This window comes from Dryobates pubescens, chromosome 23 (assembly GCF_014839835.1).
Source record: "Dryobates pubescens isolate bDryPub1 chromosome 23, bDryPub1.pri, whole genome shotgun sequence".
In the NCBI taxonomy this organism is placed as follows: Eukaryota; Metazoa; Chordata; class Aves; order Piciformes; family Picidae; genus Dryobates; species Dryobates pubescens.
Genome location: NC_071634.1, coordinates 10,422,280 through 10,693,393, shown reverse-complemented (window position 1 = coordinate 10,693,393; position 271,114 = coordinate 10,422,280). Strand labels below are relative to the sequence as shown.

At 41.0% G+C, this 271,114-nt stretch overlaps 4 protein-coding genes and 1 long non-coding RNA gene across 13 annotated transcripts; 4 read left to right on the top strand and 1 right to left on the bottom strand.

Annotated features, from left to right (window-relative positions):
- Nucleotides 1-6,347: 6,347 nt before the first annotated feature.
- WFS1 (wolframin ER transmembrane glycoprotein) lies at nucleotides 6,348-36,324 on the top strand. Of its 2 annotated transcripts, none has more exons than XM_054172288.1 (8): nucleotides 6,348-6,511; nucleotides 8,542-8,739; nucleotides 23,311-23,393; nucleotides 26,205-26,349; nucleotides 27,163-27,333; nucleotides 27,977-28,057; nucleotides 31,973-32,118; nucleotides 33,637-36,324. In XM_054172288.1, the coding sequence occupies exons 2-8, from the start codon at nucleotides 8,547-8,549 to the stop codon at nucleotides 35,443-35,445; spliced, it is 2,628 nt and encodes an 875-aa protein (XP_054028263.1). In that variant the 5' UTR covers nucleotides 6,348-6,511; nucleotides 8,542-8,546; the 3' UTR covers nucleotides 35,446-36,324. The 2 variants fall into 2 exon arrangements, with proteins under 2 accessions (XP_054028263.1, XP_054028264.1); XM_054172289.1 differs by lacking the exon at nucleotides 6,348-6,511 and adding an exon at nucleotides 6,923-7,007.
- Nucleotides 36,325-50,762: 14,438 nt separating this feature from the next.
- On the bottom strand, nucleotides 50,763-204,823 carry PPP2R2C (protein phosphatase 2 regulatory subunit Bgamma). 8 transcript variants are annotated; one of them, XM_054172456.1, is made up of 10 exons: nucleotides 204,721-204,823; nucleotides 204,440-204,520; nucleotides 96,787-96,884; nucleotides 96,013-96,178; nucleotides 92,623-92,735; nucleotides 90,798-90,975; nucleotides 74,842-75,006; nucleotides 62,906-63,075; nucleotides 58,264-58,355; nucleotides 50,763-51,252 (listed from the first exon to the last, which is right to left on the bottom strand). In XM_054172456.1, the coding sequence occupies exons 1-10, from the start codon at nucleotides 204,734-204,736 to the stop codon at nucleotides 50,961-50,963; spliced, it is 1,371 nt and encodes a 456-aa protein (XP_054028431.1). In that variant the 5' UTR covers nucleotides 204,737-204,823; the 3' UTR covers nucleotides 50,763-50,960. The 8 variants fall into 8 exon arrangements, with proteins under 8 accessions (XP_054028431.1, XP_054028437.1, XP_054028432.1 ...); XM_054172462.1 differs by lacking the exons at nucleotides 204,440-204,520; nucleotides 204,721-204,823 and adding exons at nucleotides 144,285-144,371; nucleotides 160,327-160,577; XM_054172457.1 differs by lacking the exons at nucleotides 204,440-204,520; nucleotides 204,721-204,823 and adding exons at nucleotides 144,285-144,376; nucleotides 160,327-160,576.
- LOC128898456 (uncharacterized) lies at nucleotides 160,932-176,508 on the top strand. Its single transcript, XR_008462836.1, has 3 exons — nucleotides 160,932-161,001; nucleotides 161,968-162,189; nucleotides 176,415-176,508. It is a non-coding gene; the product is annotated as an uncharacterized LOC128898456 (long non-coding RNA).
- A 3,975-nt stretch (nucleotides 204,824-208,798) lies between the features above and the next one.
- MAN2B2 (mannosidase alpha class 2B member 2) lies at nucleotides 208,799-234,025 on the top strand. The gene is made up of 19 exons (XM_054172239.1): nucleotides 208,799-208,972; nucleotides 211,229-211,375; nucleotides 214,914-215,019; nucleotides 217,665-217,837; nucleotides 219,059-219,174; nucleotides 220,133-220,310; nucleotides 222,448-222,646; nucleotides 225,180-225,370; nucleotides 226,303-226,489; nucleotides 227,363-227,496; nucleotides 228,097-228,353; nucleotides 228,770-228,961; nucleotides 229,900-230,152; nucleotides 230,252-230,362; nucleotides 230,470-230,662; nucleotides 231,300-231,452; nucleotides 231,819-231,931; nucleotides 232,734-232,851; nucleotides 233,710-234,025. Exons 1-19 carry the CDS (start codon nucleotides 208,841-208,843, stop codon nucleotides 233,793-233,795), a joined length of 3,039 nt encoding a protein of 1,012 aa, XP_054028214.1. The 5' UTR covers nucleotides 208,799-208,840; the 3' UTR covers nucleotides 233,796-234,025.
- Nucleotides 234,026-253,376: 19,351 nt separating this feature from the next.
- S100P (S100 calcium binding protein P) lies at nucleotides 253,377-257,789 on the top strand. The gene is made up of 2 exons (XM_009904198.2): nucleotides 253,377-253,514; nucleotides 257,605-257,789. Exons 1-2 carry the CDS (start codon nucleotides 253,377-253,379, stop codon nucleotides 257,752-257,754), a joined length of 288 nt encoding a protein of 95 aa, XP_009902500.1. The 3' UTR covers nucleotides 257,755-257,789.
- Nucleotides 257,790-271,114: the final 13,325 nt, after the last annotated feature.

Here is a 271,114-nt window from a genome sequence, read left to right as displayed (position 1 = left end):
AATATTTTAAATGTTTTTGTTGGCTTCTAAGTAATACATAATATGAATTTCTACCATATAAAATACAGCACATGCTTTAAAGTACAAAGAGTGTTATTGCCACCTGGTGGGAGCTTTCTATATGTAATTTACTAATTACGGACTGGATTGTGAAGATGTTAAAAGGGGTCAAACTGACCAATGCTGTCTTGCAGAATACAGGCTAACTACAAACTACCTTGTCATAATGAGAATAGAATAGAATAGAATAGAATAGAATAGAATAGAATAGAATAGAATAGAATAGAATAGAATAGAATAGAATAGAATAGAAGTTAACCAGGTTTGAAGAGAACTTTGAGATCATTGAGTCCAACCCATCATCCAACACTATCTAATCAACTAAACCATGGCACCAAGCACCCCATCCAGTCTCTTCCTAAACACCTCCAGTGATGGTGACTCCACCACCTCCCTGGGCAGCACATTCCAATGGCAAATAACTCTTTCTATGAAGAACTTCTTCCTAACATCCAGTCTAAACCTCCCCTAGTGCAGCTTGAGACTGTGTCCCCTTGTTCTGGTGCTGGTTGCCTGGGAGAAGAGACCAACCCCCACTTGGCTACAACCTCCCTTCAGGTAGTTGTAGACAGCAATAAGGTCTCCCCAGAGCCTCCTCTTCTCCAGGCTAAGCAACCCCAGCTCCCTCAGCCTCTCCTCACAGGGCTGTGCTCGAAACCCCTCCCCAGCTTTGTTGCCCTTCTCTGGACATGTTCCAGCAAGTCAACATCTTTCCTAAACTGAGGGGCCCAGAACTGGACACAGGACTCAAGGTGTGGCCTAACCAGTGCTGAGTAAAGGGGCAGAATGACCTCCCTGCTCCTGATGGCCACATTGTTCCTGACACAGGCCAGGTTGCCATTGTCCTTCTTGGCCACATGGGCACACTGCTTGCTCATGTTCAGCTTACTATTGACCAGTACCCCCTTAATTAGATGATTGCATTTGCTATTACAAAACAGCATTATTAAAGAGATGAACCACATCCCTACACTCCTCTTAATGTCCAGGTAAAGTCAGTGTTAAATTTAGTCAGTTCCACTGCTTTTGATGCTAATCAACAGAACTAGAATACTGACATGTATAAATAAAATCTGAACAAGCACAGTGAAATATACAGGAGAAAAAATGCATGTGAAAGGTTTGAGAAGATAGGAGCCTAATGGACAAAGACCAGAGGTTTGAATTTGCACTTCGGACTGATTGAACCCTTTCTCCTGATTGTTTTATGTAACTGACAATGAATAATAGGAGCTTTGCAGATAATAATTCTGAAATTATCTATTTAACAATTCCTTAACACTTCACCTTCCTTCCCCATTTCTGTCAACGTGCTTGCATTCAAAGCTATGGAAGGAGCGGAGAGGTTTTTTAGGAAGGGAGCAGTGAGATTTGGAGCTAGCAATACTGACACAAACATGATTTATAAGTGTAATGACTAATATGATTCTAAGAAGGCTTCCTGACTAAAACCCTGAAAGCCACAATATGACAGAATTTCATCTGGTAGCTATAGGACTAATAGCATACATTTCCTGTCAGAAGCATAACTCAGTGTGACAGTTTTGCACATTTTTAAAACCTTAATTAAGTTCTTCACAATGTGACTTACAGAATCCTTTAATCCTTTATAATCAATGTGCCTGAAATTGAGATGTAACAACATGGGTTTTCAGACTGTAATCCATACAGGATGTTTTGTGGATGGAGAACAAGCCTGTGTTTGTTGCTGTGTAGAAGGTGGAATCCTGGGAAGGGTTGAAAGTGTTTCATAGAAAAAAACCCAATGCTTTGCATTTCCAGCCACAAGAACTTGTCTGACAAAAGGAAGGGGATTTCTATTTGTCCAAAGCGAGCTAGAGATCACTTCCTCCCAAAACATGAGAAGATGCTTACAGCTTTAATTTTTAGCAGTCAGGGATTTAATTGGCTAATTTCAGATCTAAATTTCCTTTAACTGTCAAATTCCAGATATAACACTTGCAAACATGAGGAATATTTCTTGCTAATTTACTTTCTATAATCATCTGCTCCACTTTCTTCTGTTCTCTCTTCTCAGTTTGGGAGAAACCAAACAGAAAAATCTTTGCTTGAGAGGGTTTTTTGGTTTATTTTTGTGGGGTTTGTTTGTTTGAATTCTCATTGAAACTGTTCTGCAAAAGAAAGGGGTGGGGAATGGTTGCTCCAATGTACTTAGGTGAAGAAAATGTATTTCATATATTGAGGCCAATTAATAACTATACTAGGGTCAGAGTCTGCAGAATCTGTGCATTTTACAGCAGTCCCTGTAGAAATTCTTGCATCACTGCCTCCTAATTGGTGTCTCTCACACAAAGTCCAGTAGAAGGCTGTACTTAAGAAAGAAAAAGCAAGCTCTTGCACTTGGGAATGGTGGAAATTATCTGAATAATGCATGGAGATTTGGATAAAGAAAAAAATACAATGGCACAGAAATTGTAAAAGATCTTTAAAATCTTTATTTAGTATGGCTAAGGGGATGGGGGTTTGGTTCTACAGTTTCTTGCTCATGGTTTACATGATTGTTTAATCCACAAAGCAGTCTGTCATACATCAAGCAGACAGAAGATGTGCCCCCTCAAACCGCTAACAGGATGAATGCAGATGATGTTCTACCTGCACCACCTCGGATTGAGCTGGACTGTTTTATTCATTCACACTAGAGGTCACTGTGAGCAAAAGATTATGCTCGACTTGCACAGGAAAGAACAGTAGAAAACCAAGTTACAGGATGAGATTTACGACATGCTTTCAAATTTGAAAGGTTGGTGCAAACTTGTTTGTGTTAAATGTGTTTGAGGAGGGCCATGGTACCTCTTAATGAAACCTCATTTACTCACAGAGTATTTACAAACTGCAGAGTAACAAGTTACTCCAATCAACACACAGTGCATGCTAAATTACGTGCAGTATCATTTTAGACCTAATTTAATCTCTAGCAACACCAAGCTGATTCAGGAGTTCCAGACTTTGTTGATACTTGTTGCTGTTTTTCCATGTATCAATATTTGAGGTAATATTCCATCCCTCTATGAAAACTGGCCTATTTTCTCAAGACTGTAGCAGAAATACAGCTTTGATTCAGGTGCAGCTTCAGGCATTAGACACCCAAGTCCCATTTAGATTGTGGATCAGCAATGAAATCAGTAGCTGTGTCAGAGTGAAGCTGTGAAAAGAACAAATCAAGCATTCAAGGAGGTGAAAGAGGAGCAGACTTTTCACCTGCTCTGGGCAATGCAGCCAACCCAGGGCTTACCTCCCAGTAGTTGCTGTGTCACACCTTCACAGGTGTCTGTGTCTGGTTTTAAAATCTTTTCCTCTTTCACAGTGTATGTCCATGATTAACAAAGATAGCTGAGAGAAGTGTAAAACTGAACATCTGGTGACACATAAGTCACTTACAGCATAGATATCCATGAAACACTGACCCTTTCATCCCAGCTGAAAGAGCTGATGGGAGAATGAGTGTTGCTTTTTTATACAAAGCAATGCTGATGGACACTACTTGCATGCTGCCATCCAAAGAGTATCTGGCTAAGGACAGTAAAATAAAGAGAGGTTAAAAGAGCAGTGGACAGGTTAAGAAACTGGAGTTACTACGCATTAGCACGTGAAAACAGATACTTACACAAGAGCTACTCCAATCCCAGGGTGACAGATTTGATGTGCAGATCTGGGGAGAAGAGTCTTTGTTTCCATCTTCATGAAACGTCTTCATTCCTCTTTGCACCTGCTTTTTGTGCCCACTTTCTTGTGTTTTTCTTTCTATTTCATCCCACCCTTGCCTTTTATTATATCTTTCTCCCATATGTCCATTCTAAATGGTACTAACATCTTAGTTGCTGACATCATATTGTTCATTCTCCAGACTCCATGTCTATCTTCTTAGTATGCTTAATGTAATATGCTGTTTCTGACAGGAAATACCTGCTTTAGAATTATATACTGCCTTAAAAAGAAATGAAAGTAAATTCTGCTTTTAGGTTCAAATGCAAGTTTTCAGTTCAGTCCGTAGTCCAAGGAAACAATAGCACCAGCTGCTTATGAGGTATGCTAGAGCTTTTATGGCACTAATTTTATGATGATGCAATGCTTCCATCAATGAAATTAGCATGCTAAAGTGGGTGTAACAGAGTAAACAACAAACCCTACTATTCTGAAATAATAGCTGTTCTCTTGATTGGTAAGGTGGGGCAAAAGAAGAGATGCTCTTTGAGACAGCTTTTAGTAAAGGTTACTTAGCATCACCCAGATATTTTCCTTTCCATAATGTCCTTCTTTTCACAACTACTGAAGATGCACATGGCATTCCTCTTACTCTTACAAGAGCACTGCTGACAGGGTTTGTTTGCTACAATTAAAATAGTCCAGAAATACCAAATTTGTTTCTGAGCATCCTATGGACTAAAGAAATGGACCTTTATTAGCAGAGTTGATAATGGAAGCTGCCATCAAGTTTGAGCTTGGGTTACTCTCAGTAAGCTCAGTAATATTGTATGTACAAATATTTAGTGTGTATATGATTACACAAGGTGTGTGTGACATTTACTGCGCAAGTTTAGTTGGCCTTTTCTTGAGCAGGAACAAGTTCAGCAATGGCACTCATCTTCCATGTAAGACTGGCCTAAAGCAAACACAGAATACATTTTACATCATTTCACTGTTAAGCAGGTTCATAATGAAGTATGCCAGTTTTAACTTTGACTCGAGTTCCTCTGGAACAGTTTTATGCCGTGACTGCCTTGTGTCAGAGTAGGCACGAGCAGCAGGGCAGGCTTTATTTTACACTTCCTTTTTAGTTTTCCAGCTACCACCCTCATTTCCACCTGTTCCCTAAGCAAGTTACATCCGTTAAGCACACCCACTAAATATCAAATCATTTGTATAAAATACTATCTTGAACCAAATGTGAATAGCAGAGGAAGCAGATTGCAGCAGAAGTTTGTCATATCTGAGTTAAGCCATTCTGTCAGTCTAAAGAAACAATTAAGCAGATAATACAAGACAGGAACTGTATGTTCCTGATAAAACCATATTCCACTCAGACTGCAAATGACCTTCTTCCCCTCCCCCCCGCCCCCAGATTATAATTTGAAGTAAACAGAAGGTTAACTTCACATTTGTTGAAACTTCTTTTAGATAAAAAAATGATTTTTGTTAATACCTCCAAGGCAAGGAAATAATAAGGATGCTGGGGACCACATTTTTGTTTGGGGCATTAAAAAACCCAACATGCAGTGACAAGTTAGAAGTGGCATTAAAAAAAAGTAAGCATGCTGTAACATCCTATGATCTATTATAAACCTAGAACTTCTGAAAAACAATCAAAGTAACTAAATTACTTGCACAAATAGCTTAAGCTTAAATTTAAGCTCTTACTTTGAGTTTGCAAGGTTAGGCAAGGGTTGTTTATTAGAAGTTATTCACAGTACTGTGCAGGGACGCTGACCTCTTTCTGTGCTTTTTAAAGTAGTTCAAAAACTAATACAGTATTTCTAAAATGAAATCAGTTTACTACTAAACCAGCAGCAATACTTGCAGACTAAGTTTACAGCTCACAACCAGGGCAGGAGCTTTCAAAGTACGTGGCAGAAGCACGGCTGTACGCAGAAGTAACCTGGAGGAGATGAGGAATAATAAATTACTCGGTTACCACCCCCTTTTGCTTCTTGGAAGGCATACTATGCTGGGAGGATGCAGCTCCCTGCCAGGCTCGGGGGATGCTCATCTACCCACTCCCGCTGACGGGGCACCGGCCCTTGTGGCCCTTGCCGCCTCCATGTTCTCTAGCAACAGGCACTTCGGCAAGCTGGCCCAAGTCCGCCCTCCTGCTCCCTAGGACAAGTTAAGGGCTCTGCTTGCGGAGAAAGGCTTTATCCGCGCCTCAGACAATTCAGAGCCGATGCCGTGGGAGGCCGCAAGGCAGCACTCGGCGGCCGCTCGGGACAGCCTCCCCAGATCAGCTCTGGCTGCCCGGCGCGGCCTGCTTCTCACGGCGACCGCCCTATGAACCCTTTCCAAAGACCGGGCACCGCCCCCGCTGCCCCACGCTGCCGCTTTGGAGGTACCCAAGCCCACCCCAGCTGTCTCTACCAAGCCCCCCTCCTCGTCCCCTATGGGCAGGCGGCTGCCGCACCTCAGGCACAAGCCGAAAAGCATCCACAGGCTCCGCAGCCCAAACAGCGCGCTGCCCCGCCCCGCCCCGCCCGCTACCCCCGGCGGCCCGCCTCCGTCTCTTTCTGCTCCTCCTTCTCCCGCAGGCTCCGCCCGGCAGCCGCGGAGCCCTCCCCGGGGAGCGGCGGGCTGAATGACAGCGGCCGGTAGGCGGGCCGGAGCCGCCCCGTAAGGGCTGCGGGCTCCCAGTGCGGCCCCACTTGGTTTTCAGCCGCTTCTGGAGCCGCAGAGAAAGTTGTCGCTGGGAGTCCGTGCTGGTGGCTTCACCCTGCCGGGCTCGGTGAGCATCTGGGGTGGGGACTCGAAGTGCCGGCCTGCCCCGCGCCGTGCTGCGGCTGCACTCCGGTGCTTCCCGGCCTTCCGGGGTGGTAGCCGCTGCTCCGGCACCTCTTGGCCTGGCGGGGAACGAGGCCGAGCAAACTCCGGCTCTGCCGTCCTATCTGTCTTGCCCGCCGGGAGCGGTTGGACGGCGGTAGTTGCAGAGTCACCGTCAGCAGCGGGGCTCGGCCGGCCCAGGCGGGTGTCCCGGGGCGGGGCGGCCCGCGGGTGGTCCCCGGTTCTTTCTGCTCTGCCGCCTGGCTTCTCAACTAGCCCGGGCTCCCCGAAAGTCTCCCCCTGCCTTCTCTGCCCGGGCATTTAGAAGAAATCCTAAAATCAAATCGAAGGGTTCGCTGCTCCACAAGTCTGAGTTAGGGAAAGTTGGTGGTGTCCTTTATAGGGCAAGTGCAGAGTGGCTTTGGGGACGGGAGTGTTTTTGCTGGCTAACTACCGCCGGGGTAAGTTTTTCCGGTTCCTCGCACGTGTTTTGCAGAGCTGCCTTTGTTGCTCGGCTCCCCTTTCTGGAAGGGGTCCGCCCCAAAAGAGTCGGGGTCTCGCTGTGCAGCGAACGCATCCTCAGCCGCTGCCGGCTGGGCAGGGCAGCCGCACCATGGCTGCCCTTGTTCCTCTCGCTTGCAAAACTCTAAGGTCAAGTTTAAAGCCAGAGGCAAAGTTAACTTTTGTGATTGTACAATGGTTAAAAATACTCCTACTGGTTTACTGGGAAAGTATTTTAATCTCTGTGTTTTGCTGGGACTGTTTGAAGGTTGAACGTGACTGCGTTGGTTTATTTATAACTTTAATGTAGAAACTTAATACAAGAACGGATTTACTTATATCAGTGAAATACTTTCTGGTTTAGGGAAGCTTAATTTTGACAAGCACGTTGTCTGAATTACAAGGAATGTGTTCTACAGCACGGATACTTTTAGCATCCTGTTGTCGTTTTCGTGTCCTTCAAGTGGAAGTTGTTGGCAGAGTTAAGTAGTGTCATTTTTATTTTGACTACTACTTTCATCTTTACAAGGATATCTTTAGGTCAGTATTTTGAACATGAACAATTTAAAAAAATGCAGCTTGTAAGCCAGAGACCTTCAGCAGTGTTCCTTGGAATTGCTTGACTTCAGGGAAGTTGCTGCGTGCTACACTGGCAGTGTGTGCTCACCTTGCTGCTTCCTGACTTGTAAAAGCTCAGATTTCAGTAAGCACTTTGATGAAAGTTTATTGATTTAGGGAACTTGGTACTGTAGAAAAGAGATCCTCTCATCGTTTAAGTGAGGAGTAACAGAGGAAGTTAAAAGGCTTTCTTTTGGAAGGAGTTGTAAGGCCCTTCTGTGCCTGCCTTAGTGGGATCTTTGTATGGATACTATGTTTTTTTGTAAACCTGGCTATAGTAGTAAATAAAGTCAGCTTATTTTGGACTGTGTATATTTCAGTTGGAAATATACATAAATAGTATCTTCGGTGGTGTCCCTCTTCTCCTTTGCAGTATCAAGAGTTCTACATCATCTTCACCTTTTCATCTTGTCCTTCTCTGTCACTTGACTAGGTGATGACCATTAATCAGGCTCTCGATATGAAGTGTATTTTGCTATCATTATAGATATGTCAATACTGTTCCATAAGAATTTAGGAGCTAGTCTTGCATGCATAAGTAGAACATTAGCTTCAAAGTAGTTACTTATATGCAGCATTTACAGGATTGATTCATTAATTTTAGCCTTTATCTACACTTGTAAAATCAATTCTTATTTAGTTAAGAAAACAGGCAGTGGCTGTTCTGGCACCAAGCTATATATGGTCAGACTTAGTCAACAATAGCTGCTCATGCCTGGAATGATTGAAGAATGTATAAATCTGTCTTGAAATTGCTGTCAGCCAATTTCTAGGCTTTTTGTTCCAGTAATTACACAAATATATTCATTTTTTTACTCTGATTTTATGTTGTAACCCTACTATCTGATAATAAATCAGTATTCTCTTCTTCTGCAGTTAAAATGAATTCGAATCCTGATCCCCCCTCAAGTCCCTCTCACCCTCAGACACAACTTGGAAGGTCCCAGCTGAACGCTGCTGCTGTGGACCAGGGTGAGAACAATCGGAGATCTGGACCATCTTCAAGAGATCCTGCAAGTTTTTCTTCGTCAGTTTCTGGCTACTCCTATAGCGGGGAGAAAGCTGAAAAAAATGGTATGTATGAAAGGAATTTTTATGCCAGTGTCTTCTGTCAAACTTTGGGAGGCTTTTTTTTTGGGGGGGGGGCTGTATATGTGTTCTAAACTCTGTGTAAAGAGACTCTGTAAAGTAGGAAAATAAATCTCTCCAATTTCTTTCAACATGTTGTTCTGGAGATTACTTTTGTGCTTATTTTCATGTTTTCCCAGCTAGTTTTTCTTATGTACAGAGCAACAGGAAGGAAGCTTGTTCGAAAAAATGGCAAGAATGAAGTGTAATTTGATATAATATCTTGACTTAATTTCTTTGGTTGGCTCAATCTCATGCTAACTGTATCTTTAATAGGAATTGTAATCTGGATGAGTAGATACAACTGTAATGTAAACTGAGGGAATAGTAAACTGACATATGAAACCAGAGCAGCATAAATGAAGATTAGCAGGTAGATAAGAAGTTGGAAGGCTCATGATACGCTCTGAGAGGCACAATGATACTTTTCTCCCCTTCACTGTGAAACCATTGAGTTTCAAACTCTGAAAACTGTTGAAATAAGAGAAATGCCTTGTGCAAAAGGTGGGAAGAGAAATGTTTGGCTTCTGTATTCAGTTGGGAGTTCCACTGTTAAACTGTTTTTAACCTAACACTTGTGCAAGAAGATCTTGTGTTCAAGGTGTAGTAAAATTACTGTGCTTTCTTCAAAATTGGGAGTCTGTAAGGCTATCCAGGAGTTTAAAATGTGTGAATATCTACAATGGCATGTGTCAGATGCAGCTGAGCTCTGCACAGTTCAGCCCGGTACTGTGGCTGTGTTGGCACATCTGCTGCTTGCACCCAATTCAGAGCTGACAGCTGGAACTTTCTGGGTCCTTTGTTACTAAAAGGCACATTCCAGGTGGAGGAGAATTTTGCTGGATGCCTTAATTTCTAACATGCCTCTGTGTACCATGACCAACTCGATCACCTCACCCACCTGTAAAAGAATTCAGCAACGATGGAGAATTGACATCTCTAACATTAATTACGTGACTATTCATTTAGGATCAGTGCTAACAGGTATGTTCTCTGCCTTTCTTCATTCTACAGTTTCTTAGCATGACTCAACAGGGAAAGAACAGGAATTGGGCTTTGTAATATGATTTGCAAGAGGGAAGTCCAGCTTTCTGCTGTTGATGCCCACTTTCACTCAAAATTCTGAAAATCAGCTCAAGCTATCAGTCTAGTGGTTTTTTTACACAGATTCTGTCAGGTATTCTTTTGCTAAATTTTAGATTTTCAAATAGTGGACTTTTAAATCATACTGAGTTTTGTCTTGGTTCTCTTTACAGACCTTTGTATTTACTGATGACCCCTGTGTAGTTTTGTGTTGTGCCCCTATAAAAGATTATTTTTGAGCGTTGATACATTTCTTCATTTCAGTTTTGACTCATTTCTGGTTACTCTAAATCTTTTCCCATGAAAATCTTCACAGTGTCTGGTGCCACTGTTATTACCCTTTTCATCCCCCTCTGAATATATGCTGCTATTTAATGCTTCATGATGAGTTACTGTTTGCCACCATGTCATGCTGGAGTCTTAACAACCCGGGATCTCAGTGGATTTAGATCTTCATCCAATATTTTCTTCTACAGTTATTTTACATTTATGTCACTTGTCATAATACTAACAGCTTCTAGAACTGAAAACTCATTTAAAAGAAAGGAAGCAGATGATTTTTATTCCACCCACTTCAGTGTGTAGGTCATCAGAACTTAAAAATGGGGATTGCAGTAGGACTTCAGAAAGAAGTGCAAGTAGAGAAGTACAGGTTCAGTCAGGTATGTGTATATGGAAACTAATGTCATGTCTCAAACCGAAAATGGGCATTTCAGCAATTTTCCAAATGTGTGACCTGACAAAGAAGTTGTTGCTTGGAATCATTAGAGCCTTCACCAATAAATAATATTCAAGTTGCTGATTAGACCTGGGAAGAGTGAAGGATCTGGTCTCAGCTGTGACGTGATGTGGTTGTGTAGAAGGGCACATGCACTAGATGTTGTGGAAAGGGCTCTTCTGACTTCTTTCTTGAGAGATTAAGAAATCTAGTTGCTTTTAATAGATACTGTGTGTCAGTATGATAATGACTGTAACTGAAGGAGGACAGGAAAGACCAGCACGTTGCTGTACAGAAAGCTATTGTAATATATGTTATTGAATAACCTGAATGCTCCTCATCATTGGTGACTGAAATATCTTGCATGAAATTCTGCAACTTTAAATTTGTAGTAGAAGTAATTTATTTTGTAGTAAGACAGCTATGCTTTTTTTGAGAATTGATAACAAGTAACAAAGGTTACTTTGTCCTAGGCTGTATTAGACAGGGATTTGCCAACAGATAGAGGGAGGTGATCCTTCCTCTCTGCTCAGCACTGGTGAGGCTGCACCTGCAGTGCTGTGTCCAATTCTCAGCTCCCAATACAAGAGAGACATGGACAGACTGGAGTGTCCAAAGAAGGGCCACTAAAACAGCAAAGGTGCTGGAGCATCTCTCCTGTGAGGAAAGGCTGAGAGAGTTGGGATTCAGCTCAGAGAAGAGAAAGCTCAGGGGGATGTTGCCAAGTATCTGTACTTACTTAAAGGGAGAGTGCGAAGAGGACAGAGCCAGGCTCTTTCCAGTGGTGCCCAGTGACAGGACCAGAGGCAGTGACCACAAACTGGAACACAAGTGGTTCCCTACAAACATCAGGAGACACTTCTCTTGTTTTGGTTTTGTTTGTTTGTTGGTGTGGATTTGTTTGTGTTTTTTGCTATGAGGATGACCCAGCACTGGCACAGTGATGACCAAGCATTCAGAAGCCATCTGGATATGGTTCTGGGCAACCAGCTGTAGGTCACCCTGCATGAGCAGGGGAATTGGAGCTCTGGTGACCTCCAGAGGTCCCCTTCAACCTCAACCATTTGGTGATTCTTGCCAAGGTATCTGTGTTTTGTGATCTGTTACTTTCTCTTCTGGTCTTTACTTGTATATGCTGTGTGTAAGGCTATAGCATCAATGTGAATGCTAAGCAGTTCTCCTGGAAGCACCCAGCTCCTGCAGCATTATCCAAATTAATGAATACCCTGGCTCTGACTCAGTAAAGCACTTAAGCACACATATCCTCAGCTGCACAGGTAGTTCATTTGGATTAAACTCCTATACTATAGTTGTGTTTTTTTCTTGGCAATCTTTCAGTCTGTCTCCTGCTAATGTATCATTAAGTAGTCTTTTTGTTACTCTTTGTATAATTCATTTCACCATGGGAGGTAACAGGGCTTTAAGAATTTATTGTGCAAATCAAATCTGAATTTAATGATGTATTTTTTTCAGTTGTTGAGCTTGGGTTTGTTGCTTTGGAAAAGAACAGGAGAGTTTTCCTATTTCTGTCCAAAGCCATTGCATTCTCTAGAGGGCTTCTGCCTGTGTCAGTTATTGTGGGTTTGTGTGTGTGTATGTGTGTGTTGGGAATGGAATAAATATCAATACATCAACTCTTAAAATAATAATAATAAAAATATTGCTCCCTCAAGGATGTTTCTGGACAGGAAGTTCATTAGTCAGCAAAGCATATACACTACTAAGTAGGGCTTCTGAAATTTTAAAAACATTGAGTCATCAGTACTCATGTAAGCAAATTACAGGCATGCTGCCAGTTGCTTAAGCAAAGAAATTCTGTCATTATTTTAATAGTCTGTGCTGAGAGGAACATGGCATCTAGCAAGGAAGACCAGTGACTGCTTGGTAATAAAGCCAGGTGAAGTTGAAACAGACTGAGACTCAAATCTCCTAAGACACTTCTGTGCCTCCCAGGTGCACAGACTCCTTAATTTCTGTCCAGGTACTACATGCTTTTTGGCAGCTGTATTTCATCTACTCCTTCTTTCAGACACAGCCCTAGAGAAATGTGACAAGAAATAGCTCAAATAAAAGGTCTGGAGCTCTCAATGCCAGATTCTCCTAGCAGGGTTAAAAACATTCTTGTCAGTGGAACCATTTCCTCTGTGTACACAAAGCAGAGCTAGGAAAAAAAAACACCTTCAATTCAGTTAGCACCTGAGTATCAGAATACAGCTGCTGTTACTGCAGTGTTTTTGGAAGAGACAGGAATCCACACTTCAGGTAAGCTGAGCTAGAAAGGAGCTTTCATTGTCCTGGTGGATGTTTCCCTTTTGATTCAGGTGAAAAGAAAGCAGAATTGAGAGAAACCTCTCACAATATTACAGTGATCAGATATTTGCCTGGGATGTCTAACTGCTTCAAGTCAGCCATAGTGGTAACTTGAACTGGGCTGACTGGGTTGAATTTAAATTAGCAAATAAAAGAGGACATCCTTGGATAATAGAGGAATCTGTGAGGCATTGTGAAGGAGAGAATTTTTTTTATGTGGATGAAACAGATTTTGTGTTTCTACATCAATGACATACATTTGATAGCCAGTAAGGTCAGAGAGGAGGAATCAGGTAGGAATTCAAAAGTGAGAGTTTGGCAAGTCTTGAGAGCATTGCAGAACTAAATTTCAGTGCTTGAAGAAACTTCCCTTTGTTAAGGAATTAGTTTTTGTTCTGTTTTTGATGTTAAGGAAATAAGCACAGATCTCTTCCAACCTGGTTTATTCTATTCTGTTCTTGCTCTAGAACTGAGAACGCACAGGGAAGGTATTTGTACTGAGAGCTTTGCAGACAGAAACCAGCTTCTCATGTCCTCTTTGTAGAGTGCAGAGTTCTGCTTGTTTTTAGGAAGGTTATGAAGGGTTTTTTTGTGTCTCTTGGAATTATTTTATAAATTGTGTCACCTGGAATTCATAAACAGTGCCCAAAATGTCCTCTGTAAACAGTTTACTGTGCGTTGTAACAAAGTACAACAGTGCACCTCCAACACATTGCTAAAGGATAGCTAACAAATAGAGAACCTCTCTAGTTTGCAAATATTTTCTGAGTGTTAGTCTCTTCCACTTTGGATTACGAAGAACTTTTCCTTCAGAGCTCTCTTTTAACACTTGTGGGTGTGTTTTTTTCTGGCAGTTTACTTGTACAGCCAAACTCTTGAGGCAAAGCGAAATGTTTGTGCAAAGCCTGAGGAAATCAGAAAACTCTGTGATTGTTAGAAAGGGGATGATTATGCATTGAAGAATTAATTACTTAGCAATTTATCTGTCAATTTATTAATGCCCCTTCAAAATTTACCTGTAGTTACTCAGGCTTCTGGAAAACTCATCTGCTAAGCATTGCTGTGGGAGAGAAAGGATTCCATCAAAACAAGAGTTAATAACTGTATTTTCAGTTAAAATTTTGGGATGTAGTCATAGTACAGGATAATGGGAATTGGCTTTTTGAGGTCTGCTGCTGCTGTTAAGGCATGGTGGTGGTTTTACTGTATGTGGGATTAGGACTGGGTACTCATTTATTTGAGAAGAGATTCTCCACCTTTGCCTCATTCCCATTACTGCTGGGTTGGTGGTGGGACATGGTGATTTCTTCAAACCTTTATGATTCTCTGAGAACAATTTTGTGTTCACACAATGAACCAGATTAAGGCAACTGTCCTAGCTCAATCTTCCTCCATTACTTTTCAGGTGGATCAACTTCCTGACCTGTGTCAGTTGATGATAACAGTTTGTTCCAGGGTGTTAGGAGGATAGAAACGAGCAGCCAAAGGGTAGAAGGGGAAGAACTATAATAAATTCTATAATGAAATAGGAGTTGCTCTGTAAATCATTTGGTGGTGCCAAGGGCTCAAGGTTCCTACTGTACACATTAAAAGATTTAATCTAAAAAAAAAAACAACCACCTTTTAATTTAGTTTCCTCTAAAAGGAATCCAGTAGGTGTGTTCCACTGTGCAAACAAAATGCCTTAAATGGGAACAGTTAGAAAATTAAAAACACATGCCTCATGTGAACCAGTTCTCTAAAGTAAAGCATCTGAATCCATCATTAGCAAGAACTGCTGAGTTCTGGAGATATTTTGTGGTGGCCTTGGAGGAAAACATTTGGAAGTACTGCATCCATCTTCAGAGAAAACTGCAACAAATTCCTGGTAACACTGCAATAATGGAGAGACTTGGAACTGTTAGGCCCACTTCATTGCAAAGTTAGAAGGTGAGACTGCAAACAGTACACTGAGGAATAAAAACAGTCTTTTGCAGAGGAAGTTAATTATTAGGAGTGCTTACTAAGTATGGTAATAAGGCACTGTGGACTTACAAAATGGTTGGGGTGAGCCTTTTTAAAGGCCTACTCTATTTTGATGATGAGCTAATGAACTACTGGAGTGTCTGTGTGGCACAGAATTGCTGAAATTCCACTGAGCACCCACAAAAATCTGTGGACTTGGTGAAGTTTATGATCTCAACTCTTTCTCACCTAGATTTCCTGCAGGTTGCATTTGTCTTCTCTTGGGTTTTTTGGTGGGGAGGGTTGCTAATGGTGATTATCAGCTGAGAAATGACAAAAATCCTACATATTTTTAAACTCTCAAGTTTTGGAACATTACATTTATCCAAATTGATCCATAAAGGGTTTAATTAGATGCCTGCCTGCATGGAAAAATCATTAGTTGTGTGTAAAGTTATTTTAATGACTTTAACTGATCAATGTACAATAGTAGCTGTGATAGAAAGAAATGCTCTTTAAGAATAGTTTTCCTTCGACTTGGAAAACCTATAGTCTCTATCATATCATCACTCTTAATCTTGTACCTACATGCTTGCTTTTTTTTATTGCTCTCCTGACAATTTGCCTTTGTTTTGTGGGGGTGCAGAAGTTGCTCCCTTTCAATTGGATGCTATTTGATGACTTGCACCTGTGGTGTGCCTGAGACTATTATGGTATTTACAAATGCATTGCTGCTCCCAGAGAAAGCAGAGTCCTAGGCTTCAACACCTCGGTAAACAAGTGTTACTCTCTTCTCTCCCATCCCTGTTACCACCTTAAAAATAGAATGCCTGGCTATGCTAATATCAATAGTTTCAACTGTTCTTGTGGCAAGCAGGGTCACCTTAAGATCTAATCATGGATGCTGAAGTGCACAGGAGGAAAACATGCAATGTACTCTGAATTGTACCAAGCCCGTATATTTCAGTTAAGAATCCAGCAGGCTTCTGAATGTATGAGAGAATTCAGAACACATAGATGAGCAAACAAGCATCTAAAGTGAATAAAGCCTTTGATCAAAGCATGTTGTACAAAGCATATCTCCCTCTCCAGTGAGTTCCTTTGTGTCATTTTATTCTGTATGTACAGATCATGTTTATGATGTGGTGCTTGATGCCTGCTTTTAAGTGGGATGTCAGTTTTGCCAGAAACTTTACTCCTACATGGGTACCGCCACACAATACCACTGAACTTCTGGAGCTTGAGGAAAGCGAGTAGGAGGATTTTTCTAGAGACTCAAACTGGCTCTGCTGAAAGCTCAACAATCCAGTGACACACAGAAGCTATTCAAATCTGCATTTTTGTTACAAAAGGTACAGATTAACTTTTTCTAAAAGCACATTGATAACAGACATCCACCTGTGGATGAGCAGTCCAGATCTTTTTTCCTGAAAGAAGGAAAGAGATTGGATGCCTTTCCCTTGGGAGATATACTTGCATAGCATCTGCGAGCAAATGGAAGGGTTTTTATTTTATCATTAATATGTGTATTCCTTTGCTGAGATTCTGGAAAGATTATTTCATAGTGAAAACAAAATCTGTAATGAAATACCTGCATTATTTACTTTGGGCTTGCATTCTCCTTGCTTGCTACCTACCATGTGTTATAAAACAAGAGGACACAGTCTCAAGCTGTGCCAGGGAAGGTTTAGGCTGGATGCTAGGAAGAAGTTGAAGAAGTTCTTCATAGAAAGAGTGAATGGCCATTGGAATATGCTGCCCAGGGAGGTGGTGGAGTCACCATCACTGGAGGTGTTTAGGAAGAGACTGGATGGGGTGCTTGGTGCCATGGTTTAGTTGATTAGATGGTGTTGGGTGATAGATTGGACTCGATGATCTCAAAGGTATTTTCCAACCTGGTCTGGTCTATTCTATTCTAAAATCTATATTTCAACAGTGTAAAAGTTTCTTCATAGTAGAAATTGAGCTGTTGGTAAAAATCCCCAAGAAAATTATTTTCTATAGCTAGTGTCTTAATTTGTGAACTTAAATTAAATCTATGTGGTCTTCTAAACAAATGAAGTGTTTCATGATTGTGACAGGCTGTTATTTGTGATGTTTCAGTCATACTGCCTCTCTTTGATGATTACAACACATAGTTGTATCATAGTTTTTAACTGTATAGTGAGGTCTCTACTGACTTCATAAGAAGCTATAACAGCATCTCTTTCTGAATGTACCCTACCAAAGGTAAGCATTGGAGCAATACTGAGCAAGACTGATGAAAGCTGAGGAGTGGGAGACAGAATTCCCTTATAGCAGTGGTTTGCAAATCCCAGTCACTTGGCCAGAGCCATAAAATGCCACCCTTCAAAGCAGTCTGCAAATAGAGTTTTTGCAGGTGCATTGTCTTTAGCAGCCGAATGCTTGGCTTTTAAGAAGCCTATTTGTCTTTGTTTTGCTATGACCTTAGCTTTACAATGATGCATTCTTATTTCTAAGAACTTTTTCTCCTCCTGCCTTTTTTTCCATCTGTCTTTGTTTTTGCATATGGCTGTAGCAGATTTCTTGCTTCTGACACTCTTATCTGGGTACTAAATCTAACTTGCTGTTGCAAGAGAGCCCTCTTGAACTAGGTTCTGTGCATTGCCCAATTAGAAGCAATTCTTGTCATGGTTTTTCTGGCCAGTTACCTCATGAGGTTTATTTATTAGATGTGTTGATGTGTGATTGAATTACGGTGTCTATTGAATGTGATACTTTCTGGGAGGTAGTTGAGGTTATTATAGCTGCTTTTTGCTGGTCTGATTTTTCTCAGTTTGTCTTATTGTGATGTTTATTCAAACAAAAGATCAAGGAAACTTCATTTAAAATCCTCTATTTAAAAAACAACCCTAAAATTTTCAGGATCAGTCTTGAGATAGATTGCTTATCATCGCTTGGCTCACTTTACTGGGCCAGCTTTATCAATTTTCACCTGTAGCAACTGTCAAATCTTCTCATGAAATGCTAAAAATACGTATGTACTTTTCTAGGTGTATATTTGGTGAGCCTGGAAGTGTGTTATCACAGGCCAGGACTGCATGTGTCAGATGTATTGTGCATGCACTTGGCTCTTTCTGACTGTTTGCAGTCACTTCAGGAACACTTGTTTCATCAGTATAACAGGATGGCCAATGCAGAAATCTTGCTTCATATCTTGTCATTGCAGATCCTTTGTTCTCCCCAACATATGGGGTTTTTTCCTCCTCCTCCTTCATGTCCTTGTCACTTTTTTTTTCCCTGAGCCCAGATGAATGCTTGTTGTCATGATCATATAAAGTGTGTATGCCGTACAGGCTTCCTTCATACACTTTGTGTGGGTGTTGCTTAATGCATTAATCTTTTGTTCAGCAGAGTTTCCATGCAGCTTTAATATTCACTTGTAAAACCTGTAATTTCTTTTAAGCTTATGTATTTCAAAAGAATGCTTTCTCTTCATTATTGCTTTTTGTCTGAGAAACTGCTTTCAATTTTCCTTTTGTCCTGTTCCAATTAGCTTTCCACTGTTCAAAGCATTTGGAAGTACTCAGCTTCTGTTTGTGAGGAAAAAAAACTATGTAAGATTAATCTTCCCTCTTTTTGTGTTAAAAATGTTAAGCACTAGTACCTTGAAATCTCACTTGGACCAAACCCTACGATGTTAATTTGAGAGGTAAGGGACAGGAATTGCACGCTGACACAGTGCTGTATTCTTAAAAGAACTGCAGTGTTTCCTTTTGCAACATTTCCTATTTTTGATCAAAACCTAACAGAAACGGTAAAAATGCCTGTCTACAACTACCTAAAGGGAGGTTGTAGCCAGGTGGAGGTTGGTCTCTTCTCCCAGGTGGCCAGCACCAGAGCAAGAGGACACAGTCTCAACCTGTGCCAGGGGAGGTTCAGACTGGATGTTAGAAGTTCTTCATAGAAAGAATGGCCATTGGAATGGGCTGCCTGGGGAGGTGGTGGAGTCACCATCACTGGAGGTGTTTAGGAAGAGTCTGGATGGGGCGCTTGGTGCCATGGTTTAGATAGTGTTGGATGATAGGTTGGCCTTGATCTCAAAAGGCCTTTTCCAACCTGGTCTGGTCTATTGTATTCTATTCTGCATGATGAATTCCCACTTAAACCCATAGCAGCAAAGCTGGACTCAAAATTGGCATCTTACTTTACACAGTCAATGTGTAAAGTAATGTATAAGATTTCAGAAAGTAAACAGTAATCTTTAGTTTCTATCAGCCTGTCTCTTCTGGAGTTGTAAAGTATACTTCTTACTAGTAAACAGAAATTATTAGTAATGTTTTGATAACATCTTTGAAGTCTTTCAGCTAATAATATGCAGCTTTAAATACAACTGTGAAATGCCTGCAAGACTTTATCAGTTTCATTGTAGTGAGTCTTCTTTAATAAGTGCATTATTAAAGTAGGGTTTAAGTGACAGCTTTAACCTGTTCAATGAAAAGCCTGAATTTCAAAAGTAGGCATTTCTGTAGACTTTCAGAGATTTTAATGCTTTCTTTAGCATGAGGACATAAATTCAGCAGACTCAGAAATACATCTGATTCCTCCTTTGCAGATCACAATTTTTTTTCCCCACTTCTTTTTTCCAATGGCATAGTAAAAATTAAAGGATGCCATATCATTTACCTTAAGATTTAACCACACATGAAAATAAATAATGATGTCATTGTTCCAATATCCACTGATTAATTTGTGTCATCTGTCTGTATGAAGGCAGAATTAGCTTGTTTTGTAAATTAGGAGGTGAAGCACAGAGCAGCCTTATTCATAGAATGGCTTGCATTGGAAGAGGCCTTAAAGATCATCTAGTTCCAAGCCCCTGGCATGGGCAGGGCCACCTTCTACTAGACCAGCTTGCTCAAGGCTTCATCCACCCTGGCCTTGAATTGCTGCAAGGAGTGGGTATCCATGACCTCTCTGGATAACTTGTTCCAGTGTCTCACTACCCTTACTGTAAATATTACTTTTTCCTGATGACAAAATACAGTTTACATAGTGTCTTGGTGGCAGGGTAGGAGCTACAGTCAATTATGAAGCGTTACCATTCCATGTTCTGGTCCTGTCTTAATTTGCTTCTCATATGTATGCAGTGTGCTCCCTAGAATTTGCCTGCTTTCACTTGCCTGCTTTCAGCTGAATGACTGCGATGGTGGTGAACCTTGAATAACTGATAGCCTTCGTTGACTTACATAAACACACCTGACACACAACAGCTGGTGAAGTCTATTTTAATTGTCATAAAAGATGCCTGAACTTTTGCAAAATGAATGTTCCTTTCTTCTGGAAATTTTTATGTTCAAGACAGTGAAATCTGACATTAAATAGGCATGAATTTCGAGCAAAGCTGGAAAATAAAAGCTTCTACTGACAGCCTTTCTCTTGCGGTGTTCTTATGTGGGTGGAATACACATCAAGACATTTTCTGACTGAAAACACGCTCAAGATCAAGGGTGATAAGTTATAAATCACCACTTTTAAAGCTTTTTTTTATGGTGGGTGCATTATTTTTTTTGTTCTAGTGTTGAGCTGAATTGAAGAAAGTGTATGTTGTCCATCCTTGTTCCAAAACATCCTTTGACTGTGGTTTGGACTTTTTACCCTCAGAGACTGACCTAAATAGTGTAAGAAAAAATTAATTGATACGGCAACCATGAAACTTGAGTTGTTCATGCTTTATCCTTATTTATCCTCTTGCTTATCCTTTAAGAGCAAGAGGACACAGTCTCAAGCTGTGCTGGGGAGGTTTAGGCTGGATGTTAGGAAGAAGCTCTTCCCAGAAGGAGTGATGTGCCACTGGAATGGGCTGCCCAGGAAGGTGGTGGAGTCACCATCACTGGAGGTGTTTAGGAAGAGACTGGATTGGGGTGCTTGGTGCCATGGTTGAGTTGATTAGATGGTGTTGGATGATAGGTTGGCCTTGATCTCAAAGGTCTTTTCCAACCTGGTTTATTCTATTCTAAGCAAAGATATTGCTTGATGTGGAGCACTGCATTACTAAAGCTATTTTAAGTTTCATACCTGAAATGCTCCACAACCTCCTGTTCTGCTCATGCCCTGGAACTAGAGGAACCACCCTGTATTCTGCTTTTAATGCCTTCTTAACAAACAGACAGACATCTGAACAAGGGATAGAAGGGGACAGGGCCATGCCCCGCTCCTAGGGTGTGGCAAGTGGAGCAGGGGAGAAAGGAAGCTTGCCAGAAAGCCACCTTTCTTATTAGGGCTTACATCAGTTTAGCAAATTGCTTTTTTGTGTGTGTTTAAATCCAAACACTGACTTCTGAGTGCTGCCTCCTATATTGCTTTATGCAGAGAATCACCAAAATATTAGTGGTCACCTCTTCTCAACGTGTGAAAAATGCTAAACAGGGAGGTGGTGGGGAGGGGGGAAATCTATAGCCAAGGCTTGCTGCAGAAGTTGTGATGCAGAGTTAATGGACAGGAAAACACAAGAAGAAACAAAATTACTGCATGTCCTGACTTAGTTGGGTGGGGTAGACAGACAAATACTATGTATCTTTCAAAGAATGTGCTCTTTCTTCTAACTTCTTGTTTATTGTAAGCAGAAAGCCCCTGAGTGATGTCTTTTGGTGTGAGTGGTGCCTTTTGGAAAAGAGGCTTCTGACTTGTTTAGAGTTCCACTCTGTTGGTTATATATCAAAGTAAGGAGATTAAGTGGTTACTTTTGCTGAGATGCTGTTTGCCTATGTTACAATAATATTTTTACAACTTTCTGAAAAGACTGAGCACTAAATGAAAATTATTTTTCACTATATGCCTTGTTTAACCAGACAACATGTTATAATCTGCTGTTATTATTTTTCCAAGTGGAGCTTGGCAGACAAAACTGTAGCATGATGAAGGAGAAAACTCACTTCATGGTTTGCTGTTGTTAAAATATATCCATTTTAATGAAAGCATTCACTTGGAGCCTGCTCTTGTTTGGAAATAGTACCAGGGATGTTAAAGAATGTTAGTAGCCCTGTTCTTCAAGAGATTATTTGGAATAGGGTTTGTTTCTTTCTTCCTTCCTCCCACCCTTTTTGAAAGCACCGATACTGAATGGCACCTCAGTTAGCAGGGCTGCTTACAAGCTTCTGTTATTGCTGCCCAAATTAGGTAGAGATTGAAGTCTGTAATCCTGAGTGAATGCCAGAAAGTTTCTCTTGGCCACTTTCCTGCATTTGGAAGCTCTCCTTCCAAACCACACTTTCCATGCTTTATCTTCAGTGTGCAGCTACCAACTGTCATGGTGGGTTTGGTGGCCTTGTAGGGTATTGTGGTGTATAGGGATCAAGCTTTGGTGCTTACCATTCAGTTTGGGTCTTTCTAACTACAATTAGGCTGACTGGTAAAGCTTCTACTCTGACTCAGTGGTCTTCTCTTTTCTTGCAATTGCCCAGCTAAAAGTGTACAAAATGCCTTGATTTTTCTTTCTAAAATTCTTCCAAACTAATTTGTGAGAAGTCACCTCAGAAGCAGCAGTTCTGGCCTTTTCCAGCTTGTCCATTAAACTCACTCTTCACTCAGGTAGCATGCAGCACAGTGTTCTTCACAAACAGTGGATGTCATACAAAGCTCTCAAGATTTTTGTTCTTTGATTAACCAGGGGAGCAATATGATAGTTTTGAAGAAAAAAATAAAGTGTGTATAGAGTAGGTAGCAGGGAGAAAAAATTGGTATGAGTGTGCAACCTCAAAAAACAGTGAGGTTTATGAGGTGTAATCATTGTTAGTTTGTGTGCTGCAAAGACTGAGTAGGTGAGCTTTCACATGTACTGCACATGAGGTAAAGGTTGGTTAGTTTTCCAGCACTTCTGAAGTCTCCACTACTAAATAAAGAGGCTGCCAGGTGAAAGGCTGAAGTGCTATCAGGAATAACAGCACAAACCTGATCCATGCTACATGTTACAGAGAGAGTGATTGCCCATTGGAATGGGCTGCTGGGGGAGGTGGTGGAATCGCCATCACTGAAGGTGTTCAGGAGGAGACTTGATGGGGTGCTTGGTGCCATGGGTTAGTTGTTTAGGTGGTGTTGGATTGGTTGATGGGTTGGACGTGATGATCTTGAAGGTCTCTTCCAACCTGGTTTATTCTATGTATATTCTATGTTCCACATGTGCTCATATTTATCCTAATAAATATTCTTCTGTTGAGAAATTAATTCTGTGGTAATAAATGAGAAGCTGTAAACTCTGTATGTGAAACCCCGTGGCAAGTCCCAGATTACAAGGTATTTGTAATGATAAATAGGCTGAAGTATAAACACTGAGTTTCAGTGTAAATATTATAACAAGTTGATTTCCACTGTTCTTGCAAAGCACTTGTGATGGATTTATTTTTAGCTCTAGTCTTTCAATCTTTAAGCACATATAGCAATTGTTTATAAAATATTTTCAAATATTGCTAGTAAACAGTTTTCTTTATCAAATTAATTTATAGAGGGCATGAAAGAAGAAACTGAAGTGCTCTTTGAGGAACTGCTTGAGAGGGCCAAAGCTGGAGAACCAAAAGCACAGACAGAGGTAATTATAGATGCTCTTTGTCCAGTCTTGTTTGCTCTCAATCCTAAAAATAGCACTGCCTGCTGCAGAGCTTCTATCTCTTCTTTAGTCAAATTGTGTCTGTTTTGATCTTAAAGTATACAAAGAAAGGTGATGCCAAATGGTTTCTCTGCCTTTAGAAATGCTGCTTGCGTGGGAGTGTTGCTGGCTTCAGGTCTGATTCTTGAGTAAGCCTTTAGAACACCCATGGAAATGGGAAGGATAGGCTGAGAACATGAAGAAGGTACAGAACTGCTTTTGCCTACTTTATAAAAGAAAGTGCCAGAGTTACTTTGAAGGAGTGCAGATAAGGACTGTTCAAATTCTGTTGGTTCAGCACTACAATGTATTGGAAGACACCAGGATTCCTAGGCTGGACTCTGTGGAATAAACTACCCTTCGGGTGCTTTAGGAGGAACAGAGCTTGGTTGATGCTTTGCTCTCGTACTATTTCTTGGTTGAACTAGCACAATTTAGAAAAGAGGCCCCTTGTTTCTCGAAATTTAGCTATGTTTGCTTGTGTAATGGCTGATAGAACTGAATTGATAATGCCTGTACTGTCCCTTATTGTGTTAGCACTTCAGGTGTCCCTTAGGCATTAGAAAAATTACAACCATTTTCTGCTGCATTCCATTGTCTGGTGTATTGGTCTAGTATAAATAGTTTTAAATTGTTTAGAAGGGGTTTAATTTGTTTAATGTGGTTAGTGTTTTACTTGAGCATTCTTTTCCAGCCTCAGTTTTGATGACAAAAGGGAGTGGTTATTTCTCCTACACACACCTTTGTGGTTTGAGTTTTTCCCCAAAGACTGCTAATTTTTCTACAAATGAAAATAAGAGGGGATAAGAAAGAAATCCTTTTAAAGCTGGTTTAAAAAGGCATTACCGAGCTCTATCCCCACTCTACCTCGACTTGCCTGAGGGGCAGGCTGTCCTTGGACCTGTAACCTGAGACAGAGACAGATTCCTCACCTTTGAAACAGCTGGTGGCATTAGGCAGGATGAAGCTTTACCCTTGAGGGGAATCACTGCTGTAAAATCCACATTTTTGCCCCATTCCTCCACACAGAAGCAAATCCCATCAATGTTCTTTCAGGGCGTAACTTCTGGTTGGGTAAGAAACAGCTTATGCACACGTCGTAGGCTTAGATTACATATGTATGAATATATTGATTTCACTTCCATTCCCTCCCTTTAGCTCTCCAGCTGTGTATACTTTCTATTCCTACACAATGATAGGATTCTTGTCATAAGATCCAGCAGAAAGTCTTGTTTCAGTTTGTGCTCAGGATGAATTTGACAGCCTGAAAGGATCCCTGAATACAGTTATTTCTTTTCTATGAAATCAGATTCCCCATGACTTGAGGAAAGGGAACCTCCAAAAATATGTTTTCTCTGTTGTTGGAACTAGATGATCTCGAAGGTCCCTTCCAACTCAAACCATCCTATGAGTCTATGAATGCATCCTTTTAGAACTGATTAGGAAAACTTGGTTCTATTTTGTACCTTTGTTGGAGTGGGAAGCTGAGACGGCACTGTTGTATTGTTTGCTAATAACTCAAGAAATCACTTGATTCATTGGCTCGTAGTTATTACTATGAGTTTATTCAAAAGAAGTCCAGTAATGACTATGGAAATAAATGCACTGAGTGGCTGTCAACCTGCACTACCCTTGCTTTATGTAGCTCCTTACTGAGAAATAGCTGTGCAGCAATTATGTAAATGAGACACCCACAGCTGGGATTCTGTAATTGAGAAAAGGCAACTCTGTATCTTTAATTGGAGGATCTCTGCAAGGGGGCTGCTTGAGATAGCCACCTTGGTTAGCAAGGCCCACAGGTGAGAGCAGCCTTTGGAGAAGTACAATATGAAAGCATGATAAGCTGTTACCAGCTATGACTTCTTTTCACCATATTAGCTCATGGGAAAGAGAAAGTCCCAGATTGGTACAATGACAAATCTGAGATTAATACCTTTTCTCATCAATTCTTTCTCCTTTGATTGCTGCAGGCCAGAGCTTTGCAGCCATCTTCAGGTGGCTTTGTGTAGGAGCTTTGCTGTGACAGTGTAAGGTAGCTGTAGCACATGGCTTGTTCAGAGGGACCTGGCAGGTCTTCCAGGAGTACTGCACAGAAAGCCTTGATTCTTTGTTAGGGGATGTGGAGGGGGGCATCTTTCCACTACCAAAACTTATAGCATACACAAAAACTTGTCATTCTGTAATCAAAATAAAGGGCAATATTTTTCTGGGTGCTCAGATTTTGAGAATGTGTTCTGTAGGGGTTGTTTGTTTGTTATGGTTTGTTTATGTTTGTTTGGGTTTTGTTTGTTTGCTTGTTTGTTTGTTTTGAGAGAGAGTTGATGATTAAATATCTGAATGCCACTGGCACCAGGATATTAAACTTATTTTTTGTGTTTCTACAATGAGGCTAGCAGTGTTGTCTGTCTGTTGTTGGGGGCGGGGGGAGAGGGACGGAAATCAAGGTAACTTTTACAATTAAAGAAAACTTTCCACACCAGGAGCTATACCTGGTTCTGCTAGATGCCTGAAGACAAATGGCAACTAATTCATTGACCTGGCCAAATGTGTTGTCATTCTGATTTGCTTCAAGCTCTGGAAACTGATCCTTCCCTGCAGAAGATCAACTTACAGCTATGTTCCTCAGCGCTAGGAGCAAATGTTTTGACCTTTTGTTCAAAGAACTTACTCTAGCCAAGTGCCAGAGTGGGAGGAGAGAGACAGAGTAGGGTGTGTTTCAGTAATTGAAGGAATTCTGTTCCTTATTTATTCTAGGTGGGGAAACACTTCTTAAGATTAGCAGAAGAGGAGGATGAAGAACTTAACAGTTGTAGTGCTGTTGACTGGTTCATCCTTGCTGCTAAGCAAGGTCGAAGAGAAGCTGTCAAACTGTTGCGTAGGTGCCTGGCAGACAGAAGAGGTATGGCTCTCTGAGACTTCATATTTGCTCCTCCCATTTTATCTGAATTAATCCTACATTAATTTTAACACTGAAGAGGGGTGAAAATATGATGGGAGTGTGCCCGGCAAAATGATATTAGTAGCTGCTTGGCAGCCTGTTCAAACAGGTAGTCTAAAAAGCACTAATTGCTGATACTGCTCATAAAAGCATTTCTATTAATCACTTGCTCAAATTCCTTAATGGAATTCATGCCTGTTCTTCCCCTTCTCACCTTTCATTGAAACTTCTTTTCTTTGACTGTGAAGGTCATATATAACCACACACCACCTACGTATCTGCTGTTGTTTTACTCATGCCCCTCTCCAACCTCCCTCCTAATTGGTCTTTTCTCAGAGGCTTCTCCCACTTTAAGCTTCACATCTTCCTTCATGTTACTTCCCACGCTTGGAGTGGTCTCCTCTCACCTACCATCTATCTGAAGTCTTAAATACAGAAAAGAAATGGAACAAATCCACAACTTTCATGAAATCCTTGCTGCCTTTTACATGCCATCCATGTACCAACTTTTGCCTGAAAAAGTTGAAGCAAGACTTAAGGGTAATGCATGTCACACACAGTCTTTGAAGCACGGTTTATACTTAAGGGAAGTGATTAGATTTTGATGAGAGGAGGGCACAGAAAGGCATTTCAGTGATTTTACATATAGGTGGTCAAGACTGAATGAAACTTGAAAAGTTTCAGATGAAACTGAGTAAAAATAAATTGTGGGCAAAGCTGTTATTTCTGTGTGGTGTGGGATAACAATGTGTAATATATTTTTCTTTTCTTAAGGCATCACTTCTGAAAATGAGCAAGAAGTGAGAAAGTTATCATCTGAGACTGACTTGGAGAGAGCTGTGAGGAAAGCTGCCTTGGTCATGTATTGGAAATTAAACCCAAAAAAGAAGAAACAATTAGCAGTGTCTGAACTACTGGAAAACGTTGGGCAAGTTGACAATGAAGGTTTGTTTTATGAACTGATTCATGTATTGGTAACACTTAGACATACAGGCAGAATACAGCTAGAAATCTAAAAGGCTTTATAAACAGTCAGGCCTGGGATAACAGTAAATATGATCTGCTTCAGAAAAAAAAAGAACTCTTAAAGACTCTAATTCTTTTAATAACTGTGTTCTCTAGACCAGTATTGTTCAAAAATGCCTGGCAGCTTCTGCTGTAGGCTGTGACTCAGTTAAACATTTAGTCAAGTGACCAAGTATTAAAGAGGAATTTGGTGCTTGCTGTCCTTGGAAAAGAAATCTCTTACGACTTTGCAGTAGGATTTTTCTAGTTGTTATTATTTTGGGGTTTATCTTTTTCTAAGCAGTCATCCTGATAATTCAATTTGCAAAACCAGCCTTTTAGACACGTGGTTCATTGCCATTACAGCAGTATGTGTTAGCTGTGTCAATACTGTTCCCCTTTCTAATACAGTCAGAGGAACGCAGAAGGCTCTTTAGCCACCTGTTTATGTGTCTACTTGTCTTTTCCTGGCTTGGAGGAAATACTGTTCTCCAAATACTGCAGCTTGAAGCACATTCCAGTTATTCTTCAATCACTTTAATTGACTGCTTTGACTTTCCATAAACTTCTATTATTGAACTAGATGGTGAGAAGCAGCCTGGCCCGGTCCCAAAGTCTGTGCAGAAGCAGAGGAGAATGCTGGAGCGCTTAGTGAGCAGCGAATGTGAGTGCCCAGTGCTGCTTTCAATCTTTGCCTGTGGTTTTGGTTTCTGTTTTATTTTGCTGAGCAATTTTGTGCTGCAAGGGGAAGAACATACAACAAGTTTGGATTGCTGTTAACTGATGGTATCAATTTATTATATGTGCAAGGTAAATAACAGAACTCACAGAAGGCCATCGCCATTAGTCACCTGAACAGTAATTAGTGTACTAATGAGTGCCATTTGTTAATTTGATAATCTTACCCTTTCAGCACTTAAAGGCTATTCAGCAAAAAAAAATAATGTTTTGCACTTTGATTAATTTTGTTGTAGTTCTAAACTGTAATAAGCTTTCTGATTACAGCAGGGGAATTAATTATGCAACAATTTAATGCAGACAGATCCTTCATTCTATTTGTCTTGCTTCTGTTTGCCTTTCCCTTATGATTAATGTTTGTCTTTTTCTATTTGTTTAGGAATTGATATGGGAAAGATGCACCATGATATTTCTTCATAACTCAGGAGGATGTAGTTCGTGTAGTAGGAAGGAGCATACCACTCAACACACATAGGGGCAGATTTTTAGGCCCAAATCTGTGTGGTTTGTAAGGTCTGGTGGAGTTGGTAGGCTGGAAGTGAAATCAAGTTCTCCCTAGCCTTTCATACCTAATAAATGCTGATGTGCTGCTGGGCCTTTAGGAGGAAAGCCAAATTGTTAAATGAAGAAAATTAATTGTAAACAATGAAACGTGTAGTTTTTCAACAACATTCTCTAACACATTATTTGATTAGTCATTGTTGGGGAAAATCTCACTTTCTTGAAATAGGTCATGTGAAATAGTGATGTGCAATCCAGATTCGTTCTTGAAGAGCATTTTTAAATGTCACATATGCAGCATATCTTGCTAATACAACTGTAGTTGAGTGTGTGTGGTCTGTGGGTTAGTGAGCCAAACCTGGGGATCAGGCAGGTTTAAACTCCATGAAAGATTAGATTTACATTTCACTAGGTCAGCTTGGCCTTTGCTTTCTGGGATTGTGTTGATTGTGCAGGGGACTTATGAAGATAACATTCCTAAGAGTGGAGTTTAACCACAGAAGTAAAAGAGGAGGAGGGCCACGTGCCTGTGTATATGTGTAAGGGAGGAGCTTGTGGGAGTGTTGCGGGGACCAAGCTCCTGGTCCTATCAAAATTTCCATGACACTAGGTCAGCTGTTCTTGTGATTGTTTGCCACTTCTGGAAGGCCAGAAATAGTCCTCCAAGAATAAGACTGTGATGTTTCATTGTCCAGTCACCATATCATAAGGCAGATGTATGTGAGTTCATTGCAGCTGTGTTGCATTGGAGCTTAATGAATGGTTCCTTCCATCCTTTAGCTGCACTGACCACGTGCTGATAGAGCATGAGTGCAAAGCAAGTAATTTTGTGCTGGATGCTTCAATAATTCAAAGGGTGTCAGAAAAGGACCTGGCAAATTTTCTTTTTATTTATTTCTTTTTTGGGCTTAAATGGCAGATAAAATAACAGGAGAGTAAATGAACCTACATGTAAGCGTAGGCAGAAATTGATGTGCATATTTTTCTTTTCCTACAGTGGCTGGGGGAGGCAGGGGAATTTGTCATAACCACACTGAAGAAAAAAAAAATATGAATAATAAAGTAGAATCTACAACATTAGGCTTTTTATATCAATTTAAGAGACACTTGGCTGACAAAATACTAATAACATTTAAAACCCAAAAAGTTTTCATCACTTAAAGCAGGAGTTAAGCTGTTACCTCTTCTCCAGAGAGCTTTCATCTTTTCATGGGTGAACAAGACAGCTGTTACTCTCTAGAATTTTCTTCTGTGATTCACTGAGTTTCTCCATTTAGCTTATCAGCAGCAGATTCTTCCTTTGGTTTTAAAACACTGCCAGTACTTGGAAGATCATTTTTAAGCCAGATGTGTTTGCTGATATTTGATCTGAGCTGAGGTACAAACAGGAGATCAGAGCTGACATTGTCACTGGGCAGTTGTTGTGTGCCTGGGGGTATACATGTCATTAAACCTGATGGCCATCTATACATAGTAAGGTAGTAACTCTTTCCTTCTCAGGATGTCCCATGGTCTTGTAAAAGTGCTGTTAAAGGGGTTTTTATGAGGTTCTAACGATGTCTACTTGCCGATTCCACACCAAGAAGGCTGTCTTACTACTCTATATTTTGTCCCAATAGGACAATAAATGTAGAATGGATCTAAGAAAGAAGTTCTTCAGTATAAGGGTGGATTGTGTAGGGAGGTTGTGGATGCCTCATCCCTGGAGGTGGTGAAGGCCAGGCAGGATGAGGCCTTGAGCAGCTGGGTCTAGTTGAGAGAGGTCCCTGCTTATGGTAGGGAGGTTGGCGTAGATGATCTGAAAACTCAACCTAAGCCATTCTATGACACGCTTGTTATTAGGCTTGATCTGAACCCCACCAAGACTGCTAAGGAGTTTTGCTTATTTCTTTGTGCAGGCAATGTTGCTTTGCAGTCTGTGAATCATAAGAATAGTCAGCAAAAATAAATCCATCCTTTCTTCTTGAAAGGCATGCCAGATGGTGTTTTGTGGGACATACAGGTTCATGTAGTGAAGGGAGGGGGAATTAAAAGGCCAAGCAAGAGGCAACATCCATGTTGTGAAATTAAAGCAAAAGCTACATGGCAAGCTGCTGTTTTTCTGTTGAACTTTTCACACTCTGTTTCCTATAGCAGATATCTTGCTGAAACTCCCTTATTTTGTTCTGTATCTAGAGTGTTTTCAGTGTAAAATGCTAACATATTTATATATCATTTCTATAAATGCAGCATTGAAAAAAAATAATAATTAATAGGCTGAAACCCACTAATCCTCCAGTTTTAAATTTAGTGAAACAGTTCAGTTTTCTGTCTCTATAAAATCTCGAACTAGTATTAAGCAGCCCAGCTTTCATATCTTTGTATCAGCTGACTAGCTAAACTTACTGTGTAGGAGATGTGTTACAGATTTTTGTCATTCAAAAGTCTTTCTCATCCACAGCAGTGTCATTTCCTTTAGTGTGTGGAAAAAAATTGCAGTTAATTATCCTTCTTTACAAATGGCATCAAGCTTGTCTGCCATAGAAACCAGCTAATCCATGCTAATGTAGGGAGCTTGCTGTGAGAAGTTTGAAGCAGTGTATAAGTCATCTTCTGCCTTGCAGCATCCCTTGAGTTTTCAGAAGTAATCTCTTGCCTCTCTTCTACTCAAAGGAACAAATAAGGAACTTCCCAGGACTGTGATAAATTTTGTCTCTGTACAGCTGAGTATATCTGATTGGTGCCTGTAGCTGATACAGTCTGGGGGAGGTCCTTTGTATAGCCACACAGCTTATTAAGTGAATACACTCTAATCTGTATTGAGTCTTGCAGACTTTAATATTTGGACGTTTCCCATAATAATGCCTGTGGCTTCTGAACGCAGGAGGATGCCTGTTGAATGCCAAACCAGAAGTTGCTTTTTTGGTTCATAGCATACAGATCATTCATTACTACTCCTGTACCTTCAGTGTGGCTGTAGTTAAAGATTACTCTCAAGAAGTTGCCAAAGATAAAACAGCTTATGATTTAAAACTCTCTGACCCAAGCCAGTGTAGTCTTTTTCCTTGGAATACTTGGCAGATGAGCTCTGCATTCACTCACTCTGTTCTCCTGCATAATAAACTTACCTGTTGGTCTGACAAGATTTAGAGTAGTTATATGCTGCTGGCACAAGCAGCTTCTTGTTTTCAGCCCAGAACTGAGAACAAGTTGCATGGTGAGCTTGTGTTGTCAGTAGTTCCGTTTTTGAAGCCCAGAGTAGACCTTCCTTAAAGCAGGAAAGAAAATTCCTGTTCCAACTCTTAATCAGTACAGTGTTGCAGTGACACTATTTACTCAAAGTCTTCTTTTTATCTTTTAGCTAAAAAATTCATTGCTTTGGATGACTTTGTTGAAATTACCAAGAAGTATGCAAAGGGAATCATCCCATCCAACCTATTTGTGCATGAAGAGGAAGATGAGGAACTGGCAGGGAAGACTCCTGAAGAGTTACCCCTGCGACTGAAGGTAAAAAGGCAACAGCAAACAGGTTGTTGAAGGGTTCTTAACTTACACATTTCAGATAGGCAGAGCTCACTTGCACATCACTCTCAAACCTGATGTTTTGTCTATAAATGTCAGTTCAAAAATCATTGCCACATTTTCTTCTTTGGACTTGCCTTCATCTGTGTGTTTATAGTTTCATATATGTGAGTCATATTTAAGAGAAAGGGATAATGCATCTTCTGTGGAAGATGGCAATCTGCCTTCATTACATCTCAGCCAGGATTTAAATGTCCCTGTCATAGCTGCCATATTTTTATTACAGATGTTATTATATGCTTCATATCTTTCTTGTTTAAACAGGAGCAAGCAAGAGGGAAAAATTATCCATAGCCTTGAGGTGTGAAAAGATTCCATTAGAAAGGAACTCAAGAGTGGTAGAACTGGCTTTTAGGAGTCTTCTGTGCTAATACTTCTCTAGATAGTGAAAGAAGGGAAAATTAAGGTGCATGCACTCAGTGTTGGTATAAATTTCAAGCAAGATAGGGGGTTTCTAGCTGCTGATGTGAGAGGTTTTGTTGTACTTGTCATTTTGCTATCACATAGGTAGGAGTGGGGGGAAAAGGAGGGGTGAGGGGTATCTCTCTGTTCTTTTGAATAGTGTTCTGAGAGATGCACTTACAAAGAATGACAGGGATGCCTTCGATGGTAATAGGGAATGGGAATAGACTACACCTCTTTATTGATCCTATATAAAGTGTGTGGTTGGTCATAGGGAGAGGATTCAATCCAGCAATTCCTCTGTTGGAGTTAGATGATTTCTGAGGTCCTTTCCAACCTATGTCATTCCATGATTGATTCATTGTCTGGTTACTGTGCTGGAGAATGCCACATAAGACAGAATTTGAAGATCCTGAACAGTTACTTTTGGGGAGTTAAAAGTATCCCTAAACATATAGTAATTATAGTTAAAGATGTTTCTGCTCCTTTCAAACCAGATTTTGACAGCTGCACCCCTAGGTATCTGGAGAGAATTGTTCTAAAGATAAACCCCAGCTGTAAAGATCTCCTGTAAGTGCACATGAATTATGTGCACCATTTTCTGCAGTGTGTGTGCTTCTCAGAATGTACAGCACAGTCCTGCTAGAACAGTGCCAGAGTTAAATGCTTTAAAGCTACACTACTCACAGCTTAGGTAATGACTTAAGATAGTGCAGGACTGCAGCCACATAGTTTATCTTCGGTATGAAGTTAGCAGAGCAGAATATTTGACTAGGAAGCCATTTAATTATAGGTGTCAAAGGTAATGAAATACATCTTTCCTGAAATCAAAATCGCCCCTGAGCTGCATCTGACTGAATTAATCAGAACAGAGCCAATAATCTCAGACACAGTAATCTCATTTTATCAGCAGCATTGGTCTGAAATATAAATCTTTTCATGGCAGTTGATCTTAGACATCTGACTGCTTCAGCTGAGAGCATCTGTGATGTAAAGATACAAAACTGCTGCTAAATAAAATGCCTCTTTCTCTCTTTGCAGGTTGTAAAATACCCACTCCATGCCATTATGGAAATCAAGGAATACCTTATAGATCTGGCATCCAAGGCGGGAATGCACTGGCTCTCTACCATCGTTCCAACACACCATATCAATGCTCTCATCTTCTTCTTCATCATCAGTAATCTGACAATTGATTTTTTTGCCTTCATTATTCCATTAGTCATATTCTACTTGTCCTTCATTTCTATGGTGATTTGCACGCTGAAGGTTTTTCAGGACAGCAAGGCCTGGGAGAACTTCCGCACTCTGACCGACCTGCTGCTTCGTTTCGAACCAAACCTAGATGTTGAACAAGCTGAGGTCAACTTTGGATGGAATCACTTAGAGCCATACATTTATTTTTTGGTCTCGGTGTTCTTTGTCATTTTTTCCTTCCCCATAGCAAGCAAAGACTGTATACCATGTTCAGAGCTAGCTACCATCTCAGTTTTCTTCACAGTGACAAGCTACATGAGTTTAAGCACATGTGCAGAACCTTACACACGGAGAGCACTGGTGACTGAGATAGCTGCAGGGTGCTTATCCCTGTTGCAGGTATTACCTGGGAATTTTGGCTACTTGAAATTCTTGGGTAAAACCTTCTTTACAGTTCCTGTAGGCCATTTCTTTGTGATGAATGTAAGCATCCCATGCCTTCTGTTTCTGTATTTGTTCTATCTTTTCTTTAGAATGGCACAACTACGGAATTTTAAAGGCACCTACTGCTACCTGGTCCCATACCTGGTCTGCTTTATGTGGTGTGAACTGTCTGTGGTCATTCTGCAGGAGTCCTCTGGCATTGGGCTCGTTCGGGCTTCCATCGGTTACTTTCTGTTCCTCTTCGCGCTCCCAGTGCTGGGTGTGGGCGTTGCACTGATGTGTCTCATCCATTTCATTAAGTGGTTCTTGTCTCTGGAGCTCATGAAGATTGTAGTGACTCTGGTTTTGTGTACTGTGCCCTTGCTCTTCCGATGGTGGACGAAAGTGAACTTCTCTGTGGTTGACGTGGTCAAATCCCTCACTCGAAGCTCGATCGTGAAACTCATTCTGGTGTGGATTACCGCCGTGGTGTTGTTCTGTTGGTTCTATGTGTATCGCTCGGAGGGGATGAAAGTCTACAACTCCACCTTGACGTGGAACCAGTATGCCTTCCTCTGTGGACCCCGCTCCTGGAAGGAGACCAACATGGCACGTACTCAGATTCTGTGTAGCCACCTGGAAGGACACAGAGTGACGTGGACTGGGCGGTTCAAATACGTGCGGGTGACTGAGATCGACAATAGTGCAGAATCTGCAATACATATGCTTCCTCATTTTATTGGGGATTGGATGAGATGCTTGTATGGTGAGACATACCCCCTCTGTGACCCCAAAAATGTTACACTGGAGGAGGAAGAATTGTGTCGGCTCAAGTATCTGACAAAGCACAGCTGCCACATGAAAATGTTTGATCGATACAAATTTGAGATAACCGTGGGCATGCCTTTCAGCAGCAAAAATGGAAGCAAGCCTATAGAGGAGGATGATATAACCAAAGATATTGTGCTGAAAGCAAGCAATGAGTTCAAAAAAGTGCTGTTGAACTTGAGGCAAGGAAGTATAATTGAATTCAGCACTATTCTGGAGGGTCGTCTTGGCAGTAAATGGCCTGTCTTTGAACTGAAAGCAATCACTTGCTTGAATTGCATGTCTAAACTCCTACCTGCAGGGAGGCATGTGAAAATAGAGCATGACTGGAGGAGCACAGTGCATAAAGCCATTAAATTTGCTTTTGATTTTTTCTTCTTCCCATTCCTGTCAGCTGCATAATGAGCTCTTGTGTTGGTTCAATGGTATCTTCAGTGTGTGCTGCATTTACACTACCAAAGGTTTGGCTTCTTTAAAGGTTAAAAAAAAAGCCAAACAAAAAAAACCACCCCACCTCTCTGCAGCAGTGCTCCAAATGTGTGGTGACGTAGAGCATCGAGTTTTGTAAGTGTACCCTCTGTACCCTGACCTTACACCCTGTATGACTGAAGTCATCTATGCTGGTTCAAGATTATAAATGAATGCAGGGGATTGCTGCTGACTAATTGCATGGAGACTCTCTTGTCCACAGTGGATAGGTATTTGCCTTTGGTACAACACTAGATGCTTCACTTGATGTCAAAAGCACTTTACTCTTTAAATATTTCCAACCTGCCCATTAGTATTTTCACAGGAGTGATTTAGAGTAGGTAGCTGACAAGAGCTTATGTTGCCTGTATTGCTTGTATTTATTTGGTATTTCCTAGGAAAAAAAGTGATCTTGTAGTCAGTACATGGTGGTGATGTCTGCATACCGAATTCAGTGTTTCACTGTTTATCTATAAGATAGTGACTGATCCTTTTTGAAAGGGCACACCATTTCACACCCCAGCAAGGCTGTATAAAGCCCTCCAGCTTCCTTTATTTTGCATTAATATTCTGTACAAAACTTGCTGTTTGTTTTGACTGGTGATGAGAGCTACATACCTATGACACTAAGGTGTGATCCATGCTGGCGTGTAAAGGAGAAGCACAGGGTAAGGCTGGTATTGAGGTGATACCAGTAACAGGCAAGCCAAAGCAACTGAAAGTCTACAGCAGAAACTGAAGCAGAGTGTTTGTTTAATGATTTGTATTGTGCAAATAAACATAAAATGCAAACTTGAACTGGATGGGTACAACATTTGTTCATTTCACTTGGACATGGGGAGCAGCCGTTTGTGTTGTGCTGGTAACAGCTTTCCCTGAAAGGTGCAGTTCTGAAAGTTTGAGTACCTCACCCCAGCACATTGTAAAGTTGTATTTAACATTATTTAGAGCTGTCAGTAGACTCTGATTACACCAGGTGAAGTTTGTGTAGCTGTGAAATCTACAAGTGCTGCTTGCCTCAGCCTTGACTGTCACTTGCTACCTTTTTTGGTCACTGGGCAACTGTATTTCAAAGATACTTCACTCTTTCCCTGCTCCACAGATCCTGCATTAGATTCTTTTTTGCCTTTACACCGAAGGTGGGACAAAGTGGTATCAGTGAGAACTTTTGATAGAGAAGGCACATTCTGGGGGAAAAGGGAGGTGTTTGGATGCACTCCAACTATGAGAACCCTTCTGAACATCACCCTGCGCTGCAGCTGGGACAAAACCCAAAGTCACCTATGGCCATGCTGCCCAACTCCCAGGCAGTGAGCCAAGCCTGCTGTTGCAGAAGCCTCTACCATCCAAAGCCATATAGTTGTGCTTGAGCCTATCAGAAAAAAAATCTATGAAGTAGGATCATGTCTTCTGGGTGGTTTTGGTTTTGACATCTGTCAATCATGAATCTTTCTTCCTGAGGAAAATAAATGATCTAAGGTAACAGGTGAATAAATGTTTTGCTTATCTGGTCCCATTTTGGCTGGAAATAGAATAGAATTAACCAGGCTGGAAAAGACCTTTGAGCTCATCAAGTCTGACCTATCATCCAACACTATTTAATCAACTCAACCATGGCACCAAGCACCCCATCCACTCTCATCCTAAACCCCTCCAGTGGTGGTGACTCCACCACCTCCCTGGGCAGCACATTCCAATGGCCAATCTTTCTGTGAAGAACTTCCTCACATCCAGCCTAAACCTCCCCTGGTGCAGCCTGAGACTGTGTCCCCTTGTTCTGGTGCTGGTTGCCTGGGAGAAGAGACCAACCCCCTCCTGGCTACAACCTCCCTTCAGGTATTTGTAGACAGCAATGAAGTCTGCCCTGGGCCTCCTCCAGGCTAAGCAACCCCAGCTCCCTCAGCCTCTCCTCACAGGGCTGTGCTCCAAACCCCTCCCCAGCTTTGTTGCCCTTCTCTGGACATGTTCCAGCAAGTCAACATCTTTCCTAAACTGAGGGGCCCAGAACTGGACACAGGACTCAAGGTGTGGCCTAACCAGTGCTGAGTACAGGGGCAGAATGACTTCCCTGCTCCTGCTGACCACACTATTCTTGATGCATGCCAGGGTGCCATTTGCCTTCTTGGCCACCTGGGCACACTGCTGGCTCATGTTCACCTTACTATCAACCAGTACCCCCAGGTCCCTCTCTACCTGGCCGCTCTCCAGCCACTCTGATCCCAGCCTGTAGCACTGCACAGGGTTGTTGTGGCCAATGTGTAGTCCAATGCCCTTGGACTGTGCCCATCTGTCCAGCCTGTCAAGGTCCCTCTGCAGAGCTCTCCTGCCCCCTAACAGATCAACACCCACCCCCAGCTTGGTGTCATCTGCAAATTTACTGATGAGGGACTCAATACCCTCATCCAGATCATCAATAAAGATATTGAACCCAAATTTTGCCCTTTCTTCCCTTTCTGTCTGAACACTCATAGGCTCTTCCTAAATATCTAAAGAATTTCTTCCTAGCTCTGAAATGTCAGCAGAAAAAATGCAGAATTTGTTCCTTTTTATAAACACAATTTTGAAACTTCCTATGTTTGTCAGGAGAAAAAAAGGCAGCAGTTTTGGTATTCAGAACTGTTGAGAAATGTTCTGGTTTTAGCTGTTACTCTTTGCATATCCTGAAAGGGACAAGTTGAGTGAAGCTGGATTTGGGAAGTCTTGCAAGAAAAGGGAGAATATTTTACTGATTTTGGAAAGAGTTGCCTTGCAAGACGAGACAAAGGGGTTAATCCAGGTACCTTGCTTCCCATCTGTAACAATGTTGTTATGAAACTTGCCTCCAATAAATCTGAGACTTCTAGTTTGACCTTTTCTGAGGGAATTATTAGGGGATATTGGTCTATAACCATTATTGTATTTGCAAACTTCAAATTATTAGCTAAAGCTCTCTAGTTTCTTGGAGGAGGGGAGCTCCTTCAAGGATATTGATACCGATAGTGATCAGATTCCAAGTCATACCATCCCCCTTTAAGCACTGATGTGATAAAGAACCCCTAAATTAGCTAGATCCTGGAAGAAATGTGTGTACTCTGCAATGGCAGGTTGATGGGAGTTTGTCAGATGCTTCTTCCCAACAGAGGTGGAAAGCTTTGAACGTTAGCACATAGGATGTCATTTTCAGCTCTTGTGTGTATCTGAAAGGGAAAGAGGAGGTAAATTTGGCTTCAAGACCATGAAATAACACCCTTTAATGCTAGTTCTCAAGTGTTCCTTCATGATGCTTTTAAAATTTTATGGAAAAAGAGAATACATTAGTGGTAGCATGATGGATGGGTGCTCCATTTTCTTGTCGGTCTAGTGCTCTGCATTTTGAAACCCTTAGCAAATAACTTTCTTCTTTCTCAGTCCTATCTTAGCTGAGAAGCACAAAATTGCTAATACTGAAGCAATTGCAGTTCAAGGCAAGGTGTGCTTCTATCCACATCTTGCAAGCAAGCAGACCACAAGATAACTCTGTTCCTCTCATGTGCCACAGCTCAATATTTGAAACCAGACCATCTTCCAGACTGGAAAGGAGACAGACAGAATGCGGCAGCTGCTGATAATTATTCAATTAATCCTACATTTATTATTCTCTTACTCAGTTTTGATGTGATAAATTGCAAACAGTTCCAAAGATAGGTGCCCTTTCTCTAGGCAGATAATTCCTTATTTTGAATTAGTATTAATTAGCTGAAGAGGAGGAGGAGGATATTACATGGCTATTGACACATCTAAATTGAGTTCAGCTGTTCTTCCGTAAGCTTAGCTTTAAATTCTGTATGTTCTAAATGCTAGAGTAAATATTCATTATTTTAATTTCATCCTGACAGTAACATGCAAAAGCACTGCTTGTTCTCCAAACTGGTACATTCTTCCATAAGAAAACCAACAAAACACATATAGAAAATCTGAATAATGCAAGAGCCTAATGACTAACAGCCTCTTGCAGTACGCAAGAATGTGAAGAGTTTATACTTTGCCTTTTGCCCAGTTCTTTCAGAGGAGGCATTGCATGGCTTTATGGCTTTATTGCCTAGAACTTACTGCTCTTAATTAATAGCAAACAGCTATTATCAGTTATAAACTGGCTCTTTTTTTGGTGATACAGAGTAATCAGATACTGTTGGGGTAGCACAGTGCTTCCTTACATTCCTGCGTGGCTGGGGAACTCGAGCCTTTGATATAAAATGCTATGCTACCTTCCAGGGCAAACCCATGTCTGTCTGCCTTTTGGCTTCTCCATTCCCACTGAAAAAGGCAAAAGAAGTTTGAAGTTTGTGAGTACTTAATGATTTTGACACCCATTGCACCTTTCAGGGTAAGGGCTGTGTTCAGTATGAAAAGCCGCAGTGAGGTGACAGCAGCTCCCGCCCAGGACAGCAAAGTGTTTTAACAGAGATGGGTTGTTCAGGGCATCCCTAATACTCATAGAAGATGCTAGGCTATATTGCACCATCTGGAGGTCTCTGATCCTGGCCAGGAGCCCTGTTGCACATGTGGGGATTTAGCATGGGCTGCCTGAAAGTTAGGGAACATGGGGGAGTAGGAAGTAGCTTAACGACTGCATAATGAAGGCTGTTTGCTGGTTAAAAGCCCCCAAACCCGCCCACAGCAGGGGTGTGTGTGTGTGTGTGTGCAAGCAGACGATCCTTAAGGTCCCTTCTACCCTTTCAGAGTCCATGAGGTTAACAGCACCAAAGCTAGGGAGAAAAGCTTTTGTGGAAGGACTGGCAATTTGCCTCAAATGGAGACAGCACACACTGAGAGCTCTTACTCTGCAGACTCTGGAGCTGTGGGGTGCTTGCACCCTCTCCTCTGCCACAAACCATTTGCATCCTTCATAGCTTCATCTGAGGCACAAGGTGGGCAATTTACAGCCTGTGCTGCACCTCCTGTGGTTCCAGATGAGTTCCTGTGGTGCTGCCAGCGCCTCTGCTCTGATCCCCACTCTCCTGACAGGTGACATTTCTTAACCTTGGTCCTGATTCTTACAATTACATGTTTTTAAGTTTTAATAGAAAGTGCTATGGGCTGAAAACCAAACTTGGTTGAAAATACTTTCATTTTGTAGCCAAGTTTGTAGCTTCATTTTGATTGGCATTTCATTAGTTATGAGGCTGGATTAGTCATGTTGGTGACATCTGCATTGGCTTGATGGAGATGTCAATGAATGATGTACAAAGGTAATTAAGGATTTGCATTTCCAGTCTTAATTATTGAGAGTGATTTAGCTCTCATCTGCAGTTTGATGTAGGATGCCAAAAGCATCACAGTACAAGTCATCAACTGTTGATGAGCTACACTTGTTCAGTATGTTCTTTAAACAGAGAATACAGTCCTAGGGAGTCTGGCTACTGCTGTCCTCACTCAGGCCACTGCCTAACAGAATCACAGAAGTAACCAGGTTGGAAAAGACCTTCAAGATCATCAAGTCCAACATATCACCCAACACCATCTAATCAACTAAACCATAGCACTAAGTGCCTCATCCAGTCTTATTTTAAGCACTTCCAGGGGCAGTGACTCCACCACTTCCCTGGGCAGCCCATTCCAATGGCCAATCAATCTTTCTGTGAAGAATTTTTCTAACATCCAGCCTAAACTCCAAAACTGCTTTAGAATCATAGAATTGTTGGGGTTGGAGGGGACCTCAAGGATCATCTAGTTCCAAACTCTGTGCTATATGGGCAGGGACCCCTCACACTAGATCAGGTTGCTCAGAGCCACATCCAGCCTGGCCTTGAAAACCCCCAGGGATGAGGCTTGTGTGCTTGTTCGCTTGTTTGTTACCACCTCCCTGGGCAAACTGTTCCAGTGTCTCACCACCCTCATGGTGAAGAACCTCCTCCCGATGTCCAATCTGAATTTATCCATCTCTATTTTTTTTCTCCCATTGCCCCTAGTCCTGTCATTACCTGACACCCCCAAAGTCCCTCACCTGCCCCATTTTCCCGCCTTTTTCCCCTCAAATCCCAGAGCACCTGGGCTCTGTTGCAGTCTCCTCCCACCCCAGGTGTGGCCACTTGGCCCTCCCCACCCACTCCCCTATTTAATCCCCCCCAGGAAAGGCAGAAGCCCTAAGCTGAGCCCATCTGGGCTGGAGGATCCTCCTCTCATCACCGGTGAGTGCCCCTGGTGCACACTGGGTGATGGTGGTGGTGACAACAAAGGCCGGGGGGCCTGGTGGCCCCCCGGTATAGCTAGGAACAATGTTGATGACTACTCCACTATCATCCACGGGTGCAGGCTGGCTGGGCCTCTTTGTATGGAATAGAATAGAATAAACCACGATGGAAGAGACCTTCATCACGTCCAACCTATCAACCAATCCAACCCACCTAAACAACTAAACCGTGGCACCAAGCACCCCATCAAGTCTCCTCCTGAACACCTCCAGAGCCTCCTTAGTGGGGTGAGCTCCTCTGGGTGGTGTCTTGGCTGGTGTGTTTCATAAGCCTGCAGGGAGCACACTTGCGCAACCTCTGTGTGCTTGTTTGCTTCATCAGCGCAGTACTTCTTTTAAGGGAATGGTACTTTCCGTCCTGGCACGGGATACCAACGTGTCCATTTGCTGGGGCGCTTTGGTCACCGGGGCGCTTTGGCTTCTGTGCCACCAGATGGCGCTCCAGGCTCGCGCTGCAGCTCCTTTCCCCCTGCTGCTGTCTCCAGAGGGCACCGCCAAGGAACAAAAGAATCGGATTCTGGTTTTACTCCATTTCTGAGGGGAAATCCAGTTAGAAAAACCTTTTATGACTAACAAATAGCCACTTCTAGATCAAATTTCCCAACAGTTACAAACGGCGAGCAAAGTCATCACTGCACAGTGTATCGGCCAACCAAGAATATGAAAGTGGAGGGGGGGGGGGAAGAAGCTCTTTTTCTTTGTGCTAAAATACTGTGCAGTGATAAACTAACAGTATCAAAGCATGAGGCACTTGTGAAATGTCGCGTCTGCCTGCTCTGCAGCTCAGCACCTTTTTGATGCAGTTCCTGCCTCTAATATCTTTAAACAGAAATCTGACAGCATTGATCTGCATTGTGTGTGCTTATCAGAGCTGAAACCCTTCTATTAACTTTCTGTTGCCTGAAGAATAAGAAAGGGAGAAAACCTGAGGGAGCCTTCAGTTAAAACTTTGGTAGATGATGTGCTTCTTTTAAGGGCACCTCCAGCTGCAGCTCCTGCTTAACATCTCCACGCACTATAAATAGATGCGTAGAATTGGGGAAAGCAGAAAGGTCATGCCAAGATCATGCACCAGGTGAAGGCTGACAGAAGCTCTGAAAGTCTGAGTTCTCATCTTTTGCAAATCAAACAGAGAGGTGGCAGCAGGTTGTTAGAGAGGTTTTGCTCTCTTTTTGAGGATGGCAGGATTTTTCTGCGTTAATGGCAAGCCTGGCATAAGAAAGGGCCTTGCAATTATTGCTGTTAACCACAGGAGACAGCAGTGCTTGACAGCAGGAGCTGTGTCACACTAAATTAGAAAGGGCTTGAACCAAGCCAAAAGACCCTGTAATGGCTCCAGCAATCAGAGTGCACTGCTCTCAGTGTTGCCTGTCTTTATCTGAAATAATCTCTCCACTTTAAAGAATGAAATGTTTCAACAAAACATCTCTTCTGTAGTTCCCTCTCCTGTTCCTCCTTCCCTCTTCAGCCCTGGTGGCAGGAGGGATGTTTCCACGACAACAAACCATCCTGTTGCCTCAGGTGACAGTTTAACTTCAATAAATAATCACTGAAAATGGCTTCAAACAATTCATTAGGTAATGAAAATGTTATTTTAATAGGGCTTAGATGCCTTGGAAGTGGTCTACAGGCCAAATTCTGATCAAGAATCTGTCTACATTCAAAGCTGGAACTACCATCTGAAGGTCAGGATGGGTGTCTCTGCATGAATACTCCAAAAGCCCTCTATGGAAAAAAAAGAAAACATCAGGTTCAAAATGCATGCAATCCAAAGGGTGCAATGCAAAGCTAATTTACTTTCTTTTGGCACTAAATTCTGTTCAGAGCACATGCTGACAGGAAATATGTTCAAGGAATTTGACCAACTTCACCACCAAGTCTATGGCTAGGATGCTGCTCGTGAGCATGCCCCTGCCCCGGTGTGAGACACAGATGATGATGATGAGCCCAGCAAATGGCTTTGCAATAAATGGATTTTTCAGTCTGTTCTTTACAGAAGGTGCTTTCCTAGAGTTATAAAGGGCTGATAGATAAATCTCTCCTAATGCTGCTTCTAGGAGCAGTTCCATTGATCTTCAAGTGTTGTTTAAAAGGTGAATCTCCATGGGAGTGTTTCAGTCCTACAGCCTGGTGCTTCCCTAGCCCAGGGCAGCTCTTCTGCCTTGCAGCTCAGGGGTCACACAGTCTTTAAGCACAGGTGCATACCCTGAGTACCTGAACATGCATTGTGTAATAGTTCTCATGTGACATGGGCACTCTGGGATCTGTACCGTCCTGGCAGAATTCCTTTTATTTATTGTAGTTTGGGGTTTTTGCTTTATTTTTGCTTTGGTTGTGATATTAAGTTTCTCCAATACAGTGCATCTGTGAGACAAGAGCAAGATAGACAATGGCTGCCACCTTTTTCTGTCCCATTAAGTCATGTTCCTACTCAGGGGCTGGTTATGGATTATCATTATGGCTTATTACCTTCCTCTGAAAAAAACAGCCTGTGTCTGATGGACTCTGCACCAAGCTACTGTGTGGTTTCCTCAAGCATCTCCCTTTTGGGGGGGAGTCTGAAAAAATAGAGATGTCCCTTTGCACTGGGGTTGAACCTGCTCTTGCAGTGTGTCACCACGTGGCATGGATCAAGTATTTGGGAACGATGTAAAATACAACAATGTGCACTAAAAGCTGGTGAACTTTCTTTGGTGTTTTGGAGATGGAAAATGCTAATTTATCTAAATGAAGTGTTGCAGAAGGCCTTTTGTTTTGTTGTAGCTTTGTCAGGTCAAGGATGAAATTCAGGTTTGCTGTAGGCATGGAAAGAAAAGCTCAGCACAGCTGTTGCCCAGGGTCTCCACATCACGCAGAGAGAGACTTGGCTCTGGTCTGTCTTCTGGCCCAGGTCTGTAGAATAAGAGAGCTGAGGGGAAGATCTGTCTGAAGACTGCTGATTAAGGTGAGGAAAAAGATTGAATTCCTGAGCTGCACAAATCAGGGAATAGTTGCTGCATCACAGCATCCCATGTAGGGCCATCACACTGTTTGCTTCATGCTGAGTTTTCATTATGAGACTTCTTCATTTCCCCTTGGAAACTCATGAAGATCTCGTTTTGGCTTCCATGGGGATAAGACCAGTAGAGAAACCCTCATGGTTTCCCTGCAGAAAGATATGTTTTCTCCACATCCTGCAGGAGAGCAAAGGAGGTTGGTATTGTCCATACACAAGCACTCAATTTGTGCATGTTGGGAAGGAAGAAGATTCACTCAGGGTCCCCTTGGCAGGTGGTTGTGTCCCTCCTGGTGATTCCTGGAAGGGCTTTGTGTCTCCTCCATGACACTTGCCTCTCTGTGGATGTTTTTTTGGTGTTTTGGTTTTCTTTTTAAATCAAAGGTTTAAACAGCTAAACTCCCTTCTTAATGCATTGCTGGTTGCTAAGATACCATCTCCCTGATCCAGTAAATCTTCCACTTGAAGCACAGTGCATGGGCACACAGAGCCTTCTGACAGCTGGGGAGATGGGGAGGTTATGGGGCACTTATCTGCACGCTCAGGAGAAACTGCTGCTGCTGCAGCCTGCAGAGGTTGCTGTTGCTGGCCCAGTGGTGGGAGACAATGGGATTTTAGTGGCTTCTGGCCACTGGATGTGGCTCAAAGAGGAGGCTGAAGGCAGAACATGGGGTGTCATAGGATAAGGTGGAAAGAAAGACAACACAAGGAGAACAGGTAGGCAGGCAGCATGGGGGGAAGAGCAGGGAGATAAGGCTGAGGGAAATCTTTTTGTCCCCTGCTTTAGATAGCTTCAGGCTGCAGTTCTCCTTTCTAACCAAGAACGGCCTCCTCTGCTCTTTGTAATGAAGGGTGAATCTCGGGAGAGTCTGGGTTTGACAGGACAGATGTTCCTTGGGGATAAACCATGCAAGGAGAGACTTCTAGCAGCTCCAGAAAGGGATTAGGAGATAGATTTTTAAAATAGGACTGGATTTGGGGATGTTCATCAGCAATGTTGCAACAGCAGCTTAAAATAGCAAAAGGTTTTAAAAAGAATCCTGGCTGAACCTATTCTGAGTTCACTGAATACATCAGGGAAGGTGGTCCAAAGTAAATCCTTACCTGCTAAGGGTGGAGAGAATATTTTTACCATGTTGGCAGAGTGCAATTGATGTAGCAACATCTGACTGGTTTTGCAGATCGATAGCTGTGAGAAAGACAGTGCAGCTGCTCATCTCAGAGAGGTGTTAGGGGAGGTGCCAGAGGATGGTAAATGTCCTGGCCATGCTCTCCTCCCCACCTTTTCCACCACAATTTGAGGTGTGCATAAATTAACAGAGTATCATCTCCTGTATTAGAGAGCTCACAATGGCATTCTCTCTCCTATCTGAGGAAAGACCCTGCTTCCTTCTGCATCTTCCCACTAAGCTGAGAGGAAGCCTTGTCCAGGGCATCTAGCAGAGCTATTGGAGGTGTTCAGACCTCACCAAGGAGAAATTAAAGGACAAACCTGCCAGGGCTGGGATGTTGGCACAAATTATTGACAGTGGGGTCTCACTGCAGGGTCCTGCTTGGGCAGAATTTATTTTACAGGTAGAGCATAGAAGACCACCCTCTTTTTACCCTAATTCCAGTTTCAGGAACTTAATATGTATCATTTACAGTACATTTTCCTCCAGAATTGTTCTTCCTATTGGAGAACTGATGGGGATGCCACAGAATGTGGGTTTCTGGAGCTCTCCAAGCTAAGTAATAAGAACAACATGCAGAGTCACCATGATAATGAAAATAATTGTTCAATGGAATCGTTGGTTTATGGATCTTGGCCTAAACATTGACTGTCTCCACTTGGCAAATGGCAAGTCATTGGCCGTGCCTTGTCTGGCTGATGACAGCTTTTATAGCTGAGGGAACTGAAGGGCTTGCATAGTCAGGTGCTTCACATGAAGCATCATGGATCAGATGTAAGAACTCTAACTGCCTTTTACATGAATCTGACCATCCTACTTCAGAGAAGGGAAAAAAAAAATCACTCCTAAGCAAAGCTTTCTGATGGTACACTCTGAAAGCAAACCTTACCAGTATGCATGGCAAAGTGTCATGGAGAGAATTTCAGACCATTTCATGGCTTCAAAAGCAAAGAAACACGCCCTGCCCCAAGCACCTCATAAAATTAGGGCCAAGTTTTTGAATCTCACCCACTCCAGTCATCCTGTTGCCTTCTAAGATTCTACCACATCAGCAAGATAAGTGAATTCATGCTCTAATTTTAGACTTAATGCAATTTGCTGAGAGGACTGCAAATGGAAAAGGATTACTGTTGGGAGTGGGAGGAAATTGATGATAATAACGTTACTGAAAATTGGACGTAGAAGGCAAATAACCCTTATACTTGCTCTCTTATCAGGGATTAATAACCACAACCTTGGAAGGCTCCAAAGGACTTAACTCTGCCTGAAAGCGAGATGACATGCTGCCTGCAGACAGAAGTAGGTGGCTCATGCCAAAAGCCTCCCCCTCCCAACTGTCAAGGGTTAAATTGCTGTATGCAGCTACTAAGTATGCATGTGAAAATTTCAAAAGCATTGAGTGTTTGCCATCTGGCTCCTGCTCCTATTGGGATGGCACGGGAAACTGGAAAGGTAAATAGTGTATTGCTTGATGTGTTGATTTTCAGCTGAGCTCGCTCTCTCTTCAGTGCCTAGTCCTATTTGTCCATCTAAATGAATGGGATTGACTGTGTTGTCCCAAAAAAAGGGGAGGAAAAAAAATAGCCTATAAGCTCTGGGAGAGCTGTGCAAAGCAACACACTGCCTAATCTAACAGCTGAGGCAAATCTATTCTGGTCTGCATCCAGAAAAAGGACTTAGCCTTTCAGTCTCCAACGCGTGCGCTGAGGGCCAGGCGGCTTCCCACAGCCTGGGGCTCATGCAGAGCAGGCAGGCAGGGTTAGCTGCCTTGCACTGAGATGCAGAAACAGACCCAGGATCTGGGGCGAGCATCACGACAATCAAGGAGGGTCAGGATGGGAAGTGGATGCTTTCCTGGCTTCAAATGTGTATCCTACTCAGATCTAGTCGTCTTTTTTAAAATTATCTTTAATTTTCTCTTGGTGTAGAGACAGAGAACAGTGAAGGAAAGAGGGATTCCCCCTCTTGTGTGTCACCTGGGCCAATGTCTGTCTCGTTTGGGAAGCCAGGCCTGGACAAATCCCAGCCGTGCCCTCACGGTCTGCTGCACTGGAAGTCCTCCAACCTGGCTGTGATGACACTAATGCCTTTTTTCTTACCCTCTGTGTGTATGTCCCTTCACATAGTCCATGCCTCTTATTCCATCTGTAGGAGACTGAAACTCAGCTCTCCTACAGATGAAAAATCCAGTTCCAGCTCTGCTGTAAGCATCTGTGCACACTCTTCATCACACTCAGCCCCCAGGTCAGTCCCTCTCACAGCACTATGTTTACTTCTTTGCCTGCTGCAACACTTCAGGGTCATGTAGTAGCTTGTCCTGTGAGTCCCAGTCCCTGTGACTCTTTCTGCCTTCTAAAAGGAGATAAACCACACTTTCATGTCTAGCACAAAAATAAGCTGTGCCTTGAAGTCATCTCTTTATGCCTTTTTTGGTTGTAGTTTTATTGAAAAAGCTGGTATTAACATATTTATAGTTTTATTCAACAACAGTTAGCTAGTTTGTGCAACACAAGGAATGCAGCCATGAACAACAGCTTTCAAAACAATCAGATTTACCAACTTTACCATCACTTACTCTACACCACTGAAAGCTCAAACTAAAAAATAAAAGGGGGGGGCGGGGGGGGGAAGGAAAAGAAAGTTGGAAACGTTCACAATGATGATGTTAACTTTCCATACATTCATGAAACCAGGAAACCTCTCTGTAGCAGTGATGTCAAAGACAGGATGGGGTATTGGTCTTTGAAAGCTTTCTATCTCTTTCCTCTAGAACCACTTCATGGTATTTTGGTTGGGTATTTACTTAGTTTTTATAAAGCTCCAAAGATCTATTTCTTTCTTTCATTTCAACATGTTCTTTTCTTTTTGGTACCCAAAGCTGTAACAGAGTAAGGTACTTCAGATGGAAAAAAAACAAACCAAAAAGAAATGGTTGCATTAAGATCTGCTTTTATAATAAGTTATCTATAGAATCTTACTTGAGAATGGTAAAAGCTAAATCTATGTTGTACAGTACTTCTAGGTGTAGTTGCCAATATGAGCTGATAGCCTTCTTTTTGCTTCACTTTTGAGCTGCAAAGGTTAATGGAGGAGGCCAAAAGTCAAAGAAATTGTCTGACACCCTTGAAGCAGTAGTTTGGCATTGACAAGTGTTCTATAGAATTTACCACATTCTTAAACCTTTTTTACAAGGAACAAAAGAGAAAGGGGAGGGGGGAAAAAAAGAGGGAAGAAAACCAATTTAGTTAAATGTCCTTAGAATAAATATGTACAGGTACTGTCCATGCCTGCTGCAGCACACAGTGGTTTATAAATAGACATTCCTCGTTGCCTTGAAAATGATCCTACACGCTTCATACCCTGTGTGTTTGGTGTTGCTGGAACCTGATGCACATGCGTTTGTGCTTCTACACACAAAATACACAGCATTGAGCTAGAAAACTTCAAAAGAGAGATTTCAGGTGTTGTGTTGTCATAGAAAAGCTGTAGACTTGGGGCTTTTTTTAGTTCTTGTAAGAAGGTTTTCACCCACTCTTTCCCCCAAACTGAAATACAAAAGCATGCAGATCCCTTCGTTGGTACATTCTCCGCTTACCAAAGATCAGTGCATAAAGGCTTAAAGAGGTTGGGTTTGTCTCTAAGGAGTTTTAATACGGGCAGAGTAACAGGTCATCAGGGTTGTGCTCTTTTACTCAGTGGTTTGAGGAGAAGTCCTTTGGGACATTATTTTTTTGCCAGACCTTTAGGGATGCAGCAGAACTTTCTTTTCCTGGATTAAGAGGTCTCCCTGCCCACTGCATCGTTCCTGCATGTACTAGACTCAGTGCATGTGCTTCCCCTTTCCACTGACATCTCTCATGATTTTTCAAACAGAGACAGCTCTAACAGTATCTGTGTGGAAGGTGATTTTGGGTGGAGTTTTTGATTCAGTTTTTTTTTTTCTCCTGGTTCTCCAGGAACAGTTTTGTCTGCCAGCAGTGGGCTCACTTAAAAGCATTACAATTCACTGAGCAGTGCTGCACTTCAAGGCACATCTCTCCTCTCATAGTTAGAGAGCCCACGGCACTGCCTGTCTCCCCCAGAGGCCAGGATTCAAATAACCATGCTGCAACCAACAAACCAGGCACATTCTGCAGTGTCTAGCAGTGATGTAAATTTGTTCCCACTGAAGTCAACCACTGCCTTCAAGGACAGCACTTCTAGCCAAGGTTTCCATAACTGTAGCTCCCAATAGTAGGACAGATTTGTGTGTTAACTGCCAGGCTGTGTCTGACCAGCCAGTCCCTCTGGAGGGGTGGTAACAAGTGTTCTTTTATAGCCTGCCACCTGATGAAGGTGCTAGGTAATGTTTCAAACAGAGCAAAGAGGTCTGTGGAGAATACTTCTCAAAAGAGGCTGTCTGAGCAACTACACCGGTCTGCCACTTACTCACTTGGGAAGCTGAACACAACCTAAGGGAATAAAGAAAGGATAAGAGGGTGTTGGAAAGAAGGGAATGGGATGGATGAGACAGAGCTGTTTTTCACCAGCAGGGATTCTGCTTCCAGTGATAATTATCATGAGTCTTCCAGTGTGCCAAGTGCTTGACCAGGATGTGGCTATTCATTCACTCAGGCCTGGCTTAGCTGAAAGACCTGAAAAAAATTACTGAAAAAAATTACTGAAAAATTACTTTTGAGGCAAAAGGCTCTAACAATGTGGTAAATGATGTGGACTGCAAAAGCAGGCAGGGCACCAGAACAGCATGGTCCTGTCAACCACTGAGACCCTCCAAAGAACTGAGGGGAGGGGAGGACCCTCAGCCCTCCCTCAGGAGCGCTCCCCAGGTGAATAAATACCCCTCTGTGTTTAAAGGAACCGATACAGACCACAGTGCTGGATTTGCAGTCGTGCCTTTTACTCATACAGTTGCAGTGATGGAAAATAGTTGGCTTGCCACCAGTAATGATACAGGCTGAGGGATGAAAGGATGCAACCTACAAATCCCACCACAGAAGCCCACAATTTTTGTGAAGATCACATCCTCCTACAACTCTCAAGAGGCTGGTCTGTAAAGAGAGAGGGCTATTGATAACTAGTGCATTTCTGAGTTCACTTTATCCTGAAATATGTACAGATTGTTTGTCGCTGCTATAGCAATGATGTTCTCGGTCGGGTGCCACGCTGTGTGCAAGATCTTCTTGGTAAAGTCCAAACTGTCAACGCTGATGTCATCTTTCCTCCGCTTGCCCCCGACGCAGACTCTCCGGGGCTTAAGAATAGCTCGCGGCTTGCTGCTCTCCCGCGAGGCCTCCAAGGTCACGTCCCGCTTGGTGTTCCGATCAAACATCCGGAAGAAGTTGTTGTACGCACCTGTCATTATCACACTGCGGAGAGAAAGGCAGACAGAGGGAACAGAGGCAGTCAAACAGCAGCTTGGGGGGAGTCTACTGACAGCACTGAGGATAGCTTCTGGTTTCAGCATGGAAAGAATGTAAAGCAAGATTGTTCCCAGTACTCTCTGGAGTTAAGCTTTCCTCTACCCAGGTCTAACCCTTCCCTATCCTATGAAAATTACAAATACACTAAAGCTTACATCCTGAGGCATGTTGCCCAGGGAGGCTGTGAATGCCTCCTCCCTGGGAGTGTTCAAAGCGAGGTTGGATCAGGCCTTGAGCAACCAAGCCTAGCTGAGAGGCATCCCTGCCCATGGCAGAGGGGTTGGAAGAGATCATCTCTAAGGTCCCTTCCAACCTAAGCTATTCTGTGATTCTATGTATAAATGTCAGGATCCTGACAGGAGATTAACTTCACTTGATAAAAGTAATATATTTTAATAAGCGATTTTTAATTGCCCTCCACTTTTTTTTTCCTGAGTATTTGAGGTTCATATATTTCAGCATGTTTTTCTTTATCCAGAGCTTTACCTTTCTGACAGCTGAGATTTACCATGACTGCAGAAGCAGTCTTTAAGGGTAAGATTCAGTATATAATTAGGTGCCATGGTTTAGTTGATTAGATGGTGTTGGATGATAGGTTGGACTCAATGATCTCAAAGGTCTTTTCCAACCTGGTTAATTCTAGTCTAGTCTCTATATTTTAATGAAGAAAGGTGTTTTGAAGGGTTCTGAAAAATCACACTGACTTAGTACAAGCAAAATCTTTCCAGAAGAAACCCTTTCCTTTCTGAAGCCATAAACCTTTCCAGTCTAGACACCAATAAGAAACAAAACATATCTACAATGCTTAGAAAAAAATCAACACTGGTGAACTGTGTTCTGTCATCACTTGTATGGAGTTTGAATGAAGCTGCATGTCAGGATGCATTTCTGGGTCTGGGAGAAAGGGACAGAAACCATACCTCAATCTGTAATAAAAATTACCCCATTAATCAGCTTGTAGTTTGAAATAATGGATTGCCAGTTGCTTCATTCCACCAGTCCCTAGGGGAGGATATTTTGTCACTAACTTTAATGAATTCAGGATTTCATCCATGGCCCTCGGGTTATTGGATTAGCATAATCATGGGTTTCAGAGCCTCATGTGAAAGCTCATCCCCTGTGAACTTTTTCCATGTGTGCAGCAGCTCTGCTCTCAGGTCTGTCCCAAATGGGGTGTTTGCTCTGAAATTCCACTCTGGAAAGGAATGCACCTGCACTGTCAGGTGTCCACAGGAAAAGCTGTACAGTTTTCTAACTCCAGCAATCAGGAACTGTTTGCCTTTCTAGTACAGCCCAACAGAGAGTATTTCACATGCTGTGAATTTAAGAAACCAACCTCCATCTCCAGTGCCAGCTGCTGTGGCACTTTGCTGCTGTTTCCCACCTGGGAGGACTCTGCAAGGAGCAACATACTGGCCAGGAGAACACAGCATACACAGCCCTGGGAGAATTCAAAGGCACAAACTACACTCTCCACCCTACAGATGCTCACTAGCTGATTAGATTAGATGCTTCTGGATTCAGGAGCTGTCTCACATTATAAGCACAGCCTCCAGCCAGTGCTGCCTTGATCTCATTTGGGGCTACTGCAACACAAATGAGTAATCTACTGAAAACCACACAGACAGGAGCTGTGCAGTGAACTGCTTTTGCACTGCAGCTACTGTGTGGCAGCAGCTCCACTCACTTCAGAGCCACTGCAGGGTCACAAGAGTAGGTGAGCTGGATTGGTGTGCTGTGAATCACTGGCAGGACTGCCAGCTCCATCCTGCTGCCGTGTTTGCTGATGGCATACTGGAGTCTGATAACAGCTGATTCCACAAAGAGCTTTTTGTAGCTCCTGAAGTGCTAAAGGAAACTGCTGCAAATCAGGCAGGGGTGGCACAGAGACACAGCATGCACTGCTCTCAGCAACAGCTCACCTACAGTCTGTCGAGGTGACAACACAGGCACTTGTCCACACGTAGCTGCAGTCAGCCCTAGCAGGGAGCTGCCTCACTGCTCTGCAGCCTCAGTATCTGGGTTGCCTGCAGTGAGGTTTCTCCTACCATCCCCACCCACAAAGGCCTGGCACTGTCCTGCTTAGCAAGGCACCAGCTAACAAGCTCACAAGCTAAAGAAACAAAAGAGTCAGTGTGACAGCTTGATAAAACACATCCCAGAAGCTGCAGAAAGCCTATTGATCAAGATTAGTGCCCATTTCAGAAATTGAATCAACAGCAGTAAATCTAACATTTCATTCCTTCCAAATCACCACATCTTGTCATTACAGCTCCTGCTGTAATGGTTATTCACAACATGAGCAAGTGGAGGTTATTTCATATCCCAGCACTAACATGCTCAATTGGTGATGCAAACAGCCCAGCACAATACTGTGGGACTCTTCCCCTCAGGCAAAATTTTGAAACTGGCTCATAATGCAGGGGGCAGCCTGTGCCATGGGCTGCAGAGCTGTGGTTCCCAGGGGGATGAGGAGCATCCCTTCTGATGAAGGCAGGAACTGCCAGGGGAGCAATTTCCATGCAGGCAGAGCTACCAGTGCACAGAGAGGTGTTAGTCAAGGATGCTATTTTAGGAGGTTTTGCTTGCAGTAAACCTGCCTTCACAGTCCATTTGCTTTTTAATTCCTTGAGCCCTGGCTTGTTTTTCAAAGTCTGCTTTCTTCAGTTGGATTTACTGCAGTTATTTTATTTTTCTGTTAACATATGTAGATGACTACTTTTTATGCTGACCCTGTTTTTCTGCAGTTTAATGGCTCAGTAAAAAAATAGCATTATGTAAATGAGAAAGTGCCCATTCTTGTTCAAGGTCACATACACAGATGGATTATAACCTTACCTGCTGCTTAAAATAACAATAAAAGAGACTGAGAACTAGATGTAACCTGCAATTTATTCCAGCTCAGGAAAATACAATGTGCAATAATGAAATGCATGTGAGAAGGGGAATTTTTCTATATCAATTAGAATAAAAATTGCAGCTGAGCATAGGAAGAGGCTGTTCTGTCTTGTCAGGCATATTGGAGAATTTTCCAGCTGTGAAGCATCTGACTTCCCAGCACAAGAACTTCTTAAAACCTCTTGGGAAGTATGCTGATGGAAAAAACCTTGAGATACTGGGTGCTGGCTGGGACAAGACTGGTGATGAGAACAGGATCACAGTATGTTAGGGGTTGGAAGGGAACTCTTGGGATCCCCAAGTCTTTCCAAGATAATACTTGACATGCCAAGCCTTGAGAACAAAATGACATCTTGTAGCTCCCCAGCATGGAGTGTGCTGCCAGACAGGAACAGACTACTAAGATCTCATCCACCAGGACCTGCCACTTCTGCCCAGTTGGAGCGAAGGCTGACGGATACTCAGTGGGATGAATGACAGTTGGGTAGGAAAGGCTTGGCTGAACACCTGTTTGTGACTTCACTCATCTTTATCACTTAGCAAGAAGTCTCCCTGGAAGGGCTCCCATACACCCATTCATCTGAAATCTTAAAACCCCCTGAACATAAAGATATTCCCTTACCACCATCTAGAATTATTAGGTTGCTTTTTATCCTGTACTACCTCTTTAACTCACACACAGTTGTAGAAAAGCTCATTTTGGAGGTAAAACAGAAATAACAAAATGATTTTGCTTGACAGTGGGAAGAAAATGGTACCTGAGGGGTCATTATTTAAGGACCTGACTTCAGAAGCAAATGGAAGAACTAAATTAAATCGCCGTATAAATAGAGCTCACATAGTCCACGTAATGATGTATATACAATAAAGATGGCATGATTTTAATGTAATATACTCAACTACAGATAATGCCTGCTCATCTGGTTGAATTAGTGCAAGACCCCTGCTTGACTCCCTCACCTGACCACTGCAGTTGCCAAAGTACACAGTGATTAATGTGTCCTTCAGCAAATGAGATCGGCTCTGTCTGATTGTATTAGTTCCTGTTCATTGGAGTAACTGAGCATCAATCACGTTCTAATCAGAGCTCACATACATTGATTTATTATTTTTTTTGTAAACAGCCTTGCCATCAGCTTCTCTCACAGTCTAGATTAACTCCCTAGTCATTACAAAAATGAATACAATTTTCACCTAAATGTTGTTTCACTTCCCTTTTTGACTGACCCATCCTGTCACTTTAAATTGGCATCGTAGCTTCAAAGTCTGTGAAAGATTAATAGAGACAAGGGGGAATGCTATGAAGCTGCAGGAGAGTAGGTTTAGACTGGATCTTGGGAAGAAGTTCTTCAGTACAAGGGTGGTGAGACTCTGGAAGAGGCTGCCCAGGGAGGTTGTGAATGCCTCCTCCCTGGGGGTGTTGAAGGCCAGGTTGGATGAGGCCTTGAGCAGCAAAGTCTAGTGGAGAAATGTCCCTGCCCATGGCAGAGAGGTTGGAATAGATGATCCTCAAGGTCCCTTCCAACATAAGCCATTCTATGAACTGCAGTTAAAATGCCTGTCTACAACTACCTGAAGGGAGGTTGTAGACAGGCGGGGGCTGGTCTCTTCTCCCAGGCAACCAGCATAAGAACAAGAGGACACAGTCTCAAGCTGTGCCAGGGGAGGTTTAGACTGGATGTTAGAAAGAAATTCTTCATAGAAAGAGTGACTGGCCATTGGAACGGGCTGCCTGGGGAGGTGGTGGAGTCACCATCACTGGAGGTGTTTAGGAGGAGACTTGATGCCATGGTTTAGTTGATTACATGGTGTTGGATGATGGGTTGGACACAATCATCTCGAAGGTCTCCTCCAACCTGGTCTATTCTATTCTATTCTATTCTGTTCTATTCTATTCTATTCTATTGTTATGCATAGATATGAATAATCTATATCCTGTGTTGGTACTGCAGCATCTCTTAAGACAACCACTGTTCACAGGCCTTGCTTACCTTTAGCAGCCCTTTCTAAAAAAACACATACCAGCAGGAGCAAAGTAAGTGACATTAGTGTTTAAATGAATGGCTCTTTAAGAGTTGCTGGCATCCAAACACAAATTATGACCCACAAAAAACCCAACACCACCAAAATTCACAAATCTTGTGTGGCAAAACAATACTTGTCATACACATACTTGTCAAGAAGCTCAGAAGGGTGTATGTTCATCAAAAGATGAACATCAGTGCTGATAGGTTTGAGTCTCAAAAAGAAACAACTAAATTAAAGAGAACCCTCCTCCTTCATCAAACGTTCCCAGCTACTCTACCCAACAGCTTCTTAGCATCAACAGCAGAGTATTGTGTTTAGTGACAGATCTGGTAATTGGGCACGACTAACAACTCCTCAGTGTCTAGGCAGTACAATAATTGAAGCCCTCATAATCTAATGTTCCCACTTAATAATTACTCACTGCATTGATCTTTCTGATCCGTCAAGTAGGAAGGAAAATATTACCCTCAGTTTAAATTCTGGTATTGAAGGATATTTCAGTTATTACCAGGCAACTATCCAGAGAGTGGTCTCACCCTGCTAATGAGGACAGCAGCACTTCATTTAAATACAGGAGTATGACTCTGGGCCTGGGAACAAGGGTCTGTCCATTCTGTACACCTCCTTGAGATTAGAAGCAAGTGTAATGGCTTCTCTTTTGCTAAGCTGATCAAAACCTAACTCCTGCCATCCCCTCTCTTTCAAGCAGCTGTCCATTTGCCTAATTACTTCATCCACCTTGGATATGAAGGACAAGAAACGTGTAGTAAGGCCCTAACATTATCTCACCACTCCTCCTTTCTCTGTTGGATACTCCAGTCTTGCCCATTCAGGATTTATATTTGCCTTTTTCACAGCTGCCCCACACTCTGTTTCAGAGTCCTTGCCTAGACCAGGGGGCAGACGTGCTCCAAATACAGCAAGAGGGACTGCTCTTCTCTTTCCCAAATGAGAAGCTAAGTGAGCTGAAGGCACAGTTCCAGGCTCTCAGCGAATGCCAAACTTCTGCCTGTTGGCTTCTAGCTCTGCAGAGCCAGCAGTCACTGCATGCCATTCAAATCTGGTTCCTGTGATCTCTTTCATGTGCATTTTGTAGACTGCTAATCCTTCCTACAGTCACCTAGATTATGACTGTTCCTGTCAGTTGTTTCCAACTGATAAAACAAAGGTTTGTGTTTTAAGTGAAATCCTCACCTTGCACTATACTCTTGGATTCCATCCATCTTTACTGTCCCAGACCTCTCTGCTGCTCAGCTCTTCCTGCACAATATTCCTTCTTTCCAACATGCTGCCATCATTTGCTAACATCATGGCATTAGCACACTGCATCCTCCATCCCTGGAGGTGTTCAACAGGGGGTTGGATGTGGCACTTGGTGCCATGGTTTAGTCATGAGGTCTGTGGCGACAGGTTGGACTCGATGAACCTTGAGGTCTCTTCCAACCTTGGTGATTCTGCGATTCTGCATCTGCACTCTCTGATTTCTGTCAATATCTCCCATTAAAATATTCAGCAAAATATTGCATCCAAGATAAAAACAAGGACCCCTCCTTCAGTTCACAGGGAAAGGGACTGCATTGACAGAGGCAGGTACAAGAGAAAACTCGTTTGGCAGCAGTTTGCAGAGAATCACTGAGTGGCTGTGACTGAGTTTCCTCACACCTCATTTCCAGCAAAGGAACTGAATATCTGAGGCAGGTCATGCACAAATACAGGATCACACAAGCTTCTTTACTGTGTTGGTGGGGCTGTGAGTGTTAAAAGTATTCTTTTTAACTTCTTATAACGCACAGAATTTGAAGGCCTTTCTCCCGCTAGGCATGAGCCAAGATTAACAAAGTTACACCATATCTAAGGAGGTCAGAGACACAACTGTACCAACACCCAAACACCTTTTATCCACCTGAACACTGGAGAGATGTAAACTGGGTGGAAAACAACCATGTGTATCATTTTACTTTCTGATGGTTCCCCAGAAAATGAGAGCCCTCTTGCTAAATGAAGACAGTGATGGACACAAGGATGGATTACCTGTCTGATCCATTCCATGCACATTCAAACTTGTCAAAGATGCAGTCATTTTCATAGAGGGAACACAACTTGCTCCTAAGGTAATCATGGACCTGTTTCCAAAGAAAGTAACTGCTGTTATTCTTGCAATAAAGCAAAGTATAAAACTGAACAACCACCCCCCCACACACAGAGTCTTCTTTATCTCCCCAGTTCACTTGCAAACTGTTCTGCATAGACTTGGAGCTTTGCAGAAGATACTGTGCTTAAACCCTAAAGATGCTCTCTGTACTTTTCCATAGCCCAATTAAGCAGGCACTACAGAATTATTGCTGCAGGAAGGCATGAAGCATACCTCCCTCAGCAGGCTGCAGACCACCCCTCTTCAACATATTTGTTTCCTGCTTGGATGATTTTCTCAGTGCTAGGCTAATTCCCAAAGACATTTCACCAGCTGATACCCTAGATGTGCTAATTAATGTGCAAGAAATCTAATTTAAATAGTAACAAAAATGTCATATTCCAAGATAAGTGGACTCTCACTTGTAGCAGGAAGAACTTGGCTCTATTAGAAGAGCTTGTAGTGTATGGTATTACATATATTTGGGTAAGGTATCTTGGAATGCAAATACAGTACAAGGTTGCACAGGCTGCAAATTAGAACAATCATTTAGCTTGGGGATATCTCCTACTTAGCTGAGACAAACACAACACTGCAAATTCTGTTACATACTTGAAAAAAAGTGGGACTAACCAGCAGAAGACTTCTCTCTGCTGCATAAAGGTTATCATAAAGTGACAGATCTCATGCAAACTGTTTCAGACCTTTGCTGGTTTTGATTACTCTTCCTTCTGGATGATTGGTTTCATTCCACAAGGACATCATAACCTAGAAAATCCCTGCCTAGCTGAATTTACCAGTGCACTTTCACTCCTGATCTTTTCTTCAAGCTGTTGTAGAAACTATAACACAAAGATATGCAGATGGCCTCTTGGAGCACACACATACCATCCTAATAGCCAGGGGGCATCATTTAGCTCTGCCATATAGAGGCAGTGGTTCTTGTGAGATAAGAGAGACTGCTCCTGCTCATGGATGCTCAGCATCCTCTCTGGCCTGAGAGCATAAACATTTCTTCTAGTAAGAACTTCTATCAAGACCAGATGAGGCACAATGACCTTTCACTTATTTTATTTTAATGCTTTTTTTAAAGCAACCCATTTTCAATATCCAATTTGAGAGGATCCTAAGAATATTTGTAAGATAGGATTATTGATGATCATAAATTTTAGTCATGAATCAATTTTCATTAACAGACAAGTGAACACTGGGTTGTATATCAACAGATAATGTTTTGTACAGCAAAGAGTAGGCAAATGGTAGCTGCAGATAAAATGGTTCATAATTAAATGCATTTATCCTCAAGGTATTAGGTCAGGACACTTTCGGTATTGATGCAGTTACTTGCACTCTCTGTAATTTAAACTTTTCATTTTCCCTTTACTTAAAACCTTTTTGTGTGAGCAGTGAAACTTGTTACAGACCTGGAGTTCTCTCCTTTATCATCTTTGTGAGCTCCCAATACTTGGAAGAAATAAAAAGGTTGAGTAAGGCAGGAGAAAGAAGGAGATTATATTTCCTTATTGACTGTCATTTCTAGGTCTTCCTCTTGTAACCATCTCCAGCAGCCATCTGTCATGACCACTGTCATGTATGCACCCTTTGTAGAGTGTGTCCATCTGCACAGCTTGGAGCTCTGCCTTTCTATCAGCTCTGTCAAAAAGCAATTTGCAGTTCCCTTCTCAGATTTCATACTGAGCTCTTCAAGGTCTCAGCTCCTTTTTCTTTGCTGACTCTGTCTGCAGACTGCACTACAGCCTTGGACAGTCACCTTGCTCTTCACATGGCTCTTTTGATTACCATATTTGACTACATTCAGACCCTCACTACCTGAAAGAAACACTTAAGAAGAATCACTTAATTTTCACCTTGTTTGCATGTTCATCTGCCACTACCAATTGAGGGTAAAATCAGATTTGTCTTCTCAGTTACATATTGTTCTTAACATGTATGGATAGTACTTGAATCCAAATCAAATTCATTCCTAACTAATTTCAAAAGGCATTCTCCTTTTTTTCACTGCACTGGTTTAGGTCAGACCTTCATGGAATTATCTCCTAATTCCATACTGCAGACTAACACAGCAACACACCTACACAGGGAGCTATTTCACTGGGACTGAATAGTCACAATCAGCAATTGCACTGGTAAGAGACACGTTAGCCCAAATCCCTCTGCATCAGAGCCTGCCCTCAGTGGATCAAACTCTTATCAACTATGAACATGTTCACTGGTTGGCTGCTGGTATGGCTCTGCTGGGGTAATTCAGCTGGCAGCATCAGGATTGTATCATGTCAGGCAGGGCTGCTTTGCAGTGTTCAAGCACTGCCATTTCACTGCTCCACACTCTGCCTTTTTCTTCATTTGTGAAGCATGAACAGGAGAAGATCATGTTGAACCAATGTCAGCAGGTACTGTGCTTCAGCAAGGCTGCTCTGTGCAGTAACATTTTTTTGGCCACAGCACTGGTAAGAAAAACAACTTGCATAAGAATCTGATTCTTTTGGTGATACTAAAATTGTAACCTGATAATGAAGCAGTACAGTTATAAACTGCTATAATTAGTGGTTACACACTGCTATATATTATTAGTTATAATCTCCTGTTGTGACCTTCTTCATCAATCTCACAGTTAGACAATATCTAAGTGGCTACCATGCAGTGGGTGAAATGAGAAATTCAATCTATTAATGAGTATCTTTTAAGCTTTTAATGACATACATGTCAATTATAATAATGTGGATACATAACTGCAAATGTTAGGTTTATTTGTTGCCTCTGGGTGATCCACCAGAAAAATCTTTCTGAGAGACATCCAAGTTTATACATGAGATTTACGTGTGTGAGAGAAAGGCACCTTTAAGACAAGTTATTTGAAAGTGTAATTCAAACCTCTGAGCCCTGGATTCTCCTTTAGTCTGCTGCAACACTCAGCAATGCATCTGTGTACTCTTTACAAGGCACTGGATTAACACTGGGAAATGACAGGCAATCCATAGGTTAAAGTAAAGTGGCAAGAACACTATTAAATTTGCAGGAGTTCTGTTAATTTTGCAGGAGTTCTGTTGTTGCAGGTCTTTCGTTTTTCTTTCTATAAGCTTCTGATTGCAATAACCAAGTAGTGAAAATTTTATGTTACACTAATTTTTCCAACCTGAGCATGGAGAAATAGAACTTTTTAATTGGCCCCACTGTGGGGTCTCAGATTGAGTTAAAGGCAACCAGCTTCTTTCACAGCTACCTGCATGAGGAAATAAAAGCAGATGTCTAAGTCAAGACAAACAGGTTGAGTGGACCAGCTATTCCTCTCCAGGGACAAGGTTACCTATTCTACTGGCATGAGTATAGAACAGTGTATTACTCAAGATCCCCAAGTCTGGGAGATGATTCTGTTATATAAAACACAGTCTCACCCTTACCTCCCACTCCATTTTGACACCATATCAACATTTCTAACATATTTAGCAATGCTGCCATTTTCAGAGCTAAACCAATTCTGTAGCTTTAAAGGTATAAAAGGCTCAGACATTCCACACTGAAGAGTATGCACCAAAATGTAAGGGATGTATTGGAAAACACTGGGGCCCATTTAATGTGCCGAACACTAACAAATAACCTCTGACATTACTGATGTAAAATTTCAGTTGTTTTGACAAGACATGCTACCAGGCTCTCACTGCATGACATTTTAAAACCAATCTTAATTATAGTTATATGAATTACTGTGCCCCTCCACACAGACAGAGAACAAGAGGTCCAGCACAGTCCTAGTTAAGCAGCACAAGCCAGCTGAATGACATTTTTCCCTCCTTTGCATGCTCTCCTGTAGGTAGCTTAAGAGCTTTTTCTCATTGCATTTTCATAACAAGCAGTTTCTGTGTCACAGATATATTTTCCTTCTTCAAGGCAGAGCTAAAAATGTAAGCTCAGCCCTCCATTGCCAAGCAGAACAGATGTCAGAGCACAAACTCAGCGCTGGCTGGAGCCACTGGCGTTTTGTCTGGATAATATCACAATGAATTCAGGCAACCAGAGGCGTCTGTCTGGCATTCACAAACTGCTGTGTCAGTGGTGATGTCAGGGTTGAACACTGATTGCTTCTAGAACTAGGCACAAGGGAGAAGCACAGAGATGAAGTTCTCCTTTTTAAAAAAAAGCAAAAGAAAGTTCTGCAATAACAAAGGTGTCAACTCTCAGCAGCCCCAGCGGGAGCAGTATGCTAAGCAACACACAAAATCCTCTTCTCCGTTACTTTTAAATGTTAATAGTGAAATACATCATTTGAAAACAGATGCCAAATGAAGAGATGATTTCCCTTGTTAGAAGTATTGTTTCCTTCAAAAGACCAGGTGACTGTTACCCTGGGTCCCCAGGTCTTACACTTCCCCACTAATGCTGAAATTGCCCTTTTCCAGCTGCAAGGATTTTAAGCAGCTCTCATAGCTACCTGCTTCTCAGACTGAGAAATGAGATGGTTAGGAAAACACTCAGGTTTTGAACAGCTTTTATACCACTGCATTTCGAGACACGGGAGATACATACCTGGTATGTTTCTACAGGCTTAGTTTCCATGTTCAGATCCCAAACCTTGACAGTGAGGTAATCCCTTGTTAGCATATACCTGCCGCTGTGACTGAATTTGACATCTGACACTGAAGAGATAATTTCTGAAAAAAATGATCTGTTACTGGGGTCTTCTGGCTCTTCATAAACTGTTCAAAGAAAAAGAAGCAAGAGAAAAATTAGAATTCTAGTTCAAAATGCTGTTGTACAATCTGAAGTGTGCATTTCTTGTGAAACATGTAATTCATCATACCAAAGAATGTGATGAAGAATTAATTGTATGCCCAGCACTTAATTCATTCTTTTATCTTTATATAAAAATACAAACTGTAAGCTTTAAGTATTACAGTAAGTAACTTCATAGCTATGCATTGCATTACTGGGGGAAATGATGTAAATACAGCAGCAAAGTTATTAAACTTATGGTCATCCTTTCTGGGATCCATGTGTCCTGTTTCCTGACATAAGCCAAATTCAGGTGTCCCTGTCACCCTGTTAGGTGTACCTATGGTCTCACAAGAGTCTTGGCATCCCTGGGAAGGTTGGTTACTTAAAGCTTGCCATGGTTGCCAGAACCAGCTGGCCAGTCTGCAGGCTATGGTCAAGTCTGAAGGCACCTGAGAGTAAGCATGGCAACTGTGAAAAGCAATTGCAAACTGCAATCGGCTCTTCCTGAGACATCAGCAGACCACAGCCAGTGAGCTACCTTGTGGTTACATAAACCATTCAGGTGATGTGCACCTGCTGACAGCTCCGTGCTAGACTGTATGTGCTAGTTAGCTGTTCTGTGTGCTGCACAATCCAACGAGGCAGGGGATCATGAAATATCGTTGACAGTACCTCCATGCAGGGAAATATAGCTCTTGTAGCTAGGAGATCAGTCATCCTTGTTCAGTTCTACATAACAATGATACTGGATGACTCACAGTGATTTGCAGGAACTTGAAACAACTGGTATTAGCGGGCATCTATTGCAAGACCACTCACCAAGTTCTCTTCATCCCTTCCCCAAAGCGTGTGCTAACTCCAGCCCTGCTACCAGGTGCCCAGAGCAACTCTCTGCAGGTATCTGTGTCCCTGTGATCTAAATGACCTCCTATGGTAAGCTCTAGAAGTCTTTGAGTTCTCAGCAAAATCAGTTTGGCTTTGGCACCTATGTCTACAATATTCTTTGAAAACTGGCAATTTAGTGAGTGTCATTTTCAAGTTTCAAAAGCAGGCGAAGAAAAGCTGTGTGATGAGACATGAAAACTTGACGAAAGCAGAACAACTTTTGACTGTCAGGCAAAACAGGTTTTTTGTGCAGTCCACTGGAACATTCTCAACTAATTTATCTATGACTATGACTCAGACTGTTGAATGCAACACGGTTACAGTTTCCATCAGGTGAAATACAGTTCTGCTGGAAGTGAAGGGTGAGTATGTGGGTGAAGTATGTGGGGTAATGCAAAAAATTATGGGCAATTTTCTTTGGGGGTGGGCAGTGGAATGTAGCCAGGCGTGCACATGAGAATAAGGTCTATATTTGAACATGTACCACGCATCTAAATGGTAATGAACCACTTCAGAAAGGGGGGGGGGGAACTTTTCTTTTCAGACAGACTGTAAACGAACAACTTTAAATAGCTCTTTCAAAATTTGCCTAGACATTCTGCAAAGCAGGTATTTTGTAATTATCCTGTCAGGTTTTCAATAGAAGCCTGACGAGCATAAAGCAATTATCATTTCTCATACCTCTTCCCTTTAATCTGTCCAAACTATGTACTCAGTTGGCAGGAATTTCATCCTGCTAATTATGATGTGAAGTTGCTATTAAAACCACGAAAGAAAGAAAGAAAAAAACCCCAACAACACCCCCCCACACCACATCACACTAACTGAACACCTTCATTTATAGCTGAGATGTATTTTCTTGGCTCTGTGTCTCTTGTCCAACTGGATACTTTGGATTTTGTTAACTAATGAGATTAAACCATTTCATCCTTTATCTGTGCTGTTTATTGCTTTTCTATCCTTACCACAGTAAGTGTTAGAAAGACTTAGATTAGTTAAGTACAGAAACTAATGCAGGCATGACAGCTTTGCATCACTGCAGACAGAGAGAGGTAGAAATTTTAGTAGCAGCAATTCTTTGCAGATAGCATAACCACACCTGGAAAACTGCTGAAGGAAATGAAAAAGCAGCTCCCAGTATCACAGAGAAAGCTTAGCCTGAGAAACCAGAACACGGTATTGACCTCAGGAAATGAAGGTGAGTTACAGTGGGTTTGGATCTTAACTATTTCTGGTGTATCATCAGCATAAGTTTATGCACACACTGCAGAACCCCATAGCCTTCAGCTTGGCTAAAACTAGTCAACTGAAGACAACATCAGTGATAGCTTGGACTTCAGCCTTAGCCTCTTCAAGCTGGTAGGAGAAAGCATGCTCCTAGCCCACCATTTGCAAATGCAAGTTTGCCAGCCTGCACTGGAAACACATTTTCTGTTTGTTTCAGTTCAGACTCATCTTCTGGAGGCTGTTCTTACACCAGAGGGCAATCAGCACTCAAAACATCTCCACATCTGGCTTACTTTTCTACATCTAAATAAATCTTGTTAGATCAAGATTTGAAATCAGAACTTCCACAGAATCATAGAATGCATTGAGTTGGAAGGGACCTCTAAAGGTCATGTAGTCCTACCTGTGGACTCATTTTTCACTGAGCCTTGGAAAGCATAAACCCCCATGATCTCATGAAAGGTTTTTCTCCCTGTCTCATTTCTAAAGATGCCCATTTTTTGATGGAGTCACTGGTATTCTTCAGACTCCAGCACTACTGACAATTATTTGTTTGCTGGGCAGAGCTTAAATCATTGCAGGATGTAAATTCTGGCATATGTGAACTTAAAAAAAAAAAATATTAATGCTAAAAATGGTTCATATGGTGGGTGCAGAGTCACAATCCAATACAGCATACAAAATCCTGTATTCCTCCCAAAATCATGGCAACCAGGAGTCTGCATGATTCTCTATGGCATCTTGGGTAACGCCTTGGCTGAATTTCCAGTGTTCCTTCCACTTCTCCTTTTCCTCTACCCTTCACTCACAGCACTGTTGCAAGGCAGATGGTTCCAGAATACAAATATGAATAATGCTTTTAAAAACACAAAGAAGAACGATCTATTTAGAAGGAAAACAACAACAGTATCTGAAATAATACAGAGCAGGTGTTAGAAAAGCTCTGTCTCTAAAAAGAAAGTTTATCTGGAGCTACCTTTGATTTTTAATCTGAATTTGAAATTGTATAATGGATTGATGGGATAAAAGAAATGTCAACTGTATTCAGTTAAACAAATCTTTTATTGCTTTTGAAAGAAAGGAACACAGAGTTTAAGCTTTGGCAAAATTCTGTTATGTGCCTGAGCACTTGATGATAACTGCAAGGGTTTTCTGTGAAATATCAGCAGACAAACCAAAGAGAAGCAGAGAACTACCAAGGGAAAGACTCTTGATGATAACACTGTGTACTCCTTAAGGCATAAAGATATGAAACTTGGAAATTTCTTTTACTGCCAACCAAAAGCAGAACTACAGATAAAACCAACTTTCTCCTATTACAAAGCCAAATGTATTTTAACAGAAAAGCAAGATTAATCATGCTTTCACATGCTGCAGAACATGGGATTATAGGGGGGGGGGGGAACAAAAACAAAACCAGGGAAAACTTCAAGATGAAAGCTTACCAGCTCCACATATTCCCTAAGAAATGCCATCATTCACAGGATAAAATTATAACAAGCCTTAAAAAGTCATTCCCTGTAGCAGAAAAACAAAGCTGCTTCTGAAACAAATTTCTTTCTACTTACAAATAACAATGTATGAAAGATTTTTTTTTCCTAGAGAATATTGTTTACAGCTTGTATTCTGTCCTGGAAACTTGTGCTTTCATTGTATTTAAGTGTTGTTACTTGGAATGTCTGCACTATGAAATAACTCTTTCTCTCTCCTTCCTAAAACAGCTAATGGATGCAGAAAATCGCCCAGTTCTTGTTTAAGGGTCATAACTGCAATTGGATAAAGACAGTTTTGGCAAGACTGGAAAAAGAGGCAACGGGGTTAATGAGCAGGGAGAGGACCATAAAGTCCAGAGCCAGCAAAGATGCTGTAACAAGAGAAGGAGCATAATTTCTTTTTTAATTATTATTATCCAACCATGCAAATAGTCTGCAGTTAGGGTGAATTAAGGATTTATTAAAGATAACCTGGGGGTTACACAGGTACACAAACAAGAGGTGCATTTCAACTGGACCAGGAAGCACTGGTGATGGATCATGCAACAGAATAGCATAGGATAGGATAGGATAGGATAGGGTAGGATAGGATAGGATAGGATAGGATAGGATAGGATAGAAGTAACCAGATTGGAAAAGACCTTCAAGATCATCAAGTCCAACCTATCACCCAACACCATCTAATTAACTAAACCATGGCACTAAGTGCCCCATCCAGTCTCTTCCTGAACACCTCCAGTGATGGTGACTCGACTGCATCCCTGGGCAGCCCACTCCAATGGCAAATCACTCTTTCTGTGGGCTTTAAGTTTCATCAACACAGAAAACAGTTGCAGTCCCAGGTCAATCAATTTATCTCTAAATTAAGGCTCTCTTTCATTTCTGGTACCAAAGGAAAATGGCTGCAATGCCTGATTAAAATGCAGTGGAAAATGGTACCTTAAAGTGTATGGAGTTTCACCCAACTTGACAGAGGAACAAGAACCAACATGCTCTCTTAATAACTAATAAACACTTTTAAACATTGCCACCATTCCCCAGGAGTGCCCTGATTTGTTCCACCACATCTAGTTAATAAAGTTTAATACAAAAAGCTACACTATATTTCACTGGATTTATAAAAAAAATACTAATTATATTCAATTTTTAGGCCATGACACTTGTTACTGTCCTTCAACACAGAAAGCTTTTCTTACCTTTCCCCCCCTTCCCAGGAATGTCATTTAATTCAAGATGTGCTCAAGTCTTGAGCTATGTGTAGTTCTGGTCTTTTGGTATGGTACAGCTTTGTCTCAAGGAGACACAAAAATGGGCAGTTACAGTAACCAGAAATATCAAATTACTTCCACGCAGGAAATGATCAAATAGACTGGAACTCCTCAGCCTCAGAGAGACTGAGGGGCTTGCACTAAAGAGTGTAATGAAAAGAATGAATAGAGAATGACAGTTCACTGTCTACTGTCTTTTCCAATCGACAAGTAGGGGCAGAGCAGTTAGTTCTTCTTACTATGCCTAATTAAGCTACTAAAGGCTTTACTGAAAGACATCGTGAATGGGAAAAACATAGGTTCAAAAGGAGATGCACAAATTCAAGGAATAACCCCCCTCAAACATCCCAGTACTGTTACATGCAATAAATACTTCACTCTCATGAAAGACCCTGAACCCCCAATTTAGTCTGTTTGTATATTTTCTCTTGATGTTGCTACTGCCCACTATCAGAGCCTGAATATTGAGCTAGAAGGACCTCCAATGTGTCCAGATATACTCATTGTTATGCACTGTTTTAAAGTCTGCTTTAGGATTTCATACGAAAGAGTTCTTCAGTTCATTCTGAGCGAACCGCAACAACTTGCAAAGCTCCCTTTTTGATTTGTGGTCTCTTCATGCCTTTCGGCTTCATTGTTTGTGATAACAGTTTGATTTGCCATTGTTATTTACCCTATCTTCAACAATCTCTGAATAATTTATTGTTTTGTAGTAAGCAAATCCACTCACATGCATTCACCTCCTTCAGAAATTCTCTTACAAGATCAGGATATTCTGCTAATGTGACAATCTTGCCTTCTCGTTCTACACTGATCAATAAGGTTATACATGTGTATTTTTGAGTCTACTTCATAAAGAACACAAAATACACTTGCTTTATCAACAACTAACCACCATTATTTAACATTTTGTATTGCCACAGCTTGCAGTTGCTTACATTGAAAATCAATATCTTTTTCTATTTCTATTTTCAAATTGTTTGCATACAATTCAGAGGGCACCTCCTCATGCCCTGCTCACTTACACATCATTTTCCTTCTCAGAGTAGAAGCAAATTTCTGAAGCTACCACCACACTACCAGAGTGAAATTCCACCTACCATAAAGCATTCCTTTATCCAACGGCCCAATATTAAAACTAGGCATCTCATCAATACCTCTGGGGAGCATGGCTTTTAAAAGGGGAGCCTCAAATCAATACTTAAGAATCTGTTTTACCATCTGCAGCGAGTTGCTGCAGCTTGTCGCAAACCACAAGGGACAGTGCATTAGTGCTGAAAGGCAAAGCCAGATCAATAGCTAAAGACCAGTGGGTGGGGAGCTTCACTACAGAGTTGCTTATATTAATGTGACTTGGACAGTGAGTTTGTTAATAAAGAGAAATGATGCTAAAGAGAGCAAGGAAGTGAGCTAAGATCAAGCCCCTTTAAACCTCAGTCTCACGAAGAATTATGTGCATGTTTAATGCCATGTGTTATGAGCAATCCCACGGAGTTAATGGGACATAAAACTACTACTCCTCTGCAGCCAAATTCATGCATAAGTCTTTGAACTCTTGATATATAAGGTTAGGGATAAGGGAGGGTTTTTCCCTCAGTGAAACAGGATCTTGAAAGAATAATGGTGGCTTCAAGAGATTCTGAAAAGTAGGAGTTGTTGCTGTTAAAAAATAAAGCAAACAAGACAGGAATTTTAATAGCCTGAATAATTAAAGCAATCTTACAGCAATTATTTGCTTTATCTGTGTGTGGTTGGGGAAGAGGGGTTAATGAAACACCTCTTCAATCATAAATCATTTAACCATTGCTTCAGGCTTTTCTCTTTCCTCTTACTATTTGACAGCTAGAAGTATATAAATCAGGGTGGGTTTTTTCCCCCTCTGATTTAATTTTAACATATCTTGCACAACTTGAGGAAATGCTGTATTGACATAATTGCATTTCTGTAGAAACAGGTTTGAATTTTCATTAGCCATGTTTCAAATGTCTTTACTATACATTCATCCAAACTGGATGGAATGGAAGCTTTGGAGCCCATGCTAAAAGCAAGCCTTTGCCAAATTCCAATGGGACTCCTGCACGAGAAAGGATCCCTTCCAGGATCTAGCTTAGCATGCATGAAATTGTTGTAACAGATCTTTAGTGACAGCCATCATTACAAAATTATCAGGATAGAGGCACGTTTTTTCGTTGGGGATATAACAATCAGCAATGAATGCATGCTTTTGTAGTGCATGCTTACAAAATAAATCCATAATTAGCCTAAGGAGAACAAGCCTTCTTTAAAGCACAGGGTCAGGTCATCATGGAGGTTCAGATAAGTTTCACTCCTGTCACATGAAACCGTACAGATTTGGCCTGAAGTGGACTTCACTTCCACAGTGGCCTCCCAGTGCACAAAGGAAGACTGGTGGCTGTCTCTCTCTCAGATGATAACCTGACGTGAGACCAGATGCAGAAATGAAAAGCGTGCTTTAGACATAGAGCTCACATAAAAGAAAAACAAGTTGTCTCCTTCCCAGTCACACAATAAGCATCATTCATTTGGAAAGGTCAATATTAATTAGCAAATCCAGCAGGGATATTCTGTCACAGGCTTTTTCTTTTTTCTTTTTTGGTGCATCTGGTTCTTCTCTGTTGCAAATGAAAGATAATCCATACTCAGAGCTAGAGGTCTGAAAGCTGTCTTGTCTCTGAAATTCCAACCTCCTTTAAACAAGGAGTAAATATAATTAATTTAAAAAAATTAACATGTTCAAGTAGATTATCCTTGATTTTTGCTTTGGCTGCTTCCACAGTTCTCAATTCTTAGCTTTAAAATCAAAGGTAGTTTCAAAAAGACTTGCAGATAATGCAATTGAGTTACATGCCAGATGACAGGAGAGTGGCACTGACCCTTGGGGAAGGGCTGGCATTTCTTTCATGCCTGGATTTCAAGTGAAAATATGGAAAAGGACTCTCAAAGGAGAAAGAATCCACTCTGATCTTGGGGTAGTGACTTTGGGTCAAAAACCCAACCTCCAAATTCACTCTGCATTGCTCCAAAGACCATTTTACACTTTGAAGATATTGATTATTCATGCCACGGAGCTGGGAAAGCACCAGCTGACATGCTTTGCCCTTTTCAGGGAGGGTCCAGAGAAGATGGCTGTTAGGATTGCCTGTCATCTACAAATGCTTCTTTGGTCAAAGGGAGGTGGGCTCAAAAAGGCTCCTGCTATAGATCCAGGTGTCAGAAGCCTGTGAAGTCCACAAGGAGGATGGAAAGCATGAACATCAGTGACAGAGGCTAACTGCACTATGTAACCTCAAAGTCTGCATTTCAAAGAGCACCACAGCACACAGAGCAATGAACTTAAAACTGCAGCTTCTGTTTCCTTGAAGTATGTTGTTGTAGATTTTGCACATGGGTAATGGATAATTAGAAACAGGGGTTTAGTCTACAAATACAAATTAACACTAAAGAAGCCCTTGAAGCAACGCACACTATTTAATTAGGTGACAGCTTCTGAAGTATGCAATGACTTTAAGATGTCAAGGCTCTTACACAGAGTATCAATGGGAGTTAAACTCAAGTTTCCATTTTGCCAAACTATAGTTTCCATAGCTTCCATACTATTCAGTTAGTTTCTATATAGTTTCCCTAGCTTCCATACAATTCAGATTAATTCCCTATTTCTTGCAGCTTGAGTCTGACTTTCAGCTCTGCTTTAAATCTTCACCTATAGCCCCACCATGGACTGCAAAAACACCTTCCTTATTCCCATCCCTCTAATATTCTAAATAACCAGGGACATTCATCTCTCTTTTTCACCTCCTCTCCAGAATATTTTGATGGAATTCTCTTCCACTACTTGTGAAGTCTGATAACATGGAGCAGTATTATTTATGTATCTCCCCTATGGTTACAGATTGGTCTTTCCTGGATATCTATTTGTAACAGCCATCTGTTTTACTTCTGATTGCTCACCCAGCATTACATGATCCATTAAAGAGAGGCAGTTTCAGGTAGTCTATTAGAAAAAACAACAATTTTTTGTCACACCTTATCAGTATCTCAATGACCATTTAAAACCCAGCTAGTGACCTGATATTCTTTCAGTGCCTCATGGGTAGACTTGGAGGTCTGAGATCATTTTTCTAAGGGACAAAGGTCTCCATTACAACTCATCCCACAAATTGGCAGCTTGGTAATAAATCTCAGCATAGGCACCAAGAATGAGTAGATGGAAGAAATCTCTTGTCTCTTCCACATCAGAGCTATGAAAGATTTATAAGGGAAAACTTGCAGTGCTGCTGTCACTAATGCTGAACGGAGAGATTTTGCCACTTAGTTCAGCAAGCCAGAAATCTTCAAGAACAATGTAATTTATTAACATCCTGTGTTAGTGACTTACACTACAGATATTAGTATGTAATTTATTTACGCAGTATGGCACAGTAACTCTTAGTGACATTTGTACAAGTGGAAGGGCCCCTCCTCCAAAAGCTGCAACTGACTTTAGCCCAGCTGTAGGGATTTGGGTAATGTAGGGTCAGACAAAGGAGCAAACTCAAAAGTAACCAGCATACACTCAGCATCCAGATATTTTTAGTGAGTTTTACACTGGATGTTTTATCCCTGAAAATACATAAATCCATTGCAATCTAAAACCAGCACCTGAAATACTGCCCAAATTAAGAAATTAGGGCTGCATGGCAGAACATGAGGATTTACAGTGACTAGTAAAGTCACTGTAGCTGGGCTGGTTGAGACATGAAGTCAGTTTGGGGGAAAGGTGGAGAGCTGAGCTAGGAGAGTAGGATACTGATCATGAGTATGCACCATGTGTAGAACAACTCTAATCAGGAGTCAGATGCACAGTGAAAGAACTAGAGAGACAGCCATGCAAATACCTGGTTTCCCAGACCTGTATTTGTGATATTTCCTTCTACATTGCTATGGGCTTTGTAACATAGAATAGAATCATAGAATGCATAGGGTTGGAAGGGACTCCTCAAGGTCATCTTGTCCAGCCTCCCAGCCCTGCAGCCAGCAGACACATCTTTAACTAGATCCGGTTGCTCAGGGCCCCAACAAGTTTGATCTCAAATGTCTCCAGGGATGAAGCCTCCACCACCTCTCTGGACAACCTTTTCTAGTGTTTCACCACTCTCATTGTAAAGAACTTCCTCCTGACCTAACCTAAATCTACCCTGCTCTAGTTTAAAACCATTGTCCCTATTTAATTAATTTTGCTTGCTTCTGAGGGCTCTGCTCATACCACTTCGACCAGCAGCATGTGGGCCAATTCCTTTTAATGCTTTGGAAGTTCTGCCATTGCTGTACTCATTTTGTATTGTACATGCGTATGGAGACACACTCAGCTTCTCACTGAGTTTGATTTGAGTTCAGAGCAGCAATGCTACATTAAATGGCTATTTTCTAACTCACAGATCTGGAAAATGGGGTTTAATCAATGACCATTAGACCTTGCTCTCCCTTCTGGCATAAAATGCCTTCTTTCATCCAGAGTTACTGTATCCTTGTTTTAATAAGCCATGATTGGCATTTGGCACTGACTTACACAGAGGCCTTATTAGGAGGATGAAATGAAAGTATTATGGAACAAGACAATTAAGTGGGACAGGATAACTCACAGCAATGTACCAGATTGTGTCATGCTCACATTTCACTTCATGGTATTGAATTCCCCCTACAAGTACAAGGGTAAAACACTTCTCTGCTTAGGAAATTGTCCTGAAAGGGTCTTTTCTGTAATTGGAGACCACATCCTAAGAGTTTCAGAGCACATGCATTTCTCCTTGCAGCCCAAAAGGCCTAGTCATAGGTTCTTCAGTAGTTACTTTAGTTTTAAAAATAGCTTCTGTGCTAAATCTGTGCACCACTTCTGTCTCAAACTTTTGAATATTTTCTTTTCCCCTTCCCACCCCTACTAATAAGATCCACCTACCTTAAAATGTTCGGCTAGGAACTGACTGAAAAAAAAACTTTTACATGCCCCTGGCATTAAAAGAATTTCTCCTGCATTTCCTTCCCAATGTTCCAACACTGCAAAAGAAGTTGAAGACCCAATGCTGCGAGATGGGAGTGTCCTGGAAGCTCCAGTCCTGAAGGTGGCTTAAGAATAGCCCCCACAGTTTATTCATTAGGTTCTCAGCTCCTCAAAGGACACAGACACATGATATAAAGCCTTTGTCTGTGGTTTTCAGTCTCAGAAGGTCAGGAATAAACAGGCTGTTTGCACAAGGCAAAGTGCCCAGCATTGCCAGATTACTGTTTTCTCTAGACTATAAAGAGTTGATAGTAAAACATTATGAACATCCTTTACTTTGAGAACAAAGACAACCCCATATTTAACATTTTATTTCCTTGTTCCTACATAGGTTTCAGATATGAACTGTCATGAATTGGTGGCTCCAACTCAAAGTCTCACAGGCTACATAAAATCCACTTTAGTACAGATGACACCTTCCACACCAACAATTTTTTTCCCCAGTATTATTTACTGTCTCTCTAGACATATTATTGAAAAAGTGCATGTGAGCAATGCTGGGCTACATTTTTAGGAAGAACCTCAACATTTTTTAATCCAGAAATGGATTTTAAACTTTGAAGGCAGTTGAAATGACAAAATTTACTTAAATACTTCCTCCCCACCCCCATATTTCCTGTAGCTGGAGAGCTGTCAGATCTTTGATCGCTGCAATAAGAACCCACAAGGGTGACCACCACTCACAGACGTGACTGTTATCGAGTTCCTATCTAATACTTGTATAAATGAGAAAATCCTCCTCCTTGTGCTGTTCTGTTTTCAGTTATGCCTGTAAGTGAGAAGGCAGCACACCCAAGGTTCGACAAAACAAGGACTTACGCTTGGAATGTTTGTCACAGAGAGCTGATGCCCTCATGTCACAGAGTCTCAGGGATCCTTTGCTGCTGCTGTAGACAAAGAGATTGCAGTGATGGGGATGAAACTCAGAGGCTGTAATCACTTCTGTCAGGTCCTCCATATTGGCTGGCTTTATATCTACAATGTCTGAATGGAAGCTTCGTTAAGGAAAATGCTGTGACTCTTACTGCCTTCAGGAAGGAAGGAGGATTATCTAAATGGCCACACATTTAATGCTTTTAGACAAACACAAACTCATTCATTTTGCAGTAGGAGGATGTCTTGAAATTTCCACATCTGCCCCATCTACACCAAACTCAAAAAGCTGCTAGTCAACAATGGGTGTACAGCAGATGTTATTAGTAGGCCAACATTTGTCCATGCTGCGCAGACATCAATGGAAGAGTATTCCAGGGGATTTAGCATTCTCACCTTCAATAAAACTACCAGGGGGCAGGTAACTGTATGTCCTGTAGTGGCTGTTGGAACAACTGCTCTATTCCAGATAATAGTGACTGACAGGGAACAGTGTACAGCTCAGATCTGCTCACTGGCTTTTATGATCATGTAATTTAAGCTAAAAAACAAATAAATGTAGCTTAAGCTAAAAGCCTCAATCAATAAATGTACTTTTTTTTTGGCAAAGGTGAAAGTGTCAAACAAGCATTTACACAAACAGTTTTGTGTGAATATATACTAATACAATAGCTTTCTTTCTAAAATTGTGCACAGTATTGGTTTTGCTATCTGAATACTGGCAGAAGGAGTGTCTGCAATGGCATTCTTGGGGTTTTAGGTAAACGACGTTCGCTGCTGAAATCCACTCTCAGAACTGTACCTCTGAATCCTTTAAGCAGACATACCTGGAACAAAAAATACATCAAAGATCTAGTGTCCCAAGCATAAACCTGTCAGCTGGATCACCAGAGATTATCCACATGAAGTACAGCTCACTTTGTGCTTCTCCAGCACATATATATCCACTCATAAATATTACCTGCCTTGGTGGGCTTAATAACCAGGACCCAATTAGCCTTTACTTGGAGGAGACAGCCAGCCTGTGGAAGATTGCTTATAAAGAAAAGAATGAAAGGAGGAGTCCCATGAGGGGACTGAAAGAAAGCAGTAGGTGTAGAAGCATAAAATGAAAGAAGGATATATATGTAAAGCAGTACATTTAAATAAGATTGCACATTTTCATATGGCCCTCAGCCATCCACTGTAGATAAGCCATCCAAATGTTAACAAATCCTCTGAACAAGAGGAGGAACAGTTCCCCATTCTGCTGATGAGGCTGTGCGAGAGGCAATAAAGGATTTGCATAAGATCACATGGGAAATGCATGACAGAACAAACCCAGATTCTACTGAGTCCCACTTCAGTGCCCTAAACACAAATCACCTCACTGCCTGGATTCCCCAAACATAAAAATTGAATCAGCTGATGTTCAAAAGTTAAACATCTCAGAGGATAAGATAAATGAGAAAATCTGTTTTACTGATGGCAAGAGAAATCACATATCATGATACTAAGCCTGTTTCTGTTCCCACTGCGCCCACCTCTCAAATGGAAGACCTTTAATTGATTTCTTTGGGAATGGGGGTACAGCCTATCACTACCTTTACACTCCCTACTTTGATCTTTCCCCCAAAAAAGGCAGATCTGGGTCACCACATTGAAATTTAACATAACACAAAAGATTCAGAGATAATTATCTTAACGCCTTTGTAGAGACAAACACACCACACTGATTTATTCATTTTTTGTTGAAACAAGTGGTTTAAAATGGAAAGTATCAGCAAAACTATTAATATCTTATGACATTTAGTAACAACTGGGCATGAACTAATGTTGCATTTGAGCTGCATTCCCACTTACTTGCACTATCACATTGGCATCTATCTCTAAGAATACCTTGTGCCTGATATCAGTGCAATGAATGTTAAGATGTAGCAACATTGATTTACCCCTTTTATAGAAGGCATTCTGGGGAATCAACAAGAAAGGAAAAAATATCCTTTATTTGTAAATAACCTTTATTTGTTATTTGTATTTGGTGAATCTGTCTCAAGACATATCCTTAAGCAAAAGCAATTGCTTTCAGTGATTGAATTGCTTTGTGGAGTTCAGAGAAATTACAGTAACTCAATACAAGAACTTCAGCTCTCAGCAGAGGGGTGAATAATTGCTGAGTGATGAGAAAGATATAAAATATAAATAGAGTATGTGAAACAGTCATGGGAAGTATCATTTTTCTGGATGCTGAAGACAATACTGATGAATTTCCCCTCATTGCATGAAATGAATAACCCCATTCTGAATAATGAAATTAAATATTCCATTCTCCTGCCAGAAAAGCAGAAAATACTTGAAACAGACTGCATTTCCAGATGTGATCTAAATCTCCACTGAGAAAGAACCTCATTACCTACTGAGGATCATAGGGAAAATGCACCATTGAAAATTCATCATTTTGTTAGAGTTAGGAAAAAAACCCAACAACATAACAATAACACTTGTATTGAAGTGAACAATCTAGGGAATAGATGTGGAGAAGAGATTTACCCCAACTGTATTTGCAATAATAGATGGGAAAACAGCCTTTGCTTTGACAACTACAGAACCCAATGTATCAAAAGAAGAAGATGTCACACAAAAGAACAGTTTCCTCCTCTTATGATTTTCCTCCTCTATTTGAAAACAATCAAGTACAGCTTGACATGTGATGTGTGGGAACTGTATGTAAACTAGCACAATGTGGTAAGGGCAAGCATCTCCCTTGGGATATTTCTCATTTCTATTTTTCCTTTTCCTCCTTTGTGTCTTACTCTTCCTCTTAAGCTCAACATCACATGGCAGGAAAATACTTTCTGAAATTGGACCAGACAACATGCTTCAGAAACAGGCCCTTTGGTGAACTAGAAGAGCTCAAAGAAGATGGAATCTGGCACAAACTGACTGGATGACAATTCCATTCCTAAAGGGTACAGTATTCTAATGGCACAGATCTGCAGAGTTTCCTCCTATGCTAATGGCTTCCTTTGCAACTGTATCATCTGGAGGGCTGTCTTGAATGGGGCATGGTCCCTCTCCCCCAGTTCACTCACATCTGAAATACCAGTCACATCTGACTCCTGTTGTACCACATGCAGTATGGGGCATTTTCAGAGTGTGGACAAAACAGAATAAAAGCCATCTTGGAAAGAAACACCACAGTGTTCCCGGGTGGTAGTGCACTAGGACACATTTCTGATACACTGGAAAAGCTGGTGTTCCTCTGCCTGAAGAGGGTAGGAATTTCCCCTAAGAAAATGAACAGGACCTTCACACTGCTTTGACTCCCAAGCATGCCTGCCAAGAACGAGGCATTTAGAAAGTTCCGAGATCCCGGTGTTGAGGGAAGGCTGAACCTTGCCAGAGATGAGCTGGAATGCATTGGTGAAAATGCCTTCTTGCTTGCAAAAAATAGAACAGGTCTGTCTCTCTTCACCCAGCTGTTTGCCATTTTATATAACAGGTATCCCCTCCATTGCTTGGCACAGTGAAATGTGATAAGGTTATGAAGAGGCCATCAGATTTTTCTAGATGCTTTCCACAGCAGAAAGGAAATGGAAAGTTTAGTATGCTTGGAGACCATGATGGTGGGAGTTGGTATAACCAGGAATTAATGTAGGGAAAGGCAACAAAGACACTTGAAGGCAATGTAACCTTTGACTAAGACTGCCTATGTTGCTTTCCCCAGATTACTAAAGAACAGAGGTTAACATAGGGGAGTAAGCAGGCAGATGGACCTGATAGGGAGGAGAAAGAAGGCTTTAGGGAATGATCTGAGGGAGGGAAGTAAAACAGTGGGAGAGAAAAGAACATAAGCAAAGGCATGATTATCAACCTGCAGTGATACAGTGTGAGGGATGTGATCTGAGATTCAGTTATATGGCATGTTTGGTTCTAATCCGGCATGTTGTGCTGCTGTTGTGAAGCTGATATTAAAACGAGGATGACAGGAGGATGATTTGTTCCTCTGTTTCTGGGCCACTGATCTAACAGAAATATCCTCCTCTGGGAGAAGTCACTTCATAAAGTCCCTTTTAGCACAGGTTACAAAGATGACCCTCACCTTGATCCAAAATTCACATTAAATCAGCTCTCCTCCACTTGATCAACTAGAATACAAATGAACATGCCTGCTTTATGCTCATGCCAAAACACATATAAGGAGAGTGTGGAAAATAAATAGAGTTTGTGACGAGCCAAAAAGGTTCCAGAATGAAATTCCATGTATGATAATAGAAACATAGCAGTCTCCTCAAAACAGATTAAATTCTCTTTGAAGTGAACAGTATGCATAAAAAACCAGCTGCTTTGTCTTGCTGAAACCATCAAGGAATTCTCTAAGAGACTGAATTTCATAGACAACAAACTTGTAACTCAGAAGCTAGAGTATATAGAGGACTGAATCTTGTATCATTATTTTGGAATAATTTTTCATATGATTTGAGGGCTCACAGCAAGAAGGAAATAATTGGTACAGTCAGATGAAAGCTACAGGGGGGGTGGAAATTAACTTAGCTCCCCTTTATGCAACTGCAATGGAGGATGGAGGCATTCTAAAGAAAGCCAGACAGAATTTTCCATACTAACTTCATAAGAAACCTAAAATTCTCATCTTTCTTATTTCAATATGTCCTGATGTGATACTTCCATTTTTACCACTGTGTGGGACTTGGGTATAGCAATTTTTAAGCACTATCACAAAAAACCACCCTTCTGCATATCTCCCCAAATCTGGCTGTTCCCTGTTTTCCACACCGGTTTCTTCCAGCTCCTAATTTTGTCTGCATCTCACACCCACATTCTAACATAGTCCTAGAAAGATTCCCTGACTAGTAGCTGAAATCAATAGCAATTCATAGAAGCTGCCAGGGCTTCAGTTTAGGGTAATTGATTACTGTGGTCCTGCTGAGGCTCTACACTTTTAATATCAGAATTTCTCTGAGTGGTTTCCTCTGTTAGTCATTTAGTGCAGGCTATTTTCATTACAAGGAGGGAACCGTGCTGCTTACAAATCAAGCTCTACCAGTTTTACACTTCCTACGTGGTGGTTTTATCATTCCTATACCATGTGCCAGCTGAGGGAATGAATTCCAAATGGCTGTAGTTTTCTTCCATGTTGCATAGATCAGGGGAGCAGGAACAGAATCTGGCCTTAGTATGCTTGATATCATCATGATGTGATTATGTCAGTCTTAATTATAAAGAAAGAAGCAAGCCCTAACTTTTAAATAATCATCCACTTTATCCTTTCTTCTTCTTTCTTAAAGTGGAAACCCTATGTTTTCACTGCTAAATGACAATTCTACAGCAGGCATGTCATGGCAGTAAGGACACCACTGAATAAGGTCCAACTTCTGAATCTCTGGCTTTCAGACTTGTTGTCAGTTTCTGGAATGGATTGTCAATAGGTTAATGGATTTGGCCTTTTCTTCAAATTCCAGTGTTTTACCTTAGGCAGAGAGATGACCCAGTATTTATATTCTAAGTACCTCTAATAGCCATGGTGTCAATGCTTTTTATCACACAGCATTCACCCACTGCTCCACTAAAAGCCTGTGCTGTGTGGGTTATATTAAAAGCCCAGAGAGTCGCAATTATATTGTCTGTACCATTTCAATCCTCTGAACCACAAACCAGAAACTGCTGCATAAGTGTGTGCTCCTTCAAGCTGTTTTGGACTTAATATCTGTTAATGCAAGGTATTGATCCACACTTGAAAATTACTTAGTAGTGCAATTTCAGCTCAATTCCATTTTTAATTTCACAGTCTTTCTAACAATGATGTTTTAGACATCATACTGGAGTTGGGACCTCTGGCAACAGCTTCACACTGGTGGCAATTTGCCCAAAGTACAAATTTAAATGACTTGATTTTGATTGGCAACAACACAGTTCCACAGAAGGTGTTTAGATGGTGCCATTATGATACAAAGGCTTCTGACAGGTTGTTGATGTTTTAGGTTGCTGGGTTGGTGGGGGTTTTTTTTGGGGGGGGGGGGGGGGGCAGGCAATTGGTATTTTTCTTATATCTGGAGTATGAAATACAGTAAAGAGGAAAAACTGCTATGGGCTCTGAACACTATGTGGAAAGGCAAGTTGCAGACAACCATGTTAGGTGTTGTGCAATCACAAAATAAAGGGATTGCTAATAACATAAGGAATACATACAAAATAGCTTTTGTTGCCTTACATTCAGTAAACATCACAGACTTTGCTGTAGGTGAGTTAAAGAAAGAAAAATCTCCTTGTGTAGTTGCAGCAACCTTTGAATAAGTGTTGAAACCACAGAGCTGTAAACCAGCACTGCCAGGAAGGAGAGTTATTTAAAGTGGTGCAAGTCACGTCCAAACTTTCTCACACACAGGTTTGTTCATGCATTGCAACCATTAAATTTACTGGGAGAAAAATGAATCTAGATACTGGAGTGTTTTAATTTATTTAAGAACTGAACTTTCAGCTTGTTGGTGTCTTTTTAAACGGAACACCTGCCATTTTCATCTGGAGGCACTAGTCACATACCTGCTTCAGTCACAACCATATGCACATTCAAATTTTCAAAAGCAAAGAAATCATTATCTGCATATGCACAGCTGAGAGCAAAATTAAAGTGGATGAGTCAACAGAGGAAGACCTGCCTTCATAAATGCACATCTGCATTTTTCTGTGCACAGTACTCAACCACTAAAAGCCTGCAAAGTCATATTTAGTTGATACATTTGCATATTCACTGAGAAGAATCTACTTGGTTTGCAGAATCCAGTCCCCAGTAGCATAAGAGAAATGCAATAAATGTAACTTCCTAAACTCTATCCTTAAAAGTATCCAGGGGTTGTTTCCCACATAACTTGCAGGAAAGGACAGATAAAATAGCCTTTTTTTAATTATTATTTTTTTAAAGGAATAACTAACATGCAGTATCATCAAGAAACACCTTCTTGATAATTATTAAAACCCCATGCAGCTGAGGAGGATCTGCCTATTAAAAGGCAGGCACAGAACTTCCACCTGAAGGGTACAGATTCATTAGAGAATTTTTCCTTCCCTATATGCAATTTATTCTTCCATACATCTTGCAGAAAACTCCAATACAGCCATACTTGTACCCCTGTAGAGCAGAATACTTCCATATTTTAATTGAAGCCACAATTTAAGTCACAAAGGGCTCTTTTTTATTGCAAAATGTAGCTAGTTAGAAATGTCCTCTAGAGCACAAGGCTCTCCCCTTCCCTGCATGCTTGTTATGGAAGCAGTCAAATAAAACTGTCTTCAAAACCTCCCTGTTCTGAAAACCGGGCACTTAAAAATGCTAACACAAACTTACATCCAGAATTCACACTGATATTTCTGACTGCAAATAACTTTGCTCTGCCAAGAAATCCCTGAACATGAGCAATATCAAACTGAAAGCAAGGAACAGACTCGGCTCTCAGGAGAAACTCCACAGGGAAAGTTTGCCGTATCATCTAGTTTAAATTATGTAAGACACCCAATTAAAAACCTTTTGGGCAGGACTATTACTAAAGTGCAGTCCTTGCCAGTGGGTATTATAACAGAGAAGAGAGAACTATCTACATTAATGAGAAGGACCCTGACTAGTTCAACAGGAAGAAAAACTTCCAGGGTCTCAGGCATTAAAGACTGAAGCAGAACAGAGATGTAGCCTGCAAGATTCACGACAGCTGAGATGACCACAACAGCATCTTCATGGCATCTCTGTTCTTAAGTGTAACACTCTTCAAACTAAAAAATGTTAGCCAATGAGCAAAGCAAATTATATTTTCTTCTTGTTTTAAAGACCTCTGCAAGAGATTGTGCTTTGCAAGGTTAATTTCAAGTCCAAACTCACTTGGGAATGAGAATAATTAGACTCATTTAAGAGAATTCTCCCCTCTGGCAGAGCCGATTAAATTATTTATACATTATCTTTTTGGATAATTGTACCTAGAACTGTGTAAATGGGGGGTTTTGTCTCACTCCCAATAAATTCATGATATGTGTTTTTCAAGTTGGATACACCACCTGCACCTGTGACAATAGAGAAAGGCTCAGTTTGAAAATGCTTCAGTGAGAAATTAATCCAGAGGGAAATGGAAGCGTGCAATTTAAAAGCTAGCTCAATGACACTATACTGATTAAAACTCATCAGCTGAAGAAATAAAATTAGTAAGACAATAAATCTTGGACTGGATCCTGTTACCCATTTCCACAGGAATAACTTCATTGACTGCAGCCACATTACACTGAAACACAAGTGCTGCTTAGCTGAGTATCAGCTCCGGGATGTGAATCTTTATGTGCAATTTTAGATACTTTGCTAAGGATTTCAGATTCTGGAGAAAACCTGAAAATTCTGATGGAATAAACCAAGTTGAAAAAGGAAAGGAATGTTAGTGGTGACACTAACACTCATGTTAGCAATAAACTTCAGAAGGCTTGAGGTAATACTTTAAAGAGCATTCGTGGTACAAAATAGTAACCTGTTTGCTACAATTCCAATTAAACTGGGAAGCAATTGGCTCTGTGGAGAGCTCTGAAAAAAAGATAACTGCATCTGTTGTAACATTCTGAGTATCTTCTGCAGTTGTGCTGCCTAGATCACTCTGCAAACACATGAATACAGGGAAATCCCAGTTGTGTTCTTTAATGTACTACTAGACACTTGTGAGATGGCTTTTAAGGGCAGAGGATTTCATTTTCCTTGCTTTATCATTTGCTGCAACTCTAGTCCATTTCCTTGCTCCCTTTCTTGCAATCACTATGCAGTTTTAAAAACCAAGAGTATTTTAATGTCTTTGGCTATGTTTTTCCTTACCTCTGAAGCAATGAAACAATAGCCATGGGTCTCTACTTGGAGGCAACTGCATTAGAGAAGACAGAGGGGCAGATAAAGAAATCCATTAAAAGGATAACATAATCACATACTTATTCATTCAAGTTGTGTATGGACAGGAGTGATAAGTGAGAAAATTATGTATTCTGATTAACAAATTAATATTTTTATTAAACAATAAATCTGCACTGTAGTAATTATCCCAAGGCTATAGCTAGGCTCAAATCACCTTAAATTAACTTCTTTAAGAACAGTTCCAGAAAAAGGAAGAGCCTGGTCTTTGCCAAGAATGCAGAGGCCTCAGCTATAATTAGTTTTTCACAGCCAGGCTCAACTCTTCCAATTTATTTGTCTTTGGAGGATGGCTAGAAGGGAGTATTTCCATAGCTCTATCCCACGCCCTGAAGACACTGGTGTCTGACACTCCAGCCATGTATTGTTTGCTTTTGCTGCAATGTACATTTCAGCTGTATGGCAGGAAGGTCTCAGACAGTGGTTCAGTGCTGGAATACTGTTTAACTTGCTCTGATATCACTCTTTTGACTCTTCAATGTGGTCTGTCATCCAGTTCTCTCTGACTTGTTGATAGTCAGATTCCTGAGACAGGAGTCGATTTCAGGTGATGAGAATAGTTAAAGTGCAGTTGTTTCCAACAAGAATGATAAAGTATCTCTGGCAAGAAAATACAAAACAAACAAAAAGGCAAAACAAAACAAAAAAGAGGCTCGAAACACTTTTGCAATTTTACTCATAGTTTTCAAAGCTTCCTAAATCTAGATTTAAAGGCTCCTAAAAGATGCTGGGACTCTGTATTTCTTGCAAAGAGACCATCCTTAAGGTCACTACAGTACCTACTCCCACAGCCTTGCTGTCATAATTATCTATGCTTTGTATTGCAGCAGTTGGTTATAAAGACTGCAGTGCACAGGATAGAATAGAATAGAATAAACCAGGTTGGAAGAGACCTTCAAGATCATCGTGTCCAACTACCAACCCACCTAATCAACTAAACCATGCAACCAAGCACCCTATCAAGTCTCCTGAACACCTCCAATGATGGTGACTCCACCACCTCCCCAGGCAGCCCATTCCAATGGGCAATCACTCTCTCTGTATAGAACTTCTTCCTAACATCCAGCCTAAACCTCCCCTGGAGCAGCTTGAGACTGTGTCCTCTTGTTCTGGTGCTGCTTGCCTGGGAGAAGAGAGGATAACATAAACACTGGTCCTGCTCCGAAAAGGTTAAAAATGATGCTCAATTAAGACATTCAACAACAGATGACCACCACATCTGAAATCATATTGCATCCAAACTGGACATAGTTTTACCTCAAGAGAAGCAGAACCAGTTCAATGCCTGCTGTAGAAGCTGTGTCTGTCTACAAGACAAAGTCATTTAGGTGATCCCAGAAATGCAGCTCTCTCTTGGCACTTTGCACTAGGGACACACAAAGTATTTCTTACAAATGTGTCTGCTGAGAGTTCATTAAAGGCTCCATTTACTATCAGGAGTCTACACAGTTCAGAGAAGATGATAACTCATGTTTAGACATACTTGCCTTTTTCCTAATTTTACTCCTCAACAGACACTAAAAACATTTCTTGTGTGATTTTAATAAGAGAATCCCTACTGTATTCTTCCTAACAGGCAGCAGAAACACACATTAAGGAAGCAGAAAAACACATCAAAGACTTTCCTAGCTACCACATTTCTAAACTCCTTATTCTGCTGCTCACCTGAGGTATTTTGTTTAAAGCTTAAAATTCTTTACACTACGTTTCACTAGAGTGGTTAGAGGGAACAGGTGCTTGATGCATTGTTTAATCACACACCCACAGAGCCAGCACGGTCCCCAGACTAGCAGTTTGAGAACTCTTTTTTCCTTTCATAGTCTTCTTAATTATTATTTATCTAGCATTACATACCCAATTAGGGGGGACCCCTACAGAATCTGAAGCAGTTTAAAGAAAAAGCAAGTTTTATTTGTCACTGATATCTTGTAATAGTCCTTAACAGCTCCATTAAAATGATGATTGCCTTTTATTCTGTTAAGAGCTGTCTTTCTTCCTCCAGTTTAACATATCTTAAAATACTTTTTACAGTGCATACACAATTCTGACACTCTGCCTAGCTTTTCTTGTACTCATAGATAGGATGTGGTATGTAGTTAATACTTTAACATAACTAAAGCGGTTACTGTACTTTGTTTAAACCATCACAGTCGGAGGCTTCATGCTATAAACATTATATAAATGCAAATAGATGCATTAAAGAGATATTAAAATGGCCAAAAGACATTTCACTATCCATTTGCTTTTGTTTTCCAAAATATTGATTAAATTTACTTTAAGTCTTACATTGGTTAACAGAGACTCAGAGCCCTTTCTAGCTCTTGGATCTCCTAGGGTGGTGCATAAACTTACTTGGAAATGCAACCTATTTTAAACCCACTTGACTATAAATCTGTGCTTTGATTTCCCCAGTGGGTTGTATTTTAGATACCATGATTTCTGAGTACAATGAGAAAGTCCTCCCAACAACTAAAGAAAATACAAAGTGGTTTGTTTTGTTTATTTGTTGGGGGGGGTGTTTGGTTTGTGTTGGTCTTTTTTCACTTCCATGCAATCAAGGACTTATTTCTGAACAAGAGGGAAATAAAAGGAGAGTATCAGAATTCAGGTGGGTCAGTACTTTAGACAATAAATATCCTATATGTACCTCACCTTGATAGTACTAAAACATTCTTTCTTCTTCAGTAACCACTGCAATCAGATCAAATACTATAATCACACTTGCTTTTCCAAGTCAATACTAACTAAAGTAGTCCAAAAAGTGCTGTATAGCAGAGCCCAGCTCAGGCCACCATTTACAGACTTTATGTATGTGTTAAGCTTTAAGTCAGAATGGAAAAAGCATAAGAAGTCTAGTCCAATCTTATAAAATTTTCAAAATGCATAGAGAGCCTCCAGTTGAGAGCACTCACATGTGAGCTAAGTGTCAAATTCTTTATTTTTTCTACAGTCAATTCTACTTTTGCTAGAAGGCCAGTCACTATTCCCTTGTTGAAAAGAACTGGAGACTACAGAGTGCATTACATCAATCTAGAATCTAATCAGATTGTTGAAAATTGCCTTTTTTTTTTTTCCTTCCCCCCTTCAGTTGTTTACATAGGAGTGTTTTAATTAGAAAAGCAAAGCAATCAATTCTCAATAGGTACACTTTAGAAAAGCTCATCAAACCATGAAAACAGAGTAAGCAGCACCACTGCAATCCTCTGCTTCTAACTTGCAGACCTGATTTCAGCTCTGCAGGCATCTTCATTTTCCTTTAAAGGGGAGAGAGAGACAGAGACAACAGGGCACATGGGAGAAGGAGAGATTCTGAGAAGCAAAGATTAAAAGAACACCACAAATTAGAGGAAGAACTACCCAAATGTTGCCAGGAGCAGCGCGGCTAGAATGTGACTCCATGACAAAATACATATCTTTTAAATACATGATGCAGATTGGCAGAATATCTCTTGATAAAATAGGACATGCTAAAATGTATTAGACAGGGCTCTCAAAATAAAAGGAATAATGTCTGCCATCTCCCCAAACAGAAAGTGTATGCTTGAGGAACACAGTGCTGTGGTGGGGGTGGCGGCAGGTCCTCACACAGAGCACAGAAAACGCATCCTTGTGCACACAGCTTGTGCACATTCATCCTGCCTGAGGAATTTTTATAGAAGCAACCTTATTCACTCAAGGGCATAAATTTGCCAGCTTACAGCTCCACAACTGCCAGGAGAATACTGCAGATATACTTTCAGCTTAGTATTCAAATGCATAGCACTGAAGCATTGAACAGGAATTTTGTAAGGCTAGCCCTCTTTCCTGGTCTGGGGGCTGCTCCCAGAGCACTATATATGTCCTGAACATACCACATATTCAGGTGCACAGAGTGTTGCCACAGATTTGGTCTCCATCACTGTACCATGCTATTTTGGTTTTCCTATTGCTTCTCTTTTTGTTGTTTTTGTTTACTTCTTAAGGAAACTAATTTCCCCAAGATATGGTGCCTAACGATCTGACTATCCATGATGCTTCAAATACTGGAATACATTAGACTGTAAGAAGGCCCTATGGTAATTTGCTAATTAGCTTAACCCTTTTGGGAGGGAGAAGAAGGAATTTTTTATTAAAACAGGATAACCCTGGACTATATTGATCTGACTGAGAAATTAGTATTTTAGTCAAGATGAGTCTCAAGATGAGTAAATGCTGGAAATGGTGATGTTGTTTCCATAGCAATGCCATGACAGCCTCTAGAGTGAAATAGTGTGCTACCAGGAAATGAAGGGAGTTCAAGTGCTATGAGCTACATAGTTGTGTGAGCAATCCAAATATATTCTCATAAAGAATATTTAGTACAGCTAGATAGTCCAAAGATTGCTGCTGATGTGAAGTAAGCCTTATCAGTATGCCTCCAGCAGTCCTGTTTTCTCATTCACTACACCCAAGATGACTTATCTAAAGGCTTAAGCTATGAGCAATATTGCTAAGCCATTTCAGACCAAACAATAATAAATACAGCAGAGTTTACTTTGCCTTTTTTTTTTTCCAGTGAAGAGTATCTTCCTTAATTAAGGACAGACTTTCGTTCTCCATAACACAACCAAACACATCAAACCTTTTGGTGAAGAAAAGCCTCAGATATGCAATTATTTATTCAGCTTACCTTCCCCCTTCCTTTTCTCTCACCTCCTCCTCTTCCTTGCCTCCTCCTGCCCAAATGATACTGAGCAAACCTGCTGGCAAGTAGGAAGCAATGTACAGAAGTCTTGCATATTCTTCATGAAAATTTACACAGTCATAGCATAAAACTCACTCGTGCTCTTTTTACCCCAGTTAATGTTTATGCTAATACCAAAGCAAACCAGAAAACCACTAATTATATTTTATTTGCCTAAGGCTTTACCTAAGGCAAACACTCTGGTCAAATTCTGCAAAGCTGATTTAGAATGTTTTCCAAAAGGAGACAGGAGGGGAATTAACTTCAGATCTGCATTGCTTTGTCTTTCCATTTTCAGAGAAAATGAACAATTCCTGGTGATTTGTCAGACTGCTAAAATGGTTGTAACCCAACTGTTCCCAAATGAAATTCTACAAGACAAAGTACTTAACTTGAAAAACAGTCTGGCAGACTACTGCTAATCCATTCTTTCTCCAGAGTTTTCCATACAATTTGTAAAGATGTTCAAACAGGAGCTGAATGTCCAGCAACTCTAGCACTGTATTTGTTGCCTGTGTCATTGTCACATCCAGCCTCTTGGGTAAACAGATTGTAGTTCATTATATGTAGCAGTGCTGCCTCTGAGGGATAGTCAGACAAATACACATCACTGCCAGATCCCTTATTAACAAATGCCACTTCAAACCAAAATGTTTTCTATTTATTGTTTGAAACATGTATTTCAAGGAATCAAGCCTTGCATGTAAAACAGCAAGGTACTTCATTTCCATTTTGCAGCTAGTAAAAAAGATGTGAAGCAAGCATTTTTTCAAACAGCCTGAGCCTCCTCCTGCCTGTCCCCCTAAGCATGCTACAGAAGGCATAAAGCCCTGCAATGCTAATTTATAATTTAAACTCTATCCAGTTGTAATTGCAACCAGCACATACAACAGTTTTACCAGAAGCTCATCTGCTTCCAGGAGACTTTTCCAGAACTATGTTTTCTGTAAGACAAAAATGCAGTTTCCTTATGGATCAGATGTTGAAATACAGTGGAAAATGTGCCCCTGCAATTCCACAAGAACTTACACAGCCCTGTGTGGACAAAAAGAAAGCTGTGGGAAGACTGATGAGACAATATGACTTTGGAAACAAATTATGGAGATAATCCCTACAGTCCCCAGGGGAAAAGCACCTGTCACTTGACCATGCAAAAGCAGTTTAAGGACATTAAGAGTTGTTTGATTTAATATAAACATTTCCTGTGACATTAACAAAGCATGGGTTAAGCTCCACAGATTATCTGACCTCTGAAGGAAGAAATACAAACAATCACCAATGACAGGGAGAACACCTCCTCAAAATGGCACTGCCATTTATGAATTTGCCCCCAGCAGGATAACTTCACTGTGATGTCCAACAGTCCTTCGTATAAATCCACATGTTCTTCTAACTCCTCCTGAAATATGATTTGTTTTTAATTAAATCACCAAAGGAACACCAAATTGTGAGATGGCCTCAGAACCTATTTATCTTCTCACTGATTCCTTTGTATTCTAGAAAACACAGAGGACCACTTTTCTTGGCTACATCTCTTTTTGCTCCTCTTCTAAGTCATCCTGTTGCAGTACAAGGGCTCACAAATGACTGGAGTAACCCCACAATACTCCTTTCAGGATGATGCTTGATACAGCAATGACTGCATTAATCCCAGACAAAACAACTCACACAAATAGCTCAGCCTTACTCCCAAACAGTGCACATCTCAGGCATTATGGTTCTGGGAAGCACAATGATGGAGAACACAGGGGATGGTCAGGGTAAGGACTGACTTTCACCAAAACCAAGGTGGAATAGGTAGGGTAAGGACTGACCTCTCAGCAAAACCAAGGTGGAGTAGCCCAGCATAAGACATCTTCAGGAACACTACAGAGTATCCTAGTTAGGTGGATAGTTATCATTCTGCTACTATCAGATTCTTATTTACTTGCCATTGGCTAACTTCAAGATTACACAGGATCACAGGATCACAGGGTATCAGCAGTTGGAAGGGACCCAAAGAGATCGTCAAATCCAACCCCCCTGCCAGAGCAGGACCATACAATCTAGCTTGGGTCACAGAGGAACGCATCCAGACTGTTATTGTTCACATAAAATTCCCTGATTTTTGCAACCTCTTAGCTCTCTCTTATTATATCTGAGTATTTTCAGTTACAAATACCTCAGGGATTCTGATAAGTAAAGGTGTATTTTAAAATCTACAGAACAATATTTGCAAACAGCTCTCTCAAGCTCCGTGCATACCATCAACGCTGAGCAAGGAACCACAATAAAGGATACTGAAGCTCCTATCTGTGATTGCTAAATGCCAGAGGTTAATCCTGAGATCATCTGCTGACATGTATGTCTCACAGTCACTGTTGACAGATATTGAGTTGACGTGATAGGTATGACCATTAGCAAAGATTCTCCGGGGAGTGACTTCTACCATCAAATCCATAGGTTTCAGTACAGGCACCTGCCACAAGAAAAACAAAACAAAACACAACACAAAATGGAACAAGAGTAAGATTTCAAACAATTTTTTGCTAGGATGATGGGAGTTTCAGTGGGAGGCAGGCATTCAAAGACTGTGATGTTACAAAACTTCTCAACAGTGTGCTTAAGCTGAATCTCCCCATGGATGAGTTACTGAAGAAGGACACTCCTGCCAAGGAGGAAAGGAGAAACAGGAGAGCCATGCAGAGAGGCATAGCAATGGAATGCCTGGATTGTGGGAAGGGAAGCACTGGCAGTTGCCTCAGAAGAGTCCAGTCCCACAAGAGGAGATACTGTCCCACCTCTACAGGAGGCTCTGGCTCCTACAAGCAGTGAAGTCCTAGTATTTTGCTTTTGCTAAGGAGTTCACTGTTAGCTATAAATCACTCATATTTCTTTTGCTGCTTTATTTCTCTCTCAAAAAAGTAAAGTTGTGAAAAGGCTATATTCTCAGTAAAATATAGTAAGCAAAGTCTTGGCAAACAAACTTAACCTGCACGTGGACACGTGGTGCAGACACACGTACTCCTGAAAAGCTAATACCACAGACTCTCACTCATCTGTGTGCCCTCATTAGTTCCCTGTGTGTCACTTCAATGTCACACTTCAACAACCAGACACTGTCAATTTGTTCCCAATTGGTAAATCACTAAACACTGCAAGGATACGGTCCATGGTTGGGACTATTAGGTGTTGTTGAACATGCATCAGAAACAAGCTATCATGCATCAATCCACAAGGCAGTTAAAGAAGAACACAGAGAAGTTAAACCTTTGAGTTTAGCTTGCCACTAAAGGAACAAAACAATGGTTCAACTCAGACTTTGAATTCTCAGCTATAAGCAACCTGGAATGGTTTTGTTTGTGTAATGATACAGAACAGACACATATTCCATTAATGGGATCATCTCTGTGCTTTGCAGGCTTTGGTAACGATGGACAGTACTGGCTTGTTCTGGAGATAGGGATGGGTTGTTCATTTTTAATAATGAAGAAATACTTCTTTGTGCTGTTAATGCAACAAAGCCTTCCAGTTCTAACCTTGAACCACTTTTGCCAAAACTCCTGGAGTGAATTCAGCCATTAAAGTCTGACAGCAAATATCTATTAAATTATCATACATGCTTATACGAATTCCATGACTGCATCTGTTCAGCAATGCAGAACTTCATGGGCACTGGAGCACAGACAATTGCAATCCCACTCTTCAGACAGGAGATAATTCATTCATACTACTGTAATAAAGACAAGACTGAAATTTGGTGTAGTGTCTTTAACTCAGTTCCTTTGAAGGCAATAACACTGTTTAGTATTAATTACAAGTAGAATGCTTCCAGCACACCAGACTAAAGAATTAAGTGTGAATGCACATTAAGTCACACTGAGGGAGTTTTATGAGGAAGAATAAAACTGACATAAGCTCTCTAACCAGGTTTGTGTTGGTCACTCTATCACACAGCAGTTGTGACTTGAAAATGTAGGACAGATTCAAGGCCACTATCAGTCAGCTAAAAGTTAAATGAGAATAATCTTATATGTGCTTAGCATTAGGTACCTAACTGAGTTCGTACCCATGGCTACCACCTGAGTACAGAAACAATTGGATTTTGTCAAAGGCAACAGCTTACCTGCAGTGATGTTACTGTAGAAAGATCTTTAAGTTTCCCTTCTTCATCTTTTAAGTTGTACCCCTCTGGTCTCTTATCTCTTTCAGTAATTTTCCATAACTTGATTGTTTTATCTTTAGGAGAAAAGACAAAACAACTGTCAGCACAGGAATTCTGAATGGGGTTACACACCTTTCACAATATATTCCTTAAAGAAGTTTCTACACTTTGATTAACCAAACAGTCTGGATTATTTAACTCTGAACATCCAGAAAATGAGAAAAAATAAAATCTGAAAGAATTGTGCTGCAAGGGTAGGAATAGAATTAAATGCACGGAATGGAATTAAATCTAATCTCTCACTCTTCCACGATGGGTGAAGCATATGATGATAGAATAAGGATGCCTCTCATTAGCAAAGAGCCTCTGAAGCCAACAACTTGAAGTTTTAAACATTTCAGGGGGAGTTTGGTTTAGTAGTAGCTGAAGTTGCAGATTTCCTTGACATTGATGGTCCTCTCCCACACTGCTTGTGCACCCAACCTGCCAACGCTACCATTCCCTGAGCTGAAAAATTAATGCCAACCCTTCTGTGGAAAAATCCATCCATAATGGTTGTTGCACTCATCTGTTCATGGAGCAGTCAAAACCTTTCCAAAGCTTCTGCGCTTCAGCTGCCACCACAGCTTTCATTAACCTTTCCTTCTGATTTCATCCCACTTTCCTTCTTTATCCCTCCTTCTCCAAGCACACAGCAGAGCATAATTCCTCCCCCAATGTGGCTGATCCAAACATTTCTTTCAAAAGCTAGTAAAAATCATTTCAAGGGCAGGATATACAAATGCATGAATTCCTTTGAATATCTACAGCACCTTTGACTTAGACCTCTTGTGTTTCAAAATCCGTCCCTCCACCATTCTGAGTGCCTTTACTTTCATGCCTTTCCTAATGATACTGATGTGCTAATTTTCAAGCAATAAAAATATTACAAGTGAACAATCTACAGAACAAGAGATTAGTACAATCTGCAACTAAAAATCTCCATTTAAATATTCTATACCTCTTATCTGTATCAGTCATTAATTACCAACAATTCATATAGGGTGTGTCACACTTGGGGTTTTATTCCATGTAAGTAGTGCATTCCTCCTTTTCTTAAAATGTATAAAAACAGCAATTAGAAAATCAATTACAAGCAAAAGCATAAATAATTCTCCATTGCTGGACTTGACTGCTATTAATAAAACTATCCCTTTCCTGAGTAGAAAATATTTGATTTGCAGTTAAGGGCATCACATGTGTTGGTTTTCTTCTCCTTAATCTACCTCTGGACTTTAAAACCTCCCTAGAAATTCTGAGCATGCTTATATTTCACAAAATATAGAAACATCTCCATGAGGTTCAGTATTCTCTCATTCTCAAGGGTGTTGTGCAGTCTAAATTAATTAATGTCTAGTAAGCAGTCTGAAATCCTCAGATGAAAGGATTTGTATGGGTCCGATTCTCATCTACTCAATGTAGCTCACATTGGAAGTGGCCCCAATATATTCTGGTACAAGAGATACCAATGAATACTAATAATGTATTATTCTACTACAAAATCACTTCAGTTTACAGTGCAAACTGCAAGCACTGCAAATCCACAGTGGGATTCAAAGGCCTTTGTGATTTCCTTCTGCATCTGCTAATTAAGATGCTGCAATCAGATGCTGCTGGTGACTTGTTGGTAATGTGTGAACTGGAAAGGAACCAAGATCCCCTCAGAGAGGTGACCTGTGCAGAGACAGTCTGAGACTAAAGTCCTCCTTAGAAGAATGGAAACAGATTTTGGCAGATGCAGACCTGTCAAGTCTCATATTGAGAGTAAGATTTAGATGGACTCTCCCCTCATGTCCCTGTACAGAGTGATGTCCCTTCCAGCAAATGCAATGGGCACCGTACACCTGTTCCTGTGGGAAGAATGGATGATGTTCCACAGTTGAAGAATGGATGATGTTCCACAGTTCTCACTTATTTGACCATATTGTGCTTTAGACCCTAAACTACCAGACAGCAAAACACTAACTATTATTTATTGCTACAAATATTAACTAGAAGTAATCACTTCCTCCTAAACCGCTAGTTCCCAAAAGTGAGATCACACTATTCTTCACGCTATTCAGTGACTCCCATTTATTCACAGATTCATAGAATGGTTTGAGTTGGAATGGACCTCAAAGATCATCTAGTTCTAACCCCCCTGGCATGGGCAGGGCCACCTTCCACCAGCCCAGGTTGCTCAAGGCCTCATCCAGCCTGGCCTTGAACACCTCCAGAGACGGAGCACCCAAAATCTCCCTGGAAAACCTGTTCCAGTGTCTCGCCACCCTCACTGTAAAGAATTTATTCCTAACATCCAGTCTAAATCTACCCTCCTCAAGCTTCAATCCATTCCCTCTCACCCTATCACTACAAGTCTTTGTAAACAGTGCCTACTTGACTTTCTTGTAGCCCCCCTACAGGTATTGGAATGCTGCCCAAAAGTCTCACTGAAGTCCCTGAAAGGTCCCTGAAAAGTCTTCCTGTTCTCCAGGCCAAACAGCCCCAATTCTCACAGCCTGTCCCCACAGGGAAGGCACTCCACCCCTCAGATCATCTTTGTGGCTGCCTCTGGACCCACTCAAATTTCTACTCAGTTTATGCTTAAATTTCTAACAGAAAAATTCTTTTCTGATTACAATGTGATTTAAGTTTTACATTCAGGTACCAAGAGCAGTAATAATGGCTGTGGGCGTCCAAATGCTTCCTAAATGACACCTATGCATGTTAGACTCCATTCAGTTTCTTCCCACTATGCCACATCTCCATAACCCCTCTGAGCAATAATGCTGTATTTTTTTTAATCAATAGGCCTTAAGCATGTTAGAAAGATGAGTCAGTATCAATTTCTTATTAGCATTCTACTGCCTTCCAAAGACTTGTGTAGCTCTTTAGAACTTAAATAAACCATTCTGATGATAATGAATGAAAAGGAAAAAAAGAAATTCATCTCTCTCACCTACATGCATTTACATATCTACAAAGAATGAAAATTCTGACAAATACAGCAGACAAAATTGTACACCCTCAGTGAAATGCAGCTGCCGAGTAAGGTGATGCCTTTGGCTTAAAAGTCATTTCAGAGTAGCACTGCATGTTAATAGCAAAAATGGATAACTCTCTAAATGTCTATGGACAGTCAATAGGAAAAACCCTGTGACTGTGAATAAAATACATAAATAACAGCTATGAGAGCCAGTTTGACAGTCCTGGTAAACCATGGAAAAGGAAATTACGAAAAGACTAGATTAAAATGAACAAATGTATACAGTCAGCAGCAAAACTCACACGAGCAAAATGCTGATACGTCCTATAAATGCTCATCCATCTTACCATTTGTTGATAAAAGTGAGTGAGCTGCATTTTGCTGTGGTAACCACTTGATCTTGTTTATTTTTTCTTCAATCTCCAAGCTCTTCAAATAATCAAATTCAGGTTCATGGCTCTGGAAAGTGCTGTAAACATTGTACTCCCCCTGATTGTAAGGCTCATTTTTACTCTGTGGAGAATAAGACCAACAAAAGTGTTGTTTATGATGGCAATATAGTTCCATCTCTTAGGAAAGGTGTTTAAGTAGCCTTATAAATATAAAAATATTGAAAGTATAATTTAATTTCTCATTTAAAACATGAGATTGATAGATTTGCTTCTACAGGAATTACATTTCCTGTAAGTATGTTGGAGCAACATTTAATAAAAGACAAACATTTTTTGAAGGGTCAATTATCCAGGAAGACTTTGTACAAAATAGATGGACTGGGTTTAAAAGTGAAACACAGAGGTAACACAGCAAATGCATTGTTTTAAATTGAATGGTTCTAATGAACAGGCAAAAGCTATTAAAACAAGAAGTAAAAGAAACAAACAAAAAAATGTTATCTGTTATTATGCTGAAATTTTGGAGCTCTGAAGCATTTTTGTTTGGGACAGCAAAATTCCAAGTAAAAGATGCTTACCCTCTTCCACTTTCCCTCCAAAGAGGTCACATTCTCTTTTACTGAATCTTGAGACTATAACCAAGTCCTTTTCAGTTAGATCCAATTAAAGTATTAAAATTAAAGCCAAGCTTTAGCAAGCTGTTAAGGACTATATTGGTAACTCACATACCTCAGGTTCCCTTTGGAATATAACAACCCGACCTCCCTTGTCACCAGTAGCCAGCAGTTCTCCAGTGTGGTTGAACTCAACTGTAGAAATAATATCAGCTGGAGGAAGAAAAAGACAAAAAGGCAAATGTTAGACTGCTACTAGAACACAAAGCCATCAGAAGTATCAAGCACTCCACAAAAAAACGCAACAAATGAGGGGTTTGAAGGAATACAGATGAATTCAACAGCAAGTCACTAATGCAAACAGGCTGCATGCCATTACCATCCGAGGTTGCTACACAATGAAACAAGTGCAAACATAACAAGGCAAATTTGTGTTTCCAGCACAGCTGCAGTTTTGGAGTGGAGGAGATCTCTGGAGAGGTTGTGCTTCAAGAAGAGCAATTTCAGGCTGCTACAGAGCTTTTTTTCAGTACTGGAGATAGCAACAGCACTGGCCTCCTGCTATTCCTCTAGCAAGGACCAATGTAGTATCTCAGCCCTGCTGCATGTATTATTTACTCTCCACCCTTTATGAAGGTTTTCATATAAACCTCTAGCACTAGTTTTCTCAAATATGTGTTTGAGACAAGAGAGCACAAGCAAAGTACATGTAGCCTGTCCTGCCACTGAGGAATGAAGGCAAAACCAGAACTGCACGCTGTGCAATGCTGGCAAGAGCACGTTCAATCCTTGTTTTGGATAAACCATGTCAGCACCATAGAAATGTGTCACCAAAAGATAAAAAGATTCCAGTCTCTTCTTTTTCTAATTTTCAGCAACTCATCTTCTCTAAGCAATGGCATCAGCTTAAACAAGAAACCTCAGCAAAACCTGAGGCCAGCCTTCTGTACAAATTGCTCTACATCAGGATGAGAAGGGAGCAAAGAAACTAGTTCTGTTTTTGTGACAGTAAATGCTAGAATCATAATCCATGGTTAATCCTATGCTATTAGCATAATTTAAATCAAAATGCCTAGTGCAAATTAAGAAGCCATCATATACACAATCACAGACAAATGCAGGGTATTACTCAGAGATTGCCCATATGAATCCTCTATAATGATCAGTATTCACTCATCAGAAACATGGGCCAGATTTTTAGAAGCATCAGTAGATAGCAGCTCCCCTTCAGGCACAAAAAGCTGTGGTTTTCAAACACGTTCATCATCCATCAGTTTACACTGAGAACAATGAGGCGACAGTGGGCTAAGCTCTTTTGAAAACCTAGCCCCAGATGAATTCACTAAAATTCAAAGGAACAGAAATAACAAGTGGATGTACCACTTACTTGATACATTTTATGAACTGAAAACATCTGTTCCTATTATTCTTTTAATAAACTAGCAGCTTCTATTGCCAGTTGCTCTCATCAGCAACACAGCCATCCAAAGCTAGATTCTTACTGGAATGTTATAAACAATTCACCAACTGAAAAAAGGAAAAAAGTTTACCCTAATTTTTTTAATAAAATTTTCACCATCAAACAGTTCTGTGGAAAAAAAAAAAAAACAAAACTAAACAACCAACAACAAAACCAATCAACCAAACTCTCCTCTTTTGTCCTCCACACACTATACATGTAAAGGAAGTAAGAGGAATTGTAAAGTGGGGATGCAGTTTGCTTTTTTACTGAATAAAATGTATGAATGCCTGAGAAAAAATGGGACATGACAACTTACAGTAGTTTGGGTCTGAACCCAAATCTTCTCCAAGTTAATGGTATTTGATTTTTATGTGGGCTTCCACATAAAGCATGTCAATTTTATAGGTCAGCACTCCAAAAGCTCTAAGCTTCTTAGAATACATGAAGAGTAGAGAAACTCTGTTTATGGTTGGCATGGGGCTTGGATGGGTTGAAGCTTGATCTAAAAAAATGGTGTGGGGAGGTTGTTTGTTTGTTTTTAATCTAATCAACTTCCCTGGCATGTAAAGTTCATTTCTAGTGCTTCCAGTGGAAGAACACTTCTTGACTATTTTATTCTTATCATGCAAAATTCATGCTGATAGTAGGTGTGAGCTCCTGCTTATAAAATGATAACTGAATGATTTTGCTTATTTAAAGCTGTATCTCACCACAAAGGCAGAACTCCAGAAGACTCAGTGACAGTCCTTTTAGAATGGAGACTCAAGGGAGAATGTGATATGCATTAAAATACAGGTGTGTTTGTGTCTATGTGCGCATATGTGTAACACATGATTTTCTCAACAGGTCACAAAAGAACCAGATAAAATAACTATTCAAAAGGAATAAATGGTATCCACACATGCAAATTCAAATGCACTTGCTATTGGCCTGGAATACTTCCACAATGGCAAGAAATACTCTTCTTTACATTCACAATGGACACAAAAATATTACACTGCACTTGGCAGAGCAGTAGAGTCCATGGTAACTGAATCAGGGTTATAATAAACCAGCTCTGCATTCTGTTATTATATTGCATTTGTCATTAAAATATTGCATGAAGTGATTATTGCTTAAAGAAAAGCAGCTAAGACATTCAGGATCTGTAGGGAGTGTGCAATGATGTCGTTCTGAGGCAAAATGCTCTCCCCCACAAAGCGTTTCTTCCAGATACATCCCTCCTTTCTGTTAGAAAAACTAATTCTGAACTGCAGCCTACCTATCATTTTAAAAATAACTTGTTCTGAAAAAGAGCAGATCCAATATTACAACCTTAGAGGCTATGCAGCTTGTTGGTTAAAAAAAATTATCCTTGAATTGGAAAATCACTTTTATTGATCCCGTAAATAACAGTTGAAAGCAACAGCCAGGGAAAAAAAAATCTCATCCAGCATATCTGTTCAGCAGGAGAGTATTAGTCATGCTGTTTTCATAAAAAAAAGATTAGCCAGGCTGGCTCTCCCTAAGACAGAGGAGGAAGGAACAGAATCAATCAACAAAGCTCTTCATACCCTTCTGCAGAACATTCCCCAACATATTTATTAATGCTGTAGCAACATCAGGCACTACAGTCCCATCCTGCAGATTCTTCCATTGGAGAATGGCCCCCTGAGCGTACAGAGCAATTAACTACCAGATTTCACCCTCTCCAGGATATATAAATGCTCCACAATGGAAGAGTTGATGAATTTGTATGTAGAGTAAGCCCCTGGTAAGGGATGGCAGAGATGAAAGACTCCTTCCAGCCTTCTTCTGCACTACGCCCCTCATATCTCTGCTGTCAATGCCAAGCTTTGCACTAACAATGAGGATTATGAGAGGCAGAGATAATTTACCTTTTAAGAACAATTATGGATAACCTCGGTGCCAATGGGCAAATATTTCCACTCAGATTACAAACCCCAATTTTTTTATCCAATATTAATCTCCCTACTTCATTTTTAAATTACCCATTTTGTCAGTGCAGAAATGCATACAAACTTGAATTTAAAAGTCACACTGCTCAACACTTTACAGTTGTTGACTGAGAAAAGCTAACCAAAACCCACCAAAAGATGAAAATACTCCAGGGGGTACACACCTGGTCCTCTGTTCCACATCCAGCCACGACAAATTGTTCCAGGACATACAGCACATTACAGACCTCATTCCCCAGACTAATTTTGCATATTCACAGAAGGACATCACATTACTCCTCAAGCTTAAACTGACAGCAAGTTTTTCCTGATCCAGGCTGAATTATTTCATTCTCTGACTCCTAGTCACCTCTGTCCTTTTGTACCACATGAACAAATTCCTCTGCAGCTTCACAATTTACAGTTTTCAAATGTGCTTAATGGCTATGCTGAACCCAACAGCTGCTGCTTAGCTAGATACTCAGCTTTTCTCAGAGATCTAAGTCTATCATTGTACATCTGTGCACATCAAGATATGTCTAGCTGATTGTACTGCTCTTCCCTCAACTCCATGAGTACTGCTCCAGCACAGATGCAGGCAAATGAACCTTCCAGCAGCTCTCCCCCCAGGCTTGCTGTGTACTGACCTTTGTTCCATCCCACCCCATACTTTTGGGTGTTCACTTTCTAGCCTCTTAACAGCTTTTTTCCCAAAGGTTTTGTATAGCTTATTCCTATATGACACAAGGAGGTCCAAATATCTTTAGAATAATTTGAAAACCCTTATCCCTATAACTATTTTGGGGCACTCAAGCACAACTGTAGGCCATTTTGCACCTAGTCTGCACTCACTAAAGCAAAGTCTGATTGTACTTACTCATTCTGACTTTTTGGTCAGAAACCTCAAACAACTCTAAGGAAAGCTCAACTATAAATTACTGTATGTTACTTTTACTAGCAATTCGTACCTTTCTGGGGCCTTTCATGTGAAGGCCCTGGTATACTTTATTTTGCTCTAGAAGATTCTCTCCCTCTACTCTGCCCTTTGAGACCCACCTGTAGTACTGCATCCAGCATCCCCAGCATAAGAAGGACATCAAGCTGCTGGAGCGGGTCCAAAAGAGGCCAGGGAGATGATCAAAGGGCTGGAGCACATCCCTTAAGGGGACAGGCAGAGTTGGGGCAGATCAGCCTGGAGAAGAGAAGGCTCCGGGGAGATCTTAGAACAGCCTTCCAGTACATGAAGAGGGCCTGGGAAAAAGCTGGGAAGAGACTATTTACAAGGGCTTGTAGTGATAGAATAAGAGGGAATGGATAAAAGCTTCAAGAAGGGAGATTCAGGCTGGATATTAGGAAGAAATTCTTTACAGTGAAGGTGGTGAGACTCTGGAACAGGTTTCCCAGGGAGGTGGTGGATGCCCTCTCCCTGGAGGTGCTCAAGGACAGACTGAATGAGGCCTTGAGCAAACTGGTCTAGTGTTAAGGTCTCCCTGCCCGTGGCAGGGGGGTTGGAACTAAATGATCTTGAAGGTTTCTTCCAACCTAAACCATCCTATGAACCAGGAAAGCAAAGAAAATTTCAAACCTATTTCACCCAATACAGAAATGCAGGGGTTTGGACAGCAGTAGCAATTTTGAGGGCAAAAACCATCATGCAATGGTACAAGGAAAAGAAGATCAGAGAATATAATATTCTACTGAATTGCAGTGTAATCCTGATGGAGAATTAAAGGATTTGGAAAGAGCCAGAACACTGGAATTAAGATCAGTACTTTTATTTTGCTAGGGAAAAAAACCCAACCCAACAACAACAACAACAAAAAATCCACAACCCAGTATGAAATCCTACCAGCCAGAACAGGTCAGAACTTCTTTATATCACATCCACCACAATAAGCATGGCAACACAGTCAGTCTGAGCTGACTGAATCAGCATCTAGGTCGGGGTTTTGTTGTGTGTGTGTTCCCAGTGGCCAGCAGGCAATCTTGTAGTCTACGTTATTTCAACCAAGTTCTGACCTGGCCTAACCTTGGTTTGTGAAATCCAATAAGATCACAGCACAATCTGGCATGGCTGCAAGCAATGTTCAGTCACACTGATACGAAAAGTCCCTGAGGAACATAATCTGGAAGTAACAACAAAGAAGCTTGCAACAAAGAGAGCCATAAAACAAAAGGATAAATGGTAGATAAAAGAGGGGCAGTATTACAGTGTCTTGTGTGAAAGGAGGGTCATTACAGCAAGCTCTGTTGTCAGAATTTAGTTGAGACCTGGACAACAAAAAAAGGAGGTGAGAAAACATAATGGGTGGAAAGAAAAAGCCTGCTACTTTTAAAGCAGAAGTTTCAAAGGTTCCCACAAGCAGCTAAGAAACAGGGTACACAAAACCTCAAAGATACGAGGCTCAGAGGAATCCTTTTCTGAAACAGCTGGCAGAGAGATCCTTCACAATGGAAAAATTCCTACTTGAAGCAGCAGACTCTGCAACATGCATTCATTTTGGGGTTGCATGACACTAGAAACTACCCCTCAAAAATCAGGTAAACACAAAGCAAAGCTCACACTGCCCACTTTGGCTGTGTGAGAAATCTAATGCTAAAAGCCAATGCACCAGAAAGCCAACTCAGCATCAGCCCTGGCTGATAATGAGACTATCATAATACTGCTGACTTTCACAGGTCCATGCATTTCTATGTCCTCAGGGACCAAGGAAAGCACCTTCCCATTCAGAATATCTGAATTAAGTTCAGTTTCACTCTAAAAGAGAATGTATTTGGAAGAGAATCTAAAATCCAAATCCAAAATGTGCACCCCCTCTGTGAGCACCTATGACTGCTCTGATTTGCTGTTTCTAGCCTTGAGCTTTAATAGAGCTGGCTTTTTTCTCCAATATATTTATATGCATTTAAGAGCTTAGAAAACATTTTCAACAGCTTTTTAATCACATGCTGATTTCTAGCTGTATTCCTCAAATTAGAAAATCAGAAAATTACCCAACTCCTGGAGCACAATCTGAAACAAAAAAAAAATTTGCCTGCAGGACAAATACATAAAATAGATTCTCTGGGTTCTGTGCTTCATGCTAAAAATACCCCACTTCATATTGAATACAAGTCATTGAAATTCACTGTCTCATAAAGTGGCACTCCCCACCCCCAATTTGATTCCTAATTTGAAAGCTCAAAGCCTTCAGAGGTTTTGGGCACCCATATCCCTCCTGTAGAGTACAAAGCCTCCAGGAAAAGAGGCCAAAGAAACCTGACCCTCTGCCCACTGAGGTAAATGGAAAGTTTCCCACTGTTGCAGTAGTAAATAAGGTCAAGGAACACGTCAGATGTGGTGTCGCTGGAAATTAGGACACACTTCTGAAAACTTTGGCTAGAGTTTACATGTACTTCAGTTTCTTCATGTTCAAGGTGACCTGCTTAGATCTGTGAGACTTTGCCAAGCTTCAGTTGTTAGTTCTGCAGAATGCCTAATTAATGTTACTATTACACTTGCTGAAGTGACTAAGTGCACTGCTTTGTGCCTTCATAACATGAAATACTCAGTGGACTGATGAGAAGCTTGCTGCAATTCCTTTTATATCTATTTAGGGGCTCCCAAACAGTGGTACTCCCTCACCTGCAGCAGCCCAGCAGCTTCTGAGTGCTGTGAGACTGGCACTGTATACCCACAAGTGATGCAAGGAATGATTCCAGCCCTGATTCCACTGCCACTGGAGATTTCCAAAGCAGGTAAACCTGGGAAGCACTGATCCCTCCATCCTGCTCACTCTGAACAAACTGGAAAACTCACTAGAAAACCTTTCACCTTTGGCACATCAAAGCCATTTGGTAACACTGCTTATAGCCATTCTTACAAGCAACACTTTAAGAAAACACTGCAAATCAATCTATATTTTAGCATAAAAATATGCAGAGAAAGCTTCTAAACTTTGCATCTCCTAAAAGCTTCTTGACAGCTTACACTGTGTAGCACATGCTAGTAATCTACTCTTCTGAGATTTCTTGGAAAAAATGAAAAATGAGGGGGAAAATATAAAGGCAGCTGGACATTTCTTTTTTTGTCTGGGTTTACTGTCAGGTGAGACAGTCATCTAAGCTAAGGGCTCAACAACAGGCTTGAAACACTCCTCTTTATAAACATCAGCACAATTAGGAGATCACAGGACCACAACAACTGTAAAAGACCCTTAAGATCGCCAAATGCAACCATTGATGTTGCCAGTCCACTCCTCTTACCAACCAAAAATTAAAAATCACCATGGCCATCACCCTATTGAAGGCCTCTTCCAACCTGGTTTATTCTATATTCTATATTCTATGCATTTACAGTTTCCAGAATGGGGCTTAAACTGGTACTCACAGAAGGTAGCCTGCCTGAGCTGGGAGCTTCTGCCCAGCTCCATGTTACTTCCCACAGAGGAGCTGCACAGCCTGGCTGCCAGCAAAAGACAGCTTAGAAATGGTGCTGCCAAGTGCTAAAAATGCTAGGCAACAGCATTTTCTTGAGAGCATAGAAAGACCTTGAACCTCTTCCTTCACTTTGGAGTAAACACATGCCAAAAATGGAAAGTGTAAAAAATTATCACAATAGACTAATTGTACAGAATTAATCAGAAGCGATATTAGGCTTGTGTATAATAATTGCCATGACCTACAATAAGAAGACATCAAGTGTTGCCAAAAGGCTGTTTTAAAACAAGGACATAAAAAAAGAATCCCACCCATATTTAGAATTTTAAAAGGAAAAGCACTAATTTAAAATATACCAGAGAGTAATGAAAAGTCATCAAAATCCAAACTACAATCCTAAATAACTAGTTTCAATGTGAACATTATTTTCCCCCTATTACATGCAAACTTCAACAGAATTTCACTGCCAGCTGATTCTGAACTGCTTTTGGGTGTTTTTTTCCTCCTCTTAACAGAGCAATTAAATTCCAGAAGCACAGCTCTCAGTAATTCTGTCACAGCAGTTCTCATGTTCAAAGTGCTTTCTGGGCATTAAACCCCCAGTAACCCAAGGAAGTCAGTAAGGAAATGTTACCATTCCCATTTCACACAAAGAGAAAAATGAAACAGATGCTCCAGAGTTTTTATCCAAGATCAGAGAAACAGTTTTGATTATACACATACTTAGGGACAGATAATCCAAGCAGTGGCTCAGCAAAACATTTCTATTTAATAAAGCTCTTAATCACTTGTCTAGAGACCTGGATGCTCCTGTATTCAGTTCAAGTGAGTATACGCATTGCTAAATGAACATATTGATGGAGCCTTAACAAACAAAACCTTGCAACAGCATGTACCAAGGAAGAAAAAGCCCCAGCGAGGAGGCTTTTGGGTGAAGCAGGGGGGATATAATCTTTAAAATCATAAAAAGGTTGGAGCTAGGAGCTGGACTACAGCCAGAGTCTTCATGTGCAGTGTTGAAAAGGAAAGCAGAGACACAACAGCCATATCTGCACTGGTAAACGAAGGAGAGCTCCAGGATGTTCTTGAGCTTTGTAGTGCTATGATTCATACTCTTAAATTGCTAAGAACAAACCACCTTGGCAGAATTTTGGATGGGATAAATTGCTTTCCTCCAAATACCACTGGCATGGGTCAGGGGTTGTCACCAGCCAGGGACATTTCTCAAGAGAACAGACACACAGACATGATTTTTTGGAAACAGTGCAATGTCACCCTCAAAGGGACTGGCCCCACCAAGCCAGCTGGTCACAATGCTCCCAAACAATCAGAGTCATCAGGCAGATGCACTCAGTGACTGCAACTCATAGGATTAGAGTAGCACACAGACCAACAACGCTCATACTCTGCTACGTCAACTTATGGTAATCTGCTATACTTGGCAGAGATGGGGGCTTCTCAGAGCAGAAGGGATCCAGAGGCTGTAGAACTAGCACAGAGAAAACAAACTGCATTTGCTTTTCTCAGTCTTAATGCACAAGGGTAGACGGCAGTGTTTAAATCTACTTGGACAACAGGATCCAAATAAGCTACATCACTGGACATCTCCTCTGTGACTCCCAGCAGTGGACCAGCAAGCTAAGGTCACACACAGGGCTTGCTGGCTGTCACAGGAGTTCCACGCCAAGTGGTGTAGATGCTCATCTAGCATTAGCATCTGTTTGCTTGGCAGGCTGCAAAGGCAGTTCCGCTGACAACTCCAAATTTGCCTCTGGGTCTGTCACAAGATCATATAACTGTGGGACTTCTGGGAGTGCCTAATACTTCTTTGATGAAGATCACACACATCAGATCCATTCTAAGCTGCTTTGAAATCACTGTTTGTGACCTTTCAGAATTGTCCGGATAGTGTGGCTGGCCTAAGTCTGTAATTTGAAGCCAAGCTCAAAGATCATGCAATAAGTTGTTCTTGCTTGCAACAAGATCTCTTCTGCAAGTTAATGGCCCAAGACCAGAAAAAAACAGATTTTGCTGGTGTTGACATGGTTTGCTACTACTGAAAGAACACCCAAGACAGCTTCTAAGCTGGTCAAAAAATGAACAGGAAAATTTTATCAGCTTCCTTATCAACCCTACTGCTTTAAGGTTTCAGATGAGTGTAGAAATGATATAAAATTATAGCAGTGGCTTACATAATTTTACATTGTTCTGAAAGCTCATAAGATTCAGTTCATGAAAGGCCAAGAGTATTTATATATATCTCCAACTAAGTCAATGGGAAGAAAGATGGGATTACTCATGTACTTAAAATGAAAAAGCATGTTAAATCACTCTATTATCTCAGGAACTAGAGGAACTCTTGGTGCTTAAAGACTGAATTCTAGATACCTGGAATGTGCAAAACCCAGTGAAATATTTGCTCTCAACTGTGAATGCATTGTATTTCAATAATTACTCATTAAAAAAAATACTTGAAGAACAGAGGGCATTAAAAATCAATGCATCTTTCCCTACTCTGTGTCTGATAAAGGAACTTCAAACACTGTTAACAGCCTCAAGAAATAAACACTCCCTTTGGGCTATTCCCAAATGACATCAATTACATAACAGGACTAGATCAGCATCTATTACAAATGCTATGGACAGTGTTTAAAACAGCAGCTGTTTGCTGCTTAGGCAATTTCATTTCCCTCCCCCCCACTCTAAGGAATGTAGCAGCACACAGGTAACCCAGCAATTGCATAAAACAAACTTGAAAGCTCTTTCCAATCTGATCACACAACATTGCAATGGGAATTCAGACTGTTCCTACTGCATCCACAACTAGAGAACATGGACTTCAAAGCTCCAAGCCTCTCATGTTTAAACACCAAGCACAATCATTCCTTCTTCAAAAAGAGGTTAAATGCAAATTATAGCTTCTGACAGCCTACTGCTAAAGCTGAAAAGTTAACACCAAAATAGTCTGGAAAACCAAACATCATTAGGTCAGATTTCTGCCTCCTCTACACAGACAGACCCAGAGGAATTTATTAGGAGCCTGCCTGGATCAGGAGGGCTTCAAAGCATATGGTTATGTCTCAAAAATCTGCAGGCACCTTCCTCAAGGCCATGCTTCCTGCAGACATACAGTTTGAGAGCTGCTAATTTGCAGCCCACACAGATAACATTTAGAGATCTAATCCCTTGAAAAAGTGCAAGGCTTCCAACTCCCTCCCAATATCCTTGAGGCTGTGCCTTACAATCATCACTGGTTGTTAAAATAGAGTCCCCAGTAATTATTGCTGTGCTCTCAAAGCAGAGCAGCCTTTGCTGCAATGCAACAGTTCTGAGGCATGTGGCCAACTGAAGCCTCAAGTCTATTTTAATTCCACTATAATTATAAACGATAGCTATGGAGTTGAGATGCTTCTGAATTTGTGTTTGTATGAGGGTGTATTTATGCACTGCAGAAGAGCACTGCAGAGGAATATCTGGGCTAGTGCTGACTGAATTGGCATCAGAGCCAACATAACAACGTTAGCACAACACTGCCTGAGACATCACTGCTGTCAGGACACACCACCACGTTCAGAGCTACAAAACATACCTTTTCATCATCCTCCATTAAGCAATGTTGACATCTCCATTAAATACAGAATGAAGAGAAAAGGTGTTGACAGGTTTCTCCCAGGCAAAGCACCACAGAACCACACTGGTTAGTTGTTCAAAGCACTGTGATAAGTGGAAAGTTTTACCCAGGTCTGAACTGCAGATTAGAGGCTGGAAATTTTGCCAAAGGCTGGTTGAGAGGAGAGAGACATCGTGTTCTCCAGGCCTGGCACCAGCTTGCTGTTGCCACTAGACCTCACACTGCAGTGAAGGGGCCAGATGCAAACTAGGACACCATTTCTTAACCCTAAAAGACACTGTCTCACTACAACATTTCTATTTTGTGTTGTTATCCCCCAATAATGCAATACTTACCAGCAATGTAGCAAATAACCTCTTTTTACTTCAGAAGGCAACATCTCACTGCACTCAGCTACAAACATCAACTCAGATCTAACACATACCAGTTTCAGCATTGCCTAAGCTTACACAATTAGCAGCTAATTCATGTGAGAAAGAGGTTTACTTCTACACATGCTTTGCATTGGAGTATCCAGTATGAAGCAATGTTATATATATTGTTAGCATTAAGTATACTTTCCACTGAAACCAGTAAGGAGGAGTTCTGTAATTATTTATACTTCAGACTTCTGCATTATTGGAATGTCACTCATCTGGAGTAAAGAAGAAATTGTGTAAGCAACACATCACAACAGATTTTGAATGTGCTGTCTGAATATTCAGAGGAGGCATTCTCCACATGTAAAGAGAGAAATACAAATGGCATCTTAAAAAAAATCATTTCAGGAAACCTGCCTCAGAGTCTTGTCACAAAAAGAGCTAGCTCTTATTTCAGCCAGGGCCTGCAAAGTCTTCACCACTGCCTGGCTTTTAAAGTCCTGTAACCTCCCAGACGATTTAAGGCAAAAAGAGCTTGCAGCAAGACATGAGGAAATACAGGAACACTACTCCAGGCGACATTTGCTTACCCGAGAGAGGCACACCCCAGTCCTCAATAAGGATCTTGGGATTTGCCCTGGATCTGAGTACACACAGGGAAGCTGAAACAAGCAGAAAAGCTTCTTTTCCTAATGATTTTACACAGATTTTTGAGCTCCATTCAACAGAAGAAACTAATTATCTGCCCTCTTCCATCCCACTGTTGATTGTCCCAGTATACCCTGGGAAACTGTCTGCCATAAGCATCCAACCATCAAGCTGTCACAAAAAAAAGGTTCCTTTTTACAGAAAAATAGACAAATGAGGATCATTATGATAAAGGCCCTTTTATGAGGGGAGAAATTTATTGTTGCACTAATGTTTCTCCTGATGATGGGAGATCAAGAGTCTTTCAAAAGATGTCACAGTAGAACCTGGCCAGCTGGAGCTAAAAGCATACTGACAGCTTCGGAAAGCCAGCATCAACCCATACAAAAATTGGTATTTTTGGTAAAAGAAAAACAAGACCCTATGAAACACCCAGAAAAATCTCATGCTTTTCATCTGATATTGGAGCAAATGACAAGATTTAAGAGCCAGCTGGTAAAATAATGAAGGCAAGAGGCCAGTGAAACTATATGAAGCTAAGAGAAACTGCCTCATACTAATTAGAAACAACGTGCAGTCTGATGACACTTTATAGACTTCAATTACTATACACGGTGGGAAGGAGGTTTCAAACATCTGTATGATGATTATTCTCCACTGGGATGTCATTTACAGTGCAAAGTATTAAAAACAGGGCCAAAAAATCAATTATAATCTTTGTAAATGAGCAGATTCTTGATCTAAGGGATTTTAACTTGTGTGTAGATACGGGCTTTAAAAGAAGAGAGCAACTGAATTGACAATGAAAAAGAGGCAGCAACCTCCCCCTGCCACCTGACTTGCACAAAATTAAACCTAAGGATCATTAAAATGGTATTCTGGATACGAAGTGTATGAACAAAAAACATTATGATAAGTCAAGCCTAACAAAGCAGTGACTAACCACAAGCAAGGTTCAAGGAGAGGCTTGCTTTATTTAAGGGTTTAGGTGAATACCCAGATATACTGTCCATTGCCAGGGATTACTTGGATGAGTAAAGGTATGTACACACTAGGTAGAAATATGAAATCAGATCTTTTATTGCTCTGAACAATTCTTTTTCATATTTACATAGAAACCCACAAATATGCAAAAGTGTCAGGGAGAGTAGGAAGCAACCATTAGCCAACAACAATGTCATTTCAGCTGGTCCTCTTTTACTCATTGAATGTTGAGGTTGGAAGAGACTTCCAAACGTCATCTAGTCCAACACCACTGTGGTAAGCAGGGATCATCACTAGACCAGGCTGCTCAGAACCTTGCTGAGTTTGACCTTGAATATCTCCAGGGATGGGGCCTCCACATCCCTGGGCAACCTGTTCCACCACTCTCAGGGTAAAGAATTTGTTCCTAACACCCCATCTAAATCTCCTCTTCTGTAATTTCAAACCATTGCCCCTCGTCCTATCACTACAGGCCCTTGTAAATGTCCCTCTCCAGCCTTGTTGAAGGCCCCCCTTCAGGTACTGGAAGGCTGCTATTAGGTCTCCCCAGAGCCTTCTCCAGACGGAGCAACCCAAGTTGAGAGGTGTTCCATAAGTGCAGAGAACTAAGGATTTTACCCAAAGGAAACCTAAATAATGCAGTTTTCTCTGGTAATTTATGTAAACCCATAAAAATATAAAATTCACCGCTGTAAAATTAAGAAACCCACAAACCAACCAACAAAAGAAGGTTGTTTGAATGGATTAAAGGCTTTCTTTCCTCATTTACTGGTTTTCAGGCATGTCTGTTATCTCTGAAGTGAAAGCCATGCTGAGTTTGTTCAAAAGCAAATGGGAACAGCAAAGGTCAGCTGCAGAAAATGGCTAGAAAATGTGTCAGTCATTGCATCAGAACCTTAAATCATAGTACAGAATCTGGCAGAGTTAACCTGAGCTTGCAGATCACCTGTATGACCAAGCACTATGAGCATTTTGTGCAGACTGTAAGATGATTGTACGTTTTTCTCCTGGAGACAAAATTTATTTGCCTTTGTCGAGGTAGATTAATGACCTACCAATATACTGCTGTACTTCAAGAATATTTTAAAGGATGGACTAGTGTAGAGTGCAGACCCTTGCTGAGTAACACCAAAAGCATGCTATTTCTGTGCTCTGAAGGTTGTCTCCTAGTAATTAAGGAGGTACTAACCTGAAGTGTTGGGTTTGACCTTTACAGACCTAAGCTATCCGGAAATCTAGCCAAGAGAACAGGTTTTCTGAGCACTTCCCCCCCACCCCTCCTTTTGCTTTTATAGTGACGATTAGAGAGAAGCTGTCAGTGCCCCTCTGACATTCTGTCATTTGGTCAGACAGGACCTGGACCTATTAAACTCTCATTCAAACTTCGCAGCTCATTTCTTCTGGCAGGTACCTGAGGAGAACCTAAAAGGATATCCTGGAAGAGTTGTTTCATGAAGCTACCACTGTTTTTTAATAGGCTACTACACAGATGAGCGATTTTGACATGATAGTGGGGTTTTTACAGTTAAGACAGCCCAGAACATAGGATGAGATCCCAACCAGCTGTGTACAGTCAAAAATGGAGGCATCTTTCACAATCCTTGGCCTCTCGATCACCATGGAGCACCGTGGCTGTCACAGGTGCTTTGGAAGAAGGAATTGCAAAGCATGTTTAAGAGCGTGTTCTCCACACCATTAAAATGAAGTCTGAATTTCACATGACAATCCAAGACAACTAGGCTAATGCAGGGTGTCTGCAGCAGAATTTCAGCAGCACAGCAGCCTCCCAATCTATTTTGAGCAGTAGCAACTACTTACTTAAGTAGAATCAGCAAGCGGCCACATTCCGTATTGTTGGCAATAACAAAGCTGGAACACCTCTAACAGGCTACCTGGGGATTACTTTAGCTTTTGTTATCAAAAAAGAAAAGGGTTTTTTTTCAGCCTGACAGCACCATAGAAACTCTTGTTCACAGTGAATGACACATGAACAGAGACTGGTGTTTATAATTTTCTGCCGGTTAAAGACTCATTCCCACTCCTATTGAACTAAATGAGCCAGAGCTGCCATTGATTTCAATCAGCTTGTCAGTAGACCTTAAAGATACTAACCATCAGCACTTATTAATATGGAATTATCAGCGGCAAACATATTGACTAGTCCATCTAAATACTTTATCTTCATTCATCAAAACACTTACTCCAAATGAACAAAGACAGAAAACTGAACCCAGACCAAAGGTCATGCTGAACTGAAATTGCAGAGACTGCTGATACATATTACCAGCAGCGGCATCATGTGTATTGCACCCAATCAAACCCATAGACACAAGTATTAAACAGGAAACACACAGCACCACCACCTCCCTCCCCCACCTCTCTCAGTTTACCAGCAGTTCAAATTCTGCCTCGCTCAGAAACATCCTCCACCTTTGTACATAAAACATGAAAAATCCATAAAAATAATTTCATACAACTGGCTGCTTATTTGCTGAAGGCCTCTAAAAATAAAAGCCAGTGAGTGTAAATGCTATTACTCTTGTAAAAAGCTCTTAAACTCCATTAGCATCGTTTTTTAACTTCAGAGAAATAGTTAATGTCCTATAAAGGAGAAAAAAAAGAGTGGTAAAAATTCTGAATTTAATTATATGAATGGTATTCTATATACACTTAATTGCCTAGCAGTAACACAACTGCTTTCATTACTCTTTATAGCTTCAGATGCCCATTAGCACAATCCCCAAGGTTCCTTATGAATAATTAGATTAGGAAAGGGGGACTCTCTGATGAAACGCAATAGGATGTGATGCTTATGAAACAGCACATCTTGAATCCAGATGCTGACATGACAACATCATGAAGAGCTAATTTGCACATCCAAATTAATACCATCATGATGATCACATAAAAGAAAGATATGCACACAGAATGAGCTACAGAAAAGGATGTCAAAAAGAATCGAGGTGCTTATATTGCAAAAATGCATCTTTTTGACATTTTAACCTAGTTGGAAAGGTGCAAATAGACCAAATGTCACATTCATGAACACCTAGCTACTTAAGCAGACTTACTAGGATTTCATCCAGTGTTTGGCAACACACAGGCAAGCTGTTTAATAAATAGTTATACCCATCAAACATGTGCAGCACTCTCATCAGCAGGTGAATACATTTCATTACATTTTATGAAGTATCTATTTTCATTTGATACATGGAGTATCTCTGCACTGTTTGGTGCTTCTTATGTATAACAACAATAAAATAGGTAGTGATACATATTTGAAGGATCTCTCTGTGGGGCAAAGCAGATACAAACAAATGGGGTTTAAAACCAACATCAGAGAAGAGTCAGGGATTTCTGCAGCGCTCATGAATTGTCTGTCTGCATATCTGCACATCTGAATAGTTAAGAAATATCTCCCTCAAATCCATAACAGAAAATAATGGGATCTCCATATAAAGGGAAATAATTTTCTTTTACTTCTGTGGTTCTCCCACATGTAAAGCTTAAAACACAAATAAATGTGTTACAAGGCAGGCTCTACCATTTGTTACTGGGACACAAATGGCAGGGAAGTCTGCTCCTCTCTCCACATTTTGCAGCATGTAACATACATGGATCCTGTTTGTCCTATGCATTTGAGACTGCTCTGTGTTTAGAAACCTACTAGAAAATACCACTGAAACAAGATCCATAGGATTCAAGTGAGATGTATGCAGTTAGGGACTAGGCCATAGCTAGCTCCAACTATCACAAAAGTGTCCAACCTGGAACAGAAAGATATATTTAGAAAACAAAACAGCAAAAAAAACCCCAACTCCAAAACAATTCTATATTCTCACAGCAATCATCACTACATTGTGGAAAATAAAACATTTTTCTGGGTGAACAATACACACTTAGAGGGAGGTGGGATGCTAACAGGGGAAGAACTGCAAACCTTTCCACTCTGGGTGGTTATGATGAAGGACATGTTCTTTGTGTACATAATATTACATCTGCTACATGAACACCAGGAATTACAGGGTGCTTCATTATTCAATCTAACAAAACACTCCTTTTAAGAGAAGTTTAAAGCGCCAGCTTCTTCATTACTACATCCCAACAGTCTCTGCATACTGAGATTGATCCAGCACTGGTTAAATCACTAGGTGTTCCTTCCAGGGACTTCAAGGGAAATAGTATCAGAACCAAAGCCTACACACAGAATACGTTAACAACACCAAAAATCAAATAACCAGCAAGACACACAGGCAACATGCAGTGAGGCAACATACGTGGGAAATAAGTGAAAGCTTTTATTGGTGTATGAAAGCAATTTCATGAGCTTTTGCCACTGTAATTTTCATGCTTCCCATACTGATCTGCCTTTTTTTTTTCCTTCCCTGTCACCTCTTGCTGTGCACTAAGTTAGAAGATTCTGGTGGCATGTTCATTTTAACCACCTATAAGGCATCATACACTCTTGTGGCACTGAAGTGAATAAATAACACAAGGCCTTTTATTTTGAAGTGACACAACTAACTACTCTTTGTCATGATGGATGTAGTACCGACCTGAATAAAAGCCTCAATTTGATACAATTCTTCATTTCAAAGCTCAAATGTTGAAATAAGATACATATTTTTTAAATCTCCTATGCATCATCCCATGCATAAATTCACTAACCATCATGCCTAAAACCAGAGCTGTCATGCTAGTTTTGACTCCTCACAGTCTGCCTGTCACAGAGTCTCTGCTTTGTAGCAGCACTGAGACCCATTTCTGGACTTGCATAGTGCAAATGGATGACATTTCAGTTCCCTTATTCCCTCATCTGCTTTCCTATAATTCTTCATTATGTGCACAAAGGTTGGAAGTCCTGCCCTAAAACATGCTACACTGTCAGATGATTTAGGGTGGTCTTGGCAGACAATGGTTTCTGAAGTTAAATCAGCCTAGGACCGTGCAATAATTTATATACTGGTAAGATCTAACTTGAAGTCCACATATAAATTCATCCATGTTTTATTGCTAACTTTTCCTGTGGAATGGTCTCACATGAAATGAGTAATACTAGAACTCACTAAAATCAGGAGATACACGCAATCTATCAAAACCCTGAGGAACACAGACACTGATTAAGGAAGTCATTTCAAAACTGTGATTCTTGGCACAAGGCAGTTTCTGTGAAATATTTGAATATTATTTTGTCAGACCCCCAAAAACACAACAGGTAACAAAGGGCACAACAGTTCCTGAGCAGGTCCTAAGCTTTTCAGTATTTTCAGACTATAGCCAGAAGGTCACTACCACTCTGGCTCCTGCCCTTGTTTGCCAGAGCTGGGATGCCATCCATAACATGGATGTAACACACATTTTCTTAATATAGTAGCTCTAAACATGAACATTTTAAAGCCATTTAAAGATATTAATAGGACAAGGGGTTGGTTTTACTGCTACCTCTGTTACATCCCAGCTGTATTCTCTTTTTACACCAGTCTAGTAACTTCTCACAAGGACAGAGGGGTTTTTCTTCATATAAAGAAATCATATTCAGATAAGATTTGTAATAAAGCTCATCATTCATTCCTCCTCACTAGTCTCTTTATTACCCTCATTAATACTGCTTCTCCATCTACAGACCTGTGCCTTCAAGTGCTTCCTCATCTTTAATTTCTCTCACCTGACTAGGCTCGTGGGACTTATCACAAGGTAAGTATGTTCATATGGCTTCCAGGATTTTTATGTATGTATCTAGTCTCCGACTTGCAGAGATCATAACTGGACGTTTAACAGTCCTTCTCTGGGAACCACTTATATGCATACCAGAAGAGGTGTAAAATTGCCTGGACTGGTGATAACATTTCAGTGTATTTAAGTACATTCACAGTTCTCAGTAACAGAAGCTGTTATTAAAGGAAAGCCCTGGGAATTTACGAAGTTAAATTTGCACGGAACCCCTCGCATCTCCATAGCCACCTAGATTTTACAGTTGTCTAAACACCATGCACATTAAAGAGAGATAAGTCTTAAAGACTACATCTTTAGGTTGTTATAAAATCCTGCCCTGAAATAAAAATTAATGAACTTTAAATTAAAAGAAAGAAAGAAAGAAAGAAAAGAACCCAAATAAAAATTAACTACAAGCACTGGGGGATAGATAATTATTATTTCCCATCTGTTTAAAGGGAAAAAAAAATGTGCACAAAAGTAATTTCACAAGCCTTCAGCTAGATCTGGAATTGGGAAGGGGGGGGGAAGGAAAAAAAAAAAGAAGTGTCAGTTGATGAATTACAAGCTTAATTACATCTGGGATAAAACAGTTTAGAACCCAAAGGAAAAACGATTTGCTGAATGTCAGTATGCTCAGATGCCCACCAGCGAGCAGTCCCTCCTCTATGCCAGGCTTTCAGTGAAGACAACATACATGTCAACCACAGTAGAAGAAACACAAACTAATGAAACTGTGTGTAAGCTGTAATTACACTGTCTCAATGAATGGCACTTGGGGTATTGTGAACAGATTGTACATGTTACTTCACACAGGGCTTAATGAAGCATTCCCTGTTCTACAAACTTCACCTCTTGATTTAATTAACCTTCATACCTACACATGCCCTACCTACCAATCATAAATGTTGGAAAACCTTTAAATAAGTTACAGTGCATTTGAGCTACATTAGAAAAGTACCAGAGGTTGAGTTTATGTTCAATTTGGCAGCTCAAAAGTGAACTGCAAGCAAATTATAAAGGTTCTTGCATGACAAAAACTCACGTGGCAAATTTGGTCTCACACCAGCTCTCCCAAACATAAGATCTGATCCTTTAAAACAAAACTGTAACAAAGAAGAATCAAATAAACATTAAAATCATCCAGGAGGCTCGACCTTATGGAAGATTTCCAGATATTAAAGTAACTTCTCTTTTGCAGAATGAAATAGATGGCTGACTCACATCCTAGGTTTACAGGCACAGCCTTGCACAACACAAATACATAAATACAAAAAAACTGTATCATCGTCACCAGCTCTTAAAAACAGGAAGGACACTCATTGTTAATGTCTCAAATGTAAAAAACATCATCCCTGAGACCACAGCACTTAATATTTCACAAGTTTAGGGCTGAGCAGGCTGTTTATACACAGCCTGCAGGCTCCCATCAGCCTGTATCTTCACGATTTCCAGTATCATTACAGTTGCAGTTTGGATCAGCTTTAGAGTCTGAATTCCCTGAATTCTCTGCTCTAGCCAATTACAGCAACACACTGGGGAACTGCAAATAAATGGTGTTTTCCTGCTGACTCTAAAGAGTGAAATAGGCACCAAACACAACCATTCATTTCATAATTTTTCCCCCTTATCAGTATGAATTATCACAGTATAACTATGGCTGGAAGAGACCTCGAGGATCATCGAGTCCAACCTGTCACCACAGACCTCATGACTACACCATGGCACCAAGTGCCACGTCCAATCCCCTCTTGAACACCTCCAGGGACGGTGACTCCACCACCTCCCTGGGCAGCCCATTCCAATGGCTAACAACTCTCTCAGTGAAGAACTTTCTCCTCACCTCGAGTCTAAACCTGCCCTGGCACAGCTTGAGACTGTGTCCCCTTGTTCTGGTGCTGGTTGTCTGGGAGAAGAGACCAACCACTTCCTGGCTACAACCACCTTTCAGGTAGTTGTAGAGGGCAATGAGGTCTCCCCTGAGCCTCCTCTTCTCCAGGCTAAACAATCCCAGCTCCCTCAGCCTCTCTTCATAGGGCTTGTGCTCAAGGCCTCTCACCAGCCTTGTTGCCCTTAAATTCCTGCTCAGACTACCACTCAAGGACAGATACTTAGAAGTGCAAAGGGAGGCTCTGTTTACTTTCATCTTCTGGTGGGAACAAACTGAAGATGCAGAGAAATAGCAATTTCACATTTTTCTGCTAATGAAGGCTAGAAGAAACTGCTGCCCCTGTACTTCAAAGGGAAAAAAAAAAAAAAAAGATAAATAATTTCATTCTCAGAAAGGCATCTCGATGGCACAGGAGCTACCAGGGCTGCTCCTGGCAAGCAGGGCTCAGCTGAGTTTACTCCACAACAAATTAGTAGTTGTGTAAAAAAAAAATCCAAGTTGAAATTATGTGATGCCCAAACTAGACAAAGACTTGGTACTGATTTAGAGAATACAGGCTGCACTGCAGAAATGAGTAAATTCTTCACAACCACAAAGAGCAAGTGAAAGCTGCAGAGATAATTTATGTGAATCTCCAAAGTCATTTTAATAGTATCTCTCATAAAAAATTAATCTGCAGAAGTTAGCAAGCATGACACAGAGGAGGAGAACCAGTGGACTGGAGAAAAGTTGGCTGAGGTATAAAGAGGAAAGTTTGCCAGCCACAGCAAATGAGGACTCTGTTTGCATTTTAAAATTGAATCATCTGGGTTTTCATCCAGTGCTAAAGACTTAGATTAAAAGGGGAAAAAAAAAACAAGTTGAAAGACCTCTCTACAAGCCAATGAAGCAACATGAATCGTTACTTTGAAAAGAAGAAACCCAAACCCACATACAATAAAGCAGAAATATAGCAACAAAAAGCAACAACATTTATGGTTACATTCTGTCACACCAGAAAAGAGATTTCAGGGAGGGGGCAGAAACCTGTGTAATAGAGGCCATAAAGCAGGATTTTAAATTAACTGAGGATCCAGCCAACCTTGACGACTTAAACAGAAGGTACCAAATCTGTCTTTTTTCTTCACTGGAGCTATTCACAGTTTGCATGAAGATCTTGACCAAAGTCAATGTCATTTTGGCATAAAAGACAATAATAATTGTATTTATGATACATCCCTCCAAGGCTGCACACAAGATCACTCAAGCAACTTAAAATACACCATAATACAGGAAAATATTTTATTTTAAACCCATTCTTACTACTTTTCATTCCAGTAGAAAATTTGCAGCTATTGTAAAGAAACACAGTGTTTTGCCACTTTATTGATGCAACCAAATGAACAAGTGTGTTGTTTATGAATGTAAGGAGAGGAACAGCTAAGCAGATTTGCTTTCCCCCACACACACACTGCTACTAGGAACCAGTCTTCACCTTTGTTATTCTCTCTATGACCCTCAGCTCTTGGGTCCCAGCTGCCTGGTAATAATTTTAAGCTCAAGATACAGAAAGCATTGTGATGCCACAAAGTGCCAAACTCCAGTGAGACCAGGGACACAGAAAAGGACAAAAAGCAATGAAACTGGTGTTGAATGGCTGGGGGAGCATTTGGTATGAGATACATTTAGAGTCTGCTGCGATGGTATCAACAGATTATCCATCACTACCCAGGGCACTGGCTCAGTTGACACCAAAGGTCCCGATCCATCTTTCCCTCTCACCTTGTAGAAAGCAGAATTGGAATCAGTGCCTTCAGATTCACCTGGGCTAAGCCTAAACCCAAATTTTCTCCGTTCCCAAGTGGCCTCAACACAAATAGTGCATATAACAGTGCACTTAACTCCTTTTGCCATCTTCTCCCCTTCTATAGCATTACTGAACAAGGTGGGGCACTCACAAGACACTTTTCCCAACCTTACTGGTAGTATTATAGACATTACTCGATAATTAAACCTACATTCCCCCTTCTTGCTTTCTTGCAGTTGCTGGCAACAATCACAGGTGGATAGAAACAAGAAGTATTTTGTTTTTCCTAAGACTTTGAAAATTTTATGGTCACTGAACCAAGGGGTTCTCCATTTGCTTGTGTACCATAAAAATAAACCTTGGTCTGCAAAAGCCAAATCTGTATCATAGATGTTGCTTCAGAGTGCAACTGACTGGGGTTATTCTTACTCTGGTCTGCAGTTTGACAATACAGTGCAGAGCAGAATAAAGCAATAGACTTGCAAAAGCTATTTATAGTGCCTGTGCCCCAAGGAGATACAGCTAATAACTAATTCATTTCTCATCACACATTTAAATGCAATATGAAAACTTCCTAGTTTCTTATCAGCACAGGAGAAAAGACCCCACTGTGGCTTTCTTTAAAATAATTAAGGATTCTTTACCAAAACATTTTAATCAAACCTAGTCTCTACAGCTGTCTTTTCTTTCCATGCTTTATATCTGTTTCCTTAAGAGGTCCATGCCTATTAAAGCTTTGATGAAAGCATTTCACAGCATAGCAGCTTCCCAAGCTATTAAAAACTGCTCTCATTTTCCTAGATAACACATTTGTTTCTCAAATGGTTTTCTACAAACTGGATTAAAATCCAATACATTATTGGTCATATTAAGAGGGAACTAATGGAACAATCTGCTAAAAAATTCAGTGAGTAATGCAACTGCAGTATCTACACACAGGGAGTTTTGGGGGTTGCTTAGGTTTTTGTTGCAGGGAAACTAGATAAACTAAGCATTATTCTGAATATTTTATTAGGAGTTATTAAGAATTAAACAACAGGTAAGAAAGAAAGGTAAGGATTTCTAGTACTTAAGAAACATCAGTAACCACATTGAGCTTTCCTTCTGCTGCAACTGTGGCAAAAACAAAGCAGCAAGCAGGCACGACGCTCAGGCAGTCTTCTAATTTCTCCACACCCACAATTTCTGATTTCTTTTTCTCTTCTTCCACATGCTGACACCAGGTGTTATAACAGCTTGACTTCAATGAGGGTGTCCTAAGAACAGTGTGGTTTCAGCCAGCACTAGTGCCAAAGCTGTACCGTCCATAAGCCGATAGGGGATGCTGCGAGGGGCCCCAGCTGGTGCTCCGCAGGAGCTGCTATTGCCATGGGACTCAAGAAAGAATAAGGGCCCTTGTGAACAAAACACCTAAAGAACCCCCACCACCACAGACTATCCTATGGCTCAAAGACTTAAAAATAATGACACACTATTTAACCTGGGCCTTCTGTTACTTTTTAATTAAAAGGCAAGTTTTTATTAACAGGTTTTATGCTTAAATTGTAATTAATTGCCATATGAAACAATGCGAATTAACTCCACCAATCTGTAATCCAGGGCCCCTAGGGGCCCTGGTTTTACTGAGTAGCATGACACCATCCTAATTTTACTTTCACCACTGCAGGAGCAGCATGAGAATTATTCAAAACACACATTAAAGATAAACCATAACTATATATTGTGAGCTTACACACTCAGTTATGTTGTAGGTTCAGTGAAAACGCTAGGAAACAAGAGGGACAGATATACAGACACACATCCTAATGACTTAAACATAACTGCCCTTCAATTAAGCAATCTGGTATCAAAAGTAGTATCTTGTACTCAGAATGTTTGTTTTCAGATTTATCAGTCATAAAGTTTAATGAGTAAAACCTGGGCAAACACACTCTACACCCCTAATTAGATCTAACAGAAGGAATGCAGATCTCCTCCAATAACCCTTAGGGCCTTTTAGGGTTTGGTTGGGTTTTTTTCCATTAGCAGAATATTCTGATACCATTAAAAGCAGTGTTCAGTGGTTGCCAGAACCAGATCTTTTCCAGACTGTAAAAGGATACACTACTTTGTGTGCATGCATTCATTTTACTTAAGAAAGGGAGAGAAGTCCATCTGAAGTTTTCTCACTTTCAGGTTCTTCTGTGCTCCTTTTTCTTCTGTTTGTTCACTTTATTATATTTACTCTATTGAATGTTTATGGAGTCTGTGCTTTAGCCTGAATCATTGTATTAATCAGAAAGGAAATATGCCCCCATTGCAACATTATATTAACTGCTGAGATTATCAAAGCAAGATATCTAAGTGATACTGGCAAAAAGCACATAACAAGTGTAGCTGTAAGAGGGCTTAAAAATAACTGCTAAATAAAACAGCATCAGCTGCTTACTTTTTCAGATTTTAGCCTGAGCTACAGTATGTCCAGCCTACATACTGCACAGGAACATGCAGACTCTGCACAGCTTCTGAGGACAAATCAGCTGAGCTGTTTAGATTTCTCAATATATTAAAAGAAGGGTACAACATCAGCTATTGAAAGTGATTGCCACTTTCTAATTTGTGCTCACACAGTATTTAAAACTTTGAAAAGCAGATCTGCTGCCTAATCATCATATTAACTCTTTAACCATGACCTCTCAACTAAGCAGCAAGACACCATTTTTTTTTTAAGCTAATATTGAAACTAATCTTCATTAATTGCTTCCCCACTGTAAACTTGCTAATGGCTTCATCACACCAATAAGTGAGTAAAACCCAAACAGAAAAGAAGAAAATACTAAAATGACATAACTAACACTATATTGGATATAAGTGTAACACTATATTGGATATAGCACTGGATAATCAAAGATGTGTGACAGCAGACCAGATTTTCAGAATCTCTGATTATGCAGAGTGAGACTGCTCAAGTTTGCACCCTCTCCATAATACAGAAATGTGAAAATATCTTCTGGAAGAGCAAGAGAAGGTTAAGAGGTGATCTCCTCCTGAAGTGTATTTATAACCACTGCCCTGTGAAGGAGCACAGTTACCCATCATCCTGTCTCCTTATGATGTACCAATAGAGGATCCTGATGTGCCAGTACATCAACTTGTCAGGAGTGGCTGGAGCAGCATTAAACAGCCACAGAGCAGGCAAGTGCTCAGTGATGTTACAGTGCTGAGCATACACAAAAGTTCACTTAGGTGTGCTGGCTGCTGAAGGACCACTTGAGCTGCTAACCACATTGGTTGTGTTCTCAGATGAGAATGCAGTGAGACAAAATGAACCACTACAAAGCATACACTATTCAACACTATCATATACACTCCTCATAGAGAACAGGGCAGAATAACAGTAGTCCTGTCACCTGCTCATTGGTGTGAGGAACTGAAGCCTCATTTGGACACCCTCTGTTGTGCCAAATTCATGCTCTTGCCATGAATTTCATTGGGTTTTGAAAACCTTCCTGGTTTTCTGCCTTGCCTGCTGCCATGTTTCCCACTGTACCATTTCAACAGTGAAGCAAATCCATTAGAACCCCTGGCTGCAGAGACCTGTGACTATATGGACTGTTTCATCTAAAGGGATCAGATTTACCTTCTCTATTAATATAATCATGGATTTAATAACTGCTTTATCTCCACTGAATCTATTTTAATAGCTGAAAATCCAAATGAATTTTTCTTTCCTTATGCTGTAAGGTCTGTCTCAGTGTGTGATTATTACATTAGCACAACCAGTTCTCTCCAAAACCAACTGAGACTTCTTCCACTAAATGCTTCAAACCTGCATCCTCTCCTATTTGCTTCTGATGACACTTGCCCTCACCCCTTTGTGCTGAAGAGCTGGAGCTAATAAGATGATCCATATATCATCATGATGTAATGCAAGCTGAAGCATTTTGGGGTTTATTAAAAATGTTTAGTTATATATGATGACCTTGGGGTCAAGCTCTCAAAAACAATGAGAGAAGGAACTCATTTGCCATCACTATTTTTCAAGGTACCTTTCTATATGTTTAATCAATCCACTGACTGGTTACTAAGCTAAAGTAAAATTAGCTTGTGATTATACAGCTGAATACAAAAACAGCAGACAAAAAAAGAAACAAATAAATTTCTAATTTTTCCTGACCTTTGGGTACTTGACTTCATTAAATGTGGTTTTGATTTGACATTAAAAGTGTCCCTGGGTCTCCAGTGTTTTTTAATTCTATAATTAGTGACTATTAAATGCTTTTCTTTTATTAGCTGGATTTTAGTACTGTATCAGTTGTAAAATGCTGAAGGTAGGGGTTTCTTCCTAACAGAAATCTGTCATTCCACAACAGCCCCATTATTGCTGCATGGTGAGGTTAAGGAGAGCCTGAAGCCTCCTCTCTTCTCTCCTGTATGAGGAGCTGGAGGACAGCCTGCCCACACCCAGCACATTCACAGTTGGCATTAAACTCCAGGGCCTTGTAATGTTTAACTTTAATCTTCTTTGCCAGCTCCCACATATTTCCAATGTGTCTTGTAGAGGAATCTCTCTCAAGACCTTTTCTGTTCAGAAATTGTTAGCAGCAAGAGTTTTGCTAAAAGTTGTAAAGAGAGGAACATGATACTTCATAAGCTAAGCCTGCCATTAAATAATACCAGAATTTCCTTGAACAAAGAAAATTTATCTACCTCACCCAAATCCTTTGACCTGCCAAATGCTGATTAGATACAAAGACTTATCACAAAACAGTGGTGGTGGACAAGAAAGGGAAGTTCCCAGACCACCACAGGCCAGTTGAATGTCACCATAAACAGTATCACAACCCAGCAGAGATGTGCTTCTCTTCCTGTTCGACTAATGACACACACAGAAAATTACCCATTATCTGTGTGCCAAAGATGTGACCTGTTGCTATCAATTGTAAAGACAGATGTATTCTTCAATTATTTATTGAAATGTACTAATTAAAGAGGAGAATTATAGGAACCTTTCATTAACCTCTCAGCAAGTACATATATTTTGAAAGAATTATATGGAAAAGAAGAACCATCTGTAGACCAGCTCTGCAAGACTGAACAGCAGTAACATTCATTCTTTAAATCTAATATTCTTTTGCCAGTCAACAGAAAACAGATGTTATGTAGTAACTTCAAAGCCACAAGCCACTCTCAAATTGCACATGACCCATACACTTCTTTATTATGGTCACCTGATGATTTAGGCTATGGGTGGTACAGGATCTCCCTTAGCAAGACCTGGCCATTCACAAGGGTACAAATGTGCCTGCCAATCTGAGCTTGCAGCCATGTATTTCATATCCCAGATGCTTCCCCAAGTACTTTGTGCGTTAGGGAAAAGCCTCTGGAAGGTTTTGTGTCTGGGCCCAACACCAAAATAAGGAAAAGGATAAAGCTCAGCATGAAGGAACAGAGAAGACACATGCAGGTAGCACTCTCCCAATCTTCAGCCAAGATAGCTTTAAAGTGTTCAAATTCAATATCTAAACCATGTAACAAAATCAGAACTTTAATATCCCCTGTGCAATGGAATTAATAACTAACTATTGTCATGATCAAATAAGACAACTTCAGAAAATGCTTAAGCAGACTTAATGCTTATATGTCATGGACAATCCAAGCAGAGCAATATACTCTACTGGTTACCAAAGTGTTTTAAAATGTGACCCAACATCACTACCAAAACCATTTTGAAACTGGTAACATTCTGTGCTATCAAAATTCTCTCTCCCGTACTTCAGACAAGACACAGGTAGGAGACAGATTTTCCCATCTAAAACAAAAGCAAAGAGAATTTCTGACCTCAGAAAGCAGGCCAGTTGGCACTGAGATTGCTTGCTCATTCCAACAGCCAGCTGAGATACCAAAGCACATACAAATAAACCTAACTATTATCAATCATTTAGAGTAGTGCTTTATTGATCTATTTTTCCTTTGGATAATACAGCTGGGGTTTTTATAGTCAAAATCTATACTTTCTTAGCACATACTCTGCTTTCATCTTATGATTGCTGAGCACACAGAGTAAAATGAAAATATGTAACAAGGAGGTGAAGTTTTGTTTTAGGTTTTCACTTTTTCCTTTTCCATGGGCTTTTTACTAAAACCGAATATAGTTGTGCTGCCAACAGTCCCAGTGTCTACTTGTCTCTGAAGGCAAGTTTGTAGTTCTCAGGAGAGGGGAAGTTTCCCACCAAGCTGCAGACTCAAGAGCTGGCAATATCTAATGCTAGAGTCAGTCTCTTTCAATTAATTTTTTTGAGGGTACTGATGAAAAGATAGTCCACAACAATGGGGACAAACCATGCTGTCACAACTACCCAAACAGCAACAGAATCAAGAGTCAAATGAGATCAAAAACGGTTAGCATACATGACTGTACCTTGGTCTATCATTTGGAAGATATAATTTATCAGTGCAAGCAGTGCAGCTTGTCTACTATATATAGGGCTAAACCCAGATGGATTCAGTCAAGGAAATCTGAGGATTCTAGATGCCACCAGAGTCGCCTTGCGCACAAGCTTCCTTATAGCCTTCCCTAAAAAACAAAGAAATTTGAGACAAAAAAAATACGGTGAAAACTTTCCTCATCTAAGGATAATTTCTCAAGCAGGAACAAATCTGTTGACCCTGTAAGCAAGCAAGCAAGCACCTTGTTCTCCCAATCACTTTCAGTAACAGAAAAATACTTCCTCAGTGGACATTCCCAGACTCACGAGAGTCTAAGTCACAAACTGCAGCACAGATCTTTCTAGTTCCTATAATGACTTCCATTAGTGTAATTAGCTGAAACTCAGGAGAGTTTTCTCTCATTCTCCTAATCCCAAAGAAACAGGTGCTATTTTTAGAATTGCCAAGGAGGTGCTGAAATAAGTCATTGAAGTTATTAAGTACCTTTCAAATTCCTTTGTGTGAAATCCATGGTACAGCTGTTGAAGGGATCCAATTCAGGTAAACCAGTTTACCCTAAACCAACAGAGTTCAACAGAATGCTTGTTGGAGCAGAGCCTTAAGAAGCATTAACTGCTTCAGTCAGTAAAATTTAAAATGGTGCACAGAAAATCAGTCTACAGGTTCTAGAGAACAGGTGCTCTTTCCCTTTTAAAGGTAGAATCTTCCTAATGAAAAAGTGGTAAGGAAAAAAAAAAAAAGTATAATTCATTAAAGCATACAAATTCAATGCCCTGTTTCAGAGAAATAAACTTCATTCCTATCATCAGAACATAAGGAGAGGAAGTTAAGGAGCACATTTTATATTAGTATTGGTATTCAAAGCAGAGCAGCCCAAGTTAACAGCCCCTCATCCCAGGTCTGTACTGCAAAGAGAAAAACCTCATGGATCCATGCAGAAATAAATTCTGCATTTTAATTTGTATCTCGAAGATACTTTGGAAAGCAAATACATGCAAGTACTGAGTAGAATAATAATACAAAACCAATCAATCTATTCTTTCAATGCTTATTTACACATGCTCAGATGTAAATCTGCAGAGCTTTGAAATTCAGAAAGATAAAGTGTTGTATGAAAGCAATCCTTTTTATGAAGGCATTTGTCCAGACAGCAGCAATCCATTCAGGTTAGTTACTCAGGTGTATATATCGCCATGCCTTGTACTCATGAGAGGGAGTTTTATTTCTACTTATATTTGTGCTATTAAAAGCAGTACTTTTAATAAATGGTGAATCTGAGCAAGCCCTCTATTCTTTTGGTGGAAATAGGGCAAGTCCTCTAGGTATATAGACCGTCATAACTGTATTGTAATTTCCCAAAGCACTGGAGCCCCAGTACTTAGTCCAGCAGGGGAATGGTGTATACTATTACTTACAAAGACTGACTATAAGCAGTGAAGAACTATCATATATTAAATGTGGCCATCCAAAACCATGAACACGAACAACATCTCTTGATCCACCCAGACTTTTCACTGAAAAACATGGGAGATTGTCCCATGAGTGTGTGTGTAAAGCAGTATCCTTCGTTTGTCCTGCTGATAGTGTTGCAGACAGGGTTGGTAGGAGAACAACCTTGCCTTCAAGCAATCAAAACCTTGTTAAAACCTACAAAGACCTGCAGAAATCTGAAGTCACTTTTTTGGATAGTTCACCTGTCACAACACACCTCACCCTACCTACATTGTCTTTCTTCTATTCTTGGAGCATTGCAGCACTGTTAGGATTTTTAAAAACCTTCTACATTGGCTAATCAGAAGATTATGGAACACTGCTTAGATAAACTGAAACATCAAAATTGAGAAGACAAGCAGCAGAGTGCAAATAATATCCTGTCAGAAACATACCACCATTTAGTAACAACACCAAAAAAACAAAAAAAAGAAAAACCAATCTAAAATGGCCACAGAATAAAAATACCTGGTCATTTTTAGCTGGAAATTACTGATGCCTTTGGGATGAAAACAAAACACAGAGAAATTAGTCCAGTGATTCAATTTCTATCACGCTCCTGAAAAAGGACTACTGCTGTTACCACCATTACCAGCATTGAGTTACACATTAGAATATATACCATAAACACAGACTGTGATAAACGTTTTCTTGAAACTCAGATTCTGCTGTTTCCCCAAGCCCTATAGATTTTCAAGCCAACAATAGCTGCTCTTTTGATTACAGCTCTAGCCTGTGTGACCGATTTCTTATTCTGGGCTGAATCACTACAAAAGCAAGTCGATTGGTTAAAAGAGGGGGGAAAAAAGAAGGTTAAAAAAAAAAAAGCTGAATACCATAGCAACTGGCTCACAGCCTTGCTAACATGCAGGAAGGATTTTTGACTTGAACAAGATCTACAAGTGAAAGCATCAAGTCAAAAGCAGATCTGGCATAATATCAACAAAGCAACAGAACCACAAAAGTTGCTTAACCCCTCCCCAGTCTCTTCCCTGTGGTATCTTTTGTGTGGCAGTAAATCTTCAGGTTCTTATTAAAATGCAGTACAGGGAACAAGGGAAAATGTGTGTTCTAGCACTGATTCTGTGTATAGATGTAGGCACTGCAGACACTTTGTCAAAACAAACAGGATTCCATTTTGAAGAAAATCAAGTCATGGAAGCAGAACAATAACAGAGTTTGACCTTCAATTTTAATTAATAATTGTATCACTCAATAATAAGAAAGATTAGAATTTTCTAAATAAACATCTCCAAATATACTGAAGTCTGCATTGTCCAAGTTAGTGACTGCTTTTAGGAGCACCACAAGGCAGCCAAGATATTGATAATAAAGACAATTACTGAATGACAATACCCAATACCCTCTAAAAATTGCATCACATCTGTAAGGAATGCATTTGAAGCAGCATATTGCTTCAATCTGCGCTGGGTTTATGTGGCATGGTTAGGGGTTGGGGGAGGCTGCAGGGGTGGCCTCTGTGACACAGACAGTACTATCAGGAATTTTAAAACTTCACCTATCAGGTTATTTTGTCTATATCTATATATATCTAGATGAAACTGGTTAAGCATACACATCTGCCTGTTAGCCCAACTGAGTGTCTGAAAGCAACTCCTTATTGAGAAAAGAACCCAGTCGTAAGGCAGTAGGAACTGTTACTCCTAGTACACAGTGCTGCTAATACAGCTAGGATGCAAGAGAAGTGTTACAGAAGTATTAAATACAAAAGGGAGCCTCTTAGCCCAAGCACAACACACTCAGACAAAAACCAATCTGCCTGCTTACAAATCCAATCAGAAGAAAACATCTTAACCATCAAACAGACAAGTAGCACACCAAGTCCTGTGTTATTACACCATTCTAATGTAGAACCTCATTCCTTTCCATAACATTTTGACTTCTGAGTGCAAAGACGAGTTGTCCTATACTATTCAAAGAGTTCTGCAACCTAAAATAAAGGTGTTTGATTAATTAATCTCAGAAGAAGCTGTGCATAACCAGGAATTTGAAACAGATGGATCTATCCAAAAACTCTGTCACAGGTCCTTTGCATAATAAGCAAACATCAGCAGCCCTGTAGAGCATGTAATGCTACCTCCTCCCAGAAGCTGTTCACCCCATTAAGAAAATGATCAACAACAGCAATGACGTTGGCTGATTTGCCACAGGACAACTGTAGAATCAGTAGCTAAGAACAAGAAGTCTTTATTTGATGTCAGTGAAAAGTCTCCATTTACACATAGGTCACTAGCATAGAAGACAGAGCCATCACCATTTCATGCCATTTTCTGCAGTTCAGCTCAAAAAATACAAACAAAACAGTCTGTGCAATGCTTATTTACCACATGACACAGGAAAAGGAGAAACAAACAGAGAAAGGGCTCACATGCCTTTACTTTTATTGTAAGTACTTAAGCTTTGTATAATCCATGGGACATCTCAGACTCCCAGTGACAACATATAGAGCGTGCAGTGTCTCGGTGCGCCACCTCCTCTAGGACACAGTGGGTTTCAAAAACTTTTATTCACTGTTTGTAAAGTGACATAATACAATCAATTAATTGGAAACATCTTTATCACATTTGGGCTTTGTGGCTTCCAAGGTCCATTGACATAAAGGGGTTCTCTGTAACCAGCCACCTGGGATGAAAACAAAAATAAGTTATAGGCACCCTTACCTCCTAGTCCATCTCCAGAATCAACCTCATAGATGCTCTCCCCTTCCATGTTGCCTTTGGGATGCAGCAGAAAGCAAGATCTTCCTCAAGTGATAAGCTCAGGCTCCAGAAGGAAGTTGAATCCACCCCCTCTGCAGCCAGCAGATGATATCTTTCAAACAAAAACATAAAAACAAGGCATTGATCCAATCCTGCTACACAACAGAGAACTCACTTAATTTCTTTCTTATGCTCCCAGTTAAGCTGTGTCCACTGGTTGTACATCCAATATCTCAGATCCTTATATCAATACAGTGTTTTCAGTGGGTATCTTTGGTACTTGTAAATTCAACTGCCATTCACAGTACAAATGCACCACCTCATATAAAGAGGCTGCATCAGTCCAAGCTGCAGGACTGTATTGAAGGGGAAAGCTTCAGCATAGACCCATACTCATTCGTATGGCCCAATAGGCCCAGGACTGGGCAATATGGAGCAACCTATTACCCATCTGCAGGATTAGTCTTCTCTGGCATGCTGTGAGTACTGTGGAGCCAAATTAGTCAGGTTGCAAACATCAATACAGACTGAAAGCACACAGATCATGTGGGTTCACTTTCTTAAGACTACACTTAGGGTCACTAAGTTTAGGCAGAAAGAGCAGTTCAGCAAGATACTTTTCCCTAAACTGAGCCCGAATAGCTAGCTGGTTTTCTATCACTCTGCTCCAGTGTGACTAGCTTTTACAACCTCTTTTTGAATACAACAGAAACAATTCTCAATTAATTTTAAAACCCACTACTACTGAGTCAGGAAACATCCACATATCAGTACCTCTGAGTGGCAAGAAAAGATACCAAAAGCAATTGAACAGCATGGAGTAGCTTTGCAGTAAGTGAATAACTGTCACAAATCAGATGTTCATGATGGGCAAGAATGAGCAAGGATGAGGTCCAGCACTCATCCTCCCATGTAAGAATTGCAATCTGATTATTTTTAAAACAAACCAAAAGCCATCTGAAAAGAGCACAGAGGCATCTCTCTGCCATAAATGAACTTTGACAGGCCAGGAACATAAAAAACATGATGAGAAAATGATGATAACATTCATGAATGATGGAATACAGAAAACACAGTCCAGGTACCAGTAGTAACTTAAGGCTAGCCATGGAACAATGTATTGTCTGTCTCCTTCCCAGTTGCAAACAAGCAAATAATAATTATTTATTTATTTGTAAATCTGCAGCCTTCTCTTCTGCTTTTCCATGTCATCAGGACTGCATTGGAATTGTCCCATGTCACTGAGGCTAACTGAGAGGGTGGAAAAGGGACAAAAGCTCTGTATTAACATGAACTGCCCTGTATCTTTCATTCAACCCCCTTCTTCCACTTCCTGTCATCAAGAAAGCAATAAATATTATAAACAAATCTGTATTCAGACATCAAGTAAAAGAAAGTCAACAGTTCAAGTACTATGCCATTTTGTTGATAAAAATAAGGGCATACCTAGAAGTTTCACACCAGATGACCTCTACTTCTTCAACATCTTCAAGCATCTCTCAGCATCTGCATGTTTGTGTCGCTTTTCTGCTGGGTGTGCCAGTGCAGGCGTGCACCATGTAACAGAGCATGCATGGCACTGCAAAACACTGAGCAGGCTTCCCACGGAGTGAAAATTGTAGTAGAGCCATCTCACACTGCTGATGCCTTTTCTTAAGCTCACACCAGTGACTCAAGGTGTTCTTCTAAATCAGCATTCATGTTTTTCAGAAGGTATGCTACTGCAATTTGCAAAGGACTGAAGACCAAGACAGGATCCATAATGCTGGTTTTTAGTGATGAAGTATCCTTTGTGGAAATTTTTGTTTGGTGTAAAGAATCCATACATTTTAAAAACACAACAATACTTACCAAATAAATAACTGGAAGACAGTGGTTATAGCATCAACTCTGGCTGCATAGTCACACCTGAAAAATGTATGGTCCAAATGCTGATTTAGGAAGCTCACAAGAACGATAACAATCGTAGTTCTTGTTTATAAAAGCAAATGCCATAAAGCAATGAATATTGGATTCCCACAATCAAAAAGGCTCTACCATCACAGGATTTACTACTGTTTTCACTGGACAAATGGGTCAGGTGAGGAAATAGCCATAGTTTGAGAAAGTCAATCACAGTCTTTCAAATGAACGAACTTTTCTTGCAAGTTTCACTTTGGAAAGATTTCATTCTGCTCAGATCTTCATGCCAGCCCTGGCTTTTATGATGAATGCAGAAACTGTGTTTGTATAAAGTAGCTGCTGACCAAAGGACATTGCACAATGTCTATAAACTAAACAATGCATTTTCATCTGGGCTTTATGCCTACATATCTGGAGGGGGGAAGGGGGTGGAAATCACATGCCCAGCATAAATATCTACTTGTACATCTACTTAAACATGTTACACAATGTGTTCACCCAGCTGTAAACAAAAACGTGTTATGGAAAAATCCATAAAGTGTCTCATTTTGCCATAGAGTAATAAACTAAATGAAGTCTGTGTGCCTTTATCAAAACCTGTAAGTGCAGAAGGTAATAAATTCCAAGACAGTCAATGTATAAGGATATCAGTATTGTGAAATACCGGCGTTTCAGTGCAAGGCTACTGAGACATTAAGTGGAACCAAAGTCTTTGTTGCCTAGTTTGAAAGCCACTATTATTATGGAAAACTGAGATTAAAAGAAGAGAAACAGATGAAGTATTTTTTTAATAGTTTATTAGTCTACATATATTCCTTCTGAAACCAATTAATTGTTCTTGCTTACATGCTTGATGCCTCTTCCAACTTGGTATCTGTATGAATGTCACTTTTAATAGCATTTCACTCACAGCTGCACCTTTGTGTGTGTGTGAGGGGGCTGTTGGTGGGCACGAGACCTTCTATTGTTCTGTCCCCTGGCTGTGAAAACTTTTTTATCACAAAGTAAAGCAAATGATGCAGCAGCACCGAAATGGAACCACAGCACTGGGGTAACCAGTGGTGGAATACTTTTCTTAATACATATTTAAGTGTTTCTCAAAAAAGAAATCTACGCTTGGGAAATAGGTGGAAATCTTGTATTCAGTCAGGCATAACCATGCTTGAGTTAGTCCTGCAGTAATACCCCAACAAGAAGCCTTCCTGACTACCAGACTTGATAATCAGAGTACCTTCCTAACAAGACTTTCAGAGAGACTGTTTCATTATTCAGAGACAGTCTGAGTTTAATAGATTCACCTCATTTCACCACAAAGCTGCATTTATTTGTTTGAGATATTTCCACATGGTAATGTGAACAAAGTCAAAAGGCAATTGGCTACGGACATGGGCTTTTTAAACATCAACACAATCCTCAGTTTTCAATACCTCAGAATAAGCTCCAACTCAGGATTTTGCAAAATCAATGTGCTAGCAAATGATTTGCTGTGTGCAGCCTTGAAAGGAGACACATGTATTTTCGAGACCTAGCAGCAGCTTCCAGTATCTGAAGGGAGCCTACAAGAAGGATGGAGAGGGACTGTTTACAGAAGCCTGCAGGGATAGGATGAGGGGCAATGGTTTGAATTTAGAGAAGAGCAGATTTAGACTGGATGTTAGGAACAAGTTTCTTTACCCAAAAGGTGTTGGAACACTGCAACAGGTTGCCCAGGGAGGTATATCTCCATCCCTGGAAATATTCAATGTCAGGCTTGACAAGGCTCTAAGCAGCCTGATCTAGTGGAGGATGTCCCTGCAGTGAGGTTGGACTAGATGACCTTGGGAGATCCCTTCCAACTCAAACCATTCTATGATTCTATGATTCCAATCCTGCAAAATACAGTTCAGGGAGAGGATACAAATCAGAAGAACCAGATGAATTTCACAGCTTCATTCCTCCAAAACATGCGTCTGAATTGGAAAGAGTGATTTCTATGTCTGAGTTACTTCTTTTCTACACATATTTTTCGTCTTAAGGAAGCTTTTATTTTCAAATAACTCCATACCTGTTTTACCTGCCAAACTGTTTTACTGTTCTCATCACACACAGTACTTTGCCTTCCAATTGTTTTTCTTTGCACAGAAATTCTTACCACTGTAAAGAAAGTTATTTCATGCACTACTGAGCAACAGGGTTGGCAATTCAGTCTCTATTTTTACTATAACACTCCCACAAAACATTTGACACGCGGATCTTTTCCTTGTGGGCCAGTGCTATAAGGTACAGTGTGAACTGTGCATGGCACACTAAGAATTCCCAAGCAAGCACAATGCTCTCTGTTATCCTAGAAAAAAATAATCATTTTGCAATCTGGTTCCTCTGCTAATGGCATGTGCAAGAAGAGTAGAGGCCAAGCTAATGTTTGTAAAGCCACCTGATGATGTTGATTGCGACCTGAAAAAATATACTGTGTACCATAATTTCTGCTCTAGGTATGGTAATTCAGAAACAGAGAGGGCTGGGGCCAGAAACATTTTCTTTAAAGATGTGTCCAAGAAGTCAATTTCTGTAACTTAAAATTTATGATACAGTTACCAGGAATTTGTGTACTGAGCAAAGATTCATCAGAGTTTTACATCCTTGACATTTACACAAACTGATTGCTGCACACAGTGTAGCTTTGCTATCATTACCAACACAAAGCACACCTTAAAAAAGACCCACCAAACCCCACAGCCCCACAAAGAGCACCTCAAAAGCACTCCCAAAGTGTACCTCCTTAATTTTAGTGAATTTCCAGTTTATGATCAAAATATTCCTTCAGTTCAGCAATGTGCTGTGTTTCACATTAGCGACAAAGTTAGCAGGATGCTTCTATTCCTAGTAGGACTATTCCCAAAGAGTAATTATATTCCATTTTGACACCCACATTCTTGCTATAATTAGCAATAGCTCTAGCAGTATATATCAAAACCAAGGAACTCATTGACATATTGCTCAAAACATGATTTGCCAAAAACTGTACAGAAATAAAAAGAAAATAAGGGAGATACAAAGTAATAACAACAACAACAAAAAAAGAAGATGAATAAGAAGTAGTGAAATAAAACAAACCCTTTAGCACTATCATGGTTTGACACAGAAGCTTGCAGCGTAAAAACAATTTGCTTTCCTGAGGTTTTAGCTGAAGGCCTAAATGAAGCATGCAATACATACTCCAGAGTATTTTCTCATTTGCTTTAACCTTAATTTTCAAGACAATGTTGAAGAGCTGAATTTATGCCCAGCTGTAGTTTTTATAACCAACCAAGAGAAATTTAGTTTGTATGCTAGAGCAACTGTGGAAATCAATTCTTAATCTATGACCTTGCTTACCACAGCTCGAAGCCTTGCAATAAATAAATGCCTTGAGCCACAAATAAGAAACATTTGGTGAATCAGAAAGACAAATAACACAAATCTATATGTGTATATATAGCATTAGAAAGGTCACATAAAATACAATATTGGCTCTTTTGTCGCTCTAACATAATAACATGTGAAAGGCAGGACGTGGTAATTGGCTGCATTAATGCCCAGGTGGTGAGCAGTCACAAGTTACCTATTTCCTTTTCAAATGACAGTCTTCATCCTTTTAGAGGACTTGTTGGAGCCTGCCTGGTTTTTTAGTATGGACAATGCTACAATGCTTTAAAATGCAGAATTTCTGAAAGTACTGATTTTCTTTGTCATAGCATGTGTGAAGACTTTCTCTAATACACATTTAAGTTTCCTTGTGAATTGCTCAGTGTTTCATCAACTAACTGGCGGGGGGGGGGGGGCAGGGAAATGCCAGAGCTCGTGTGTTAACCTGTACCTAAGTCACAACTCCTCTTCTTTATAAACCAAGCCTCCCATATCCTCACCCTGTACATTATGACTTATTCCTCATGGGAGTATTAACTAAAAGAAAAAAAGCATCTGTAGTAACACCTCATCATTAATATTTCACAATTACACTTCACAGAGCATTCCAGTAAACAACCCTGTGCCTCTCCAAAAACACACCTGCTATTCTTGACATATTTGATTGATTGTAGATATTAAAATTGAGTAGTACAAAATACCACTAGTTGAGCTCATTTCCCTCTCTTAATTGTCCCCTTCTTGTTACTCTGGAATTCCAATGTGGCACTCCTTTTTAGATTAGCCTGGCATTACTACTGTGCACAGCAGGGGACCAAAGTGATTCATGGGAAGAGTTTTCCCTTATTTTAACCCTAAATAAAGGATATAATCTAATATGAAATGAAAGAACTTGAAGAGTCACAGTTAGCCTTGAATTGGAATTTTACATAGAAACCAAATCAGAAAAAGACTTGATTTTTAGAACTATAATGAAGTTTCAGTCAAAATAGATCATTAGGTCCTTTCTAACACTACATTTTCACAAGATCCTGTAATACACTGTGGTCAGTTCTCAATCAGAGTTTCATCATTAACAGTGTAGAAAAGACTGAGAACCAAACTGAAATGTCTTTTTTGGTTCTTAATTAAAAAAAAAAAAATCTATTCAATTCTACCTACATGCACAGGCATCCAAAAAAACATCTCAGGAGACTTCTGAAATTCCTTTCTCCGAGGAAACATTGGCTTTTGCCCTCAGTGTATGGATTTATTCTAGACTAAAAGTGACTTCTGTGGAAACAATGTCAAGTACTTACCAGTCAGAACTGATTTCACATTCCAGATGCATAAAATGTTCTCAATATGCAAAAGAAGCTGTGCTTGAACCTGCTCCAGAACAGACTCACCTTACCAACAGCTAAACAAAGCAGGAGGATATCTGATTTCACACATGCTTTTCCATAGCTTGAGAGCGAGAATTTTAGTTTGGCCACGACCTGTCTTTTACGCCTAGCTGGAGAGAAGGGCTCACATTCCAGGCTGAAGCCCCTTGGGTAACAGCAGTTTTTTACAGGTGTTCAAGCACATGCAGTTCCCAAAGATTTTGCAAACAGCATTAGCCAGACCTCTCCATAGCTGTGTGGGAACTGGCAGGTATTAGCAGGGCAGGTGCAGAGTGAGGAAACCCTCTCAGGAAGCCTTCGTGAGAGGCAGGCATCTGCACAGCCTGGAAGAGCCCTCACTAAACTCAAGCACCTCTCCTGATCGCTAAGCATCAGTTAATACCAACTCCTTACTCAACTCCACCTGCTATGTCCTATCTGGCATTTAAACTAGTTTCCATATGAGAGTCATAAAGGCAGTTTGTTCTAACTGCAGGAGAGATGCCTTCTGTATTAATTTAGGTTAGAGGAAACAACTTCCTCACCAAGAAAGCAAGAGATACGCACTGCAGTGTGCACCTGATTGTAAGCAGTGACCCTTACAAAACAATCTGAGATTCAATACTTGTGACACAAAGCTATGTATTCACTGATGGCTTTGTATCAATGTAAATGACTAATTACTTTAATCAGGAAGCTCAAAAGAACTTGATTTATTATAAATACAGGGGCTTGTCCTCTTACAAAAATTACTTACTCTGCAGTTCAGAACACATATTGATTTATGGCACTAATTGTAATTCTCTTAATTTTTATTTTAACATTTGATAATAGGTGAAAAATGAATTGAAAGGCAACCAGACCAAGCCACGTTCACAATTGTATCCAATTCCATAGCAATATTCATACATATTTCATTAATGGCAAAGGTACAAAACTATTTTGAAAACCATGCAGAGAGGAAAAGATTAATTTGACCAAGATTACAGAAAGAGGGAATATTTTTGCCTTGCTCACACATGGCTGTTAATTATTTAGTGATAGCTGACATTTGTTGCTGATACCAGCTTAATACAATTCAAACCCAGTTTAGACAGGAATACCAGAAAACAATTGAAAAAATAATAATAGAAAACCCTCTGAAGATAGATCATGAATCACTCATGGCATAGGGTCCAGAGAGAGAAAGAGAGACACAATCTGCCTGGAGTCTGGTAGTGGCAAGCATCTTAACATCTGCAAGCATCTTAACGTCTTTGCTGCAAAGCCACTTTGGAAAGCGCTTTGCTCTCTCCAGACTCCTGCACCGCCAGTCCTTTATCTCACCTGAAACCTGTTTATGGACAGACTTAACACCAGACAGAGCATGTCAGGTTCCCATGGCAAGACTTATCAATGTACTGTGCTACACTCAAGCTACACAATACAGTTACACATTTTTACAGTATATATCTTTTAAATAAACACAGGAAAAATCCAGGTCTAATCTACTTGCATTGAGATTAAATTGTTTAGGACTCTCTCATCCACCTGAAGGCCTCTAACTTTGTCCAGAGAAACACACCATGGACTCCTTCTTTCTGGCAACCATCAAAGTTCTCTAGCTCATCTTAGGTATCGCTGGAGCCCCAGGGTGTCCAAGGAAACTGTCACACAAGTGGGTCAGTATGAGCTTCATTGCTCCATCAGTCATTACAGTGGTAACAATGAATGTTCACATGATCATAGGATGGTAGAGGTTGGAAGGGACCTCTGAAGGTCATTGAGTCCAACCCCCCTGCCACATCAGGACCATAGAATCTACCACAGGTTGCACAGGAATGCATCCAGATGGGTCTTGAAAGTCTCCAGAGAAGGAGACTCCACAACCTCTCTGGGGAGCCTGTTCCAGTACTAATGTTGCATCAGTATGTGCAGAGAGCAGTGACCAAGGGCAATGTAAGAATATTTTCAATGTGAAGAATGTTTTCACAGACAGGAAGATCTGCTTGATCTAACTTCAACTCTGAGCTCAGCTAAACCAAACTGTACTCCTCGGGGCACTGCAACAAACAGATTGGCAGCAAATAAAGACACTTGGCAGCCAGGTTCATATTACAGCTGCTTCTTTTTTGTGCTGACCAGCACAAGAACCATGACCTCATGTTCCCTGTTTTAATATATTCTCACATTTTCTCTTTTCTCATATTTAACACCAACATTCCTCCAAGCAGAAATCTCCTCCCTCTTGTGTGTTTACAGAACCAGCTGTGCCTAGTGAATCTTGTTGCATAAATAACAAGACATAAATCTTTCTTGTTATATTATAAAAATACATAAATGTAAATAGATAAAAATATCAATGATTTAGGGGAGAGTTGAACAACATAGTTAAACCTCAGCATTATCAAAGTCATAGGAAATTATTGTTCTTGAAGCTGAGGTTTTTCCTATGGTATCATCATGGTTGGCATCTTCTGGGTACAAATCTTCTTTCACATAATTTTTGTCTTTTTCAGTGCCCCCATCAATTCTGATACCTTGCAGTTATTACTGTGAAATGGGAATAAAGGAAGTATTTTCACCAGCACTTCTGTCAAATAATCGCTTGCTATTGAGCATTTCTTCCAAGCCCAGTGGCACAAAGTAAGTCTCAGAATTCAGGTTACTGCAGTTTGGAATATATCCACCACAGGATTACTAAGAGACATCTGCTTTGGTCCATGAGAGGCACACATGGGACCAAACTCTGCTATACTCCTTAACCACTCACTGATCATCAGACACCAAATGCCAGTTTCATGTAGCTGCAGAAAACCAGCCTGCTGCTACAGTAATTAGAAACCAGAAAGTGTGGGGTACCTACCAACATAACACAGCCTCCTAAGACATTTAATCAAACTTAGATAGTTTGGATAACTCTCTGATAACCTGTGAGAAATCTGAGAGTTCTTCAGAAATCTTTGAGATCCAATGTCATGCTAGCACTCAGAGATGTTTAAAACTGCAAGCATAATTTTAAAGGACTGGTGATTAAGGTGCTTTATTTCCTTTGTTGGATTTTTAACTTACATGAGTGGTTTCATACTTCAATCCCTTTCAAACAAAGGTGTCCTCATTTCATGAAGTGAACCATCTGGAGTTCTGCCTTTTTTGGGTTTTTTTTCATAATCCACAGTATTAGAGGTCAGGTAGAGGCAAGTGTTCAGGGGAGGATTTGGAACAAACCAAAAAGGACTGAGACCTATAAATTCAAACACAACCTGACATAACTCTCAACAAAATGAATACTAGCTCTTTTAAACAAAAAGAATCCATTAGGTATCAAGCAGATATTTGTTGGTTTAATCTGGGTTATATATAAAAATATTATAGTGAGAGTGGTGCTACAGAGAAGCATTTACTGCTATCAGGAAGATTCTTCCAACCTGCAAAATTCTTTTATTGAGTTGGTTTCAGTAGAAATATTTGTTTTGAACAGAAATTTTATGTTAAAGCTTAAATTTGAAACAGTACCTCTGCTTTTTCAAAGAAACATTAGGACTGGAAGCTCACTGTTGCAGGCATTTTGTAACAAGCATTTAATTTCATATTTTGTCATGTTTGACAACTCTCCTGGGGAGCTAAACACTCTCCTCCTACAGCTATTGTGGTTACTGAGAGAAAAATATGAAATAACTTTGAAAATGATAGATCAGCTTCACAGGTGGCCTGGTTCTGCTGAGCTCAGCAAGGAGGAATGGCTGCCCAATATCTTTACTGGTGCAGGCACTCCTGGAGGCTATTCTGTCTTGCACTTGCTGGCAAATGTCCCCGAAGGACCATCTGCCAGCAAGAACAGTGGGGGGGGAAATCATTCATGTGCACACTCAGATACTGCCAAGTCCTTCCCAATTCCCAAAAACTTCAAACAGTAGAAGCTACCACAAGCAATATTTAAGACTTTAGCATGCCAACTTTACCTGCTGTGGAGTCCACAAGACAGAAGCACTTCATCAGAACAGACAAAGAGCCTCCACAAAACAGAAGAGGAGTAGAAAACTGAACAAATAGAAGAACTTATCTTTTCTATGCAGAAAGTCACAGAACCATGACCAATGTTACCAAGCACTGTAGGTTAACGATGCTGAAACCATTCATCTACAAAAGGCTTATTGGGAAGGCAGGGGGTGGGGGAGGAAGTGTCAAAATATACCCAATGAATGTGTGCACACTAAGCTCATGCCTTTCAAACTGCTGCTACAGATCTATTTATTTATCACTTCAGAAACCCAGAACAATTCTAAAGCATTCAATATAGGAGATGTGTGGCAGAGCAGCCTGTGCTTCAGTAACAGAATATGCTGTTTCCCTCAATCAGATTTGGAAGAGGAAGATCAAAAGATAAAATATTTAAAATTAAATGCAAGACCTTATGCTGATTTAAGGAATGCAAAGCAAAAAATACATCCTGCAAATATATCCATATATGTCTTTTACATATATATATGGATATTGCAAAGTTCATTGCTTAACCTGTCCTGTTCTGTGTACCCATTCCTACCCTCACAATTTTGTTTTTCTGTAGAATGCACCCTTGAAGGCATCAGCTTGGACAGAAGGGCAACAGCTGTTCTGTTCTGGGTCAGAGCAGATACAGTACATATCACCAGAATTGTCTGTGTATGATGTTTTCTCAAGAATGCTTATAAGTGTTGGGGGTTTTGAACCTTCTTCCTTTGCTATTCCTACTGAAAGCATGGCTGTGCCTGCTTCTGGTACAATCAGGATTTTCTGCCTCTGTGGTACTGGCCAAGGAGTAAGGTGATCCTAAGTTCGCTACAGTGTTATTATTACAGTCTCATCTTCCTTCCTCTTCCCACTGTTCATGTCTGTCTCCATCCTGCTACATTTTAAAGTGACATCTAACATTCAGATTATATTCCATTTTAGACACAAGCCCATGAATCCTCCCTCACAAAATTAGTTTTGGTGTTAAATACTACTAATAAGAATATCTTGGCATTTAAGCAAACAACCAAACAAACAAAAGCCCTGTGTTACTCAGAATCAATGTTTTCATTTCGAATTTATCTCCACTGCTCCCATCCTGCAGAACACACAGGACCTTTTATTTTCCCAGCTTAGTCACAAACTCTCAGAATACACTGAATCATTTTCTCTATTTCAAACAGCTTTGGTATTTTAGCCTCCCCCTTTTACTTTACTCCCTTACATTTGCCAGAGACAAAGTTTTGGTTAGAAGGAATTTCCTTCTGCTGCATCCCAGTCATTTATTTTTAGAAGTTCGATGCTGACACATGAAATATTTTTAAGCACATCAAATAAATGCTTCCTTTTGAACAGTCTAACATTACACAGTTCCTACCAGATCATCACAGGTGGCCTCACAATCTCCACCCTAGCTCCAAACCTGCTAGAGAAACACTTTTCCAGAGATACCTCTGGAAGACTGGGAATGAGCGAGGTCCCTTCTGGATTAGCTACATACAGACACAGATTTACATTACCTTCAGACAGAAAAGCAAAAAAGAATCAAATAACTTTTTAGCATGGGGGTCTCCCAATTATGACCATGCAAGATCCACACATAATTCAATGTGGACCTAAAGAGTTGTTCATTCTTTGTTGGCAACCTCCGCCTCTGACATTTAACCCAAAGTTCTACATATGTTCCCTAAACTTTGCTGTTATCTAGTGGTTGGTGAGAAAAAGAAGTTTGTGAATTGAGCCTGAAGCCTTGTAAACAACCCACTGTAATTCAGGAAAGATACTTTTATACCCTCTCCAAGGACTGGTTTAGCTTTCCTCTACTGCCAGTCCTTGGGCACAACCAACAGGGCTACACAAGCACTAGGATATAACTGGAGGTAAAGAATAGGTGATTAAACCGAAGCTCTTAAGATAGGGATCTGTTACTGTGAAGAAAATGGTCTTTTGACCATCCTTTTGTGTTTGCACTAACAATGATTTAACTGTAGTTTTATACTTGAATTTAACGTAAAGTCTATTATGAACAAGGTTTAATTGTGATCAGTTATACAGTTATCTTCAAAGGTTTATGTGGCATAGAGGTAGGTTTGTGCTGAAATTCTGGACTCAGCTCACACAGGTGTGTGGAGGCCAGCAAATATGCCTAAAATTATGCTACCTAAGGCCATGTATTGTGATAACTTAAAATGAAGATCAGTCCCAAATTACTTCCCAAAAGGATTCTACCACTCAAACTATGAACCAAATCCTGTATCCCTCACCACTCTGACGCAGAAGTTGGGAACTCTTCTAACTGTATATGGAATGACTGAAATTCTGATTCATATCCTTTGAAGTAAACAGGACAAGAAAACCCTTTAGGGGGTCCATTTTGGTGAAGAAAACAAACTCTTTTTATTCTAGGTCTTGCAGAAACAGGAGCAATGCTACATTTATATAATTACTGAATTATGATACATTCTCCTGTTACTGTTCCTGTTTACAAAGAGCCACAGTAGCAGAGTTACAACAGACTGATGGGCCTCAACTACAAATGCCAATCAAATCACTGCCAATCCTTCACGCACCACCTGAAGCTACAAAAGCAATTCACCATGACCTAGCAGCCTTGCTAAGCCTTTGATTCCATTTTCTCAATTGTATTTCTATATTTAAGAGATGTAAATTTGGCTGGAAAAAGAATACTCCTCACCATATTTGGAGTATGTAGTACTTCAGTAAATCCAGGGATGTATGTAAGAATTCATCTGCCAAACTTGTGAGCATTTATTATTTTCCTTCTGAAAATCTGCATCCACCATCTTAATACCTCTCATAATTTATCACATATCTTCTGGGTTAGATGAAAACTATCCATTGTAACCACAGCACATACCCATGACTTCCATACAGTGCAGAATGTTACATGTCTAACTTTAGATAGGCAGATTTAATTAATTGTACAATCATCTAAACCAGTACATTAGTTTACCAGCTTAATTGATGTTAATATCTAAATTACACAGTCATTAGGAAAAGAGAAATGTTAAGATAGGGCTTTACAACAGAAACCTAATAGTTCATTTAGATACTGAAAACCAACATTCACTTTCTTATCAATGTTCAGTGCATTTCAAAGCATGCCTCCTGGTCTAGTGCTCTAAAGCTCCTCTGGCACATAGGGCTGCCAACGGGAACTGCTTTTCTGTATCACATTTACAACCAGACCACATTCATTTGCATGCTACTTCGTAGACGTGTACATAAAAGCATTGACAGTCTGAAAACAGAAGAGTGCAAAAAGAAAAAAATGCAAAGGTGCCATCCAACCACAAAGAAATACCGAAATGTGACAGCAGTCAAGCAAAAGAATGCAACCTCAAGACCCCAGCCCCGTGGCTTTACAATACATGGAGTGATTATCTCTTAACAACCGGTGGTTCATTCAAGACAAGGGGTCAGTCTCCATCCAACAGCCTGTCCCACAAGAACCACTGCCTGGCAGCAGGAACTGCATGGACAGAGACTCTTCCACCCACTCACCTCCAGAAGAGACCTCTTCAGAACTGGGTTGAGGAACATTGGCAGGACAATGTGGGGAAGCTTGCATTGCTGCCGCCCTTGCTATACCTGTCCTGTGGAGAAATAGAGGACTTAATTTCCCAGGCTGTCAGTCAGCACCTTCCACATTACAAGTGAAGGAAAAAAGAAAGGAATTCGACAGTGCTTGCTTCAAGCAAGTGCATTTTGGGGCATGGTGAAGAATCCACATTCTCTTCTTAAGTATCTGGGTTACTTTCACATCTTCTGCAGAGCTCCTTTTGTCTGCCCAGCCAGCAAGCTGGATTCTTGTTTCATGAGATGATGATGCTCTTGCCAATTACCTGTATAGCAAGCTGGGATATGGCCACTGAGAATCAACTTAACTGGACAGCCAGAATAAAATAAATAAGAAAATCATGTTTAAATCAATCTCTCAACTCTGATGTGAATAAGTACTGGTTACTGGATAACTCTTTCCCTTGGATCTCCCTTTCAAAATGGTAAGTTTCTTGGTCTGCTCTTTACTAATTTCCTTTACAGAAACCATTACCATCCAAATGACCTAGCAGAGAAGCAATTCTTTTGCTTCTCCTGCCCCACCCATTCCAGAGAGGCACTTCATTTTACTTCCACATTATTCTGAATAGGGTTACCACAAGAATCAACCCTAACAAATACAATTTTTAAGGGGAAAAAAAGGAAAAGTTTCCATCAGCCTCATGGTTTCCAGCTAGGGCAACAGTTTTCAGCCAGCAGTTTTCAGTGTGACACATCCAAATGATTTGTATATGTCAAAGTGCAGTCCATTAGAGAGGGAACAACAAAAAAACCTCCATCAGAAATACATGAATAAATCATTCTTCTGAGTGTGGTGATGAATGCAATGGTTTACAATTTCAAAACCAACTCTCTAAAGCCTTACTAAACCAAACATGTTTGCTTCCAAAATATGATCTCGCTGTCTTTCATGAGTACTGTGATGGGGTTTGTTGAAGGAAATGTCAAGTTAAGACAGAGGGGACTGCAAGCTAATGATCAACCATTGTATTCTGGTACAAATGTGCACTGAATACTGATGTTCACAAGCAGGAACAATTCCCAATAATTGGAAATATATCAGCCTTCACTGCATTTGCTTAACTGCGGTCAACAGCAACCTTAATCTTGCAAGTGAACTGAGAGACAAGACAAAGCCTATGCACGCAAAGTTTATGTATAATTCAGAACTGCTGAAAATCATGGAAAGCAAACCCAGAAAAATATGGCAGAGGAACTCTGTTAGGAAAAAAAAAAAACAAACACACACAAGCAACAATCAAAACCCACACAATTTTTATTGCCTCTGTTAGGATCAATCATTAAGCCAGAGTCAATCATCTATGCTAAATAGTAAATGTAGGGGCAAACTGAATTGTTCGGTTCTTGTGTGAGCAGAACAGACTTATGCATCACCCACTTCCTAAACAAATATGCCAAAGTATGTTCTTAAATTTTATGTTGTTGTTTTCAACTGTATGCTGCATTTCTCAACTGTATGCTGCATTTCTCTTCACAGTTCCCAGTTTCCACTACACTAACCACTTCAAAGCAACAAAACCATTTGTCTCTCCAAGTGTCTACTACCTTGGACTACAATTATAGCTGTCCATGGGCTATGGTTACAGACTTTAGCCAAGATATTTGGAGATATCTCCAAGAGAAATAATAACAACTGGTCACATATATAATACCATACTTAATAAAGCCAGTATTTAAATATGACACAATAGGCTGGCTCAAAGAAACAGGATAATGATTCATGCTGTCCTGAGTAATACAGATAAGATGTTCTGTTCACTTTCAAAGACAGTGATTATTCTAAGCACTAACAAGAATTTTAGTGAATCTGCTCCTTTTCTTTATGTGACAAATGCTGGGAGTATCAGAAAGAACCAAAATTATCATGGAGCTCTGGTGAGCTTAGTTTTTACATACTACCCCTCTCTGAGTCATGAAAAGCTTCCCCTGAAAGACCCTATCACAGTAACTGTGCAGATATCTCTGACACATTTCTCTTGAGACAGAAAAAATGTTTAGGGATGGTTCCAAATAATACTTGGAAGGACTGGCATTAGTGGGAGCAGGTTTCACCCAAAACCACAACTGCTAATGCCTATACACTCCCTTAACTGCAAACTGATAAAAGCTAAACCTGGGGGGAAAAAAACCAGCTGCTACTGAAAGCAGGAGCTGGAACAGTCACAGTGTGGATTTAGGGTTGTTTGCTTTAGTAATCTACAAAAACATCAAATGCCAAGCATTTCACACTTTGAGGGTAACCTACATTTGCTTCAAAAACAAGCCTTAGGCATTCAAACCCAAGCACTTGATGCACTAAATGCTTCAAAGAGGATTTCCTTTGCTTACATCTTCCTGATTTTTTCCCCACAAGTTAACTGTTGTTCTTAAGCATCCCCTACAGTCTATGATGGTCTATGTATCCCAAGCACTTTAAGAGCCTCACTAACCATACCAGATATTTCTAAAAGGTAGGATCACTTTCACTATCTAAGAAAGTAGATTGTGGAATGAAAACCAAACCAAACACCAATTTTCCCACAGGAGAATGATGTATGTTCCAGAGATTAGTCCAGTTCAGACAGAAAGTTCTTCCATGACAGAAAGCATGTGCTATTTTTAGAATGAACTCAGATCCTGTCACCATATCCAAGCTAGAACATGCCTTCTTCCTTGTTTAAATATTGAGTAGAATCTATTGTGTACCCAAGGATTGTAATATAGCTCCTGGACTTAGTTCTCAACTTCACCAGAAATGTTCCTGTGAGTCCCATGGAAGTCACTGAGTTTTCTGCAAGTTTATTTTCCTTTTGAGAAATGAAGAAAACCAACCTTTCAGCCTCCATGTCTAGAAAAAGAAATGGTGAGATGTCCATTGTGTAGACCTTTAGATGAATGAATCCATGCATCTATAGCTGCAGCAGTAGATTCCTCACCTAGTGACCATATTCAGGTGGTGCTTGGACATAACCTGTCCAATTTCCTGTGTGTGCTAGAAGACAGTACCACTGTGGACTACAGTCCCACCTGCCTCTCCCTAATCAACATAGAGCTGGTGAATTAAAATAAGCCTGACGATTTGTACCTATAGCTGAAATCATGTTAGTCATCACCGTGAGGGAGCCCATACATACAGTCCAGCACCCAGAAATTACATTGCTTGCTCCTGAACTTTACTGGATAGTCTCCACAGAGACAAGGAATAATGGCAGTTTCAGTATACTGTATGCTCTGGCTTTGCTAAGAACCTAGGCTTTTATACAAGCTAAAAAGAATATCGATTTCTTTCAAAGTCCACTGCACACTAAATACTATTCCCACTGTTGCTATTTGAGGCATTATATAAAAATGATATCTTTCTGACTAAGAAAAGAATTGACGAGTCTTTCATGAAGCAGAAATGTCTAATGCTCTTTGGTGTATTTCAAACAATCTTGTCAGCTTGAGGCAGCCAAAAACTTAAATCGATTCTTGAAGTATATAGAAAATTCACTTTGGTGCCAACCAAGTTTAGTGTATATTCACTGTGCACTGTGGTCTGCAAGACACTGTCAGTCTAAAAACATCCATAGTGATGTACAACTAACAGTAAAAACTCTCAATCACAACCAGCAGAAGACAAAAAATAAAAACTGCGAAGCAAAAAAAAGACCCAAACAAAACCCAACCACACCTGCAGGAATCTGGATGGACCCTGAAGAACTTCTGAAGTTCTTCAGAAGAAGTAGCGTGAGAGAAGTGTGAGATTCTGCACTTGAGGGAGAAGGGCGCCGCACATCTGGCTGAAAAGCAACTGAGAACACAACAGTCCAGCTGGAAAGGACCCATGGTCATTCTGACTGCTAGGCTGAATATGAGTCAGCAGTCAATATGGGTCAACAGTGGGCTCACATCAGCAAACCACAGGCTGAGCTACACTGGGAAAAATGTGGCCAGTATAAAGAGAGAAACCACTCTGCTCATCACTGATGAGGTTACACTATGTCCAGATTCTAAACCCTGTTCCAAAGAGCTGGATCACTGTGCCCTATTCTTTGTCATTAACAAATAAAACAAAGCACAGAGACATAACATTTGCACCAAGAAGCATGCTCCAGGGACCAAGAGTGAGAAAAGGCAACTCATCTCTTTGCTACAGCTTCCTGGATTTGACCACAAGAGGCTGACACATTCCCACAAGCAGGTTAGGATAAAGGTAACCACAATAGTTAAGACTGATTGATTGACATGACTAAATCTGCATACAGCATACAATTTTTCTCAACCAAAATGCAAATGTGCTAATTCTTTAGCTGTGGTCTATTCATTGACAGTGGGTTAAACTTTGAGGTACTGCCTCAACCAAAGAACTCTGAAATGCTCTTAATGGTAATCTACTAAACTACAGGAGACTTTTCATCAGCTTAAGATGATGTTTTTACCTAAATCTTCTGCCCATAGCTGAAAAAACCCCAGTGTCATGATGATACTACCACAATATGAATCTTTTGGAAGCTAAAAACCTAATTTAGGGGGACAACATGAACCTGACAAATATAAACAAACCCAAAATGGACAGATCAAGGAGATGACTTACTGTTTTGTTAAAACATGTACAGTTTTTTAAGTGCTGGTGGAGATAAACCTGAAAAATATCTGCAACAAAGAAATGTATTTAAGGGCTGAAAGTATGACATTCATTACATGTCCTGCATTTTTTTTCCAGAGATTTAATTATACCTTTTGTGGTACTCATGCACTGAAAGATCTTCTGGTTTGCATTAATTTGAATTCTACTGCAACATAAATTAATACAACTTAGACACATTTATCAGCCCTTTAAATAACAAACTGATCATGTGTCCAGGCAGTATATTCTTGAAAAGAAGGAAAAGACATACAATTAAAACCTGAACTATAATTACTTTGGATTTCAGAAAGTTAAGAAGTAGCCTGAGGCAACATTACCTCAAAGAGAATATCTAGACTGTAACTTTGCTTCAGGCAAAGACACAAAGAGTACTGAAAAGAAAACAATACACAGAAAAGGGTAAATCATATCAAATGAGTAGGCAAAAATGTCAAAGAGAAAGAAATGGGTTTGTATCCAGGTTATTATCAATCTGAATGCTTTAAACTCCTAAGGAAACTTGCAAAGAGAGTATTAAGGTCACAGCATTTAACAGGCTAATTTTGACAGTACCCTAAATTTAATAAACTGTATTATGCATGAGAATTCCCAAGTAGATTTCCTAACCTGTAATGAAAAATAACAACATGATAATTCTAAATAGTTACAGCAGCCATGTAAAATCTGTTCTATTGATTAAAGAATAATTTTTTGATAGGCTAAACATACCAGTTGCTAAATCATACACAAAGGGATGCAGTAAACCCTAAGAAAATTAATGACCACCCTTAACAAATCCACATCATTTCAGCTCCTAGGATTTTTTGTTTTCCTTATGAAACAGCAGAATGAACTTACATTTCCTGACAGTATGTACAAAAAGCTAGGCTTTGTAGAATCTAAGCTTTCTAAACAGAGTGAGGTCAGACCAAATTTCCACCTTCCCCTACTTTTGTCCTACAGAACAAAACCAGGAATGATTTTGAATCTCTGAAGATTCAGCATACTGAGATTTCCAGAAAGGTTTTTGGTAAGCCATTGATTTATCTGTTCTTGTCCTGAGTCAGACAAACTCTTTTACAAGACTCTCTTCCAGTATCAGTTGTTATATATGACATCTCCACACTGTACAAAATGTAGTATGAAGACAAAATTAACAGAGGTTACTGTACAAATCAGGAAAAAAAGAAGACAGAATAAAATCAGGACTCTCAAAGCACAAACAAAATATGGTGTTTGTATACACATAGCTTTTTATGGATTTACAATATGCACATAGAGTACTGCTCTGAAATGCCATGCACCCTGATCCAACTCCACTGGAGCCAGTGGTACGTTCTTAATAGACTTCAATGGGTACTAAATCACAGTTACATACAGGCTGCAAAAATCTGCCAGGATTTTAAATAATAAATTCTTGCTCTTTGGTGAAAACTCAGATCTTAGTGTCCTAACAAACATAAATAGTGCATGATCTAGTCCAACCTCCCTGCCAGAGAGGGATCACTTAGAGTAGGTCACACAGTGTGGTGGTACTGAGTGGCAGTTCCAAGCCTTGCACTTTTAAGATTCAATGGATGTAAGCACAGGGAGCAGAAAGAACCTGGCAGAGAGTGCCAAGTGTGTTACAGGTTTGTCTGGATTTCTGGGGCTTGAGGAGCACCAAGTAGTACAGCTAAAAGCCAGGCATCTCTACAATCAAGTCAAACAGCAAACGGAAAGACAACAGCTCTAGTCAAGGAAGGAATGACTATGTGTCTGTCTCCTTATTGCTCTCCTCAGCACTACTTGCATCTACACATTCTTGACTTCTCCAAAGTCTGAGCAGCTAGTATTACTTCCAGAGAGAGACAGGCTGAGAATTTAAACCTTTGGGCCCTGCTTGAACAGAGATGGAACAGTTACCTTCTGGCAGGAATTAAAGCTGGTATGGAAATTTCACAGAAAAAGAAACAAAAGATGGTCTGGAAAGTGGCCAAAAAGAGATCAAAGGAACTTCAGCCTCATGAAGACACATACCAGAAGCACAGGAAAGGGGACTTCAAGGCAGACTATCAGATTTAAGAAATTATCTGTTGCCTGGGTAGAAGGCTGTGTGAACCAAGGGAAAATGTAAATTACTCCAGTAAAATATTTAGTCTCAAAATAATCATACTCTCTTGTATAATTTCCAGTCTTGACCACATCAGACTTCTAGAAGAACAAATGTATTTTAGATTCAGCTCAATGTTTATACTGTGAGAAGTGATCAGCATATCCTTCTGCTTTTTCAAGTGCTACTGGATCTGGGTAGCCCCAGAGTTGAAAAGAGGAGCTCTGGAATTCTGAATTGGATGTAAGCTTCAGGGAACTGCTTGGTTATCGCTCTTAAAATTTGAAGTGTTTGGAGCTACCTGATGCATTACTGTCTTGGACGACACAGATCCATGAACCTATATGCCCACATGTACTAACAAATTTATGAAAGAAGATTTCTGGTCATCCAAGAAGGACAAGCAAGAGGGGCATCAAGAGTTTAGAAATATTTGCAATGATTCAGAGAAGATAACTATGCTAAACCAGGTATTCCTTACAGAAAGCTGCAAATCCAATTGCTAACAATAATATGCCAATCACAACAATCATGTTTGGTCATTAAAAAGTAAAATAAAGGTGCAAACCTCAGTATACCTCCAACTATCAAGTCTCATCTGTAATAACCAGGTTGATGTTTGCTCTGCAGAGTTCAAATTGCTAATTCCTCCCATTTACACCACCTTCTTGGCTTTCAGGAACAAAAATAATTTCCTATCTAAATATACTTACATTTAACAATCAGAAATGAATCCCTCTGCAAACAGCTCTCCACATTGGCAATCTTTTCTGTTAGCAATTATTTATAGTGCAGAAGCACCAAAGCTTTCTGCTTTCAGCTTTAACATTACTTCTATTACTACCATTTCCCAAGTACCTCCAGGACAACTGTCAAACATTTTCCCAATATATTTGGCATTTGTATTTCTCCCTTTCCTTCCCTTGTCCATAAACATTACAAAAGCCTTATAAAGAGATGGATTTGAAGAAGGCCTACAGTTAGCAGCACTGCTATGTAAGTCTTTAACACTGGTGCACATTAAACAGTTTGTACGAAGCAGTAATGGAACCCTGATGACCAATGACAGCTTTGCTAGCTGTGGAAGCCAGCACTGCTCCCTGCAGCCTGTGCTCTCAGGAGCTGCCAGGTGTGGTGTTTCCTTCTCTGCTAGCAAGGGACAATGTTTTAAATGGGCCAGGTTTGCTAATATTTTCTCTAAAAGCTGGACTCTTAGGGGTTGAATAACCAGTTCTGATACTCCCCCTGTGATGGGACAGGCTCCAACAGCAGCAAAGAAAGAAGGGTGGGCAGCCCACTCTACAGCTGCCTCTGGAGAACGGACTGGTTGCTGCTAATAACCACATCAGCAAGAGGTTTTGAACCAAACCCCAGATTTAAAATATCTTGAAATTAATTTAAAGGCATGAAAAGGCCAAAGAAACATCAGTACTTCAACCTAACCAGAAAACTGGGAAAGATCAATGCAACATCTGTCCTGCATGTGATTTCTGCAGGACAGATACAAGTTTCAGCAACTAAAAACCTTCACTTGGACATAGTGTAAATTCTTGCAGCTAATCTATCTTGTAGCTTTAATATAATTGGTTAATTTGCAATATCATTAGTCCTAGCAGATGCAGCTTACCTTTTTTAATTTGGCACCTTTGTAACATTTGCATAGTGCCACAACAGGCCTCTATATGACCCATTTTCTTGAAATGCAAGAGCAAGCACAGAAATGTTGAATCTAGCAACTGAAAACATACCTAACACTGGAAAATAAAACTCACATCCAAGTAATCCATTTTTCAGAAAACTGCAGCTCATCTCCACCACACTGCAAAACCAGAAATGCAAGGACACTGCTTTTCATACCACAGTAACAAGGAAAGTTTTATTCCAGTCACAAACCAGCACACACTGGCATACATAGACCAAAATAATTTGTGAATCCTATGGGACCTGAAAGACATACAGTGCCCTACATACAAGCTCTTACCGTCCCACCTTCCAATGCTGAAACTTCTATATAGCCACCAAAACTTCTAAATTCACATTTTAAGCACAGCAACTGGAAGGAATACAGACACATGTACTAGGACCATCCACGAGACTTCCATGAGTGTAGCACACACAAAAGTACAAGTGCACACAACATGTACAAAATCAAATTCATACTGCACCCAAGCAAGGAGAAACACCATCACCCATATGGCCATCACTTGACTCTTAACATCAGGTGTTCCAGAAATTTGGGCAAGACATAATATTTCACAGCTAGCTTTGTCAGAGAGACTGCAGATGTCAATTCTGCTTTGAGCTTCAATGCTGACTACAGAGAAAACACTTGACCTGCCTCTTCCATTCAAAAAGAAGACAAGAGAACACACATCTGACTTCCTCTTGTACTGTTTGTTCCCATATCACAGATCTGCATGCAGGAATTAGTGGTATCAAATCAAGCAAAGTGTCAAAATTAGCATGTAGCATGATGAGTCCTGTGTGTTACCTCAGCAGCCAATTTTGCCCTGTGCTTACCAGTCCACTGTGTCTATTCAATGTATTTATACATTTAATTTTTCTTTTCCTCATATCACAATATAGAAATAAAGACATTCTAATAGAAATTATGTATGAAATAATGACAGACGGTGCCTGATTTACAACTATACATTTGAAAACCTTGGAAAGATGTATTAATGACCTTGTGCTAAGTCGTACCATTTATTGAAACCTCTCAAAGTTAATAGAAAGTGAGGCTGCAGTGACTGGATGGAAGTTCAGAAACAAATTACTGAAAAGTGGTGACCAGATCAGTGTTTGAAAACTACTTTTGCTCCATTTCAAAATACTCATTTAACATCTTACATTAAGGAGAAATAATATGGAGCCATTAAAAACAGTGAGAAGGAAATAAGCTCTCATTAATTTTTAATTGAGCTCTGATCATCTCCTTTTTTTTTGTACTAGAAACTGGCCCAACAGGCAGGGTATGCCATGGCTGCTTTTAATGCAATCAGTCCTACCACAGGACAACATTAAACTCAGAATGCATGCAAATGCTGTTGTTCTGCACAGTCATCAACCGCTTGCAAGGCCTGAGTCACATGAACAACAAAAGCACTACAAACAGGAAGAGTTAAGGTGACAGTTAGTTGTTGTATGTAGACTTGAGCTGAACTGGAGGATAATAAACCAAATCTCAGCCCCTTACTTTCTTCTGTACTCTGTTCCTAAGTAAAGCACACATGAAACTGCACATAGATGTTTCCATCTTTTATTTTCTTTTGTAAACAGATGAATCAGTAAGTATTAAAGAAAGAGCACTGCTATATTTAACAGTACAGCTCCCAACTCTCTGTCATATTAATAATTCACCAAAACTGCACAAGATGTTGCAGTGAAAGATTTTTTTTAGGAACCTAATGTGTGTTGCTATTACTTGCATTTGTACTAGCCAAACACAGTCTGCTCTCATATGCATTTAAGCAAAAAAAAAAAAATAGCAAGTACAATAATTCTTCAGCAAGGAAACACTCCTGAGAAAAGGAACTCTCTTACCATATAAAAGGCTGCTTTGCTAGGTGGGCATTTTGCTCTTGGTAAAGAATTAGGAAACTTTCACCAGGAGCCAGTGATCTAGGCCACATTCATTAGCAAAAACAAGCTTAGTCTTAATCTAAGAATTACAGAAATAGTTGATCAAGAAGGTGTCTCTGTGCCTCAGCATGCCTCACTATGTCCTAATCCTAGTCTTGATTATTATTTCTTTGAGAAAGCAAATTTTACAAGTAAAATGGAGATGATGATATTACCAGTGTCTAACAGATGGATCATGAAAAATCATACCTGTGGTGTACTTTGAATGCTGCTTAGTTACAATAGTGGCAAACATCGCTGACAATGTAACTCACTTTGACTAAATCTATACTGCTTTTTCCAGGCCGGGATGAACTAATTACTGCCCCATGTTGCCCATACTGGACACTGCCTTAAATGTCTGTGCTATGCAGATCCAAGCTCTGGGAAGCAGCAATGTCTGTTTTTCTTGCATGCTGAATCACACATTCAGCCACAGGTTTGAGCAGGCAAGCAAACAGTTCAGGATTCAGAGGAAGGCAGTGTGACAGCTGTGCTCTCGCCCTGCCTCTGTGGCTTCTCCCAACTAAGCTGCATGGATAAAGATTACAAAGTCAGCAACATCACTTGGATGGAATAAACCCTTATTAATCCAAATCTTCAAGGCTACCCACAACATTCATCTGAATAGCAATGTGCATGAAGAAAGAACCAAATCTGAGCACAAAAAGACATATCAATATCCTGTTTAACAAGGGGAAAAGTTGTGCTTTAACAAGGTTTACCTCTGTTCATACTTGACTTGAGGAAAAGAAAACAACACAAGTGACTTTAATGAGAATGCATGATCATTTCTAGGGTCACTCTAAAACTGTTTCTGAATGAGTTTTATAAGAATGAAAAATCATCAATATTCACAACTGCTGGAGGTTAAGAGAGGAAGAGTTACCTCTTACACCTTTTTCAATAAGCTTGTTACCATCCATCCTCAGAAATAAGTGAACAGACTACACCAATAGCGAGCCTGAGCCAGACAAGCAGCAACCTGGGCACTGCATTCTCAGGTGCAACACCCTCAGGTAGTCAGCTCCTATTCAAATACTCTTGGCAGATAAAAATAGATAATCTCCCTTAACTGTGATTAATGAAGAACAGAGATACCATTTTCTTTACTCAAGAAGAAAGAAAGCCCCAAATTCTGTTGTCATTATCTGCAGAGGATTTTCCTTTAAAATCATTGGGGGGGCAGGGGGAAGTCTATTTTCATGCTCTATAATAAACATTTCACATGGTTATGATTCAATGTGTTTTACACTACATTGGTAATTCTCATTATTCTTCAAATATCACATTTGAGGAGGTTAATACACCATTAACATGATTAACTTTTTAATAGAAGTTAAGCCATATGGAACCAATCTGCATGATTCAGCCATAGAAATGACTAGATAGTGAAGGTCAGCTTCTGCCCCTATGAAACTTCACAGGTTTCACTTGAATTTGCAGGTCCAGACCAAAGGGGAACCTGTCCTCATCTCAAAACTGTGAGTATGAGCAACTTTTTATTTCTTCACAAAGCAGGAATAATCCACTAAAAGGATGGGATGAATCAGAATGCTGGAGTTGTCTGCATACAATCTGCAGAATGCCTTCACCACCAGAAGAGCATTTCTCCAGATAAACTTGGGATCATGGAGGTGAATCACATCGTGAACAGTTTGGTAAGAACAGTGATTTTTGTTCATTACTTCTGTCTCAATCATCAAATCTGTGTTCACTCACAGTGTGAGTGAATTAACAGTGCAGCTGATCAGAGATGCAGCACCGCTGTTTCTCACAACTTTTTCACTCCTGCCTGGAGCACAGCAACCATACCATGCAACTCAGCATCCTGTGAGGTTGATCTCAAGGTCCCAAGATAGCAAAGCACATCAGCAGTCCTGTCAGTTTTACTGTTAATCTTAAGCACAGGTAATGTCAAGGGAACTCTCAGACTGAAGGACATTCTCTGCCCTCAGAAGCACACAAGCCTTTCCCTCCTGCATCCCTTCCCCCAACTCACTGTCCACAATTTTCTTGCTGTCTCCTCTGACAGGCTTTGCCAGTAAATAATGAAGATCATGTTTCCCCCACCCAGACCATCTTTTTTTTCCCCCATGCCTCTCCTCTCTGCAGTTCTTCTAAAGGTGTTGTGGAAATAATACATTTTACTGACCCAACACCTCCTGGGCAGCTGGTTCCCATAGCTGGGGTGCAAAAGGTAATAAAGATAAAACACAGCTCAGCAATGAATCACAGGCCTGAACACATCTCAGAGGTCACCTAGCCCACCCCTCTGCCCCATGGGAGGATCATCTACCTCCGAGTCATTTCAGACATCTATGTCATCTGCTTTTAAAAGTTTCAGTGATAGAAACTGCACAATCTCCCCAGGCAATATCCCAGTGTTTCATCACCTTTGCATAAAACAAGCTCAATCTTCCTCACAGGTCACATTTTCTAAGTCTCAGGTCTTTCTCCTCCTCCTTCACAAGTCTCAGGTCTTTTCTGTTTTCCCCACACAAACACCTCCAATTAAAGCAGTCAAATAACACTTTGAAAGTGGTCACTGAAAACCTTCACTTTATATTGCTGCTAGTTAAATTGCCTTTTTCCATTGTGCAATTGTAACACACTTTGAAGACTTGCATTGACAACACTATTGAAGTCCTGCCAGTTCTAACTCCATTTTATTGCAGCCATGCATATATAACACAAAAAACAAGTCCAAGTAGTCACTGTTGTCATATACATGTCTATAATGCCTATAACCAGAAACAGTATAACATCACCTATCAAATCCATGAACTTTTGAGACTTAAAAACTAGTTCAACTTCCCATAGTTAAGGCAGAGTTGTGCTTGATACAAATAACTCCAGTGTTACAAAGAGATGAAATTTGACTTTGTTCAAGCAAGCAGTTTCCTTAGGAACACACTCAGTCCACCAGCCAGAGCAGAGCAAATCAGATTTGGCTCATAGTTTTCCTATGCCCTTTGAATTCCTGTGTCACCTGATTTCGCTGCCTTCTTTTTTCTTATCTTTTCTTTTTCTTTCTTTTTTTAAAACATTATTGAAGAATTAAAAGAGGAGAAGAACTGGACAATAAAGTTAACCCACATCTTGATTATTGTTAGCTTTGCTTTCCTCATGGGACGGAGAGGAAGAAAGTGCTAATAAAGGTCAGAAACATTTCCTTGGATGTAGTTAGCTGCATGGAGCAGCAAGGCAAGAGGACACCTCTTACCAACACCTTAAACCTCTGAAGACAAGATAAAATTGTAGTTATCCACAGAATCAATAACTCCTCTAATATGCTGGACATAACATAAAGTATACCTCTGTTTTAAAAAGTGGACTGGGTTTGGCCCAAATGAAATTATGTTCCTGTCTAATTGCCTGCACTTGCATTTCTATGTGCATGGTACTATCATACATGCAGCACTAAATAATCATAGGACCAAATGCAAGCACTATGAAAGGACTTCAGGCCTTTACAGATGAGAAGTTTAGAGGCAAATCTTTCAATGAAATTATTAAAAAAAACCAACCAAACACACAACAAACAACAAACCAGAACAAACAAAACATAATTTAAGCATCAGTTTAACGTGCATATTCACTGCACATTTTAAAGTATATCACTAAGAAATTAAAATTTGTGATGGGCCTCTTTGAGCTGAAGGTGTTCCTGGAAATATTTCACAGAGAAATCCATTTCCACATGATTTTCATGACCTTTTAAAAGGTGTGGCAATGTCAGGTACAGCAGATGTGAAGAATTTTCTTACAGCTGACCAACTGAGCATTCCCAAGAAACACTACCACAGTCAGAGCTGAAGAACTAACACTGTGCCCCTGAAGGTTTCCCATACTTCTTCTATCTCCAAATCAGATGCCAGCTATCTGATGATGACTTCTGAGATATATATATATATATATATATATATATATATATATATCACAGGCCAACATTGATATTCAAGGTGTATCTTGACCCATTTCTTCTAAGTTACTTCATGTGCAACCACAGAACACCACCCAGTCCTTCTTAGCCAAATACCAAGTGAAGATGAAATAGGAGAAAATCTAACATTTGCCTCAGCAACCTCCCAAAAAAATCACTTAAGACCTCCATTGAATTTTTAAACCACCCATAACATAAAAGAGAGGAGAATATTGACTTGCAAGATCCACAAGGGATTATTTTCCTCAGATTACAAAATCAACAGACTTGAAAGTCCAAATTTCAACATAGCTGCACATGCCCATTAAATATGTATCTGAATCACACCATGGAGCAAGTACACTGCAGTAATTACACCGTGCATTTCACAATCTTAAGCCATCCATTTACACACTTAAGACAAAGTTGTTTTCAAATATTATTACAGGTGACTAGGTCCCAAAACATAAATCGACATTCAGACAAAAAGCATTCACCAAAAAGTCAAAACAGATTTAAAAATGCCCCCAAAACACAACCCAGACTGCAAAGAATGCCCTAGAGGCGAGATTAGCAAACAATTACACCAGCCAGTGGTAACAGTTACGGCACACAGGTTTTATTTTTCCCTTCTGAAAAAAATCTGCTTTGTGTTCCCAGTCTGGTGAAATCATCCTGCTGTTTTCTACATTTAAAAAAAAAATAAAATGCAAATCATCAATAACCAAGAGAGCATCAGCTGATCACATTTCAGGATGCAGCATGGGAGTATTAAGTGACTGAGCATTGATCAAATGACGACAGAATCTGGAGACTGAGTCTCAAGTAGTATTGGCTGACCCTGATGTTAAGTATGTTCATATTATATAAGCCTAGACTGAAGTACTGTTTCTGCTGCTGGAAAGTGCTGTTAAAACTCTGCACACACGTATTTGCAAAGCCAGACACCTACAAATAGACTTCTCCTGTTCAATCAGTCTTAAAATGGCCTGCTCTAAAACCAACTTTCTGGCATTGAAATACAGATCTGTACTTGACACAACCATTTCACTGGTCTCAAGGTAAATTCTCTAAGCATTTAATGTGTGTCACCTGCAGGAAAATTCTTTTTCATGTAATAAGATACCAGCCATTGGATGATTTAAAATGAAAGCACCTTTTCTTTTCTTATGTACCTTGCATGTGCACTGAGGATGGAGAGAAGGCAGCAGTATTTCTGAAGATTATGCTTACATACCCTTTCTAAATGTCTAAGGTTCTCTAGGGAACAATCAACTCTGCAATGTCTGTGATGTTCAGGATATAATTACCAAAATGAGATGCATAACCTTTATTACACTAGCAAACAGTTAACTTTCCAGATTATTTCTCTTACTTTAGTCCTCTCACATCCTTCATCTTTTTTTTTAAGTAATCAGCTGCTTCAAACCTTCCACACTGCAGCTACTGTGCATTCAATGCCAGGTGCTGCACACCTCAGAGCAGAAACTCAGCACAATGCAAGACCTTCTTCAGCCCATATAGTTTCATATACTACAGTAGCACGGCAGAATGCTTTGGGGATTTAGCAAATTCCAACAGATTCTGTTACTACATCACACAGAAAAACACCCTGAAAGTCTCCCTGTTTTTAAAGGGGAAAAAGAAAAAGGCACAGCCTACATCTCCAAACATGACAGTGCATTCCTGGCACAGAATACGCAATGCAAGGAGAGAATAAGGACAGTATTTAGGTTACCTTCAGTCACATAGTTGTGGTCTCGAAGAAAGCTGTGGTTAATTTTTCGTGTGTCCGTGTCCTCGCCCATTTACAGCAGGATTACTCAGCATGCCTATCCGCAGTGGACTGATAGCATCAGCAGAGGTCGTCACAAGAGCACCATCCATGCTGCCACTGCCTAGCAGAGGCGGAGAACGCACTGGGCTACTGAGCACAGCATAATGAGAGCTAGTGATGCAGCACAGATTTGGGGGGGTGAAGAACGACCGGAAAAAAAAAAAATGAGGAAAAAAAAAAGAGGGGTTGGGGGGGAAAGAAGAAGAAGTAAACAGGAGAAAGCCGGAGGGAGAAACGGCTCCGATAAATTATGAATGCAGAAAGCCAGTAGGGAGCTGGCGTGCAGGGAATACAGGCACTTCTCCCGCAGTTAAAGAATAACCCAATTGTTTAGTCAGGTACTCCTTAAACAAGTGCCCACGCAGAGTCTCCTCCAAGTGCCTGCTGCTGGGGACCTTGCTGGATGCTGTAAAGTGGCAATCAGCGTACTGCAGCAAAACCCGCCCGGAGAAGGCTCTGGTTGCTGTTGCTGCTGTCATATGCCTGTGCTGCATCAGAGCAGGCCCCTCCCAGCCAGCCGCCCGCTGCCCAACCGCACAGCATCTGCATCTAGGAAAGTGAAAAATGAGACTGCAGGTAATTATTTTAGCTCTTCTGCTGGTAAGCTGGGCAATGAAAAAATTAAGGGAGGGTATGAGGGAGGGGGAAAAAAAAAGAAACTTGGCGCTGCTTAAGCGGGTTTGCATTGACATGTACTGCACACCGACGTGTGGGCACAGTTTTGTGCTAGTCAATACTGTCAGATGCAGCAAAAGCAACAGTCCTTCAATGTCAGCCTGTATAAATATTAATCAAATTGCCAAATATCTGCCTATGCAAATGGAATCATTACAGGCAAGGCAACCACTCACAAAAAGTAAAATAAAATAACTGTGGTTATTTCTCTTCCCCCCCCCCCCCCCCCCCCAGTAGTTCTGTAAATAAAAGACAAATTAGAAAGTACTTTTAAAAATGAGTGTCAGAAAACAATCCCTGTGGCTTCCCTGAACAGGAAAGCAAAGCTGGACAAAGGGAATGCTTGCAGGTCATGGGGTTTTCTCATACCTGCTACTTTCATTTACTGCATCATCCCTTCACTTTGGAAAAACAACGTTGTATTGAAATCTGTATACTCAGAAACCAGAAAACAAGGAGAGGAGGAAAATTACTCACTTGCATTATAAAATAAAGCTTGTTCTTTAGTCCAAGGGTTTAATGACTTATATTCCAACAAAAATCTTTTCACTGAGCAGACAAGCAGCTACCTTAAGCTTTCAGTATCTGTTGATTAAACTATGCGCTGTTTGCTGCAGCAGGTATAAGCACCACTGAAGTTCAGAAATGTGAATAATAAACAAATGGCTGTGTCCCAAAACCACCCCTACAGAATGAAAAAGGGACTATGCAATCACAAAGCCAGTGCAGAGGAGAGGAGCACAGTGCTGTGGTTTAGGCCCTGGATTGAACATGAAAAATACAATTCACTTGTCAGCATTATTACAGCACTCTGTGTAATCCTGTATGAATCTTGTACAGTGTTTTGGTTTTGTTTCTTTTTAACAGAGCTAGAATATACGTTTCTTGAAGGCAAATTCGAGTGCTCTGCTGTTACTGTAAAACAGGCATGTGACTTTGGAAAAGTAGAGAACTCTGCAAAAACCTGCCCAAGGATAAACTTCTCACTTCAGGCTGAAGTAAAGGTGGGAGAGGAAGAACAGCTTCTTTGCTTTCTCGCTTTCTGATCGATAAAGCAAAACCAAAACAGAACCATATTCAACTTGACAAGTAAATATTATGAAACCTTCACATTTGACAAGGTGGGAAAGTTAAAAAAAAATCAAAAGTCATTCAATACTTGCACCAGTATAGAACACATCTTATTTACAGGCAGCTCTTATAGGTGACAAAACTAGAAATCTTATTTCTGCTTTGAGAGCATCAATACTGTGGTGGTAGAATACATAGAATACACCAGGTTGGAAGAGACCTTCAAGATCATCGCGTCCAACCCATCAACCAATCCAACACCACCTAAACAACTGGCAGCTCTCCAGTGCCTGCCCTGTCCTCTCCAGTTGTTTGCTGTTGCCTCTGCCCTTGCTTGTTCCTATCCCTCAGGATACCCTGCCAGCTTACACACTGGCAGCACCCACTTTACAAGACTGTGCACAAAACCTACTCGCTTTCTCAGTTTGGAGGCTAAGCATGCCAGTGGCAACATCAAACAAATCAGGACCTGCTGCTGCACAATCAGCAACACCTTCCTTATGGATATGCATGGCCTGATCCATAGCTGAAGCCTCAGGTACAAAGTGGGATCCCAACACAAGGATCCAGTCCTGCCAATAGCTTTAGGTGGACCAACCTAGAGTTTATTCCTCTGAAATGTCTACCTTTTAGTTGGAAGGAAGTAGAGCATAAATACTTGCTGACAACACAAAGTAACTGTAAGAACCCAAAAATAAAATGAAAAATAAAATATACCTAGAATTGATTGAAATAGGAAGGAGGCCTTGCAAATATAGTTATTTATTTCATACAAAACAACCCTAATCTATGCGATGGAGCTGTTTTGTCTTGTCCTTTCTTAACAAAGCCTGAGAGAACAATTTTGCCCTTACACATAAGCTGACTAGTCACTGCCCTTTATTTGTCCTCAATCAGGTGAAATTATGATTTCTATGGTCTATTAATTTCAGCCTCCTTCCCTTATTTGTAAGATGTAATTTAAGCAGGTAGAGGTGTTTTCATTTTTCTAGGAGCCAAGTGGACTCCCATCCAGAGACAATTTTCCCCTCTTACCATTTGAATTAGAGAGGTTCAGAAACAGCTTCCTTAGGCATCACATCTGGGTCAGATGATGCTTACTTTGTTCTTCCAACTTTCAAGTTCACAAAAAAAAATCTCATAAGGAGCAATGGAATGAGGAGGGAGCCTTTAACAAAAACACTACACAATATTCCCTGTGTGTATGCAAATGCTTTCTCCAAGATTATGAGCCAAATCCTTACTGTGTGGCAAATATTAGTAGTCCACTGACTTAAGTAGGTCAGTTCACATGAGAAAGATTAGCAAAAATCTGCTCTGGATTTGTAGCATGATGCAAATTTTTGAGACAAGGCTTGTGGATAACTAGCTATGCCGTTTTAAAATGCTGCTTATTATCAGTCCCACTGATAACTCCACATAATTTGATCTGGTCGAGTACCCAGAGAGAGGATGGGGGCAAGGGAACCTTTGATCAAAACCATACCAGTTATTTGTACTTCCACAGTAGTTCACAGTCCCACTCATAAAGCAATGCACTAATTGAACTGAATACAGTACAAGCACAGAAATAAAAGTGTCCCATCCGAAGGAATTTACAAGCAAACTGTAAAACGGAAGAGCTACAAACAGATCAGCAGAGCCATTTAGGTAAATAGTGAGTCTGTAATGAGGATGGAGTCCTGGTCCTGAGCAGTCTTCAAAAGAAAGTCATTAGAGACTTTGTGGAGAGCAGCAATAAACAAAAACTGAAATCAAGAGCTTGAAAAAAACCACTGTGCAACAAGAATAGAGGAAACTTAGAGGTAAAAGAGAAAAAGACTGGGTAGCAGGTCAAGATTCCTATTTTTTTTCTCCTCCACAAAGACAGAGGAGGTTAAGTATATTAAAATGCAGTCTAAGGAGTAAGATGTTCAGTGAAAGTGTCAGTAGACAGTGAGAGGTAGATGAAAGTAAAAGACAAGTGCAGGGATGACACAGATGCCAGTACAGACTGCAAATGTCATGTAAGAGAAGAGTTAAAAGGAGCATAGCAACCAAAAACTGGATTTGTGCCAGGAAGATAAATATCCTACAGGTTAGGGAGACAAATAAAGGTTTCTTCCTCTCCTCGAATTATTTTCACTTTGTCACAGTTTTAGGAAGAAAGATTAAAAAAAAAGGGGGGAAAGCAGAGAAAAGTAAGAAGCCTGAAGATATTCAAGTACATCTCATTATATGATGCCTACTTGGAAAGCAATTAATCTCTTTGTGATAGCAATGAGTGCATCATAAATTACTGTGATAAGAGGTTCCCTTAGAAAGAAAAATCCCAAGTTTCTCAAATTGAAACAGAAATAGAAAAGTATTCCAAATAAGAAACATCACACTGGGTTTTCCATCACTGCATTACACGCTGGAGAAAGCACACTACTCATTTTGCAAATTCAGTTTAATTTCATAAATACTTTAGACAATTAACACAAATATGTACAGCATCACTTGCATGCTGGCTCATACCAAGTGTATGAGGCAGCAGGTAACTTGTCAGCACTGTCTGCTCTGTAAGGGACATTTTCTCTCCAAAGTGACACCCACGATAGCATCCTCTTTCTGAATTACCCTGCAATGCCAGCAACTCACTATTCAAACTAACAGTGTTATTACATCCTTCTATGCACACAAAACCCAGGAATTCTATCCACACTATTAAAAAATTATGAACCTGCAAAGCAGCAATAGGTCCTAAGAAGAATAGCTCAAACCCTGCTGGAAAGGGCTAGAAATCATAAAGGGAAGATGTTGTGGCGGCTGATCATGATGAACAGATCACAGGCAGCAGAGCACACAGCGCCAGAGGTTGCTGATGGGCACTGTCACAACAGTGGAGCCTCAGGAGCTGAACTGCCTTCTGCCTCCCCAGCATTTCACCCAGCACACTGTCAGAAGTGGTTTCCAGACAAGGCCTATCATTCCACAGCCAGGCAAGGCAGCAATTACAAAACTAGCTTCATACCCTAAGACAAGATGACCCACATCCCAAATAACTTTGTAGATGTCAGGAACTGGAGTGGGATGTGAAGCCTGCTCAGACAGGAAAGCCTGAAAAGAGACTAACAGAGATCTGCACATACGATGTGAAATAATTACAAAATCACAACCCAAAGAAGTTATGATATAAGCATAGATCAGAAAGGGGCCTGAAAAAGGAATTCAGAGTAGGGATATAGGCACTGCCTTAGACTTTGAAGACATTTCTGTGCATGCACGTGCAAGAGAGGAATTGGGAAGAGAGGGAAAGAATCAAGTGAGAAAAGTATTTAAACTGAGAGCCTCATACATCCTTCCTGAATCACAACAGACCACAACACACATTTAAGCAGAATCCTGACACTGCACCTGTGTGGTGAGGCTACTGCAAAGTCAAAACACTTAGAAAGGAAAGCTTCTACAACAGCTTCCAAAAATCAGCATTCTGAAAAGATTAAGAAGACTTCCATAAAAGATATGGAAGTCCTGGAGAGATGGAGTTTGAACAATTTCCACAGAGAAAGAAAAAGAGAGAGAGAGAAAAGACATGAAGATAAAACTTTGTGCACAAGTTCTAGAGAGGAAACAGAGCAGATTATTATAAACACTATGAACTGTTATAAAACACCAGAAGCTGCCTGAGCATTTTTAACACCTCTAAAACATTTTTTGAGGCTTAAGCAAATAATTACAAATCAAATCAGCAGACTGTATTTGCTTTCACATTAAAAGGCAAATCACAGCTACTCTTCCTAACATTTCAGAACTCCCCAGTATTTCAGGAAATAACAATTCAGGACCAATTCCTGCACGTGGCAAGTCTATTAAACAAAATCAACACACAGGATCATTTATTACTGTCTTTGCATTCTACACACAGTCATACAAAGATGACAGCTTTGAAGGGAACTTAGCACAAAACACCGTGCTTTTCACAAGACTGCAGAGAAATGACATAGCAAATGACAGGACATTCATCCAACTCTTTCCTTTCACCAAAGTGTTTAATTAATTCAGACAGGCAGTGTGTAAACAGTTCTTTCTCCAGCATTACCTTACACCACAAGCATAGTTACATGCTTCTCTGTTCTACAGTAACCTAGCAGACATGAACCCAGGGATTCAGGAGCACCTGCTGCCCCTCAGCCATCCTGGGCCAGTGAGAAAAAACTGCTGGAAAACATAAAAGCTGTTCCAGAAAATGATGCAGTGCTACATTTTTCCTTCTACATAAAATTTACTGCAATATTGTTGCTCCAGCTCCAAGAGAGAGAGAAATCTCTCGAAAAAACCCTAATTGCATAAACATAAACAATGATTTTGCTGTTAGCCTTTCCTCTAGATCATCCAAATATTTAAATTACTGTAGCATCTGAGTTACAGCAAGAAAAAATCTTGCACCTGCTGTAAGAGCTGCAGTCTCTGAAATAATACTTGGTAAAACAAAAGCTAAAAATACATTCAAGCTATTAAAGAAAAAAAAAATGCCACCTAGCAGAAAACAAACACATAAACATTCAGTGGTGTGAGGCAAACAAACAAACAAAAAGTAATTTGTAAGCAGAAATGCAGAAGGAAATCTAGTACTGAATGAAAATACAAGTTTGCAAGGTATGCTAAACCCCTAATTTTGAGAATGTGAAAGCCCCATACTACACTGCAGTAAACAGTAAATGTCTTTGAATGCTGTGTTCCACTTCTGGCCATGCTCAGATCAACAGCAGGAATCACAGTTCAGAAAAAAAAATAACAACTCACAGAGGTGAACAGTGACTGAGAAGACTCCTGAAGGAATAAGCTGAAGGGAATGGAAGCACAAGCATCAGAAGACATTTTTACTGTGGCTAAAGACACAGTAAAGACAAATTCAGTAACAGGAAAACATATTGCTTATTCTGAACTATACTTACAAAGAGAGTATAAGTGAAAAACTATTAATTGATTTTGCAACCTAATAAAGGACTAAGCACCTCCAAATGAAGTGCTGCAATGGAAACAGCAGAGGTGCCTGGCCTCAAGGAGAATCTGGAAAGGCAGAGTGAAGTACTCAGCTTGGCCAGTGCAGAAACTGCCAGCTCTGGGGGTAGCTGCCTAGAATCATCACCCTGAGACACTAAAGACAAAGGCACAAACGTTCCTTACTAGAGTTCTCAGATAAGATCACCAAGGAGACATGCTTGCTGATGTAAGATCTGAATATGGGTATAGACCTAACAGCTGATACACCTGAATATTCCCTGAGAAAACTGGGAGACAGCCATAGCCTATTATAGAAGGTGAGAACCACTATGGGAAATCCAGTAGCACTTCCTTTTTGTTCAAGAGAAAAAAAAAAATAATATGGACATTCACCATCCCTCCTCCTGAAGCTGCACCAGCTGTCAACAAAAAAATGCCCTATTTGTAGAACCAGAAATTATTGCAGCTCAAGGAACACAACCTTTTGTCTTCGCGATTGAGATGCTCCTCACAGCAAAGACATTTAGGGCTTTTTGAGCTGAACTTGAGGTCACTGCAAGCTTTTGCACTGCAACTACTTTATGCACCTAAGAGAAAGTCATTCAAATAAGATCTGGAACCCACAGCTACAGGCAACTTCATGTAAGCGGAAATCCAGCTTGCCAAAGGAGGGAAGAGGAACCCTCACCCGACACGGGCCAAAAGCCCCAGTCTAAGTTGCTGTTGGAAAAGGAAGGTCTGCTCAGCAAAACCAAGCCCTGGCATGTCACTAACCACTTCAACAACAAAAAAAAGAAGGGGAGGGATGGCCACTTAACAGTACAATTTTTGCTAAACTCTGCAAAGCTATATTTAACCTGACTGAGAGCTAGACAGGGACTAGTGCAGTTGCTGAGCAAGCATAAATGCTAAGCCTTAAAATATCCGTAGTCTGTAACCGAATGAACTAATTTCAACTAATGAACTGCTGAGCCAGCACCGTGAAAAGACCAGAGCATGGGAAAAGTAATGCAATAATGGTATGCCTAAGACAATTATAAATCAAAGAGAAGAGAACCATGTCTCTAAGCCTCAAGGAACAACTCCCTGGGGAGGGGTGAGGAAGACCATCTACAAAACACCATGCCCAAGGGCACAGTGACCAGCAATCAGAGGACTGGAATGAAAACAGTAAAACAAGTGAGCAGCCTGGGAAATCAAGGAAGTAAACTCAGTCATGACGGTTTTGAGGATATAAAGAAAATTCAAAAGTCAACAAGGTGGGTGCAGTAGAAGAGGATAAACACTCCAGAGGCCAGCAGAAGAAACTGACAGTTGTGGAGGCCAAGGCTTCTCTGAACAACCTTGATGCAACTGGAGGCATGTCCCTTGATCCCCTATGCAATGAGCATGGGTTGTAAGGGCCAAGAGAGGGATCTGGCATACCTTAAGAGTTGGGAGAGCTGAAGCATCTGGGGGAAAAATGTCTCTACTATAGTCATTAAATTACACATGTTAATGACTGTAGGCTGTTCCTCATATCCACTGTCATGTATGTAATCTCTTTTGTTATAGAATTCCTCTGTCAACATACCCACTGCCATTCTTATCTCATCATTACCTACCTCACAGTCCGATTGCTGAGACTGCCTGCAATCCTTACTTGTTCTGATTATCCCATAGCTAAGTACCACCGATGCTTAGCTGTCATTGCCCTGCTTTGTCCATAAATATTGCTAACCTGTATAAGCTGCTAAAAATCCTATCTGCCTCCTTGTATGTATAGTCTTCTTCCTTGCCAGACAGCTGTTGCACATCCCCTCCATAGAAAAGCTAACCCACATTAACTCGGTGTCAAAAGCATAACAGAAAATAGATACCGTTGCATTTTCTGTTGAGCTAAATGTATGCATGAAAGATGTACTCTAAGCCTGGCTTGCACTTCCAGGATAATTCCCTACTTATTTTCAGAAGATCTCTGGAGCAATGGGAACAACCTTGTCAGTTTAACCATTTCCACAGCTTGGATATATACCTGTATTTGTATTTATCATATTTGGATTTAAGCATATACCTAAGGTCTGTTTAGAATCTAACCATAAATCTTGTCCTTGCATCAGTTAAGCACTTTTAAATAGATCCAATTAGATTAGAGAAGATTCTTTCAAGTAAGATGTAGCAGAAACCTCTGGCAGTATGCATTCTGCATTGCTCTATTGAAAGGAGTTTAATCTAAAGACTTACTTGGCAACACACTTAGAAGTGTAATTTCTATGACTCCTTGGACAGTAATTAAGAGCAGCTTCTTTGTTATTCAATTTGTGTATAACAAACTGGGAAGATTTTTCTTTCATTTGCACCTGTGTAACTGATAGATGTGAGCATTTCAAGTTCACCAGAAAACACATGATAAACCAGTAATTTACAGATTACAGAATATTACAGAATACAGAATTAACCAGGTTGGAAAAGACCTTTGAGGTCATCAAGTCCAACCTAGCTAATCAACTAAACCATGGCACTAAGTGCCTCATCCAGTCTCTTTTTAAACACCTCCAGTGATGGTGACTCCACCACCTCCCTGGGCAGCACATTCCAATGACCAATCACTCTTTCTGTGAAGAATTTCTTCCTAGCATCCAGCCTAAACTTCCCCTGGCACAGCTTGAGACTGTGTCCTCTTGTTCTGTTGGTGGTTGCCTGGGACAAGAGACCAATCCCCATTTAATAGAATATCATTTCAGAGGAAGCACAGTAAATTATCTGTCTGTATTGGTAAGTAAATAGAAAACACAAAAGCCATTTAATCTGAAAGCATAAACTGAAATTCTTTAATAACACTGTGACTAACCAAATCCCTTTCTAAAACAGCCTGTGATTCACTAGCCACTTGCACACAGCACTGGAGAGGCCGAGAACACAGGGGTTTGGTCTCTACTTCATATTTATAAAATAACACTTAAGAACTTCAATCTGATTTGTCTCTTTTAGCCAGGCTGAAGTGGGGCCAGAGCTTGAAGGCTACAGGGAGCAGCCTCGCAAACCCAAGGAGGCAGAGACTCTCACTTCTTAGCAACAGCTCCAACCTCCAGAACCGCAGGTCTGAAAGCCCAAACACCAGATTTTTGCTAATCTACCCCTCATATTTTGCTCAGCAGCCACATTCAGCTTCTATATTTCACTAAAACAACTATTTTTAACTGTAGAGATTTTTGGTAATAAAAACCTTTTCTGGTCAAGGCTTCCCCAGAAAGCTATTTTTTTTTCCTTCATGCAACACTACACTAAAATAAGTTGATAAAAGGTCTAATGTCCAGGAATCCAAAATCTGCAATTTCTATTTGCTGAGCTCAACTCCTTAACTCTCACTTCACAGCATGACCCTTGACCACAAGGCACTCACTATAATAGGGATTTCACTTTACTGCAAGTGATTTCCTGTAACTAGGTCTCTTAAATATCAAACTTCTGAAAGACTATGTTGGGGTTTTTTGCCAGGAACAGCCTGTCACCAAGTTGTACATGAGCCAGCAATGTGTCCTTCCATCAAAGAAGGGTACTGATATCTTGGGCTGCATTAGACAGAGCATTGCCAGCAGGTGGAGGGAAGCGATCCTTCCACTCAGCACTGGTGAGGCATAAGGCTGCAGTATTTGAAATAGTAACAAAGAAATAAAAAGAGAACAAAAGAACCCAAATTCTACACCACATTTAACAACCCAATTTCCCCTCAGTCCCTTCAGCACCACACACAATTTATGAAGACAGTAAATTATCCCATCCTCTACTCTGCAGCTGAGCTGTCCGTCATCTTGGCTATGCGGGTACGCACTTGTGTCCTGTAAGACATCCACAGCCATCGTAGTTGGCACAGCCAGTCAAGGCTTTCAGACCACCCAATCCCCTCCCACCTCCCACCCCAGCACTGAGGACACCTGGGGATGTCACAAAAGCTACTAGAGGATGAACCGTTGCTCTCCTCCCTTCTCTTACCCAGATTCAGGTGTCCCTGAAGTGTAACATTCTTCTAGCTTCATTTTCCTTGTTCCTCTCTTATAATGCCATTAGAACTCTGAGAGCTCTCACAGTCACATATCATGAGAAATATTGGCCATAACAGTGGTTCTTCTAAAATCTGTTGCTGCCACCAACATCAGACTTCCTGCCATTTAGAAGAGCATCACTCACTCTTCATTTTAGGGTAAAGAGCTGATACTATTGCATTGCCTACACCCTGTTTGGAGAAAAAAAAATGAATCCAATTAGAATGGATTCATGACAATCTAGACTTTGACCCTGAGTTTCGACTTGGGCTGCCTTTTTCTGTTTGTGAAGCACTATAATTGTTTGCATACAATATCAATTGAATCTGTGGCAGGCAAAATCGGGACTCTGCAGACTCTGTAGGTAACCTAGGGTTATAGGTTAAAAAACATTGACATCATGACAAATTGCTGTAATTTGAGGAATAATCTGAAATCCTGCTGGGACACAATTGACTCTATGAGCCTACTTGTTAATGATAATAAAAGCTGACACAGTAAAAATGATAAAATTAAGAGAACACCCAGTAATGTAAGTACCTTCAACGCATGACTTTGACAATCCAGTTAAGGAGGCTGGTTAAAACCTCACTGGCAAGTAACTTAATGCTCCATTTCCAGTTACAGAAGTCTCCACTCCTTTGTGGAAATTAAACCACTAAGTGCCTTTGTCTTCCCTTACATCCTGTTTGTCATAATTTTAAAAACACACGGTTTTCATAATGTCTTTGGTAATGCAAGGTCATAATTCCACTTTCTGATTAGTTTGTATCTAAGTGCCACCAGATACAAACTGTATTTCTAATGTAGTACACCCATGATACCTTTTGCGGGGCCTTTGACATATCATAAACCAGCTGGCAACATAAAATATAAATTGGCTAACTGTAAGAACAGATGATTCATTAATTACTTACTCTGTACCAAAACAAGAGAGACAAATTTCACAGTACTGCACAGCACGTGCAGCTGCCAGTGCTCTGCCATCTCTCTTTTCCCGCTCTGGCCCTGAGGGAGAGCTGCCAGCCTCCGCCCCCGCTGTGCCCCGTGCCTGCCCTCACCCTTCGCATTTTGCCTTCAGTCTCCCACCAGTCTGGGGCAGCTGGGGTTCCTGGTGCCATCATTGCTGTTCCTGGTGCCCATTCCCTGTGGCATGTGGGCAGCCCAGCAGCATGCAAGGGGCCTGGGCCAGCAGGTGCAGAAGGGCCGACGAGGCGACTGACAGCCAAAGAGTTGTGGGCGCAGGTGACTGGAAAACCTCTGGAGAAGCTATTTCAAAACAGCTTTGTAATGAAATGCTTTGTCCATGTCAGATGACTTCTCAGCAGCTTGCTTTGTAGGACTTCAACTACAGTATCACAGAATCACTGAATCACAGAATCACCAAGGCTGGAAGAGACCTCAAAGATCATCAAGTCCAACCTGTCACCACAGATCTCACGACTAAACTATGGCACCAAGTGCCACGTCCGATCCCCTCTTGAACACCTCCAGGGATGGTGACTCCACCACCTCCCTGGGCAGCCCATTCCAATGGCTAATAACTCTCTCTGGGAAGAACTTTCTCCTCACCTCCAGCCTAAATTTCCCCTGGTGCAGCTTGAGACTGTGTCCTCTTGTTCTGGTGCTGGTTGCCTGGGAGAAGAGACCAACCCCCTCCTGGCTACAACCACCCTTCGAGTAGTTGTAGACAGCAATAAGGTCTCCCCTGAGCCTCCTCTTCTCCACAGCCACCGTCCCTCTTGTGTTTAATCTGTTGTGTTTACTGTGGGGTTTATCTTCTTACTATGTAGTCTAACTTTGAGGCTGGACTAGATCTGTAACTAGGTTGGTTAGAGGTAATTTTATATAATGCACAATAATAAAACTGCTTCAAAGCCACTGAGTTATTACTTTGCCTACAGCAGCCAGGTAGGAGATGGTTTGGTGAGCACTCCATGTCTTTCGCAGAAGGCTCTTAAAGGCTTTAGTGCTGTTGGAGGGACATGTTTGAAGGCTGGACTTGACGAGCTTAGAAGCCTTTTCCAACTGAAACAATTCTATGATTGTGGATTACTGCATATCACTATAAGCATCAGAAGATTTTTATTCACTCTTCCAACTGAATTGTATCTTTCAGAGGCCTCACACTTCAGGTCATTATTCTCAGCTTTGCAGGATCAGGGGATAATGTCTTCTCACAAATGCAATTTGCAAGACAAGTAAACCATATGCTGCTATTGTTCAAAATCACATAAATCCCGAAACTAATGCTAACAGGATTCTGACATCTCTTCTTTCTGATAGTACAGTCAAGGGGGCACATAATAAAAGGAATACAACAAGGGAATGGGTAAGTTGGCAAAACCTAAGAAACCACTTGGATTTGCCTTAGATTTGCAGAAAGACATTGGACTGGATCTGGTGATAAAGTCTAAAACAGTAACATCACTGACACCTGGCTTGCTTCCAAAGCCTTTTCAGCTTAATCCCTAAAATAAGCACTCAAAAGTTAAAATTGCAAGGTTAAAAAATGCTATGGCTTTATTCCTAATTAGCAGCCAATTGCTACTGCTACCCTTTCTTGTCATATAGCAAATGAAGGCAATTGATCTGCCTTTGAGTGGCAAATTGCTTTTTGCAATTATTTCCAGGGTTTTTTTTACATGCAGTGGATTCTGAAGGTAATGACTGTTACACAGAATATTCAGTATCTTTTGGCACACTTCTATGTTGCACAACATGTACATGTCTGAAGGTTTATAATATTACCTACCAAGGATGTTCCAAAAACTTCTACTAGTGTATTTTCATAAGGTACTTATTCCCATATTATTTCAAATAAGATCTTGTCTTCCCTTTACTTCTCTCTATAGCCAGCAGCTTCTCACTGACACCTGCTAAAGAAAGCACCAGGACCAGGCCAAGCAATTTTCTTCTTAGGAGGATTTTCTTTTGTCGAGGCAGGAGCCTTATCAAAAGAAACTGCTTTCAAGAGCCTGTCCACAGAACAAAAAGGGGAAATACTGCCCAAGCAAAAATATGTGCAAACTAGGTTTTCATTCAGGGCACACAATTTAATCACATTGCAGCTGATAAGGAAAAGCAGCATGAATCCCTTCACTGGTGTGAAGCATGTCGAAGAAACAGTTGTAAGACAATTTCATCAAAAGCCATGAGTTGCAAGGATAAATTGATTGACTTGGTCATTTCTTCACCCATAGTGCTGTCACTGATCTCTGTGCTTCCCAATAGGCTTCTGTTGAGTTCTGCAGACTCCTCATAAAGCTATTGCAGGTCTCCAGATCAAACAGTTTAGAAGTTCCAAGTTCAAAGTTTGAAGTAACTTTCCAGGAGGAAAATTGCCAAACAAGAGTGTCAGGAAAATTTCTACAGCCAAATGTTGTGAACTGCAACCAAACACAGAATTAATTACAATGAAACTGACCTTGCTCTTAAAGCTGGTATATGGGAAATAGCCCTAATTATTTGGTTTGTCAAAAAGAAAAAGTCCATCAATTTACTCAATTTTATTTCCCAGAGAGAATAAAATACTCTAAATTCAACGTTTTCACAGTTTCTGTTTGTGTACTCTGCTAGTACCTTCTCTCCTGGTTTTTTGTTTGTTTGTATTCCCTTTGTGTAATCTGATACCCCTGCAACAGGCTAGGAAATTGCCCTTACCTCAACTGACATTTCTGCTTTCATAGTTCCTTCCCTCCTTGCCCACCTAGAGGGAAGGGTTGGGGGAAGGAGAAAAACCCTCTGTTGGAACTGGACTGCCGGGTCTCAGCTGCCAGCTTAGTTAAAACCCAGACACTGTCCTGACTTAGAAAATACTTCTATGCAATTTGTGAACTGACAATGCAGTGATCAGTCAATTTCTGCCTCTCCTATCACTGAGGCTTTCATCTCTCATTTTTTAAAATATGCTGAACTTCAAGTAAACTTTAGTCAGGATTTCAGCACATGACCCATTTTGAAGCTGCACCTTACTTTATACTGAAGATGCATATTATCTAACACAATACAAACAGGTCAGTGCTTCTGTTCTAGTTCTTTTTGTTATAGCTAAAATCAGTACAGACTAAAATTAATACACACAGCAGATAAAGAAAATAGAGGTTATTACCATAGCAATACTCAAGAGATACAATTAGGTCACACCAAAAAAAAAAGGGAAAAAAGCAGAAACATCACTTCAGCAATAGGTACTATGAAAGGCTGAGTTTAGCAACTGCAAAAACTACTGTGCCTTAAGCAAATAACCATTATACAATGAACAAAAAAAGGTGTTCAGCAATGTTAAAAAATGCAAACCCAGTAATCCACATCATCATATTAGGACTGAAACATAAAGCATTAGACCAGCAAGCCTCTGACTTTTAAGGAGAAATCATTTGAACAGAGTATCAGTAACATATTCATAAAACTTCAGCAACAGAAAGGGAAGGAGCTGCCAGAATCCATTTAAATCTATAAGCCAAAGTAGTTTATGCTTAAGCTCACAAATTTAACTTTAATGCCAATTTCTTCTACATTTACAATGGGCTCCATAAGGCACGAAGAATTGTTTTTATTCATATATATGATGCTGGTAAAGAACAAAATTTGGCCATGGTTCTCAATTTTCTTGTAGTCACAACTGGTGGTGAAATAAAATCCAAAAATATTGTGAAACTGATTAGCAATTTTAACTTCAAACCAAAATGAGTGTTCCTATTATTGATATCAAATAGAAAGCTAGCATGTAGATGGTGAGAGCCATGCCATAGCCTTTCTGAGGGAGCTGGGGTTGCTTAGCCTGGAGAAGAGGAGGCTCGGGGAGATCTTATTGCTTTCTGCCTGAAGGGAGGTTGTAGACAGGCAGGGGCTGGTCTCTTCCCCTGGGCAACCAGCACCAAAACAGGAGGATACAGTCTCAAGCTGTGCCAGGGGAGGTTTAGGCTGGAGGTTAGGAAGAAATTCTTCATAGAGAGAGTGACTGCCCATTGGAATGGGCTGCCCAGGGAGGTGGTGGAATCGCCATCATTGGGGGTGTTTAGGAGGAGACTTGATGGGGTGCTTGGTGCCATCATTTAGTTGATTAGATGGTGTTGGATGATGGGTTGGAGACGATGATCTTGAAGGTCTTTTCCAACTTGGTCTATTCTATTCTATTCTATTCTGTTGTGTTCTATTCTATTCTGTTGTGCTTTATTCTGTTCTTGACAGAAAAGGAGGATTCCTCTGACTTGCTGTTCTGGCCTCTTCCCCCTTTCACTTCCTTCCTAGATTACTGGACACATCCTCATTGTGGTACTGATCTCTTAAACAGGAAGAGCTGTGGGAATTTGCAAGAGGAAGGAGAAGAGAAATTTAAAAAATAGACTCACAGAGAAGAAACATGATGGGAATGTAAAGGGCCTGAATTAAACTGTTAATAAATAAATAAAAGAAATCATGAAAGCTCACACAGATCAAGAACAAGTAATCTAGATTTGACCCAAATCTATCACTGCAGCTTGGTGCTACAAGTATGAAAATGTGGCAACTGGAATGAAATAAATTTCTTCTTGATTTCACTCCAGAAGGCTGAAGCTGCAGTAAGTTTACTTAAAAATTAGTAATGACAATGGTAATAAATGGATTTTAGATCTAAAAATGTTCCTTCAGGAAACCCTCTGTTTCCTCAAATGCTCCCTGTCCACGCTCTCTGCAAAGAACAAGAACATGTCAAACGCACATGCCTCCTGTCTCAGTTTGTCTGCAGGTGCTGGTGAAGGAAATAAAGAGTAAGAAATTGTTTGAGTTCTCTTCAGGCTTGATTCACCACGAGACACTGATGTTGCAGTGCACAGGCTGCATGATCAACATTTATTTGCAATCAGGATTCTCAGCACCACAGGCTTGTCTTTCACAATCTCACTATTTACCTCCTCTCCCAGTAGCACTGCTCGCTATGGCTGATAGCATAATTTGCTATGCTAATGCTTACTGTAAAAGCAGTAAACATGGCTTCTCTCCAAAATAGCAAGATGGAAGATTATAAAGTCATAATTCCTGATCTTCTCATAAAATAACTGTCCAGGCATTCTGTTCTCCATCTGCTCTGTGGTTATCAATCTGTGATGCACCACCTCATAGCAGGGACTCAAGCTGTGAGGGAGGTGCCCTGTCAGATTAAAACAGAAAGAGAGCCTTCCTACCCATGAAGGGTACTAAGACTGGAACAGTGCTGCTAATGCTTTTTTAAACTTCTTCAAACAGGGACATTTTAAGTAAGAGGATGAAATTAATATGCTATTTCAGTTACCTAAAATAACTTCAGAATATTTAAGCAGGAGTTGTATTCCTTGCAAAATTAACCTGAATTACATCAGACTGTCACATTTTTCTGATTAAATCTCCACTCAACACTACAGCTGAAGCCAGATCTTATCATATTAGCTTCCAAGCATGGTGCATACCAACATTTTTGTTTTAAAAAGACTTTTGTGACTCAGTACTCTCTCATGTTGCCTCGGTTAAATTCTTCATGCTTCTGTTTCAGCTGGCACAGCAAAGGCATAGCTGCCGCTTGTTCCATTATACAAGGCTGAAGCCCCCCAGTCTGGGCTTTTGTTCTGTACTCACCAAGACAGGAGAATGACAGGACACTTTTCATTATAAATATTAAGAAAATATTTTTAATTCATGCTTTTAAAGCTAAATAGGCCATAAAAAAATAAAGACCCCAGTTAGTCCCCATTTCCTGTCCAGAACCTTCTAATTAATTTTCCATTATAAACTGAAGGTTAAAGATAGGGTAATTGGCAAAAAACTTTACTGCTGAAGGACAGTGTGGTCTATTATGCCCCCAGAAATCACACCTTGCATGACCTCTTTTCAAGCACAAGAGATCTATGAACAACTCCTGACAATTCCATTTTAAGTGAAGCTCTCTATGCATTACTGCCCTGCTCATGTAACTGTTGTGTTTGTAAGCTTCTGAAATCACCAAGCTTTTTTATATGCATTACAGCAGCCAGTCAGCGTTCTTCTGGGCTCTGAATTCAGTGTTTTCAGGCAGCCACTGCAGCTTATTCACAGCAATGCTCATGACTTTTCCAGAGACTCAATTCTAACCTCTCAGGAAAAAAAAAAAAAAAGGTAAATCTAATTACAGCTTTATATGTCTTGGACAAAAAGATTCTGGAAACTTGCTGAAATAGACATATCTAATACCTCTAACTGGTATACACACGTGGAAGGCATCCATCTCAGGAGTCTCCAAAAAGGCCACAAGACACTGGAAATTGTGGCTAATTTCAGAACCCTTCAGTGTAGTTTCTAATTAACACAGTTATTATTTTGAATCTATAAAGATCAATGGAGGAAAGGTAGAGCGATGAGTTTCAGCAATTCTGAGATTCATAAGCAAGACCTGGTGACTTGGCCTGACCTCCTGAACACGATTTCTAGCTGAGTAAACAAGATTGGGCAGGGCAGCAGGCTAAAGCATCCTCCCTCAGCCTCCAGTGTCTCTATGTTGTCTGGGTAGATATGTCTCTTACATTTATTCCTGCTAACAAGTTGATTTTGCACCAGCCAGAAGAGAAACCACTTCCAATTTATGAAATCTTTTGTTGTTGTTTTGCCATTAAAACTGTCAGAGATTAGCTATGTTTTGACCCATTTCTATCATCTGTGTCAGCTTAGTCACCCAGTTCTACTGGAGCTCCTTGATAGTTATGCCCTCATTTTTCTTGTTTTATGCCCTATGAACACATTTATCTCCATTTCCCAAAACTAAAAGTCTTCCTCATCAATATTAATTTAAAGATCTTTTTTATTATTGTCTTTTTAAGGAAGTGTGCCCCCCTCTATCATATTTAGTCATGCTATTTCTTGAAGTTACATCTAGGCTAAAATACATCCTCACATTCTTAATTAAGTCCCTATGTCAACTTCTGTCATCCAGGAATTGTGCAAACTGCTTTACTTTCCCACAGATAAAAAAATCACGTATTAGAAAACACTATTTTTTCATATCTTCATTCCCAAGTCCTGGCAGTAGGCCCACTTGGCTTAGGAAGAAGGGTTTGATGAGATAGAATGAGAAAAGGGGGGGAAAAAAAGAGGGGACATGAACAGGACAGGCACTAATGTGAGGGTTTAACCCACCTTCATTAACAAAAAACTCAAGGGTAAAAATAAGGAGGCCAGAGCTCACCTGACAACAGACCTAAGGAGGGACATTTTGGGGAACAAGCAGAGAAGCCATGGGCCTGCCAGCTGTAAAAGGAAGTTCAGAAAATATGTGGGAGAGAACCCAGTGACAGCCGACAAGAGAAAGACTCAATGTCTTTTTCATCCTGATCTTTACAGGAAAAGCTTCTGTACCTACAAGCATGTGAGAGGCTGGGCTATGTAATGTGAATATCCCTTCAAACTACCACCCTTGTGATTAAGCCAGAAAGCCAAATAACCAGAGATACTGCAGAACTGAACTACAATAAAGAATTTCTCTTATAATCATCGTGCACTCCTAGTCTTTCTCATACCAACTCTCCTAACTTGAAGCTAGATACACCCTTTAAAGAAATACTCTTGAGGGATTTGAAACATGTAATTTACTTGCTCCAATTATAGTTGTGTATCAGTATGAGCAAGGCACTTTGAAACACAATTTTGTCATTCTCTGCACATTACAAGCAGAGATCTCATCAATCAAGGCAAGACTGAAGAAATATGTTGCTAGTAGACTTTAACTGCTCGTAAGCGCTGATAATTTTATGCTGTTAAATTGCTCTGTAGCTCTGCTGTAAAGGAGAAGCTAGCAAACCAGAGCCACACTCAGAAATAACTGGGGAAACAAAAGAGAAAGCACTGTTGCTCTAATGTTGCTCTACTATACAAAGGTCTTCTATCCTCACCACCAAAGCACCTGAAACACCTCCATGCAATATGTTTCTAGATCCTGGGTCACGACAGGGGAAGTTTGCTCTCTTACGCTCTCCCCTGGGAATGCAATATTGCAGGAGAAAGTGGGTTTCTTGCACTTGTGAATTTGTCTGACTGGAAAACCTAAGCAATCTTTATGTGAGGAAAGACAAGCAAAAAACATTTTAAGACGAGAAAGTGCTTTTACCATGTTTAAAGGAAAACTTTTTGCTTTGAGAGTTTGGATGGTGGGGGGGAAGGGTTTGAGAAATCATAAAACGTGTTCATTCTACAGAAAATACAGAACATGAGATTACCTAAAATGTTCTTAACTTCCCAGAGTTGCCAGATCTAACATTCTTGAAATTGCTGCTTTTAAGATAATATAACTCAAAAATACCACATATATAGGAACTTAGCTACAATCTGCTTACTTGTGTCTGTTCTCACCTAACCTGAACCCCAGGAGCGGCCTCATCCCTTCCCCCTGAACAGTCCTGCAACAGTTGTTTCACACCATCTCAAAGAGAATGGCAAGCAGCACAGCTGACAATACTGTTCCTCTAGCTTGACAGTGACTTTCTAAAATTAACCTTTCATATTTAGTTACTTAATCTTCCTACAGTTCAATAATGAAGGCATTTCTTTTTGAGCACTGTATTAACTTATAAATATTAATGAAATCATAAGCCTTGTCTCCTGAACACAGTATTGACCCAGTGTTCTGATCTATTATTGTAGTCTATATAAAGAAAATTAAACTTCTCAATTAAACAGACAAAATCCTGTAAAAAAGAAATCTGATATTTCTTTTATAAATTGGAAAACATAGAGCATGGAAATAAGTAACACTGGGTTATATTAGGGGGAAAAAAAATCTTCACTGAAAGGGTTGTCAAGCACTGGAACAGCCTGCTCAGGGACACAGCTGAGACACTATGCCAGGAAGTATTTAAAAGATGTGTAGATGTGGTGCTGGAGGACGTGGTTTAGTAGTGGACTTGGCAGCATCAGGTTTACAGCTGGACTTGATCAACCTAAATGATTCTATCATATCCTTTTTTTACCTTTCTAGCCATCTGCTGCAGCTCAGAATCAAATTTTCTACAGAGGGAACTACACATTTTCCATCTGGATTTAGAGTTTGATTTGGTATTTCCCATTCAGCAACTGCTTTATATTTTTCTAAGTTACTAAGCTGGCTAAAGTTTTTAACGCTGTAAGAGCTATTGCTACATCTTCCATTTCTTAAAGAAATATTTCTATTTTAAGTGTCACATCGGATTAAGAGACTAAAAACAAACAAATCATTATTTCTGTGAGGAAATGAAGCAAGCAGACAACAGCAAAAACATCTGTTTCCAAATAGTCAAAATAACTCAATACTCTATACTCAATAACTCTACCAATATTATGTAAACTCTGAGGCAGCTGTCAGTAGCACTCCCATAAAAACCTACATCCAAATCTTGTTCGAAATGGACTTCTTCCCCACTCAGAGCAAAACATGAAGAAATCAGTCCTCTGTAGTCAGTGATCCATAAGCCAGGTCTTCACTGGAAAACCTCATGCTGGTGAAGCTCTATGAACCTCGGAATTCATCAGGCAGACAGACCCTGGGATGTTCCTTGGGATGGTTTAGTACTACAGGATATCATTTTTAAGGGCTTTTTAATTTATTTTTTTTTAAACCATTGGTGCCAAAAAGACTGAGCTTGGTCTTTCAGGGGCTTCATAAATAAATAAAATAAACAAAAAATCTCATTACACTTTAATCCTCCATAATTCTTTTTTTATTCTGCAGCAAAATGCAACTCTTCTCAAAACATACATACAGCACAAGCCCTACGAGGAGAGGCTGAGGGAGCTGGGATTGTTTAGCCTGGAGAAGAGGAGGCTCAGGGGAGACCTTGGTCTCTTCTCCCAGGCAAGCAGCACCAGAACAAGAGGACACAGTCTCAAGCTGCACCAGGGGAAGTTTAGGCTGGAGGTGAGGAGAAAGTTCTTCACAGAGTTGTTAGCTGTTGGAATGTGCTGCCCAGGGAGGTGGTGGAGTCACCATCCCTGGAGGTGTTCGAGAGGGGAGTGGACGTGGCACTTGGTGACATGGTTTAATAGTCAGGAGTTGTTGGGTGACAGGTTGGACTTGATGATCTTTGAGGTCTTTTCCAACCTTATTGATTCTATGATTCTGTGATGAATCAGAGCCAGAATGAGAATATGAGAATCTCTTCCTCTCAGGCTCCATCCTAATCCAGCTCCGTATTATAGTGCTACAGCTTTAAAGTACCCAAAAGCTACAGTGTCTGACAGCAGCAAAAGCTGATACAGAAACCTTCTAATGCAGTACCTCAGTTTAGAGGAAAGCCTCATAATGCCAAAGACCTGATCAAGACACGGTTCAGACCTAGGGAGAAACAACTGCAGCATATTTTCAACAAGCTTAATTTTTCTCATCAACTGAGTCATCTTTCACACATATTGATGCTTAAAAGCCATAAGGCCTTTTCAGTGCAGTGAAACAGAAGGGTCAGTGCAACAGAAGGGTCAGTCAAAGTGGCCACCTAAGAAGCAGCCAAGGGCTCCATGGTCACTGAAGGGCATGGAAACAGTCACCACTCCAAAGAACTGCAGTAAGCCATTCAGAATAATGGGATCTTTTCCCTTGGCTAATTAGAAAACAGCTTAGCTATTCCAGCAACCTGCATGTGTGTGCTTAATAAATACTCACAAAGGGCCAGGATACGAAGGGACATTGTTCTGTGCACAGACTGAGACAGAAAAGCACAGGGAAGATCACAGTTAGATCATCCCTCTCACTGACACTATAGCTGATGATGCCAGCTTGCCCCAGTGAAACACGAGGAACAAAGCCAGCAAAGCTGATTTTATGGTGTTATTCTGCAAGAGAGTTCCAGACAATTTATCAGCAGTTCTTCCTGGGGTTACCAACTCGCAGGCCCAGCATAAAAATATCTTCTAAAGGTATTCAGAGTACCGTAACAATGCTCTGAAATCAGTGACAGTTCCTCCCCCTTCACTGATGTAGTGATACACAGTCATTGCCTAATTGGGCATAAAGCATACTTACATAGGACATCACTCATCAACAAATTGCCTATGCTACCTGTGTGATTACTAGAAGCCACAGGAAATGTTAGGGCCTTCTCCTTCCTTCCTGGCTCTAAAACCTCATCCTTCAAAAGCAATCATGACAATCTCCCATTTTGATTACATAAAGAGTTCCTATAGACTGAAAAATGACTGATTACACTTAAATGGCACGCACAGTTGAACAGTCAGGTACCAAATAACCAAATTTAAAAGGAATATTGGTACTTCAGCAGCATGTTTGCTAGCAAATTACATCTTATGTATAGCTCCCAGTCTTTCTTTAACTATTAACAGAATCATAACCCTAATGCCACCAGCCACCAAACTAAGACAGCAATTTCTCTAGTGTCTCAATATGCCAGGCCACAACATTGCACCTTTGGGATAATGAATTGCTTCTTTCCTTTGATTTAACAATAATTTACAAATAGTTTGTCATAACTACTTCTAAGCCTGTTCTTGTTTGTTTATACACCAGAAGCATTTTGTGTCTACCACAAAGAGTTACTGATAGGTCCTCTAAAAGCTTGATTGTACTGCCAAAAATGCCATATCTGCAAGAGAGGAGAACACAGCTACCAAGTGAGTGTTCCTGTGTAATTTGCAACAAATTTAACTTGAGACAAATTAAATGTTAAACAGAAAATTAACAGTATTTTATGCATAAATCACCTGAATTAACCACTAATTACTGTATGTGGTACATATAGAGCATCTCTTCTTCCTTCATAAACAGCTTTTAGGGAAATCAATTGGTAGGGTCACCACCTAATTCCTAAAACAAACAACAACAACAGAACCCTAGCCAAAATACCAAAATCTTTACTCTTTATGTGAAAGAAATGACCAACACCACCATTTCCTAATACAAAACAGCAAGTGTTCTACGTAGCCAAACTCATTTATGACACAGCAGAGAATAACTTCAGACTTGCTTTAGTATCTATGAGGTAAATTACTGATTCAAATCAGTGAACAAAGGTCTTGAGAATTCAGTGAAGGCATGCCCTTGGACTGGAGATCTGCATGCAAGCCAGAACTGAACACTTTCATTTAATACATACTCTGAGAGTGGAACTCACAGCTTCAACTTGACAATTGAATAGGCATTGCAGAGACATTCGAGGGCATAAGCCTTCTCCAAAGGGATGGTGGTACCAGTTCATTTTAAACTAGTTTAAAAGCTAGTTTCAGATATAAAATTAGTGCCTCAGAAAAAGCAAAGAGCCTTGATGTATTGTATCAATACACTTACCACAAGTCTAAATCCTGCACGATATTTAAATGGCATTTGAATACTTAGCTAAATGGAAAGCACTCAAATTATGAGCTACAGCTGTAAAAATAACAGCTGCTCCACTTCTTCTTCCTTGAGGATCTCATTAGATTAACACATATGTAACACTTATGATTTATTCATTGCTTTCTGAATAGAAACATAAAGTAGCTAGACTGAACTATAAAAAACAGGTTAGTATAATTTCTCCTTTTAACACACTTGAGAAATAGCAATATGAACCCTCTCAGCTTGTACAGGCTTTTCTCATTTTAGAACAGCTAATTTATGCACATGACTCAGTTATCACCACACTGATAGATTAGGCCAGGAAAATGCAGCCAGCACCACTCTAGGAGCATCTTGATTCTCAGCTTCTAAAAATCAAATACAGAACTGTAAGCTCTAAGCTCTAAATACAACAAACAGTTATACAAACAGAGAAGGAGGCTTTGGCTTTCTCTTAAGCACACATCCTTTGAGCTGTTAATTAAAAAATAACTAAATCATTTAGGAGACTGATGATTAACACCTAATGCACTGAAGTGGCCACTGTGAGGAAAAGAGCACAGGACTCCCTTAATGCCCTGTTGGCCTCATATGGGCAATCATGTGGCTTTAATAGCAGCCAGACTAGCAAGACTTTGATAAATGCTGACAGATGTTGCATTCACGTGGCATTGTTCAATTTTTTATAGTAATGCATAGAATTGGAACCAGAGGTGACAGGCTTCTGTAGAGATGAGACTGGAACAGGCATTTTCCGTGTAACAGGAATCCCTTTGTACGGCAGTAAATGGCTCTACGGCAAGCACAAAGGGCTTCAGTACACAGAAACTAAATTTCTCCTTCAATTTCTGAAGTTCATTTGGTAAGGCAAAAATTATTTCATTTATGGAACCATTCTGTTGGCAGGCTGCGGGCCGAAGGTTGACAAAAAGAAGTCTTACAACCTTCCTGGCAAAACCACAGTGATTTCAGCTGATAATCAGAGATAGCTGGCAGAGGCCCCAAAGTTGTTTGGGCTTTTCTTGGAAGAGGATGAGATTATTCCATGTTCCATTGCTCCAGACCAGACAGAATTTCCATACAAGCATGTACTATCTTATTTTACAAATTGGCCTCAGAGATATTCGAATAGCACATGAAATTTTCCCACTGTCCTCAACATGCAGCTATGCAGTACATATATTCCACAGTTCAAAACATTCCCTATGGAAGTAAATATTTTTATTAGGTTTTACTAGAACAACATTTCAAATAAATGTTGTGGTTACAACAGACTTGTTTGAGTTACAGCTGTAACTCTTCAAGCACATAACAGAAGAGCAGTGGGATGAAGAGTAGGTAATCATAACGCAAGTTGGGATGCCTCCACAAAAATGTGCTGTACAATATTGGCCTTGAGTGACCCAATCTAGTGGAAGGTATCCCTGCCCACAGCAGGGGGGTTGGAACTAGATGATCTTTAAGGTCCCTTCCAACCTAAACCATTCTATGAATCTATGAATACCACAGTCACATGTGAGGACTGTCCATCACCAGCTGCACCCTCTACCAGTTGGCATTACAGCAGAAGAAAGATTTAAGAATGGATTTTAAATCACTGTGGTATCCTTAGTTGATAAGGACTCTCTTTATGGATGAAAACTGTTAATTTAAGTCAAAGACCACCCAATGTGAGCACCAGTTCTTGAACCAGGCTCAATTAAGCATCCAGGATGTAGAATTACACTGAACAGATGTACAGATAATGAAAAGGATAAAAGCAACGAGAAATATCATAAAGCAACTTTATACACTAAAGATTATGTCTTTACACATAGGCATTTGCAAGTAAATGAGCCAAAGCCTTTCTATTTTCACTTATGCAAATTCTCAATAAATCCAACAACAATTTGCTTGTTAAGGTCCTTCATTATGAAACTTACAACCTACAGGAGGACTGCTGTTGCCCACACAAGCCTCCTCATAAAATCAAGCTTTTTCTTTCTTACTGAAAGTAGGATGATTAAAGTACTTTGGGGCCTAAAAGTTGCCTTCCTAGAACGATAATTATTCTCTAGTTCTGTCAAAAATTATTCATTCCATGCTGCAGTCACTGGGTAGAAATCCAGTTCATGTTAGGGAACAGGATACATTGTTAAAGCCACCTCCCTTTTCTGATCACCAGTGTCACTCTGAATGCTTGGTGCTGTGACATCAGAGCAACAAGTGACAATTTCCACCACCAGCAGCTCTCATAAACAAAATTATGAAACAAAAATGCAGAATAAATATTTCAAATATTAACCATTTTTAAGTTATTGTAGTAATGTCTTACCATACGTAGTAGTAGTACCTTACCATTCAGGATGAGGGTGGTGGGAGTCTGGAATAGGCTGCCCAGGGAGGTTGTGGATGCCCCTCCCAGAGGGTGCTCAAGGCCAGGCTGTGAAGCCTTGAGCAGCCGAGTCTAGTGGAGAGGTGTCTCTGCCCACAGCAGGGGGATTGAAGTAGATGATCTCTAAGGTCCCTTCCAATCTAAATCATTCTAGGATATTTGAGATCAGATCAATCAAATGTATATCAACTGTCATCAAAATGTCCACCTATAGCCTCTAATTTATCAGAAGTCACTCACTGCAGGTACCCTAACAATGTGTCAGCAACACATTAGAGAGAACCACCAGAGGAACCAGTGTTTCCTTTCTGTAGCACACAAAATGGCAACAACAGAGTGTGGGGGGTTTCAAATCTTTTCCAGAAGGTACCTAACCCCTCCCTTAAGTAGTGAGCTAGTATCATTCACATGATGCCTTTTTAAACTTGTCTACTAAAACCATTAACTTTCAAGTAGCAACAATCTGCAATTAGCCTGAGCACATTTCCAACGCTCGAATTTTACCTGCATCTCCCCTATGTTTTCCTATTTGGTATATGGGAAATCTAAATTTCCCCAAACCCAAACTGCAAAGCTGTGTTCTGCTCACACTCTACATCTCATCTACAACTGTAGAGTATTTTTCTAAATTTTACCCATAAATATCCCTCTGGAAAAGCTGCAATCAGTGCAGAAAAATACTACATGTCCAGTCAAGCAACAAATAGATCTAAGAGGAAAAGAAAAGCAAGCAAACAAACAAACAAAAGAAAACCAGGGAGTACGATTGAATATATATTCTGTGCCTGTTTATGCACAGATTACTGTATTATACCAAAAGACTGGGGGAGAAAAAGGCAACAAAAAAGCATTTTATAAATTAATGTAAGCCTTCAGTAATGCCTACAGATAGAATTAGAAGTATTACTAAAAAGATTGGCAGCCTTCAGTGGAATGATTTTGCTTTCTATATGAAAACCAATTTATAGATCCACACAGGGTTGGGCTTTTTGTTGGTACCTTCCCCGGTGTGATCTCCAGTATCAGATTCTGTCAGGCATTTCAGTACCAAGGCAAGGCATTGTGAGCACACCAAATAAGCAGGCCTAAAGGATTCCTCAAGTTGGACATGGCTTGAGTTTTCCCTGAAGAATAAAGAGTTCACATTCTTCCTCCTACCAGCATAAATAGTAAAAAGGTCTCTTAATTCTGTGGAAAACCAATAAAAGCTGAAGGCACACACCATTTCTTCAAACACAAATAGAGGTGCTGAGGTACATGGTACACATAGGGGAAAGAAAGCTGTAAAATGAGGGTTGTGTTATTTCTTTTAAACAACCACAAAAAAAGTCTGTCAGGGGTTGTCCCTGATGTTTAAAACACCATGGCAGTGAAAGCAGACAATTGGCCTTGAAATCCAGTGTACTCAGGAATGTTTGGAGACTTAAGCCCTGAGTCTTTGCATAAAATCTAGTATGTATATTTACACAGTACCATGCTGAGAGGGAAGTTTTAAATAATGTCAGAGTAGTACTCATTAAAGTTATAATTAGACTAGATTTCTCTGCACATAATGCCATCAGGAATCTAAATCACACTGAGCAGCTGGGTGGTGATGGGGTTTGCATAGCTGCTTTTCACCTCTGGAGGTCTGCATGCACAAAGCCCGTCTCAACAGGGCACAGCTATCACTATCTGACAAGAATTAAACTGCATCTCTAAATGAATCCAAAGACTGATAGGATTTCATAGAGCTGGGTGAAGTTTTTATGGGTGCTAACTGCATTCACTATATATGAGCTTAATCAGCCTATCTGCCTGCAGAGAACTCATGTCTTCAAGGAATTTGAAATATTTGTATAGTCTGTTAAAATGTAATAGTAATTGCAGCCTTAGGTCAGCAGTTTCCATTCTCTGTACATATCAGAAGAGCTGTGATAGCTCATACCATTGGAACTGTACTTCCACAGGGGTGAGAATAAAGAAAAGAAACCACATTGACTGTGGAGTAGAAGTGTTACTGTGATAGACTCAAGGAAAGATCTCCTCTACATACCAACAAGGACAAAAGAAATTGCTACAGGCACAGTTCCAACCACAGTAACTAAAGAATGAAAAAGACTGAAGAATAAGGGGGGGGAAATGGAGCATAATATTCTGAACTAATATTTCTGTAATTCTGAAAAAACATGCCCTATGGGACAGAAATATTGAACAATATGTAAGAACAAAACTCAAATGAAATATCAGAAGTTATCTGTGGAAAATCAAACTCTTTCCTAGTCAAGACACTGTAAAAATGACATTTTAATTATCTGTGTCTATCTCCAGTATAAAACCAGTTTAAATCCTGCACATCTGTTGCTGTATTTCCCCAGTATTTGAAGGACAAAGAGCTCAAACCTTACCACACAGTCATCTCCTACCTGTTAGAGCAACATACTGTTATTTTGCTACAACTCAAATCACTGCACCTGACCTGGAAAAATCAAACAGAGAAAATCTTACAGTAGCTGATCCATCAGAGCTGCCTGGCAAAGGGACCCAGTGGGCCAGCAACATCGCACAGCCTGGTGAGAGCAAGCAGGTCCCACACAGTAGAACTGGCCATGCTATTTGGTTGTGCTCTATTACACTGCTGTCACCCCAGCTCTTCTTCTATCAGCACATCCAATAATTACATACATGACATGCTTGTCACATTATAAGTCATCTGCACTGTAGCAATCAGAACTCCCGTTCAAAGAAACGTAAATCATCATAGTGCAACCTAAGCCCCCTCTCTACAAGCAGTCACACAAGCAGCCATTCCACAGCGCTCAGATGTTGACCTCTGAGGCTTCAGGCAGGGCTGACTGTCCACTGACAAGTCTGAAAATATGATATGACAGACTCAACCATAAAAATACAACAAATAACCCTTCTGATTTTATTACCTGTCATCTACTGCATGGATTAGAAAGGGGGAAAAAAGGATCCTAAGCAAATCTCCTCTGGGAGGATTTGCAAAGCTGTGATTTAACAGACATTTCAGCATTCTCAGAAAGGAGAGGTATCTGTGTTCTATATTCCCACATGCCATCCCAAAGAGAAGAACAAAGGCAGAAGGGACTATTTCATGGTTTCAAGCAATACTTTACAACTGTTCCTACAGAGAAACAGCTATTACCCTCATCAGTAAGAGCAGATATGAAATGTCAGATTTCTGCTCCTACTGCAGTCCATGAAAAGTCCTGCTGTACCACTCAGTGAGTTCTAAATTGAGTCCCATTAGGATAGAGTTCATTTCTGAAAGATTTTTCTCCCTTTTTTGTCAAAAAAAAAAAAAAATCAAAGCAACCATGCATTTTTAAAATACTATTAGCAGCCACAGATAATTACAGCAGAACCTTGTGACTTTGCAGCAATGACAGATACTCAAGGAGAGCCACCAAATGTTGCAAATTAGCAATGAAGTGAAAAAAACACAACAGGAAAGTAACACTAATTTAGCTTAGTTTAAATTGTTTATGCCACTCCATAATGTATTAGTCAATGTGCTGTGCTCTAGCTTAGTTTTCAGAACCCTCACTTACATCCCCATGTGCATTAAGTGCTCACCACTGCAGAACAGAGACTGTTGTAGGGGAAGGTATATCCCTGACACTCACTTTTGGCTTTTATAGTAATCTGTATTTATTCAAGTATCTCCATTTTCATTTTCTGCATTCACAAATTGGGTTTTGTATTTGAATGAACCTCCCAGGTAGCTAAGGGCAATTAAAAAAAAATGGGGAAAAAAAGTTAAGATGACAAACCAATTTATTTTTAACTATAAAGAGACCACACAGAAGATATTGTCACTATTTCAACTTATTGCTTTATACTCTTTTTCATGCTAAATGACTCTGCAAAGCAAAAGATCTTCAGTAAAAATGGGGGGTTGTTTATTAAAGCATGTGAAGTATCTCTCTTTCTCCCTTATCAACACAATCCATAAGGAGTCGTTTGCCAGCGGTGCAAATGCAAACAAGAAGAAAAGAAGAAATACCAAAGTGTCCAGAACTCTATAACTGGTACATGCTGGGATCATTGTAAGCATTTCACCTTATTTTATTCAACATACAATGGATCTAGTTCAATTAATGTCATCCCTACACTTGTCTCTTCCACACTACTCTGCATGTGGCCTAATCCCTTACATGTCATCCCCTTTATATTGTTTATAGCCTTCTATACAGAGAGACTGCTACTGACTTGAGCTGTGCTACTCAGCAACTGAGCATCTCATATCTAACAAGGAAAAATCCATGATTAGAGACAACACTTTTTAAAATGTGCTGCTTCTCAACTTACACAGAAACCTGGGGACAGGGACAATGATAGATTCCATCTCTCAAAACTGCTGACAACATGTCTTCCAATTTTTGCAATACATCAGACAGGGCTTCTACAGAACACCTTCTTCATTTCACTGCTCTGATTCATCTGTTCAACAGGGTGAAAATTAAAACAGCACTCATCATATAATTATTATACTACAATGCATATACATAGAGCATTTAAATTAGGCTGCAGAGGCAATTGCCTGCTTGATATGGCAGTTCTGAAGTGTTCTTTAAAAGGTATTCAAAAGTATAACATTTCCAAAGTTCTTACAAAAGCAAACACATGGCAGGAACCTTAATAACTTCACAGATCACCTGCAACTTTGAAATCATAAGGTCTACTGGAAAATCTCCTGTCTCTTGAACCAAGGAGGTCATTGTAAGCTAGAGAAACTTACTTGTCTGTGCTTTTAATGAAGAGCTGCTGCACAAGCACCTTTACTGAAGTAGGTACTTGAGTACTGCTTCACTTCTGATGCTAGCAATGATGCCACACAGACTTCTGGCACCAGAAGTGAAGCAGTACTCAAGTAAACTGTGTTGCACTCTAGGCTCTGCAGGAGACTGATCTGAGTCTCTCCTTCCATTCTAGTAATATCCTTCCTTTGCCTTCATCACACTCCCAGTTTCTGTTTAGGCAGCTTCAGTACGTAACTACAACTACCAGGTACTACAGGTCTCCTCCACACACTCAAGAGATTTGATTTCCTTTTCACCTAAGCTCCCCAGTGTCAATCCATTCCTTTTTCCAGGTACCCTTTTCCAAGGTACTCTTGACAGCCAGTTCCCACTGTGTGTCAAAACAGACAGAGGTCCTTGCTTTACTCTGCCTCCCTCCAGCAGACAGAAAGATCCAATGCCATTAAAAAAAAAAAAAGAGAGAGAGAGAGAGAACAGAAAGGACCAAAAAATCTCTGATCCAAATCAAACCAGAATTGCTAGAGAAAGGTCAATTCAGTTCTGAACTGTGGAATATTCACTGTATGCATAACTGCCGAGGGAGGGAGGGAGGAAGGAAGGAAGGAAGGGAGGAAGGAAGGAAGGGAGGGAGGAAAGGAAGGAGGAAGGGAGGAAAGGAAGGAGGAAGGGAGGGAGGGAAGGAGGAAGGGAGGGAGGGAAGAAGGAAAGAAGGAAGGAAGGAAGGAAGGAAGGAAGGAAGGAAGGAAGGAAGGAAGGAAGGGAGGGAGGGAGGGAGGGAGGGAGGGAAAGAGGGAGGGAGGGAGGGAAAGAGGGAGGGAGGGAGGGTAATCTATCTACCTACCTCTAGCAACACTTAAATGAGATTATTTGAACTGTCGTTTTTCAGAGGTTTATGAATTGGTCAAAGCAGAGCTGGTTTTCATAGGGACAGTGAAAGGCACTCCTGAATATGGTCAAGTTGATTATAGGCACCTTGTCAAATTGAAGTTCTTGCCTCAAAGCATGCAGGTACTAGAGCTATTCAAAAGCAAGTTTGACAGAATTCATTCTTGTTTTAATGGGCAAAGGGATACCAGCCATTTTCTTGCTAAAAGCAAAGTGCATAGTTTTGACTTGAATCTTCTGTGATTTACCTCAGGCAGACACAGAGGGGGAAAATTTATTACAATTATTAGTCATAATGGTTAGGAATTGGTCACAGTTGGAAACTGGCAATACAGTACTGTAAAAGGAAGTTTACTACCAGCCACAGCAGCAGAGCACTAACAACTCCTCCACATCAGAGTTACCAAACATGATTCAAACATCTCTCTGGTAATTTTGACTGGATGACACAATAAATGACTGCAAAGAGTGGTTAAAATACTCTAAATTCTGGAAACAAACAAACAAACTGAAAAATTGCAAAAACTTTTCATTAATTCTTTCCATCTAATTACAATCAACAAAAATTAATATTTTCAGATGAAGAGAAATTACCCAAAATCCCTAACAGATGGGACAGTGTATTCTGCACACTAACCCTTCATCTACTCATGGCAACTAACAAAGTCAAATCGTATCTCACACCTAACAGCCCATGACGCAAGCAGATGGTTTTAATCCCACTGAGGAAGATTTTCTTCTCCACTGAGAACTGTGAGGTGACATGGCCATCCACTTTCATCAAAGTCCTGCGTTCCATGAGGAAATCCATGTCTCTGGGGCCACACGTGCGCACAGGAAGATCCACACTTGAGGGAAAATGTAAGTATTGGTTGAGTGGCACCAACCTTCTCCTACAATGTTAGCAACTGATGAAACTATTACCTTGTCCACAATACCAGGAACTTCTGCCACTGCACAGAAAGCAGTTCCCCTGCTCAGCCACTCTGTCCCACAGGGAGCCCATCACCTCAAAACAAAATGAGGTCACCAAGATCACCAGCAAACCATGACAGTATCGACTGTGCATTGCACTTCCCCGGGGCCCAAAAGCAGAGCGATTAATTACATAAAATAATAGCATATGAGTGCACTAAATCACCCTGCAACACTGTTATTGATCAACTTGCACTGAAAAGTGAATGCAAACTTCAGTGCTCTCTGGACCCTGTGTCTGTTTATGCGTCACTATTACTAGCAATAGCTTAATTTCAAATGGAATCTTTAGCTGTTTTCCAAATCATCCCAATGCAGTTCTTGAAGTTTGCCCTTATTTATTTCAGTTCAAATACTAACACCACAAGATAAGAGGGTAAAAGGAAGAAAATTAAAGCACACTTGAAAGTATTTACACTTTTGGAAAGCCTCAAAATATTAGCTAGATACACTGGAGCAAGAAATGTCATTGCAGACTTCAGACTACAACACAGTCCTCATACTAAATCTATACCCTAGATATTCACTTTATTGAGGGGGTCAGGTTATGGGCCTTATGAATCAATTTTTAACCCAGGATTTCACTCAAATTCCAGCACTCTGCCTGCCCCTTGAAGAATTCCCATGACTCACAATTCCCAGTCCCCTTACTCATTTCATAGCATTCAGAAACAGCGAAATCCCTGTGGAAAGACTAAACCAACTCTTGATTAGATGGCAGCCAGAAATTAACTAATCTTTCTGCATTTATCTATTAACAAATTGTGGAGCCATTGGGGATGTTTTAATTTGCAGATGGAGTTCAAACTTTTATAAACCCTTACACAAGGAAATCTGCATTTCATATAAACAACTTGAAACACGTACACTAGTGTGTGTGCAGTTCAAAACTAGTTTCTGAACCAAAAAGAACAGAAGAATGAAAGCTCTGGGAAAGCAGAGGGCTAACCCTGGCTTTGAGGTAGGCTGCAGTGGTCCCTCCAGAACGCTGCCTGGCAGAGATAACAGGCACTGTCAAAACAGGTTTCCTGGAGCAGATTGCCTATCTATCCAGGAAGGGCAGAATCCAAAGATTTTCCAAGGAGAACATTTTCACAGCCAATCAGTCTTTCAGCTCTGCCCAGACTAGCCATAAAAGGGTTCATATTGCAAGCCATGATCTGATGGAGGGCTGAGAAAAATCAGTCTAGTAGAAACTAGATGAAGGTCAAATTAAATTTTTTGTAGTTTACTGCAGAGAAATTCTCATCATTAACCTTCCCTGTCCTGTGTCACTTCCTTTTTTCTTTTTTTTAATGAGTGCTGAGATATAGCTATGTTAAACTTTTTGTTGTTGTTCAAATAAATGATGAGGTATTAGCACATGCCTCAGTCAAAGGGAATTTTTTTACAAATAATCATGGTTCCTACAGCTCTAACAATTACTCACGGGAGTGGGACCTAATATACCCACAGGAGAACATCAGAGCCTCATTCTCCACTGACCAGATCTCAAAGGTTATGAAATATACCACACAGATATTTCAGCCAAGCAACTTCTGGAAATTCTGTATAAAGTATTATTTATAAACCCTCCTCTGTGCCAAGGAAGTGTCACAACTGAAATATTTACACATTTCTGATTTCAAACCAAGGACACTTCCATCTCTTATAGGCTGGGGTCAGGGTGGCTGGAGAGCGGCCAGGCAGAGAGGGACCTGGGGGTTCTGGTCGATGGTAGGCTGAACATGAGTCTGCAGTGTGCCCAGGCAGCCAAGAGGGCCCAATGGCATCCTGGCCTGCATCAGGAACAGTGTGGCCAGCAGGAGCAGGGAGGTCATTCTGCCCCTGTACACTGCACTGGTTAGGCTACATCTTGAGTACCGTGTCCAGTTCTGGGCCCCTCAGTTTAGGAAGGATGTTGACTTGCTGGAAAGCATCCAGAGAAGGGCAACAAAGATGGGGAGGACCTTATTGCTCTCTACAACTACCTGAAGGGAGGTTGTAGACAAGTGGATGTTGGTCTCTTCTCCCAGGCAACCAGCACCAGAAGAGGACACAGTCTCATGCTGCACCAGGGGAGGTTTAGGCTGGAGGTTAGGAAGAAGTTCTACACAGAGAGATTGCCCGTTGGAGTGGGCTGCCCGGGGAGGTGGTGGAGTCATCATCATTGGAGGTGTTCAGGAGGAGACTTGATAGGGTGTTTGGTTGCATGGTTTAGTTGATTAGGTGGTGTTGGATGATAAGTTGGATGCAATGAGTGAGGAAAAAGTTCTATACAGAAAGAGTGATTGCACATTGGAATGGGCTGCCTGGGGAGGTGGTGGAGTCGCCATCACTGGAGGTTTTCAGGAGGAGACTTGATGGGGTGCTTGGTGCCGTGGGTTAGTTGTTTGGGTGGTGTTTGATTGGTTGATAGGTTGGACGTGGTGAACTTGAAGGTCTCTTCCAACCTGGTTTATTCTATGTATTCTATTCTATGTATCTTGAAGGTCTCTTCCAATCTGGTTTATGCTATAATTTTCTCTTTGCTGTGACAGCAACGAAACATGTCTAACATGACCAAACCAAGGAACTGGCAGACTTAGCTGGTAGACAAAGAAAGCAAAAGACTTCTAACAGACATTGAAAAAAAAACATACTCCACATGCTCTATTTTCTAATGGAACCTTAAGCTGTGGCTGTGGTTGAATAACAAGATGTATGACTACATGCAGATAAATGTTTGAGGGTTTTGTGCTTGGTAGGCAAACAAATAATCTCATTAGCTTTAATTCAGCAATAGGCTAACAAAGAGAAAAAAATAGAATCAGATAAGGAAGAAGGGCAGATTCTGTTTCATATTCAATATTACTCAGAAATAGAGGAAAACTTGACAGAAAGGCAGAGATAGCAAGATAATATATTGTTTGTGTGCTACAAGAAAGCAAAAGAGTCGCTAACCCAACTGGCCTCTTCTCCTCAGTTCTTCATTACTCTTTTTCAATAAAATACAAGTAATAGATAAAAAATGTGATTCTAAATAGGTCTGGAAAATAAGATTTATGGCTCTCCTAGCAACTGCATCTCACACACTTGCATATATGCAGTATTCCACATGGTATTTGGTGTGGGCTTTTTGTGCTTTCACAGCAATGAGGTTGAATTATGGTTGCTGTGGGAACTATACCTTTTAATTTCTTGACTCGTGCTATCGTCTGAACTCAAATGTTACATTAACATAGGTAAGCATTTGCTGTGTTTTTCCAAGAAAAGGAAAAAAAGAGCCTAGATGGATGGTTACAAAGTTAGCTATTATCAAAAGAAACAACAGGCAGCTCCAAGTCTGGAGAAGTACAGAGCTCCAATTATTCTCATACTGCAAGCACAAGGAGAAAAACAGAGCCACATAAAACCTGTGAGTCAAATGTGGCAGGGTACCTGTAGAAACAGCTGTATGTGATGATGTCATTAGAAGTTTGGGGGTTTGCAATGTTCCTTTATTTGATCACTTTCTAACCACAGAGTTTGAGGACATGCCCTCTTTCAGGCATTTGGTGAGAGCACAGATACAGATATTATATACACACACACACTTGTCAGATGCTTTGCAGCTTCTTTGTCAGTGAGTGTGCCTTGCAAGTGTGACAGGACTGTCAAAGTCAGCATTGCCTGGCCCCAGCCAGCACAGGCACTGCTCTGGGTGTTTTATGAACACACAGTAAAAGGAAGTGATTTCTGCCATAAGATTATTGAAGATTGACATTTAACACGTAATGCAGGTCACAAACTGCTACAGAAGCTCACCTCAGCACAGCAGAGAGAGACAGCCTTTTAGCACTGCTAGAAATGTTCTTTAGCAGAACTGATTGTCTCATAGTGGAAGAAAGAAGCTCAAACTTTGAGGTCAATTTCCTCAACTCAAAATATTTTTCTTACTATTTCTCCACTAGTACATTTCATGTTTTGACATGATCTGGAAAAAAGGAGTCAAGTCCTTTAACACATTTTATTGTTGGAAATATGCCTCAAAAAAATAATCAGGTTAGAAAGTGGAAATACCAAGTTAATATTGCAGTATTTTTAAACTGAAATAAATTGCATTGCACAGTTGCTGCTTCCAGAAAAGTCAATGTGAGTATTACATTTTAAGTCAGATTTTTAGTCACTGTAAAGGAACATACTAAGAAGGACAAACCAAAAAAGCAACATAAAATTACAAAGTTCTTGAGGCTTGGTAACACCTTTCTGAAGGAACATCACTACACAGCTACACTCCCAATGCAGCTGGCAGACCCACAAGGTCTCCTTAGCTTCTGCTTCTAAAAGGTGGGTGTTCCGCTGGGGCAAAAGCCAGCCACCACGGTACAGAAGACATCTATGAACATCCATGGCATGCTAGTCTAAAACATCAATGTTTAAAAAGATCCAGCAACTTAAACAAAAGGGACTGCAATCAAATCAACTAAAGGTTTCAGGGCATTACACAAACACAATGTTTACAGGTAAACACTGAACTGGGACTGAAAACTGAAGGAAGCCAAATAATTAAACTAAGGACGTCCTCATAACCAAGCAAGCTATGAACTGCGTGACAGAAAAGGCATCACACAAAACCTGCAGCTCAAGTCTTCAAACAAAAACAACAACAACAAAATGTTTTTAAATAAATAAATAAATCCCTGAGGCGTTTTGGAGGAGACTTTGTTAAGTTCCAGACTGCTAGAAATTTATGAGGTAGCTCCCTCTTCTGGATCACCAAACAACGGCAATTCAACTTCAATGGCAAGATGCAGAATCCGGCTAGTAACACCTCTCCCCATTCGGGGGTTTGGTCATATACCATTAGGTGATCACACAGAGACTTGCAAGATGAGAGCTACTGACAATATAGTTTGAATAAGGAGCTTGTATCTGAGTAGCATACTAGGAGAGAAAGGCTGTTGAAACCTCTGAATAGTTTGCTGTCATTTGGGAAGTTTTTCATCAGACAGCACAGATATGAAAAGAAAAGACACTGAGTGAGTGCTCTAAATCTCTCTGCATATTACTGCACTTCACAGAAAAGAACTGATAAATAAGAATATTAACAGCAGGTCAGTTTCCCACCCATATGGCCTGCAACATGACTCCTGAACTCCCATCTGCGGAAGTTAAGCTACTGGGTTGCAACTCTTGACACAGGATCTTACCCTCTTGGAATTTTTTTTAGCCTTGACAGGCAAAAATGGCATAGTAGAAAAAACCCTCTCTGCACATCAGCTATTCATTCTCCAAGACAGCTAGGGCAATTTTTGCACACATTCATAAACTGGAATTGGAAAGATCAGAAAATGAGTACTCTGTATCCCTATATAAAATTCAGCTCCTTAAAGAAACCTTGGCTTTCTCACTTGACCTATAATGGAAGGGGAGGCTTTGTGAAGACCTGGTGATTTTTCTGCATCCCAGCTGGAACCACAGGCAATTCTGTACACTTTAAATTGTCCATCACTATTCAAGCTGAATGACAATGCTTGACTTAAATACAAAAATTAGTCTGAAGGGCAAATTTGTGGCCCCAATGAAATCACTGTTTACTTCACCAGTGTTATTATTGAAAACAAATTCACAACATATATTGAATATTTAATGAGAAAGAGGGAGCATAAAAAATGTCCCTGTTAAATTCTGGACTAGGTAACTTGAAAGCGTGATCCTTGACTTGCTAATACCTGCATAATCAGGCACACAGCAGTGTGATTTCATCTTTCATGATATGTATACCAAGTGCATCTCAAAGGATGCACCCAACTGAAACACCCAAGGAAATTCTGATCATTCAAGCATGGATAAAGCCAAAATTGCCAGGAGTTATTTGGATGGAACTGAAAGCATCACATAAAATGGTAAGCCTCGTAGACCTGGAAAGAGAGAGAGATAGAGGGAAAAGAGCTAAAATTTGCTGTGCAGGCACCTGCTGCAAATGGCAGGCTTCCAATGACACAGAGGGGACACCCCTTTGCCATACTCTCGAACAGTCAGTGGGCTAAGACCCCCCCACAATCCCCTTAGCAAAGAGAAGAGTTACAGAGGACAATGGGAAAGTGAAACCAAAGCCAAGGAAACCAACAAAACCGAGAAAACCCTGTAGAATGTGTAAGTAAAGACATTAAAATGGGCAAACTGGAAGGAAAGAAAAAGGATCAATGGGAGATTAGAGAGTAAAAAGGCAGCTGGCTGAAGAACACATCCTGGAAACGAAGATGATGAAGGCTGCAAGTCCTGGCATCAAAGTGCCAGTGAATCAGCTAAGCAAGTGCGCCATGTTAGAGGGAGTGAGTGGAGTCCTTGAAAAGGACATGAAAATGTGAACAATCAGGTTAAAACAAGCTTACTCAGTTGTTCATTTTCAAATTTCATCTAAACAGCAACACCACTTTCCAGGTTACAGAAAAAGAGTGAACATCTCCAGCCAGATATTTACAAAGGTGAAAACACTCTCTCTAGCAGCGATATTAAGTTTCAACAGCAACTCTGTGAAATCAAGGATTTCATAAATCATTGCAATTAAATCATCTGAATGTACTTACTTCATTTATTCCATAAAAAACGAACCAACTCTTAAGCAAAACACACAAACTAGGAATCAACAAAGGAGAAACATCAATAAGCCACTCAACTTTTCCTTTTCATAACAAGTACATATATTTTCCGGTATTTTATTGTCATTCAACAGGTCTTTATTTATAGTAACCTTACAAAACTCTTGCCAGGCCTAAATAAAGACTCCATGAACAACAGATAAAAACATCACCAAATGGACTGTTATTGTAGGTAAGTACCACCAGAAGCAAATCTATCATATGAATAAATATAATTTCAATCAACCTTAATCCTTCCTTTTTGACTACCATGCTGAACTTTTCATGTTGAAACAACATCAGATTGCGCAGCCACAAATAGAAGCATAATCAAATACCCACATGTTCTTGTAAAGAGCCTTTTACTGGATTTGGTCTTACACAGCTACCTATAATGTCATAAAGGGAACAAAGTATGATAACATTTTTCAGTCAGGAGCCCTTCTCTGCATTGCAGCAGTTCCCAGACATCACTGAGAGTTTACCAACACAAGTGCCTGTAATATAAAGAAGGATTAAATACAGGGAGTTAGTGAATGTATAAACAAGGTTGTATGAAGTAAAACTGGAATAACAGTATCATCCACATACATGGATCAGAGGGTATATTCCAGTGCACACAAGAGACACCTTGCAGTGCTGCATGCAAGCTGCTAGGATCCTAAAAGTATGCTGGGGAGAGACAAGAGGTACACCAGTCCCTTCCAAGCACCTCAACTTCCTTTGAAGAAACTTAGAATTGCAGGGTGCAGAAGCAGCACAGTTCACCATGCTACATCTCTGGATAAAGTGGAAGCCCAGAACTGCAAAGCACACCCATCCAACTAAGGCCTCAGGGAAATGCAACATCCACCCATGATCATATCCCAAAAGAAATGGCAAATCATGAAGTGTTAAGAAAGGCACTGCTACCATGCCTTTAGTCTAAGAAATCAAGGAAAAATCAATTGCTTGGTTTAGTCAAAAAACAACTGAGATGAGAAAGCATCTGCAGATGGAGCCTTCCTGTTTAATTAGACCTCACTAATGATGGCATGACTCACAAGGACATTACTTCAACTGTAAGCTTGTGCAATCACATTGCTTTCCATGGAATTTCTGTAATAATGGGAAAGACAGTACCAAACCAAATCCAGATTTATTGTCTTTGGTTGAAAACTACAGCAAACAAACAGCTATTGCAGATAAACCTGACTGATTAAATTTGCATTCATCAGCTCTCACATTTTCTGGTTCCTTCAAATTGTGCATTATTCAAATGCACCTTTACCATGAAACAACAATATCTGATCCATTTTATCTACTCAATGGATCTCTTCAAATCACTCAGAAACAAAAGATGATACCAGAGCAGCATAAGGGAAGCAACAGGAAAGTTCACATCACAATTCACAAGGCAGTAACAGTTTACAGGGCTTTCAGCCATGCTTAAAGTTACAAAATGGATGAAAAGAAAATTCACATAGTAAACTACTTCCAAGTCTCTGGTGAGCTAACTTTGAGAGGGAAAACTAAAAGTATGACCTTTTTTACTCACTTTTCATTCAGTAATGATTATATGAAAAGATTGCCTGGAACAACATAATGCCCGCTTACAATTTACAGCACAAAATACTTCAAACATGCTTCAGCTCATGGAAAGTTTGCAAGAAGCTACTGTGATTTGGAACTTAAAACAGAGTCTAGAATAAACAGTCCTGTTAACAGTCCACTACATAGTCTTGACAAACAGTACAAGATTTGACTTTTCAGATGTTTCTATAGAAATCACATCCTTAACTTTTATATTTCATTTTGCTAGCCTGGAAATTGGATACTTTAATACAATTCTCCATACAGCTTTCCTGAGGCTGCACTTAATGTGAGTAAAGCACTTTCAGATCTTTAGCATGACTAAAATATATTTTGCATTGGGCATTAATTATAGAAGTAGCAATATTTGAAACAGAGTTTTGTTTCAAGGCAACAAGACTAAATCAAACATGATTATCTTGGCTTTGATTGAGATGTTTTACTTACTATGCTCTATTTTTCCTTGCATTTCAAATGTGCAGCTTTGCTTTTCTGTTATGTAAATGAATGTTTTTCATCTAACACATCTAATTTTAGAAAAAGCATAATTTTCTTTCTTAGTCCAAGAAAGAAATGTTGCAGAACACAATTCTGAAGTCTAACAAGAGCACCACGGGGCAGTGGCATGCATTCAATAGCAAAAGCAGCGAGAGGTGCCCAGAGGACTCACAAGAACTTCAAACATTAATGTGTAAATGTTTATCTATCCAGATACATATCTGAATAAACACACAGTAATATTTAATATAGATTAATTCGTCCTGTCCATGGTCAGGTAGTCCTAAACAATGCAGCTGCAATCACAACAGCTGTGACCTTTTTGAAAAGTAGAAAGATCTGGGATAGAAAAGAAGTAACTAAGTATTGGAAGTCAAGGAGTCTGTTTAGCTTTGTGCAACTGACACTGTTTTAGAAGCAAACTTCAACAAAGGGAAATGTTTAGACTTTAATCAAAACACTCACATGCAAACGAGGCCAAGCCACCTGCCACAGTGGTCCTTTCTTTAAAAGGTTCTTCTTCACTTGTGTGAAGCGTGAGGAGGATCTTGCAGTACATCTTCCTAAACACCAGTGGTATTTAATCCACAACATGCAAAATGCATGTCGTATTTATAAAGAAACCTACTAATATAAACAGGGCTTACAACCTGAAGATGGCTTTGATTCTACAGCTGGTGTGACCAAATAACACTGCTTCAGCCTGTTTCCTACCCTCTGGATTATCACATATTCCCATGCAGAGCAAAGATAACACCTAAGTTTTCCACTTGTCATGGAGTAAAACTGGGCATCCCATAAATTGCAGTGTAAAGAGAAGGGAAATCAAGGTTAGGAAACTAATTTTTAACATTGTGTCATGTGAAGAAGAAAATAAAGATCCCATAAATCAAAGGAATAAAACATCTGTCAAGAAGACAATATTAGTCATAAAGCAGTGCTGAAAGACTGTTATTTACCCAGACAAAGTTAAGCATATTCTGCTCATTCAAATATTTAAATGAAAGTAAATGCCAACCTAAAGCTTGTTTTCAACATTCTATGATGCCTACAAAATGCTGTCACTCACTCGTTACACTCCCTCACACGGATGTAATTTCCACCCCCACCTATCGTCATCACATCTGGTTTGATATGCAGTTTCACCAAAAAAAAACCATCATGTAGGCACAAAATCACAACATACTTTGAGAAATGCTTAAGTATGCAAGTGTGTGTAATTACACACAGCATTGAGTATGCCTTGAAATATACCCACCATGGAATAACTGGAGGAGGGGGCAAATAAACTGTAGCTGTAGCTTAATACATTGGGGTTTAAATCACTTCTATAAACAGCAAAACACAAGACGTAGCACAAAACTTCACATCCCACAGAATCACAAAGAATAGAATTAAAAGAGACCAAAACAGGTAGTCTATCTACCTGCCCCAAAGCAAGATCTGTAGCTTTGCAACTTTAAGCCATATTTGTGAAACAAACCTTAAATACCTGGAGTGAGTGAGATTTCATTGTCTACCTACCCTGTACATTTCTAGTGCTTCACTACTGAAAAGCTTTCCCTAATGTGTAACCTGAAGCAAGTCTATCACAGTGCCTCACTTCCCTCAGTACTGGAAAGTTTTTCAGTCCAGCCAAACTTGTGATACATTTTTAAGCCCTTGCAAACAGTAAATGCACTTCTCTCAGAAATGTGTTAACACCAACAGACCAAAATATTGAAATGAAGTCCTAGCTCTGCCTAACTCACTGAAAACAGACACTGCAACATGTTCAAGGGCATTGCACATTCCACATCTGGCATATTGGAAAAATACAGGTTGGCACCTAAGTCTAAATATTCTGCATTTTCAAAATCATGTATGATACAGAGAGAGAGGGGAGGCTTTCTTGTCTGGGTACCTAAAGGCTGTTCCTTTCCTGATCACAGAATACTTACAAATAAAACCTTCTAGGTCACCTCTCTCTTCAAAGTTTGAGAGAGGGGGCCAGAGAACTTTTCAGCAGGTACTCTGCAGCCTCCCTCACACCTTACACTAAGGCCAGAGAGGGCTGGTGCAGAAGCCACTAGGCTGCTAGCTGCAAAACACAACTTTTTCGAGAAAAAATACCAAAACAAAACCAGCCAAGACACTAACACAAGGACCAGCACATGCAAACCATTGGTGGCACCCCCTGCCACCCCTGCTGTCCTGGGCCCACTGCATCATCTTCACTGCCCCAGCTGCCCCGGACAGCTGCCAGGCTCTGCCACTCTCCCGCCTGCGAGCCACGTTTCTCTGCACGTTGTCAGCTTGGGCAGTGGTCGAGGGGATGCACCCCACCTCAGCACCCCCGTACTCACCTTCAGAGACCTCAAACTCAGCTGCTCCATTGAGCTGGTAGAGGCACCAGTCAACCGCGCTCTCGCCGGGAGGGCCGCCAACTGGGCAGGGAGGAAAGGTAGAGTCAGTCGGGGGCACACAGGGCCAGCGGGAGAGGGCTGAAGAAGGGAGATGGGGGAGAGGGCTGCGGAGGGGAGAAGCAGAGCCGGAGTGGGAAGGAGAGATGCAGAGGGCAGAGGAGGGAACGGAGAGATGAGTGGGGACCAGGGAGGACCAGGGGAAGGGGAGCGTTTCCAGATACCCTGCTTGTGGGACATGGGTGTTGCCCTCCGAAAGGCGCCCAGTGCTCTGAACTGTTATTTGCTTTGCTCCCAGCGCCGGTGGCTCGGGGCGCCTCCTCCTTCTCCCAGCGGAGCAAGCGGCGCAGGCAGCCGGCGCTGCCTCGGGGCGCTCAGGGAGCCGGGGGAGGGAGGACGGAAAGGAGGGAAGGCTCCGCCCGGAGCTCCCGGCGGAGGCGGCGCTGCCTCGCCAGAACCCGCCGCGCCCGGCACCGCCGGCCGTGCCGCAGCCTTAGCAGGTATGAGCTGGCACAGGGTTGCCCACTGGGGCTCAGTGCCTTGGGCAGGCGGCGGGGCGGACGCTTTGCCCGAGACGGGCCCCAGCCACGGCGACGGGATGCGAGGCCATAGCTTGGCCTTTATCCTAGCTTCCCTTTGCAGCCCAACACAGAGCCTTCGTCCTGTTCCAGGTTCAACTTCAGTCGTAACCTGCCCATTAGGTGCTCCGGCTCTGCCCTGTCTCCCCACAGTAGTTCAGCCACACGTGGCTGTGATGCAGCCAGCCCGGCAGCCACCGGTGCGTATCCCCGGCTGCACCAGGAGCCTGGCCATGGCACCTTGGAGAGCAGCCCACATCAGAGCTTCTCCAGTGCCGCTCATGCTGAGGTCCATATGGCCCCTTCCAGCCAGCCACACCAAGCACCGGCATCTGTGTTTTCTGCTCTCCTCCTATCCCTTGGCCATTAAGGCTGTCATGTAGATAAAACCTGCACATACCATCTAAATTGACAGGGTTTATGTGTCTCACTGCAAGGCTGGAGAGTGGTTTTCATCTGGTCTATGGACCCCTGTAAATCTACAAACTGTCTTGATAGCATCCACGAGAGGAAAGTAAGAAAGCAAGCCTATAGTGGAGTAAGCTCAAGTGCTCTGTAGTGACCTTTTTCTCTACCAGAAAACCTTTAGGGGAACAGTGAATTTTAAAACACTGCAACAGTCAACTAGAGAGAACTTATGTTAATAAATGCCTTCATTCTTACAGACATCCACCCAAAAAACATAACAAGGAGGAAATGCAAAGGTACATTAATTGTTCCATTCACCAAGTGGCTTTCTTGATACTTAGTTTACCACAACTGTGACTGTTTAGTGTGTAGCTGGCAGCATCCTGCCCACGTCTTCTGTCTCTTTGAAGTGACAGTGTCAGAGGCCCACATGTACCACAGCTTGTGTCAAAGAGAGCAAACACACTTCGTACAGGCAAATGAGGAAAGCTTAAGAAATAATACAGGAAGACTACAATCAAGCCATACTAAGAGATTAGGCGCCAACAAGAGGATAAAATATCAATGTAGGCAGCTGTCATGGCAGAATTAGGTTGGCTTCTCCCTCCAGCTGTTTCAGAAACTGTGGGGAGCACTATTTTCAGCATAAATTCTACTTGATATACCTACATTCTTCCCTTTTTGCAGCAAGTGAAGACCCTCTCGACACCTTTAGGCATAACTGTGAGCAGTTTGATTCAGTTTTTCCTCATAAAAGTATTCTGTTCAAATATTTATATTCTTCTCCACTGCATCCAAGACAGTATCACGCTGTGGTCTTTGTGAAAGAATAGGGAGGTCAATTTAACTTTCTGAAAGAAACAGGTTTAACATGGAAGTAACATTCTGCAAACATTCTCGGCTGCTTTTATAAACAAAGCAAAATGCCAACACTTAAGCTTTCCTGGGAGCTGCATCTAAATTACAAAGACCATAATGCCTTCTGAGGTAAAAAAAACACCAGCTCATGCAGACAGTATGTGTATATATATCCCCAAGCCATATGTTTGCTGGATGTGCACTAGCTTTCTTGGAACTGAAAAGGTTTAAGCTGATGATTTGAGGGGAAAAGTGACACAGAGCTGTATTAAAGTAAAGCTTCATCCAGCTGATTGCAACGATACTTGCTCCTCCTACAAATTACCTACAGACCTTGACTGCTCTTCATAACAATGTATTATCATATATTAAATTAACCTTAGCATTCCAGTATTAGTTTGGCAGGTAATGCAGCACACTTTTTTTCCCCTTTCTTTCCAAAATGAAGAGGCAGGTGCAATCACATTTACAGTGTGATCTGTTTCTACAGGTATCATGAATATTGAGGTGAGCTACTTTGCACCCAAGTGCCAGCTACTCCAGTATGAATTTGTCTTTTACTTTTATCAGTGTAAGTCTGTAGATTGACACTCTTAAGCTATTTGTGATTGTTTCCTTCAGAGAGATGACTGGCTTAACTGTGTTTGGAAACTAGTAATGCTAAATCACAGAATCACAGAATGTTAGGGGTTGGAAGGGTCCTCAAAAGATCATGTAGTCCAACCCCCCTGCCAGAGCAGGATCACCTAGAATAGGTCACACAGGAATGCATTGACCATCTCCAGAGAAGGACACTCCACAGCCTTTCTGGGCAGACTGTTTCAGGGTTCTGTCACCCTCACAATGAAAAAGTGTTTCCTTATGTTTAGGAAGAACCTCATATGCTCCAGCTTGCACCCATTGCTCCTAGTCCTATGACTGGACATCACTGAGCAGAGCCTGGCTCCATCCTCCTGACACTCACCCTTCACATCTTTATAAATGTGAATGAGGTCACCCCTCAGCACCACCTTCATCCATTACTTCTGCACTGTTGGAAATGAGCTCAGAGTTTGGTACAGTTGTGGGGTTTTTTTGTCATTTCAGGATTGCAAGGTTGTTTAAAGCATGTGAGTTACTTGAACTAAGGAAGGTAATCAAGCTATGCTGACATGAATTTTAAAGACTCAAAGTTTAAAAAAGTAGCTTAATCTGGTTTGGCTTTTAATAGCACAGTGATATGCTGGGCAGAAAGTGGTGCAACTGCAGACAAAATTTCTGAGGAGACTGGGCTCCATTACCCTGTAGCATTTTTAATTATGGGTTGAATTTCTTTCTACTTCTCAGTGATTTCATGCAGACACAAGAGTCTACCTTTTTGGTTTTCAGCACAGGGTCCACCCCTTGCTAGCAGTGATAAAACAAGTAATAAAACCGATTTAAATGGGATCAGAAGATCAATCACATGAAATTTAACCTTCCTACAACTTCAACACTTCAAAGATGCAGACAATAGCCTGTAATGAACTATTATACCCTGAAATAAAGAACTCCCATTCAATTCAAAATAATTTCCTCAGGGAAAAAAAAAACCAACCACCCCATAAGGATTTGCAGTTGTCGAAGATGCAGAACTCACCACCTCTCTGAGCAATCTAGTGTTATAAGTAAGGCAGCCCCAGAGTTATCACCAGAGCCACCAGGACCACCTGGGGGCTGTGGGTTTAACTGGCTCTTGCACCCTGCTGGAGGCATCTCAAGTCCCTGCCTGGAACACTCTGTTCAGCTTTGGGGGCCCCAAAATAAGAAAGGCGCAGACCTACTTGAGCAGGTCCAGAGAAGGGCTATGAAGATGATCAGAGGACTGGATCTCCTCTCCTATAAGGACAGCCTGAGAGAGTTGGGGTTGTTCAGCCTGAAGAAGGCTCCAGGAGCAACTCATAGCAGCTTTCCAGCACTTAAAGGGGAAGCTGGGTAGGCATTCTTCTTTATTGGGGAGTGTAATGATGAGGGGTATCAGTTTTAAACTGAAAGAGGGTAGATGTAGGTCAGACTCATGGAAGAAATAGTTCCCTGTGAGAGTGATGAGACACTAGAACAGGTGGCCCAGAAAATTTGTGGATGCCTATCCCTGGGAGTGTTCAATGACACGTTGGAAGATGCTTTGAGCAAGCTAGTCTAGTAGGAGGTGTCTCTGCCCATGGCAGGGGGGTGGCATTAGTGGATCATTAAGGTCTCTTCCAAACAAAGCCGTTCCGAGAGTCTGAATACCTGCGGAGCAGCTCAGAGGCAGAGAGTCGTGCCTCAAAACCGCTCATTTAAAGGCAAAGTGCTGGAGCTTGTGTTATTTTTAACAATGCGGCTCCCGCTAACGAGCGACTCTGACAGCTCCGTGCAGCGCCGCTGCTGCGGCGGCGCGACAGCCGCTGCTCCCCGCCCCGGGCCGGGCCGGGCCGCCGTGCCGAGAGGCGGTGCCGGGGCGGCGAGACGCGGAAGTGCGGCGGGAGAGCTCGGAGCGGCCATGGGGCCCCGGCTCTTGCTGCTCCTGCTCTGCAGTCTCCCCCTTCTCCCGCGGGCCGCCGGCCGGGAGGAGCTGCGGGCCTGGGTAGTCGCCCACAGCCACATGGACGTCGGCTGGGTTTACACGGTGCAGGTGGGGCCCTGCGGAGCCAGGCCGGCCGCGGGGGTTGACGGCGCGGACGCCGGGGGAGGGGTGGGCTGGCGGGGTTGAGCCCCTCCGCTGCCCGGCCGCAGCTCAGCTCCCTGGCTGCTTTCAAATCGGCAAAGCAACGCGGGGTCGTGTCACGCTGGCGGTGGGGTCCAGCCTGCATCTGTCCCGACACTTCCCCGCCTGCAGAGAAGCGCATAAAGCCTTGCGAGGTGCATCTCCTGCTCCAGGTCTGACCTGGAGTGTGCTCCAGCAGCTGGTATCTTGGGACCCTGATGCTCCTTTAGAGGAGGCATGGTTGGATTAGGAGCTGGGCCCATGAATATGGGGTTTGCATGCGCCTGTGTTCAAATCTGGGCACCACAGTATAGCAAAAACATTGAGCATGTCCAGAGAAGAGCCACAAGAGGAGCAACTAAGGCAGCTGGGGTTGTTTGGTCTGGAGAAGAGAAGGCTAAGGGGAGATCTTACTACTCTCTACAACTACCTGAAAGGAGGTTGTAAGTGAAGGTGGTTATTGGTCTCTTCTCCCAAGTAACCAGCGACGGGACAAGAGGAAAGGGAGTTAAGTTGTGCCAGGGGAGGTTTAGATTGGACATTGGGAAAAACTTCTTTACTGAGAGTGGTGAGGTACAGGCTGCTCAGAAAGCTGATGGAGTTGCTGTCCCTGGAGGTGTTCAAGAGTTGTGTGGATGTGGCACTTCAGGATATAGTTTAGTGGTCATAGTAGTTGGGTTATGGTTGGACTAGATAATCTTAAAGGTTCTTTTCCTGCCTTAATGATTCTATGGAATTATTATTTTTTAATAGGGAAAAACTCAGTTTGCTTGATGGTGTGTTTTTGTTATGTGGCAGATATTTTAGCTCTTTTCGTTTATCTTAGTACTAAATCAAAAGCCTGGGAAACCTGTCTTGGAGAGGAGAGCAGAATCCCAGGTGCTCAGCGCCAACAGTTGGGTTGGAGCCTGCTGCCATGGGAGTTCAGAAGCAAAGTAATTTTTGCTGAGTATATAAGATGCAGAGCAAAATAAACCGGGTGAAGCATTACTACCTTTTATATTTGTTCATCAAAATCCTGACTTGTTCGTCATCATTATTAATTTCATTGATGTCAAGGATGTTGTGTCTACTTCCCTAACTTGAGTGAACTGGTATCAGATGTTTAAGAGTAACTAATAAAAAAGAGCAAATGGCTCACCAAGGAATCTCTGCTGTCCTTGTATTTTGTCTTCCCTTTTAGGAAACATTGGTAAATTTCTCCTGTAATGCTTCACACTCTTACAGAGAAACTTCATAAGAGAACACAAACCTGATTTTTATTTTTGGTCAGTTAGTGGTCAGAGATCTTGCCTGAGAAATGAAACACAAAATTGTTTTGTGAGTGTTCTGTTGGCTTTTGTTTGGTTGATTGGGGTTTTTTTGAGAAGATGCAATTTGTGAGCACAATTCTTTTTCAATTCCCACCCAGACAACTGGGGTTTATAAGCTTTGTAAGATTGGGTAACATTATGCTGCTTAGTTCCAGCATAGTTTTAGTTGGAATAAAGTCTGGCTTGCCTTAATCTCCAAAATACCTAAAGGCCTCATTCTGGAATACGAGTTGCTTTAGGAACTACATGCACAGATTCTGGATGATTCTACATAAAGATTCAAACTGGTTCCAGGAGTCCTTTGCCAGTTTGATTTTACTGTATCCTAAAACGTCAAGCAGAATGGGGTTGTTTTTCATGATTGAAACTTCTTGGGCCATAGTAGCTTAATTTGGGCTATATGTATCACTCTACTATACCAGCAGCACACACCTACAGCACAATTATGCTCACACTGAGGAAACGATTCTGATAATTCAGGCCATCAGAAGAAGAGCAGAAAAGTAAGAGTGAAGTGTTCAGGTGGGTTTTTAAACTATATTGGTGCGAAGTCTTATTGTTTATGGCATTGTTAACTTAAGGTAAATGAGGGACAGGATGAGCTGTTCCCAGTGCAAGAGAAGCTTGTATTGCTGTCTGCAGATCTTAGAGGAAACTGCACCACTGCCTAGTGAGGTGCCCAGTCAGGGATTCTATTTTTGTCACAGAAGGGCTCACAGGCTGTACATAGAACTTGGTCTGAGTGTTCAGAGGAATTGTGCAACGAATGTGAGGGGTTTCTTCTTTCTTTTAAAGCCCAGTGTGTGCTCAAAACAGACTGCTTTGATATTGACAGAAGTTTATTTACTACTTTTGTTTGTTTGTTTTGCAGGAAAGCATGCATGCTTATGCAGCAAACGTCTACACATCTGTTGTAGAAGAGCTAATGAAAGGAAAGCAGCGCAAATTTATTGCTGTGGAACAGGAATTCTTTAGGCTCTGGTGGGATGGAGTAGCCACAGATAAGCACAAGCAGCAGGTAAACTGTGCTAGGGACATACTTCCTGTTAACAAAGAATCCACACTCTTCTCAGGGAGCAAGAAGGGGCAAAGTGTTTCACCATTTGCTTTTTACCCAGCTCTTGTGTAAGCTATCTCTGAATCTGGTGGTACTTATGAAAGGACCTTAACTCTAAAGGCAGTTGCAAGAGGTTAAAACCCTAGATATAGATTAGAGCAGTAGGAGGGAGTAACCTTTGCACTGAAGACTCTGCGCTTTACAGTTCTTGTTTCATCAGTGACTTCCTTATTTGGGGGCATACTAGTATAAGATGTAGGTGATTCTGAAAGAGGCTGCATCGATATCTATTAAACATCTGAAGCTCATAAACTGCTGCCTAACCCTGCTCACAAGAAGGATCTATTTTTCTTTCTAGTGAAGTACTAGAAGCTTGCCATGTGTAAACAACAACAACGCAGCAAAGAGGTGACGGCAGATTCAACAGCAATAACTGTCTGGGTTTTGTTTATAAGCTGTGATCACTTTCAGTCTATAGAACTTTAAGGGTTGTTGTGGGGGGGGGTTCATTTTGAAGTTCTGTTTGTCATTTCTTTTTTACTCTGGCATAAAACAGACATGCTGAGATCAGAGACTGTGCTGACAGCCTAACAAAACCAAAGGATATACAGGTGCAGCTTCCCGTAAGCACCCACTCAGAGCTCAAGGGTCTTGTTTTGTTACCAGGGTCCAGCCAAAAGCAGTGCATTACTTGCAGTACTTTACATTGTTTCAAGTGCTAGGTGTTTAAAGCATTGTGTAAGAGACATCTCTTGTATTTGTTGGGGTTTTTTAAACCTAGTTCTTCACCAAATTCTGAATTTACAGAATAAACTTAAACTTAGAACCTGTGTGCAGATGACATTCGTCTGAGAGGTTTTGCTATGCATAAGCAATTCACTGATCTTGTGGGGGCACTATGCCCCATTCTTGCCTGTTGCAAGTCAGTTTCTGGCCTGTTTTTAATTAGAAAACTGCTGTTAGTCTGAGGTGGGGGAATAAAAAATAAATAGCATAGGAACTACTTTATGCAGGTATAGAAGAGTACTCTAACGTTCTAAGGTAAGTTGACTTTATTTCAAGCTGCTGTAACTCAAATATAAAGGCATGTGCTTCTGATATCTATTCTAGTTATACTGTGGAATACAGAAGACTCTCTGCATCACACTTGGCCTCAGTATATATGATTCAGTCTTTCATTTCCTAGCCTAATTACTGTTAATTGTTACTTCTACACATTTTTAGTCAGTCCTCGAGTTACTTTGTAGTTACTTCTCTGACAATTAAAATTATTAAAAGCAAATTCCTCTTAAATTCCTGTGTGTCAAGCATTTTAATTTCTAAGACTATTTAAGAGCTATGGTGGGTGCTGCTGTATGGCATGTTTTTAACAAGTTGCAAATATTGGACCTTGAAATTAGGTCACCCTGGTTACTGTCCTGCTTTTTCCACTTGAACACTAGCATCAATGATTTTTCTCTTGCATAGAATCTCTGGTTTTAATTTTGCCATTTATTTGGAATACAGGACTTAATTTTAGTTTCTTTTGGAGTGCCTGCTTTGGATTAGAGCAGTAACATTAAAACCAAGTAAAAGTTATACCCTGGATACTGAAGCTGATTTTACAATCCAGATGAGAATATATAGGAGTGAAATGTATTGTGACAGTATTCAGCCAGATATAAACCTCGTAGTTCCCAGTTCCTGTTATTCCCACGGTATTTTCTTCTTGGTTTATGCTGGCTTGATGTCTGGGTGTTTTAACTAGGAGGAAAAAAAAGATGTTTAACTACTTTTGTCTGGTTTGTAGGGGTGAGTTGGTGTAAGGATAGCAGTAGTTGTCCCAAGGACCATGGATATGTCCCACTACTGTAGCAGTCTGCTGCTTATAGTGCTGCTGTGTGTCTTGATTTCTCCTTCCTTTTGCCCAGTTCTGGTCAGCAAAAGTGCTTGTCATTAGAGATGCTGTTTGGGGCTTTTTTTTCCAGGGGATATTATTTAAATTACTTGAATTTTCTTCTGTTTTCAGCCTGTCAGTGATTCCACAAAACTTACATTAAAAAAACATTTCCATGTCCCAGAGAGGCATCTTTTTTGGACATCCATCCAAATAGGGAATAATAGCCGCAGATGCTTTTCATGTAGGTCAGGACCAGTTCTGTGCTGACACCAGATATCAGTTATCTGGTCTCCCAGCATGCTAATCAGTCACCACAGTCGGCTGGAACTAATTTATGAATGCTGAGCCCTGAAGCATTTTCACAACATTGTGAACGAGAGAAATGATTATAATCAAAATTGACAATCTGGCATCCTATCTGAGCAGACACAGGGGCATTCACTGAAGGTTCCTGGGGAAATAAACATAATAGCCCTGGAATTGGCATCCTACATGACAGTCTCTCTCTCTCTCTCTCTCTTTCTTTTTTAAAGGGGTGGAGATTAAAATGCACATTTATATAAACTTTCTTCTGCAGAACTTTGAAGCATCTTTGAAGTTCTAGATAGTGAAGGGACTATAATAAAACCAGAAGACTCCCTAACACTTAAAGGGATGCAGACTGTGACTCCCTCCTTCCAAACAGCACCCCACCCTCTATCCAGCACATTTGCTGGAGGTTGTACTTGTCAGCATACTTGTTGTTTCTGGTGGCTGAAATTTAAAAAATAAAACCAGAGGAAACCTTTCAGAGTTGAACAAATCATCATATATTGACAGCTTTTAAACTTAGGAGAAAGAGACCAGAAATTCAGGTTAGCGGTAGGTTAATTATTAGGCAGACAAACCTGCTGTAAGCTGAATAACTCTTTCTTAATAAAGCATTCTGTCTCCAGCAAGTTGAGCAACCTGCCAGGGCTCTGAAGTCAAGGTAGATGCATACAAAGCAGGAGTGAGTTTGTGGCCATGCTGTGATGGTACATTGTCTTCCTCCAGGATCCCACAGATCCATCTCCTAACTGTAACAGAGGTGGTAGACTAAAGGCGACCCTGGGAGCCTGGCCGCTGCTGCTTGCATGAGGTTCCTTATTGCTCTCACAGCCAGCTACCCAGTGCCTTCCCTAAGCCAAGACAGATGCGGCAGGAGGAAGACTTTGTAAGAAACACTGTTGTCTTCTGTTTTAATTCTCCAGCTCTAGCTGCCTTGGGGCAGGATCCTGGGTTGTTGCCAGTGCAGTGTATGGGGACAAGTCTGGTGTTTAGATAGTGTAAAGGCACCAAAACAGCCCTGCTGAGAAACACCAGGCCAGGCTTTACCTGGCAGTCACCCTTTCTGCCTGCTACTCAGTTTTAGTGTGAACTGGGTAAATCAATGTGGTGTGCAGCACATTAACATGCTTTTTATCCCCTTCTCCTTTCTGATAGTGCTCAGTACAGACAGCTTTTCATCCCACTTCTGTTCTGGATGCCTTCTTGACACGTGTTATGTCGACATAATGTGCTGTGATCTGAAATTAATTTGCAGCCTTTTTGGATAAGACTGAAATGTTTATGTTCTGTGTCTTAATTTCAATATCATAGGTCCATCAGTTGCTTCAGGAGGGACGACTGGAATTTGTCATTGGAGGGCAAGTGATGCATGATGAAGCTGTGACACTAATTGATGATCAGATTTTACAGTTGACGGGTATGCATACTTGCATTTTACTTTTTCATGGCTCTGACTGTGGGGATTTTGTTTGGCTTTCATTCCTTCACCTCAAAATTGCTATTATTTTCTTAGTCCTTAAAGAACTGACTAAAGAATCTCGTAATTTTTACTTGCTGGTGGGTTATCTGTATAAAAATCTTAGCTTTCAGTACTGCAGAGAGCAGAAAGGTTACAGAAAGCTGACTTGCAGTTTAATTGATGTCAGTTATAAACTCCTTTGGAGAAGAGACCTTTTTCATGTGTGTGTGTTTGAGAGGTTAAGCTCCTGGGAAGATAGTTGTGGTGAAATTGAAGGTTGAAATGCTGTGGAAGAAAATTCCTGGTAGCAATTTAGAGTGTGGTAAGTGGGTGAAGTCTTCTGCAGTACATGAGCCTTAGAATGTCACTGAGGTCATCTGAACTTAGTTGCAAGACTTGTTTGGTGAAGAAATCTTCATCTGTAATCGTGCTCAGCAGCCTCTGCTAGAAATAGGTGCATGTTTCCAAGAGGTATGCTATTTCCAATTTCAATTTTCTGGCTTCTGCTTCCAGCTATTTGTATGTTACACCTCTCCATCTGATGGGTTGAAGAGTCTTTCAGTATTTAGATTTGTCTCCGTCTGGTTAATGAAAAAAGAAATAGGATAAATGATGCCACCATTGTGTTATAGATGCCTGTAATATGCCATGCTTTTTAGGAGTTGGGGGGGTATGTATTAGCACCAGCTATCTGTAAGGACTAATATAAACCCTACCCATTTCATGGGCTACACTCTGAGCAACTCTCTACATGGGAGAGTAAAGGGTCAGGAAATACTTCTATCATCTGACTGTGCAGCACCACTGGCCTCCTTCTTTTTATGTTAGCGTTTATCAGAAGCACAGGGACAGCAGCTCCTTCTGCATCTCAGTGAGTCACCACATCACGCTCTGCCTGAGAGGAGGAGAGGGGATGAAGGTTATTTTTCTTCTTCATCTGACTCTTGTGTTTAAAGGTTGTTATAGGACAGTCAACCCAGGATTCCTCCAAAGAAAATGCTGATACTGACTGAAAGAGTCCTTTATTCAATGCAAATAGATTCACAGAGTCATGGATATGGCTTTTTCTTTCATTCAAGTGAGATGCAAAAAAAAGATTATTTCTCATTTAATATTTTGTGCAGTGTGTAAACTTACTTTAAAAAGTAATTAAAGTTTGGTCATTTAATCAGCAGGAACAAAAGTGTTAAAAGAATTTTTCTTTTTCTGAAAACACTCAGCTTAGTTTGAGTGCTTGCAAACAAACTGTATCCTTGTGTTGTGTGTGGAGTTCATCTTGGGAGGGCAAAGCCAGTGTAGACATTTGAGGGCTACATTTCGTGCCTTCTCCTGCCTGGCCACCCAGCTGTATTTTGGAAGAGCCTAGCAAACTGCTTCAATGTGCTTTAGTTGGAAGAGTTAAAACAGAAACTTTGTTTGTTAATCATTTCACTAGAGAAGATACTGACCTTGGGAAAGATGAAGTCAAAAGAGCATTCACTGCAAACTCAGTTCCTAAAACACAGTACTAAAATTTGGAGTCCAAAATGAGGAAGATATGGCTGCATTTTCAAATAGTTCTAAGTCTAGACAGGTGGGGGCTGGTCTCTTCTCCCAGGCAACCAGCACCAGAACAAGAGGACACAGTCTCAAGCTGTGCCAGGGGAGATTTAGGCTGGAGGTTAGGAAGAAATTCTTCATAGAGAGAGTGCTCATTGGAATGTGCTGCTTGGGGAGGTGGTGGAGTCACCATCACTGGAGTTGTTTAGGAGGAGACTTGATAGGGTGCTTGGTGCCATGGGTTAGTTGATTAGATGGTGTTGGATGATGGGTTGGAGACAATGATCTTGAAAGTCTCTTCCAACCTGGTCTGGTCTATTCTATTCTATTGGTCCAGAACTATGAAATAAAGATCTGCAAATATTACCTTTTTTTTTCTAATGCTCATGAGAATCCTAGTGCAATATACTGGAGTTCTGAATGAAATGTACACCTTAGCTGGTTGGTTTACTTTAAGTGCTTTTTTTTCTGAGTTTATTCCATTGTTTGATATTTCTGGTTTGAGGGTTTCTATTTTTGGAAACTCATTTCAATACAAAATGAATAACCTTGGTGGTGAATAACATCTTGTATGCAGGTTGCTATTAACCTTTGGCTTTTCTAATTTATTTACAATTGAGGATAGTATTCATACTGGTTTTGTTCACTGGATGGTTTCCTTGTCCCTTTGTCATTGATAGGAGGCTGAAGTTTTCTGAAAATGAGAGGCATGATTTGAGCAAACACAAACTAAACCCCAGCTTGTTGATTTTGTGCAGACTCCAACCTGGCTGCTAGCTTTAACCTCATCTGTGTCTAAGTACTTTTTCCTAGGCCTGTCTCTAATCATAATTCCTTTTTGCTATTTATCTTTTATGATGTTAATAAGTTCTACTTGGCATAGCAAAACAAACACTGTCAGTGTGAAACTTTCTGCTGTGAATCATTAAATTCCTGAAACTTTAAATGCTTTTGAAAACAGCAACTATCCTTCAGGCTGTTCTTTAAGCACTTACCTATGCCTATTAAATTTATAAAATGAAGTTATAAAAGCGTTCCTGACTTAAACACATTTTGCTTTGCAGAAGGCCATGGATTTTTGTATGAAACTTTTGGGATCAGGCCTCAGTTTTCTTGGCATGTTGATCCTTTTGGAGCTTCATCTACTACACCAACTCTTTTTGCTCTGGCTGGTTTCAATGCTCACCTTATTTCTCGAATTGATTATGATCTGAAGACTGACATGCAGAAAAACAAGGTAAAAATATCCTTAGGAATGGAACTCGTTGCCAGCCTCTACTTACAGGAATCTAAACCATGACATCAAGATAAGCATCTCTCTGATCTATGTGAAAATATACAGGTGTTTCTTCTCTAAAAGTGACATGCTGATGACATGTAGTAATGCTGAAACATAGTGAGTCTGTCTAATATGGTCAAGGAATGTCTTCATGACTTCTGATCAAGGATAAAGTATAATCAATCCTGAAGAAGACAAAATATGCAGGCAATTGGGCAAGGTCTAAGCTGACATTGAATTAGGGGTGTTGGAACTTGAAGCATCCAGACTGGGTTTCAGCTTTCCCTTAGAAAATCGTAGATACGCTGGAGTTAATGTAGACTGTTTTAAAGTGTGACATGGGTGCTTGGGCATGGTGACTGTCATGCCTGGGGGGTTTATTTGTGCCTGTAGAAGGGATAATACTAGGTCAGTTAGAGTGGCAGCTGATTCAATTTTTGTTTCGTGTTCTGCCCTTTCTTCCCCAGCGTCCCATACACAGTAAATGTTTCTTTTCATATCACAATGTTGGATCCTGATCTGTGGTCAGTTTTGCACACTAAATTATGTAAAAATAAGAGGCTTTCACTGGTGTGAGCTGGGCATAAGGCAGTTTTTATGAATCTGGGTGAAACTCAAGTGTCTCTGAAGAAGACAACAGCACTCCTGTTGAATTTGGGGAAGTGAGGACCTACCACTTGCATTTTCAGTGGATTGGTTTTGACAATCTTCCCCATCTATTTTTTTTTTCCTGACATTTAAGTGTCTGCAGGCATCTAAAACAGTAAAGATTCTGTTTCAGTTTATTAAACATGGATTCCTACTCACCCTAGTGCAACCTAGAGTAGCTCTGGGGCTTTCCTAGCTTAGAGGTGTTCACCTTGCACTGAAACAAGTGAGGTGTAATGCCTGTGATAAGCTAGGCTTACACTAGGTTTAGCAGTATGCTGGCAGCATGCTGCCATCAATTCATCAGTTGGAACAGAAAGAGGCAACACTATAGCTTCCTAGATACAGTACGTGACCTTGCTTGGGGTGCCATTGGCTGGTCTTACATAAAAGCACCTAAAGTATTACAAGTGATGGAAAGTCAGGTGAGTGCTCTGAACTTGTTACTGAAGGTATTTCTGTGATTGTCATTAAGGGTAACAGCTTCTTACCATTTTTTTTCTCTTTTTTTCCCCCCTTATTGTTTTCCAGAAGCTTCAGTTTGTATGGCGAGGCTCTCCTTCCTTAGCTGAAAGACAGGAGATCTTCACCCATGTTATGGATCAGTACAGCTACTGCACCCCATCACAAATACCTTTTTCAAACAGGTCTGAGGATTTCCCAAATAGGCAGAAATACTGATCACTTCTGAGAGTTTGTTATTGCAGTTTAAGTGTTTTCTTTGACTGTTTTCTTCTAGCAGTATTCTACTGCTTTCTCCTGACCTATGGTTGATCTGTAGATCTAAGTAAGGTTTATTAAGCATCTCCAGCTGCTCTCCATAGCACACGAAGTTTACTCAGTACCTAACAACTGAATGCTCAAAAGTGACACTTACTACTGACAGGCACTAAAAATACTTGAAAATATTGACAGACTTTAAAAATAATCTTTTTTATCACCAGGAGTCTTGGAACACAGGTATTGTTTTCATCTCTCTATATATATCTCATGTAAGACCTTACTAAAAAAAATGCATAATAAAAATCTGAAACAAATCAATTGCTGTAAAAAGAAAATGTCCAAAGCAGGGCAGGGTTTTTGTTTCTCTGCTTGGAAAGTTAACGTTTAAAAACTCCAGAAAGCTCAGTATGGACTTGGCTATTGCTAACTGATTTTGTATGGGAGATTTGCAGTACACTGTTGGGCTAAAATTGTGTATATTATCTGTATATGAACAAAAGCAACTGAAATTATTCTACTTACTTTGTGAAGAAAACATTTTGCTCACTGACTGAAGAGATACTGAGTAAAATGCTCTTTGTAAATGAAGTCTACTTGGGGGAACATCCTCACTGTCAGAGCTTGCTGTTTTCTCCTATGATTTCTTTATTCTATGCCAGCAAGCAGCAGGGACATGGAAAGATGCACAGAATAAAAACTGGACAACCTTCCCCCTACCTCCACCCCCAAAGAAACACTAAACCCTAAATACTAGTAATTAATATAAACTGCTTTCTTTTTTGCTATTTTCTGTGTTTGTGGTTTGTCCCTGAACTTTTTTGATGTATTTGTCCTAGTTGAATAAATCCTGTTGATAGCCTGTTGCTTTCTCCTTCTACATAGATCAGGATTTTATTGGAATGGAATTGCAGCTTTCCCAGATCCACCAAAAGATGGTGTCTATCCAAACATGAGTGTTCCTGTTACAGATGCTAACATCCATTTGTATGCACAAACCATGGTGGCTAACATTAAGGAGAGAGCAGCCTGGTTCCGAACAAGTGATGTTTTGTGGCCGTGGGTAAGTGAATGATCAGCATTTGCTTTAGAAGTTGCAGGTGCATAGATAGATGGTACTTTGCTACACCAGCTACTGCAAAAATGCAGGCACAAACCACATGTTGGTAGATTTTTTTGGGGTCCAGATGTCTGATTAGTAATGATTTTAAGAAACTAGAACTTCTTGTTCCCTGACAGGGTTCTTGAATGCTGTAACACACTGCCCAGGGAGGTGGCTGAATCCCCATCCCTGGAGGTGTTTAAAAGACAAAGAAATGTGGTGCTGAGTGTCACGGTTTAGCAGCAGACTTGATAGAGTTAGAGATTGGTTGAACTCAGTGATGTTAAAGGTATTTTCCAACCAAAATGATTCTTTGATTCTACTGGCTCATTTACCGTACTTAGTAGAAAGAAATGTGACAAAATTGTGAAGATAGCCTCTTGTGAAACTGTATAGTGCAATGTTGCTTCCTTTTTTCTCTCCTTTTATCCATTTAAGCAATCTTTTTACATAACTGCTTAGAACAACATAACTCTGTTGACAAATGTAATAGCACTACAAGAACGTGTTGTGTAGTAGGTAGCCAAAATGTTTTCTATCTGCTGTGTAATTGCTTTCTTATTCAGTCTGTATTTTAGTTAGAAACATGAGCTTTTCCCAGCTTGGTCATCCAAACACTTTTTTGAGCAACAAGCTGTATTAATTATGTCCTACAAGTACACATAGCACTGATATGCTCTTGCTATTTTTAAGTCCTTAGGAAACAATAACTTTCCTTAAACTGAATGTCCAGGCTGTTTCTGAAGTTTGGTGGATGCATCAGTTAAAGGCTGGCTTGGAAGATGGGATTGCAAAGTAAACAGAGCCTCCTTGACCATTTTCTCAAACATTTACTAAACTATGAAGGCAAATTTCTGAGCATCCTCGTTTTGAAAGTGAGATCAGGACTGACTTGGGCAATGTTTTCTTGTAATTACAATACTAAGGATGATGCATCTTCTTAAGGTGACTGGTTCACCACAATACCTGTTGTTGCAAAGAGAACAAATGTTTACTGACTGAGGCAGCTTTGAGTCATTGATTTGTTTTTCTCCTGTGTTTATCACACTGTTGCTTGTGTTGATTTTGGGGGGGATTTTTGTGGAGCTTGCAGTGAGAAGTAGAATATAATGGTGTGTAGTAGTGCTGTAGTGCTGGAATGGGAGGGAGGGGTTAGTACAAATAAATTCTAAATTTCCAGATCCATACCTGCAGTTTTACAGTAATGTAAGGAAATCTCAGCCTCTAATTTCCTGATTTGGTTGCTTGTGATGTTTTCTTCCTCGAGCACAGAGACATGGAGCTGAGGCTGCATTAAGCTGGTGTTGGAAGGCTTCAGTTAGGGCATTTTATGTGGAGAAGGTTTCTTAGCATGTTATTATGCTTCAGATCGATGCCTAAACTGTGATACTGACACTGTAAGAATGCATGTGGTGCCATGGCTGACTGACTCATTTTCCTGTTCAGCTATTGCAGTTGAACAGAGGCATGATTAGTTACGTCTTTTTCTTTCCTTTTTTAATGTCTGTACATGCAGATAGTCTCTATTGACATACCTTCAACAGAAAACAGAAGTCATGTAAGCATGCTCCAAAAAAAAAGAGGCTTTAATACACAGTGTATCACGTCTCTCAACTGTTTGGATGAGCATCAGAAATATTACAGTCTCCTGTCATGATGGAGCACCAGCAACACATTGTGTGATGTTTGTACTACAGCAATCTCTGTCCAGATTGTTTTGTTTCACATCATGTCCTCAACATTTCCTAAAGCTGTAAAAATGCTTAAGAGCAGAAAATATGAACTTTATTTTTTGCTAAGTGGGAGAAATGCAGTGTGAAAAGTTGTCTTTGCAGGCATGGGTGGATGCATTTTCTGTTTGCTACCACAACGTTTCATGCTCTTGTACAGGATGGTGTCTCCCTGTCTGTAATGCTGGTTGGTTAGCAGCTGATCTGTGGAAGTAACCCTACCCATTCTTGACATATGCTAACAACTAGCTTTTAGATGGGCAGTCAAGATCAGGGGAGATACCACTTCAATATAGATTAGTGTTAAAAAAGATCCTTCTACATTTCTGACCCAAAGTCATTGAACTGTTCTGTTTCTGGAATTTCAGGGCTGTGACAAACAGTTCTTCAATGCATCCGTTCAGTACTCCAACATGGACCTGTTGTTGGATTATATTAATAAACATTCTGATGAGTTTGGAGTGACTGTCCAGTATGCCACTGTTGGTGATTACTTCCAAGCACTTTATAGCAGAAATCTTACCTGGGAAATTCGGGACTCTCAAGACTTTCTTCCATATTCAACAGGTAACTGAGTTGGCAGCTGTGGAGTGGCTGCCTCAGATGTACCTATGTAACATGTTAGTGTAGGGAAATTGAGACAAGGAGAAATAAAGTAAGAGGAAAATCACCATCTGTTTATAACAGTTACTAACACTACCAGGTGCCATCAAATAGACAAGCTGATCCCAACTTCTTGGCATAAGATGGTAGGGCAGCGGCTGGAGTATTTCTGTGGAACCATTGGATGCAACGAGTGGAGGAAGAGACCCTGAAAGAAAGAGTATAGAAACAGGCAAACTTGGCAAGAGATTTTTGTAGACTGAATACCCATTAATGCTTGTTACATACCATCAGGAATCCAGTTTGTGAGCTCCTAACTGAATCTTTTATGTAAAGCAAAGCATACTAGATAAGGACAACTAGTAAATGAACTTCAAAAGCATGTTTCTGGTCCAAACGCTAATGTAGTCTCTTGTAGCTTATGGGAGAAAGTCTTCCCTTTTTTTGTTAAATAAAATAGTTCTAAGTTCTAGAGAGGGGGAATTGTGTTACAAGTGAAGTCTCAAAAAGTAAAAATACTGCCTGTATTTCTGAGTTCATAGTATGATGTGACAGCTGCTTGTTAATAGCTTGCTTCTTACTTGCTGCACTCTTGCAGCTTTTCAAGCAGAGCTAAATAGTTTAGGGAACATTTAAAAGAAAGCATACCATACCCAGCATCCTCTTAATCCTTTTCCCCACTAAATTTGGCCACTTAGGCCACATGTTAAAGCATGCAGAGAGAAGTCATAGCTAGATTTTCTGGCTTTAAACTCATTGCTTTGTTTCATCGCTTGTGTCATCATTAGAATATCATCGGTATCGTTAAAATACCTCTCTCTATAATTGTAGCTACCACTACTTCATCACTTCATTTTGCATCATAGATGTATAGCTCAGATTTTTATAACCAAATTTAACTTGTGTCCAATATTCTATAACACATCTGTTAACTTTTAAATTAATAAAAACAACTATTGCTTCCTGTGAGTCAATGCATGGACTGATCCCTTACTCACCTCCCTCTAGGGATCACATCTAACAGCTGATAAATGCACTGTTTTAAGTGCTATATCCTTTTACATCTGGGCTCTCACCTGTGTCTTTTGGCATAATTTACAGGCAGGCAGTAGTCGAGTGCCATTAGCTTGCATAATAGCAGCACCTTCAGTGTTCCAGGTAGGTGCCCACACGTAGGTGCAATTTCTTCCCCAAGCGACTTACTGTGCCTGGCAATTGTAGGATAGCTTTGAGTGCACTTTCTCCCACATAGTATTTTGCTTCTTGATGATTAATCCTCTCTCATTCTTTCTATGCCGTTTTATTATGAGTCACTTACTGGGCTCAGTGTCACTTCTGACATATGCCTTGGAAACTCAAGTTTTAATTCCCAGATAAGTGTTTCCTTTTTCTACTCTACATTCATTGTTCTGTGCTACTAGGCATAGGTGACTCTTTTGCTTGTAACCTTGAAAACTGAAATGGACTTCATCCTGTTCAAACTTCTACTATTTTTCAGGCCAAAAAGAATTTGCCCTTGGAGTTTTTGAACAAAAAAATCACAGTTGTTGCCTTTGATGATAGGCTGGTAATAGACTGTTACAGTTGCTTATTTTTCACTTGATAAAGCACTTTTTGCAACTTCTTTCTGGAAAAAAATGTTTATCAGTGGTATATCACTGGAGGTGTTCAGGAAGAGACTTGATGGGGTGCTTGGTGCCATGGTTTAGTTGATTAGATGGAGTTGGATGACAGTTTGATCTCAAAGGCCTCTTCTAACCTGGTTAATTCTGTTCTGTGCTATTCTATTCTGTTCTATTAAAAAAAATCCCCCCCCCCCCAAAAAAAAACCCAGACAAACACGAAAAAACCAAGCACAAACCCCCCAAAGCACTAATTAAGCTATTTGGAGGTTTTAAAACCAAGTATTTGTTTTCCTAATTTACTCTATGGGATACTGCAACGTACTAGCACAAATTAACTGTTGAAGTACTTTCCACTGACCACTTGAGGGCATCTTTTGATGTAGTTTGAAGTGCTGCAATGGTTTGGAGTCATCACATCACGGTTTCTGCTCCATTTTGAAGAGGTGAAATTTAGGATAAAACCCTTTGACTGAAAGGGGAGAATCTAGAGCGCTTGTATTAAGCAGGAACCAAGGATTATATTCCACGTTCTTTATTAATGGGTAACCAAATCTTTCAGTGAAACTTCTCAAGTTGTTTTGTGCAGATCCACAAAGGAGGAATTTCTGTAAGCTCTGATAAATTTAGATGCTAACAGCTCTATGTCAATACTCATGTTCCTGGGCCTGTAGGAATGATTGTAGTTTTCCCAAGTGGCACTTTCATGCCTCTGTTTCTTTGGAGGGCTCAGGACAATTCTGTCTGATGGCTGATGTGTGAACCAACAGCAAGTTTCATGTCAAAAGTTGTACAGTAGTGGTCTAATAAATAACAAATAAGTGATTTCTGAAAGGGTGTTCTGAGATGTACTGGATCTGTTCAACTCTTAACAGAGCCATTTCAGGCATGGACTGGGTTTTACACTTCTCGGAGCACATTAAAAGGAGTTGCAAGGAGAGCTAGTTCACTGCTTTATGCTGGAGAGTCCTTTTTTACACAGTATGTTCAGAAACACCCAGCAAGTTCCATTTGCAAGTGTGGAGCCTTAAAGCAACTTCAGAGCCTTAGATGGGCAGTTTCTGAGGTAAGGATTGATTTATTTTTTAATTTGAATGAAAATGTGTATTGCTGGAGGGCAGAGTTCTGCTTATGCATTTCAGCTGGAATATTTTGGCTTTTTATGCTTTTAGAAATCATTGTTCCCTTCAGCAAGCCACAAGTGAAAATAAAGCAATTTTTCAGAAGACTGTCTTGAAACAGCCCTTTAGCCATGCATGACTATGCAAGACATGGTTACCAGTGAATGTTTTATTCAGCCAGTAAAAGAGTGGGGAGGTTCAAACTTTGCACATGCAATCCCTTTTCTTAGTGTTGGTTTTATTATTTACAAAAATATCTCCAAAAATGAAACAAAAACTGAAGTAACTGAAAACTACTGATAGTCTCTACCTCTGCAAGTTAGAAGACAAAGGACAGATTTGCTTTTTCTTCAAAGCTCAGGAGCTATACAGTCAGCCTTATCCCATTAACCACTTAGAGGCTTCAGTGCTTTTGCTGATAATAAATATTTTGTCAGCTATGTCACTGGCCAGATCTTAGCAGGAAATTAGAAACCTGCCTTGTTTATGGTATTTTTGCTGCATTCTTGTTTTTAGTAACTTGTCTGGTTTTGGTTTTTTTCCCTGTAAGTATATAACTTCAGTAATTTATAAATGTTACAAGAGGAATACATAGAAGTCATGAGGTGTCGGGTGACAGGTTGGACTTGATGATCTTTGAGGTCTTTTCCAACCTTACTGATTCTATGGTATAGAGGAAAGTTTGTGTGCATCTCATCTTTGACCATTTCATTCTATGCATAGTAATTGGGAATAGGCAAAATGTGCATCTGTGGACATAGCTGTAATTCCTTAATATTTCAAGTTATATGTTTAAAGGTTAGTGGCCCGTGTTAAAACAAATGCAAACCTGTCATCCTGTTGCATTGTGACCTTTCAAACTACTCTTAAATCCCAGGTCCAGCACCATGATGGTATCACAGGCACGGAGTCTCCCAAGGTGAAGGACATGTACATGAATAACTTGATGTATGGAATGTTCAATGTAAAGAAGCTAATGGCTTCCATAATCTTTGACATGAACAATGCAAAGAAGAATGGAGAGGTCTATTCTTCTGTTTACAATAAAGACTCAGGAATGCCAGGTACTTTTTAAGAGAGCTTTTCAAATCTTCAGGTTAATTTACAAAAGCTATCATGTTTTCCTCCAAAGCAATCAAGATGCTATGTACCACCTAATTTCTGTTCTGAGCTGGAAAATCCTGTTTGCCTTATGACCCCTGCTAGATGTGAGGTGAACTCAGATGAATTTATGATCTCATGAGGCTGAAATCAGGATCTTTAAACTGATGTTGGGCAGAACCCTGCCCCAGTGCATATGGCTCTTAGATTCATACCTCAGCTACATAATGGAGGGGTGGTAGAGGTGCTGATCAGGGTAATTACTAAGCTAACCTTACTACTGTGCAGCATAAGATTACATGGTAAGAAGCACAGCCACAGTTAAGAAAAATGTTTTTGCTGTAGTGCACTGCCAGCTTGTGTGAAAAATGTAAAGGAATTTTTAAGGAGCCTGTTCTAAATGCTGTACCTTCCCTTTTATCTTTACTTTGGACATTTTTTGAACTGTCATGGGCTGCACAACAGAGTGATTAGGGTTTTTACAGGGCTGCGTTCAGGTTAAGCTTCTCATTTGATCTTCTGTATAACTCTGATAAAGTTAATGCTGCATGACAATGAGTTGTGGTAAGCTGCTTATTTTCACTCAATGCATTTACATTCAACTCAGGTGTCATTTTCTGAATACAGTCTTTTTATTGGGTAAAGAATAAAGCAGCAAAATAAAGCAGACATGGCTTTTATGAAGCCATTTTCGATCATGAAGTTTTACTGCAGGATTTTATGTTGAACTTTTGCAAGGTGGTTGTACCTAGGCAGAGCTCTACAATACTGTTTTTAAATATCCCATTTTAAAAATACATCATTTTAGTGACTGATAGCTTTGTGTGTGCCCACAGGTGCTACAGATGTTGATCAATATGTTGTTGTCTATAATCCACTGGCATGGAACATCACTACCTTCATCACAGTTTCTGTCAGCGACATGGCAATGAGTGTGTATGATGAACTGGGACGTTCTGTGCCAGCACAGGTACTTCAGCTTGCTTTCTTCTTCTGTTCCTTTCCTTCTCAGTTTTCACTGGCTTGATCTTGCCTCTTGTCAATGTGTGGTAATATATAGTATTACAGTGAAAACAGTATTAGTTGAAGTTGGAATTTTCCTCATGCTCCTTCTCTCAGCTATTTTTGGGCGGTTTGGTGGTGTTTGTTTTGTTGGTTTTGTCTTGATGTCCAAAAAGGCTTCCTGTTCTTATGTGTTTGGTCTGCTCTTTGCACGCCTGCTGAGTGTGACCTGACACTTCTTGCCTTTCTTTTTTTTCTCTAAAACCCACTGTTCCAAATAAAGGTTTTTTTGATTGCAGTCCAGCCCTGCAATTGACAGTCCTGTCTGTACAATTGGCACATTGGAGGACAAGAGACGTAAGAAATGTAGGTCTTATTTACAAGCTCAGAAGAAACTGGAGACAGTCAGCTGCCATATGACATACTCTGTCATAGCCAGGGTCCAACACAAAGGACAGCTGTCTTTTGGGAGAGAAGAAAGTGACTTAGGGCTTACCACACGTGATTGATTATTCCCTTGCTGTTTAGTTCCCTCTAATGTGGCATTGTTGTGTGTGTTAACATACAGGTTCAAAGCCCTGTAGAGTCCACTTCTACCTATGATCTCTATATTCTTGTTGAAATAAGTGGTCTGAGCTACAGAAAATACCATGTTAAGGCCTTGACTGGTGAGCAGTCTGCTTTTATTGGGAGATCAGTCAAGTACAAACGAAAAGACCTCACGCGTGCAGATCGACAACATCGACAGTTGCTTCCTGTGGTTAACAACTGCTACCAGGTCTTGTTTGACCAGAGCACAAATCTAATGCACAGCATTACAGAGAGGTGAGGTTGCCTGCTTGTTTTGAATCATGTTTCAGATCCTGTAAAACCCTTTGTAAAAATAAATCCAAAGACTGTATCGTGTGCCCTAATTCTGAGATTTAACTAACAAAATGTTCTTTACAATTACTCTTTCTTACCTCCAGTTCCCATGTCCTGTTTTCTACAAGGAGCATTGACACTAGCCTGAGTGTGATTCCATACTGTTTCTGTTGCCCCAACCATGCAATCAGTCTGAGAGGGCATACCACTGTGTTAACTAGTAGATCAGCCAAATCTCATCATACTTTAGCACTAGAGACAGTTATGAATGTTAGTATTGCACAGTAAAACTACTATTGCAGTTCAGCTTTGCATCTGTTATGTACAACATGTGTTTGTAAGTAATGTAATTTTTTTCCTTTTATATGGATTCCCAGGCAGACTAACCAGACTGTCCAGCTGACCCAGGAGTTCCTTGAGTACCATGTGAATGGAGATGTGACAAAGGGACCCATTTCAGATAACTACTTATTTGCCCCAAATGCTTCAGCTGTTCCAGTATCGAAAGCAGTGGGATTGGAAGTGGTTTTTGGCAACTTGATGACAGAGATCCGTCAGTATTTCTACAGGTACAGAATTCAGCTTCACTTCACTGGAGTATTTAAGTCTCTCTAGATACATATGAGATTAATTCTGAATAGTTACTCCTAAACTGTGAGCTCTGTGTACTGCTTAGGAGTTAGACAAAAGAACTAGCATGCATCTGCTAAATGTAATGCTGAGGGAGCACTTCCTTTAAATAGCACATATTGCTGCAGGGAGGGAGGTGAAGATGGTTCAGATTTATCTTCTCTGGTTTGCTCTGCAGTGCATCTTCTGTTGGGATCTGCTTCCATACAGTTCAATGAAAATTACAGCTAACTTCTTCTTAGGTGGGTGGAATGGGGTCTTCATGGTTCGTTTTTATAACTGTGAATATCTTCCTTACAAGCAAATTAAGGAGAGGAAAATGAATCCCACACAAGGACACTCTGCTCCCCACGTGAACTTGCAACTTTTCTGGGTTAAAACTATATTCATCTACAACCCCTTCCTCCTCTGTTAAGTCTGGTGATTGAATTGAAGGCATTTGTTTTGCATTGTGCAAGGACTGTAGTTGAGAAGGACCTTGGGAAAATGGTGGAATTTTTGCATCACAATTAATGTTGTCCAGATTGAAGAAATGCCTATGTTCTGTGGAACGTAAATACGTTGCTTAGGGAGTCATAAGTAGTCTAAGTTGGTTTTTATTAATTCTGAGAAAACCAGAACATGTCTAATCAAATGAGGAGTCCTCTTTATACTTGCAACACTAAGGGAAATTGTAGGAGATCATTTACTCCAGCTGGATATCTGTACATCTGAACACTAAATTGAAATTAGCAATAATTGTACACGAAAGAGAGAGAGAACAAAGCAAGAAAGTTGTGTGTGTAGTAGGACTTCATGAAGGATTTGTGAGTCTTGACATAACCTATTCAGTGCTGCACTTTACAAGCTCTGCATGTCTTCCCTCTCATTTTTATAGCAACATTACAGCTCAAGACTACACCTATGCAGTGTATACCAGGATGTATACAGTACCAGAAGGCTACGATGGGAGGTTGCTTTGCCATAGGATAGAGCAGGAGTACAGTGTTGGGCCTTTGGACTTCAATCGTGAAGCAGTTCTAAGAACCAGCACCAATTTGAACACCAGGCAGCTACTCTACACTGACAGCAATGGATACCAGATTCAGAAAAGACCATTCAAGGCATATGTGAATAACACAGTGGCTCGGGTAGGCACAAAGGTGTTTTCCAGAGTCAGTTGTATCCTATTTTATTCTCCATTACTGTTTTCTAATGTTCTCACTGCATAATTTACTGTGTGTTTTCAGAACTATTATCCTATGGTCCAGACTGCCTACATTGAAGATGATACCACAAGGCTAATGCTCCTTGCAGAAAGAGCTCATGGTGTCTCGAGTCAAGGAAATGGACAAGTGGAGGTAACAATTTTGGTTTTATTTTGTAGGAGAGCATAATTTCCTGGCTGCTGATAATATAACTTAAGCATGATGGCTGATTACTGCTGGCATTTACCTTCCCGATACAGGTGATGCTTCACAGGAGACTGTGGAACAACCTTCAGTGGGACCTGAATTTCAATCTCACTTTGAATGACTCCTCTGTCGTTCGCCCTGTGATTTGGCTTATTTTAGGATCCAAGGCTGCCACCAATATTTTGTATCGGACAAGTGGACTGGTGTTAGAACACAGGCCAGTAGTAATGTTTGGAGCATTACCAGGTAACTCATTCCATCCCCTGTGCTATCTTTAGCATCTGAATGGCTTGTTTATGTTGCTCTGACTTAGGCTGATAAAATTTGTAAATGCAGGCTTGGAGACTCCTGTGTGGCAAAGTTAGTATACAGTGAGGTAGGAGGCAGATTTAGAGGCTGATAATTACTTTACATTAATTTCAAACATGGATGTTGTCCAAGTGTATGAAATGTTTCTCTTGTTATTGTCTTTGCTTTCAGGGGAGAATAAATTCTAAAGCTTCTAATTAGGACACAATGTCCACAGAGGGAATTAGTGCAAAGCAGCTAGTGCACTGTGTGTCAGTTTCTTGGATGTTCTTAATGACCATTTTTGAGTCATTCCTTTAAAAAAATATTTGTTTGACTTATTAACTAAAACTCAAGCCTGGTAGTGGAATAGCAGCTTAAGCTGCAGTGAAATTTGCTTTATGGAAAGCTCCAATGCACTTCTCCAGCAGTTAAAATCGTGCTGCTTTCTGTCTCGGGAGGAGAAAGCACAACGTCTGCTTTTCATCTGCCCTGGTAGAAAAAGCAACGATCTCTTTACTCTTCCACAGTACCCTAGCCAGGCTTGTGTGTGAGATGGATGTTTGATGTCTGCTTTGCTTCACTTTTCACGCAGGAGATAAACCACAGCTACCCAGACAACTTCAGCACAATTCAGTCCACTGTTCAGATGTAACTCTCCCACCTAATCTTCACCTTCAGACCCTAAGCATTCCAGGATGGAGGTACAGCTCTAATCATTCTGAGCAGGTCCGCAACATCCACGTGGGTAGGTGCCTTCAGAAGGGTGACTGCATCTTACACTTCAAGAGGCTGACTTTCTTTTCTTTCTACCTTCTGTGGCTGGTACTTTTATTTATTGAAAGTGGTACATTCCTCTGTCAAGGAAGTTAATCACTCTACATGATTTCTTCCCTCAAATAGTAAACTCTTTCTCCTGTGTGAGTCCATCATGCCTGTTAGTGTATTCTTGTCAACAGCTGGAGCTGGATATTTCTCAATGGTAGTCCCCTTGCTCATTTTAAAAAGTGGGAATTAAGTTCAAATTATTAGAGTGTAAAGCTTAAAAGGAACCTTTAAGAGTTGGTTGTATTTTTAAAGTAAGAAAATGTCTGCATTTCGTTTTCCCTCAAAGGTAAACAGAAGCAAGGTGATGCAGACTTCAGTCGTGTCCTGCTAAGAATTAGGCACTTGTATGAAGCTGGAGAGGATCCTGTGCTGTCTCAACCTGTGATGGTAAATCTCAAGGTAAATCTAATCCTTTGGGACATAATACCACTTGTTCCAGAGAGAACTGGTCCTGGAATGAAACACCTTGTGTGCCAGAGACTCCACAAAATATAGATACAAAAATACTGGTATAACTTTTACCTCAAAGGGAAGCAGATCTTATTTTTACTCAGCTAGGCAACACAGAAGCTGTTGCTTCAGATTAAGTTGCCATAAGCACGGGGTGAAGATCTGCATAAATATTGGTAGGTCTGGTTACGTGGAGTGCTTGGTGGCATAACGCTTCCTGCAGTGCCTTAGCCAATGCAGGAAGTGGGATTCTGTTTAGCTATGGTTAATGTAATGTGGGCAGGATTAAAGGAAACAAACATTGTATTTTCCCTCTGTAGCTGATGTCTGTGAGTTGCTGAAACTTTGGTCACTTCCATCATGTACTGTGTGTTTTCAGTTTCTCTTGTATTTGAGGTTTCATACAGAAGTAGACTACCTTATAATATATGGAAGGAGGTTGTTGGTTGCGATGACAGAAACATGGAGAGCAAGGGGTAGGATTTTCCATTCTGTTTAAAACAATGCAGTAGGAATTTCAGTTCTTGAATGGAGAGGGTTCTTTAATCTTTGCTACAAGACAATGGAAGCTCTCAGCACCTCAGCTTCTTAGTTTGAAGCCTGGAGAATCTGCAGTTGCCCTTTTTTAATATGACCTAGCAGATTTTTAAACTTCCTACTGCTCTGCTTAACAGATCAATGGTAGAGCTTGGAGTTCTAGTCTGGTCTAACTGTGCTGCTATTCTCAATAAACTGTGTTCTCTTTACTCAGTCTTTGCTAAAGGGATTAGGATCAGTGATGGCAGTGGAAGAGCGATCGCTCACGGGCACCTGGGATGTAAACACTTTGAAGCGGTGGAAATGGAAGACTGCACAATATCCAAGCAAAGGTAGGTGGAATAAGGTGGCTGGTGTCCTTATTGTTGTTGACTGTTGAGGCTTAAAGAATAGTCACATCAAAACCACAAAAAGACTTGAAAGACTGAAAATATGGTGATGTTCTATATGACAGAACAGTGGCATTTAGCAGAGATTCCCTGCAAGTACTGTCTTTCTCTGATGGCTTCCTTTGACTTGCAGTGTTTAAAAGCTTGAAGTCTTTCTGGAGTTATCTTTGTCCAGATAGAAGTGGCTACTTTTTGAATTCACACTTGTGACACAGATTGATTGTGTTAAATGCTGATGAGTTGTGTTAATCTAAGCTTAAACCAGTGCTGCAGAAAAACAGCCAGCTGCAGTTAAAAATCCCCCACTGTAATCAGCTTGAAAGACTGTGTGGATGTGATTAAAGTTAGGGCTGACACTCAAGTCAGATGCTGGGCATGACCTGATTTCATTTCTCATTCCAGTTAGATCCTTGGACATTGTCCTTACTGTCACTTACATACATGTATGTGCCTTCCAAAAAGATCCCAGAGGTTTTGAGCTGGCCTAGGTGAGAGTTTAGGGCTCTGCTTGACCTGTTGCTAGGAACTTGCTTGCTGTTTACTCAGGATGAAGAAAAGATGCCTGACAGGGGAATTGTTTCATGTTTTCTGTGTGAGTCAGTGTGTGAAAAGTAGATAAATTGTTGCATATTTTAGTATTATGAATGGGTGTGTCTTAGGCTTCATACTCTTTAAGGAGGAGAATCTGCTCAAGCACCAGATTCCCCAGGAAGGCATGAGTTAAAACTGTTGAGATAGTATACTATGTACATTTGATTAAAGGTTCTTTAATGAATTACCAATGGTTTTGTGTTTTTTCAGGACTCATGGACACCACAGAAAACTGCACAGTAACTGTTCACCCTAAGGAAATCAGGACTTTTTTTGTGTATTTTCAAGGTCAATAAAGTTCCACAGTGTCTTCAGGAGTGAATATCATTTCAAGATAGGAGTGATGGTCTTGAAAAACATTCTACTGCTACTAATGAAATAGGCATTGTTGGAATAAACCCTACATTTAATTAAACTACTGGCCTGCCTTGTGGGTATTTTTTATTGGTTAATTATTCACAGCTCCTTTTTTCTATGAAATGTGTCCAATTCAAATGTGACCTTGGTGCTGCTGTACAAGCTTAATAAAGTTTTTCGTGCTTGCTGTGGGTGGTTCTAAAGTGATTGCTTCCGTGATGCACTGTGGAGCACTGGTAAAGTCATATTAGTCCTACGGTCTTGAATGGTCTTCCTAATTAGTAGTGATCTCAGGAGTCATCTCTTGAGGTTTTTATTGTTAGAGAAGATGGCTTCCAAATCACAGAGTAGTGGTTTGCCAAGTGATGTTCTCTTTCTACAAGCAGCAGGGAAGAATGCCTGTCATATGTTCCACCTTTGCCTTTTGGGCAGCAACTGCAAAGTTCTGCTTTGGTGTAACTGAAATTGAATGCACTATTTGCATTCCTTTGCAGTGAGTTCATTTAAATTGTCTCTTAAGGATCAGTATTGGTTGGCTTTGCTTCACAATATCCTGACCCTGAATGTCAAAGTGCTAGGTGCTACACTTTGGTCACAACCACCCCATGCAGTGCTACAGGCTGGGGTCTGAGTGGCTGGAGAGCAGCCAGACAGTAAGGGACCTGGGGCTACTGACTGACAGCTGGCTGAACATGAGCCAGCAGTGTGCCCAGGTGGCCAAGAAGACCAGTGGCATCCTGGCCTGCATCAGGAATAGTATGGCCAGCAGGACGAGGGAAGTCATTGTGCCCCTGTACTCAGCACTGATTATGCCACACCTTGAGTACTGTGTCCAGTTCTGGGCCCCTCAATTTAAGAAGGACATCGAGACACTTGAACGTGTCCAGAGAAGGGCAACAAGGCTGGTGAGAGGCCTTGAACACAAGCCCTACAAAGAGCGGCTGAGGGAGCTGAGGGTGTTTAGCCTGGAGGAGGCTTAGAGGGGACCTTATTGCTGTCTACAACTACCTGAAGGGAGGTTGTAGCCAGGAGGGGGTTGGTCTCTTCTCCCAGGCAATCAGTACCAGAACAAGAGGACACAGTCTCAAGCTGTGCCAGGAGAAGTTTAGGCTGGAGGTGAGGAGATAGTTCTTCACAGAGAGTGTTGTTAGCTGTTGGAATGTGCTGCTTGGGGAGGTGGTGGAGTCACCATCCCTGGAGGTGTTCAAGAGGGGATTGGATGTGGCACTTGGTGCCATGGTTTAGTAGTCATGAGGTCTTGGGTGGCAGGTCAGACTTTGTGACCTTTGAGAGTTTTTCCAACCTTTATGATTCTATGAATGTTCTGGGTAAACTGGAGCTAGTCTGTTGACAGAAGGTGTATTGCCACATGGCCAACAACCAACTCATCATACAACCTGGAGCAGGAATGCTGTTCTTAGGACACTGTGAACTTTCACAAGTCACTTCACTGCGGTGGTAAGGATGAGTTACGCTTGGTGCAATGCTGTACGAAACTGTGTTTTGAACAACGAGACCTAAAAATCTGCAAGATTAAATATAGAGGTTTAAAAGAGGAAAATAGGTGTCTTTTCAGTCAGTTCATCATTCCAGATCGAGACTCATGCAAAAGTGACATTTTACTGTGCTAGTTGTTCTAATTTACTTCGGCTGTTCAGCAATAATTTCCTCCATGTGGAGACGCTTTCAAGAAAAAAGGAAGTGGAGTGAAAAAGGCTTTCCCGGAACAGCTATTGTGAAATTTCTGCTGGAAGAGCTGTGCTGGTGGTCAGTTTTTTTGCCTAGGCAGCTCTTGTGTACTAGTTGGTTGCATCTCATTAAACTCACTCAGTTACTGGATGAAGACAGGTAGTTGGCTGTTTTCTATTGGTTGTTTTTCATACTTAGCTGTAAATACTCCGTGATGTGCCAGTCTTAACCTGCCCTGCTGCAGGGAAAGCCATTTTCCTGCAACATTAAGCCCAAAGAGGAAACACAAAGCACTGTAACTAAGATGCACCAAAGCATGATGGCAGCTATTTTCCATTTGCTTTTGTGTATGTGTTTGGGAAATGAAATCTCTTCAGCTAAGTCATTTTCCTTGCTTGTACATCTCTCATTTCCTGCTTGGTTATGCACTGTAGTATAATGGGAATCCTGTGTGGGTTACACAATGATGTGATTACAGTTCTTATTTTTATGCCTGAAGTGGCATTCACTCATACCAATGTGCTGGTGACAGCAAGTTATGCTGGTGGATTATAAAAATTGAGCTGTATCTTCAGTGGGCAATTGCATGGTTGATCCTGGCCAAGTGGTAAATGATTCTACAGCTGCTAACTCTGGGCACTGCTTTCCCAGATGTTTCTAGTGGTCTGTGTTAGAAGAAATCCACCCCCCCCCAATATCTTTTCTTTGCAGGATGCTGTAAAGAGGGATACCTTGTTACCAGCTAATCTTTGTGTTGGGAGATTCTCTACTTCAGTTTATGGAGACTCTCTGATTTAAAAAGAAATAAAACAGAATATTTTATCTGGAATTATTTCATTGCAATTAGCCATCAGGGAATAATCTGCCAGAGTCAGATCTTGTCTTGCACTAGAGGCACCTAAGACCCTGGTCTGTAAAGAGCATGGCATTCCTGCTATAAGATGCCATGGCATAGTTTACATGTTCTTTTTACTGAGAAATATCAGCCCAAGCTAATGGAAGCCTGTAGGCACTCAAATCTCTGTAGGGGGACCTGTTTAGTTATCATTCTTTTCCTTCCCTCCCATGTGTCAAGATAGTGAGCAGAAATGTCACAGTGCAACATGAAGAATTCCTCAAAATCTGGCCCCTCTGTACTTAAATACTGCTTCAAACCATACATCACATGAGACACAGCAAAAACCAAAAGGGTGAATGTAATGTTAGAAGCAGAGGAAAAAGGCATGCATGTGGCATATCTGTGCTATGGTAAATAAGCTTTAGGTTTGGTCCTGATTGTAATCTAGGAAGTAGCAGTTACAGAGTGTAGGAGCTAGGGTGGAGACAGCAGAGCACTCGGGTATTGGGGAACAAGAGGATATGGCAAGCAGTCAGAGTGAAACCAGTCTGACCTGCAGAGTCCTCTGATAACAGCTTGTCTGGTCCACATCCTCAAGATGCTTCATTTCTGTGTCTTGATGGATAACAGCTCATTGTTGCCTTGAAAACTGAATTATCTTCGTTCCATCATTCTGTATGATTTTGAGCAGTGGAAGCATGAATGTCCTTGAGAGCTGGTGGAGTCCTGTTTGTGTCCAGGGACAAAGAGTGGCTCTTAGCAAACCCTGTTTTTCCAGTGCCTGAGGCTGGCTTTTCATGTTTTCTGTGCTGGCTCTAGTGTTGCTCAGCATCTGGTACAGCTTGGACAGCAAAACTACAAGTCTCAGTGACCGAGTAGAAAGGAAACTACTTCTAACCACTGAAGATGCCAAGTTTGCCCCTGCTTGGCAAACACATGGTTGGGTTTGTTATATTCAGCTTGCTTTCCCATTGCTCTGCTCTATCTCAGGTACCTCAATTGTCATTGCTGAAACATACAGGTTAGTTACTTGGGCTCACAAGAGAAGTAAGTTTTGTTTGTTAGGGTTGTTTGGTGTTTTGGTGGTTGGTTTGGTGTGGGGTTTTTTGTTTGGTTTGGTTTGTTTTGTGGTGTTTTTTCTTTCTAGGAAAAGTTAAAACTTCTGTACTTTAAGCAAGGTGCAAACCTAAATGAAAGCTAAAGAAAAACAGTTCCTCTTGCATGCTTGCATTTCTCTTAAGAAAGCCCTGCTGATGGATATATTGATGGCACCACTCTGACCATATTGTTCCAATGTGGAAGAATTACCTAGCTGCTCTTTAGAAATGAAATTTTTGCAGGTGGTTTCTTTAGTCACTAGATCAGGTAAAAGTATCACTCTCAAATTAAACCAACTTGAGAATGAATTGTGGTATCCACAACTGGTATCTTTATTTTGTCAGTCCAGCTGTGCTGTGGACCTGTTTTACCTACTGAGACAATTTATTATTCACAGCCTGCAAATCCATTATGGATGGTTTTTTCTATGCTAATAAACATGTGTGCCAAGAAGAGTCCTAGAGTCAATATCAAGTTAAGGTTTTGGTGGTTGGGTTTAGGTTACAGGTGGACAAAATTAATACTGTGCATATATATATTGCACAGAACGTATGGGACACTGACTGGCATGAGAAGTTGTGAGGTCTGTTACACTGAAGTTAGGTACTGGATAAAAACCCCAAGTGATATCATGCTTTCCATCTTGTGTTTGAGTCAGCAGAGGGGAAGATTCATGAGTTAAGCAAATGTTCATGAGTTAGGCACATAAAAAGTCAAACTTTCTTCTGGCACATCTGCAGCTGTCTGAAGTGTGTGGTGTGATCTGAAGAAGATCTTGAAAAGTCAAATGTGAATTAGAACTTCTTTTTTAAGGAGACTCTGGTAACATGTCTTTGATTTAGTACTTCAAAACTTTGTTTCAAGTATGGAAATTTCAGATTGGATTTTCTCAACAAACAAATGCAAAGAGTTTTTGCTCTGTCTTCTCATTTCAGTGCAGTAGAATTGCAAACTCATTTGACTTCCTCAGGTTTCACACACACTCTCCTCTGTGCTGCTGCAGACCAATAAACTTTCCCAGCTCACGGTAACAGCTCAGAAATGCTGCTGTCTCCTTCGACTCGTGTTACAAAGTTTCAAGCAAGTTTGATACAGGGGTAGGCAGCGGGTTAGTTCCTCTTCATTTAGAAGTTTCAAATGTGTTTTCCAGTATGCTCCAGCAGTGTTCTTTGAACACCACCAAGAAAAGGCTTGGGAAGACGGATTCATACAAAGCAAGAGACTGGCTGTAACTCCCATTGCCTGTCCAAGACGAGAGAACCTCTGCAGAGCAGCTGCCCTGGAATCATCTGCAGCACACAGGTCAGCAAAGTTACACATTTACAGAATCCAGATTCATTGATGCAGAGTCCAGGGTTAATTAATATTCAGCTCAGCAAATCACAAAATGGTTTGGGTTGGAAGGGACCTTCAAGATCATCCAGTTCCAACACCCCTGCCATGGGCAGGAACACCTTTCATTAGACCAGGTTGCTCAGGGCCCTGTCCAACCTGACCTTGAACATTTCCAAAGAGAGGGCAGCCACAATCTCCCTGGGCAACCTGTTCCAGCGTCTCACCACCCTCACTGCAAAGAATTTTTCCAGTCTAAATCTCCTCTCTTCCAGGCTAAAGCCAGTGCCCCTCACTGTACCACTACAAGCCATTGTAAAAAGTCCCTTGTGAAAGCTGCAGAAAGAAAACTTAAAAGGATCCTTCTGTTGTAGAAGCTTTCCTGACCCACATAGTTGATATGGGTGATGCACTTATCCTGGCAGCAAAGCTGGCTTAAGATATTCTGACACCATATTTTTCCACCCACTCAGTAGTGCTGTGATGAGTGTTTATCAAGTTGTGTGGTAAAACGGTACAATGAGGTAACCAGAGCTAAAAATAAACCTTTTTTCCAGCCCCTTTTTCTGCTTGCTCGCTCATTTCATCTCTGACAGCAGATACTTTGGATTAGAACCAAAGCATCTTTCAGCATAAATATAAGCTGCTATCAGCACTATTGGAAAAGCTTCACCTAGTTTCTAGACCAAATACTCTACGTGCTGTGACTGCCAGCTGCACAGCCCCGCAGTAAATGCACAAATGCAGATACCTGAATAGAAGAGAAACTTGACTTGGCACGTGCATACTTCAATGTCAATGCTAAAAGTATGGTTTAAAATCATTAAGCCATATCCTTAAGTACAAATTATTTGCTTCAATATATCCTTTCTCGCACTCGCATTTAAAGGTATTTGTGAGGTCCTCACTGGCTCCACCCAGGGAATGAAACTGGGTAAGCTGAGAACACAGGAGCAATTTTTTTTCCACTTTCCTTTCCAGGCAATGTGGGAGCCAAAAATCAGTACTGGAGCACATTGAAGAGCACACAGTTACCTATTTGTAGAAACATTTTTAGTAATTGAAGGCAAATTCGTTTCAATGTGGCCCTTAACTGGATCATGTAGCTGTAGATTATTTTATTTACCCCATGCTTATTATAATCTTGCTGAAACAAGCCTTAGTTAATACATACGGCACTGGTGTTTCATTAATGCAACTGCAGCCATGGAAGTAGCAGTGGGATGTGTTGTGTACACAGTGCACTGTTCTGGGTTGTTTCCCAGGGATGTTGGGGCCACTCTAAGTGCAATCTTCAAACCCAGCCTGGCTCCATTGCTCCTGCCAACACTATGGAAAAAGCACTTTTCACAGGAGGGAAGAACTTAGGCAAGATTCCAGCAAGACGACAATGAAATCTCTGATGAGGAAACACAGGAGTAATACTTGCCATCAATGTGACCTGTGTTACAATTGTTGTCACTTTGGATAAGACTCATTGGGTTGGCTGGAAGAGGCTGCTAAGAAGTATGTACCCTGTAGCTAAAGTACTCTCCTCTTCATAAAGTGCCTTTAAATGAAGGATTGCTGAAATCCAGTGGCAAATCTTCACATGAAAGCGCTGTGAGTGTGGCAAAGCAGTTCTGTATGTCCTGTCAGAGGAGAGGCTAATTAATGTTGAACATTAGCACAAATTAATACTTACAGAAGAAAGGTTCTGATTTCAGACAGGATGGCTGGAGTCTAAAGTAGACACATCTGTGATGGCAGTTTCAGAGTGTAGTGAAAATTTGGGTTGCATTTGGAGTTCTGTCATGTGATGAGGACGATAGAAGAGGAAGTTAAGATGTGAATCTAACATGCTTTCATTTGTTGCTTTGCTGATCTTCGACAAAGACACCCTGATGCAAGTGCTAATAATCCTGCATGATGAGCATAATTCCACTGATATTTCATTTAACTATGCAATTTGCCTGCTTAGGTAAGTGTGGTTTTATTTTCTTTGGGTGTTTATTTTTATGATTATTCACCTGTAATTCTTGAGCTGGATTTAAACATCCTTCTCATAGTATATCCAGCTGAAACAGACTTGCATTTCAGACTAGGAGAGCCTTAATTGTATTTGCATAATGCTGAAGCCAAAATTAAAATGCATGGGGAATCAAAAAGCATTTTTCACAAAGATATTGTCATTGAAAAAGTGTAGGGGAACAAATTGTATACTTTGACACCCCAAATTATGTTAGTTTAAACCAAGCCTCATCATAGACTAGACTAGACTAGACTAGACTAGACTAGACTAGAATAGAATAGAATTAACCAGGTTGGAAGAGACCTTTGAGATCATCCAGTCCAACCTATCTTCCAACACTATCTTCTTTAGACCTTCAGACCTGAATATTTATCATGGCAGACACTGAATGTAGAATTTTAAAGTGTTAAGGAGGTTTTGTTCTAGATCACATAGGCAGAGAAATGCAAAGCAGGCAAGGTTTCATGTTTCTTATTCAGTACAAATTGCACTGGATAACGCTGAAGGTGTTCAGTATAAATTAAAACATTGGAATGAAAGAGAGGGAGAGAATAAGATTAAGATTAAGCATGGGCAAAAGGATTTTTTCAGTGATATTTTTCAGAAAGATAGTAAAGTTACAAGACAGTAACTTGGCACAGGCTATAGCACAACTGTACTTTAAATGGGGGGGGGGGAAAGGCAAAACAACTGAAGCTAGGGATCAGCTCTTCGACATTTGAACAGCTTCTGAGTTATTTGCACACTACATCAATTCTTTCCCTTATTTTTTATCTGCTGTTCATATTATCCCCATACTGTCCATATGGTTGTTGAGTGCTGTGTTGTAGAAAAGCCAAACTCCTTTAGGGATGAGGAATGTGTGGCTTTTTCTAAGGATACAGGCAAAAAATTGTGTAATTCTGATGAACTTGCCAGTTGCCATTTTAGGACCAGGTAGGGCCAAACCCATCCCATTGCTTACTTGTTGGTGTGAAATTTGACCTAGTTACAAACAGGATAGAATTTGGAAGAAAATCATACAGTTTCCTCTCTCTTGAGTAGTTCTTTGCTTTAATAATATAAGTGCTAGGAAGAAGGAAATGAGAATTCTTCACACAGCATATGAAATTAATGCTCTCATTAGTCATGGGGATAGATTTTGTTGGATTATACTTTTGGGATGAGCATCAATGACATTCGAATTGAAAAAGTTATCTGTCATCCACACAGTTGCACTTCAGAAGAAACTATTCTGTACAGTATTGCACAGCATCTCATGTAGATAACTTTGCATGTGGCCAGTGAGTGGTAAGTGAGATTCAAAGCAGGAAAGAGTAAAAAAAAAAAGTGTGATTTCTTCTCATAATGTCCAAGTCAGCCTTAGCTAAAAGCCAGACAACAGACTTGATGAGGCAGCTGTGGTCTGCATGGCATATTGTGTACTTAACTGAGGGAGCTAATTTGATGCTATAAAGTACTTGTCAACAAAAACTTCATGAAAGAAGTTTACAGATTAAAAAAAAAGAGAGAGAGAGCTGTACATTTATCACTAATTAGAAGCAGTGCAGGACAAGAACTCCTACATGGTGACAAAAAAATGTAGTGGATTTTTCTTTCATCTTGATGAGTCTTTCACTGTTCACTGATGAATCATTCTGAATTACTTCTCTTGGTCTTTTTTTTCCCCCCTCCTATCTGGCAGACAAAGTGTTTAATAAGCTTCAGACTCAACCTCTGTTCTGAAAGCTTTTTGTTGAAATGAAAAAATAAACACATCAGCGAGCACACAGGGGGGGGGAAAAAATCCTCACTTATTGCTCACAAACAATGAGGGAAGGCTTTAACACCCCAGATTAAAGGTTTCCTTCAGCCAGAAACCAATTGCCATTGTTCAAGGGAGAAGTGGGTAATAACTAAGCTTAAAAACTCACCTCATGATTTTCCAACATTAACATGATTTTAAATAGTGTGATTGTAGACATTACAGCTGTAAGGTCATCTCGTTGCTGTTGTAACTTATAAATCTTTATGTATTTCTCCACTAGCCACAGGTCCAAGTACTTTAACAGTCATGCAAAACCCACCAGAAGTACATCTGTCAGTTGGAGACAGCACTGAAATTGCCTGTATTTGGGAACAATCTGTAGAGAGGTATAGATTAACCTGGTATCTTGTAAAAGAGAACATCACCAAAAGCATATCACCCACTATTGCCTGCGTGTCCAACCATACCCGTGAAAACAAAGATGTGCTGGAGATAAAATCTGCCAGTGTAAATGATGCTGGAATTTACTACTGTGAGATAATTATTGAAATACCTTTCTATAAGAAAGTCCATGGAAATGGGACTGCAGTGACTGTTGAGGAGCAAGGTAAGCTAGCAAGAGCATATGGATGCCATTTAGCTTGTCATAAAAATTCTTCAATTTGAGCTGTTTTATTTATTTCCTCCCTCTGCCACATCCCTTCCTCAATGATGAGGATCTCAGACTGAATAAGACATACACAGAGGGAACCTGAGTGGATCTTAATGATAATTGGCTTAAGTTCTTCACCCTAACAGACCCAAGTGTAGTCTTTGTTTTCTTCTATAAGGGTTTGCTAAGGGGAATTATTAGTTAAGGTTTACAAAAACACTGGGCATCAGCTGTGTCTTTCACAAAAGACCCAAACACAATTCTATCTCAGAAGGCACTAGGTAGGCTAGATGTAGGACAGCAAATTAATTTGCCTTGTGCTAAGGAGTGGCAGGAACAATCACATTGTTCAGAAATACGTACCCTTTGTGAACCATTTTATTACAAATTCTTAATACAAATTAGGATAGAAATCAAGATGGAAGACAGAGCAGCATGGGCTCTCTGTTTTCAAGGATCTGTGTCTGTAAAGCCATTACAACAAAATACTTTATGTAGGCCCTGGCTCATTTTATTATAGTCATATAGTAACCTTTACAGAGGAGAAAATTAATATACTAATTGTGAATTTAGCACTGAAAAAGCATTAATGCAATTGGTATTCAAACACAATTAGCTTTTTGAGCAGTGCAAGTGTGATTTGTGTTACACAACTGCCTCAGGATCCTTTGTACTCTGGAAGATGCCGATCTGTGCCTTTGCTTTCTACCTCTCAGAGAAGATGAGGGGACTAGCTCTGCCTATCATTAACATTATCAATTACTCATGTATCAAGTGATCAAGTCATGGGATGTAACCTTCCCATTCATCCAGCACAGTCCAGTTTTGGATGCTATCTTACACTGTTGACCACTGGGTAGCCCAAAGGGAGGCACAAAAATGGTGGAAGAATTTAGGGAACATCAGCGGCAACAAACAAATGAAAGTAGTGTTCAAAATGCTGGGAAGTGAATGTAAAAGTCTGTTAGAGTTAAAATGATCTGAGCTCCTAAAATGACTTAAGTGGATTGATCTCTTACTTGGTCAAGTATTAACATCCTCAAAGTACAGGCAGAGAAGGCGCTGGGCTGGGGAGGGAAAACTGTCACGCTGCAGGAGCTATATAAGGGATTGCTGTTAGTGTTCTTCAGGCATATGTCCCTCAGGAATGGTGATGTGTAGATGACCTTGCACTTGAGTGGGGGAAAGACTGATTCACTCCTGAAGTCACTTTTAAATTTTTTCTTGTATCTTTGAATACTACACAACTTTTTTTGAAATGTTTTGTTGCAGCAACTCACTCACTGAAGAAGGGGTGTGTGGCAGTATGGGCCATCATTCCTTTCTTAGCGGCACTGGGAAGCTTGTATCTTTGCTACAGAAAGAAACAGCACCTAAAACCTTCTGGTGAGCGACAATACTTCAGTTAACTCATACTTTCTAATGCTTTGAGATGGCTGGACAGGTGCACTTAAGCAGCATCACTAAGAGGGATTTCAATATATAACTTTTACTCACCTAGTCTTGATTGGCTAGGGGCAACTCGAGCTGAGAGGAGGGTTTGGAAGGCACTGTTTCTAGTTACAGTGAGCATTCTTGCCTCCATCATTTATCTTTCCAGAAAGAGTAGTCACTGAAACTGACCTGTCTAGCACATTGAATAAATAGCAGTTCTGATAATTTCTTAGCAGACTGAAAAAGTGAGGAACCAGAACTTCACCCTGCAAAATGATCTTACACTAGGCAGTGGCACCTGGAAGCGGCATCTGTTAAGACCCAAATTTGGGGAGTTTGTTCTAAGCTATGTTTTTTAAGATGTGATTAAAAAAACCAAACCCAAACAAAACAAAACACCCAAAACTAATTATTGTTTTTTCTTTGTTGTAAAATCCTCAAATGAAGGATGGAATAAGTCACAAGAAAAAACAGTGAATGACAAAGGTACTTGACAAATATAAATGTAGGGTACCTGCAGGTGGTGAGTATGGATCAGTGACATAACACCTAAGGCAGCCTCTTAAGTAGCTGTAGTGTGAGTATTATAGTTGCAATGTGAGGCTTACTCAGCTTGTGAGCTGTCAGGGATATAGGTGGGATATCTGTGACTTGAGGTGCAATTCAATGTGCAGATTAGAAATAAAGCAAGGGGAGAGGACTTAAGCAAGTGCAAGCAGTTATTTCATTCACCAGAGCTGACACAGGCATGGATCTTGAGGCCTAGGTATGAACTGACCCATTGTAGGTGTCTACTTAAGAGTGAGCTGATCAGTTCTCTTGATCAGATCTCTTCTCCCATGGCACAAGCTCTACTGACCAGAGCTCCATCACCTAAGGGGGATTCAGAAAACTGAAGGTAGCTATTTCCCTCTGGAAGCTGACTGCCTCTCCAGCACCGCTCATCAGGACTAGCTGTACAAGAGCTCTACACTCTTCATTTCAGAGCTTTATAGAGCTCTGATGGAGTACAGAGTGTGGCTCTGGAAAGGGACAGTAAACAAGTAGTAACTGTGACTTGGCTTTTGCTAAGTTTCTGCACAACTTCCTGTGCCAGCAGGGAGGCATCAGGAGCAGATGCTCGAAGCTGCAGAACTTCATGGAAGAAATGAATCCACCAAAGCAGCAGCTGAGGAAAACTCATCCTCGAGTTCTGCCGAATGGGTAAGTGCTTTACAAAAAGACTCTTGCTGTGAGAGTCCTTCTGGCTTTGGAGATGAGGCTCTGGGGAGTGCATAGAGCAAAACAAGCTGCTGTTTCTAGGGTGGTAGCTTACTACACATGAAAAATGGTTAAAGCAAACATAAATTATAATTTAAAAGAAGTTTTCTTGCAAGAGAGAATACTCAGAAAGGTTTAAAATATATATATATTAATTTATGTAGTAGGGAAATACTGGATTCTGTTGTTATATTAAATCACAGTCTAGAATTGCCTGGAGAAGAGGGCAGCAAAATTGATATTTTTGATACCAGGACTGAGACTGAGTGACAGAAGTGTAGAAGTGGAAAATAGCAATAAAGTCTTGTAACATACAGTTTTATACCAGGCTCAAGGGGCTTGGAAGAGCATGAGCTCATGTGGCTGCTGAAGCTGGCAGCACTTGATGAGAGCAGTTAGCAGATTTCAAGCAAGCTCCCTTTCCCAAGCAGTTATTCATCTTTTAATTACTTTAAAGCATAAAGTGGGCAAGGGAGAGAAGCCCTAATTTAACTCTTGCATAGGCAGGGGCAACTTCTATTGCAATCAACTGGACAGGCTTAGACAAACCACACAGAGGTGATGTGAAATGCTAAATGCCCTGGTCGTGACTGATGTAAAATGCTAAAGCCCTTTGTCTCAGTAATCTCAAAGGCCTTTTCCAGCCTTAGTGATTCAATGATTCTTCATGACTAGTCACAACTGCAGATAGTAAATTTATAAACTCCTGATTTCTCCTGTTAGAGAATCTCCCTTTAATCTTGACTTGGTCAAATTGGTACTGAGCTCATGGTGAGAGGGAATGTCAGGCTGCAGGTAGTAAAACAATAATGACTGTTCTTCTTGTGCAGTAGTCATTATACTGGAAAAAAAAGAAACTGTATAGGTGGGAAAAATTCATTCCCTATAGTGTTTGTAGATTCCTACTGAAGCTAAGAGATTTGCTTTTAGAAGTGATATCAGAGTAGAAAAATTTAAAAATACAAGAGATAGGCTGGTCATAGAAATAAATCTAATAACTCTTCTGCTTCTTACTGTTTCATGGAGACATAAGAAATCAGGGTTGATAATGAGAAAGCGAGTGTCAGAGGTGGTGCACAGTGTTCCTTAGTAACCTCTCACAGGTCAGGGTTTTCATGGGCAAAAAGACTCATCCAGAGGATGTGTGAATGCAATTATGAAAGACCTTTTGTTGTTGCTTTAGAATTCAGCAGCTGTTAGCCAGAGGAACATGCTGTGATATAGATTCAGGGCTTTCTTTCCTGTAGCAAACATATTTTTTTTTTCATACTTTGATAAAACACAAAGAGTGGTTTAATGGTGGTAGCATTTTAAATGTTCAGGCATAATTAGGTCTTATAAATCACTGGAGAGGTCCAGTAGATTAGTCAAGCCAGTACATACAGCATGCATGGGCACCATATTTCAAGTACATTAAGCCAACGTAGCTGCGCTCATTGCCTTTCAATTGTGCTGCAGAAGATGGTCAGTGTAATGCATCTTCTTTTTCTGTCTGTGCAAAAGTAAGTCTCTAAACATTTCACACAAGCATTTAACAATGCTTACACTGTTTGTTTGTTTGTTTGTTTAACCTTGGAAATTTGCTGTAGATTCTGGGTAGGTTTGGGCACCATTTCCAGAGCAGCAAACATAAAGGTTCTGTAACGCCTCTGCAAGGCTATTTACAGTCTCCAATTTATGTCATGGGGTTTTTTTCCCCAGTTCTTGGGGTTTCACAGGCAATCTTGTGTCACAGAACCTGAATCAAGGGATGGATTTTACTCTGTCAGAACAATAAGGTCAGGTGATAACAGCTCCAACAATCTATCTGGAGATTCATCCCATATGTTATGAGTCGAGATGCTCAGGGAGCACTTACCAAACAGTTCTGCCACCTGTAGGGAAATTTAGCCTTTGAAGGAATTCTTGGAACACTTGATCATTTTTCACTGCTAAATTCTCCAGGTTCCAGCCCAAATTTCAGCACTGCTGTATCACCACTCCTGAAGGAATCTGATTGTGCAAAAATGCATAGAAGCACCTTCCAGAACAGCTGGCCATACCTGCCATGCCTCCTGTTCATACCTCTCTCTGTTTTGAGGATCATTCATTAAAACAAAAAGAGTAAACCCCCCACAGTAAAGTACAAGTGTAAAGACGAAACCCTTCCACTTTGTGACTTCCACCTTTTTATTGTTTTATGCCACATCAGCTTGAGAATTTCGTTTGATATGTCTGTGAGCACACAGCTTCATGCACTTCAGGGAGATCTTTCTCAGGTTTTGCTAAAAGACTTACCTGAAGATCCTAGCTCCTGCATGTGCTGGGGAAATGAAATCAGCCTGATTTTCACACAGTCCAGAATAACATTGCAATACCACAGCAGCTGGCTGGTTTACTGCATCAAAAGAGCATCCATCCAGGAGGAACAGTGTGATAAAGCTTTTTGGAAATGCTGGAGTTAAGTGATAAAAGGGATAAACAGGCTTTGCCAGTTCAGATTTCAAAGAACAGGGTTTGCACTGCAACTTGACATCTTTGTAATCCTAAAGAAGTACTTTGTGCCTGGTGCCTAATTAACTAAGAGAAATGAATCCAAACACAGTCAGACCTTGCCCTTCAGTGCTAGTATGGAGACACTCTTTCCCTGTGATATTTTATCTCTGTGGCCTGTGTTGCTCTGTGTTCCCTGGGGCTGTTCTAGATGCTCTGTCTTTGGTAAAAGTTCGTTTTTTACATCAACTTTGGAGGTTATTTTGACTGGTGTTTTCTTTGCTCTTTAAGGCTGTGTCTACACTTTATGAATCACTCGATTCTTTTTTTGCAATGAATCAAGAGGAAAAGATGACAAATCCACTGCAGCTATTGTATCCAACACAGCAAATCCCACAAACTAGGGCAGCTGAAAAGTTTAGACCGAGACGAGCATCTGCCGTCTACTTTGACATTCAGAACTAAAAGGACAACGTCACAAACATACATATGGCTAAATAACTCTGAAACTGAAAACAGTTTGATAATGTGCTGCTGAAGGATGGATTCTGTGAGTTTCCTGCCAGGAGAACATCAGAGGGATGGTGTGCAAGGGGGAAAAAAAGGTTGGTTCCAATCAGTCTCTGAATGCTTTGTCACTAAGGAGTTTGAATTTGAAGGGTGCATCATTTTAGAAGACTGTCTTCAACTCTTCCCTCCATGTCCTGGAATAACAAAGGGTGTGTTACCATGCTTTGACAAACATTCGGGATTGAACATAACTCTCCAACAAAAGCATTCCTTCAGACAGCCCATGCTTAAATAGCAAGAGGTAGAAAAAGAATGCATGTGGTGGTAATCATTTGAACAAACAGTGCTGCACATAGGATGGAGTCTGGTCTCTGAAAGCATCATCAACGCTGACCACATCAGGGCCAGAGGTGGTATGGCAGAAAGGATTACATTCCTCTTAGTGGTAATTCATTCACACACTAGGAAAAGTCTTTCAGAGGAGGTAGTCTCCCACGCACAAGGAAATAAAAGGTTTAAATGAAGCTATATATATTATTATTATTATGTATAATTACTATCTAACTGGTGAAGGAGGGATGCTTGGAGGAGGTGGGAGTCTTAACACTGGTTCTACTTTTGCCAGCTCTAAAAGTGAAGGGGGGAGGGGGGGGAAGAGGATAAAAAAAAAATCACTGCTTTCAGCAGTGTCCTTTAAATCTGTTTGTGTTTTGCAAAACAACGTAGTAACTACATCATTACTAAATTTACCATGCATTGAGGAAATGAAATGGCCTTTAAGAACTGTCAGCCAGGCTTAGAGCAAGGTTTCAGAAGCAGTGCAAAGGAAAACCTTGCTCTTTAGCAAATGAAATGCATTGATACTCTTAAGTTCAACAAACAATCAATGAACAACATTTGAGGCTTTGGGTAATTCTGCAATTCTTGTACACCATTCAGAGGTTACCCTCTTGCAGAGGGGAAAATCACAGAATCACCAAGGTTGGAAGAGACCTCAAACATCATCAAGTCCAACCTGTCACCACAGACCTCATGACTAAACCATGGCACCAAGTGCCACGTCCAATCCCCTCTTGAGCACCTCCAAGGATGGTGACTCCACCACCTCCCTGGGCAGCCCATTCCAATGGTGAACAACTCTCTCTGTGAAGAACTTTCTCCTCACCTCAAGCCTAAACTTCCCCTGGCACAGTTGAGACTGTATCTTCTTGTTCTGGTGCTGGTTGCCTGGGAGAAGAGACCAACCCCCTGCTGGCTACAACCTCCCTTCAGGTAGTTGTAGAGAGCAATAAGTTCTCCCCTGAGCCTCCTCTTCTCCAGGCTAAACATTCCCAGCTCCTTTGCATCCTGCTGCCAAGATACAACTTAAGAAAAGCAGCAAATTCATCGTTGCAGGTTGTGTTTTCTTCCTCCTGTGCACCTTCTCTTCAGATATTTACCAGATCTTTGGAAATGGTCACCAAGTCCTTCTCATGTAAATTCCTGTACCTTTTGCAATAAACTTAATGGATGATAAGTTCTGACAAAAGTTTCACATTTCAGCTATCCCATTTCTGCTGTTCAGCTGGCTGTGACACAAATGGCTTTTAGAGTAGAGCTGAGAAATGTATTTATTCAGACTTTTGAAAGAGAAAATCAGCACAAATCTCCTGTAAGCCCGAACATCTGGACACAAAAAAATGAGTGTATCTGAATGGGGTTTGGAAAGTTTGTGTGTAACAGTCCATATTTGTATCACATTCGTAATTTAAACTTCTGGCCCAAGACCTATTTCTGTATAAACCCTCAAGAATAGAATAGATCAGTTAGAATAGAATAAACCAGGTTGGAAGAGATCTTCAACATCGTTGTGTCCAACCCATTATCTAACCCACCTAATCAACTAAACCATGCAACCAAGCACCCTACCAAGTCTCCTCCTGAACACCTCCAATGATGGTGACTCCACCACCTCCCCAGGCAGCCCATTCCAATGGACAATCACTCTCTCTCTGTAGAACTTCTTCCTGATCTCCAGCCTAAACCTCCCCTGGTGCAGCATGAGACTGTGTCCTCTTGTTCTGGTGCTGGTTGCCTGGGAGAAGAGACCAACCTCCGCCTGTCTACAACCTTCCTTCAGATAGCTGTAGAGAGCAATAAGGTTTCCCCTGAGCCTCCTCTTCTCCAGGCTAAGCAACCCCAGCTCCCTCAGCCTCTCCTCATAGGTCTTGTGTTCCAAACCCCTCACCAACTTTGTTGCCCTTCTCTGGACTGTCTCCTCCAAGTTGTTGCCTGTACCATTCTCTGAAGGAAGAAACCTGAAAGAAGAATATTCTACCATTTACATGAAAATGATAACATAAAATTGAAACAAGCCCACAGAAGAATGTGTTATCTCACTGGGGAACTGGACAGATGGGTTGGCATCACAATACTGCTTGCTCTCCTGTGTGCTCCTCCTATTTGTGCTCTGCAAACAGTTGTAATAGTCTGTGGCTTGTGCACAGAGCTGGTATTTTAAATGAAAAACAATGTGTAAGTAAATATTTAAGCAATACAAAAAGTGTGAACTGCAAAGCCTGTGCAGTACTGGTGGGGGTGTGTGCAAATCCATGAATACAAATACAATGGGAAAGGAAAAAAGCCAACCAGGCAGTGCTGCCATGGTGACCATTCAGGGAGGAGAAGCCCCAGCCCTGTGCTTTGTGGTTTAACACTTTTGGAGCTGCCTTCTCAAAAATTGTGTCTCACCTGTGTCTGCAGAAGAAAATGGGTTGAGAATGAGGACATCTTTTCTGCCAGGTCATGTGGTGAAGGTGTGGACACACTGACACACCCTGCTGACTGAAGCTGATGATCTCCCTCTCCCCCTCTGCCTTTTCAGAGCAGTTGGGGGTTTTTCTGTGTTCTTTATAACTAACACCAATATTAATGATTCAAAGGCATGAGAATTTGTGAAGTAGACGGTTTTATTTTGCCAGGTTTCATTCAGAGAGAGGACTTGATTTTAGTTTGGCAGCCATATTCAATATTCATGTCACAGAAAAGAACAAAGGTAAGTTCTTTGCACTGCTGTTATGTGTATATGAAAACATCAGATTGTTTTCATAGTTAACTAGAGCCAATTGTTTGTTCTCTTCTTGTTCCATCTTCTGAAGGAACCTCACAGTTTTCAACATGCCTTCTAATGTAGAACTTTAGACCAACCCCCTGCTGGCTACAACCACTCTTCAGATGGTTGTAGACAGCAATAAGGTCTCCCCTGAGCCTCCCAAATAATTTGCTCATCGTGTGCATTCTTCAGACTCTAGTGTAGAGGTAACTCACCTTTAATAAGTTCCTCCAGGTCTAACACAGCCATCTGGAGTTTGACAGAGCCCAGTCACCCTGCTGCTTGGCCAGACACTTTAGCTTGCTCAAATTTCAGTGTGGCTGTAGCTGATCAGCTTCCGACACCTGAGCTAATACGGTCCATGTACTGCTCAGCTCCTAGCACAGACCCTCCAACAGTTCTGTTGTGTGTAGGTGTGGGTACAGTGTGTTTGGTGTTTCTATGGTTGGAGAAAAACATTTTTGAAACCGATCACAAAGTTTATTAGAAGCCACAGAGGACCACCGGACCTCAAAGGGACTTTTTGTTTCCAGTACAGTCCATTTTATTGCAAGGTTTGGCACTGCCTAAAGCAAATAACAAGTTATTTCACTGCAGATCAAGATGAATTTTGATACTGGCTGTTTGCTCAAGTATCAGATTTTTCCCTCCAGATAGCCCAATCTGAGCAAGTTTTTCAGTGGAGCAGCCCTGCAAGGCTCACTTGACTGGCCCTGGAGAGATGTTGGTTCATCAGACTTTTCAGACATCCACTCTGGCCTGAGCACAAGCTCAGGGGAACTAAATTAGCTATCTCAGTCCTCCCTACTTTGTTCCAGTGAATGTCACCCCCAGTGTGTACTAGCGAGCCATCTGGTCTGCAGCAAGGTCCATGGCGTGGCAGTGCATAGCCTGTGTCTGCTCTTGGCTTGGCACAGGGCAGCACCTTGCAGGGTCCTAACTGTGGTAGTGAAGACGTGAGATGTTCTTCTTCCTCCAGAGCAGTCTAGGAGGAAGCTGGGCTATCAATTCCTCTGCTTAGCTGGGGATATCTAAAGGAACAAATCTGATTCTTGAGCAAACAGCGAGGAACAAAATCTGATTTTCGTTTGTTAGTCACACTGTGTGTCTTGAAGGAGAGGCTGGTTTCTACTGGTGAGCAACTGGTTGTACTGGTCACACCATGGTGATAAAACTTGGGGGTTGAATAGCTGTCAGCACAGAGGCATGTGTTCCAAACAATGCTCAGATAAGGATGTTTGCCAAGGCATAACTCTCCCCTTGGTGTATGACCACTGATTGGATGGGACAGGTGCATAAAGAACCTCAGGGTGAGACCAGTCTCCATCTTCTGCCAGAGCCCTGAGGCTGTTCCTGGTCAGAAGAAAGCCCGACTCTAGCAGCAACATGTCTCAGCTGGAAACTGCGATGGGAATGACTATTGCTGTCTTTGACCAGTATGCAAAGGGTGATGGCAACAGGCAAACCCTCTCCAAAGCAGAACTAAAGACCCTTCTGGAAAGAGAGCTCCCAAACTTCCTCTCGGTAAGAGAAGAGCGCGGCATCATTTCTGTGTAGCTGGTGCAAGGGCTGCCTTCAGACAGAGCTTTTAGTACATTACAGGGAAAACTAGAACTGGAAATGTGCAGTGGTTTGTAGAAAAATTGTCAGTAAAAAAACCCCAACAACCCCTTTGCACATACTGCCTAAAACTGACTCTAATATTCAAGGCTATTCTCTGTATACTGAATTCATTATCAGGACAATGCCTTTGAAACAGATTGGATTTCATCTTCAGAACACACCTATTCCTAGTACTACCTGGAACTGTCAGCTCACATCCTCTCGCAGCTGCTGTGAAAGTTAGCTGTGTTGTTGGCAATGGAGGATCTAGATTGAAGGTGGGGAATCTCAAATGTTTATAAACTTCAGGTATTTGTACTGCATGCTCACTATGCTCATCAAAACGATGCACAAAGAAGAAAACAGATGAACCCAGAGCAAACTGGTTGTCTTTAACAGTAAAAGAAAGACCTGAACAAGTATTTTCCAGTGTGGAATCATCAGGTGCATTTAAGCAGGAGATACAGATAGATAGATAGATGTGTACAAAATTTCTCTTAGCAGGTTTTCAAAACTCTTACTATATTCTAGCAAAAAGCTTCTCTCCCTGGGAGACAAAATGGTTTTCAATTTGAAATGTTTCTTTTATTTGCTCCCCTTCACTGAAACTCTAGAGCAAACACTTTAAAATATTTTGTTCTTTCCACACAGGAGTAATGGTGGCCAGCAGGAGCAGGGAGGAGCAGAGAGGGCATTCTGCCCTCAGCACTGGTCAGGCCACACCTTGAGTCCTATGCCCAGTTCTGGGCTCCTCAGTTTAGGAAAGATGTTGAGTTGCTGGAACATGTCCAGAGGAGGCCAACAAAGCTGGGGAGGGGTTTGGAGCACAGCCCTGTGAGGAGAGGCTGAGGGAGCTGGGGTTGCTTAGCCTGGAGAAGAGGAGGCTCAGGGGAGACCTTATTGCTCTCTACAACTCCCTGAAGGGAGGTTGTAGACAGGTAGAGGTTGGTCTCTTCTCCCAGGCAACCAGCACCAGAACAAGAGCACACAGTGTCAAGCCGCACCAGGGGAGGTTTAGGATGGACGTTAGGAAGAAGTTCTACACAGAGAGAATGATTGCCCATTGGAATAGGCTGCCTGGGGAGGTGCTGGAATCACCATCACTGGGAGGTGTTTAGGAAGAGACTGGATGGGGTGCTGGGTGCCATGGTTTAGTTGATTAGATGGTGTTGGGTGATAGGTTGGACACAATGATCTCAAAGGTCTCTTCCAACCTGGTTAATTCTATTCTGTTCTAATGTGTGTGTAGCTATCTGTATAGTTAATATCTGTGACTGCAAAAGCCTAGAACAAAATGTTTCTCATGACCACTTTTTGTATCTGGCATTGTTTGAGTTTGTAACTGTTTCAGCCAGGGCACTTCACACAATTTAGTACCTTTCCATGCAAGCTCTATGAATTCACCACATGAAATCCATGCCTGCTGGATTCATGACTTGCAAATACAACACAGGTGCAATATCCAGAATGAGAACCCAGGTGGCTTTAGGGAACCAGATAAAGACATCTCCAGAAAAACTCTCTAAAAAATCTGCTGGGTGGTTATGACCCAGCAGGGACATAGGAAGCATCCTGTTCCTGATTGTGGAGCTGTATGGTACCTACAGCACTTCCATATACGGAAAAACAAACCCAGCAACAACCTCACATGGGTGGAAATCCCCCAGAAACTTCACATTTGCTCTAAATGAAATTGGGGAGCTGCTGCAGAAAGGGGATGATGCTCAAAGGTTGCTCCTGACCACATTCACTGGCCAGGCACCACCTTCTTCCCATTCTTCGCAGCTGCTCTTACTGACTCTACTTATTTCCTGCAAGTGCTGGAAAAACTGAAGTCTTCCAGGAGGATAATTAGCTGAATGTTCTCTTCTGCTACAATTCCATCTGGAAAGGTCTTGAATCAATCAGAGACAGATATAAATCCATGCCACTGGATCAAAAGTCTGGCCTCACTGACAAAAGAGTCTCCAAGAACTAATTTCCACATCTGCACTTCAGAAGTAATTCAGAGGCTAAAACCAGCTCATATATTTCACTAAGCAGTTAAAAATATTAGCTTCTGAAATGAAAACTGATGGTAATTTGTGAAGTGTAAAGGAATAAAGCTTTCCAGTCACATTCTTCAGTCAAATCTAGGGAAGTGGTTCAGGTTTTTTTGTGGTTTCAAAGGTGCATCTAAAGTGAAATGTGAAATTGCAGAATGAGACATGCAGTTAACTAGACTATGATCAAGAAATGCCCTCGGATTACAAGGAAGGTACTTGTTATTTTAAATTCCTGGGCATTTTCCCAAGGTTTGTATCATTTCTTTCTAGTAAAATACCAGATTTATTTTTCTGTCTAGCTTCAACAAAACCCACAGGGTTGTTCCCTATCTTAGATAGGTCTCTACTGCCATCCCCTGTTTATTTCAGGACTGTGTTGTCTAAAATCACTGGAGACAATTGGTGCAAGGACAACAAAGCCCTCCTGGCAACTACTGTAGAAAAGACTCTTCCTTTTTTTATACATATATGTTGGTAAAATTTTAAAATATATGATCAGTGTTTACTTGGCTGATGCCTTGCTCAACAGCAAGCCTAGCAGAAAGCCTCAGTATCAGCCTCCAGACATACTGGTTCAGTCAGTCATAGAATCGTAGGACAGCTTAGGTTGGAAGATACCTCAAAGGTCATCGACCCAAACCCCCCTGCCATGGGCAGGAACACCTCCCAGCTAGACTTGGTTGCCCAAGGCCTTATCCAATCTGGCCTTAAACATCTCCAGTCCATCAGAATTATGACAATTTAGAAAGAAAAAGATTTTTCTGTTACTTTTCCACTTCCATAACTCAAGCTCAGCACCACATTTGCTTCAGGAGGTGCCTCCCCAGACACCAGCTCCTGTGAGCATCTCGTGTTGGGCACCAAGGGCAGAAGAACTGCTCAAAGCACTCCTGAGGCCATCCACACCTCTGCTGGGGCACCAGTGTTTTCTGGGGCTTAAATTTGGCATTTGGCCCAGGAAAGCATTGTTTTGCAGAGCTGCGAAGTGCTGTAGCTCCAGCCAAGCCTTTCCAAGGGAGAGGATGGGAATGTGCAGCATTTAGTTCAGCTGGGCGATGTCCTCAGGGCTTTGCATGTCACAGCTTTAAACATGACAATTGTTGGTTTAAATGTAGAAAATAGGGCAGTGCCAGTGCCTGACCACAGCTCTGAGGTGTAATAAACCCAGGAGCACAAGCCCTTGGGGAGGGGAGGTGATGGGCAAGGTTGGAAGGTATGGGTCTGCATCCATGCCATGAGGATGCTGGAACACAAACTTGGTTCTGCTGTTACCCAAAGCCACCAAGCCTGGGCCTGAGGCCAGTGGTGGCTTGAGCTCCCATGAGAGGGATGTGCTTTTCAGGCAGCCAGAGGAGGAAATGTGCAGCTCCCACCGAGACAGACAGGTGGAGGTAGAACAGCCCCACACTGTCTCATGTCCCGTGCTGGACCTGAGCCAAACACAGTGAAGGAACTTCGTGGCTCTGTACCCAGAGATGTAATGCACAAAACAAGCAAAGAGATGCAAAAAAAATAAAGGTCTCACTAGCAGAAAGAGGATAACCTGACATTCAGGGCAGGCCTATGGCAGGGCTGCGTGCAAGAGCAGTTACACCTCCATCACACTCCCACCTCACAGGTGACTCAGTCACAGTGCCTCAGAGAAAAGCAGAATACAGCCGAGCTGCTGTCCACTTCATGCTCCCCAGGTGCTCTCCACATGCCTCAGTGAGAGCCCAGAGTTCCTCCAAGGCTCTTGTTCAGGGGCTGAGTTGCAATGCTGTTGTGTTGGGGGTTGTGCCAGTTCTCACAGAATCATAGAGCAGAATCATTAAGGTTGGAAAAGATCTCTAAGATCATCAAGTCCAACCACTAGCCCACTAAACTCTGTCCTGAAGCACCATGTCTACTTCTATGAACATTTCCAGGGATGGTGATTCCACCATTTCCTTCCCTTCTCACCTCAGTCTGCTCTTTTGCTTTTGCAGTCAGGGAAGGACAAGGATGCTATTGAGAGAGTCTTCAAGAACTTGGATGAAAACGGTGATTCCCAAGTGGACTTCAAAGAATTTGTCATCTTTGTGGCAGCTCTGACTTGCTGCTGTCACCAATATTTTGAGCAGAAAGCAGCCAGATAATTGTCAAGCTGCTCACAGAAAGAAGCCTGTGCTCCATATGCTAGTGATATGGATCCCTTCACTTCTTCCATGTACCACCATGCAGTTTACAAGCATACTGGGCTGTAAAAATAAATCCTTCTCTGCAAACTTCCCCGTCTGGAATGTTAATTTCTGCTCCTTTGTGGAAAAGCCTGGGTTTAACAGCTCCCACTAACTCCTATTGAGTAGTTTCTCTCTTTCTCTGCTGTTTAAAATTCTATTCTTAGCCAAAATGCTCAATATTCATCCCAATGCAGAGACTATGCAAGGGAAAATGCTACTGGAGCCATGAATCAGCTGGAGGCTCCTTTTATACAGCAACATCTCGTGGATGCAGCCTGCCAAGCTCCAGCTGACAAGGGCTGCAGCCTAACCCCACGTGTGTGCCACCACAGCTCTGCAGGGCTGGTCTCACCAGGATTGCCTTTGAACTTCTTTGGTACCCTCAGCTGTGTGATTGTGTCAGGGCTGCCATTTAGGCTCCCTCTTGCTTAAAAAAATTGCAATAAACCCACTTTCCACCCCCTACCCCTCCTTCCCAGCATGGATTCTGTGCAGTTATGTGCTGGTGAACCATTTTGCCCAGCTCCTAAGGATTTCGTTCCTATAACACCATGAGGCTTTTGTACAATACAATGATATTACTCCACCATTAGCAGTTGTCAAGGGTTAGGGCTGGGTTGGCCACTAGAGCAGTGACAGAAGTCCTCTATTAACCCCACTCCCTTATGAAGAGGAATAGAAAGGGAATAAGTGAGGCAGACTTATGGATCAGAAAGGAAAGCTAAAGAACCTTTAATGACAATAATAAAATGACATATATACAAACATGTACACCAATACTGAACCCAGCCCTTGAATGGCACCTACCTCACTGACATCATTGGTGCTGGGGAAGTCACAGACTGGACTCAGGGGCAATTGGAACCAGAGTCAGGAGTTGGATTCCAGGGCTGGATTCAGGAACACACTATTTGGGATCAAAGGCAGAACAGAGTCTTCCTTGGATGCTGGGCATTACAGAGAGCTTAACCCTGGTGATCTCTCGGGTTTATACTGAATATGGCAGAGATGGCATGGAATGTCTCTTTGGCCAGTTTAGGTGATACCTGTCACCAATTGATTGTTGAATATGTTTTTCCTTTTCCAGCTTTAAAATGTTTTCCTCTGTGCCGTTTCCCAATATCCATCCTCACTGAAATGCTTTCTCTTTTCTTGCCACTGCGTGGCACTAAGAGCAGCCTTTTCACTACCCACTGAGCCCATAACTCCATGCTACATTATTGAGACAGAATGTAAAGGTTTTGTGTTAAGCTTTTTAAAAATTCATAAAGGTTCTTCACATCACAGTGATTTTATTTCTAAATACTGTAAGTCCCACTGAGTGCATTCCACTGACTGCAGTGGAAGCAGCAGGAGCCAAGAGCCATGCAGAGGCAGGCTTCATCTTTTGGGCTTTCAGTAGGGTTTTGCTGCACCATCCCAGTCTCACCCTTGTGAAAGAGTTTCCCTTTCTCAAATCATTGCCCCTCATCCTATCTCTTCAGGCCTTTGGAAACAGTCCCTCTCCAGTCTTCTTGTAACCCCCTTCAAGCACTGAAAGGCCTCTATGAGGACTTCCCAGAGCCTTCTCTTCTCCAAGCAGAACACCCCCAGCTCCCTCAGCCTGTCCTCATAGTGGAGGTGCTCCAGACCCCCGATCATCTTTGTGGTCCTCCTCCTGATCCACTCCATCAGGTCCTTGTCCTTCATGTGTTGAGAGCTCCAGAGCTGGACACAGTAGTCCAGGTGAGTTTTTTGCTTTGCTTATCTGCAGTTCTGCTCACAGCAGCCCAAAGCTCCCTACTAACTGCTCCACTTCCCCAAATGGGTCCCAACTAGCTGTGGTCAGCTCAAGCCCCCTTGCTAACATGGAGTACCTGAGCTACCCCCTCACCAACAGCTCACCTGTGCCATGAAATGAGCAGGATGTTATTTTTCTCGTTGCTGCTACACGTCTTAACCTGCAAACTCTTACACGTGTGTTGAACTCTCATTAGGTCCCCCTGGTCCCAGGGGTACCTGTGGGGACAGCTCAGAGACCATGCCCAGGAGCACAGGGATGCCATCTGCTGCTCCCCTAACCAGAGGGTGCTGTGCACATTTAGAGCTACAGAAACAGGGGGCTGCAAGGGGGTTTGGCTTTCTCCTTTTTCCCTGCAGAACTTTCAAAAGCTGTAACTCGGTGATGAATATTCATTCCCATGTAGTACTGAAAATTCAGCGGGTGACATCTCAGAGAGAAAATTATCCAGGAATAAAAGAAATTAACATATAGCTCCCACCTTACCATAGAACAAAAGTGACTTTTTGGAATATGTTATTTAACCTAAAAGCATTTGAGCAGAGCCACTTTAATATCTTTCCATCCATTAATTTTCTTTCCCAGTATTATTCATTTTCACTATCAACTCACAGAATATACTGTGTATTCCCTTCCCTGGGTAAACTTTTGTCATTCAAGGTTCAGGCTACAGAGATGCTAGACCTGGTTTTATACCTAGCATTAAATTTCAGCTGTTAGGTCTAAAGTGTATTATGTAGGATGAGGTAGTTTAAGAAACACTACAGGCAGCTGTAAGAGAAAAGGGAAAAACAATATAAAGAGCAACCCAGCAAACATGAGCTACCAGTTGTGGCAGCATGTATCTGACTTACAGATCTGACTGGGGAAAAGTATAAAGAAAATAAAGGACATGGGAAAAGGTATTACCAGTAAATTCTGATAAGGAAAAACATCTTGTGGTGAGTTTCCAAACAGGTAAGGCAGAGGTCAGAAAGGCAGCTAAGAAGCAAGCCAGCCAATAGATATTTCTGTTATATATAAAGGGAGGGAAATAGTATTAATAGCAGACACCTTCTCTAGGTTAAGATTCTCCAGTGTCTACACTTGCCATTTTGAAATTTGGAGGAGTACTGTCAAGGTCTTTCAGTTTTTAAAACAACACCTTGAAATCTATTTTCTAAGCACAGATAGAGGAGAAAGCAGGCACAGGGTTACCTAACCCCAAAGTCACCTGTGGTTGCTTACATTGCGGTTTTACTCAGGAAAGTTCTTTGTTATTTTACCTTCAAGTTCATTTGGGCTCATTGTGAAAAAAATTGTTTACCCAGTCAAGCATAGTGTAATCCCAGTTTGGGGCTGAATCTGGACATTTCTCTCCCCAAGCCCTCTGAGCATCCCACACTAACAATGTGCACCTTCAACACTTGACCTGCAGTGTCAAGACCCCGGCCACGTTTTAGCTGCTGGTTTCCTTACAAAAGGTGGGTGGAGGAGAAGGAGGAGATGTTACCTACCTTTTATGCAACAGTCTCACTGTGAAATGCTTCTGTAGGAGCTGGGAAATTGTGTTCAAACCTTTCCTTAGCTGAAACCCACACACACCAGCTGAGTGCACTAAATAGCAGGAGTCAAGGTGCCACCTGCTCCCTCCAGCATGTCAGAGAGCAGTGAGGCTGAGGAGGCCCAAAAAGGGTTCATGAAAAGTGGCAGATGGAGCACAGAGCCAGCAGTGGAGGTGTCTGTGTTCCAGATACACTATAAATGCAGATTTTTGCATTTTAGTCAATAACTATTTAATACAAAATACACAGCTGGAAAGATACTCATTGCCAGGTGAGTTCCCAAGCCATGGAACTTGGCTATGGTCACTGCTCTAGTCCTCTCACTTGGACCGTGTTCTCTGCAACAAGCTGAAAAGATCTCCGCAGAGGAGAGGGAGTGTCTCCTCCTCCTGACCCTCATTCTCTTCACTGAGGGTTCACCCCCTCCTCCTCCTGCCCTGTAAAACAGTGTAAAAGGGCAGGTGATGCTCAGCCCGCCACCAGTAGAGCGAAAGTCCTGCTGGCATATCTTCCCCACTCAGCAGTGCTCAGCAAAGCTCTGAATTAAAATAAAGCTGGCTCCTGCTCCAGTACATGGAAGGAGGGATTTAGATCTCTGTTTTGCTAAAGAGGGTTGCAGCCCAGGTGATGTTCAGAGCTTGCCCAGTGTCCTCTGGACTATTCCTTGCTTTTTCTGTGCATGGAGCTCAGATGGATTTGTGCTCTTAGGACCCTTCCTGAGATACCTGCTGGGAGCAGAGCCTTGGGGCTTAACACAGGTTTCTGCAGCCTGCTCAGATCCACCCACCTGGAAATTAGTCATTCCAGCAGCTAACTGACTATGCTTTTGTATAGCTTTTCCAGGCCATTTTCTTCCTCAGACTCATTCCTTTCTCTTTCCTTCCTAATCAATATTTGTGGTTTTATTTAACTCCAGCACCAACCTGAAAACCTTTGGGTCACAGCTCCATCCTGGAAGCTTCAGACAGTAGTCTGAAGGGAGAGAAAACTCCATTTTTAAGGGCAAAGCTCAGCTGCTTTCCAGCAGGTGATCAATAGGTGCATACACCACATTATGCTGCAGGACTGAGCACCAGAATATGCTACAAAAAGTTTTGATTTTTGCCTAGTAAACTTTTCTACTATATCCAAATTAATGTATTGTTTGGGTTTTTTTCCTTGTGATTTTATACCTTTCTATTTAGATGCAACTGCCAATAACATTTTCTTTTGTTTTATGAAGGGCAGAAGTAGGTCTCTAAAGTATTAGGTAGCCATTGAATGCTGCATTCAAAATGAACAAAAGGTTCCTGAAAAGAAATGGGTAAGAAAAGGGAACAGAGACAGGTTACAAGAGCCAGGAATTTCCTCTCCAGGATGTAAGTACAAGCACAGAGAGATTGAAGCCACCTGCAGGTCCCTGTCACAGTTTTAGCCTTGCTAAAAGGTTTCATCAGATTTAGATGTACAAAAGCCTCAGTCTGATGAAACCTTGAGATCCCAGGATTGTGGGTTTGCTTTGGAAACAGTTTAATGTTCAAATATTTCTTTTCCCTTAGCACTGCAAAATCCTTGTTACAGTGATCGTGGCTCCCTTCACTCTCCTCATCTGCAAATCCAAATCTCCAATTTAAGTCCATGATGCTCTGACCAAGTAGCTTCAGATTAAGATGCTCTGGAAGCCACAAACGCACCACAAAAGTCAATTCTGTCTTTCTGAATTAACTTCTTCACCTGTGCTGACCTCAGCTAGTTCAGTCTCCCCATATTCTCTGGGAGATTTCCTAACTGTCAGTGTCAAGTTAATAGGTTTAAAAGGCTGAGCAGTAAAACCTGCAGAACAGGTAAAAGGTCAAAGATCCTCTGCTGCTCTTTCTGCAGGAGCTAAGAGGGCTCTCTGAATAAATATTTAATCTCAGAACTTCTTCCTCCCCATCACTGACTTCCCAAATGAGAGAGGTGAGAAAGAGGAGGCCCTGAGCTGCAGATGTAGGACAGTTGAAAAGGAGCTAAAGTAAATAATAAATCCTGAGGAAATCAGAGATGTTTGTCTCTGAAAGTTCTGTAGTTAGAGAGAAAGACATGTGCCTTGCCTGGAGCTCAGCCTGGGGCTGGGAGAAAGGGAAAGCCCAGAGCTGCAGTTTCAGGGTGCTGAAAAGCATGTTCCAGAGCTAACCTGGGACTGCTGCTTGATTTTGCTGCTGCAGAACATGCAATCTGACCGTGGAGCTGGGTGCCCCACCATATACTACCTTACACTCCAGATTCACAAGGATGATGGAAACTACGTGCTGCTTAGGCTGATAGTGTTCCCAGCCACCACCTCAGAGGCAGGATGACTTTAGGCTGGTTTTGGCAGGGATAAGTGCAATGCCTGTGAAACCGGCTACTGTTCTACTGGTCTGTCACAGAGAAGACACTCAGCTTTCTCACGTCAGGAGGCAGCAGCAGATCCTTGCTCATGGCCTGCCCTTGCTAACAGTCTCTGCAGACTCTCATCTCCACAAGCTGGAGAAGCAGGGAAGGTATCAAAGGGCAGGATAAATCTAAGACAGCAAAGTGGGAGGAGGTAGAGCTGCAGGAAAGGACACTCTCCCACTGCAAAATTTGAGCTGTATTCCCTGCTTTCCATGGTTTTCTCCTTCTTTTCCTTCTTGTTTTCTCCCTGCCCCAATATGAAGAAGCCTTTCCGTGGAAAGCTGCTCCTGTGGCTTATTTTGTAAATAACAAACTGAAGCATTTCTCTCCTGCTTAGTCCCCCCAAATCAGTCAAAAGAATCGTCCTCTTCTTGACTAGGGAAGCTGCTGTTCTGGCTCACAGTTCAGGCAGCACAACGTGGTCCTTTCTAGCAAGTCCCACTGCTGCACAGAGCTCAGCCTTTCAGCCCTCAGAGAATGAGCACATTAGGAGCTGAATATAAGCAACGCTTGCTTCCAATTTGCTCAGGCTATGCCTAATTACTTTATTAATGGACTCATTTGCAGCAGGGTTCGGATAAAACAAAGCTGTGCTTTAGGTTTGGGTTTGCAGTCCTCTCGGTTTTAGAGCAATAAAAATGAAGCAATGTTAACTTTCTTTCTGTGGGATATTGTCTACAGAAGCATGAGCTAAAGATCTCTCTATGGGCAGCCTGTCCTCTGCAGAGCTCAGTGCTAATGGGGGCAGAAGGACAGACAATTTTATTTTCCTGATCCTTGTGAAGGGATGGCTCTTCAAGAGGCAGTTCAGCCACTTTAAATATCTGTTTAATAATTTTTGGGGATAACAAGTGTGGTGCTTCCCTACACCAAACAAGTCCAGGGTCTATTTGGGTCTCCTCCTCCTCGTTTGGATTAAGTTCTCCTCCACAGGAGGAAGGGGGGTGATTTTTAGAGCGATCCAGTGGATCTCTGGACCAGCTCTCTGGGGTATGGAGAATGCAGCTGCTGACAGCAGTGTGCAGGTAATGACAGCTGTGCCTTCAGAAAATGCTGAAAGGGAAGAGGGGAGAGTATCAACCCCACCACATACCTCACAAATGAGGGCTTGATAACCTGCACAAGAAAATAGGAAGAGGAGGTAGCTCTATACAGGGATCTACTATTGTAAAGCGTAATTTTGGCCAACCTAATACCTTGCCTCTCACACATGAAAGCATCCAACATGTGCTTGGGAATGGTTTCTGTGGAAGGAGTCAGAGCAGGCACAGCCACCTCACACAGAGAAGCAGAAGACAGGCTGGAAGGTTGCCGTCTTGCAAGATGATGTCCAGAGACTGCTACGATCTGGCCCTATGCCTGCACCGAGTCTCAGCAGTGCTGCATGCTGTCCCATCCACAACCTCCTCTGTAACTTGAGGAGGTCATCTTTAAACCAAAGGATTTAGCAGTGGCTGCTAGCTGCTGAGCTCTGTAACTGGTGGTGTGACCTCTGCCTATTTTTAAATCTGTCTGTTCTTTGAAAGAACAATCTTCAAATAAGCAGCAATCATTATTAGTATATTTACTGTCCTGTAGACCCCATTGCTGCATTTCTTTCACTATTCTTTAAAAGCTTGGGCTTCACATAGCTTTGCAAAAATAAACCAGAAAATGGGGTTTCCCTCTGCCTGGGGAGAGCCAATAGGTCTGGTTGGTTTGCAATAAATACCCACCTCCCCTTGATATTTGTTTTTTTCTTACCTTTGAGAAGGACATAGCACTGAACCACAGCTAGGAAAGAACATAGTGAGAAAAGGAGAACCTATGGACCTGGTTAAGTGTCACACTTTATAACCACACAGCCTTTTCAAACAGCATCAAATGGCAGCTACACCTGGGCATCAGAAGAACTAGCCCACTCGTCCTGCTCACTTTCAGGAATGCTGATGTATGGCCACCAAACAAGACGTGGACCTTGGCAGAAAGATGTGGGAACTAAGATTCTTGCTTGCAAAAACCATCAAAGCAATTTGGAAAAAGTGCTGGGTCCCCAGTTTCAGTTCACAGCAAACAGTCCCAAGACTCACAATTGGTCAGCAATATAGGGTGATAGAAGACAATTCATGATAATACACAAAAGAGACTTAGATGCTTTGTTATAGGATATCATTTGTTTTCTATTTACATAGTGCCTTTGTTTCAAAGTACAAGTGAAGGATGACTGCAGTGAAACAGAAAGCAATACTTGACAATGAAAGCAAACAAGTCATCAGCTCAGGATCTCAAGTGAGAACAATGGATTGGGTTTACAGAGGAAATGAAAAGATGAAGACAGTGGGAGCAGCAGCATAAAAGAAAGAAAATGGATTCCTATGGCTATATAGAGCTGAATTAGTGAACAATAAGAATCATAGAATCAATGAGGTTGGAAGAGACCTCAAAGATCACCAAGTCCAACCTGTCACCCAACACTTCAGGACTACTAAACCATGGCACCAAGTGCCCTTTCCAGTCCCCTCTTGAACACCTCCAGGGATGGTGACTCCAACACCTCCCTGGGCAGCACATTCCAATGGCTAACAACTCTCTCTGTGAAGAACTTTCTCCTCACCTGCAGCCTAAACTTCCCCTGGTGCAGCTTGAGACTGTGTCCTCTTGTTCTGGTGCTGATTGCCTGGGAGAAGAGACCAACCTCCTCCTGGCTACAACCTCCCTTCAGGTAGTTGTAGGAAGTACTTTGTTTCTGCATCACCTCAAGGTAAGATGTAGTGTCCATGGCTACTTTTCTTTCAGATCCTCTCTTGTGTCCTCCTTTGCTGATGATGGCACTTCAGTCTGTGATACTCCATTGCAATGGATGCTGCAAGTTTTTAATCATCTGCAGAGTATATCCCCCTTGCACTGATGTGCCTGCCTTTCTGGGAAGCACTCTAGTACTCAGCAAAATCCTTTTAGCTTTATTTTTGTCCCTCAAATATCTAAAATGCACGTGCCTTTTGTCCCTCTCCTTCCCCAAAGAGATTCTGTCTCACCCTTGTCATTATCTACCTTCTGCCAGGAGAACTGGTACCCCTTTTCTCCCCTCCATCCTCTCCTGTGTGCCTTCTAGGGCTTATTTGCCTCTGCCCCAGAAACAGTCTGCTCTACAACTGGGCTAGGAATCACTGCAGCACCCAGGGAGACAGCAGAAGGTGAGGTGAAAAAAAAAATAATTACTTTTCTAGAGAGCTTGAGCATGAGATTGGGATGGGGAGGATCACCTTTCAGGGCATTAAAACAAGACAGCAGTTACACTTTATGTGGGAAAGATCAGACTCCTTCACTGTTGTCCACATAATCCCAAATGAATTGATTTCCGCAGTCCATAAGAGAAGTTCTATGCACAACCAGCAACTGAAGGACTGAGGGTGGTGGCCTTGTTGTCCTGCCATCAGTTCTAGCCTGATAGGCCAGACAGGAGTGGACTCTGCCTGGAAAATCCTGAAAGCAAACACTTCAGGACAAATGGAGCAAGAGAGAGAGCCTCGAGATAAGTGAGATTCTGCAAAGGGCAGCAATGTCAGCAGCATCTCTGGCTTTGGTTTTCTAAAAGCCCAGGAACTACAATTATAATTAATAGCTGGGCCAACAAGCTTTGGCTCCACTTAACAGGACCCCTCCATCAAAGTCTTGAGCCATCCAGACTGTCTTCTGCAAGATCAAGGAGTATTTGCTCCAAGAGGTTGGCCACTGACCTAGATAGAGCAGCAAAGCTCAGAGGAATAAAGGCCAAAGCTGAACTTCCTTTTTAAAAATAATCTAAGTTTAGGACCAATTTAGATGCTGGTGTAGCCCTGTGACTCCAGAAGCTGCAGAGCCTAAAGCCAGTGGTTTAATCTGTACCTGGCACTTGGCAGACTCTGTGCTGCTGCTGGTTTTGCATCTAAAAAAAAAAGTCTCTCTTTAAGGTGTTGCTAGTTCTGAATGGCAGAGGCATAGAGGGAGGCACAAAGAAACCATCTTTCTCAAGATGTAATAGTTTCCAACACAGGATTTGTATCAATTTAATGAGGTCTGTTCTAATTTATGCACACTGCCCAGCTCAAAGGAGGTTCAAATTCCTGACCTAGGCCTCCAGGCAGTATGGCATGACAAGTGAAAAAATTAATAATATCTCTCATTCTATGTCTCTAGTTGCTTACATGTCTTTTAATAGTTTTCAGGGCTGGGGTATTCCAAAGTACTCAGCGTTGGTCTAGCTCTGACCTTATTGCTTCCACTGATTGAGGCATTCATTCAACACAGATGCCAGTAAGAATATATAATTCAGGACAGAGAAGTGATTCTTTTTTTTCTACCCTTATGGGGTAATATTTGGCTTGCAAAATCACATTAACTCTGTCTTCTTCCAGCCCTGAAATAATTTATCCCGGTAGATCTTGTATTTATCTTGCTGTTATTCAGAGTAGTTGATGTTTGATGACCCAAGCATGTAGTCAATCTTACAATTTCTTTATCTGTATCAGGAGATTTTGAAAGTGCAATTTCTGTCATATCTAAGCAAAAAAACCCCTTAGATGTGAGAATTTACTGGCCCTCCACTTCCTGATCGAACGCATACAGCAAGATTAGTGATCATCTGTGGCTCAGCTGTTATTTTTACTGGGTTATCAAAGCCCTGGGGAGGATTTTGTAAAGCTATTTAGCCTGAGGGAAGGGATTAAAGAGGTTTCTCCCCATGAAACATCTGTTGCAAATGTACTTTCTAATATTCAGAGCAAAATGTTAAAATTAATCAGAAAGGGGAAGAGTCTCTTCCCTGTTCAGCTGCCATACTCCCTGCTCGGCCACCCCGTGGGTCAAGCCACTCTTTCCTCCCCAGCCCAAACCAGAAGCTGCCCACACCACTACAGAACAGAGGGCTTTGAATGCTGTGTCCCTCAACACCTTGATGGGTGACTTCAACTTTTTCCTCAAGCTTGTTTTTTTTGTCAGTTAATGAGAAACTAGGACTTGAAGTGACTGTTACAGACAGAAAGTCCAACTGTCAATGATCTCCTTCTCTTCTTGCCCTAGTTCCCAAACTCTGCATTCATGCTTTTTGGTATATGCACTTGCACACCTTTTTGGGGGGTTTTTGTTTGTTTGTTTGTTTATTCTCTCTTTTCTCTCTTTTTTTTTCCCCTCTCTTTTTTCTCTCTTTTTTCCCCCTCTTTTTTTTCTCTTCCCCTCCCCCCCCTCCCCCCTTTTTTTTTCCCCTCTTTTTTCTCTCTTTTTTCTTTGTTTCCAAACAGGTACCTGCCATAATAGTGCACAGTTATACCTACTTTGAGCAACAGCTGATTCTTTTCCCAAATGAAGCCATTATCTGCAATCCCCATATTTATGTAACTTGTAAATAAATAAATAAATAAATCTGTGCTCAGGAGGGAAAAAAATATTAAAGAAACTTGGGTACTAGCATTGCTGATATTGGTATGACCCAAGAAGTGTTTTCTGTACCTTTCTTCTCTTCTCCCTGGGCTCTTTCAAGCCCATTTATCCCAGCCTCAGGATAAAGCTCATGCTCTAGGGGCAAGGATAACTTTTTCTCTCCAGTAGCAGACAGGACTAGGCTGTGCCATGCTTTTACTTCTTATAGTATTGCTTTCTCTAATATGTGGGAGGAAAGGAGATATTCAGTAATAAGCAAGTGCATTCACTACACAGCAATAAATACTGTGCAAACTTAAGTGCTAGAAGTCAGATTTAAACAGAATCCCAGTTTCTTCTCCTGGGTTACGGACAGGAGATTTTCAGAGCAACTAAGAACAGACTGCATGCTCCTTATTCTTTGTGCTTTTTTTTGTTACTGAGTTTAAGAAAACAGCCTGATTTAATTATTCTTTTTTCAAAGCAAAAATGATAATTTAATTCTTCTGTATAAGAGGGGGAAGAATTATCTACTCTTGCTCATAGATGCTGGGTTTAGTAAACTGAAGCTTGCTGGTAGCATCACAGTAGTATCCTAACTAGAGCCATAAATGACCCTGATCACATTGCATTCCTGCCTTCAGTTCATCCAGAGTGAGACCCCTTAAAAACACAAGAAAAGGAGTAGCATGACTATGGTGGCTGCTAAATGCAGGACAGAGCTCTCCTTGTCACTCTCTGCTCCCAGCTCAGAGGACAGGGGCTGAAGTGTCTCATTCCCCTGGGCCAAGTTCACCTGCTCCATGTGACCTGCTGCCAGCAGACAGTGCAGGAGGAGTGCTAAGGCAATGCTGCACCTACTGTGCTAAGAACAAAGCAGGGATGCTAAGGTGAGAAAACTGAAGCTGGATAACTGGGGAGTTCCCAGGAGGGCCCAGGACTTACATCCTAAAGCCATTCAGGGATGAAAGATGTTTCTCCTTGCAGGGCCAGGCTGTAATAACAAAGCAGAACAGAAAATTTTAAAAGGGTGTTTCAGGCTGCTACACAGAAGAGTTAGAGAGAGAATTTCTAGTGCTGAGGACAAGGTCATAAATAAGAAGAGAGATAGTAAAACTTCAGTAAATGCCTGCTCCTAATGCTATAAATTTCAACTCAAAGATTAACTGGTGTAGGTAAACCAGCCAAGTTTGTCTACTAAAGCATGACCTTTAAAAAGTCCTTAAGCACCAGAAATCCTGGTGAATACATCCTGAAATCTGAAAGTGGATACAGTGGGAAAAAAAAAAAGCAGGATTTCTTTCCAAGGCAATGAGGAAGGGACAACCAGACTTCTCCCATCACTGGTATGCACAGGCTATGCCATGGTAATTTGGGAGCCCACCTTCAGTGCCTTTTCATACCTTTTGGCTGAGAATAACCAAAAAGGCAAAGCATGTGAACTCTTTTCTACTAAAAACTGGAGTAAATCCAGGATAATGTCACAGGGGTCATAGAACAGCCTGTAAATCACTGCTGAGAACCTGGGCTATATTAAAATTGGTGACATGTGATTAAAAAACCCTATCATTCCCCCCAGCATCTGTTCCCACATCCAGGTGACATGCTGTCCCCTCCATGGGGATGGCCGGGACACAGCAATTGATTTGGCCACTGCTGCTGTAATAAAATATTTTCCCTCCAAATCACAAAGTATTACAAATGCACTGATAAAATGCACCCTGCATTTTTCTCATGTAATGAATCTGTTCCTATATTTAAAGACCATACTTCTCCTGGCAGGACACCGCTGTGGAAGACGCTCTACCAACCCAACATCTGGGCAATGCAGAAGTGCAAAAGAGGAGCTTTGGGTAGGTTGCTGCTGGTGGAGGCAGAGGAGATGTGCAAGGGACACACATCTGGGCTTTGCTGAAGATACTGCAAGGAGCAAGCCATTACATAGCTTGCAGACTCAACTGGCTAATGCAGGACAGAGGTCTGCCACAGCCTTCTTTACTCTGGGAGAAGGAATGTCACTTGGTCACCTCAAAAATGTCTTTTATTCCCCCTAGAGGATGGGCTCCCACTCCAGCACACTTCTGTGCACAGCCCACAGCAGGTGGGAGCATTTACTCACACTGTAAGACCCCTGGAGAGTCTGTATTGGCTGTTGTGACCTGTTTATAAAGCCACTTTGACT

Bases quoted from the DNA above. Each gene is read 5' to 3' on its own strand.
- PPP2R2C (XM_054172462.1), bottom strand. From the start codon at position 160,396: ATGGGCGAGGACACGGACACACGAAAAATTAACCACAGCTTTCTTCGA. The intron at 144,372-160,326 runs GTAACCTAAATA...TCCACAGGACAG, and splicing joins CCACAACTATGTGACTGAAG to GTATAGCAAGGGCGGCAGCA. The intron at 90,976-92,622 runs GTAAGCTGTTGC...TTCTTGTGGCAG, and splicing joins CTACAGTAACATCACTGCAG to GTGCCTGTACTGAAACCTAT.
- WFS1 (XM_054172288.1), top strand. From the start codon at position 8,547: ATGAATTCGAATCCTGATCCCCCCTCAAGTCCCTCTCACCCTCAGACA. The intron at 23,394-26,204 runs GTAATTATAGAT...TATTTATTCTAG, and splicing joins AACCAAAAGCACAGACAGAG to GTGGGGAAACACTTCTTAAG. The intron at 27,334-27,976 runs GTTTGTTTTATG...TTATTGAACTAG, and splicing joins TGGGCAAGTTGACAATGAAG to ATGGTGAGAAGCAGCCTGGC.
- MAN2B2 (XM_054172239.1), top strand. From the start codon at position 208,841: ATGGGGCCCCGGCTCTTGCTGCTCCTGCTCTGCAGTCTCCCCCTTCTC. The intron at 227,497-228,096 runs GTACTTCAGCTT...GTTAACATACAG, and splicing joins GACGTTCTGTGCCAGCACAG to GTTCAAAGCCCTGTAGAGTC. The intron at 228,354-228,769 runs GTGAGGTTGCCT...ATGGATTCCCAG, and splicing joins ATGCACAGCATTACAGAGAG to GCAGACTAACCAGACTGTCC.
- S100P (XM_009904198.2), top strand. From the start codon at position 253,377: ATGTCTCAGCTGGAAACTGCGATGGGAATGACTATTGCTGTCTTTGAC. The intron at 253,515-257,604 runs GTAAGAGAAGAG...TTGCTTTTGCAG, and splicing joins AGCTCCCAAACTTCCTCTCG to TCAGGGAAGGACAAGGATGC.